The 288,358-nt window shown below is 31.6% G+C and overlaps 5 protein-coding genes across 7 annotated transcripts in view; 4 read left to right on the top strand and 1 right to left on the bottom strand.

The window, feature by feature from the left end:
- LOC145288099 (PCI domain-containing protein 2-like) overlaps nt 1-92,374 on the bottom strand; it is a 93,243-nt gene extending 869 nt beyond the window's left edge. The window contains exons 1-15 of one of the 2 annotated variants that reach the window (XM_080136156.1): nt 92,271-92,374; nt 81,593-81,634; nt 80,386-80,507; nt 76,031-76,096; nt 75,029-75,125; nt 71,098-71,201; nt 49,432-49,507; nt 47,996-48,090; nt 47,213-47,259; nt 44,201-44,301; nt 41,602-41,675; nt 40,695-40,820; nt 34,206-34,272; nt 33,494-33,550; nt 32,427-33,016 (exon numbers count right to left, since the gene is read on the bottom strand). In XM_080136156.1, coding sequence (XP_079992282.1) covers nt 32,927-33,016; nt 33,494-33,550; nt 34,206-34,272; nt 40,695-40,820; nt 41,602-41,675; nt 44,201-44,301; nt 47,213-47,259; nt 47,996-48,090; nt 49,432-49,507; nt 71,098-71,201; nt 75,029-75,125; nt 76,031-76,096; nt 80,386-80,507; nt 81,593-81,634; nt 92,271-92,306 — 1,200 coding nt within the window. In that variant the 5' untranslated portion in view covers nt 92,307-92,374 and the 3' untranslated portion in view covers nt 32,427-32,926. Of the gene's footprint in view, nt 1-567; nt 635-32,426; nt 33,017-33,493; nt 33,551-34,205; nt 34,273-40,694; nt 40,821-41,601; nt 41,676-44,200; nt 44,302-47,212; nt 47,260-47,995; nt 48,091-49,431; nt 49,508-71,097; nt 71,202-75,028; nt 75,126-76,030; nt 76,097-80,385; nt 80,508-81,592; nt 81,635-92,270 lie in introns of those variants that run through there. The other variant, XM_080136157.1, reaches the window with a different exon arrangement.
- Nucleotides 92,375-94,862: 2,488 nt separating this feature from the next.
- LOC145288217 (uncharacterized) lies at nt 94,863-95,411 on the top strand. Its single transcript, XM_080136260.1, has one exon. It carries the CDS (start codon nt 94,863-94,865, stop codon nt 95,409-95,411), a length of 549 nt encoding a protein of 182 aa, XP_079992386.1.
- Nucleotides 95,412-96,031: 620 nt separating this feature from the next.
- On the top strand, nt 96,032-96,661 carry LOC145288216 (uncharacterized). The gene has a single exon (XM_080136259.1). The coding sequence runs from the start codon at nt 96,032-96,034 to the stop codon at nt 96,659-96,661; it is 630 nt and encodes a 209-aa protein (XP_079992385.1).
- Nucleotides 96,662-97,652: 991 nt separating this feature from the next.
- LOC145288214 (uncharacterized) lies at nt 97,653-98,498 on the top strand. The gene has a single exon (XM_080136258.1). It carries the CDS (start codon nt 97,653-97,655, stop codon nt 98,496-98,498), a length of 846 nt encoding a protein of 281 aa, XP_079992384.1.
- Nucleotides 98,499-128,416: 29,918 nt separating this feature from the next.
- On the top strand, nt 128,417-253,476 carry LOC145288098 (trafficking protein particle complex subunit 14-like). 2 transcript variants are annotated; one of them, XM_080136155.1, is made up of 14 exons: nt 128,417-128,854; nt 145,359-145,584; nt 147,971-148,057; nt 152,039-152,156; nt 159,831-159,963; nt 162,273-162,355; nt 166,271-166,348; nt 166,846-166,949; nt 173,516-173,591; nt 176,444-176,513; nt 222,501-222,796; nt 227,351-227,492; nt 234,744-234,829; nt 243,564-243,732. In XM_080136155.1, exons 1-14 carry the CDS (start codon nt 128,453-128,455, stop codon nt 243,601-243,603), a joined length of 1,941 nt encoding a protein of 646 aa, XP_079992281.1. In that variant the 5' UTR covers nt 128,417-128,452; the 3' UTR covers nt 243,604-243,732. The 2 variants fall into 2 exon arrangements, with proteins under 2 accessions (XP_079992281.1, XP_079992280.1); XM_080136154.1 differs by lacking the exon at nt 234,744-234,829 and having other exon boundaries at nt 243,564-253,476.
- Nucleotides 253,477-288,358: the final 34,882 nt, after the last annotated feature.

The following is a 288,358-nucleotide window of genomic DNA, read 5'->3' as shown; positions in this document are numbered from 1 at the left end:
TGAAAAACCAGAAACAGAATTGATTTTAAAAATAAAACATAAAAGAAAAATTCCTTTTTTATTTTAACAGTTATTTGATAATTTGTTTCCGATAAAAATAAATGAAATGATGGTTTCAAATGTTCCCAGTGAATTGTTGAAATAATAACATAATAACATCATAATAACATCATATAATCATAATAACATCATAATATCATCATTATATCATATTAACATCACAATATCATCATAACATAATAACATCATATAATCATAATATCATCATAATAACATCATAATATCATCATTATATCATATTAACATCACAATATCATCATAACATAATAACATCATATAATCATAATATCATCATAATAACATCATATCATCATCATTATATCATATTAACATCACAATATCATCATAACATAATAACATCATATGTATCTACACTAGTTTGTTTCTTTATTCATGATAGTCTTCATCATCTTCAGATTATTTTATATATACCCGCACCGCTTGAAATAATAGCATGACTACAGCTCAATAATACCATCAAAAAAAGAAAATCTCAAAACTACTAACCTGCATCATTTTAAGGACTGTTGTGAAAGATTCTATGGGCAGTTGATGGCTTTTTGTGATCAAATATCTGAAAATTATGAATTAAAAAAAAAATGAAAAAGAAAATTACAAAATTATCACATTTTATTTTGTTTTTAACATTAAATTGAATATCGTAAGATTTTAGTTTATCTTGTTTTGCAAAACTTAGTTTATTGCACAATCTTTAATGAATACGAGAGAAAACAAAAAATTATTGCATGTTTGCATGTATATTAATCACTGCAATCAATAGTGCATAGGTGTGGGTGGGTAACGATTGTTGAATGTTTTTATAGAAATTGAAACCAAAAAAGAGGCAATTTTAAAATGAAAAATAATTTTTTTTCTTTTTAAGTTTTTTCTTTTTAAGTTAGGTTAGGTTAGGTTGGGTTTTACAGCATATCAACCCTTTTTTTTTTTGGTTATTTAATGCGAAGGTCCGTCATTTTTTTTTTTTTGTTAGATATTTTAACTTATTCAGTCATCCTTTTTTGGTCATTAGGTGGTGTTGTTTTTTTTTTGGGGGGGGGGGTGAAGTTGGATCAGGTAAAATTATATTCTTTGGTATAAATTGGCTTTTTTTAGGAATGTTAGTATTTTGTTAGGATTGACTTTTTTAAATAGTTCTTTCAAATTGTTAACATTGTAATAGTTCTGCCGGATATGCTCGAGGTCGCCACAATCCAAAAGAAAGTGTTTTCTTGGCATGCCACACATTCTGGAGGGTCTTCTTTTTTTAGTAGAAAGGAGTGGGTTATGTGTGCATGTCCTATGCGAATGCAGGACAAAACCTCTTCCTCTCTACGCGATTTTCTGAAATTTGGTAAACATTTCTCGATTGTGGTTTTGATTTTGAAAAGTTTGTTGTTTTGACAATTATTCCATTTTTCTTGCCATTTCTTCATAATGAATCTATGTATTAGCTGTTTGTAGTCTGAGTGTGTGGAATTTTTAAATCGTTTAAATCAAGATTTAGTGCATTTTTTGCAGCTCTGTCGGCTTTTTCATTGCCTTGGATTTCAAAATGACTGGGTATCCAGCAGAATTTGATATTTTTATTTTGTGAAAGAGTATGTACTTTTTGTAATAGATTAATGAGTAGCGAGTTATTTAAATTTTGGTTCTTTAGAGATTCAAGTACTGATAGGGAGTCTGAAAAAAAATTATAAATTTGTTGTAGGTCAGTAATGAGGTCTAGTGCCAGGTCTATAGCTGTGGCTTCATCACTAAAAATTGAAGCATAGTCTGATAGTCGCTTCTGCAAGGTAATGCTATTGGATATTATTCTGCATCCAATTCTGTTGCCGTTCTTAGAACCATCAGTATAGATATGCTGATGATTTGGGTATTTTTCCGGAATGTTAAATAGTTTTTCTTGATAGTTCAGTGGATGAGTTTGATTTTTTGGGAGCTTGTTTAGTTCAAAGATAATTTCAGATTGTTTTAGTAGCCAGGGTGGGAGGTTTAGTTGGTTGACCTCATGGATGTTCCTGATTCTGATATCTGCATCTTCCACTAATGGTTTCATACGAAGACCAAAAGGTTTTATAGCTTTTAACTTTTGGTCAAATAGGTTTTGGTAGTTGGGATTGAAGGCTGGATTTGATGGTTGTGATTTTTTCCTATCGTAGAGATTGTAATCTAGTGCGTTTGCAATACAATCGTAGGCAGGATTGTCTGGGCAAGAGAGAATTTTGGTTAGGTACTGTAAAGCTAATTTGTTGTGCCGAATTGATAATGGCGGTTCGTTGGCTTCTGTATAGAGACTATCGGTGGGAGAAGTTCGAAAGGCTCCCGGTACAAGCCTGAAACCCTGATTTTGACCAGTGTCTAGTATCTTTATATATGATTTTCTGGTGGCGCCATAAATGAAGCTGCCATAATCAAGTTTTGAGCGTACTAGTGATCTATATAGTTTCAGTAGGGTTTGTCTGTCCGCTCCTCAGTCTGTGCGGGCAATGACTAACATTAGCATTTAAGTGTTTGATATGAGAGATGAATGTGAGTCTTTTGTCTAATATTAACCCTAAGAATTTATGTTCGTCGACAACAGGAATCTGGGTATCATCTCATTTTAAGAGAGGATCTGGGTGCAGTTTTCTAAGCTGACAAAAGTGCATGCATTTAGTCTTATTAGTGGAAAACTTAAATCTGTTTTCAGTTGTCCATTTTTTAAATTTGTCAATGCATAGTTGGAGTTGACGCTCAATTATATGGATATGCCTTGAGCTATATGCAATTAAAAAATCATCTACATATAGTGAGAAATCCACACCTTGGTTTATGCATTTAACGATATTGTTAATCTTTAGATTAAACAATGTTACAGATAAAATACTTCCCTGTGGTACTCCTGTTTCCTGTTCCTTAATATCAGAGAGGCATGTTCCGACACGGACATTAAATAATCTATTGTTGATAAAGTTGTTAATGAAGATGGGTAGTCTTCCTTTCAGTCCGGCTTCTTTGAGATCTTTCATGATACCATACAGCCATGTGGTATCGTAAGCTTTTTCCAGATCAAAGAATATAGCAGTCATATGCTTTTTTTGTATAAATGCATTTCTGATAAAGGTTTCCAGTCGTATTAAGTGGTCTGTAGTGCTCCGTTGTTTAATATTTTGTTTCAAGAAGCCACATTAGTCGGGTGTTTATCATTCTCTCCATCGTCTTGCACACGCAGCTTGTTAGAGTTATGGGGCGATAATTAGAGGGGTCAGATGCATCCTTCCCTGGTTTTGGTATGGGAATGACTGTGGCTTGTTTCCATATAGCTGGAAGGTTGCCATTGATCCAGATGTCATTAAGAATGGAAAGTACTTTAATGGTTGATCTGGTAGTTGGTTCAGGAATTCATATGTTATCTCATCTGGTCCTTTTTTTTAATGAATCCTTTAGTTCTTGAATGGTAAAAAGTTTATTATAAACTTCTTCATTATTACTTTTAAAGTGTAGGTTGGTTTTTTTCTGATTCATGTTTAATAGTCTGGAATTTTTTATTGTAATTTTCGGATGTTGAATTATTTGCAATAGTGTCTGCAAGCATGTTGACTATGTCCTTTTTTCCAGTTATTTTTTTTATTGTTTATACAGAGGTGGTTGAGAGGGGAACTTGTGTTTTTTCCTGATATTTTCCGTATCATTTTCCATATGGTTTTGTCTTTGGTGTTATCGTTGATTTTGGACACAAAGTTTTTCCAGGATTTACATTTGGTTTCTTTTATTGTTCGACGTGCTTTAGCTCTGCATATTTTGAAGTTGTTTAAATTCTGAGTAGTTGGTCGGTTGTTGAATTTTCTTAATGCAGCACGTCGTAGCAAGATAGCCTTTTTGCAATCATCATTAAACTAGGGCCGATTATACTTGGTTGATACCTTTGTTTTCGGTATGCATTCCTCAGCTATTGAGATGATAGTATCTGTAAAGTGAGTGATTGGGTCTTTCACACGTTTTCCAGGTAAGAGTTTGTGTTCGCATAATGATTTGAATTTATTCCAGTTACCTTTTTTAAGGTTCCAACAAGGAATTTTTGACTTTGTATCAGGACCAAAGTGTTCTAATATCATCGGAAGTGGTCGCTTCCACAAGTGTCCTCATGCACTGTTGTAATCCATAAAGATACTAGGATCACTTATAGAGAGGTCAATTGCTGAGTATGAGTTTGTAGCAGAGATAAAGGTTGGTTTTTTGTTATTATATATGCATAGGTTGTTGTTGTTGTTGATAATATTTTCTATAATGATTTTTTTTTTTTTTTTTTTTTTTACACAAAGGCATCACCACATTATCAAGGCCCAGAGGCCACTCAAGGATCCTTTTATGTCTGTGTCTGAACATCCCCAACTAACATTATGACTGTTAAAGTCACCTAATAATATGAAGGGGCAAGGAAGTTGGTTGATAAGTTTTCTATCTCTGTTTCATCTATAGGGTCATTTGGGGGTAGATAGATGGAGCAGATTGTGACTGTTCTATGTAGGGTGGTTGTGGTGGCAATTGCCTGTAAATTAGTTTGTAGATTTATTTGGCTTTGTGCTGTGTTTTTGTTGATGAGAATGGATGTTCCTCCAGAAGCTCTATTTGGATTATTTGTTGTGTAGTTGTATTCAGTGAAGTTACGGAGATTGATAGTTTCAGATGGTTTTAAAAAAGTCTCTTGTAGGCATATTATAGTAGAACAGAGATTGGATATTAATAGAAGTAATTCATTCATGTTGGCTTTTATACCTCTGCAATTCCATTGGATTATTTTGTTAGCCATAGTTTAGTTTTATGTTTTTGATTTCCTTTTATTTTATTAAGAATAACTGGTTGTTTTCTACTATTTGATTATGGGGGTTCGGAGGCTCTGTCGTCTGTTTCCATTATTTCCAAGGATTTAAATTTGTTCTGATCTGTAGTTCTGGTTTTTGACGTGGAGCGAGATCTGTCTTCTGTCGTGGGCGAGATGCATAGATATATTTCAATGATGCATAGATATATTTCAATGATGCATAAATATATTTCAATGATGCACAAATATATTTCAATAATGCATAAATATACTTCAATGATGCATAAATATATTTCAATGATGCATAAATATATTTCAATGATGCATAAATATATTTCAATGATGCATAAATATACTTCAATGATGCACAAATATATTTCAATAATGCATAAATATACTTCAATGATGCATAAATATATTTCAATGATGCATAAATATATTTCAATGATGCATAAATATATTTCAATGATGCATAGATATATTTCAATGATGCACAAATATATTTCAATGATGCATAAATATATTTCAATGATGCATAAATATATTTCAATGATGCACAAATATATTTCAATGATGCATAAATATATTTCAATAATGCATAGATATATTTCAATGATGCATAGATATACTTCAATGATGCATAAATATATTTCAATGATGCATAAATATATTTCAATGATGCATAAATATATTTCAATGATGCATAGATATATTTCAATGATGCATAGATATATTTCAATGATGCATAAATATACTTCAATGATGCACAAATATATTTCAATAATGCATAAATATACTTCAATGATGCATAAATATATTTCAATGATGCATAAATATATTTCAATGATGCATAAATATATTTCAATGATGCACAAATATATTTCAATGATGCATAAATATATTTCAATGATGCATGAATATATTTCAATGATGCACAAATATATTTCAATGATGCATAAATATAATTCAATGGTGCATAAATATATTTCAATGATGCATAGATATATTTCAATGATGCATAAATATATTTCAATAATGCATAAATATACTTCAATGATGCATAAATATATTTCAATAATGCATAAATATACTTCAGTGATGCATAAATATATTTCAATGATGCATAAATATATTTCAATGATGCATAAATATATTTCAATGATGCATAAATATATTTCAATGATGCACAAATATATTTCAATGATGCATAAATATATTTAAATAATGCATAAATATATTTTGATAATGCATAAATATATTTTGATAATGCATAAATATATTTCAATGATGCATAAATATATTTCAATGATGCATAAATATATTTCAATAATGAATAAATATATTTCAATGATGCATAAATATATTTCAATGATGCATAAATATATTTCAATTATGCATAGATATACTTCAATGATGCATAAATATATTTCAATGATGCATAAATATATTTCAATAATGCATAAATATATTTCAATGATGCACAAATATATTTCAATGATGCATAAATATATTTCAATGATGCATAAATATATTTCAATAATGCATAAATATATTTCAATGATGTATAAATATATTTCAATGATGCATAGATATATTTCAATAATGCATAAATATATTTCAGTGATGCATAGATATATTTCAATGATGCATAAATATATTTCAATGATGCATAGATATATTTCAATGATGCATAGATATATTTCAATGATGCATAAATATATTTCAATGATGCATAAATATATTTCAATGATGCATAGATATATTCGTTTTCCTGTTGCTTTTTTTGGAAACAGCCATATTTCACTTGAGTGCCAATAAAAGTCAGAATTTTTTTTAATTATAGGATTGCTGCATTTTTATATATTTTCTTTTTTTTTTATTTTTTTTATTCTTTTTATCTTTCTCGTTTTCTGTCTTTTATTTTTATTTTTACCTCTTTCTTTTCTTTGCTTTTTATCTTCTGTATTTTACAATCTTCCTTCAAACAAAATTATTGTTTTACTTTAGTTTTAGTTCCCCTTAAAACTAAATTTCAAATAAAACTTGCAAGTTTTATTTGAAATTACAAAGAATTAAAGAAATGCTAAAAAAGAGTAAATTAACCATTTTTATTTTTAAATTATTTTCTTTCTTCAGGTTTTCATTCCAACCTCAACAATATTTTAATATAAATTAGTTTTCTTTAATTTTTATTGATTTCTAGTTCGATTTTTAGGTGTAAGCATATATTTACTCAAACAGATGACTCTCTGCTTTGAACATGGACCAGGCCACACTAAATGGTGTAGCCTAATCTGAAGATCCCAAATGTAGGTCAACATGGAAAAATATCTGAAAATTGATTATTTTTATTGAAATATTTACAGAAACTTTTTTGTTAAAAATATAATATTTTTTAAATGAATTAAATATGTTTTTTACAAAAATAATTAATACTGAAAGTTATTTTTCTAATTTTATATTTTTAAATATAATAAATTTTTTAAAATTGAATGAAAAAGAAAATAAATCATCACTGGAGCGTATTTCAGAAGTCAAAAAAATCAATTTTCATTTTTTTTTTTTTAAATGGTATCTACTTCATTTTTATGTCAATTTCAACTAAAAGCAATGATATCTACTTAATTGCCACGTCTTAGTTATGACTGAATGAATAAAACAAGCATTTTCAAGCTTTATCGAAAAAAAGCTTTGCCATATTTGTTTCGGAATATGTGATATAAAAAACAAAATAACTCAACACTGAAAAATATCTGAGAATTTATTATACACAAACTTTTTAAAAGATATAATATTTTTAAGATAAATTACAAAAATAATTAATACATAAAGTAATTTTTAATATTTCTTTTTTTAAATATAATAAATTAAAAAATTAAATAAATGAAAAAAAATAAATGTTTGCCTAACATTGTCCAAAAATATGAAATTTTCATATTTTTCACATCTAATAACTAAAAGAAATATAATAGCAAAGAAAATGCGCATTTTTCCACAAATAAAACTTTATAATAAACAGATTCCGTAGAAGATATTGTCGTAAAAATAATTTTTCATTCGGCAATGTGTTCAGATTAGACCACACTGTTTATTGGGGTTCACTTTCAAAGCAGGAAGTTGTTTATTTGCATAAATATGTGCTTACACCAACATTTTTATTATTTTTTATTAGGTTTATTGTATTGGTTTATTATTTGTTTTACTTATTATACTTTGTTTTTTGTTTGTTTGTCAAATGTTGGCCTTGTCATATCAAGAGATCATTTAAACCAAGAAAAAAAAAACTGAATTGGCACTGAAATATCTCGAATGATTTGCCATTTCTTCATTGGTACTTTTTGATGCTAAAAACGAACCAATGAAATTAGAATGATGCTATATTTTATGTAATATTAAAAGAGGAAAAAACGGTCTTCTAAGTTATATTGATGAATTTTATGCTTTTGAAAAAAAATAACTTCTGGCTTCTGAGTACAGAACCTCCCCCCCCCATCCTCCACGAAATAAAAGTATCGACAAAATTGCTAAATGGAATATATTCTCAAATTAAAATTACATTGAATAAATTTGAATAATTGAAAAAAAAATTTAATTTAAAATATTTTTTGTCCCTATTTATTTGCGATGATAAACGAGGAAAAAAATGCTTGTATTTTTAAATTTAAGCAAACCTGAATGGAATAAAAAATAGTGTCCAAAATATTTTTCTCTGATCCACCAACAAAATTACCCATCCCCCGCCCCTTATAAAAAAGGTCAGAGGGCAATAAGATAAAACTCACAGAGTTGTCTCATTAAGAAATATTTTTGAGCTGCCAATTTGGAATTCAGGAATTTAGCTAAGGGAAGGGTGGGGCAATGAAAGAGGTTGAGTGAGTGTGTGTCCATGTTGGGTAAATGTGTCTGTGTTTGTACAGACTTATATATAATTTAAATGAAAAAGCTGAACATAAAATTCATCTTTTGTTATCATCGTTTTTTATAATTCATTTTATTATTCAAAGTCATCTATAAATTTTGATAAAGCCGTTTCTCCTTCTGTTTCTAAAAGGATTTCAATACGGAGTCTTTTGCATCAGAAAGGAAAGAGAAATTAGAAATCATGGGGTTTTGTTATTGATGTATTTTTTTTTCTTACACCAGATTCCATGATCTGAAATTGCAACCTCCAAGAAAATATATTTCTACATTTGCTTTTGATATAATGACAGAAATCAAATAATACTCAAAAGAAATTCTTCCATTTAAAAATGGCATTTCATAAAAAACAGTACATGATATCTTTCATTTTCTATAGATGAAAAAGAAGAATCATAGAATAAAATTGGAATTTTTTTAGCCATTTAGAAAAATTTGGTAGCAAAAAATTTATTTTTCAAATCAATTCCCAAATGTTGTTAGCATTTGATTTAAAGATAAAAGTTTTGATTTGGTCGAGAATGTTTTCTTAATTTCTATTAAATATTAAAAACTGCCTTAGTTATCTCCCCTCTATCATAGCTCTTTAATACCCCCTCTCTCTCATTTTATCTCTCTATATATATCTCTGCTTACAGTGTATATGCTTTGAAGGCGATAATATATCTCCATTGAGTTTATCATTCATAATATTTGCCTCTCTTATAAGGAATGTGTACCTTAAAAGTATACATTTTTACATTCACTTAAAATATATATAAGGCAAATAAAATTACAACAATGATTATTATCTCTATCTTAGAACATATTGAGACAATAAAAAGCTGAATATACTAAATGGAGCAATTAATAAACAAGAAAATTGATTATGAAAATCAAAATTGAATATATTATAATATTTATTAATCTATCAAATATTCAAAGAAGGAATCAAAATAAATAATAATCAATTTATGCACAAAAACACACACACAAAGTATATATATATGTGTGTGTGTGTGTGTGTGTGTGTGTGTGTGTGTGTGTGTGTGTGTGTGTGTGTGTGTGTGTATTATATATATAGGTTTAAGAATGTGATTCTTTGAAAGAAGGATAAAAACTTTTACTGTCACCTAAAGAAATCCATTGGTTATTGTTATAACGAATTGGTTTTATTTGTGTAGTGACACTAAAGTAATATTTATTTGAATATAAATAAGTAATAATATTAAAGTAATAATTTTATTCGTGTAGTGACACTAATATTTATTTGAATAAAAATAAGGATACACCATGTTTATTATTATTGAGGACTATTATGAAAACCTCATTAAATTCATTGATTTTAATCTTTGAATATTCTTAACATATATATATATATATAATTTTTTAATTTTTTATTGAGCCCATAATAAATTTACATTACTGTTTCCATTGGATTTTCACCCCAGGAGATGAGGTAGAGTACCAATTTCATCGGAATTTATAGGTGGACTATATATATATATATATATATATATATATATATATATATATATATATATATATATATATATATATTTGTTTATTATTATATAAACATATTTACATCCCGCTGCTACAAACAGCCATTTGTTTCAATCAAACAACAGATATCATCAGGCAGCGACTTGACTATTCAAATGTTCAATGAATAATCTTATAAGCTTATTTATTGAACATTTGAATAGTCAAGTCGCTGCCTGATGATATCTGTTGTTTGATTGAAACAAATGGCTGTTTGTAGCAGCGGGATGTAAACATATTTATATAACAATAAACAAGTATTATCAGCTCTTTTTATTGAGCACTATCTAACAACTTCGTTGAATTCACTAGTCTATTACTTTTAAATAAAAAAAACGAGTATATATATATATATATATATATATATATATATATATATATATATATATATAATAAAATTTCAGATCACCATGGTACTTTAGGTCTCAAGCTCAGAGAGCTGACCCAGACAAAAAATAATCTTTTCTTGAGTTTTACTTATACTTCTAAACCACTAGCTAGCTCCCTTCAGCCATAATTGATCTATAAAATATGGCTGAAGAGTGTCAAAGCATAAATACAATTCCAGAACATACTATTCCTTTTAGTCTTAATCTGCTCTCCCAGATCCATGTTGATCTGTAATATGATGAAAGTCAAAGCAGTTCTCTAAATTATACTTTAATCACCAAGCAGCTTGTAGGACCACCTAGAAATAATCTTAAAAGAAAACTTTCACGATTTTGGACCATTCACTCCTAATAATGTGATTGATAAAGCTTTCTCGAATATAAACAAGCCAGATTTTCTCCTAAATTCAGAATTACCGTATAGATGAAACCTGGGTATCCCCCAGCAGATACATTAATGTATAGTATTATTTAAATATAAATAACATATTTCCACATAAATATATATGCAATATATTTCCACATAAATATATATGTGGGTGCTTACAATAGCGTAACTGTGCCAATAGCTGAATAGAGTCTCTATAGCTGCAACCTTTTCAACTGTGTTTTTCATAACAAATAAATTTTTCTATCTTAATCAGTTTGTCATCGAGTTTTTATCATTGAAAGTAGAAACTTCTTTGTTTTAAAATTTTCTCTTTTCAATTTTTTCTTCATTATTATTGTTTTCATATTCTCTTTGTGTTGAATTAAAAACTATAAAGAATGATTTTAATTTCTTTCTATCAGTGAATCCCAATTTGTTAGTTTTTGTCTGCAAAAAAGTCGAAAATGAGAATCATTTTAGACTGAAATCTGTCGCTTATCTTTGAGGGCAGTTTTGAGATGATTCTGTCAATTTTATAACCATTTGTGCTGAATGTCTTTAATGAAGTGTCCAGTGGACGGATCATAAATTGACCATCTGTCAATATATTGTTAATAAAAATTATAAAATGCTGAACAAATAAAATGAACTCTACAAAGTTTAAAGAAATAACTGAACTTTGAAAAAAATGTTTAAGTCAAATTTGAAATAAAAAGGTAAAAATTATAGTAGGGATAAGTCTGGATATAAATTGTTGGGAGGATAATGTTTGCTTAATAAGGGGTAAACAACAACCAATAACAACAACAAAATCAGATGATGGCTAATATTGGCACAAAAACGTGATAGTTTTTTTAAATCAACGGAGGTAACCGAATCCAAATAGATCTTGTCATTTTACATTTAAACTGAATTTTATTTTTAAATTCACTTCAAATAAGGCATAAAGGCTTGCCTTTTTTCTGGTGTTCTTGGCCTTCGGGCCGAGATCAAAGTGTAGTATCTGTTCTGCAGATACTGCACTTAAGATGATTTGTACCAGTCAATGGAGGGGAAACCCTCTATACTGGGACAATTATTATTTTTGGTAACCAGAGTGCCCCCTTTTTGCCTACTTTTGGGGGAGCTGGTTTTTGTCCCACATTAAAAACGGCCTTGTGCCTAATTTGCTTTGGTGGGGAAGCAAATAAATACAATAAGGCATATTGCCACTGATTCTGATGTGACCCAGATTTATAGGGTGGCGACATGATTTTTTCATAAGTTAACTAGCTTGTTTAATTTTCCATTATTTTATTTTTTATTTTATTTTTGCATTTCAATAAATATTTGATTAATAAATGAAACAAAAGAATTCACTGTGTACTTATCAGAGTGAGAAACATAGAGCGGACACAAGGTCTTTGTGAACTAATTTGTCCTGAAAAACAACAATCTTTTTATTTTTCAAAATAAAAATGAATTAACTATTAAATGAGTGTGTAATGAGAAATTTCTATGGATTGAAAAAAATATTCAAATGATTTCATTTTTTTGTAGATAAAACTTTATTTCCCATCATTTTAAAACTAAACAACAATTATTTATTTAAAAAAAATGGAAAAAAAGGTGCAAATTGTTTAAATTCTGAAAAAGGATTTTCAAAGATAAATTTTGAATGATGCATTTTGCTGTCCTTTTATCTAAAAGCAAAGTGAAGTATCTGTTCTGATACTATATTTCAATTTATCTCTGTCAGTAGAAAAGAAATCTTTATAAGACTGAGACAATTTAAATTTTTGTTCCAATCCAGAGTGCCCTTTTTAGGGAGCTGGAATTTCCCCTACAATAAAAACGGATCTTGTGTCTAACTCTGCCCTCATGGAGAGGCAAGTAAATAGGGGTGATCTGTTTTGCTTTCTCATTCGAAAAAAAAGAATTTGGAAGTCAACTTCTAAAAATCAGGTATTTTTGTGAGAAAGAGACACTGAGTATAAACTGACAATGTTTCTCTACATGTTCATACAACATAAGCCTCCAAAAATGTTGGCAGCTCCTAAAAACTATAATTATCCCTGGTTTTCATTGTCACATCTGCACTTCCTACAACCGTCCGCAAATCCTGTTCTGAAGACTTTGCCATGTTTTAGACTTTCCACCCAGTCTTGACCACTTAAAAATGGTATTTTTGCATTTTAGGTTTCCAGGAAATTTTTTTGGGAGGGGGGGGGCATTTTTGTAAAATTTCACTCAGAACAAAGGCAGAGACAATCACAAAATTTATTTAATTTTCTTTTTTGTATGAAAACTAACACTTAACTTTGATTACAATTTTTCAGAAAATTAAAACAATCAGTTTTGAATATTTTGGGGTACATGAAAATAGTCAACACTTGTAAAAGAAAAAATTTATTTGATAAATATTTTCTGTTGTTTTACTGTGTTACTTTAATGCATTTGTTTCGATTTGCTAAAAGAGTTTTGCAAAGTTTTGATAAATTTGGTGATTGTCTCCCTTGTCCTGAATGGAACTCTTCAAATATGAAGACTAAAAAATTGTACTGAAAACCAAAAATGCAGAAATGCTCCCAAAATTGTTTGTTTGCCGACTTTTCGATAAGCCTCTCATCTTGACAAAAACAAAATATATAATTTTGCTTTTTTTCTGAGACTCGAATAAGAGAACTTGAACTTTAGATGAATGAGGTTTGAAAAGTTGACAAATTTTTTATCACCTTTTTTTTATTTATTTATTTATTTATTTTTCATTTCTTGCCTTAAAGGAGACTAGCATTGGGGGAGGAGGTAGAGTGATAAAATTGCAAACAAAAGAAACAGCAATTCAAGCCCAAATCTAATTGAATGATCTTACTTAGTTCAGTTATGTTTTTAATAACTTTGATAAAAGTATGAACCTTCTTCCCTTACTGCCGCTATGGTTGAATTAATGATTTACCTCACGAATAACTTACTAAAGATATCATGTTTAGGCATCAAGTGATCCGCAAAAAGTATTGATCCACTGTAATAGACAAACTGAACTCAATTCCCTTGAATTTTATTGACGATCCATTCAGCTAATTATTTGGTATAAAAGATGAAGGCCAAAGTGTTCTGGCAAAAGTAGCCGTCTGTCAGGGTAAAAAGTCGCGTGTGCCTATTGCCAAACAAAACGGATATTTTCATTGTGCAAAACCTGATAACTATTTGTGCTTAACACAAAATGTTAAATCTAGAGATAAAGAAAGTTTGTCTCCCAAAAAAATAATCCAAAGAGATCCTCTTTAGTGTTCAGCTTCAAAAAAATTAACTCAATAAAAGAAAAATATTCAAATGTGAATGCGTTTTTAAACCTGATAAGGTACTTATTTAGAATACGGACTGTACTGAAATAATAATGTTATTATTTAGAAACACAGGCATTCATTCCGGCATATTTCTTGAGGCATTGCATTGTTGCCTTATTTCCGCTTTTTCTAGATCGTGACAGATGATTTGACGTCCTTAGTAAAACATCTTCCAACAGATTTTTTAACTGAAGGAATTTATCACATTCTTAGACAAATTATTATTATTATTATTATTATTATTATTATTATTATTAACCCCATTTGCATTGAATGAATTTATGGTTAGTATTAAAAATTCTTTGGCAATATAATGTATTTGATTAGCAATTATGTATTATAATATACGTGTAATATAATATTTTTTATTTATTAACTTTTTATATGAAACTAAGTGGAACAATTTAAACAATCCTTATTTTGATTTAATAAATGTGTAATGTTTATTTCTTGTAATTGCTAACTTTTTTTTTTGTGAAACATTCTTAAAAATAAATGAACGTTTATTTTACAGAAAAGTATCATCCAAACTACTTATACTACTACTACTACTTATTATTATTATTATTAGTAGTAGTAGTAGTAGTAGTAGTCTAAGAATTTGATACATTCCTTCAGTTAAAATATATTGGAAGATGTTTCATCTACCACTGTCTAGAAAATAGGGGAAGTTATGCAACAATGAAATGTCTCAAGAAATATGCTGGAATATCGACACATATTCTCAATCTAGGAAGGGAGATTTTCTTTTCTTTTTTTTTTTTGTTTAACTATTTTGTACTTTTTTCCTAACAATTTAATAAACTAAAGATACCATAAACATTGAATTTAGCTTAAAATCCCATATAAAAATAGCACGGTCTGTATTTTACATAAGTACCCCTGACATAATTAGGGTTCCTATTTATGTTTTTTTATTGTTTTTTGTTTGTTTGTTTGTTTTTTTTATTATTATTATTATTATTATTATTATTATTATTATTATTATTATTAGCTTGCTCTTCGCTGGCCTGATTGTTTCATTGTTGTTTCAAAGACTTCTTCACTTCATAGCATTAATTCCAGTCACCTATCTCCTACCCCCACACCTCATCAGTCCTTGTCCCCTTATCCTCACTGTTACGATGCCCCCTCTCTCACAAAACAAATATTTGATTTATTGAAAAGTAATTATAATAATTAAAAATAAAAAAGACTCAAAGTAATTTGGCATTTTATTTTTCTAGAATTTTTTTTAATTGATAAATTAAATATTGAAGATGTAACAATTTCAAGGGAAACTGTTTTTCCCTAGAATTTCTGGTGAGTTATTTTCAGATTCAAATTCTTCATAATTTAAACAAATTGGAAATATCTTCGAATATGAAAAAGGTTTTGAAATCAATATGTATCATCATCAGTCTCATCTAACAAAATAAGTGAAATAAATTCTTGAAATGTCTAAAAACGCAGCATCATCCTATTCTTGCCATAAAATTCATGGCTTTTTTTCTGAGTTTTTTTTTTTGTTTAAATTTGAAAGACCCCCCTCCCCACCGTCATTTTATGTGGTGCAGACTGAAATCAAAAACTTTTATAGTTCCCTCAATTTTTTTTATGATATTAGAATAATACAAACTGACTTTAAAAGAAATGGAAAAAAATGCAATTTCGTTTTATTATTTTTACTTGATATTTTTTTTATTTTATTTTTTATTTGAATATTTTTTTGTTTTTTGTATCATTCATTATTTTATCATCAGTTCTTATCTATTTACAATAAAATAAAAATGGGCCAAAACATTACTCCTGTCACTTCTTCCCCTCTTTTCTATTCAAATAAACTCTACATCAAATTTTGATATGAAATTTCACACGTCAGTTTGTTGGTGTCGTCTGCTAGAGGAGCAGTTCGTAAAATTTTAATTGCAGAGATTTAGCTGATTGGCTTATTTGATTCAACAACTTTTTAAGAGAGGAAAATTTGACCCACTATTTTTCCAACCCTCAGAGTTTGGGCCAGATATTTTTGTATGGGAGTTTCAGATATTAACGGGATTTCTGAAGAAACTTATTGACAATTTTGTGATATATTTTCTTATGAAAAATAAATTTTAATTGAATTTTTAAATAGATATCGATTTTTGTCTTTCGTTACACACAAATTAACTTTAGGAAAATATTACACACCACAAATGCTAGAGGGAATGCCTCAATTCTATAATTTCAGTAAAATAAAGATAATTTAGTTTTCAAATTAATTTTCTTCATTTCTTTGCAAATGAATTTAAATACTATTTTGGGAATTTAGTTTGAAATTTGAAAATCGTTTTTAATATTTCAATTTAAAATTGTATTTGAAAAGCAAGGGTTTCTAGTAAACTTTGGTTAAATAAAAATTAAAGGAGAGAAAATGGCGATGTATAGTTCGTTTTTTTTGTTGTTTTTTTTTCGTACTGTTTTACGAACTTAACTATATTTTATTTATTAGTATTTAGCACAAAGAGCTCCAAACAAATAGATTTTTCATTTTTATTTTTGTTGTTGTTGTTGTTGTTTTTTTTTGGGGGGGGGTAGAGGTTGAAAAAATATTAAGTGAAATTTTCCTTCTCTGAAACAATAGTTGTTTAAAACACTTCAGGTCAGAAAAATTGGGCCAAAATCTCCAGAGTCAATCTCTTCTGGATCAAACGTCTGCTACCATTAAATTTAAAGGAAGAAAAAAATCTATAAATTTATGATTTATAGTTTACATTTATTTTTTTCAAATTTTCAAAGAAAGCCACAAAATTACTTGAATTATTTTGAATTTCTCCTCATCAATCACATGGACGTTATAATTTTCATATTATCACAAATAAATTATCACAAATAATAAAGTCGGCAGCAAATTTATGCATGAGAATATGCAATATATGAAAAAACTATTTTAATGAATTCCTCATCAGTGAATTCTTAAAAATTGTTTGAAATAATTTTAAGTTTATTTGAATCAAATAAAAAAACATGAAGATTTTTTGGTGTTGGAATAAAAAGAATCAAAAGTAAAAATGAGGATGTTTGTTGCTAATCAATTTTTTTTTTTTTTGTAAAGAAAACTTTTTTTTTGTTTTTGCCTTTGTCTAGAATTCCATCTCTTGATGAAGAAAAAAAATGAAAAATCTATATGATGTACGTACGTACGATGAAAAGAAAATATCATGCGCCAAAAATCATGTAAGTTGATCAAGTAGTTTTATTTATAAGGAAAATCATTTTAAGCGAATTGGAGTTTTTCCAATGCCTCTCCCCATGTTAAGAATGGCTTTCTAAATGCACACAAGATTCGTTTTTTCAATTTGATTTTTTTTATTCAAAAATAAAATTATTTAATCAATTTACATGATTTTTGGTGTACAGTGTTTTCTTTCTCTCACATAGATCATACAATTTTTTCTTTATTTTTGTTTTGTTTAATATAGGGAGAATTCTGGACAAGCACTTTTTTATTATCTGGAGATGTGCAATGCACAGATATTTTTTGGTTAACATTCCGATTTTAATCAACAAAACTTAGAAAAAAATATTTGGGACTTTTATTTCCATTTCTAAAAATTCATTTGTATAAACTTAGGTAATTTGTACCACTTGAATTATTTTAACTACTCATCTTGCTGGTTATATTCACACAGTTTCGGCTGAAGTAACCTCCGGCCTTTTTCGAGTACATCTTTTCCAACTTAGAAACCTATTAGTCAAACTTTGGAATCTGTATGTTGAACTCGGAAACTTTCATTGAATTCTAAACTCCTTCTTTAATCTATGGGGGTATATTGTTCTCATTCTATCAGCCATGACCGGGTAGAAGTATTAATTTATTAAAATTCCATACAGGTTCCTGAGTTTGACATGCATCTGAAGAAGGTCAGATGTTAACTCAGCCAAAACTTATTGAATCATGATGTGAATAATGGTTAAAATAATACAAATTATCGATACTCAACTCAAAATTTTTGAAATAAACTTTTAGTGAATTAAGTCAATTTCTGTCTCAGCAGGTCAATGAAAATCAACTTCATAAAAAGGTCATTATTTTAGAAATAACTTAAATTACTCGTCGGTTAAAAGTTTTTTTTTGTTTTTTTTTATGCTGTGGCGTTTTGACAATATTTTTTTTTCTCAGTGGTAGACCACAATTCCCAAAGCAATAAGATAAATAAGTTTCAATTTAATGATTAATTTTAAATTGTGCAACACTAAAACCCGCACTCCCTCCCCTCCTACCCCTTCTCCCCCTCTTCAAATTTTTTTTTTTTAATTGTCATAGCTTTCTCATGATAATCCAAAAATTATTGGAACGAAATTATTTCCCTTAGGATCTTCCATCTGACAACAAAAGAAAAAAAAGAAGGTGACACCAAAACAAATTAGTCACCTTAAGATCAAAATGGCCTTTACTAAAATTAATCATGAATTTTTTTTTTTTTTTGGTTTATTTTCTTAATCCTCATTAAATTCTGAGGAGAGAAGTTTTTCATCGATAGTTTTATAAAAAAAAAAAATTTGATATAATCCAACTTTTCAGATTGAGGCTAGGCATTGTTTTACGTTCGTTTTCTAATGAATCTAAAACCAAACCATGTACTCATTCATTTTACAATCAAATCTCTGGCAACCTCATGTCATCATCTTCTGGCAGGTTACATAATCAGTTGGAAGATGTCGAAGCGATTATCCAATCAGCTGTCAGAAAATTTTAAATTCATCAATAAACAGTTTTTAAAACTGAAAATGACCTTCAACACACTATGTCAACATGAAAGCCCTTCTTTTTCCTCATATTAAGAATGACTTTCTACTTAGAAAGCCATTCTTAACATGGGGAAAGAGGGAAATGTTGCGTTTAAACTTAATCATCTGGTAGGTTCTGCTTTAGCATCTTCCAGCTGCTTGCATAATCTGCCGAAAGATGCCGATGCGAAGTTGCAGGATATTGGGTCATAAACTGGACAAGTACCATTCAGCGTTCTTTAAAGCGCAACCATTTTCATTCATTTCTTTTTATCATCGAAAATCTCATTCTGGAAAAATATAAAACATGGCTAAAATGTTTGTCATGTTTAACTTAAATAAGAATGCTAAAACTCTGGAAAAATCCAGTCAAGTTATAAGAAATATTTTTTCTATTCTGAAAGAACGGTTCACCTTGTAAAAGTTCAACAATCAGACTTCTATTCTGTGCAATAAAGCGCTGATGGAGGCTTTAGAATGGTTTCATGTTTAATTAACGATGTCATCACTTCTACGAAATTTTCTACGAAAAAATAATCTTTCAGATTTAGACTTTTGCTGATTTTAGTGCTTCCTCTTGTTGTTGATAAAGAAAACGAATTTTTTTAAAAAGCCTTTATTTTTAGCATCGCATCTTTTCCTTGTTCTGTGGATGAAGAGGGCATTCCTTTCTTGGAACATTGTCCATAAATATCGAAAATATTTACAAAACAAATCCTCAAACTCTATAGGACATTCCGTTTGTTTTTTTTTATGCAACTATTTTTCAAAATATAAAAAAGACAACATATTTTCAAGATTGTTGCCCAAAAGTCTATCACAAAGAAAAAAAAGAAAGTGTTTTTTTTTTACATTTTTTTTTTTTAGATGTAGATATTTTTCTTTCAAATATTTTATCACAATTTTATACAATTATTAGCAAAATTTCTTGAAATGATTTTCTTCATAAAAAAATCAAGAAAAAAGTTTCTGCCATTTTCTGGGCTGAGTTTATTAATAAGCAAGTCGAGAAAAAAAGTCATTCATAAAAAAAAACTCTTGAAAAGAAAAAAAAATTACTATTTCTTTTCTCTTTAACCCAACACACACGCTACATTTTATTTAGGAAAAAAAAAAAAAATTTTAAAAAAGAATCATTCTTATTCAAGGCTAAGATTCAGATTCGGGTGGTCGGCAGTCACCAGACTTTCTTCAGATGTTAGCCATCTGGGGACCCTCCGGTCGCTCTTCCGTATCAAAGGACAAACGTTTGTTGTTTTTGTTTTTCTGTACAAGGATTTTGAAAAAAAAAAAAAAAATCCCGCAAGTGAGTTGTCGTTTAAATGAACTTACCAAAATGCACACAGTCTGTAAACATTGACTTCCCTGGATCGAGTCTCACTTGTCTCACCTTCCATTTGGCACCGTTCTTTTACCATTTTGACATATTCTACACTTCATTTGCAGATGTCTATATAGAACTTTACACGTGAACACATAATAAATGAGGGTGCGCTTTTATATATAAATGTGTGTGTGCGTGTGTGTGTGAGAGAGAGAGAAACCAGAGTATGTGTGTATGTATAAATTTTTTAATTCATACAAACATTATTAGCTAGACATGTGTATATATGCTTCAGTTATGATTTCTTTTGAAATCCAACATTCTCAGACCACAGTCTCATCTGGTTATGGACTGAGAATGTTGGATTTCAAAAGAAATCGCAACTGAAACATATATGCATATATGTAGCTAATAATGTTAGTATAAATTTTTGTATTTATACAATCTGCTCCACTTGTTTTGAACACTTTTTTTATTAACACTGGAGTTTCATTGGATTAACATGTAAGAAACCCCAGATCATATATATATATATATATATATATATATATATATATATATATATAGTGTGTGTGTGTGTGTGTGAGAGAGAAAGAGAACGGTTAATATATGGAATTAGTGGATAAGTATGTAAACAAGTTATTAAAAATAATAACACAAACTCATCTCTACAGCCTACTAATATTTCGGTCTTGGAATCAACCTTAACCTGCAGTAAAGAAAGATTACCAAAGATTAATGTTAATTCCATCACAGAAATATTAGTAGGTTTGAGCCATTACTTTTACCAGCCTGTTTACATACTTATCGACTAATTCCATAATGGTTAAAGCAAAAAAACAACTTGTCCTCTGCTCATGTTATTTGTTAAAAGTTAAAAACATACTGTCACACTTTTGGCACATTTACCTCTGCTTTTTTTATTATTTGGGGTTGAGTGCATTTAAAAAATAAAAAAAACTTGTTTCATATTTTTGGCTAATTTTTTCACTAAATTGTTGTCTTTTATTGCCTCTGAATTTTTATGTATTTTACTAAGAAAAGAAAAGCCCAAAACAAAAACAAAAAAAAAAACATTAAAAAATAAAAAGACTTCAAATTATGATTTATTCACTTGAAACTGATTATTGGAAACTGAAAAAAAAACCAATCCAGAATTTATATTTATTTGTATAAAAAGAATTTGTTTTTTTCTTTCAAGAGCTTCTTCTCTTCCTTTTTGAATTTGGGTTTTGTCAAGCGTTGTCAATAGTTTTGTAAATTTGGTGGCATTTTACCTTTTCCCACTTTTGTTTATTTTTATTTTTTGTTAAAAATAAAACTATTGGTTTTACAAGTTCTGAATTGTGTGATTTGAACTTTATCTCTAGTCTGGGCCGTTTCTTGTGATATTTGAATGCACTATTTCCTATTGCAGGAATCTGACAGCCCCCTCAAAACCCCCTTTCATCTTGCCCTGAGCATTCGGCCTGTTGTGAGAGATGCCCTGACTGTGCACCATGATAAATGCTAAATTGAGAGAAACTGCAACCCTTGCATACAAAAGTCTGGTGATGTAATTTGTTGATTGTATGCCTCAAAACTCGATTATAAGTCCTAGTACTGAGAAATATTAATGGGAATAGTTTAAATAGGATTGGAAGCTTTCTCTCTTTCATTTTGAATGTGTGGGTTCATTGTTATATTCACCACCACCCTTCTCTGTACGGCAATGTCGATGTGTCCATTGCTTTAAGACACACACACAAAAAAAAAAGAAAAAAAAGACTAATTCGTTAAAATAGAAAAGGAATTCCATTCGACAAAAATGGAATTTTCAAAGTCAATGAGATTTACAAAAAGAAAAGACAATTTCCAATTATCCTTTTTATGAAGTTGAAAGTTTTTTTTTTTAATCCTTTGAGATGAGTCTTCATAATTTGTGTATTCATTCTTTTTGTGGACGGTTATCCTCATCTTCATAGTTATTCTTGTTTCATCACGTTTTGGCCAACTCATCCTCTGGCCTTCTTCAGGCAATTAATTGCGATGGAATAGGAATGCTGAGTCTTGTAACTTGTCCCCAGCAATTACTGCCTTCCATAGTTGTCGTCTCAACACGTTTTGGCCAGCTAGTTCCCTGGCCTGCTTTGGGTAGGATTGAAACCACTATAGACAATGCTCATCTGGAACGGTAGAGACTCAACACATTTACCCACTGTGAAGGATCCGTGATGCAGTGGATAGATACATTTTACCAAAACGTGAACGATTTTTAAAACCAAGTCTCCACAGGCAACCCCTCGTGGCATAAAATTTGTTGGTCATGAACCCTAACACACTTTTTCCAATGAAATAGTTGGATTTATCAGAACAGAATTATGTTTTGCAGATGTTTCCATTTCAATGATTCTCCTTACACTTGATATCTATTTTTCAACGTTTCTGCCTTCACTTTGGCCTTCTTCAGCTCAATTGTTTATTCATAATGATACTTTTCTAGTATTCTTTATTAATTATTGAATTATAATTGGGGGGAGCAGGGAGGCTGGCCTTACCAGGCCATAAAATACACTTAAATATATTTTAATTCATGCAGATTTCGTATTGAATATCGTACCTAATAAATAGTGATTTCAAAAGTTAAAAAAAAAAAAAAATGACTTCAATGCCATCAGCTAGAATCGCAACCGAAACATTTAGCACTCCAGCCATATCTCCTACCGATGTAGCTATCAAAAGATAGGTAAGAATAGTTTAATATTAAACGAATTTATGAAATGAATTGAATTTGGGCATGCGCAGAAAGAAGTAAAAGTATGTCAGCAAGTTGAAATGAACATTTTGCATTTCAACTTGCCGCTATATGTTTGTACACGTTATTCATCCAAACAAAGATTTTAATCATTATAAATCATGCTGGTGTATGATTACTATTTCCCGTTAAGTAGTTTAAGAGTTTTCGATTTGATATTTACATACAGACATACATCTGTTTTTTTTTTATTATTCAATTTTCACCCCAAACAAGGCACAGTGCCACTTTGAAGCAGGGGGCTACTACTATTAGCAGGGTCATTATGAAGGGAGATGAGTAGAAAGATGTTTGTTAACATTACACTTGAACTTCTGCATATCAGTGCAGTTGGGAAAGCAGAATCCTGGAAGGGAGTTCCAAAGACCCGTAGTTCTGGAGAAGAAACTATTGGAGTAAAAGGCTTGCACCTAGGGATCTCTACTGTAAAGGGATGAGACTTAGTAGCTTGTCAGGTTTGTCTGTTTTTTTCATATAGATTATGAGAAAAATCTCCAAGAAATGGTAAATTGTATTAAGCTTTTTCTTAACTCAAACAACACAAAGCACATCTTCCTGAACCAACATGGGAACATCTCTTCCATTGCCTCAAAAAATGTTGATAGATTTACCTATCTTAACAGTAAAGTTGCAAAGAAAAAAATCACAAAGATTGAACTAAACTTGTAAACCAACAAAGTTTGGACTGGATAAGGTGAAAGAAATTTGCAAGTAAAATATTCGTACTAGGATGACTTTATATATATACTAGCAGGCCACCTGGCGTTGCCCTGTCATAAAATACTCAAATATTACAGTTTAATTCATGCAGAAACTGAGACATGTGCACGCGAGTATTATGTTTTTTCTAAACAGTTCACTTTTTGTCAATAAAAAACAAATACTCGAACTGAGATCAAAACCAAAACCTGCAGACAGTGAGTCAAGTACAATAACCATTAGGCCAGCTTGAAATGACCTTTAAAAAATGTTTTCAAATCAACTTATTCTTAACATAAGTAATCTATCATGTGAATGATTCACGGATGTACATCTGTTAAATAGTTAACAGATTAAAATTCGATGACTCCCACGAATTAATTAATTAAAATTCGATGACTCCCACGTAATAATTTTTAAATTTTGATCCCTTATCAACCCTTTTTTCAGATGAAAACCAATTAAAAAGTTTTCCACATATCTGAATACTCTATATACCAAATTTAAAGTTTGTAGATATAAAATTTCATCCAGTCTATAGGTTGAAAAATGTTCTCACACACACACACACATTCTCACTTATATACATGTACCATTTTTGGTAACTTTAATGATCATTAAATTTTGTGTAAGTTGTTGCCTTCTAGGAGATTGGGGAGTTAGTCCCCCTTAGATCTAAACTATCGGCCATATTTTTTGGAAATAGACAAATAAACATATATACATTATTTATTTTACTTATAACACATGTTTCGCCTTATCTGCTGCTAATCAGCATAGGTGACTGTACTCAATCATAGTCTCTGTGGTTGGAGGTTCAAGCCCTGATACAGTTAGTTATGTTGATGAACCATAGATATGGCGAAACATGTGTCTGTAGATAACTGTTTTATAAGTAAAATAAATAGTATAGAGCAACTAACAGAGGATTTACAATGCACCTATGAAGACCTATCTGGTGTTGTGGAGTTTAGAGCAAGATGGTATGACGCTACCAGGACTTGATGATGATGAAGAAAATATCATTATATGAAGAATAAATCTGAAGAAAGCCAGAGGGTATTTGGACCGAATGCACGTCAAAACATAAATACTAATAGAGAGTTCAATAGTTTTACGGAAAATGATCCTTATTTTACAAATCCAATCATTATTCTTGTTGATAACAGCCTTTCAGATCTTTTTTTAACAATTTTTTTCTTTGTGAAAATTCCAGATTTAAAACTAGAGAAAAATTTAAATGGATTTTTTTTACTAACTCTGTCTCCAACACTTTGAAATGAATCAAGAATCTGAAAAGAGTAGACAGGCCAAATGCCAGCCATTGATTGCAATTCGAATGTTTCTCTCCCCAAAAAGGCTAACCCCTCTCTCCAAAGTCATATCCAAAACTCAAAACAAAACAATTTTGTGTTTAAATTGCACCAGGTGCAGTCATAACATTTGTGATAAACATTCACTGCTTTTTTGGTGCTTTCCTTTTTTGTAGCCAATTTTTGTTATTTTTATTGTAAATAGAAAATGGCGTTGTCTGTTTCCACACTGCATTGGTAGACGTTAGTCGACAACTGCATAATAAACATGCAGCTTTCCACAAAGTTTTCATCTGCACAGAGCTCGATGTTTACCTGTTTTCAAAAACTATCACTAGATTCTTATTGTTGTTAATAATTTCTTTTTCTTTCTGTCCAAACAGGAGTTGCCTCAAAAACTTACATGAATTCACACCCCCCCTGCCACCATTACTTCACTCTCCGCACTCCCTAAAAAACAAAATGGCAGAGACTGTCTCACTTTACAGCTATGAATTGACATGTGATTCTGTTCTGCAAATTGTTGTTTATGAATCAACCGCCATTCTGGTAGCATGATATTTATTTTTTTAAATTCTTTGCCAACTTACAAATTAAAATGTTAAATATTCAAATTCAATATTTATTTGCGGACTTTTATCTTCAGCTTCATTGTTTTACTACGGTTCAGCCAACTATTTCTCTGGCTTTCTTCAAGTGGTTAACCGTGACGAAATAGGAATGCTGAGTCTTAACTGTATCATAAGTAATTACTGCCTTCCATAGTTGTTGTGTCATCACGTTTTGATCAAGTAATCCTCTGGCCTGCTTTGGGTAGGATTGAAACCGCTATCTTAGTTGGTCAAAACATGGTAAGACAACAACTGATGAAACAATGACGATGATGATGACTTACACAAGAGATGTCTTTTTTAAATCATCATCATCATTCAGGTTTTTGTATTTAACGTGTTTTGAGTCGGCAGAGGAGGCAATCTCTCACCTCTGCTTTTCATGTGATCCGACATAAAGAAGTGATATCAGTTAAATCACTCCTTTTGCGTGCAATTCAGGTCTTTCTTGAACTACCATGCACCCGAGTGCATTCATATTCGGTAATTTCCATCATGTTGATGCATTTATTGTCAGTGTTGCAGATGCAGAATTATCGCAGGAGAATCTGCTAATAGGGGATTGCCAGCCAAAAGTTGGGGCTTGTTTTTCATGGAGAAACAAGGAGAATTAAGATAAAGTGAATGGCAGGATCCGGAAAAAGTAAACAGATATTTTTCATTTGATAAAAATAAAATGTAATTCAACCTTGACCTTTCACAAGTTCGAAATCAACTCAACTTACAACAACAAAAACTAAGAATTTCTTAGGCTTGCAGTTACAGTCTGCTTAGAAGATTGGAAGAAGAAGAAAGAAAAATAAAGAATCTCTCTCCCTCATTTATTAAGAAAAAAAAAGATCTAATGATGTTACAACTCTCTCTCTCTCCTTTCTCTAAGTACTTTGCACCCAAGAAATGAACAAAAAAAAATTAGATTCAAGTTAAATGTTTGCCTCTCTTGAAAGTTACCAATGTCAGATATGCACAAACTATTTTCTTTTTTTTTTCTTTTTTTTTTTTTTTAAATAAAAATACACAAAAAATGTCACCAATTCAACTTTGTAAAGTTATTCAACACAGTTTTTGTGGAAATAAAAAAAAACTCAGGATGATGAAAAAAAAATTTCTTTGTTTTTTTTTTTTACATCAGGGTCACCACTTATCAAGGCCCAAGAGCCACTCGGGGATAAGGGTTATTGTGTGTACACTAATCAGTGGGATACTATCGTAGTAATAGTTAGTTTTGGGGATTTGATAAGGTGTCATTACTTAAGGGGGCGGTTCATCAGGAATTTGTTTGTGTTGGACTTGAAGACATCCAAGTTGAATTCGGGATGGAAATAGGTGGTTATTATTTTGATTTGTTTTTCAGTGAAACGGGTAACCATTTTTATAAAGCAACCAGCATTGGATGCTGTTCGTACTTAGATGGTTTACACAACTAAACCAACATTTAAATACATATAGCCATCTGCCTTAAGAATAAGAAATAGTTGACTTTTTTTTTTTATAAATGTTCTATGTACTAGTTTATCTCCATCTATCAAGGCCCAAAGGCCACTCAAGGATTAGGGATAATGAGTTTGTAAGATGAACAGTGAAACAATACAGCAAGGATTGGAAATGATGGTTGAAACTGCAGCTCTGTGATATTGTTTTCTATAGATGATTAGTTCTTGGAAAGAAACTTTGCTCATGAAAATTCCATTTAGTTTGAGGTAGACAGAGAAAGAAAGCAAAATTATTTACAGTGGTGGTAGCTGGACAAGTTTTTGTGAATGTTTTATAGGAGGAGACCATGGATTGGAGCTCAGTCGAACACCTAGCATGGAAATAATAACAGAGTAGAGAAAGACTAGTAACATCTTTTTTGGAAAGGAGAGAAGAAAACATCATTTGTACTCAAGTCAAGTCAGCAATTTTATAAAACAAAAAAAATAAATAGAAGTCATTTTACCGTGGAAGTGACAAACTTTTTCTAACTGATACATCATTTTGTTTCGATTTTAATTGATGATGCACTGCACGTTAAACACGTTTCACATAATGGTAAGAGTGTTCGCTAAAAGGCTGGAAAAGCAGGGTCAAATCTCCAGTCACATTATAGTAAAAACTTAAAAGATGGTACCCAATGCTTCCTTGCTAAACACTCGGCATTGTAAGGTGAGGACCAAGGGTAAATGCAGTAATCCTGTGGATGGAGTGGCACCCTCCCCTACATCTCTTATAGCATGATTCCACTTGGCAGTTATACATATACTGATTTGATATATATATATATATATATATATATATATATATATATACTAGCAGGCTGCACAGCGTTGCCCAGTAGTACAATACACTTAAATGATTTTTTAATTCATGCAGATTACATATTTATCATTATAGAGACAATTCTCTATCGATTATTATATTGAACCTAATATATAGTAGAGAGATCCAAATTAAAAAAACTATATATATATATATATATATATATATATATATGAGAGAGAGAGTATTGGCTGAAGAGAGCTTGATATGAATATCTAAAACGGTCCTAATTATTGGGCTTGAAACCGACGGTACCAATAATTTATCTCATCTAACAAATTTCTGTACACAATATATATATATATATATGACTTGGGTGCCATCAGCTAGAATCAAAACCAAAATATACAACTCTCCATCCTCATCCATTAGCCTCTGAGCCACGCCTGATATGTGTGTATGTATATATAATTATTTATTATAATAATTATTAAATACCTACAGACACTAGTGTTTCATCTTTTCAGGAATCATCAGTGTAGGGTGTCATGAACTGTTTCGCTGTTTCACAGCTCATCAGTGCAGCTAGACACGCAACTACCTCAAGCCAGGATCGAAAATCAACCGCCCAAATGACACTGAGCTTCTAGCCATTGCGCTATTCGGTTGGTGCTATGCAGGCAGTGAATTAACAATGTTTTAACATCGTCCAAATACTTAAGCTCAATTTGTTTACAAAAAGAGCATCACTTTATACGCTAATGGTAATTTGTATATCACTTCCCAATATGCTCAACCCAAGAAAGGGAGCATATAGTCATCCACATACAGTACTGTTTCGTTGTTTCACAGCTCATCAGTGCAGCTAGACAAGCATCTACCTTAAGCCAGGATCGAAACACGACCGCACAAATGACAATCGGAGCTTATATATATATATATATATATATATATATATATAAAAAAATTCACCTGTCATCCCTTTTAAAAATATAGAATCGCTCAATCGGCAAAGACAAAATTCAAGCAAAGGCGGATGGTCCACAGAGTTTTATAATTATATACATATATACATATTTACAAGGGAGTCACCATCAAGGATAATATATACATATTTACAAGGGAGTCATCACTCAAGGATAAGGGTTAATACGTGTACGGTGATCATTAGTTGTGGAAATTGGGTAGAATTTGGACTTGAATACAACCATGTAGCAGTTCGAGGGAGGAAACTATTAGAGTAAAAAGTTTTCTGGCATCTACAGTGAAGGGGTGTGATTTTGCTGCTTATTGGGTCGGTCAGAGATACTTATGCCACAAGTTCATAAGAACACATTCCACTGAAATGCTGGTAAAAAAAAACATAGTGATGCAAACATGTGGTGATGAGACAGAGGCTGAAACTTGGTTGACAGTTTTCTAGCATGGTAAAGGGAGCCCACCTTCTTTGGAGCCGACATGGTCGTATCTTATATGTATTTATTCCAGTTTATGTTGTCTTTGAATGTTAGGCAGTGGAATTTAAATATCAGATTTTTGGAAAGGGTGCATTCAGTCAAGGCAATAAGTGATTGGAAAGGTTTCTTATGTCAAAGAAAATGAACTTAGTCTTGGTAGCATTAAATGTGATTCCATCAATTCCTGATCCCATTCTACAAAATCCTCTAAGGATTCACTTATTGCCTTGAATATGTATTTTCATCTCATATAGGTTTTCTTGGAATTTCCACGGGTCACGCTACTTGTATTTGCTTTGACATTCACCCTCGAGTGGTTGGACCAGCTCCATCCAAAGAATTTACCATGTTCCAAATGAATGCTGACCAAGCGTGACAGTCCATCGCAGTAGCAGGTACAAGGTGTCTTCAATCAGTTTCCAGACATTTTTCGTATGGATATTTTTATTAATCGTACACAATTGAAACTTTAGTCCCCTTCAAAGTAATCTCCTTCGGCTGCAATACACTTGTTGCATCATTTCAACACCTTCTGGAAGGTCCTATGGAAACCCTTTTGTGTGAGCATATCAATGACCCTCATCACAGCTTATTTCATCTCAATTGTCTTATAATGACGGGGAATAACCAAAAGTCACAGGGAACAAGGTCAGGATTATAGGGAGGATGAGGAACTGTCCATCTTGCTGTCATGACAACATCTTTTTTTTTTATCTTCTCTGAGCCCCCTTGGGACAAACTTTGCGCAAATCTTCTGCACCTACAGTTCTTCACGAATAACTGTGTGTACAGTTCCCACACTGACATAAAACTCTGCGCTTTTTTTTTTTTTTTTACATAGGCATCACCACATTATCAAGGCAAAGAGGCCACTCAAGGATAAGGGTTAAAGAGTGTACATTAGAAATTGGACAATATAGTAATCATTAATAATGGAAATTTGATAAATTTGATAACTTATATGGAACGGCTCATCAAGAACTTATTTACGTTAGACTTGAAGACAACCATATTGTAGTCAGCCGGAAAGCAGGAAAACGGAAGACAATTCCACAGGCGTGCAGTTCTAAGAAAGAAGCTTTGTTCATGGAATCTACGTTTAGGTTTAGGCACAGATAAAGAGTGGGGGGAATTATTGATAGTGTTTACTTATTGTCTCTATAGACACACAGCAAAATTCTTTATTTGGCTAATCAACTCTGGTGTTCTGACTTACTCCTTTCACACTTATCTCTCACCGACTCGCTGCTTTCCTTGAATCTCTTATGCCACTCAAAAACTGATGCTCAATTCATGCAAGATGGTCCAAAAGCAGTCTGAAGCATTCCATACACTTCTGTGGCATTTTTTCCAAGTTTAAAACAGAATTTTATTGCATATCGTTCTTCAAAAATGTCACGTCCAGATTGCATTTTTGAAATTCACCAGCTGTGACAATCAGGCTTTAGTAGAGTGTATTTCAATTCCTGATGTACTGTTCGTTTGAACCTGAAATCATAAAAATTTGTCAGTCATCTCATAAGATGTATAGCGATAACATACTGAATTTTAAAGAGTCTACGACAATTTTAATGTCTGTACAAAAAATGTTTGGAAACTTATTGAAGACACCACATACAAGTGTTAGCCAATGACGGTTCCAATAGTGAACTGCACAGAGAAGAACACCTAAGACCAGCTCAGTATCCTGTTTCACTGTTCTGAGTCAGGTTTTCAGCTGACATCTGCATCTTTTATCCAACTCTGAAGAGGGGCTGGTTGAATGGCTTTCAGATAAAATCATTTGAGTGATGACGAAGAACGTGATTGAACTGCTGAAGATGTCCTGAAAGGAGAGCTTGCTGTAGAAAGGGTATATTACAGTGAGAATGAACAATGGCATTTGAGATGAACTGTTGCCAGCAAACATGAAGGATGCAACATATACAATAGTGATTGAACACCTCAAGCTTTTGCCGGTCACTTGCTCACATTCGCCAGGTTTCATAGCCAAACAATAGAATGGTGCAGTTAAGAGCTTGATACAACAGTAAAGCATCCTATTTTTTTTAACTCAAAAAGTTGAAGAGTTATGAAGACAGGAGTGGTACCATTAAAACAAAAAAACCTTTTGTACTCCAGAATTTATTTTTCTACATAGTCATCACCATTCTCAACGCATTTTTGCGAGGAATTACAATGACACATTTCTGCTTCTGATACATACTTATGACCGAGATTACTTTCTTAGAGTCTCACACCATCAATATCTGTATCAGAGAGATGAAATTTTCAGGTCATGAATGCATAAGTTCAGTCATCATAACAATGCAATTTGCAATCCCCTTTAATCCATTTAAGTAGAATAAAAAAAAAGTAGGCATTACTTTTGAAATGCCCCTCTTAGATATGGATTTTAGTACCAAGCTTGATTTCAGGTCTGGACCAAAGCTAAGATTAAAGACGGCAAAAAGTGAGACAAGCATGGCTGATGTGATTGTTGATATTCTGTTTCCCTCCTTAACCTGTTGCAGTGATGATAGATCCAAGGTATTTAGAACAATCAACCTCTTCAAGGCTTCCTCGTCAAGGGCAATTAGTTGTTTTTCATTTGTGAGGAAACCAGCAATCAGAGTTTCATCTTTTGAGCAGTGAACTTCAAGCTGATCTTAAAAAGGCATAAAACTGTATCTCGTCTATAATTTAAAAAAAACTGCAGCTCATCTATAATTAAAAAAAAAAACTGCATCTCATCTGTAATTAAAAAACTTCATCTTGTCTGTAATTAAAAAAAACTTCTTGTCTGTAATTTAAAAAAAACTTCTTGCCTATAATTAAACTTAAAAAAAAAAAAAAAGAAGAAAATGAATTCAGTTTTGATTTGTATATTTCTTTTAATTGAAGTGTTGCTCTCAAAGCAAAAAATGAGTTTGAATGAAACATGGGAAAGATTCTTTTGATCTGACACGATTAATGAGAAAAGAAAATAATTTGTGTTGTATCATTTGAGAGGAAAAACTATGAAATGTGTGGAATTAAATACAAACATGTTAAATGTTGGAAAATATCTTCTGGCCAGAGTTCAGCAGATATAGAAAACACAAAGACAGTCATTTCTGGAAATTTAACAGATTTTTTTCTATTAAAAGACCAGTCTTTTTGATGGAATTAAGCTTTTCATTTGCTTAAATTTCAACATTAAGAAAAATTCATTTTGTTATTTCTATTTAAATGTACTTCATTAATGGCCTAATTTCAACAGAAAATTTGGGAAGTTCTGGAAAGTTCAATACCCCATTTGCGATTTCTGTTCTTCAACAAGTTTGTGTTTTATTTTGAATTGGAATTGTTTTGTTGTCAACTTGCAGAAGTGTTCAAAGCACTGATGAGAGAACCGGGAACGGATTCTGCTTGCTAACAACCAACTTTTGGTGTTGATGTGAAATGTAACCCTTGACTTTGTTCTGAAAAAAAAAAAAAAAAAAAAAAAAAAAAAACACACTTTAACGTTAAGTTAACAGTAACAAAATTTAAGGAAGTCAGCATAGAAGGTTAATAAGTATGAGTGACGTGTCGGATTGGTTGACGTGTCGAATTACATCACTTTTAGTCATGTAACTAGACAGTAAATTCAAAATTTACTAAACATTTTCTCAGACATTAGTTCTTCGTTTGTGGGAGACAGTGGAATAAATTCTGTCCCCATTTTATAAAGATGCACCTGAAGAAGGCCGGAGATTACATCAACCGAAGCATTGCGAATAATAATCAAATCAATTCAAATAAATTATGAATCATCATTGTAAAAATTCTGAAAACATGAAACCAAATTAAAGATTCATTCCACCCCACCTCCTCATTTTTTTCAATAAAAAATTGATAGTCAAAAAAAAAAAAAATCAATTCAAAAGATTTTCCCAATTTCAAATTCTTTGACTTACTTCAAAAATCAGATTTGCCAAAATACATTCTGTCTCATCGTTGTCTATGTCTTCCACCTGAAACGAAAAAGTTTTGTAAAAAAAAAAAAAAATCAAGGATTTAAATCTTCATCTCTTGGTAAATAAATATTATTTGAAATAATACCAAAGCCTATGAAACAAATAAAATTTATCTTTTCTTGAAAAACCAGAAACAGAATTGATTTTAAAAATAAAACATAAAAGAAAAATTCCTTTTTTATTTTAACAGTTATTTGATAATTTGTTTCCGATAAAAATAAATGAAATGATGGTTTCAAATGTTCCCAGTGAATTGTTGAAATGCTTTCACAGCCATATTAACATCATAATATCATAATAACATCATCATAATATTATCATCATAACATCATAATAATATCATCATATTAACATCATAATATCATCATAATAACATCATAATATCATCATTATATCATATTAACAATAACATAATAACATCATAATAATATCATCATAATAACATCATATCATCATCATTATATCATATTAACATCACACTATCATCATAATAACATAATAACATCATATGTATCTACACTAGTTTGTTTCTTTATTCATGATAGTCTTCATTATCTTCAGATTATTTTATATATACCCGCACCGTTTGAAATAATAGCATGACTACAGCTCAATAATACCATCAAAAAAAGAAAATCTCAAAACTACTAACCTGCATCATTTTAAGGACTGTTGTGAAAGATTCTATGGGCAGTTGATGACTTTTTGTGATCAAATATCTGAAAATTATGAATTAAAAAAAAAAAAAATGAAAAAGAAAATTACAAAATTATCACATTTTATTTTGTTTTTAACATTAAATTGAATATCGTAAGATTTTAGTTTATCTTGTTTTGCAAAACTTAGTTTATTGCACAATCTTGAATGAATACGAGAGAAAACAAAAAATTATTGCATGTTTGCATGTATATTAATCACTGCAATCAATAGTGCATAGGTGTGGGTGGGTAACGATTGTTGAATGTTTTTATAGAAATTGAAACCAAAAAAGAGGCAATTTTAAAATGAAAAATTTTTTTTTTTTCTTTTTAAGTTTTTTCTTTTTAAGTTTTTTCTTTTTAAGTTAGGTTAGGTTGGGTTTTACAGCATATCAACCCTTTTTTTTTTGGTTATTTAATGCGAAGGTCCGTCATTTTTTTTTTTTGTTAGATATTTTAACTTATTCAGTCATCCTTTTTTGGTCATTAGGTGTTTTTTTTTGGGGGGGGGGTGAAGTTGGATCAGGTAAAATTATATTCTTTGGTATAAATTGGCTTTTTTTAGGAATGTTAGTATTTTGTTAGGATTGACTTTTTTAAATAGTTCTTTCAAATTGTTAACGTTGTAATAGTTCTGCCGGATATGTTCGAGGTCGCCACAATCCAAAAGAAAGTGTTTTACAGTAAAGGGTTCTTGGCATGCCACACATTCTGGAGGGTCTTCTTTTTTTAGTAGAAAGGAGTGGGTTATGTGTGCATGTCCTATGCGAATGCAGGACAAAACCTCTTCCTCTCTACGCGATTTTCTGAAATTTGGTAAACATTTCTCGATTGTGGTTTTGATTTTGAAAAGTTTGTTGTTTTGACAATTATTCCATTTTTCTTGCCATTTCTTCATAATGAATCTATGTATTAGCTGTTTGTAGTCTGAGTGTGTGGAATTTTTAAATCGTTTAAATCAAGATTTAGTGCATTTTTTGCAGCTCTGTCGGCTTTTTCATTGCCTTGGATTTCAAAATGACTGGGTATCTAGCAGAATTTGATATTTTTATTTTGTGAAAGAGTATGTACTTTTTGTAATAGATTAATGAGTAGCGAGTTATTTAAATTTTGGTTCTTTAGAGATTCAAGTACTAATAGGGAGTCTGAAAAAAATTATAAATTTGTTGTAGGTGAGGTCAGTAATGAGGTCTACTGCCAGGTTTATAGCTGTGGCTTCATCACTAAAAATTGAAGCATAGTCTGATAGTCGCTTCTGCAAGGTAGTGCTATTGGATATTATTCAGCATCCAATTCTGTTGCTGTTCTTAGAACCATCAGTATAGATATGCTGATGATTTGGGTATTTTTCCGGAATGTTAAATAGTTTTTCTTGATAGTTCAGTGGATGAGTTTGATTTTTTGGGAGCTTGTTTAGTTCAAAGATAATTTCAGATTGTTTTAGTAGCCAGGGTGGGAGGTTTAGTTGGTTGACCTCATGGATGTTCCTGATTCTGATACCTGCATCTTCCACTAATGGTTTCATACGAAGACCAAAAGGTTTTATAGCTTTTACCTTTTGGTCAAATAGGTTTTGGTAGTTGGGATTGAAGGCTGGATTTGATGGTTGTGATTTTTTCCTATCGTAGAGATTGTAATCTAGTGCGTTTGCAATACAATCGTAGGCAGGATTGTCTGGGCAAGAGAGAATTTTGGTTAAGTACTGTAAAGCTAATTTGTTGTGCCGAATTGATAATGGCGGTTCGTTGGCTTCTGTATAGAGACTATCGGTGGGAGAAGTTCGAAAGGCTCCCAGTACAAGCCTGAAACCCTGATTTTGACCAGTGTCTAGTATCTTTATATATGATTTTCTGGTGTCTAGTATCTTTATATATGATTTTCTGGTGGCGCCATAAATGAAGCTGCCATAATCAAGTTTTGAGCGTACTAGTGATCTATATAGTTTCAGTAGGGTTTGTCTGTCCGCTCCTCAGTCTGTGCGGGCAATGACTCACATTAGCATTTAAGTGTTTGATATGAGAGATGAATGTGAGTCTTTTGTCTAATATTAACCCTAAGAATTTATGTTCGTCGACAACAGGAATCTGGGTATCATCTCATTTTAAGAGAGGATCTGGGTGCAGTTTTCTAAGCTGACAGAAGTGCATGCATTTAGTCTTATTAGTGGAAAACTTAAATCTGTTTTCAGTTGTCCTTTTTTTAATGAATCCTTTAGTTCTTGAATGGTAAAAAGTTTATTATAAACTTCTTCATTATTACTTTTAAAGTGTAGGTTGGTTTTTTTCTGATTCATGTTTAATAGTCTGGAATTTTTTATTGTAATTTTTGGATGATGAATTATTTGCAATAGTGTCTGCAAGCATGTTGACTATGTCCTTTTCTTCGGTTATTTTTTTATTGTTTATACAGAGGTGGTTGAGAGGGGAACTTGTGTTTTTTTCCGTATCATTTTCCATATGGTTTTGTCTTTGGTGTTATCGTTGATTTTGGACACAAAGTTTTTCCAGGATTTACATTTGGTTTCTTTTATTGTTCGACGTGCTTTAGCTCTGCATATTTTGAAGTTGTTTAAATTCTGAGTAGTTGGTCGGTTGTTGAATTTTCTTAATGCAGCACGTCGTAGCAAGATAGCCTTTTTGCAATCATCATTAAACTAGGGCCGATAATACTTGGTTGATACCTTTGTTTTCGGTATGCATTCCTCAGCTATTGAGATGATGGTATCTGTAAAGTGAGTGATTGGGTCTTTCACATGTTTTCCAGGTAAAAGTTTGTGTTCGCATAATGATTTGAATTTATTCCAGTTACCTTTTTTAAGGTTCCAACAAGGAATTTTTGACTTTGTATCAGGACCAAAGTGTTCTAATATTATTGGAAGTGGTCGCTCCCACAAGTGTCTTCATGCACTGTCCAGTTGTAATCCATAAAGATACTAGGATCACTTATAGAGAGGTCAATTGCTGAGTATGAGTTTGTAGCAGAGTAAATAAAGGTTGTTTTTTTTGTTATTATATATGCATAGGTTGTTGTTGTTGTTGATAATATTTTCTATGGTTCCTTTTCTGTCTGTGTCTGAACATCCCCAAACATTATGACTGTTAAAGTCACCTAATAATATGACGGGGCAAGGAAGTTGTTTGATAAGTTTTCTATCTCTGTTTCATCTATAGGGTCATTTGGGGGTAGATAGATGGAGCAGATTGTGACTGTTCTATGTAGGGTGGTTGTGGTGGCAATTGCCTGTAAATTAGTTTGTAGATTTGGCTTTGTGCTGTGTTTTTGTTGATGAGAATGGATGTTCCTCCAGAAGCTCTATTTGGATTATTTGTTGTGTAGTTGTATTCAGTGAAGTTACAGAGATTGATAGTTTCAGATGGTTTTAAAAAAGTCTCTTGTAGGCATATTATAGTAGAGCAGAGATTGGGTATTAGAAGTAATTCATTCATGTTGGCTTTTATACCTCTGCAATTCCATTGGATTATTTTGTTAGCCATAGTTTAGTTTTATGTTTTTGATTTCCTTTTATTTTATTAAGAATAACAGTGGTTGTTTTCTACTATTTGATTATGGGGGTTCGGAGGCTCTGTCGTCTGTTTCCATTATTTCCAAGGATTTAAATTTGTTCTGATCTGTAGTTCTGGTTTTTGACGTGGAGCGAGATCTGTCTTTTTTGGGGTTTTCATTTATTTTCTGTTTGGTTGGTGTGAGATTTGATTTTTTTTCTTTTTTTTTTCTTTGCGGAGGGTACTAGCGATTGTTCTTTTGGTTTTGGGATGTTTTCAGTTTGTGTGGGTTTTTTGTTAAAGGATTGTGTTTGATTTTGGGGATCTGGTGGGATTTTATTTTCAACTGTTTGGTAGTTATTTTTCCAAGTACAACTTGAGTTGATGGCAGTTGCTGTAAGGTGGCCCTCAATGCCTCAACTAGTTCTTGAAGTGATTTTATGAGGGTAGAGATTTCCTTTAGTTCAATGTTTTCTATTGTTTTTAATTGATTTTTGGTTGCACCTGCATATGATCTAGTTGGTTCTGTTGTAGCTTTTTCAATAATTTTTCTAGCTTCAGTAAAACTTATGTTTTTGGTATATTTTAGTTTGTTTATTTTTTTTTCTTTGATCCAGTTTTGGCAGAGCAATGAGTATGCTGGATGGTTCTTACCACAGTTTGGGCATTTTATATTTCCTTGGTGTTCATTACTGCTACATTTTGGGCATACTTTTTTCCTGGTGCAGTATTCTTTGAAGTGGCCGAAGTTTTGGCAGTTTAGGCAGCGAAGTGGTCTGGGGATATATGTTTCTACTTTAATGTTAATATATCCAATCTTGAGTTCAGTTGGTGGAGTGGGAGTATTGAAAGTTAATATGTGTTGGTGTTTATTGTTTGTTCGTTTCTTTTTATTGTAATTCTTTTTGTATCTATAACTTTTTGATTTTTTAGGTTTGTTTTTATTTCATCTAGAGAGCAGATGTTTAATTCTGGACATCTGATGACTCCCTTTGAGGTGTTGAGGGTTTTGTGAGGGTAGGCTTTGATGTTTATATCATGGAACTTTGTCCATGTTAAAATTTCTTCGGCACTACTTTTAGTAGATACTTGTATGAGTAAAGTTCCATTTTTTAATTTGTTTTGTGTTCAGATTTTTGTTGATAATTCTTTCGATTTTGAATGGAGACATTTTAGTTATTTGTGTGTTATCTTGCGATTCCAAGATTATATACTCCGGAAAATTTGTGTTTTCATCTTCATCACTTTCTGGATGGGGTCTTTTAACTTTTTTGGAAGCCATAAAAAATTTTTTTTTTTTTTTTATCATCGTTGCTCCCCACCCTCCTTGGAGCCCTAAATTGGGAGATGGTTGCAGGGAAACCCATTAACCCAAGCATCTCAGAGATACAATGATGATATACTCAAACAGTGAGTATAGCTGCTTATGACAATTTTTTTAATTTCCTCAGACCTAGCAAGATATAGTAAGGGTTAGTTGTCAATAGCATCAGTTTTCACCATCTGATTGGCCCTTGCCATCGCGTTCTAATGATAGTATGTGTGTGTGTTTTTTTTTATAAGTGTAATGTGTTTGTATTTTTCTTTTTGTGGAGGTTTACTATTATTAGGGACTGTCATGATTAGCCGGTTGATCGGGTCGAGCCTGCCCGACCGCCCATCTAGCCGAAAGGCCAAAGTGGAATGTTGCTAACTCACGGCCACTTGGTTCCGAGGTCATGAGGTGCTCAGCCACCAGGATCCTGTTCTAAGGCATTACGGGTTGCCACCTACGGCCAACAGGTGGCCCCATTAAGGGATTTTTACTCTCTGCAGGGAGGCAGTCGGTGTATTCTGATACTCCATCGACAGGGTCTGGGAGTCGGGAGGGAAAAAAATAAAATAAAAAGGGGAGGGAGAGGGAGAGGGTCTGTTGTTTTTGTTTTTGCACAACAAAATTAAGTTTTACAAAAAAGATCAGAAAACTAAAAACGTCAATGTAGGTGCATTTTGTCTCAGGAAGCCAAAGGAGAGCCTGATTTTTCTTTTTAAAAAGGAGTCACCACTTATCAAGGCCCGAAGGCTACTCAAGGATAAAGGTTACTGAATGTACAGTAGTCAATGGGACAATATTGAAGTAATCGTTAGTAGATGAAATTTGGTAAATTAAATTACTTAAGGGAACAGCTCATCAAGAACTTGCTTACACTGGATTTGAAGACAACTATATTGTAGTCAGCTGGAAAGCAGGCAAAAACAGTTCCACAGGTGTGCAGTTCTAAGAAAGAAGCTTAGTTCATGGAATCTACATTTAGGTTTAGGCACAGATAAAGAGTGGGGAAAATTATTGATAGTGTTTTCAGCTAGACAACTATTTTTATACTAAATATACTAAAACTGTTGATATATAAAACTATGTTCTCCAGAGAAAGACTTTTTTCCCCCTATTTTGTTGGTACTAATTTGGTATGAATCTTGGAATAGGGTTGAGAAAGAAAATGTTCAGTAAGTTATAAACCTGGGCAATGTGTCGTGTTTCACAAGTTGATTAAAGCATCAAACATTGCCCACACTTGGCATATTTTGCTGAACATTTTATATCTCAATGCGATGTTCTTCATAACCCAGAATTAATACCAACAAAATGAGGAAAAAAAAAAAACAAAGTTTTTATATAACAGTTTTACATATTAAAAAAATGATCTTTTCATTTAAAAATGATCTTCAGTTTTGCTTTTCAATTTCTATTTTTTTAAAATTCAGACATATTTATGCTGCTTCATAAAATTTGGACATTTCTTGCGTTTGTCAACAAGTATGCTTTTTAGTGTTTGCACGTATATGGCTGTTCACAGCAAATACAAAATGCTGATTCACTGTTTCCACACCAAACTATTAAAGAAAAAAAAAAACAAATTATATGATAAAGAAAAACGTTAAAAAAAAAAAAAAAAAACTTACACTTTTTTGAATAAATTCCGATACGTAATGATTTTCAGTTTCTCAAGTATCAGATAAATTCCACATTTGATGAAAAACGATTCGTTCCGTTGTAAAGCTTCATTCAACAACAATAAATTACCAGAACTGAAAAAAAATTTTTTTTAAATAATCACAATTATTGACTGAAATTAAATTTTAGGATGAGAAGGTTTTCAAATCTGAAAAACATTTTGATAAAACCAAAAGACAAGACCAAACCTGCTTTTCAACTGATATGACCGACTGAATAGAAAAAATAGGATTGGCACTTGTCCAGAACTCCTCATCCATAAAATCAAAATAAAGAAAAATTTGTATGATGTACGTGACTGTGACGGAAGGAAAATATTGTACGCGAAAAATCATATTAATTGATTAAATTTTATTTTCATAAAGAAAATTATTTTTAAGCGAATTTGAGTTTTTCCAATGACACCCTCATCTCCGCATGTTAAGAATGGCTTTCTAAAATCTTACAAAAGTGTTAATTATTTGGAGCTATTTACCTTGTGCCTTCAGATTGTTTTCAAGATGGCGTCACAAGATTGTTGGTCGTCTTTGAGTCATAAAATTTGATTTTCTCCATAAAAATAAAACATCTTGATCGATTTAGATAATTTTTGGGATATCATATTTTCTTTCCAGCATGGGTACATACCTCATACAGATCTTTTTTTTTTTCATGAAGGGGAGAGATCAGAACAACTACTGTAGGATTTGTTGTGCAATGACACAATTTGATCTCAATTTTCAGAAATTTAACACAACAAAAGTGAAACATAGCCTGGTTCCAGATCAAAATTATTGAGCACTAAGGAAGCTTATGTCTTTTGAAATTCTTCGTCTTGTATAACTTGAGAAAAGAAAGAGAAAAAAGGGGTCTCACCTGACACCTTTTGCAACATCAGAAAATTGCATTAAATCATAACGTTTCAAGACTTCCACTTTGGGCATGTAACCCTGAAAAACAATTTTTTTAATCCTTAAAAATGTCATCTCGTGGTAAAAAAAAAATCATAACAGAAACAATAATAATTAGATCAAACTAAAGTAAAATTTCAATTACACTTGAAAAAAATGTGTACAAAAAAAAAAACATGGAAGCACAATTTTGTTCATATCACATTCATTTCAACAGCTAACACACTGAATCTTTGTAATTCATAGCTAATTAAAGATCAAGCTAAATTTTTGCTTTAATAGTAGATCAAAAAAAATTAGATTTGGACCATGTAAAAACAGACAGAAGCACAATTTGATAATAGAGCAAAAATTTCATTCAAAGCTTTCAACTTCAATTTTTTTTTTATAAAAGAAATAACTTAAAATCCTGTATAAAGCATACCATATCGACAAGTGGCACTTTTTCTTTAAAATATTGTTTTTATATGCATTGAGACAAACAATATGATAAACACCAAATTGAAAAATTCCAACATTAAAAAATAAATTGCAAAATAGTAAAAAATTATTAATGACACAAGAAAAATATTGTACATTTAAAGAGAAAAAAAAAATCAAATTTTGTTTACATCCAAATTTTATCAAAATAAATGAGTTTTCACAAGTTGAAAGAAATTTCATTACTTTTACCCATTTCGCACATTAAACTCTAGGCTAGTTTGTGATACCTACTATAAAACTGTGTTTCTTTTTCTTACTTGTAAATATTATTTTATTAGTTAACATTTTTCAAATAGCAATCCCAGAAAACGTACCATTCAGCGGGTTAGGGTTAGGCACGCACTTCTACTTAATCTAACGCACACTTTTAAATCAATAAATAGTAAATTTCCTCTACATCGATTAAAATTCATTCTTGTCCGTTCGTCCGTCTACACTTTTCTTAATAACTATGCCTTAGAATTTTAAAAATTTTTTGCACAAACATTAAACATGATATGAGTAAAAAAGTAACAGAACAGATTTTCCAGGAAAACTCTGATTGCCCGCCTATATAACCCTTCGGGTTAAAATGGCTAAAATTGACACATTTGTGTTTATTAAAAAAATTGATGCCTTGGATTTTTATAAAACTTTCTGAAAAGTTGTAACTAACTGATTTTTATATAATTTTGTGTGTCTATACTTTGCGATAACTCTTGGGTGTGCCCCAGGGGCTCTTTTAGGGCTAATAAAAACACTCTATTTTTGGGACTATTTTACAATATGTGTCCAAAGTTTTCTGTGTATGTCTGTTTAGCAGTTTTGCATGGTGCTGAACTCAAATTTAAATATGTTAAAGCCTTGTGGACTTTTTTCTTTTTTTTTTTGCATGGAGTAGAACTCAAATTTACCTATGTTAAGGCCTAAAACTGCACCGTTTGTTCATTTTCACCAGGATTTGACATCCCCTAGGAACTTTTGGAGCTAAATGGAGGGGGGGGGGTGATGATAATGACGCTGAACTTAATTTTTTTCATGCCCCGTTCACTGTGCACTCACGGCGGACTATGCATACTTCACTTGTTTTTTTTTATTATTAACTGTGAAAATATACTAAACTCCTTTTTAAAAATCTATTTATATTATTTATATTTATATTATTGAAAATATTTTTTAACACATTTTACATATGCATCAAAGAAATGTTGACGAGTGCCAATAATAAATTTCTCAATTTTTTAGATGAGGATTGGTTATTTGTTTTATTTAGATTCATTAGACTACTCTTCTCATCCTGAGTGTCATTTTCACAATGTTTCGGTCAATGTAACTTCTGACCTTCTTCAGGTGTATCTTGTCGAACTCAGGAATGTTTCTATTGAATTCAGGATTTTAGACAGAATTTCTATGGAACTCTTTATTCCATGAGTGTAGCATGCTCTTGTTTCATCAGCCATGATAGAAGTCCTAAGTAATTTGCAATTGTATTTTTTGATTGGCCACACAGAGAAATGAACCTTTAACTTTCAGAAGAATATCACTTTTACAATTGATTTTCAGGGGACTTGGTCCATATATATATATATATATATATATATACATACAAAGGAGTTACCATTTATAAAGGCTCAGAGGCCATTCTGAATGCTGAGCATACATCAATATGCCGACCTTAACCTTTGACCTTGAAAAATGGTGTGGACCATCATCGCGCCAGGTTTGGTCATGATTGGTCAACTGGTGTGAGCTGTAAGAGAATTGTACACACAGACACACGAACGTTACCAGTTTATGTATATAGATTGCTGCTTTGCTCCAAAGAAAACTGATGAACACTCATGTCTACAAATATACTCACGTATGATTTGCCATCTTAATAACATTTTCTGTGATTCGTATCGGAAATAATATTTGGTTGGTCTATCACGCTTAAGTTTTGAATCTCAATATATACCGAGTGAATGAAAAAATCTCGTTTTGTGAATTAAAAACTTTGCATAAAAACAAATGATTTTTTTACATTTTCTAATAAAAAATTCTCGTCATTCGCATAAGATTTTTTTCAATGGATAAAACAAACTAAAAAAGCAAAAACTCACCAACAACATTTTTACTGGCAGCAAGTAAATAAGGATCAGCCTTTTGTTCCCTCGACTTTCTTTATGACAACGTTCAAATGCAAATGTTAAATATTCTTCCGCTGAAAAAAAAAAAAAAAATTTTTTATTTCAAATAATTCCTGCACAAAATATTAAAATATAAATCTTTTCAAAAGATTTTCTATCAATAATAAAAAAACAAAATAATTTTTATTCACAAAAATAATTTATAATCCATTTTTGTGGCAAAATAATTGCGCCTTGACTCGCCAGTGATTCAGAATTGCATCCGAAGGAAATTTGAAATCGTCAAGCCTGCTTGTCTACAAATTGATGGGAACAGACTCACTCTATCTCTAATAATAGAAGTGACACAGACATTTTGTTGATCTTAAATAATTGTTAAAAAGTGAACTTAGAAATTTTTCTGAATCTGTATATATGGAAGGCCCCAATCATACGCACAGGCTGGAGGAAGCTCAAAGGCAGTCAACTGAATACATAGGATCAAACAAAGACAATAGATATGGAACTGGTAGCTAGCTTCCACATTTTTACTATTCTTCACTGGAATCAAGAATGGTTAAAGTTACTGATGAGTCAGCTGCTGGCGACACAGAATGCACTGAACTCATTTGGGATTGGTTCATCTCAGCCTGGATGAATGCTGTTACAAGTTCTATAAGAGGCTCTTTCCATTAATACATGCATCTCATCATTGGTCAGCCTGTCTTACCAATAGTCTTGCTTTAGAGACTGATGTTTAACCAGGAATCAGACATATATACTGACAATTTCATTACCCATAACTACGGAAAGTGTACATAACGGTAAGTTCATAGATTACAATACAGAAGTGTAACGGAGCAACACAAACTAAAATAAATCAAGATGTATAACAGCAAAATATGCAGATTCACCTTTTATTAATACAATCGTATACATATACCTTCTTTTTTAGTACTTTTTTTTTTTTTACAACGGAATCACCACTTATCAAGGCCCGGAGGCCATTCGAAGATAAGGGTTAATGGGTATACATTAGTCAATGTGATTATAGCGTTTTTAACATAGGTATTGGGATTTTTGTAACTTGGATTATATGGGGGTACGGTTCATCAAGAACTTGTTTACATTGGACTTGTAAAGATAGAAGCTTGGTTTTGGATGCATTAAAAGTGATCAGCCACCTCTTCCCCCACTGTACCACGTGCTCAAGATCAGAGGAGAGAGAATTAGAGAGAACTTTGTCATTTACGGCCTTTGATGTGTTGCCATAGATGGCCGTGTCATCAGCATAGATGTCAATGAATTATTTAAGTATGTGTTTTGGGAGATCATTGATGTAGATCAGGAAGAGAGTTGGGCCCAGGATGGACCCCTGAGGGACTCCAGCATTAATACTGTGGGCTTCTGATTTATGACCATCAACCACTACTCTTATGAACCTATCAGAGAGAAATGATTTAATGATTGGGAAAACATTTCCAGTGATATCATAGCTGGAAATCTTGTGAAGTAAGCCCTTATGCCATACCTTATCGAAGGCCTTCGATATGTCAAGAGCAATTGCCCTGGAAAGGAAACCTTTGTCAAGAGATTCACTAATCCTATGAGATATAACCGTTAGCATTGCATATCACTAAGAAGGTTGTTTCTGTTGAGGTGGTTGACTACTTCTTTATTTAATATGGATTCCAACAACTTACTCATAACACACAGGAGACTTATTGGTCTGTACTGAGAGGAAGATGACTTTTCACCTGAATTCTTAAATACAGGGCATACTGATGAACTTTTCCAGGGTGTTGGAAAGCACTTCTCCTTAAGGCAACACTTAAACAGTTTTGTAAGTATGTGGGCAAGTTCTGGTTGGAGCTTTTTCAGCACTATAACTGGAATGACGTCAGGGCCAGTTGATTCACTGGAATCAAGGTTCTTGATTAGCTTGGCGACCTCATGCACAGATATTTGTATACATGTTCCATTTAAGATCGGGAGTAAAGGTCAGTCCAGAAGCTTATCAAAACATGAAACCTCCCCAAGACGAGAGCCATTCATTTCAATTGATGCCAGATGGGCATCAGAGTGTTGATGATGTAAAGATAGAAGCTTGGTTTTAGATGCATTAAAAGTGACCAGCCACTCTTTTCCCCATTTTACCACACGCTCAAGATCAGAGGAGAGAGAATCAGAGACGTCAGTCGTTTACAGTCTTTGATGTGCTCCCATAGATGGTGGTGTCATCAGCATAAATGTTTATGAATGATGTAAGGATGTGATTTGGAAGATCATTGATGTAGATTAGGAAGAGAGTTGGGCCCAGGATGAACCCCTGAGGGATCCCAGCGTTAATACTGAGAGCTTCTGATTTTTGCCCGTCAACAACTACTCTTATCAGAGAGAAACGATTTAATGATTAAGAAGACATTTCCAGCTATACCATAGCTGGAGATCTTGTGAAGTAGACCCTTGTGCCATACCTTATCAAAGGCATTTTATATATCAAGAGCAATTGCCCTGAAGAGGAAGCCTCCATCGAGAGATTCACTAATCCTGTGAGATAACATCGTATTTTTACTTACGTCAATGTGATCTGTATATGATATTTCGGGAATATATTCCTTCCTCGAATATGTGTTCCACAACTTTGAAAACAAACAAAAAAACTCTTCTAATGATGTGTGAAGTGCACCCACAACCAATAACTCCCCAACATCATAAAAATCCTGAGTCTTTTTTAATTCCTCTAAGAATGATAATAAAATCAGATATTCATCCGAATCAAAATCACAATACCCTACCCCCCAAAAAACGATAATTCCACTTTTGTTGTTAGTCAGCATTAAATAACCCACTAGTGTTAATATATGATAAAATAAACCATTATTTTCGCATATCAAAGAGTTTTCATGTTAATTTATTTGGAACTGTAATTTTCACTTGTGCCCCGATTCGTAAAAGCACCGGATTTTTTTGTATGTGTTTTTGCATCAAGTCGACAATACTTACCAGATTTGAAGTCACTATCAAACATGGCTTTTCTGCCGACAAAGAACCTAAAAAAAAAAAATGAAAAACATGCAATTCATTAGAAATCATTTAAAATTTTTACAGAAAAATCAATAGAATATAAAAAATTATGGTTCTTATCAAGAATTCAACCTAATAAAAAAAATACAGTAAAATCTTTATAAAAATCATGGAATGAAAATGTCATACTCCGAAAATCACATAAATTGACCAAGTAGATTTATTTTTTAACATTTTTTAGTTATTAATAATATATTGTAGCCATTACAAGACTGATTTTAAAAATTTGATAGTTCAAATTGAGTTGTCTCCCTTTAATAAATATGGCAGCTAAAAACACGTCCCACTTCTTCATAAAATTTTGATTTTCTTAGTTAAAAAAATACTTGATTAATTTACATGATTTTAGGAATATAAGACTTTTATTTCATAACAGGTACATACAGCAAAGATGTTTATGTATTTTTTTATGTTAAATTCTGGATTTGCACCAAAATTATATTCAAATATGCATACCATACAATTCTCACGTTTTTTTTTACTGTCTACTCTCTCAATTTTTTTTTAATTCTTGCAAATTTGAACTGCATACCCATCCTTCTTTCTCCAATCTTTCATATTTTGCGATTTTAGTGTTTTTATGCCACTTTTCGCTATTTTATCAGATTTTTTTTGTTTGGAGTTTTTAATATTTGGATAAATTTTGAAAAAAAAAAAAAAGTTTTATTTTTTGAATAGACAAAATCTTCTCTTTTTGCTTACCTAAAAGTGACAAGCTGCGATAAACTGAATCGATCTTTTAATGGTGAACTGTCAATGGCTCGAATCAAAGGTTTGCACAAATGAAGTTTATTAATCTGAAAAAAAAAAGAAATTCAGGTGCTTGTTAAGATGCAGTCGACAAATCGATTTTTTAAAAATATGTTATTTAAAGCAAAAACAATTTTAAGCAAAAATATTTTAACAAAAGACAAAAGCAAAAACATTTTAAGCAAAAACAAATCGATTTTTTTAAAAACATGTTATTTTAACAAAAACAATATTACGCACTTAATTGTCATGCCGAAAATTGTAATATATCCAAAAATTACCAAAAATTATTGAGTAGAAAGTTATTTATTATTAAAAGTGATTTTTATTGAAAATCGGGTAAAATTGTATTTTTCTTAGTCGTTATAAAATAGACGTAGGAGTCTATACGCAGAGGACATCACTCCAAAAACGAATATTTTAGATTACTTTTTTTTTTCTTTTTTTTTTTTTTTACATGGGAGTCACCATTTACCAAGACCCGGAGGCCACTCAGAGATAAGGGTTATTGCGTGTACAGTAATCAATGAGATAGTATTGTAGTAATCATTAGTATTGGAGGTTTGATAGAGTTTCTTACTTAAGGGGGCGGTTTGTCAGGAATTTGTTTATGTTGGATTTGAAGACATCCAACTTGTAGTCAGGTGGGAAACAGACGAACGGAAGAGAGTTCCACAATCGTGCAAGTTTTTATGCATGCGTTTGCCACAAACGCTTGGTGAAAAAGAAAAAGGGAAAGAGAAATTAAAGTCAAGTGTCATAGCGGAAGCTCGTGGCGTGATGCTTAACTGTTAATCACTGAGACTAAAGGGCAGACAATTTCTTGTTCTTCTTTTTTCAAATTGTGTTTGTGTGTTCGCCTCACTTGGCAATGTTTGTCGAAAGATACATTCCTACAAATCCCATTATTGCCAGAACTTCTACTTCATACTTCTGATGAGATTGAAGTTTGAGATGGGGAGGGGGTCATGAAAACAGGCAGAGGAAGATTAAATCTGGACAGTATGGAGAAATATGCACAGAAAAGTAGACTTTGATGGTATGGCCACATTTAGAGAATGGATGAGAGCTCTTGAATAGATGTAGAGCAGTTGAGGTAGCAGGTTCAGATCACAGAGGAAAGCCAAGGAAAACATGGGATGAAGTGATGAAATTGGACTTGAGAGAAAGAGAGATAAATAAAGACCTGACCAGAGTAGGTTAGTTTAGAAGTCAATTTCTAAAATATGTTGAACACATGCCGACATGTAAAACAGATGTTAAACCAAATAATTAAAGATGAAGTGGAGATTTCAAATTTTTATGATTGTCGTTTTGTTTTGTGTGCGTTTCAGAGTCTATCTAAACTTACATAGAAGAAAGGATTTAATGAACGAGGAATTATTTACCTTGAAGTAAATTTTAAATAATTGATTTACTAAATTTAACATTCCCCATTTCTTGGAATCTTCGACAGCAGCTCGACTGAAAAATGACAAAAAAAAAGATAAGAATTCAAAGAAAAGCAAACAAAATCGACAAATTCATCAAATAAACAAAAATCTAAACAAAATTCAAGACAATGACATGATTTAGAAACGTGAATGTGCGTATATATACGTGTTAAAATGCAAAATAATATATTCAAATATTTTACAGCATTTCAATAGTACTCAATACTTTAGCAGAGCTTTATTAAACTGTGTGTGTGTATATATATATATATATATATATTGTGGTCAGGTCATGTCATATGCTACATGTAACCCAGTACTACCTGCCTCATGGTCGGGTCACCGGCGACTAAACTGGTTCCCCCACCAGATTTGTTTGGTGAGGAGGGCGGCTAGTCTCCCTGAAGGATTAAAAACAAGACCTTCCAAAGGGCGAATGAACTCTTTTTCTGAGTCAACGGCCAACTAGTACCGTGTATATATGTGTATTGGGGTAGAGAGGGCTCCCGTAAGCCGTGGTTAAGGCAACCTTTCTAGGAGAAGCAAATCTCTAATTTAAAAAACCATAAAGCGGAAGACCAGTACCCGCATTAAGCTGGTCTGTAGTTTAATTTGTTGCTGGCTATCTTGCTCTTGCTTGTTGCTGGATCTCAACATTTTGAACCGAGAGAGAGACTTAGCTGTCGTACAAAGCTAAGACTCTGTAACATCATCTTTGTATAGATACTCCCTCAGGCATTTGGGCTCATGGACTTTAAGTGTCTGAGGGAGTGGCACTCGTGTGACAAGACGTTGCAATCATCATATATATATATATATATAAACTTACCAAGATAAATATTATTTTTACATTAGAACCTACCAAGGCTTTTTCTCATCAGAAGATAACCATTAATAAAACATGATTAACATGTATTTGAGAACATATAAAAAATCTTTTCTGAACTAAAACGCATTTCAATAGAATAAAAGAATTAAAGCAAAAAATTCAAATAATCAATTAATGACGTGGAACTCAGTAAGGCTCGAAAAAGAAGAATCTACAATAATAATAATGATAATTATCATTATAATTATCATAATAATGATAATTATAATCATAATAATCACGAGGTTCTTTGCTCAGCAACCGAGAAGGCTAACATGCTTGCCAGTCGATTTGCCTCAAACTCCACACTGGACCCTCTAAACCACCCCCTACCTCAATTTCCTATGCGGACAGACGCCACGCTAGACGATCTGAAAATCACCCCTGCTCAGGTCCATGCTATCATAAAAAACCTTGACACTTCCAAAGCATGTGGACCCGACCTCATCCCAGCTGTGCTATTAAAAAAGTGCTCAGCCGAGTAGCTCCAGTTCTCTCCAAACTCTACAACAAATGCCTTAATGAATCTTGTTTTCCGAGCTGTTGGAAAACTGCTTCTGTAGTACCAGTATTCAAGAATTCTGGCGAAAGAACTGACCCATTAAATTATCGCCCTATTAGCCTCCTCCCACTTTTTGCCAAAATATTTGAGACCTTAATTAACCATGCTCTAGTCCAGCACCTTACAGATGCTAAACTTCTGACCGACCATCAATATGGATTTAGACAAGCCCGTTCAACGACAGACATCCTCACTGTAATCTCTGAACGCATATACCATTCACTGGACAAAGCGGGAGAGGGCAGAGCGGTAGCTCTAGATATATCTAAGGCTTTTGACAGGGTATGGCATGAGGGTCTCCTCAGGAAGATTAGATCTTACGGTATCACTGGTAGAATACTTAACATAATTAAATCCTTCCTAGATAAGAGAAACATCCAGGTTGTCCTCGACGGTCGTACATCTAAACAATATGATATAAATGCCGGAGTGCCCCAGGGATCTATCCTTGGACCTCTGCTGTTCCTGATATTCATAAATGACCTCCCCGACAAAATTGCCTCTGAGATGGGTATATATGCTGATGACACCACACTCTATAACAGGCACGACAGGAAAACAAATGAACATATATCTAAAGTAATGGCAGAAACACTAGAGGATGACCTCCAATCAGTAGTGGAATGGGGACAAAAATGGATGGTAACGTTCAATGCCACCAAGACAAAACTGGTCTCATTCAATAATTACAAGAAACCTTCTCTACCACCTATAGCAATGGCCAACGACTCTTTATCTGAGAGTATGTCTCTCAAGCTCCTTGGCCTAACGTTCACAGGAAACATGAGTTGGAACAATTACATCGAGGGCATTGCCAGGGCCGCTGCAAGGAAGGTGGGCTCTCTCTACCGTGCTAGAAAACTTCTAACACCCGAAAGTATCCTGTACCTCTATAAGGCCACTATTCGCCCATGTATGGAGTATTGCTGTCATATTTGCGCCGGTGCATCGGCTACTAGTCTATCGCTCCTTGACAGGGTTCAAAAGAGTGTCGCAAATCTGATAGGCCGTAAACTGGCATCTAAACTTCAGCCTCTGTCCCATCGTCGAAACGTTGCATCCCTCTGCCTGTTCTACAAGTATTATAATGGTGAATGCTCTGAAGAACTGCAAGCACTTGTGCCCCCATGACGTGAACACCCTCGACAGACCCGACAAGCTGCAAAATCCCACCCCCACACTGTAGAGATCCCTAGATCTCCAGTAGTTTCTTCCCCAGAACAGCTAGACTTTGGAATTCCATTCCAGGTCACTGCTTCCCCAACTGTACTGACATGCATAAGTTCAAGTGCAACGTGAACCAACATCTCGCTGCCCTAATCCCTACATAGTACCCCAGTAGATGTTTCCCCTGATAGTAGCCCCCTACACCAAAGTGGCAATGTGCCTTGTTTGGGGCGAAAATGTAATAAAAAAAATAAAAAAAAAAATTATAATGATGATAATAAAGGAATAACATTAAAATTCAATAAAAACGAGTGTATTTCTTCATGCAGTCGTTTCCACTATATTACATAATACATTTTTCTTGTTTTAATGAAATCAAGATATGTTTCATCTGTGATTCTAATCTAAAAAAAAACATTATGGTAAAAAAAAAAAAAAAAAATCAATGAATATTTTCAAAAAGTTTCTCTAAAGTATATTTTTTAACTTTTCTTAAACATTTTTCTTTATCCTAAAACAAAATCAAACAATTTTCACAAACTACTGAAAAGGTCAGCCTTAGATTTAGATATTATATCGTCTTCCTTACAGATGGGGAAGCAAGATACAAAGTAAGAATTTCAAAGCCTAGAAGTTTTAGGAAAGAAAATATCAGTAGAAGATGTGGGATTTTACTCCTTGTCAGATTAGTCAGGGATATTTATGTTGAGGGGGGGGGGGGTAGCAGTGCTATGAGTTTGTCGGAACATATTTCATTAAAGTACTTGCAAAACAAACACAGGGATGCAACATTGCAGTGATGGGACAGGGATTGGAGCATGGTCGACAGTATGGAACTTATTAAACTGGAGATTCTTTTTTGAACCATGTCCGAGAGAGAGAGAGCGTACTTGTTGGTGCACCATCTCATATGTGGCAACAAACCCCATGCAGGGGTGAATAACGATTTCATAGAAATATCAGATACTGTCAAGTGCGAATACTTTTCTAGCATGACAGAGAATTCACCTTCTTTGCAGCAGCCTTGGCAATGTCTTCTATGTATTTGTTGCAATTCATATTATCTGCAAAGAAGTTTGAAAGAAACTCAACTAATGTTATTATTAATAATAACTGGTTGTTAAAAAGATTCTTTGAAAGATTCATTGAAGGAAACAAGCTTTGTCTTAGTAGCATCAAATGTTACCACCTATTTATATTCCCATTACAGATTCGAGGTCACTTTCTATGGTTTAAGGCATTGCCTTGGATATGTGTGAATCCATTTTCCCTATATGTGTGGTATAGAGCAGCAAATATACCCATCTCAGACACAATTTCATCAGGGTATTTTTTTCTGAATATCAAGAACAATAATGGTTCAAAGATTGACCCCTGTGACACACCTGCATTTATATCACATTGATTTGATATACGACCATCGAGGACAATCTGGATTTTTCATCTTGTCTAAGTATACGTGTTCAGAGATGATTGTTAGGATATCAATATTAGAATGAGCTTGTGTAAATCCATACTGTCATAAAAAGTTTAACGTTTACAATATGGCAGACAAAGCACTTGATTAATGACTCAAATATTTTGGCAAAAAGATGGAGGACAATGTTGTGATTACTAAACGGGTCAGTTCTTTTACCAAATGACACAAACTCAAAATGCCAACTAGACGGGATGTTAGTAAAAACAACATTGTTACAGCCGACAAAAATGGTGTAAAACCTTAATCTCAATTCTAAATAATTGCAATTAATTTTTATAGCAATTCCCAAACAAAAAATATACCTTTAATTGATTGAACATTCTTTTCAGATGTAACTATTTACTATGCCTCCCCACGGGACAGAGTTAGACACCAGGGTCGTTTTTTAACGTGGAGAAAAGGTACAAAAATAAAAATTGTCTCAGTCGTGAAGGATTTCTCCTCCACCGAAAGAGAACAAGAAATAGAAGTGCAGCATCTGAAGAACAGATACTACACTTTGATCTTGTCACAAAAAGGGAGAGAACTTTTACTTTTTTTTATAGATCAAAGGGAAGTAACTCTTATTTTACACTTATCAATTCCATGTGTCATTCTATCTGAAACTTCATACTGATATTAAGAATAGCAGATATTTAGTTTCCATTTCTGTCATCCTCAGATTGATTGAGTCATTACTATTGTCACACATAAGTCAGATTGATTGAGTCATTACTATTGTCACACATAAGTCAGATTGATTGAGTCATTACTATTGTCACACATCAGTCAGATTGATTGAGTCATTACTATTGTCACACATAAGTCAGATTGATGGAGTCATTACTATTGTCATACATAAGTCAGATTGATTGAGTCATTACTATTGTCATACATAAGTCAGATTGATGGAGTCATTACAATTGTCACACATAAGTCAGATTGATTGAGTCATTACTATTGTCACACATCAGTCAGTTTGATTGAGTCATTACTATTGTCACACATAAGTCAGATTGATTGAGTCATTACTATTGTCACACATAAGTCAGATTGATGGAGTCATTACTATTGTCATACATAAGTCAGATTGATTGAGTCATTACTATTGTCATACATAAGTCAGATTGATTGAGTCATTACTATTGTCACACATAAGTCAGATTGATGGAGTCATTACTATTGTCATACATAAGTCAGATTGATTGAGTCATTACTATTGTCATACATAAGTCAGATTGATTGAGTCATTACTATTGTCACACATAAGTCAGATTGATGGAGTCATTACTATTGTCATACATAAGTCAGATTGATGGAGTCATTACTATTGTCACACATAAGTCAGATTGATTGAGTCATTACTATTGTCATACATAAGTCAGATTGATTGAGTCATTACTATTGTCATACATAAGTCAGATTGATTGAGTCATTACTATTGTCATACATAAGTCAGATTGATTGAGTCATTACTATTGTAACACATAAGTCAGATTGATGGAGTCATTACTATTGTCATACATAAGTCAGATTGATGGAGTCATTACTATTGTCATACATAAGTCAGATTGATTGAGTCATTACTATTGTCACACATAAGTCAGATTGATGGAGTCATTACTATTGTCATACATAAGTCAGATTGATTGAGTCATTACTATTGTCACACATAAGTCAGATTGATTGAGTCATTACTATTGTCGTACATAAGTCAGATTGATGGAGTCATTACTATTGTCATACATAAGTCAGATTGATTGAGTCATTACTATTGTCACACATAAGTCAGATTGATTGAGTCATTACTATTGTCACACATAAGTCAGATTGATTGAGTCATTACTATTGTCACACATAAGTCAGATTGATGGAGTCATTACTATTGTCACACATAAGTCAGATTGATTGAGTCATTACTATTGTCACACATAAGTCAGATTGATTGAGTCATTACTATTGTCATACATAAGTCAGATTGATTGAGTCATTACTATTGTCACACATAAGTCAGATTGATGGAGTCATTACTATTGTCATACATAAGTCAGATTGATTGAGTCATTACTATTGTCACACATAAGTCAGATTGATTGAGTCATTACTATTGTCACACATAAGTCAGATTGATGGAGTCATTACTATTGTCACACATAAGTCAGATTGATTGAGTCATTACTATTGTCACACATAAGTCAGATTGATTGAGTCATTACTATTGTCACACATAAGTCAGATTGATTGAGTCATTACTATTGTCATACATAAGTCAGATTGATTGAGTCATTACTATTGTCACACATAAGTCAGATTGATTGAGTCATTACTATTGTCATACATAAGTCAGATTGATTGAGTCATTACTATTGTCACACATAAGTCAGATTGATGGAGTCATTACTATTGTCATACATAAGTCAGATTGATTGAGTCATTACTATTGTCACACATAAGTCAGATTGATTGAGTCATTACTATTGTCACACATAAGTCAGATTGATTGAGTCATTACTATTGTCACACATAAGTCAGATTGATGGAGTCATTACTATTGTCACACATAAGTCAGATTGATTGAGTCATTACTATTGTCATACATAAGTCAGATTGATTGAGTCATTACTATTGTCACACATAAGTCAGATTGATTGAGTCATTACTATTGTCACACATAAGTCAGATTGATTGAGTCATTACTATTGTCGTACATAAGTCAGATTGATGGAGTCATTACTATTGTCATACATAAGTCAGATTGATTGAGTCATTACTATTGTCACACATAAGTCAGATTGATTGAGTCATTACTATTGTCACACATAAGTCAGATTGATGGAGTCATTACTATTGTCATACATAAGTCAGATTGATGGAGTCATTACTATTGTCATACATAAGTCAGATTGATGGAGTCATTACTATTGTCATACATAAGTCAGATTGATTGAGTCATTACTATTGTCATACATAAGTCAGATTGATTGAGTCATTACTATTGTCATACATAAGTCAGATTGATTGAGTCATTACTATTGTCATACATAAGTCAGATTGATGGAGTCATTACTATTGTCATACATAAGTCAGATTGATTGAGTCAATACTATTGTCACACATAAGTCAGATTGATTGAGTCATTACTATTGTCATACATAAGTCAGATTGATTGAGTCATTACTATTGTCACACATAAGTCAGATTGATTGAGTCAATACTATTGTCACACATAAGTCAGATTGATTGAGTCATTACTATTGTCATACATAAGTCAGATTGATGGAGTCATTACTATTTTCATACATAAGTCAGATTGATGGAGTCATTACTATTGTCATACATAAGTCAGATTGATTGAGTCATTACTATTGTCATACATAAGTCAGATTGATTGAGTCATTACTATTGTCATACATAAGTCAGATTGATTGAGTCATTACTATTGTCATACATAAGTCAGATTGATTGAGTCATTACTATTGTCATACATAAGTCAGATTGATTGAGTCATTACTATTGTCATACATAAGTCAGATTGATTGAGTCATTACTATTGTCGTACATAAGTCAGATTGATGGAGTCATTACTATTGTCATACATAAGTCAGATTGATTGAGTCATTACTATTGTCGTACATAAGTCAGATTGATGGAGTCATTACTATTTTCATACATAAGTCAGATTGATTGAGTCATTACTATTGTCGTACATAAGTCAGATTGATGGAGTCATTACTATTGTCATACATAAGTCAGATTGATGGAGTCATTACTATTTTCATACATAAGTCAGATTGATGGAGTCATTACTATTGTCATACATAAGTCAGATTGATTGAGTCATTACTATTGTCATACATAAGTCAGATTGATTGAGTCATTACTATTGTCATACATAAGTCAGATTGATTGAGTCATTACTATTGTCATACATAAGTCAGATTGATTGAGTCATTACTATTGTCATACATAAGTCAGATTGATTGAGTCATTACTATTGTCATACATAAGTCAGATTGATTGAGTCATTACTATTGTCGTACATAAGTCAGATTGATGGAGTCATTACTATTGTCATACATAAGTCAGATTGATTGAGTCATTACTATTGTCGTACATAAGTCAGATTGATTGAGTCATTACTATTGTCGTACATAAGTCAGATTGATGGAGTCATTACTATTGTCATACATAAGTCAGATTGATTGAGTCATTACTATTGTCATACATAAGTCAGATTGATTGAGTCATTACTATTGTCACACATAAGTCAGATTGATTGAGTCATTACTATTGTCATACATAAGTCAGATTGATTGAGTCATTACTATTGTCACACATAAGTCAGATTGATTGAGTCATTACTATTGTCATACATAAGTCAGATTGATTGAGTCATTACTATTGTCATACATAAGTCAGATTGATTGAGTCATTACTATTGTCGTACATAAGTCAGATTGATTGAGTCATTACTATTGTCATACATAAGTCAGATTGATTGAGTCATTACTATTGTCGTACATAAGTCAGATTGATGGAGTCATTACTATTGTCATACATAAGTCAGATTGATTGAGTCATTACTATTGTCATACATAAGTCAGATTGATTGAGTCATTACTATTGTCGTACATAAGTCAGATTGATGGAGTCATTACTATTGTCATACATAAGTCAGATTGATTGAGTCATTACTATTGTCATACATAAGTCAGATTGATTGAGTCATTACTATTGTCACACATAAGTCAGATTGATTGAGTCATTACTATTGTCATACATAAGTCAGATTGATTGAGTCATTACTATTGTCACACATAAGTCAGATTGAGTCATTACTATTGTCATACATAAGTCAGATTGATTGAGTCATTACTATTGTCATACATAAGTCAGATTGATTGAGTCATTACTATTGTCGTACATAAGTCAGATTGATGGAGTCATTACTATTGTCATACATAAGTCAGATTGATTGAGTCATTACTATTGTCACACATAAGTAAGATTGATTGAGTCATTACTATTGTCATACATAAGTCAGATTGATGGAGTCATTACTATTGTCATACATAAGTCAGATTGATGGAGTCATTACTATTGTCATACATAAGTCAGATTGATTGAGTCATTACTATTGTCATACATAAGATATAACCTTTTTTGAACTGTATACAGGGTTTGTACAGATTTTCAATGTCCATTTCCAAGGACTTAGGTTTTTCAAAGCCTTCTCCAGACAAAATTCAAGTATTCAAAACAAAATTTGGAGTTTGTTTTACAATCCACAGCAATTCAAAACAATGGAAAAAAATCAAGTATACAACAAATAAATGTTATCATAGCCAATAAAACTAATGAACACATATCTAAAGAAATGGCAGAGGCACTAGAGGATGACCTCCGATCTGTAGTGGAATGAGAACATAAATGGATGGTCACATTCAATGCTGCCCAGACTAAACTCGTTTCCTTCAATCACTACAAGAAACCTTCTCTACCATCAATAGCAATGGCCAATGACTCTTTATCTAAAAGTACATCCTTTAAACTCCTCGGCCTAACGCTCTCAGGAAACATGAGTGGGAACAATTACATCAATTGTATTGCCAGGTCTTCTGTGAAGAAGGTAGGTTCTCTCTACTGTGCTAGAAAGATACTAACGTCATATTTGGGCTGGTGCATCTACCACTAGTCTCTCTCTCCTAGACAAGGTTCAAAAGAGAGTTGCCAATCTGATAGGTCCTGAACTGTCATCTAAACTTCAGCCCCTGTCCCATCGACGAAATGTTGCATTCCTCTGCCTTTTCTACAAGTTCTTTAATGGTGAATACTCTGACAGACTGCAAGCACTTGTGCCCCCTCGACGTAAATACCCCCGACAAACCCGACAAGCAGCTAAATCCCACCACTTCACAGTAGAGATCCCTGGATGTAAGAGGGCCTTCTACTCCAGTAGTTTCTTCCCTAGGACAGCTAGATTTTGGAATTCCCTGCTTCCCCAACTGTACTGACATGCAGAAGTTCAAGTGCAACATGAACCAACATCTTGCTGCCCAACTCCCTACACAGTATCTCTGATGCCCAGGTCACTGATTGTAGCCCCCTACAACAAAGTGGCAATATGCCTTGTTTGGGGTGAAAATGTAATAAAAAAAAATAAAAGTTACTTAACAACCTACCTGCATCATTTTTTGGTGTTTTTAAGTAGTTTTAAATGCTTTTTTTTTTATTTCATCTAAATATTAACTCTCTTTATGACTTTTCAATTTCCAACCAAGATAGTTACCGTCTTACCCATTTTTTTTTTTCAGCCCAGCTAGTCTCATTTTAGGTTATAATTTTTTTGAGGAGGAGAGAGATGAATTCACCTTTAAGGAGTCCCATCCACATAAGGAAAATTCTATTTTAGAGGATAGAGGGTCCTTTTTATTTATGGCGAACATCATTATTCCTCTCAAAAGGGAAAAAAAAAAAAAAAGTGAGAAAAAAAAAATTTTTGATATGAGCCAAGAAAGAATATACTGAAACCATCAGAAAATACATTAAAATGCAGAAATTAGGAACTCGTGACTTCTGGAAAATCTATAACAGTGTTGTAAATAATGGGCAATCAATAATTCCCCCACTATCCAACAATCTTGAAATTGTTTGCACGGCAACCAAGAAGGCTAATCTGCTTGCCAGTCGGTTTGCCTCCAACTCTATTTTCGACCCAGTAAACCATTCCCTCTGTGAACAGAAACCACACTAGATGATCTGAAAAATCACCCTTTCTCAAGCATATAATATAATAAAAAACTTAGACACCTCACACCTCAAAAGCATGGCTCTACTATTAAAAAAATGCTCTCCTGAGGTTGCTCCAGTTCTCTCCAAACTTTTCAACAAATGCCTTAATGAATCTTGCTTTCCTGGTTGAAAAACTGCTTCTGTGGTACGAGTTTACAAGAATTCTAGCGAAAGAACTGACCCATTAAATTATCGCCTTCTCCCTCTTTTCGCCAAAATATTTCAGTCCATAATTAACCAAGCTCTAGTTCACCAACTTAAAGCTGTTAAATTTCTGTCTGACTACCAGAAATAGGTTTTAGCAGGCCTGTTCTACTGCAGATATCCCAAATGTAATCTCTGAACGTATATACCATACACTGGATACAGCAGAGGAGACGAGGGCAGTAGCCCTAGATATATCTAAGGTCTTTGACAGGGTATGATATGATGGTCTTCTCATGAAAATCAGATCCTATGGTATTACTGGACGAATACTTAACATAATTAAATCCTTCTTAAATAAGAGAAGAATCCAGGTTGTCCTCGATGGTTAAACATCAAAACAATGATATAAATGCGGGTTTTCCTCAGGGGTCAATCCTTGGACCTTTATTATTCCTGATATTCATAAATGACCTCCCTGATAAAATTGTCTCTAAGATGGCTATATTTGCTGACGACACCACGCACTATAACAGATACGAAGAGAAAACAAATGAACATGTATCCAAGGCAATCACGGACACACCAGAGGAAGTCTTCCAGTCTGTAGTGGAATGGGGATAAAAATGGATGGTAACATTCAATGCTGCCAAGACTAAGCTTGTTTCCATTTAATAATTACAGGAAACCTTGTCAATCACCAATAGCTATGGCTAAAGATACATTACTTGAAAGTGCTTTGTTCAAACTCCTCGGCTTAACGTTCATGGTGAACATGAGTTGGAACAATATAGTAAGGGCATTGCTGCGGCTACTGCAAAGTAGGTGGGCTCTCTCTACCGTGCTAGAAAGTTACTTACGTCTTAGAGTATCCTGTGCGTCTACAAGGCCATCATTTGCCCATATATGGAGTATTGTTGCCATATTTGGACTGTTGCATCTGTTACTCGTCTCTTCCTCTTAGACAGGGTTCAACAGAGAGTCACCAACCTAATAGGTATCGCACTATCAGCTAGGCTTCAACCACTGTCCCCTCAATGAAATGTTGTATAACTCTGCCTGTTTTACAAGTACTTTAATGGTAAGTGCTTAGATAAACTACAAGCCCTTGTACCCCTTGACCTAAATACCTCTCCCCCAACAAACAGAAAAATCCCACCCCTACACAATAGAAATCCCTAGATGTAGGAAAACTTTTTACTCTACTTTCTTTCCCAAAACTGCTAGACTTTGGAATTCACTACCAGGTTCCTGCTTCCCTGACTGTACTGACATGCAGAAATTCAAATGTAATGTGAACAGACATCTTTCTGCTGAACTCTCTACATCACCCCTTCTCCTTCAAACTATTTCCCAAGTAGTAGCCCTCTATATCCAAGTGACATTGTGCCTTGTTTGGGATGAAAATGCAATAAAACAAAATTAATAATTGAAAACTAGGCCGTCAGGACCCAAAAAAATAAAGTTATGTCCTTTTATGCTGAGGTAGTTTTGCTTTGCATACCTCTTGTATTCACAATATTACTATGCAATTTCAAAATAATGTATTTTGATTTTATATTCAATATTTAAAAAAATATTTTAATGGTATTTTTATTAATACTTAAATAATAATTTAATAGTATTTATTTTGATTTTATTTTTAATATTTCGACAAATTTTTAATGGACATAAAAGAATACAATTTTCAAGAATTTTTTAAAGTAATAATAGAAATAAGTCCTTTCCAAGGCGAAAGTTGAAATTCAAGGACTTTTCAAATACGTGCAAACCTTAGTATAAATAGACCGAGAGGTACAGACATTCGGTTAGGGTTAGGGTGGTGGTACATGCTATGACTGTTGTTCTTTGTCTATTGTTTTGTTTCAACATAATTTACCTTTCTCATGTCCGTGTTTTTCTTAATGACTCTTCCAAGCGACAACAACTTGGCGATAGAATTCACTAGAATTTACAAAGGCATACTCACAATAACCTGGTGACAAATAACTTAAATTTAAAAACCACCTATCAAAATATTCGGTTTGAGGAAAAGCAGAAAAGGATAAAATTATACCAGTAACTATAAACCGAAACAATCCTTTTTTTTTTTTTTACATAGGCGTCACAATTTATCAAGGCCGATAGGCCACTCAATGATAAGGGTTAAAGAGTGTACAGTAGTCAAAAGGACAATATGGTAATCGATAGTAATGGAAGTTCGGTAAATTTGGTAACTTAAGTGTAACGGCTGGAAAGCAGGAAAACGGAAGACAATTTCACAGGCGTGCAGTTCTAAAAAAGAAGCTTTGTTCATGGAATCTACGTTTAGGTTTAGGCACAGATAAAGAGTGGGGGGGAATTATTGATAGTGTTTTCAGCTAGACGAGTGTTTCTTGTGAAAGTTTGACAAGGGGGGACCATAGATTGAAGCTCAGTCAAACACTTTCCATGAAAATAACGATAAAGCAGAGACAAACTCGCAACATCTCTTCTGTGAGATAGAGGTTGCAGCGAAGAGAAAAGGACATCTCCCACCAGGCCACAAAGTCTATTTTGAACTCTATCAAGGCAGGACAAGTCTTTTCTAGCAGCTCCTGCCCAGATGTGGCAACAGTATTCAATCCTTGGATGTATCTGGCTCTTATCTAGATAGAGAATTGCATCAGCAGTGAGATATCTACTGGACCGATAGAAGGATCCGACCATTTTTCCAGCGGCCTTGGCAACAGATTTGATGTACGTATTCCAATTAGGATCAGGAGTAAAGGTCAAGCCCAGAAACCTGTCAAAACTTGAGGCCTCCCCAAGACGAGAGCCATTCATTTTAGTTGATGCCAGATGGGGATCAGAACGTTGATGTAAAGATAGAAGCTTGGTTTTAGATGCATTAAAAGTAACCAGCCACTCCTTTCCCCATTGTACAACATGATCAAGATCAGAGGAGAGAGAATCAGAGAGAACTTGGTCGTTTACTGTCTTAGATGTGCTACCATAAATGGTAGTGTCATCAGCAAAAATGTCTACGAATGATGTAAAGATGTGATTTGGAAGATCATTAATGTAGATCAGGAAAAGAGTTGGGCCCAGGATGGACCCCTGAGGGACTCCAGCATTAATACTGTGAGCTTCTGATTTTTGCCCATCAACTAGTACTCTTATGAACCTATCGAAACGGTTTAATAATTGAGAAGACATTTCCAGCTATACCATAGCTGGAGATCTTGTGAAGTAAACCTTTATGCCATACCCTATCAAAGGCCTTTGATATGTCAAGAGCAATTGCTCTAGAAAGGTTGCCACTGTCGAGAGATTCGCTAATCCTATGAGATATAACTGTAAGCACATCTGCTGTAGATCTAGCAGAACGGAAAACATATTGTGTGTCACTAAGAAGGTTATTTTTGCTGAGATGGTTGATTATTTCTCTATTTAACACAGATTCCAGCAACTTACTCATGACGCACAGGAGACTTATTGGCCTGTACTGAGAGGGAGATGAGCGATCACCTGAATTCTTAAATACAGGGCATACTGATGAGATTTTCCAGGGTGATGGGAAGCTATTCTCCTTAAGACAAAGTTTAAACAGTTTTGTAAGTATGGGCGCTAGTTCTGATTTAAGTTTTTTGCATACTATAATTGGAATACCGTCAGGGCCAGTTGCTTTACTGGAATCAAGGTTTTTGATTAGCTTGGCAACATCACGTACAGATATTTGTATATCACATGGCGTGTTTTCTGATACAGGAGGAAATATTGGGGGTTGGCGGCCGTGGTCACAAAGGGTAGAATTAGCTGCAAAGTTCTTGGCAAAGAGTTTGGCTTTGTCTGATGCTGACGAGATTACCCCAGGTCCATTGATGATAGTTGGGATAAAGCACATGCTTCTGTTCAGGATTCTGTTTGCTATTTGCTAAAACTGATGCGAACCAAGCCGCTGCTCAGCTACTTTGGACTTGACGGACTGAGCATATAACTCTCTTGCATTCTTTATTACTTTCTTACAATGGTTGCTGGCAGTCCTGAAAGCGCCTTTAGTTTCCATACATCTATTACGTTAGAAGCAGTGGAAAAAGTGATTTCTATGCGCAATAGCAGCAGCAGATTCTGAAGAAAACCATGGCTCGCTGTTAGGTTTTTGCTGGAACTTTTTCAAGGGTATGAAATGATCTATACCTACAATTAACCATTCCGTCAGGTCTGATACTATAGACGACACATCCTTTTTAAACATGGAATGCAGAGGAAGATCTGATATAAATGTACGGAAACTATCCCAGTCAGCCATAGTGTATCAATATACTGTACGATGGAGAGGTACATCGGAGGACGTATTACATTATATTTTTATCTTAATTGATACAACTGAGTGGTCAGAAGATCCAAGAGGAGACAGAACGGAAACTGAACATAGTTCAGGGTAAGTTGTGAGAAAAAGGTCTAGGAAACTCGCATACTGGCCGTCATTGTCGGGCACATGGGTGGGTTCGTGAACAATCTGAGTGAGGTCATAAGCAATGGAGAAATCATGACAGAACCTCCCCTCATAATCTGCAACAGAGTAATATTTTCAATGAACAAAATACTCTTTTAACTGAGAACACATGAAAGTTTTTCAACTAATGGCAGAAAAAAAAAAAAAGGAAAAACCGTTTTGTCAAAAAAATATTCTCAAAAGAGAAAACGGGAAGCACGTTTTTCTTCAATCGTATCACTGGAAGAATACATAATGTAATTAAATCCTTCTTAAGTAAGAGAAAAATCCAAGTTGTATTCGACGGTTATACATCTAAACAATATGACATAAATGCAGGAGTACTTCAAGGGTTTATCCTTGGACCTTTATTATTCCTGATATTCATAAATGATCTCCCTGATAAAATTGTTTCGGAGATAGGTATATTTGCCGATGACACCACTCTATAACAGATATGAGGGGAAAACAAATGAATACATATCTAAGGAAATGGCAGAAACACTAGAGGACTACCTCTGATCTGTAGTGAAATGGGGACAAAAATGGATGGTCACATTCAATACTGCCAAAACTAAGCTTGTTTCCTTCAATAACTACAAGAAACCTTCTCTATCACCAATAGCAGTGGCCAAGAACACATTGCCTGAAAGTACTTCTTTTAAACTCCTCAGCCTAACGTTTACAGGGAATATGAACTGGAATAGATACATTGAGAGCATTGCCAAGGCTGCTGCAAAGAAGGTGGGCTTTCTCTACCCTGCTAGGAAATTACTTACGCCTGAAAGTATCATAAGGCCATCATTCGCCCCTGTATGGAGTACTGTTGTCACATTTGGGCTGGTGCATCTGCTGCTTGTCTCTCACTCTTTGACAGGGTTCAAAAGAAAGTTGCAAACCTGATAGGTCCTGAACTGTCATCTAGGCTTCAGCCTCTGTCCCATCGATGAGATGTTGCATCCCTCTGCCTGTTCTACTACTTTAATGGTGAATGCTCTGACGAACTGCAAACACTTGTACCCTCTTGACATGACAAACCCAACAAGCAACTAAGTCCCACCCCTTTACAGAAGAGATCCCTAGGTGCAAGAAAGCCTTTTACTCCAATAGTTTCTTCCCCAGAACAGCAAGTCTTTGGAACTCCCTTCCGGGATTCTGCTTTCCCAACTGTACTGATATGCAGAAGTTCAAGTGTAATGTGAACAAACATCTTTCTACTCATCTCCCTTCATAATTGCCCCCGCAAATTATGTTCCTGATAGTAGCCCCTACTTCAAAGTGACACTGTGCCTTGTTTGGGGTGAAAATTGAATAAAAAAAAAAAATTTTTAAATTAAATAGTTTTTATTTCCCCAGAAAAAAAAACAAAAAAACAAATGATAAACTGCAACCAATAATATTAGTTTGTTTTGTTTTTTTTCAAGTAAATTTCGCTCTAAAAATAAAAAATGTATAAAAAACAGACAACTTTAAAGAGGTTATTCTAAAAATGTTCCAACAGCAACAGGAACTCCTAAAACAACAGATGCTTCAACAACAGAAAGTTGAAGAAAAGTTGATTCAGCAACAAAAAATACAAAAGAATCAGGAATTACTTCTCAAAAGCTTAACCGACGAACACAAACAGTAACAAGGCGATATGAACGTTAGGAACTGCTGAACACAGTAGGTTCATAGACTACATTCTACCTAAAAAGACTATGGATCTGGAGTTTGTAGAAACGTTTAAGTTACTATTATGACTTTTTAGTCCCAATACATCTGTTTCATATAAGGCGGCGATATTTTACTTTGGTTATGCGAGACGACAAGTGAATTTAATCTCACTCTACAGAAACAGGGTTGTGAGAAGTGATTCTAAAAACAGAGGAATCAGGCATAGCATATGTCAGGAAAGTAAAGTACAGATCTAAAAATGACGTCTCTAAAAAAGATAAATATAAATATGTGCAACCACATTCTCAGTATAAATGAAACAAAAAATAACTTTCTTAAAAAGGAAAAAAAAAATGGTTACCCACATTTTCAGAACGAGCAGATTATTCAGAAACAAAAGAAATTAACTCAAGACCATGTAACTGATGCAGAGAATTACACTAGAAAAATATCCGCCTATTCTGAAATAAAGTTTGTCAAAATTGTAGCATTGCTCACAAGATGTTGCATTGTAAAATCAGATGCAAAACAAAAAAATAGAATCAGACAAAATCCAATGAAAAGTCAAACTAAAATTTACACAAATACATAATAGTCATGACATTTAATAAAACCATGAAATTACAGTTGGTCACTGGGTCAGACCTTTTAATTATAAATTCAAATACATAACTGACTTTACAGAAAACACTAAATTCAGTTTGCACAATGACTGACAATAATATAATTTTATTTGAAAATTATATTTACCAGTAATCTGAACAGGACTATTAAAAATTGAAGGCATATGTTCTAAAAAAAATCTGAAAACCTATTCAGGTTGAACTGGCTCAACAGTTTTAAAATTTGGAATTTTTAATCAGAAAATATGTAAGCTAAAGAAAGTCGATGAAACGAAAATGTAGAATGCAAAATCCACTCGAAATCAAACTGTTTATGAAAAAACAACAAAAGACTTTTCAAATGAATTGCATTACAGCAAACCAAGACATGAAAAAAAATGATGCATAGAATTCAAAACAACATCATGAAATAACATATTAAAAAATAAGCAGAAAAGTGTCACAGCGGTACATCATATAGTTTTGTTTGCAAACAAAAAGAGAGTGAGGCATTCAGGAAAAAGCAAAACTCAATCTACACTTGAGCTGCAAATAGAATTGACAAATACGAAGACTGTTTGACGATACCAGCTGCTAACATTTCAGTTTCTTTGTATAAACATAGAATAATCACAATAACTCAGCTAGAGCAACGGAATTGAAACGTCATTCAGAAACGAATGATATCACTAAAGAAACACAGACCTTAAATCAAATTGTAATAGATTGCTGATATCAAGTATATCATACAAGATACAAAACATGTTCATAAACGCCACCAAGATGACACTAGATATACATGTTCATAAACGCCACCAAGATGACACTAGATATACATGTTCATAAACGCCACCAAGATGACACTAGATATACATGTTCATAAACGCCACCAAGATGACACTAGATATACATTACATGTTCATAAACGCCACCAAGATGACACTAGATATACATTACATGTTCATAAACGCCACCAAGATGACACTAGATATACATTACATGTACAGGAAGAGCTAACCAATATGAATTCTTCTAAACCGTATAAAAAGACTGAAAGGTACCGACTCTCGGTATGGCCTGTGCAGTATGCCATCTTGGTGGTACATGCTATGATTGTTGTTGCTCCTTGTATATTCTGTTTTGTTTAAATATAATTTACCTTTCTAATCTATATCTGTGTGTTCCTTAGTAAGCCTTCCAGGCCACAACAATTACATAATAGTGATTATTGTAAAAAGTAAACGATAGCAACTTAAAAAACAATGATGACAGGTATCAAACTTTGAAAAGAAATGCTTGATTCAATTAAAAATAGAAATCAACAAATAAATAAAAAATTGAAAGTTTTATTTCCTTCCAAAAAAGTCAAACAAACAAACAACAAACATGTTATTGTTATTTTATGTATTTTTTTTTTTTAAATTATAAAGAAAATTTCTAATGATGTAGAGTTGAGGAAGAAAAGCTTGTTGGAGATCATCATTTTGTTGTAGGGTTACTACATTTATATCAATCTTACTGACCTTTTTAGAAATGAAGAAAAGGGGTCACCAGGTTTTCAGTTTTTTTTTGTCTTTTTTACATGGAGGTCACCACTTATCAAGGCCCGGAGGCCACTCAGGGATAAGGGTTATTGCATGTACAGTAATCAATGAGATAGTATTGTAGTAATCATTAGTATTGGAGATTTGATAGAGTGTCTTACTTAAGGGGGCGGTTTGTCAGGAGTTTGTTTATGTTGGATTTGAAGACATCCAAACTGCATTCAGGTGGGAAACAGGCAAACGGAAGAGAGTTCCACAATCATGCACTTCTGAGAAAGAAGCTCTGCTCATGGAATCTACGTTTGGATTTAGGCATAGATAAAGAGTGGGGAAAATTATTGACAGTAGTTTCAGCCAGATGGGCGTTTCTCATGAAAGATTGGCGAGGTGGGGACGAGAGATTGGAGCTCAGACGAGCACTTGCCATGGAAATAACGATAAAACAAAGACAGGCTCACACTCACAACGTCTCTTCTGTGGGAGAGAGGCTGCAGGGAAGAGAAAAGGGCATCCCCCATCAAACTACGAAGTCTATTTTGTACTCTGTCAGTTAAAAGCACAATCTTCTTTACAATTCAAATCAACTTTATTCAATAGTTTCAGCAATATAGAGCACTATTATAAGGTTTGTAAGAATTATGAAAACAGGAATATAAGACAGGTTGATTCAATCAATGTGTATAGACTACAGAAATGAAATTGAGTTCATAAATTCCTTTGCAAAGTCATTGCAAGAAGTGTGATGAGAGATGTATTAATTTTCTCAGAGCTGTTTTCAATTGTTCAACCAAGCTCCAACCTCTGTCCCATCACCACAATACTGTATCACCACTGCCTGTTTTACAAGTACTTTAATGGAATATGCTCTAGTGAACTCACAACACTTGTTCCCCCTCAATGTACATATTCCCGACTAACTCAACAAAAGCCCACCCCTTCACTGTTGAGGTCCCTAAATGCCGGAGAGTCTTCTATTGTAATAATTTCTTCCCTCAAACGGCTAGACTTTGAATTCCCTATCTGTTTCCCTGACTGTACTAACATGCAAAAGTTTAAATGTAATGTGAACAGGCACCTCTACTCAACAACTTGTTTATGGTGAAAAGAAATGTGTTTTTAAATAGTGCCTAACAATATTTGAATTTCAAATAAAGAAACATAACATCTTTTTTTGTTTATTTTAAGAATGTCATGTGAAAGAAGATTTTGGATGTTTGTGGATTTTTTATAGTTTCCCGTCTAATCACTAACAAGTAATTAAAACAAAGTAACACAGAAAAGTAGTCGTCATTAGATTTCTACTTTATAGTGTAACTAGCAGGGGTACCTGGCGTTGCCCGGGTGTTTCGAGGTGTGTATGATCTTAAATCAAAAAGAACCACCGGGGGGGGGGGGGGGGATAAAAATGTTTTGGTAATTAGGTAGAATCGAACCCGAAGCCCTGAGGCGAAGTTGGAAAATAAAATGTGAAAAAAACACAACATGTCAACCGATCGGCCAGTAGAATGAGTTACTGAAAGAAGTTTGAAATTATTTAATTAAGAAGAGAATTGACAGGTGCCCACACTAAATGACGTCAAGTGGAAGTCGTAGAGTTAACATTTTGTGCGAGCGTTACGACGACGACGTAAGCAATAGCTATTCAGCAGTTAACATTTTCTGCAGGACAGTTTTTAATGAGGTCAATAACTCGGTTTATTTGTTTTTACCCAACTTTGGGGAAAACCAGCTCCCCGTTTATTAGGGGAGTGTCCAGACGAAGCAAGTGCCGATTCGAATCTAGTTTCGCTTTTTTTTATACTGAAAAGCGAAAGATACACACAACGATCTAAAATTCTGGAAAAAATAGCACGTAAAAGTCGGGCAAATTGAATACACACGCAACCCTCGTTCGTAACTCTTCATTTCGACGTGATATAAAAAGTTTTAAGAAGGAATGAGCTGACTAAGAAGTCAAACGAAAAAAGCCTTTTACAGACATACACAAAAAGCGAACACACACATTTTCGCTTTTATATTTATAGATGGGTTGAAGGATGAGAACTTAGCATATGAGTGTGAGTATTAATCACTCCTACTTTCATACTGAAATTATTAAGTGAAGAGAAAATAGCTGATCAGATTGAATCGTAAACAATTTATTTTAACAGTTTGTACCAATAACTGGCATAAATATGTTTGAAGCAGATTTATATACATAGATTTTGGTTTGAAAGCTAATTACATAATACTTAATACAAAAGATATATATATATATATATATATATATATATATATATATTCTCAGAGGTTGTCATTTTGCTTAGATATTTCAAATGTATGGTTGCATGCATCACATCCAAATGAATTCGAAATGTTTATCAGATCTTACCTGTCGCTTGCGCACACCCGGAAACAACCCATCAAAAGTTCAGCAGCTTTTTCTAATTTCTCTCCACTTTTACCTTTGCCTTTTTTCACCGTTTGACAATCAGCCTAAAAAAATAAAATGAAACAAACCCAAATTTCAACAAGAGAAAATTCCCACCTCTTACAAGAAAAATATGTATCTTTATAATGATCAAAAATAAAAAAAACTGTTTTTATACATTTAAGCAAAATTTATTCTAAGAAATTAATTGTACTTGTAACGGCTATCACCCTGGTCAGATTCAGCCAGCTTGCTTCTCAGCATAAACTGCCCATCAACACATTTGTGCCAGCCATACAGAGAGGGTGGAGATAGGACCCTACGAATGAACTTTCCCTCTATTCACCGAGCCACATGTTCAAACCAGCAGAGACATTAAAGGAGGACAGACAGTAGGGGATGTAGGTTTAGTCTTCATCGGAGAGCAGAAACTGGAACAGAATGCTATAAAGACAGTCGTCATCAAATACTTCCTGTTTATGCAGATCCGCAGCTCTATTAGGCCAGATCTCACATCCATAGAGAAAAATGGTTCTCACCATCGCCTGATAGATATGTCCCTTCATATCCAAAAAAATTCCCTTTATTCAAAACTCCTTAGAAAAAAAATACACCAAATTGTGGCCTTGCATGTTATGATGGTACTTAACATGGCTTGTGTCAGTATCATGTTTGTGTCCTGTACAAAATTAATATATTTACAATTTTGGTATAGGGCGCATGTAATCGTTGCTAGAGAAGCTGAAATTAAAAGGCTTTCTCTCTGAAATCAATGCATAACTTTGTATTTTGAATAAACGATTTTATTCAGCGAGTGACAATTCGTTCTATTGATGGATAGAACAACTATTAACATTGATGCAATTGATTTTTTGAATGAAACGCTTTTACCTGGTAATTGCTGTTTTCTGAAAAAGCTTATCCTATGGCACAGAAAATCCTAGTGATGTAGAGAAATAGAACTGTGCATTCAAGTACAAAAGTAACAAAATAAAGGACGCGCTTATAATTCATCTCCCCATAAGGTGATTAGTTCAAGTGAAGATTGTTTTTTTTTTCGTTAGCAGAGGTTCGTGGCAGTTAAAAGTTAAGTTCTACAGACTCAAGTTCTCTATCTTTTGGAATGGAGGGGAAGTGTATTTCAGAATGTTAGCCTAACTCTAATTAAAGCGCTGTCGATAGATGACATGTTTGTTGGGAGGTATATATGTCGAGATAGCACAAGTACAAGGAGCACATTCCATTAAAATATTTGTAAAACAGACACAGGAATGCAACACTGCAGCGATGGGACAAGGCTCTTTCTTGGGCTCTGTGCAAGAGAAAGAAACTAGTGATAAATACATCAGCCTAGATGTGACTAATTTTCTAGCACAGTGTCTTAAGAATGGATTTCGAAATAACATTATTTCAGCATATTAACATAAGTGCATAAGTACTGAAAGTTTATTTGTAAAAAATAAATGAAAACCACATTTAAATGGGATAGGAATGGATAATACAACAAATAATCTAAAAATGTTAATTTTATACGTATTCATATTATATTCTGTTACTGTTAATTAATATTGAACAGTTCATTAAAATTGGTTGATTTCCTGAATTTTGGTAAATTTGCGACTCGAAAACAGAGTTCTCCAAACTTCTGAAATGCTTTATTTAGAAACCCATTATCAGAATGGAGATAAGGTTTAATAAATATTCTGAACTTTCATCTAACAATGCAATAAAAAAGGATATTGAAAAACTTGAATTTGAAAATAATATTTAAAAAATGTCATTTTGCTTTATTTTTTCATTCGAAATAGTTTTTGTTTAATTTTCACTCGACACAATTTTTTTACTCAAGTAAAAAACGTTTTTAAATGAATTAAAACACACAAACTACTTATCCAGTGAAATAAAAGAATAACTTGCCTATGATAACATTTATTAGCTTTGTTTTACAATCCACAGAGGTATGAAAAAGTGTTCAAAAAACAAATATATAACAAATAAATGTTACCAAAGGCAAGTTACTTTTCTATCTACCTCAATAAATTTTTGGTGTTGTAAATGTTTATTCTGTTCGAAAAACTAGTAGTGTCAAGCGTTACATGAGAACAACAAAAAAAATGGCCATAATATCTCTTGAACTCTTTGAAGTCTTGAAAATGAATTAAAAATAAAAAATATCATCTATATATATATATATATATATATATATATATATATATATAAAAGCGAAAATGTGTGTATGTATGTATGTGTGTTTGTATGTATCGCAAAAACTTTCGACACGGGTCCAGGATTTTTTTCACGAGATTGGTATCATTTTAAAGTTCCAACCTTCACCCGACAAATATCGAAAAATTGGCCAAAAACACTAATTTCTTCACCTTAAAATCATCAGTTTTCTAAAGGGAGGGGTCAGCAAAAACCGTCCTCTCATAACAAGTTCCCTTCTACGTATACGCAAATGACGTCGGAACATGATTTAGTTTAAATATAAAAAAAAAAAAACAATCCAATTTCGTCGACGTCATCTTAGCTCAGTTGCTCAGAACGCGGCCTAATTATCTAAAGGTTTTGGGTTCGAATCGTGGTGTGAGATGTCTTTTTTTTTCGATTTTTTAAATTTTAATATTGAAACAGGGTTATTTAAGCCAGTGTTTTTTGGAGGTTTTTACTTTTCAGGTTTTTTAAAGAAGTTTTAACATTCGTTTTTCTGTTTTATTTTTCCATCACATTCATGTTTTCTTTTTTTGTTTTTCCCATTTTTACATTTAACATCGTTTGTTTGCCTTACGTTAGTTTTTTTTCAATTTTTTAAAGTTTTAACATTTTTTTTTTTTAATTTTATTTCGCTTATTTTTATGTTTTGTTTTTTTGTTTGTATAACAAATGATAATATCCATCAAAATAAAACTTCATATGATGATAAAGCTTTCCCACTCGTACACAGTAGAGATCCCTAGATGTAAGAGAGCATTCTACTCTAATAGCTTCTTCCACAGAACTGCTAGACTTTGGAATTCCTTTCCAGGTTCCTGCTTCCCCAACTGTACTGACATGCAGAAGTTCAAGTGTAAGGTGAACAGACATCTTGCTGCTCAACTCACTACACAGTATCCCTGAAACTTATGTTCCTGATATAGCCCTCCACATCAAAGTGCCAATCTACCTTGTTTGGGGTGAAAATGTAATAAAAAAAAAAAAATAAAAAAAAAAACATAAATTTTTTTTAAAATTTACTATTTTACTTAACTGTTTTTATGATGTTGCTACTTTAAGCTGTTAAAATGAAGCTGAAATATGCTAATTAGTCCATAAGTTACCAAGTGAGATGGTCGTAAATACAGCCATCTGAACCTTCATGGTATTATGATATGTTCGAAATTTCATCTGAATTTACAGCTTTTTAAAGATGGGTTGGTTTGTAAATTGTGCAAATTTCCTACCATTTTCAGTCACAAACTTATATGCATTTGAATAAAACTGACTTAAGACAAATGTCCAGTGAAACAAGGCATTTTTTGATATTTTGAATGGTCAAAACTCCAGTTTTAATGAACCGATTTAAAAAAATTAAAGATAATATTTCTTAGTTTTTATGCTATTTTCAATAATGTTTTATTTGAGTTTATTTGATGTAAAGAAAAAATGGTGTGGTGCTAATATAAACAATCAACCTAATCTAAAAAATTCAGCTGTAAATCTGATAAACATTAACTCAAAACAATGTTAAAAATATGAAGAAAATAAATAAAGCTAGAAAATGTTATGCAAAACCTTAATTAAATCCTTTTAATCATTTTTATGCTAATCTTAAAGCAAAACAATAAAAAAAGATGAAACTTCTTATTCAAGTTAAAGGCACAAATTCAAAAATAAAATAATGAAAACTGCTTACTCGTATTGCAAAACGTCGGAGATCACAACAAACTTCAAACATGACAGGCAAAAACCAGTTTTCATCTTTCTGGCTTTGTAGGATTTTCGTGCAGTTCATGTTTTTATTAAGGACAAACTATAAAAGCAAAGACAAACATGTACAGAACAATCAAGACCAAGTAAAGAAAGATTGAGTTATTTAGTAGATGTAAAACTCTCTTTTTATAAGAACACTTGTCAATGAAATGTTATTATTTCAAAACAAAAATAAATTTTCTTTCAATAAACATAGATTGAACACTAAAATAATTAGATATTTCTAATTAGTGTTTGAAAATAGGAAAGTAAAAATAATAATTTAATTGTTGACTGATCTGTACATACAGAGTTTTCTTTAATTTTTTTTTTTTTAATATAAGTGGAATTCTGGACAAGAAGCAAAAAATAACATCATATGACGGGATCGGCACAGGCGATTCTTCCTCAAACATTCTCTTCTCAACTTTCTTAGCCGCTAATGTTTTTTTACAGAGACTTGTTTGCCAGATTTTCAACATTCATATTAAAACCCGAGATTATGCACGATCAACATGGTCAATAAGAAGATTAAGCATTATAGAAAAAGATGCTATATCACTCATGGTTTCATTGAACACAAGCTGACAACACGCTTTGTGAAATTATTTATCTTCCTTCCATGATGGGATGATGTGACACAAGGATTGGAAAGTGAGATTTGAAAAGATAGTGCCCTAGAGGGAGCCCTGCAAAAAATATCTGGATAGCCCGTTGGTATTCCTCAGGAAATTACCAATAGATATCTCTTTTCAGAGGGAGAAGGTAAAGCCTGGAAGGGTGGACCTCCTAAAACTGCACAGGACCAGAGATCTACCTTACTCAAAAAGCAACAAGCTATCTCAACAATGGTTTGGTGTTGAAAAAAAAAAAAAACAGCTGATGCCTTGTGAAAGAAATGGACTATAAATTAAACCAAAAATCAACCGACGCAATAAAAGGATATTGGACAATCAACCCTTGACAGCCATAAGCAATAAGGAAATCATTATTGGCCACAGCCCAGCAACATCTGAAAAAGAGAAATAAAATGGTATGTTTTTAATAGATAAAAAAGACATTTTTAAGCTTTATTTAAATTTTCAAAGTAAATCTTATACAAAAGTGGCAAAGAAATAAATATGCTCGATTAAAATTGAAAAGTTATGCATTGAACGATCGAGGATGTCATGAGAACATCGGCAAGAAGTGGAAGGTTTCTTGCCATTGAATCCAAACAGTGCCGATTCAGGAGAGGTGTAATTCGGGGTTGTGCAACCCTTACCTCAAAATTAAACAAGCAGTTACTCTTACAGGGGTGTCCATTGTCTCTTGAAACTAAATGGAGCCATCGGCTTCATACAATAAGGAGAAGGCCTAAATAAGACTTTGGCCTGTCCTTATATTATCAGGCAGAGACATGCAATCTCATGACTAACTATTTACTCTTGTTATTACAATGAATTCAAATGTAAGTTGACATAAACCAGAAATAAAAGGTCATTGCTTGTGTCAAAGGTCAATGTATATGTCACTCTCTTTCACATGAAATGAGCAACCATCAACAAGACGACATTAACCTAGCTAGTTGGCTTCTTTTTTTTTTTTTTTTTACTAATTTTTTGTTTGATTTTTTAATTAAAAAATTGGTTCATTGGCAGAATTCCTCCTATATTAAAAAAAATAAAAATCTGATGTACATGTCATGATTCCAAAAATCATGTAAACTGATCAAATAGTTTCATTTTTATAGAGAAAATCATTAAGAGATTAATAAAAATTTGTAGGATTACAAGATAAATCTTGCAATTTTTTAATTAGTGCTGAGTTATCTCCCTTGCTTCTCAAGATTATTTACAAAAAATGGTGAGTGAGACGGTTAATCCTTCGATAAAATTTGATTTTATTTCACAAGTCGAGTATATGAGGTCCCACTCCATGAGTGAAAAATTTACTTTCACGATGACTAATATTTGTGCAAATTTAAAAATAAATAAATAAAACAATAAAAATATCGAAGCTGTGGTTATTAAGAAAAGTACAAACAAACGAACGGGAGTAAATTACTAGGTCCAATCCCTCCTTTGTCAGGGGACCAAAAATTAAACTACTTGATCAATTTATGTGATTTTTAGAATATATTTTTTTGCTTTGTCACCAGTACATACACCATACAGATTTTTTTTTTTTGGGGGGGGGGATATAGGGAGAATTCGGTACAAAAGGGAAAACATTTTTAGAGTATATTTCTGAATTGAATGTTTTGTTTTCAAAACAATTATGACTCAAATACATTTTTATATGTTTTAAAATGATTCTGTGAAAAGAAATATTATTTTAGATGCTTTAAAGTTTATTTAAGTATTTTTACAACTTCTATTATTATTAGTTATATCTGGTTTATATGGAAAAAAAAAAATAACAAAACATGACACTGAACAAAAGTTGTTCAATATTACAAAATATTTGACATGATTTTAATAAGTATAGTCACTATATTAATAAAATTACATGAAAAGATTGTGTACATGCGTGTCACAAATCAATATAATTTGGATTTTTTATTTACTATTAATTTAATATGCAAGACCTGATAAGAGCTGTGGGTCTCAAAAGGTTAGTAGTGTTTGACCAATATATGACTTCAACCAAATTCTGCAGATCTACTGACACCATTGCGTCTTTAATACACAAACCTGGACGCGATGCAGGATCTTTCTCTTAACTAAGTGTTTTTAAAGAGGAGACTTTGTTGGTTCAGTCACACTGCACGTCACAACATAGAGTTCATTCACAAAGCAGTAGCTCCAGAACCACTTCAAGATTAGTGAAGACACGCGGGAAACCAACTGAAGCGGTTGCATACCATCAAAGCTGACGTTGAACCTACCTTCAGTCCACAAGTCTACAATGTTTGCCACTGGTCCTAGGTCTGGCTGACTATAACTATCTTGGCCGTTGCGGACCGTCGTGTGTAGTGTGCATTCATCCAGGACGTTGTAGGTTCTATGAGAGGAGCTGGCTCAACTCATCCTGAATGAATGCCACCTCAAATCAAGAATATTTACTGAAATCAGTAGCGCAAAATAAAATTGAATTTTTTAAATCCTATTTAAAAAAATTTAGTTACAAAATTAAATCTACCAGAATGCATTTCAGCTTCTTCATGTTTCTTCCACCTCAACTCACACACGAAACTGACAAGTTTTCCCCTTCCCTAAATTTGCCATATAACTCTTCACTTACTATTTCTGAAACTGCCTGCTGATATTGTAGACACTTTTTATTTTGCCTGATTGATCTTTCTAAATAAGAAAACTTTTTTCTCAATTTTAGTTATAGTTTTAAAATAATTTGGTTCATTTAATAATTTTATTAAGAAACAGACCATAATTAAATTTTAAAAATCCTGTTTAAAAATAATTTGGTAATCCACTCCCTAGTAAAAAAAAAAGTTTACGAGATTTAAAAATGTTCAATCGATTGCAAATTGTTTTTTTAATATTGTCCCAAAAGTCCTTGTCCAAAATTCCCCTATCTTAAAAAAAAAAATAAATAAAAATCCGTATTATATATACGTGCATAAAGAAAAAAAAATCACATGAATTGATCAGGTAGTTTTATTTTTATAAAGAAAATCATTTTTAAGCAAATTTGAGTTTTTCCAATAACTCCTCATTGCCCATGTTAAAAATGGCTTTTTTAAAATCTTGCAAGTTTGAATTATTTAGAGTTATCTTCCTTCAGCCTGTTTTCAAGATGGCATTACAAGATCATCCCTCGTAGTTTAGCCATAGAATTTGATTTTTTTATTTAAAAATAAAACTACTCAATCAATTTACATGATCTTTGGTGTACAATATTTTTTTCATCACAAGTATGTACATGTAAATTTTTATTTATTTTTACTTTTAATATGGGGGAATTCTGGATAAGCATCTTGTAAATATTTTCTCCTAAGAAGTTAATTATTCAAAAACACAAGTTTCAAAAGGGGGAGGGGTTGCTGCAACAAGCAAACCAAAAACAATCATAAAAAGACTAAAAAAAGGACAAAGTCGTGTTCGGACAGTAGTATATATAGAATACTCAGATAACTAATTACAATAAAAACAAGATTTTATTTTTTTTTGCTGGTACATTTTCAAAACCTTTGCCAATATTTTAGAGGTTTAAAAAAATATATATTAGTTCTTGTTCAAAATTCCCCTTATATTATAAAAATGAAAAAAAAATCTGTATGATGTATGTACCCAATTACAAAATGAAAATATATTCCAAAAGTCATGTAAATTGACCAAGTCATTTTATTTTTATATAAAAAAAATCATTTTTAAGTGAATTATGGATATTCATAGGCATTACAAAAATCTCTCAAGTTTAAATTATTGGCGAATTATCTCCCTTTGTATTTTGAGATTATTTTCAAAATATCGGACAAGGCAATTGTTTCTTGATTTTTTTTTTTTACATGGGGTGTCACCACTTATCAAGGCCCAAAGGCCACTCAGGGATAAGGGTTATTGCGTGTACAGTAATCAATGAGATAGTATTGTAGTAATCATTAATATTGGGGGTTTTGATAGAGTGTCTTACTTAAGGGGGCGGTTTGTCAGGAGTTTGTTTATGTTGGACTTGAAGACGTTCAAGTTGTAGTCAGGTGGGAAACAGGCAAGCAGCAGAGAGTTCCACTGGCGTGCAGTTCTAAGAAAGAAGCTTTGCTCACGGAATGTACGCTTGGATTTAGGCACAGATAAAGAGTGGGGAAAATTACTGACAGTAGTTTCAGCCAGACGGGTGTTTCTCGTTAAAGATTGGCGAGGGGGGACGAGGGATTGGAGCTCAGACGAGCACCTGCCATGGAAATAACGATAAAACAAAGACAGGCTCGCAACGACTCTTCTGTGGGAGAGAGGTTGCAGGGAAGAGAAAAGGGCATCCCCCACTAAACCACGAAGTCTATTTTGTACTCTGTCAAGGCAGGATAGGCTGTTTTTAGCAGCTCCTGCCAAGATGTGGCAGCAGTACTCCATCCTTGGACGTACTTGGCTTTTATACAGATAGAGAATTGCATCAGTAATGAGATATCTTCAGGAGCGGTAGAAGGATCCCACCATTTTCCCAGCATCCCTGGTAACAGATTTGATGTACGTGTTATGGTTATTCATAAATAATCAATTTACGTGACTTTTGGAATATATTTTTATTTCATCATAGGTAGATAAATCAAAGATTTTTTCTTTATTTTTGCTTTTTAATATTGAGGGAATTCTTGACAAGAACCAAAATGGTATTTAGAACTGAATTGGCAAAAAAACTTACTTAAGATGTGCGGCAACCAATTCGTCAAATGGCGGATCAAAGTAATTCTGACAGTCATCTTCTGGTTTTTCCAGTTGGAGGCGTCGATTTGCAACATGTGCATGTTTAAAAGAAAACAATGTCTACAAAAGAGAAGAAATTTTTTTTATATATTATTTAGATTACGATTTTTATTTTTCATGTTTTATCCAATGTAACCTTGAACTTTCTTCAAATGTATTTTTTTCTTTGAACTTGGAAATCTTGACAATCTTAGGATGAAAAACTGTACAGTATTTCAAACTAAAATATCAGAAGTAGATTGGAGACTGATGTATTTGAGCAGTCGCAAATTTCTGGCTTCAGAAAATTTAGGTTACATGATATTTTTGTATCAGTATAATCTCAAAAAAACAACTTAAATTCATCTCAAATTACCAGTAGTTATTTTATTAACAGATTTAAACAGGACAAAACGATTAAATTGGCCGAAAAAAAAAATAATTAAAAAAATGAAAGAATTAGTAAATTGAATTAACGAGTCAAAAATAAGAAATGTATATTTTGAAAAAAAAAAACAAAACAAATTCAAATTTTTCAGAAATAAATTACACAAGAAAAAGAATCTTTAACGGACAATTTAAAAAACGTATCTTAAAATGTAATTCAATTTTAATATGATCTGTTGATAAAATAATACCTAGTAATTTCAAACAAGGTTTTTGAGATTACACTGGCTACAAAAAAAAAATTTAAAAAATCAAAAAAAAATCACATAACCTAAATTTTCGAAGATAAGAAATTTGGAGAAAAAACTCAAATTCGCTTAAAAATGATTTTTGTTTTTATAAATATAAAACTACTTGATCACTTTACATTATTTTGAGAAAAAGATATGCAGGACATATGTTTCGTATCGCTGCATTATTTGTTACTCTAATCTTATTTCTTTGTTGTGGGTGCAACAGCATTTTCAGATCATTCTTTATCGTTTCAAAATATTTTCATACAAATGAAAGTTTTATTGTATTTCAACGTTTTTCACATTATCACATCATCTAAAATTTTCTTTAATGATTTTTGATGTTTTAGATGAGGATTGATAATTTCAATTATTCAGACTTTAACTCATTAACTTAAAAATAATTTTTTTTAAACCAAAACATAACATTTGGAATATTTCCCGTTAAATGCAACTAAAATTGAAATGTTTAAAACGTCTACTCACAGCTGCAGCTAAACCATCAGCTTTCCTAAAGGCATGTTCCAGCTGAAATGAATCAAACACAAATATCAATCGGATAACATTACATCATCAGATTCGGTTTAATGTTGCTTTTACATTTTGACGTGTGTTGGATGGCTTTCAGAAAAATAACTTATTTCTTACCAATTGTTTATCTCATTTTCTATCAAATCCAACATTATCGTTTCCTCCCATGGTTTCATTAGATTTCCTCTAATAATTAACTACCCTGTTAACTAAACTGGCATCAAAACTTCAGCCTCTGTCCCATCGTCGAAACGTTGCATCCCTCTGCCTGTTCTACAAGTATTATAATGGTGAATGCTCTGAAGAACTGCAAGCACTTGTGCCCCCACGACGTGAACACCCTCGACAGACCCGACAAGCTGCAAAATCCCACCCCCACACTGTAGAGATCCCTAGATGTAAAAGATCGTTCTACTCCAGTAGTTTCTTCCCCAGAACTGCTAGACTTTGGAATTCCATTCCAGGTCACTGCTTCCCCAACTGTACTGACATGCATAAGTTCAAGTGCAACGTGAACCAACATCTCGTTGCCCTAATCCCTACATAGTGCCCCAGTAGATGTTTCCCCTGATAGTAGCCCCCTACACCAAAGTGGCAATGTGCCTTGTTTGGGGTGAAAATGTAATAAAAAAAATAAATAAATAAAAAAAAAAAAAAAAAAAAAACTAAAACCGTTCTACTTCTATTAATCCATTGACTCTCACCCATTCCTTCAATGTGACCAAACCATCAAAGTCTCATGTTCTGCAAATATTTCCCTATACTGTCCAGATTTAAATCTTCTTCCGAGATCGTTACATATCGTATCATTCTCTCCATCTTTTTTTTTCACTTATATTCACTACAAACAAAGCAAATTGCCACAGAGACGTAAGGAGCTACTGTGTATTAGGAATCATGCCTCCAAGGACATTCTAAATAGGGAGTTGAGCAGCGAGTTCACATTGCACTTAAATTTCTGCATGTTAGTACAATTGGAGAAGCAGGATACAGGGAGAAAATTCCAAAGTCTAGCAGTTCAAGGGAAGAAACTTTCACTAAAAAGCTCTCTGACATCAGGAGTGGGGGGGGGGTCTCTATAGTGAAGGCGTGGGATTTTTCTGCTTATCAGGTTAGTTGAGACGATTTACGTTGAGGGGGAATTAGTGCTATGAGTTTGTTGGAGCACATTCCATTAAAATACTTGCTAAACAAGCTCACACGGATGCAATATTGCAGTGATGAAATTGGGCTTGGAGCTTCATCAACAGTGTGTGATCTATTAGGTTGAAAACTGTTTTTTTTTGGCTGATGTTCAAGAGAAACTAGTGGTCGATGCACAGGTCCATACATGGCAGCAATATTCCAGGGGTAAATCATGACTTTGTAGAGATATAGGATATTGTTAGGTGTGTGTAGTTTTCAAGCGTAGTAGAAGCAGCTAACCTTTTTTGCCCCAGCATTGGTAATGTGTCATCAACCTCACCAGGTTTCACTTTTATACATCATCACACTGTGTAGACATGTCCGATAAACACTTTTATACATCATCACACTGTGTAGACATGTCCGATAAACGCCTTCTTTGGTCGACTGCAGTAACATAAGTGGTTAGTAATGTCAAAAGTTCCCTGAATTTTGGGGGATGAAAACAGAGTTAAGAAGTTGAAATGTTGCGCATTTTCAAATACGATGTGGCTTTTAATATTTTAAATTATTTTTCTCTATGCCAGCCTCTATAAATTAACAAGACACACGAACGATAAACACTTTGGATAATCACAGATTTCAAGAGGGTTCTGCTAAAATAGTCATATTTTAAAAACCAAAGCACTTTAAATCCTCAAAATACCATTGTTTTGTTGAAAAATGAATTAATAAATAATAATGTACATTATATATTTTAAGAGTTTTAAGCAAATAAAGTGATAAAAATCTTAACATCATAAAACAGCGTTTTCAGTAATGTTTTGTGATTTGTAGATGTTTCTACCATGTTTATATAAAGTTTTTCATGAAATTTAAAATTTGATAAGAATAGATGTCACTTTTAATAGTTTGAGGTGTCCAAAAATACTTTTGACCACTCGTTTTTTGTTGTGTTAGAAAAAAAGAAAGATTTAACATGACAAGTATTGAAAAATTTGAAAAAATATTTCTTCAGACACCCACTGTTAAGTAAATCAATCGAGTTACTGTATTTATCCATTGAAAGTATAATAGTATGTTGTTTTCTCTTGTGGGTAGTTAGCAATTTAAAATGATGATACCCAGAAAAAAATCGTTTCTATTTGAGTTTGGATGGAAATCTTGTCTGTAGTAGTAGTAGTAGTAGTAGTAGCAGTAATATCATGGCTGTAAACGGACGTTTTTTTTTACTTTTTATTCCAGAATGATTTTTTTTTAAATTAAAAATATGAATATAAGAAATATCTTCTTACAGGTTTAGTTAGAGTGATTTTGTTGTCAGAATATAACCACAGTTATTCTCTAGAAAGAGGAAATAATATTTCAAGAATAAAAAGTTTATTTTTGTTGTTTAGTTTGTGTTTCTTGTCTCGTGAGGCTAAGTAATGCCTAGTTACTTGCCGCTACACATGAGTAAAGTTACACACAAGGTTAGTTTTTTTATTTAAGGAATATTCAGTGTTAACTGAAATGACATGAACAGTCAATAGCTGTCGATTGAGTTATCGACTCTTTGAAGATTAGTTGTTTCGTGTTTAAAGCTGTGCTGTATGACTCTGACTGACAGTTAATTTGTATAGGTGATAGTGCTTTTAAAAACTATGTTTTTTTAAGAAGGAAAGATTGACAATTTTGGTCACAGAGCATAGTTGACTTTTAAAACATTTCTTGACATCATCATGGCTTCAAATAACGTCTACTCCACCTACACAGGATCCAGAAAAATATGATTTTTAGATAAAAGAAATAAGTATATATATTATTTAATTTATTAAATTCATTATTGAGATGAGTATTATTATTAATTTATTTATTGCAGACTATTATTCTCATCGTTTTTTTAAAGATGGTGATAATAGTCTGCAATTAATTAATTAATTAAAAGAAATAAGGTTCTGGGAGATAGTGACTAGTGTTGAAAAGGCAAAAAGAACCTCCACAATAATTTTGTTTTTAACTGAAAAGGCACAGGTAACAATTGTGGAGACTGATCCAGAAACATTTAAAGATTTAAGATGGGATAATAGCTCTATATGAAAATTTATCAACTCTCTTCAAAGTTGATACTAATTTAGTTTAGATTTAATTAAGTTTTAGTTTAGTGGCATATGAGTCCTGAAAAATATATGAGATCAAAAGATACCTCAACCATGATTATTATCTGGTTGGTAAGTTGAGGGAATCCAAGCCTTAAAAAATGCCAGCCTCTCTGATGGCAAACTAGCTGAAGGAAGACTGACTGACATCGAGTTCCTCTAAAAAATGACCACTTTGGATTTGTACAAAAATGTAACTGTTGCTATTAAAAAATGAACTGGATTGAACAAAGATTCTGTCAAACAAAAGATACAAAAGCAACAAAAAAAAATTGAAATGGCTTAAAATATTTCAATAATGGCATACAGAGAAACAATTTGATTAGCTAAAATAGAATCTTTTTACATTTTTTAAAATCCGATTAAAATTGAGGAAGTTATTACTATTTTTGTACCTCACACATTTGGATATTTCTACCTCCTTAAGATAATATGTATTTCTGATTGTTATGAATAAAAAAAAAATATGTGGTTAATGAATATAATACACACACACCATACATATATATATATAAACTGACCATCAGTCAGGCTCAATATAAGGGGGAAGGCATGCTTGTGATTTTAAACGATTTTAATCGACTTTTTCAATAAATTCACTAAATGCAATTTTTTAATTCATCACTTGCCTGAAGACGACTCATGGAAGTTGAAAACCTTTGCAACTATGGCAAATTTCTTTTCACACGCAAACAGAACATTCAAACATTAGCCCGCTAAATGGAGAAACAAACAGGAATTATTCCTGCTGTTCAATGAAACATGTTTATGCATATTATATATATATATATATATATATATATATATTATTGATAAGTTTTTTTTGTTTTTTTTATTACATTTTCACCCCAAACAAGGCACATTTCCACTTTGTTGTAGGGGGGTTACTATCAGGGACATAAGCATCAAGGGTACTGTGTAGGGAGTTGGGCAGCAAGATGTCAGTTCACATTGCACTTGAACTTCTGCATGTCATTCCAGTTGGGGAAACAGGGATCCAGAAGGGAATTCCAAAGTCTAGCTGTTCTGGGGAAGAAACTACTGGAGTAGAAGGTTCTCTTGCATCTAGGGATCTCTACTGTGAAAGGGTGGGATTTAGCTGCTTGTCAGGTCTGTCGGAGGTATTTACGTCGAGGGGGCACAAGTGCTTGCAGTCTGTCAGAGCATTCACCGTTAAAGTACTTGCAGAACAAGCAGCGGGATGCAACATTTCGTCGATGTGACAGAGGCTGAAGTTTAGCTGACAGTTCAGGACCTATCAGATTGGTGACTCTCTTTTGAATCTTGTCTAGGAGCGAGAGACGAGTGGCAGATGCACCAGCCAAATATGACAACAATACTCCATACATGGGCGAATGGTGGCCTTATAGAGGTATAGGATACTTTCAAGCGTTAATAGCTTTCTAGCACGATAGAGAGAACCCACCTTCTTCGCAGCGGTGCTGGCAATGTTCTAAATGCAATTGTTCCAACTCATGTCTCCTGTGAACGTTAGGCCGAGGAGTTTAAAAGATGTACTTTCAGATAAAGAGTCTTTGGCCATTGCTATTGGCGGTAGGGAAGGTTTCTTGTAGTTATTGAAGGAAACAAGTTTAGTCTTGGCAGCATTGAATGTGACCATCCATTTTTGTCCTCATTCCACTACGGATCGGAGGTCTTCCTCTAGTGTTTCTGCCATTTCTTTAGATATGTATTCATTTGTTTTCCTGTCGAGGTGTCATCAGCATACATACCCATCTCACAGACAATTTTGTCAGGGAGGTCATTTATGAATATTAGGAATAACGGAGGTCCAAGGATAGACCCCTGAGGCACTCCCGCATTTATATCATATTGTTTAGATGTACGACTGTCAAGGACAACCTGGATTTTTCTCTTATCCAAGAAGAATCTAATTATGCTATATATTCTTCCAGTGATGCCATATGATCTGATTTTCTTGAGAAGACCATCATGCCATACCCGGACAAAAGCCTTAGATATATCTAGAGCTAATGCTCTACCCTCCCCCGCTTATGTTCTCAGATTAGAGTTAGGATGTCTGCTGTGGAACGGGCTTGCCTAAATCCATATTGTTGGTCAGTCAGAAGTTTCTGTAAGGTGATGGACTAGAGCTTGGTTAATTATGGTCTCAAATATTTTGGCGAAAAATGGGAGGAGGCTAATGGGGCGATAATTTACTGGGTCAGTTCTTTCGCCAGAATTCTTGAAAACTGGCACTACAAAAGCAGTTTTCCAGCAGGCAGGAAAGCAAGATTCATTAAGGCATTTGTTGTAAAGTTTGGAGAGAACTGGAGCTACTTCGGCGGCACACTTTTTTAATAGCACAGCCGGGATGAGATCACATCCACATGCTTTTGCAGTGTCAAGCTTTCTTATGATAGCATGCACCTGAGCAGGGGTGATTTTCAGATCGTCTAGTGTGGCGTCTGTCTGCAAAGTCAGGGATGGGGTGGTTAGCAGAGTCCAGGGTGGAGTTGGAGGCAAACCGTCTGGCAAGCATGTTAGCCTTCTCAGTTGCCGAGCAAACAACCTCATGATTGTTGGATAGTGGGGGAATTGTTGATTTTTTTTTTTTTTTTTTTTTTTTTTACATAGGCATCACCACATTATCAAGGCAAAGAGGCCACTCAAGGATAAGGGTTAAAGAGTGTACATTAGAAATTGGACAATATAGTAATCATTAGTAATGAAAATTTGGTAAATTTGATAAATTATATGGAACGGCTCATCAAGAACTTATTTACGTTAGACTTAAAGACAACCATATTGTAGTCAGCCGGAAAGCAGGAAAACGGAAGACAATTCCACAGGCGTGCAGTTCTAAGAAAGAAGCTCTGTTCATGGAATCTACGTTTAGGTTTAGGCACAGATAAAGAGTGGGGGGAATTATTGATAGTGTTTACAGCTAGACGAGTGTTTCTTGTGAAAGTTTGGTGAGGGGGGACCATAGATTGAAGCTCAGTCGAACACTTTCCATGAAAATAACGATACATCAGAGACAAACTCGCAACATCTCTTCTGTGAGATAGAGGTTGCAAGGAAGAGAAAAGGACATCTCCTACGAGGCTATGAAGTCTATTTTGAACTCTATCAAGGCAGGCCAAGTCCTTTCTAGCAGCTCCTGACAGATGTGGCAATAGTATTCCATCCTTGGACGTACCTGGCTCTTATATAGATAGAGAATAGCATCAGCAGTGAGATATCTACAGGATAGATAGAAAGATCCCACCATTTTTCCAGCGGCCTTGGCAACAGATTTGATGTACGTGTTCCATTTAAGATCAGGAGTAATGGTCAAGCCAAGAAGCTTGTCAAAACATGAGGCCTCCCCAAGACGAGAGCTATTCATTTCAATTGATGCCAGATGTGGATCAGAGCGTTGATGATGTAAAGATAAAAAGTTTGGTTTTAGATGCATTAAAAGTAACCAACCACTCCTTTCCCCATTGTACCACATGCTCAAGATCGGAGGAGAGAGAATCAGAGAGAACTTGGTCGTTTACTGTCTTAGATGTGCTACGATAGATGATAGTGTCATCAGCATAAATGTCTACGAATGATGTAAGGATGTGATTTGGAAGATCATTAATATAGATCAGAAAGAGAGTTGAGCCCAGGATGGACCCCTGAGGGACTCCAGTATTAATACTTCTGATATTTGCCCATCAACCACTACTCTTATGAGCCTATCAGAGAGAAATGATTTAATAATTGAGAAGACATTTCCAGCTATACCATAGCTGGAGATCTTGTGAAGTAAACCTTTATGCCATACCCTATCAAAGGCCTTAGATATGTCAAGAGCAATTGCCCTAGAAAGGTTTCCTCTGTCGAGAGATTTGCTAATCCTATGAGATATAACTGTAAGCACATCAGCTGTAGATCTAGCAGAACAGAAACCATATTGTGTGTCACTAAGAAGGTTATTTTTGCCGAGATGGTTGATTACTTCTCTATTTAACACAGATTCCAGCAACTTACTCATGACGCACAGGAGACTTATTGGCCTGTACTGAGAAGGAAATGAGCGATCATCTGAATTCTTAAATACAGGGCATACTGATGAGATTTTCCAGGGAGATGGGAAACTATTCTCCTTGAGACAACGTTTAAACAGTTTTGTAAGTATTGATTGCCCATTATTTACTACACTGTTGTAAATTTTCCAGAAGTCTCGGGTTCCTAATTTCTGTGCTTCGATGCATTTTTTTGTGGTTTCAGTAAATTCTCTCTTAGCTGTCGCTATTCCTTTCTTACAGTTATTTCTGGCTTCTATGTAATTCTGTCTGTTTGAACTGGACTTATGTCGGTTAAATTTGCAGTATGCATGCTGCCTTTGCACTATGGAAGCTGCACAAGTTGAAGTGAACCATTGGGGAGAGCGGTGGTTTGCTATAGAATTTGCGTGTGGGAACATGTGCTTCAATTGCCACTTTGAACCATTCAGTGGTCTCATTTGCACAATGTTCAGCAAGAAGTGAAAAGATATTTTGCCATGGAGCGTCCCTGATGAGGGCCCTGATGGCTTCCCAGTCAGCTTTTTTATAATATCTCGTTGTTTTAAGCAGTGGCTCTTCAGTTTTGGCTCTAGAGTTTAGGGCGATTTCAACCATTACCACTGCATGATCAGCGTTCCCAAGAGGGCTGTGGGCATTCATAACACAGTCATCAGGAACTGTGGTCAGAAACAGATCTAGAAGCAATGCATGTTGTTCTTGCTGGTCTGGGAAACGGGTTGGAAACGTAACCATCTGTGATAGGGAATGCGATATAGAGATGTTACATGTTGTGGTACCAGTTGCGTCTGTGTAAGTAGAAAATCCAAGCCAGTTGCTGTGGTGGACACTGAAGTCACCAAATACATGCACTTGTGCGCTAGTGTCGAGGGAAAGTGCTGTATCTATGCTGTCAGAGACTTTGTTTATTAAGGTAAAGTCCTGGGTCGAGGGAGAGCGGTAGAGAAAATAAAAGTAGCTAATGTTGTGTTGCATGTTAAGTCTAAAAGCACATAAAATAGTAATACACATGGACGAAAAAAACGCTTTGGATAATTTTTCTGATTTCATGGTAGTTCTACTAAAATAGCCATATTTTTCAAACCAAAGCACTTCAAGACTTCAAAATACTGTTTTGTTCGGAAATGAATTAATAAATATGAATGGACATTATATATTTTAAGAGTTTTACTTTTAAGCAAATAAAGTCATAAAAATGTGAACGTCATAAAATAGCGTTTTCGGTAAGGTTTTGTAATGACCCTCCCTGTTTTCTAAAGGCCCGTACCATGATTGTATGAAGAATTTCGTCATGAAATTTGGGAACCAATCAGAAGAGGTGTTAATCTTAATACTGTCAAGTGTCCAAAATATTTTTGAACATTTCTTTTTTTGTCGTGTTAAAAATAAGACTTTAATATGACGAGTATCGAACATTTTGAAAAAAATTTCATCAGACACCCACTAGTAAGTAAATCAGTCTTTTTACTATCTTTATCAATTAAAAGTATTATTTTATGTTGTGATAATAATTTAAAAGGACCTACCCGAAAAAAAAAAGTTTCTATTTCTCGAGTTTGGTCAAATTAATTTAGTATTAGTAGCAGCAGGAGCAGCAGTTGTAGTGTTAGTCATAGCACAGTATAAACAACACACGTTCTTTAATTTTTATTTACAAACGAATTAAGAAAAACATGAAAATATGAATATAAATGTTCTGATATGTTTAATTAGAGCTATTTTGTTATCAGAATAACATTAGTTTAGAACTATTCAGTTTTCAGAATGTATAATAACAACAGTCCCAACCAATTCGGCATTATGAATCCATTATAATTTCTCACATTTCTGGTCAAATTTAAAAACATGGTTAAAAAAACAAAATAAACTTTTGTAGATATATAGCTTGCATGCACTTTTATTTATTACATTAGTTTTGAACAGCGAATTAAAACAATGTTTTACTGCGAACAGCTACAAATGTTTTCAAAATCAAAAGGTGTATGAAAATCTTGTTTGTATTACTATATACATAGATTTGAAAAAATTGTCAAAAAACAAATATATAACAAATAAATGTTATCAAAGGCAAGATAAGTTACTTTTCTACCTAACTGGATATGTTTTTAGTGTTTATATTTAATGTAACATGTTTATTTAGCTCGAAAAACAGTGTTTACCGTACCGATGTATTTGAAAATTTAAAATGGCAGCCGACTCTCTCTTTGAGGCGATAAGGCTGGGAAAATGAGTTAAAAATAAAAAATATATATACAAAATACTGTTAGAAACTCGCTCAAAAAACACGTTTTTTATGAGAGCGCGTTGAAGGCAGCCATCTTGGATTTAATAAAAAAATTTGTTTGAACTTTAGAAATGCCAAAGGGAGATAACTCCAGTTAAAGAGCTGACACTCCTTCCCATCTTTAATACTAGCTTTTCTCCCTAAAAATCGAACATTTTACTCGGTATCATAAATTGTTTTTTCGCTGTAAAAAAAAAACAAAAAAAAAAAAAGCTAGGGTACGCCGGGGTAATTTGGGTCAAATTTCTAGTAATTTAAACTTCGAAGGACATTATTTTCAAATTTCTATGCATTTATGGGAAAGAAAGGGTTTGAACTATGCAAGTAGGGTTCTAGTGTTCTAATGTTAAAATACCAGTAATATTTTGTTATACTCTATATTGATTTTTAGCACTTGCAATATGCTCCATTGCTCCATTGATGAAATTAAGTGAAAAAAAATTGTCAGGGAACTTTGTTCCATAACGGATACATACAATTTAAACTTTTTTCGATATTTTCATTTTTTAATGTCTTGACTAAACTGTACAAGTACCAAAAAGCCATTCTTAACATGGGGAAGAGAGGGTGTTTTGTGCCTATTATATACTTCAACCTTACAATTGAATAAAAAAAAACATATAAAACTTTAATTAAACTTGGAAATACGATTTAAAAAATAGCGTGGACCAGACCAAGCAAGACCACTCTCTGCAATTGTATTTACATTAATTTCGTTTTCTATTATTCATAAAAACAGACCCCACTCAAAAATTCACCCCTAATTAATTATTAATTTTAGAGATTCGTAAATTAGCCTCACAACACGAAATCATAAATCTTAAATTGAATAAAATATTCATTATTTCGAGATTAACTTAACTTAATAACTTTTATTAACAAGAAAATATATTTTATGACGAATTCGTTTCCGTCGAAGAAAAACCACGTGTATTCGTTTTTCATCACGGAAAATACATTTTAAACATACACAGAAAATGAGGCGTTAAGTGCAACAGAAAACATGTTTTTAATTGGTGAATGCCAAATTTTATCAAATAAATAAATGAAAAGTTGAACAAACTTACTTTGGTGAGATATTGATTAAGCGAAAGATGCGCCATTTTTGTTTATGAGTTCAATTGCCTGCAGTAGCGAAAAATGAGGACCAGAAAATGGACAAGTTACAAAATAGACCTCAAACGAACAAACTACTTTTACTATTTTTTCATTCGAATATATTTCAAGAGATCTACATTTTTATGAAATAGCATTTTGATTTTTTTTTTTTTTGTATTTATTGTATATATTTTATCTTTCTGATTAAGAAAAATTTACACTTATTGTTCATTTTATTTGATTTCTAACCTATTTTGAAGAAATGTTTTGTTTTGTACTATTGAGAAAACTTGAAGCACTTACCTGCGACTCTCAGGAAGAGTGGCAGCAGAAACCTTTTGTGTGGGTGATGACTCTTTTTATATTGGTAGTTGTTACGTTTAATTTATTTGATTGGCTAACTGGATTATAAGAAGGATGGAGTGAACTGAATTTTGGTTGTGATTTCAGTTTAGGATTGGAGTTGAAGGAAATTGAATCGTTACCCTTATTACCAGACCGACAAGGTTCTGCAATTTTTACTTAGTCACAGGTCGCAACAAACCATTGTTGCAAAATCCTTGTTAACCTCTACCTTTCAGTTGAGAAAGTTCCCACACGTTGCAACATTGATCTGCAGACCTTGTGCATTTTTTTATTTTTATTTTCTTCTTCTATTATTTTTTATTATGGCCGCGGAACAAATGTCTTCCCTTGAGGATTCCTTAGGAATGCAAGAAAAAACGGATCACCTTCTTGAGGCCCTTTTGGATACAGAGGAAAGATATAAACACATTATCGGATACACATTAGGAAAATTAAAGAAAAGAGTCGCAGTGGATGCGTGTGCCTTGAAGAACACCACAGACAACATAAACGAGTGGCTTTCTAAAGTGGACCAAGTTCAGGAAAACTTGGTTAAATTCCTTCCTAGAGATAGGGTGGCACCGCATGCTTATGACCTTATCGAATTCAAAGAAGAAGTGGAAAGAGATTTACAAACCTTAACCGCAGAGGTTCACAAGGATGATTCTCCTCCTCCCTTCATGCTTCCAAATGCAATGCAGCCATCTCAAGTTGACACCTCTATGTTTAGGCCTAAGGTCAAATGCCCTAGTTTTGATGGCCTGGACTTAGAGAAGAAATTTGCATTGAGAGATTTTCTCACTAGGTTTGACTATTGCACTTTGGGATTAAAATCAAGGAGAGAAAAATTAACCTACCTCAAGACTTGCGTTACGGGACATCCGTTTCGACTAATCCATCATCTTGAGGAGACATCCAATAATTATGATGCCCGATAAAAATTCTTAAGGATAATTATTGGGATGAAGAGGGCATTAGAGAGGATATATTCTCTAGCCTATTCAAACTGTCCACCGAGGCAGGTATGATATTGAATACCTTAAGAACTCTTTGTCTCAGGTTAAATACGAGTTGTTGGAGTTGGACTCTATGTTGGGATATGGATTTATGGAAAGAAATTCAGGCAGAGGGGCATTAGCGGCCCATATACTGTTCCAAAGACCGCCCAACCGTATTAAGGAAGAATTAGTGAGGTCTGTAGGGGCACCACATCCATCTTTAACTTCTATTTTAGATACGGGCATCAGGATCTTAAAATCCTGGAAGGCTACACTCCCTGAAGCAAACCAGAGAGATTTGGATTATGATAGCTCTCGTAGATACATTCATCCAGACAGAAAACCGGAGACAACAACACCAACATTGGAGAACTTCCATATCCAGGAGAGGCATACCACCTGCAACCTTTGTTTGAGGGATGGTCATTCCACTCAAGTTTGTGAGGAATACCATACATTTCCTCAAAGATGGCGTCGTTGTCGAGAACTCGGACTATGTTATAGGTGCACAAGTAACAATCATTTCAGTGATTCGTGTCCCTGTAAAAGAAGCCTTAAGGGCAATTGTGAGCGATGTTCAGCCCAGGACCATACCACAATCATGTACCCTATGCCGTATACATCAACAAATGAATGTATCAATACCGGTTTGGGTGAGCAGCAGTGTATTTTGCCGATTACTACCATCGTACTACAAAGAGGGGACAAAGCTGTGAAGCTGCGACGTTTGATAGACACAGGCAGTCAAAATTCGTACTTTAGTGGAAGAATTTTGCAGGATCTGGCTTGTGACCCAAGATCCGTCTCAGAGGTAAACCTTGAGATCGTGACATTCCTAGGAAGGAAAACCTGCAATTTTCAGCGGCTTACCACAACAGTGGAGTTGACGCCAGGGGTAAAGTGGCAGCTACCTATCCTTATTGACAAGGAATTAGATATCATTCATACAGTGGAGCATTTGCCGATTGTGGTCGAGAACCTTACGAAATTGGATTACACCCTGGATACAGATTTAGGAAGAAATGCCAATATAACTTTGGAAGGGTTAATAGGGGTAGACCTGTTACAATTTATGGAACCCCTACAAATGATAAATGTATGAATGGGAAAGCTTGGCTTTCCCAATGAAGAGTGATACCTTTTGGGGATCCCAGGAATTTCATGTTTCCTCATCAAATTAAAACAATCCAACACAAGGTTCCAGCTTATGGAGAAGTCATGAGAACTGTTAAGTGTTCGACCTCCATTGTTAATAGTGTTCTTGACGTGTGTTCTTCTTACTCAGACCCCTATGAAGAAACTTTTGAGGACAGTACTGTAGAAAGAGGTCTGGAGTGGATTTACAGTGTGGAGTCTTTGCGGCTATCAGAAAATGACACCTTGTCCGACTATGATGCCCAGAAAGTAGAGGAGTTTATGAGAAATATAGAGTTTAAGGAGGGACGGTACTGGGTGCAGCTACCGTGGCACACTGATAAATTAGCTCAGGTGCGCTCTAATCACCAAGTAGCCCTCAAGGTGTTGGATAGGGTGGTACACACTCTGGAAATGAAGGGCCTCTATGAGGAATATTTAGAGGTTTTTGCCGAACAAGAGGCAGAGGGCATAATAAAACCCTTTCATTGTTCACCCAAACAGTTCCATAAACATGTTTGGATCCCTCATCGACCAGTCTTTAAAACCGAGAGCATAGCAACTACTAAAATGCGACCAGTCTTCAAGGGAGGAGTATCCTTAAACGAGGCTGCATACCCAGGGGTAAATTAAACCGGAAACATGTTAAATCTAACTCTACTCTTTCGGACAAATAGATATACATTATTGGGCGACATCAGGAAGGCATTTCTGATGATTAGATTATCAAAGGAGTCTGATAGAAATAAGTTTTGCTTCTTTCTAAAACGGGATGATCATCTGGTATGTTACCGTTATACGACCATCATCTTCGGCTTTAACGCAAGCCCTTTTATATTGAACTCCATATTGAAGTATCATGCGTCTAGATTTCCAGTTGATGAATGCACCAAACTGTTGAATTCAAATTTTTATGTTGACACTCTTGTCAGTACGAATAATTCGGAAGGTGTGTTGAGAAAACTATATTATGAAATAAAGGAAAGATTGAAGAAAGGAGGATTTGATCTTCGATCATGTAACACCAATTGCCCAAAGCTACAGGAATTGATGAGGAAGGATGAGTTGTCCTTGGGAAAAGGTTCTGGGTTACAGATATGACCCAGAGTCGGACTCCATCAGCCTAGTCCAGCGAACTTATGACCCCTAACTTAGCAACAAAACATCAAATACTATCAGTCACATCCAGTGTATTTGACCCATTGTCTTTATGTCTCCCAGTCACCATTCAAAGTCGCATATTGGTAGGAGAAATGTGGAAGGCTAATATTGATTGGGATGATCCCATTCCAAAGGAAATGCAGGAAAGGTGGAGATTACTAGCTAGTGATTTGTCGGCGCTTCATTCGTTATCGTTTAGAAGACAGGTACTTGATAGCAATACTGTTGCGGATTTGTACATATTCACAGATGCCTTAAAAAAGGCATATGGGTTTTCTGTATATGCAGTTCAGGGAGGTATATCTTCTCTGATTTATGCTAAGGCAAAGGTGGCACCATTAAAAGCTAAAACCTTGCCAACGCTGGAACTATTAGCAGTTTTTTTGGCAATTAAATGTCTTAGTAATATCTTGAGAGCCTACCAAGGAACGAAATTTGGAAGTTTGTATTTGGCTGTAGATGCCCAAATTGTACTCACTTGGTTGATGTCCAAGCAGACGAGCCATAAAAACATTTTCATGAAGAATCGCCTCAAGGATGTGACACAGATGGAAGAAGTGATACTTGCAACTTACAACCTTGCTATCAGGTATAAATACGTGCCTTCTAATCAGAACCCTGCGGACCTAATGACGAGGGGACTGACAACAGCTAAATTTAAGGAAAATTTCTCCTTTTGGAGTGCTGAACCAAACTGGTTGTCTGAGGAAACTGTCTGTTGACCTGATAGTAGTTTGGATTGTCTTAGTGCAGACAATCAGCAAATAGTTTGTACAAACCTGTTGTACACCTGTAATGAGAACTGATCTCAGCCTATCATCTCCTTTGACAGATTTTTGTGTTTTAACAAACTTCTACATGTGGTCTCTAGAATCTTCGAATGTATATCCAACGCAAGAGGCAAGGAACTGGACTATAAGCAGGCTGCTGCTGACTACTTGTTCAAGACAATGCAACAACAGGCATTTCCCCTTGAATTGAAGTTCTTACATGCACCTCATGATAAACCCATTCCGAACTTTGTGAGTCAGTTAAACCTATTTCTGGACAAGTCTGGTGTCGTCCGCTCCAGAGGCAGGATCAAAAAAAATTTTACTCTACAATATGAGGTTTTAAACCCTGTATTGCTTGGGAAGAATCATCCCTTGACTAATCTAATTGTGAAGGATCAGCATGAGAGGGCTAAACACTTAGGTGTGCTGGCTACACTTAATAGGATCAGGATTTTGGATACATCAAGGCAGACAGGCTGTGAAGGGAATATTGAAGGACTGCTTTATTTGTCAGAAAATCAACTCAATACATTTTCCATATCCTAAGATGACAGACCTGCCTAAACATAGAGTAAATCTGGTAAGGCCATTCTTACATACAGGGATAGATTATACGGGACACCTGTGGGTTCAAAACCAAAATCTTCAATCTAAGGTTTACATTCTCATATTTACATGCTTGGAAATCAGAACGGTGCATTTAGAACTGGTTGAGGACATGACAGTGCACACATTTATACTGGCCTTCATCAGGTTTTCAAATATGTGGGGCTTGCCTTCTCACATATAAAGTGACAATGCAAAGTCATTTCTTGCTGGAGTTAGTTTACTAAATCAGGCCCTAACTTCTTTCAAATTTGATGAGAAATTTGGGCAGTATAATATAAAGCATGTTAAGATCCCTCTTCATTCGGCTTGGTATGGAGGAGTTTGGGAACGCATGATTAAAACATTAAAGGAATGCCTCTATAAAACTGTTGGAAGGTCCATTTACAGTCGATCTGAGCTGTGGACAGCCATTTCAGATGTCCAACAGGCAGTGAACAATAGACCGCTAACCTATGTGAGTTTGAACAACTCAGGACTGGAGGTAATTACGCCCAATCACTTCCTTCACCCAGATCAAAACCCTGGACTTCTTCTTAGGTTGGAGATTCAACCAATTAATGAAGGGGAACTGCCGTCCAGACAGATATTGTTGGAATCTTTGAGGAACCGGGATGAGCTGCTCAAGGAGTTTAAACAGATATGGCACGAGGATTACTTACTCTCTCTTCGAGAATGTAAACAAGATCGTTATCTAACTATGTCTAATAAGGTACAGCATCGAGACATTGTGACGATAAAACTTCCAAACAAGTCTCGACCCTTTTGGGCATTGGGGAGAGTAGAAGAATTGTTTCCGGGAGACGATGGTATGGTACGATCGGCACAGATACGTCTGGGTGACGGGAGTGTGAAAGCGTATTCTCTTAAACATCTATATCCGCTAGAACTACATGCGGAATATGAACGACAAGAGGATGGTCCGGAACCTTGTTATGATAACTGGGAGTCCATAGAAGGAATTTCTTGGTCAGAAACCAGTTTTGAAGAACCTACTTTAGTACAGGAGAGTAAGCAGGTTTGGATTTGTCCCGGATGTAATAAACCTGATGACGGATCGGCCATGATCTGTTGTGATCAATGTGATAACTGGTTCCATTTTAGATGCGTTGGGATCAGTGCAGCTCCACCAGATGAAAAGGATTGGGTTTGTCATCACTGCTCTGGGGATCAAGAATGAGGAATATGTATATTAAGAAGGTTTTACAAAATCAATAACAATTGGTTTTGTTTTCTGTTGAGTAGGAGTGTATTGAGAAAACTTGAAGCACTTACCTGCGACTCTCAGGAAGAGTGGCAGCAGAAACCTTTTGTGTGGGTGATGACTCTTTTTATATTGGTAGTTGTTACGTTTAACTTATTTGATTGGCGAACTGGATTATAAGAAGGATGGAGTGAACTGAATTTTGGTTGTGATTTCAGTTTGGGATTGGAGTTGAAGGAAATTGAATCGTTACCCTTATTACCAGACCGACAAGGTTCTACAATTTTACCTAGTCACAGGTCGCAACACACCATTGTTGCAAAATCCTTGTAAACCTCTACCTTTCAGTGGAGAAAGTTCCCACATTACAAAGGGGTCACTACTAGGTGTATCAGAACTTTTGTAGGAATTTTTGACACCTCTAACACGAAACTGCAAATAAAATATAAAAACTCGTAATTTCTCTTTTAAAAATGGGTTGTTTATTTTCTTTATGGATTATACTTCCAAAATAAACTATTAAAGTTGTATAAAAAGTAATAGAAATATTTTTTTAAAAATAGTAATGAAATTAATTGAATGTTACGAGTTCAGTATTTTTCAATTTTTAAACTTTAAAAATCTATCAAAATTTTTCTATTGATTCTATGTTTACGATATTTTCCGAGTCAATGTGAAATTTTATGCTCTTTCCAATAAACTGAATATAATATTTTAGACAAACGATTTTTTTTAAATTTACGCCCCCCCCCATTTTCAAATGTCTATTAAAAAGTAAATAATTAATTTATGTACCAAAGTTTTATATATCACAAATTGGAGATAAAGGATCAATAAATAATATATTCAAATTTAAAACAAAAAAAAAAGTAGTGTTTTTTAGAAATTTACCTGTAAAGTCCGAAGTTTAAAACCATTTTTAAAAAAAAACACGTTTTTTTTTTTTTTTTAAATGAAACCTTTAACTGAAAAGAAAAATTAGGGCTTGAATTACATTTTTCGAGGAGTTATAAGCTTCGAAACATAGTGGGTGGAATTATTCAATAGTTTTCACGAAATTTCTGACACTGCGAGGTCACTACTTTTCAAGGTCTGGAGGCCACTCGAGGATAAGGATTAATGTGTAGTGGTGAGCATAGTAATCGTTAGTTGTGAAAATTTAGTAGAATTAAATTATTGGACGGTTGAACACTTTTTCTTAATGTATGCAGAAAATATGCCATTATGCCCGACGACAGTTACCCCGTGGTACTAAAAAAATGCAAAATAGAAATAAGAAAGAAGCAAGAAACAACCGTCTAGAGGATAAAATAATTTATTGAGAAAAAAGGTAAAAAAAAAATTATTAAAAAATAAGAAAATGTAAAATAAGCTTTTTACAATGGATGCCATATTATCTTTTTACATGTTGTCGGATATTTATCCTCTTTCAAATAAATTCGACGCAAAAAAAACGTCCTGGAAAAAAAATAAAAGCATGAAATAAAAAGGGGGGGGGTAAAAAATAAAGTATAAAGGTCTTGTTTCAAAATGAAGAACAGATTTTATTTACAATGAAGTTGGTTGCAAATTTTTCCCTTTGCAGGCATTAAATTCAAAAACAGAGAATGCCAAGGTAACAACACATAATGAAAAAAAAAAACGCTGGTTCTTATATTGAAAATGTCGCATCAATGAACGAATACAATATTATGCTTCAAATAGTAGTTCCTAATCACTCTCTCATATGCAATAAATTTTAGGAATGTACTCACAAATTGATGGCGGTCAGGCATGTACCTCTTTCTTTTCTCAATTTAAAGTCCTTTAAAATTTTACTACTTCTAAATACATGCAAACCGTAGCCATGTAAATAAAGTTTTCAGAAGTTTGCTTTCATCGCATCCGAGGTATTCTTTCCAGGTTTATTTCTTTGAAGGAAGGTTCTGGAAGTTCCGTATCAGCGCCGGACAATGAAACCACGTCCAATATCCACATCGATGGAATCCAAAAGAGGTCGATTTTCGCGATGGGGCTCATGACGTCATCAAGGAGCTAGCATTGCCCTTTTCTTTAAATTAAAGGGAGTTTCATACAAACCCAAACTATACGAAACTAAGAAACATAAAAGATACAAAATACAGAAAATCAAATATAAGAACCAGAATAAAAATATAATAAATGTATACAGGGGGGTACAAAAAAATTCCAACAATGTGAACGAAAATAAGTCACCATAAGTTACTTCCCCTTGATTGTCACAATATCTCTTTTTGACTTTGGGTAAATAAATCCATGTTAGTTCCTTGTAGATAATGAAAATAAAACCACAATTGTTCAAAGTTAATCTGATAATTCCCGTAATTTTGTCTCTTCTGTAGCTGAGTTTCCACCACCTTGCTCAGAAGAACTTCCTTTCTTATTGTGCAGATTGAAGTCAACTTTCCATTTGTAACCCGGCTAAACTTAGTCTTGCAGCATCTGTAAACATAACCTTTTCTTGATTAGCTTATTTCCAAACTTTCTTGATTTCCGACTGTTTTAAAGTCCAGTTAACACTATTTCTAATTTTTATGTGTTTTTGACGGAGACAAAGTTCACATGTCCCGCACTAGTGGACATCAAAACCTCAACTGGAAAAATAATGCAAATCTTCAAAAAACAAGCAAGAATTTCCCAAACCAGTCAACGAATACAATTCAGTTATGTGATACAACAATCATCATCATCACATCAGAAATAGATAAAAGAGTAAGAAAGAAGAAGAAGAGGAAAAATCTTCAACAGTGTAGTAAATAATTGGCAGTCAACGATTCTCCCACTATCAAACAATCATGAGGTTGCTTGCACGGCAATCGACAAGGCTAATCTGCTTGCCAGTCGGTTTGCCTCAAACTCCACACTGAACCCGGCACACCACTCCCTCCGCGACTTTCCTTTGCGGACAGACGTCACACTAGACGATTTGAAAATCACCCCCTCTCAGGTACATAGTATCATAAAAAATCTAGACACCTCAAAAGCATGTGGATCTGATCTCATCCTGACTGTGCTATTAAAAAAATGCTCTGCTGAGGTTGCTCGAGTTCTGTCCAAACTTTACAATAAATGCCTTAATGAATCTTGCTTTCCCGACTGCTGGAAAACCGCTTCTGTGGTACCAGTCTTCAAGAATACTGGTGAAAGAACTGACCCACTAAATTATAGGCCCATTAGCCTCCTCCCGTTTTTCACCAAAATATTTGAGTCCTTGGTAAATCAAGCCCTAGTCCAGCACCTTACAGCTGCTAAACTCCTGACTGACAAACAATATGGATTCAGGCAAGCTCGTTCAACAGCAGATATCTTAACTGTAGTCTCTGAACGTATATACCGTTCATTGGATAAAACAGGGGAAGGTAAAGCGGTATCCTTTGATATATCTAAGGCTTTTGACAGGGTATGGCACGATGGTCTTCTAAGGAAAATTAGATCATATGGTATCACTGGAAGAATACATAATGTAATTAAATCTTTCTTAAGTAAGAGAAAAATCCAAGTTGTCCTCGACAGTCGTACATCTAAACAATATGATATAAATGCGGGAGTGCCTCAGGGGTCTATCCTTGGACCTTTATTATTCTTGATATTCATAAATGACCTCCCTGATAAAATTGTTTCGGAGATGGATATATTTGCCGATGACACCACTCTCTATAACAGGCATAAGGGGAAAACAAATGAACACATATCTAAGGACATGGCAGAAACACGAGAGGATGACCTCCAATCTGTAGTGGAATGTGGACAAAAATGGATGGTCACATTCAATGCTACTAAGACTAAGCTTGTTTCCTTCAATAACTACAAGGAACCTTCCCTACCACCAATAGCAATGGCCAAGAACCCATTACCTGAAAGTACTTCTTTTAAACTCCTCGGCCTAACGTTTACAGGGAACATGAACTGGAATAGGTACATTGAGAGCATTGCAAAGGCTGCTACAAGGAAGGGGGGGGGGCTCTCTCTACTGTGCTAGAAAATTACTTATGCCATAAAGTATCCTGTATCTCTATAACGCCACCATTCGCCCATGTATGGAGTGCTGTTGCTACTTTGGACAGGGTTCAAAAGAGAGTCGCTAACCTGATAGGTCCTGGACTTTCATCTAGGCTTCAGCCTCTGTCCCCTCAATGAAATGTTGCATCCCTCTGCCTGTTCTACAAATATTTTAACGGTGACTGCTCTGACGAATTACAAGCCTGTACCTCCTCGATATGACTACCCACGACAAACCCGACTAGCAACTAAGTCCCATTCCTTTACAGTAGAGATCCCTAGGTGTAAGAAAGCCTTTTACTCCAATAGTTTCTTCCCCAGAACTGCAAGTCTTTGGAACTTCATCTGGGATTCTGCTTTCCTAACTGTACTGATATGCAGAAGTTCAAGTGTAATGTGAACAAGCATCTTGCTACTCATCTCCCTTCATAGTACCCCTGCAAATTATCTCCCCGATAGTAGCCCCCTACTTCCAAGTGGCACTGTGCCTTGTTTGGGGTGAAAATTGAATAAAAAAAAATTTTTTTTCAAAAGAGAGGAAGAAAGATTAAACAGGAATAAAACTGCATGTTGAGATTTTGTTTTTATTTTAGTAAGCAACTGGATTCTTTAAGACGTGCAGACATATGGGAATTTCTGAAATAAATAACTTTTGCACTCAGTATAGTTTTCCCTGGAGTTTCAATAGAAATATCATTTTGTGAGATAGTTATAAACAAATAAGAAAAACAATCAATATAAGTCAGCAAGTGGGAGTAACTTGCTGACTTGCCATCGTCCAACTAAATTGATGTGGATATGGTTAAATCCTGCATCAAGAAAAAAAAGACAGTTTTGTTAGGAGTTTCCAGAATGAAGGGGCAGTGTCAATTTAAAGACATCTCACATAAGATTTGTTCATCCACTATAGTAATGGGAATATTCCAAAATTTGCATGCAGCAAATTCTGGAGCTGGCATATTTAAAATACAAAAAGATGGCTGATTGAAAATCATTTGACAAAGGTTGATGTCTTCAGATGAAGAAATAGTACCAATGGGACAAGGGCACAATGCACCTGCAGAAGTATTCTGTGAATCAGAGATGTGCAGTGTGTCACTGGAGAACTGGGAAATGAAATCCAAATGCCTAGCTTCCGGAGGGGAATATTTGTCCAGATAAGCTTGTAGCGCTAACATAAGTGAATGATGATCTATGTAAATGGCAAATTCCCTTCAATATGTGACAAAAATATTAAATAGCTAAGTAAATAGTTGCTGTTGTAAAACTACACTGACTGCAAAACTAGATGCATACATGACAATAGCAAATTCTGCATCAGGTATGGTATGTGACAGTGGCGACCATTTTCCAACAACAGAGGGAGAGCTCAAAAACTTCATCTTCCATAAACTAAAAAATAAATGAAATATGAATATCAAATATGAATCAGCAAAATTTTTCTTCACCTCATGAAAAACTTTTATATCATCTTAAAATCATATGAATCTGAAGATTCTAGTGTTGGCATTGGTTTCCCCGATATTTTTGTAGTCAGAATTCTTCCTAGAAAGACATTGAGGATTATAGGAGGGACCACGAGAAGGAGTGAAAGGGATTTTTGTGGAACAAACTGGATTCGAACTTGAAACACCCAGGTCGCCAGTATGTGTCGTTAACCACTTGACCACCATCCCCTCCCAGCTTTTAGATGACAGTCATCGAGTGAAAAAGGTTAATCTGTTTTCTTTTGATTCTTTAATCAAAAGAAAAATTAAATAGATTGGTTAAAAGAGCAAGTGAACTGTCGGTAATAATGTTGATGAAGAAAAGTTGGAGATCGTAAATTGAGCAGAGTATTGCGGACGAGGATATAATAATACCCTAACTCGCTACATGAAAATAATGAAATGAATGGAATTGGAGGAAACAAAAACTCAATTGATGGATAAGATAAACGTGTCGTTTATTTACTGTTGAAAGAATGAATATATATAACATGTGTTCATGTCCGCGCGGATGTAACCATCGTTCGTTGCGGGACTGGTGTTGTAGAAAGAAAAGGAAATGTGTGTTCATCTCAAGTTCGAGTCACTATCGTTTGTTCGTGTGTGGGAAGAGAAATGAGTAATGTAATAGAACGAGAAATGGCAGTCTATCGTGTAGACAAAGAAAAGGATAGAGGGTTGACATCAGTTAGCAGTCAGCTACGTGAAGGTGTTCTCAAGGACCAGTTGTATATATAGAGAGAGAAAGAGTGTAAAGTTTACGTACGGTCTATTAGCTCACAGTAGCAAGTGGCGTGAGGTACGCGTGTGCGCGCACCTGCTGAAACGACGGCGGCGTGTGAGTGTGTGTGAGTACATGTGTGTATATATGCACGCGAAAGTGAATATATGTACGTGTGTGGACGTGGGTGCGTATGTTTGTGTGCGCGTATGTATGCGACAAGTAATATAGCTTGAAATGTGAACGTGTTTTTGTGTGAGACCAGGAAAAGGCTCACGCAATACTCCCCCTCCTAGGGGAAAAATATATGCAGTGTATATATATTTATATACATATATTCTTTTGTAAGTAATGTTTTCGGCAATTGACTTTTTGTGCTTTTTTTTTTTTTGCTGTTGGTGTGGTTGTTTAAATAAAACGTCAAAAAACGGAATGTCAAAAACGGAGTGTGTTCGTAAAAAAAGGTATTTACTTATGCGTGGAAAAGCGTTTACTCTTTTTTTTTTTTTTTTAGGCTGACATTTGTTTTGTTTGTTTGGTTTTTGTTGTGTGCTGACATGTGTAAAGAGATGCTTGGACAGAGAAGTGAATTGGAAGGAAAAATTTTTTGTTTCGTGGTGACGTCGTGTGTCCAGTTGCCATTGTCTTCGCATGTGAGTCTGCGGTAGTGTGTGTACATTGTCTGTACGGGCGTTTGTTGTGCATTCGTTCATGGTTGAACGATAGTGTCCAGTTGCCGGCTGTCAACGAAACTTCCAAGTTGTGAGTTTATCAGCGTGCGTGGTGCATCTCAACTCGTATTGTTGATTCAATTTCTTCCTATGTGTTGATAGGGATGTCCTGTTTCTTTGTTGTTGCGTCTGCTGTGCAGGAGAAAATGTGTATAGGCCTATATTATTTTGCTCCTGGCGTTTGTTGCAGGGTAATGTCAGGAAACCGTGAAAAATGTTTGTCGAGCTCAAATTTTTTTTTAAAATTCGCTATGAAGTCGACAGCTCCATGTTCGTTTTCTGCTGAGTCTGACGAAGGGTTCTATCATTGTAGTTCGTTGAGGTCCTTGTCGGTAGCAGTTCACTTGTTTTTCTTGTTGAAAAGTTCGTTTTTTTCTTTATCAAATAAAACGCGCGTCTCGCTCAAAACAATTAATTTAAAAACGGTAGGGTCGCCATACTTGTTCGTTTTGCGTCAGTCGGGCGCCAGTTTGCTGTGGACTTGTGGCATAGGAGGCAATGCTTGTTCATCTCGTGTGAGGTTGTCACCATTTTGTGGTGGTGGTGCAAAATAGGGAAAATGAATTGTCTTGAAGAAGAAACGAACGACGTGTTAAATTGAATTAAACGAACAGGAAATTGTTTCATCAAGAAACAAATGAAAGAAAAGGCTACTACACGTGTTTAGTTTGGCGTGCATCTCTCGCTGTTAACTGGTGAAGAGGAAGGGCTATAGTTTGCCGTGCGTCTCTCGTTGTTAGCTGGTAAGAGGAAAGTTTATTGTTGTAGAGAGAGAGAGTGAGTGTGTATGAGTGTTTCGTTCAAAATCATCCATTTTATTTTTAAATAACGGGGTCACCATTTCATGTAGAGGGAATGGATGTTTTAAGTATATAACACGTGTTCATGTCCGCGCGGGTGTAACCATCGTTCGTTGCGGGACTGGTGTTGTAGAAAGAAAAGGAAATGTGTGTCCATCTCAAGTTCGAGTCACTATCGTTTGTTCGCGTGTGGGAAGAGAAATGAGTAATGTAATAGAACGAGAAATGGCAGTCTATCGTGTAGACAAAGAAAAGGATAGAGGGTTGACATCAGTTAGCAGTCAGCTACGTGAAGGTGTTCTCAAGGACCAGTTGTATATATAGAGAGAGAAAGAGTGTAAAGTTTACGTACGGTCTATTAGCTCACAGTAGCAAGTGGCGTGAGGTACGCGTGTGCGCGCACCTGCTGAAACGACGGCGGCGTGTGAGTGTGTGTGAGTACATGTGTGTACGTTAGCGCGTGTGTATATATGCACGCGAAAGTGAATATATGTACGTGTGTGGACGTGGGTACGTATGTTTGTGTGCGCGTATGTATGCGACAAGTAATATAGCTTGAAATGTGAACGTGTTTTTGTGTGAGACCAGGAAAAGGCTCACGCAATACTCCCCCTCCTAGGGGAAAAATATATGCAGTGTATATATATTTATATACATATATTCTTTTGTAAGTAATGTTTTCGGCAATTGACTTTTTGTGCTTTTTTTTTTTTTGCTGTTGGTGTGGTTGTTTAAATAAAACGTCAAAAAACGGAATGTCAAAAACGGAGTGTGTTCGTAAAAAAAGGTATTTACTTATGCGTGGAAAAGCGTTTACTCTTTTTTTTTTTTTTTTAGGCTGACATTTGTTTTGTTTGTTTGGTTTTTGTTGTGTGCTGACATGTGTAAAGAGATGCTTGGACAGAGAAGTGAATTGGAAGGAAAAATTTTTTGTTTCGTGGTGACGTCGTGTGTCCAGTTGCCATTGTCTTCGCATGTGAGTCTGCGGTAGTGTGTGTACATTGTCTGTACGGGCGTTTGTTGTGCATTCGTTCATGGTTGAACGATAGTGTCCAGTTGCCGGCTGTCAACGAAACTTCCAAGTTGTGAGTTTATCAGCGTGCGTGGTGCATCTCAACTCGTATTGTTGATTCAATTTCTTCCTATGTGTTGATAGGGATGTCCTGTTTCTTTGTTGTTGCGTCTGCTGTGCAGGAGAAAATGTGTATAGGCCTATATTATTTTGCTCCTGGCGTTTGTTGCAGGGTAATGTCAGGAAACCGTGAAAAATGTTTGTCGAGCTCAAATTTTTTTTTAAAATTCGCTATGTAGTCGACAGCTCCATGTTCGTTTTCTGCTGAGTCTGACGAAGGGTTCTATCATTGTAGTTCGTTGAGGTCCTTGTCGGTAGCAGTTCACTTGTTTTTCTTGTTGAAAAGTTCGTTTTTTTCTTTATCAAATAAAACGCGCGTCTCGCTCAAAACAATTAATTTAAAAACGGTAGGGTCGCCATACTTGTTCGTTTTGCGTCAGTCGGGCGCCAGTTTGCTGTGGACTTGTGGCATAGGAGGCAATGCTTGTTCATCTCGTGTGAGGTTGTCACCATTTTGTGGTGGTTGTGCAAAATAGGGAAAATGAATTGTCTTGAAGAAGAAACGAACGACGTGTTAAATTGAATTAAACGAACAGGAAATTGTTTCATCAAGAAACAAATGAAAGAAAAGGCTACTACACGTGTTTAGTTTGGCGTGCATCTCTCGCTGTTAACTGGTGAAGAGGAAGGGCTATAGTTTGCCGTGCGTCTCTCGTTGTTAGCTGGTAAGAGGAAAGTTTATTGTTGTAGAGAGAGAGAGTGAGTGTGTATGAGTGTTTCGTTCAAAATCATCCATTTTATTTTTAAATAACGGGGTTACCATTTCATGTAGAGGGAATAGATGTTCTAAGTATATAACACGTGTTCATGTCCGTGCGGGTGTAACCATCGTTCGTTGCGGGACTGGTGTTATAGAAAGAAAAGGAAATGTGTGTCCATCTCAAGTTCTGGTCACTATCATTTGTTTGCGCGTGAGAACAGAAGTGAGTAATGTAATAGAACGAGAAATGGCAGTCCATCGTGTAGACAAAGAAAAGGATAGAGGGTTGACATCAGTTAGCAGTTAGCTACATGAAGGTGTTCTCAGGGACCAGTTGTATATGTAGAGAGAGAAAGAGTATAAAGTTTACGTACGGTCTATTAGCTCTTTGTCCCACATAGTAGCAAGTGGCGTGAGGTACGCGCGTGCGCCTGCCAAAACGGCGGCGGCTGGTGCGCTGACCAACCACCTAGGAAAGGCAGGTCGGAAAAGGGAGAAGCCGCTTGTTGCTCTTTCTTTTATACTTGTTTCCGGTGGTCTTTTGCGTATGTGTGGATTTCCTTTGAAAGGAAGTGACATTGTCTATCTGTGTGCATACATGTGTGTGAGTACATGTGTGTACATTAGCGTGTGTGTATATACACGTGACTGTGAGTGTATGCACGCGAACGTGAATATATGTACGTGTGTGGACGTGGGCGCGTATGTTTGTGTGCGCGTATGTATGCGACAAGTAATATAGCTTGAAATGTGAACGTGTTTTTGTGTGAGACTTGAAAAGGCTCGCGCAAGAGCTATAAACTTTTCACAAAGCTTATGAGGCTAAAATGGACATATGGCAGTGAGATATATTTTTTAAGGGGTACAAAAAATAACGGTTTTGTTAAAAAGAGAAAAATGCCGACGCGGATTTTTATTATATTTGTTTGTTTGTTCATTAGCGACATCATAACAGCCACAGTACACATTATGTCACTTTCATCCATGATAGAAGCGTCCTACCGCTCTGTACACAACTTGCCAACTAGTAGATGGTCTGCAGCAAAAAACGAATACCAGTTTTCATCAAACGGAAATGGAATCATGTTGTCATTTCTAGGGCAACAATTTTATCGTTCCACCAGTTAGACTTTTTTTTAGAAAGACATCAAATACTTATGGGAAGAACCACATGCCAATTGGAAAGTGAAAATGTTCGTGTGGAATGAACCGGATTTGAACATTTGAACAGGTTGTCAGTCCATATTATTAACCACAATCACCTCCCTATTATTGCTGTTTCTATGCTGTTATAAAAGATAAGTGTGATCGTTAGTTACTTTATTAAAAACTTAGCATTTCCTAATTTGGTTCTTAGCATTCATTTGCTTATCTATCCATGACAACAACAAACCGGAAGTGATTTTTTCATTGAGAAAAAAGTAGATTCAACAAAGTGAGGTTATTTATTTTATTTTATTTTATTTTACATGTAGGTCACCACTTATCAAGGCCCGAAGGCCACTCAGGGATAAGGGTTATTGCATGTACAGTAATCAATGAGATAGTACTGTAGTAATCATTAGTATTGGGGGTTTTGATAGGGAGTCTTACTTAAGGGGGCGGTTTGTCAGGAGTTTGTTTATGTTGGACTTGAAGACGTTCAAGTTGTAGTCAGGTGGGAAGCAGGCAAGCGGCAGAGAGTTCCACTGGCGTGCAGTTCTAAGAAAGAAGCTTTGCTCATGGAATCTACGTTTGGATTTAGGCATAGATAAAGAGTAGGGAAAATTATTGACAGTAGTTTCAGCCAGACGGGTGTTTCTTGTGAAAGATTGGCGAGAGGGGGACGAGGGATTGGAGCTCAGACGAGCACCTGGGATGGAAATACCAATAAAACAAAGACAGGCTTGTAACGTCTCTTCTGTGGGAGAGAGGTTGCAGGGAAGAGAAAAGGCATCCTCCACTAAACCACAAAGTCTATTTTGTACTCTGTCAAGGAAGGATAGGCTGTTTTTAGCAGCTCCTGCCCAGATGTGGCAGCAGTACTCCATCCTTGGACGTACTTGGCTTTTATACAGATAGAGAATTGCATTAGTAGTGAGATATCTTCTGGAGCGGTAGAAGGATCCCACCATTTTCCCAGCGTTCTTGGCAACAGACTTGATGTACGTGTTCCATTTCAGATCAGGAGTAAAGGTCAGACCCAGAAGCTTGTCAAAACATGGAGCCTCCCCAAGACGAGAGCCATCCATTTCAATTGATGCCAGATGGGGATCAGAGCGTTGATGATGTAAAGATAGAAGCTTTAGTGATTTTTAATATTATTGCTTTTACAATATTACAATTGCATTGCTGCTACCCATTGTTGCACACCTAAAAGGCAACATATTTTTTGCGGAAATCACTTCAGACAAGGTGTGAAACTACTTGATGTAAGAAGCTAATAAAAATGAAAGACGATTATTGCAAAAACAGGGAATGCCTAATGTTTGTATCATCTCTATCAACTTTGTTTCTTTTTATTATTTCCTTTTCTCCCTCCTCCTCTGAATTTTGTCATTTTTGACATCGAGACTCTGAAAATGTCAGGTTAGTGTCTTATCTCTTGAGGAGAAGGTCATTTGTTGGAGACTGAAGCCTTTGTTGGAGAGTGACGGTGTCACGATGAAAACAGTGGTTTCTGGTCAGCCATGCAACCAGTTGAGGAGTATACTTTTTGGTCAGCCTAGTAAATCCTTTCCTCACTATTGGGCCATTGAAGGGCTTATATTTTTTGACTGTTTGAAGTCAACGGGATTGAATGCTTTCATGCTTTGTTTAGCGTGAAATGATTCTGCCTTTCTTTTTCTTATTTTTATTATGTTTTATGCATCTTTTTTTTTTTTTTTTAATTCAATTTTCTCCCCAAACAAGGCACAGTGCCACTTTGAAGCAGGGGGCTACTATTAGGGAATTAATTAGCGGGGTCATTATGAGGGGAGAAGAGTAGAAAGATGTTTGTTAACATTACACTTGAACTTCTGCATATCATTGCAGTTGGGAAAGCAGAATCCCGGAAGGGAGTTCCAAAGACCCGCAGTTCTGGGGAAGAAACTATTGGAGTAAAAGGCTTTCTTGCACCTAGGGATCTCTACTGTAAAGGGATGAGACTTAGTAGCTTGTCGGGTTTGTCGGGGGTAGTTACGTCAGAGCATTCACCATTAAAGTATTTGTAGAACAGGCACAGGGATGCAACATCTCGTCGATGGGACAGAGGTTGAAGCCTAGATGACAGTTCAGGACCTATCAGGTTGGCGACTCTTTTTTGAACCCTGTCCAGGAGCGAGAGACAAGCAGCAGATGAACCAGCCCAGATGTGACAACAGTACTCCATACATGGGCGAATGGTTGCCTTATAGAGGTATAGGATACTGGCAGGCGTAAGTAGTTTTCTAGCACGGTAGAGGGAGCCAACCTTCCTTGCAGCAGCCTTGGCAATGCTCTCAATGTATCTATTCCAGTTCATATTCCCTGTAAACGTTAGGCCGAGGAGTTTAAAAGAAGTACTTTCAGGCAATGTGTTCTTGGCCATTGCTATTGGTGGTAGAGAAGGTTTCTTGTAGTTATTGAAGGAAACAAGCTTAATCTTAGCAGCATTGAATGTGACCAACCATTTTTGTCCCCATTCCACTACGGATTGGAGGTCGTCCTCTAGTGATTCTGCCATTTCCTTGGATATGTGTTCATTTGTTTTCCCCTCATATCTGTTATAGAGAGTGGTGTCATCGGCAAATATATCCATCTCCAAAACAATTTTATCAGGGAGGTCGTTTATGAATATCAGGAATAATAGAGGTCCAAGGATAGACCCCTGAGGTACTCCCGCATTTATGTCATATTGTTTGGATGTATGACCGTCGAGGACAACTTTGATTTTTCTATTACTTAAGAAGGATTTAATTACATTATGAATTCTTCCAATGATTCCATATGATCTAATTTTCCTTAGAAGACCATCATGTCATACCCTGTCAAAAGCCTTAGATATATCAAGGGCCACCGCTCTACCCTCCCTTGTTTTATCCAATGAACGGTATATACGTTCAGAAACTACAGTTAAGATATCTGCTGTTGAACGGGCTTGCCTGAATCCATATTGTTTGTCAGTCAGGAGTTTAGCAGCTGTTAGGTGCTGGACTAGGGCTTGATTAACTAAGGACTCAAATATTTTGGCGAAAAGCGGGAGGAGGCTAATGGGGCTATAATTTAGTGGGTCAGTTCTTTCACCAGAATTCTTGAAGACTGGTACCACAGACGCGGTTTTCCAGCAGTCGGGAAAACAAAAGCATCTAAAGCACACATGCAACAGATTGGGTTCTTCTGATTAGCTGTCGAGTACATTATCTAGTTTAGCTATGCAGTTTGCATAGGTAAGCGAAAAAGAAAATAAATGAAAAATTTGAAAAAAAAATACTGAAAGATTAAAAAGAACTTAAATATTTTAAACAAATGGAAAATAAATAATTTCCGATAACAAAAATAGGTTAAAACAATACTTTAGTTGCAGATGCAGAAATATGATGCAATCAAGTTTCAGAACAAAGAAATATTTTGATTATAATTAATAGTTAATTACCGGGTTTAGAGAGGAGTTGAGTTTTACTTATTGAGAGATTCGCTGGGTGATAAATCATCACTTTCATCCTTGGAGCTTAGGAGACATTTACGGCCAAGATGTGAAAAAAAAAAAATAGTAAGGAGATTGTAATGTTGAATGTCATGGAATATGGAAGTGCAAGAAGTTGTTGTATGTTTAACGACAACCTTCGTAATATATGTCATTAAGGTCCGTGAGCTGAAAAGTTACGTCATCGCTGAGGTTCTAGCAAGCAAGATTTCCAATTAGTCAGAGTGTTGGTAATGAATCAAAAAAAAAATTTTATAAAGCGATTAGAAAACTAAAAAATTGCATTAAAAAAGAGAAAAATAAAAAGCATGATGATTTGTGTAAAAACTCATTCAATATTAAAAAAAAAGAATTTGAAATGGAAAAGTTTTGTGTTTATCTATCTATATATCTATATATCTATAAAAGTGAACATGTCTGTGTATGTGTGTGTGCGTGTGTGTGTGTGTGTGTGTGTGTGTGTGTATCTGTGTATCTCTGTGTGTGTGTGTACATTTCCTTACGCAATAACTCTCTCAATTTTAAGTCTACAGACTCGAAATTTGAGATACAGGGTACTGAGATTTGGGAAAATCTTTGTGATCAGTTTTCGCCCAAAAATTTGGGTATCAAGGGGTCAAAGTTCAATGATTTGACTTTTTAGAACTCTACCAAACTCCTCCGACAATTTTGGGTCTAAACACTTGAAAATTTACATATAGGTTCCTTGGACATGGATCTAACTTAATAACTTGATTTGAGCCCAAAACAGTAAATTTTAAGGGGTCTTAATAGGGGACAAAGTTAAAATAAATTTGACCTCTGCGGTCTCTACCAAATTACTCAGACAATTTCTGGTCTAAACATTTGAAATTTTACAGTTTTTGTTTTTGGGAAGCCTTGCTGTATTGTGTCTATTAATTTGTTATATTGTTGATTGCCACGACCTGCTAAACGAATTAGGTCTGGTGATATCATGGCTATATTACTGCTGTCTGCAAATGTTGCTATTAAGGCTGTTGACTCTGTTATGTTGCTTATGTTGTTCGACTCCAGTATATCCATTTGAGAGGGTTTTGTTGGAAATACATTGAGGAGGGCTTGCACCATCGCCACTGGGTGGCGGGAAACTGCATCAGGGCCTCTGTGCCACTTCCCGGGCAATGCTGTATAGTAAATCTATATCTCAGGGTCTTTTCCTTTAGTCTAAAGAGCCGGGGGTTTTGGATCTTGCTCAGATCACGATCGCCAAATATCCCCTTCAGAGGTTCATGGTCTGTGACCACTATGATGTTTGGAGAACCCATGACGAACATACGGCATTTCTCCAATGCCCATGCAATTGCTGCTGTCTCACCCTCTATTGGTGCGTATCTGCGCTCAGCATCCGTGCAAAATCTGCTGCCGGCATATATCAGATGCCAACCTTCGGAACAGCAGATTGGGGCTTTTTCCATGGTACATTGGCAATATTTTTGTAGGAGTAGGAAGCCCATTCCTTCTTTGCTCCAATCTGGAGCAAGGCAAGTTGCTCTGTCTTTGTCAAATGTTGCTACCCTCTTCTGGACTAGGTGAATTATAACTCGCTTGGAATCTTTGAATGCGTTTTCAAGGTTTTGATTCCAAGTAAATTTGGAGTTTTGTTTGACGAGGTCCCGAAAAGGCACCATAACTGGACCCAGTGAATATGCCCAGGCTACTTGGTTGACAAGCCCAAACCATGATCTGGCATCAGTAATTGTCCTTGGGACTGGAAAATCCTGTATCGCTTGTATCATGGACTCAGAAGGGGTCACTCCTGAAGAAGTTATCTGGAGGCCTCCAAATTGTACAACATCCTGACAGAATTGGAATTTGTCGGTGTTGAGCACAATTCCATTCTTAGCACATTGGAGCAGAAAATCGAAGGTATGATAAAAGGCTCCCTCAATGCTAGAGTCATATAGCAGGGTATCGTCTACTATCTTCACCTTGCGTGGGATATCTTTTATTATCTCATCGTATCTGCGAGTGTAAGCATCCCCAGATGCGGCATATCCTTGAGGCATCCTAAGATACATGTATCTTCCCCACTCAGTTATGAAGGTGGTTAATGGTTGAGATTCTTTGTCTAAGAGAATCGAGTGGTATCCATCAACAGCGTCTAGGACTGTTTTCTTTGTTCTAGGTGGCACTTGCAGTGCCAACTGGAATGGCGACCCAGTATGGTGGGTTTCTCGCTTGCATTGAGAGTTAAGGTGTTGGTAATCTATTGTTCTCCGTGGATTACCATTCTTTTTGGCAGTTATTACCATAGTACTGCACCAATCAGTAGGCATACCCACGGGTACTGGAGCTATGATACCTTTTTCTACATCCTTCCAAAGGGCTTGTCTTACTGGTTCCTTGAAGTGGAAGGGTACAGGAATTGGGTTATGCCTGGCTTTAGGGATTGCTCCCTCTTTGAGGTGAATGTGGGCAGCTGGGCCGGACATGGCTGGAAATATCCCATCTTTGTTGAATGTCGTTTTGGCAAACTTTTCTAGGAGCCAGCTCTTAAGTTTGCCTATGTTATCTTCTGTTGCGGGAAAAGGGAGGTTTTTGGGGCGATTTGGCAATTGATCTACACACTTTTTAGACTTGGTGTCTACCTCTTCATGTTCGTCTACTAAAGGGTTTGGAAAATGTTTGTGCAATATTCCCACATCGATGCAGGCTGCTCTGCTGAGATAAAGCCGTTGTATGCCCTTGCATATGTAGAGGGCTTGTTTAATTGTTTTCCCTCTGACCACAAGCTCAACTGGTAGCGAACCCTGACACATGAGTGTGAAACCTCCAACTGTCCGTATGATCTTTCTTGATTGGACAAGACTAATCTCTGTGAGGCCCATTTTGATTAAATGCTTTGGTCCCCCAAGACAAATGGCGGTACCACTGTCAGGAAAAACCTTTAGCGTTGTACTACAACTACTAGGGATATTGACAGCTTGTCTGGGATCTGGTTTTGGTGAGAATGGGATTACTGATGCATTTATTTCAGTTAACAGATCACCTTCTGTAGTCATAATGGTGCCCCTCATTTGATCGAATGTGATATGGGCCATGAGTGTATTCATGGGAGCTTCTTGGTCTTCAAAACTTTTTATCACTGCCGGGCAATATTTCTTTGTCCGGCACACTACTGAGAAATGGTTAAGTTTCCCACAAGTGTTACACATTTGATTCCATGCCGGACATGTTAAATCACGGGCACTTGTCCTTGGAGTACCGTGTTGGTGACTACCGCAACCTATGCAGGTTTGACGGGGTTCTTTATCAGCAATGTTATCGTTGTGAGTAGCAGTAGAGCTAGTGCGAATATTGCCTCTGCTAGTCCGTATAGCACTGTTTTTTTTTTTTTTGGCGATATATTGACATCCGGACTGTAGCTATGTCTGAGGTATCAGTCATTGCGGTTTGGTCCCGTAGTGCAGACTCAAATGCCTCAGCATGACAAATATTTTGGTTGAGAGTTTTTAGCAACCCGGCTTTTGCCAGTAGATCGGTCTGAAGCGTATCATTCAATATCCCTTTGATAAATTGGTCCTTGATGTAAATGTCAGACAGGTCGTGATCGCAGTTGGGGCATGAGAAATTACAGTCTATGGCCGTGGACCTAAGACGAACAAGGTATTGTTGGATGGGTTCATCTTCATGCTGTGATATAGATGCAAATGTCATCTGATGGACCATGGGATTTGATTTTTGAGTTACCAATGCTTCTGTCATCTCTAGCAGCTTGTCTGGGTTGGTGGTGAAGAACTTAGGGTACGTATTTATGATTGCGTTTTGAACGGATTCATCAGCGCAACTGTATAACTGGGTATTGGCCTGAGAAGTTGGCATGTCCGTTATTCTGGTGAATACTTCCCAGTCAATCCGAAATTTTCTGAATTGTTGAGGGGTCATTTCGAGATGAAGTTGGGGAGGCCTGGCAGCTGGTGCCTTAGCATAGGTGGTCTGGGTAGCGGGCTCCTTGGCTTGTCGAAGGATAGACAGAGCTTCTCCCATTGTTGTGATTCCCAATTCTCTTAGCATGGCTCGATCCATTACTTGAAGGTTTTCTTTCCTCAGTTTTTCCTTCACAAAAGTTGCAGCGTAGCTCTTGGCGGAATCGGCAGCAATGCCTGCTTTGAGGAAATAGTCTTCCCAATCTTCTGTCTCGAATCCTGTTCGTAGCGCCATGTTGGATTGTGTAGTGGACTTTCGGTCAGCGCCCAAGTTGTGGATAACTTGACAAAGACCAAAGTTACTTCTCATGAAAGAGGAGAACTATTTATGGCACAATGGGAGATTCCATTGTGCACACATGGGCCAGTCTATTCTTTGGATTGTGATTGGCTGAATCACCTGATTGGATATGCTTGTACATAAATACAAGCCCTCAGTCCAGCTCAATCTGGTATCTGTCTTGTGCATAAGCCGAGTCTTTATCGTCACGTTGGTTTGTTATTTTTTCCTGCGATTGTTTCACAGATTGTTATTGCCGTGTTAAATTTGTTTTATTTGTTAAAGTTGTTATTGCTGTTACTTTCCTGCTGTTATTTTTGAACGGGACTTTTACCCTATTTTTTTATTTATTTATTTTTTTCCCTCTCTAACCCGTCGGCCATGGCGTCCGCCAGCAATGTGCCGTCGGAAGAGGACAAAAGTGGCGAACAAAAGAATGGGTGGGCGAAACCACCCAAAGTTAAAATTGACGTTAACAACTTTTTAACGGAAGCAAGGAAATGTCTGCAATATGTTACAGACACAGGAGTTACTTTGGAAGCACCACGGCTACAGGAATTTGCCAAGAAAACGATTTCACTTTTTGTGATTGATCGCAAGACCAAAAAATTGATCAGGTCAACTAAGGAAACGGTAACCAAATTACTGGCAATGGCAGGAATGCGTGCGGATCGTGTAACGAAATGCAGAGGCTACAATACCTGGGCCGCCCTGTTTAAAACAGAGGAAGAATGCGTCGCACTAACCAAAAAGGAAATCATTACACAAGAATACATATTAAGAATGAAGTACCTAGGACGGAGGAGAACGACTGTTTCCATTTTCGAAGTTCCAGGGGCGGTCCTAGGTGAATATCTAGCTGCCTACCTCCTGAAATTCGGTGATATCACTGGTATAGAGGTGGACTAGTACAACGGAGTCTGGTCCTTCGATATCCTATTAAACAAAGAAGCTTTCCTCGAAATACCCTACTTCCTGGAAGCAGGAGCTGAAAAACTCCCCATTGTGGTCACAGGGAGGAGGCCGACCTGCTGGATTTGTAGTGAAGTAGGTCACTTAACTTACACCTGTCCGAAAAAGATAAAAACCAATGTGACAAACACAACAAACCCTAAAGAGGTGGTTGTTGGGCACCTCGAACCTGAGGCTAGAACGCCAAATACAAGCAAAATATTTGAAGTGATTAAAGAAATTACAACAGAAGAATTCGAGGAAAAATTCAACTCCGAGATGGAATCGCCCAAAAAGAGAGAATGGACACTGGTACCGTTTACTAAATCGCCTCGTAAAACGTACGCGGATAAACTGACCAAAGAGTAGATATTAGACATTAGGACCAGTAAAGACCAGGGGGGTAACAAGTTTAAGGCCCTGCTAAAACTAAAGGACTCGCTTGATGAAAAGCGCAAGCAAAGCGAGAAGAAAAAAGAAAAAGAAAAAAAGATATTAGATTTCCCCGAATCTCTCTTCCCCGAAAAGCCTGCCCCTCCTCCAAAAGAGAAAAGATCACCCCGTAAAGCGCCACCCCTCTCTCCTGCAAACGTATCAAAAAGAGACCCAAAGTTGACAACCCTTGGCTCCCCATCCAAAAAGACCCCTAAACCGTCTCCTAAACCGTCTCCATTCTGCTCCCCAAACAATACACCCAAAAACTCCCCCCCCCCGCTTCCCCTATGAAAATTGACATGCCCCCTCCTCCATCACCTCGCCTTTCTACTTCTGAAAAGAAAAGACAAAGAAGTCCCTCCCTGGAAAAAGACCAAAAAAAGAAAAGACCCCCTTTTTTTCAGGGCAAAGACGTGTGTAAGATCACGGCTGATATAGAGGCCATATCAAAAAATCATGGTAGAAAAGACTACCGAAACCTCTACGTGGTGAAGCAGATAAACAAACTGGACATTACAAACCCAGAAAATTTTCCCAATGCCAAAAGACTTTTAACTGTGGTTAGAAGTCGTGAAGAGGCCAAAGGAGTTTGGACTATGCTGGAGAAAGCAAACTCTGCTTTTAATATCATTCCTCCAGCAGCCTTTTTTAGCGACTCCGACATACTTAAAATGGAGAAACTATGTGTTGGACGGGTCCCCATAAAAATCCACCCTTCACTTTATAGAGCGATTAAGTTAACATTTCCTCTAGACATCGGTGGTCTGTCCCCTGATGGGGCCATCACTAATGAGATGACCTCTGGATCATTGGGCACAGCTGTCGGTGTCTTGGCACCGTCCATGTTTGTTAAGGATACCCAACCCTAGATAGATCACAATGGCTTTAAGGTTAGCTACTTTGAATGTCCGAGGGTTGAGGGACGCCTCTCGTAAACTTCGAGTTGCACGCGACCTTCAACGCCTCGGGGTGGATATATGCTGTGTACAGGAAACGCACTTCATTCCCAGTGACTATCAGGGTGTGCTGCTTAGGGACTTTCAGCTCTATTCAGCACATTTTAATTCCCACTCGAGGGGTGTTTCCTGGCTAGTTAGACGCGCTCTTGATGCTTCGTGTGACCCAGTCTATGCTGATCCAGAGGGAAGAGTGCACGTGCTGGATGTTACCGTAAAGGATGTGGCATTTCGATTTATTGAGGTTTATGCTCCCAATAGCCATAGCGAGAGGGTTTCCTTTTTCCGGGGGATTGAGCCCTTCATGAATTCATCTCGGAGGATAGTTTTAGCGGGAGACTGGAACGCGGTCCTGGATCCCGATTTAGATCGCGGGGGTAATACTTCAAGGGCTACTAACCAGAACCGGGATGCTAAGGCGTTTCGAGACTTTATCGACAAGTTTGATCTTGTCGATAAATTTCGAAACGAAAAGCCCAGGGATGTAGTTTGGACTTGGACAGCTAGACGCGGCTCCGATCCGTTGCAACTTTCGAGTTACATCGATCGGTTCTTAGTTAGGAGAGTCGACTTAGGGCTTTTAGACTGTCCAAGTTTTCATAACATAGTTTATTCGGACCATAGGTTAGTCCGGGTTCGGGTAAACTTAGATAGCGTTAAACCTAGGATGGCTAGTTACTGGAAGTTCAACACGTCGTTGTTTGACGTGAAGGGCTTCCGGGAACAGCTTTTACTAACAATACAGAGGCAATTGACGGGAGCCATTATCGGGAATAAGTGGTCGGGAAAACTTAAACAAGTAATTAGGTCCTTCGCTGCTGATTTTAGTCATTGACTCAATCTTAGTTCTAGAGCAGCGAAAGCGGCACTAGATGATAGATTAAAAAGGGCGGTGGAGGAGGGGGATAGTGATAGTTATACTTTAATTAAGGCTTAACTGGACTCCCTGGATAACAGGAAGGACCAGGGTCTAGTAGTTAGGGCTAGGTTAAAAAGAGTGCCGAACGAGGCTACAAACATGGCCGCGTCAATGCGTGCGGAGGAGCGTCGACGTGCGACTGATCGACACATCGCCAGTGTCACATTGCCGGACGGACGAACCATAACATCAAATGATGGAATCCTGGAGGGTTTTCGAGCTCATTTGCAGGAGCTTTTTACCATGGAGCCCGGTCTAGAGATTGAACAGTTTGACACGTATTTAGCTGACTTTTCTTGCCTTGAAGCGACCGAAGCAGCTATGTGTGAAGGTAGCACAAAAGAGGAAGAAGTCCTTGAGGCTCTGAAACAAGTCGGGCTAGACAGGACCCCTAGGATTGATGGTCTGCCTTACGAAGTGTACTTGAGACTGTCGCCCATTTTTATTCCTTTGCTGGCCACACTCTTCAACTCCTGGTTTAGGAACGGGTCTATACCTCAGTACTTTACCAGGGGGATCATTAAATTGCTTCGCAAAGATAAAAATGGAGGGGATGGGATTAGCAATTTCCGCCCCTTAACGATGTTAAACACAGAGTTAAAGATTTTGGCCAAGATCTTAGCAAATCGTCTGCAGGTTGTTTTACATCGTCTCATAAGTCCCGAACAGACGTGTTCTGTTAAGGGTCGGACGATTCAAGATAATTTGCACGCGATACGCTTGATCATAGAGAAAGTCGACACAGAAGCCGCGCTGATCAATTTAGATCAGTCCAAAGCATTCGATAGGGTGGACCATCGTTACCTAGGGGCTGTTCTTTGCTCGGCTGGGTTTGGACCCCAGTTTCACTCATGGATTCGCCTCTTGTATGCTAACCCCGGTGCTATAGTGGAGGTGAATGGGGTGAGATCGAAGCCCTTCAGGTTAACAAGATCTATCCGTCAAGGTTGTCCGTTATCACCCATGCTGTATGTCATCGCGCTTGAGCCCTTTTTGCGCCAGCTTAGGGTGAATCCGGTCCTTCGCGGGATTACTTTGCCAGGTGGTTCTACCCCAGTAAAGTATACCGCCTATGCCGACGACGTGACTGTGCTTGTAACGAGCAATGCCGAGATTAGAGTCGTCGACATGGAAACAAGACGGTATGCACAGGTAACAGGGGCCATAATCAACCACGTTAAGTCTATTGGCTTACGTGTTGGTGCCTGGAGGGGAACACCCCTTCAGGGGCCCTTTGGCTGGACTGATGGGCCCTGCAAGCTACTCGGTGTCTGGTTTGGCCCCGACCTCCAGCTGGAGAAAAATTGGTCGGAAGTGTTGAAAGCGGTCAAGACCACAGCTCATTTGTGGTCTTTGAGAAATCTAACTTTAAAGGGTCGAGCGGAGGTATGCAATACTCATATCTACCCCCTGATCCTATACCGTCTATCAGTGCTTCCACTCCCGGAGTCCTCACTACTTGAACTAGTGCGTGCTCTTTTCGGGTTCTTATGGCGCGGAAAGCAAGCCATGGTTGCTCGGGAGATCTGTTGCCTGCATCCGTCTGAAGGCGGTCTGGGTATGCCTAATATCAAAATACGTAGACACACTCTAAGGCTGATATACCTGGACCGAATGTGTACACCTGACTTAGGGAACGGTGTCTTCTGGATGGAAGACACTAAGAAAGCCTTTCCGGCTTTGGAGAGTGTGCATTCGGCTGAGGGGGAGGCACGCAGGAGGCCCCGAAACGAATGCCATTTCTATTACGAGTGTCGACAGGCGTTGAGGTTCCTTCAACGGGTGAATGAAAGCCTCTCTGACACCCGGCTGTTGTCTTGCAAAGCGCTATATAGGGTTTTAGTGAGGGGATCTGTCCGAGACGAAAAGATTGAGGAGTTCGGTTTCACGAATGAGGAGCGTCGCTCGATATGGCCTTGGGCGACCGGGATGAGCTGTTTCGATAACTACGAGGCATCGCTCTCCTGGCTGGTAATCCGAGATGCCCTCTGGGTTCACAAAAAACTTTTCATAGCGGGTTTTACAATGACACCTAGTTGTGTCCGATGTGGAGATTGGGAGGAAGACCTAAGCCATGCTTTCTTCCGCTGCGCTATCGTTCGACCGTTATGTGAGTTAGTTGAGAGCTTCACGGTTCGCATAATAAACAGGCGTTTTTTTGTACTGGATGCGGTTTCCCTGTGCTGCAATTGGGCGCCGAGTATGAAGAAAGAGGAACGTTATGTTTTTCTGTGTTTGCTAACTGTTATGAGAGGCGTGATTTGGTCGACACGACAGAAGGAGGTTTACGGAGATGAGACCTTCACTGCTCCCCAGCTTGTTCTCATGTTCAAGCATCGATTGAAAATGCGAATTAAGCTGGAGAAGGTGAAACTCACTCCTGTGAATTTCAACGAAAGGTGGGTGAAAGCTTCGCGACTGTGTAGAGTGACTGGAGCTGGCCTTGAATTCGTTTCTGATTTGATTTAGGTGAAAAAGAATTTTGGGTGTCCTGAACTAACAAGACATCAGTATCGGACCGATTAGTTTAGTATAGGTTAGTTAGGCTTTATTGTTTGATTTTTTAGCTTAGCTAGAGTATGTATGTGTTCATCGTCCCAGTCCCTCTTTTAGTTTGCCCTTGTCCCCCCCTCTTTTGTTTTTTTTTTTTTTCTTTCCCCCACCTTAGGTTCGATAATCCCCATTCCCGACCCCAATTAGGTGACGGATGGACTGCTTTGTCAGTGATGCAGGTCGTTTTTGTGGTGTTTATTCAATAAAGTCAGTTTTCGTGTGGACCTGCGTCTTTTCGACTGACAAGGCTTTCTATCTGCCACAATTAGTAGTGGGGGGCTCTTTTATTAACTACTATTTTTTCATTGTAAATATTTCATTCTTTTTTGTATATAAAATTTTTAGCCCCAACCCCCCCACATCATGTATATATCATTTTTCGGGTTATAATTAGGATTCCCATAGAGTGATTCTGGTATTCTGGTGAAAGAATCTAGTTAAGTTAACTTTATGTTAGATAGGTCCACATTAACCCCCCCCCCCTATTTTTGGCCTTGTGCCACATTTTGTATATATATTTATGCAAATAAATATTGTCTTGTGCATAAGCTGGACCCTTGGTAAGTGTTGCTGCTATTATTATTATTGTTGTTATGTGTTATTGACTAACACAGTTCTTTTGATTATTCTGGGCGGGAGCTGCTAAAAACAGCCTATCCTGCCTTGACAGAGTACAAAATAGACTTTGTGGTTTAGTGGAGGATGTCCTTTTCTCTTCCCTGCAACTTCTCTCCCACAGAAGAGACGTTGCGAACCTATCTTTGTTTTATTGGTATTTCCATGGCAGGTGCTCGTCTGAGCTGCAATCTCTGGTCCCCCCCCCATGCCAATATTTCACGATAAACACCCGTCTAGCTGAAACCACTGTCAAAAATTTTCCCCACTCTTTATCTGTGCCTAAATGAAAACGTAGATTCACTGAACAAAGCTTCTTTCTTAGAACTGCACGCCTGTGGAACTCTCTACCGTTTGCTTGTTTCTCTCCAGATTTCAACATGGATGTCTTCAAGTCCAACATAAACAAATTCCTGATGAACCCCCTCCCTAAGTAATGGCACTTTATCAAATCTCCCATACTAATGAATACTGCAACACTATCCCATTGATTACTGTACACAAAATAACCCTTATCCCCGAGTGGCTTCTGAGCCTTGATAAGTGGTGACCTTCATGTAAAAAAAATTAAAAAAAAACCTGTAAATTATAATTTACAAGAATTTGTTGTTTGAAAGGATACTTATCAGAGGAAAGATATTAGCAAATGAATAGCAAAGCTATGAATTTGCTGGTACTGGTATAAATTGAAACTGCATTATATGAAAACTATTCATATATGCAAAAAAGGTTTTAGAGCAAAGAGTTCATGAAATGGGAATGAAAAATAAAAAAGTCAATAAAAAATTAAAGATAAAAAATCTAAAGGAAATGATATGGAGTGGTGACGTATTTTAAAGACAAAATGATCATAAACATCGATATTCTCATAAGAAGAAGTCGAATTTACAATGTTAACAAATAAATCCAAATTAAAAATCAAAAATGTGTGTAATCTAAGTCTGTAGAAAGATCCCAGACGAGAAAAAAAGATTATTTTGAATTGTTAAAGTTTTTTCACTTAGGGATAGTGGAACTGGCGTAACAAATCTTCCATGACTGTTTAAAAAATTTTGTAATCCCCAAGTGAAAAAAACCCGAAGATTCTCAGGCCGCAATTTTAGAATAAACAGCAAGAAAGAAATATCTATTTCTTTCTAAATATAAAAGCCATTTTGTCTCTCTGTTTGTGTGCAACGGTCTCTAACAAACCACTCTGTCAATTTTTGGTCTACAGACTTGAAACTTGATTTATAGGGGATTTGGACCTATGAAATAAATTTGATTTGGTTTTTAGCCGGTAAAAATAGCTGCTTAGGGATCAAAAATGAAAACAAATGGAACTTGGTAGGTGTAAGTCGACTAAACATGTTACTTCTATGCATGTGCAAATATACATTTATGCTTAACAATGTTATTTTTTAAGTTTACCTCGGATGATTGCTAAATGTTTTGGTTTCGATTCTAGCTGATGACACCAATATTATTTTTTTTTAACTTTTGAAATCACTACTATATATTAGATACAGTGAAATGAAACCGCAACAACTGGCAGCACTGAACTCCGTAGTCTCTAACCGGAAGCGGCTTCGGTGAGGTTTGGAATCGCTCTCATGCATCCACAACTGCACCTTTTCTATCTGAATGAGGTTTCATAGCAACTCTTTGCCTTATCCTATCCAAGTTTGAGTGCCAGGGTGTGTCCACACATCAGTGGGCTGTAGCACTCAGCCTCTGGGGCTCCCTGATGCTCTGAGATCCAATCACATTTAGCCTGGAGCTGCAAGGCACCAGTATTCATGTGTGGCCACGAGAAGGCATGCCAAGAATCTAGATGTGTGAGAGTCTGTTAGAGTAGGGAAGACTTACGCACTTGGTTTCCTTTTCGTACTTTGGCTCGTCAGCAATGAGATCTGAAACAGAAGTTCATGCCAATCAAGGTCTTAACACTAACGCTAACACACTAGACGCATCAACACATCTTGTGTGTTAGCACCCCCCATATATATATATATATATGGCTCACATGTACACACACACACAAGTGTAGTGGCCAGAATGGAAAGCAATCTCATTGAAAAAATTCTATTTTGTGGAGAATTGAAAAATGGGTGCAGAAAGATTAGTAGGCAGAAACTATTAGGATGTGGTAATGCGTCACCTTAAAATTATAAGGATATGGTAATGCGTCACCTTAAAAATATAAGGATGTGGTAATGCGTCACCTTAAAAATATAAGGATGTTGCAATGCGTCACCTTAAAACTATAAGGATGTGGTAATGCGTCACCTTAGAACTATAAGGATTTGGTAATGTGTCACCTTAAAACTATAAGGATGTGGTAATGCGTCACCTTAAAACTATAAGGATGTGGTAATGCGTCACCTTAAAACTATAAGGATGTGGTAATGCGTCACCTTAAAACTATAAGGATGTGGTAATGCGTCACCTTAAAACTATAAGGATGTGGTAATGCGTCACCTTAAAACTATAAGGATGTGGTAATGCGTCACCTTAAAACTATAAGGATGTGGTAATGCGTCACCTTAAAACTATAAGGATGTGGTAATGCGTCACCTTAAAACTATAAGGATGTGGTAATGCGTCACCTTAAAACTATAAGGATGTGGTAATGCGTCACCTTAAAACTATAAGGATGTGGTAATGCGTCACCTTAAAACTATAAGGATGTGGTAATGCGTCACCTTAAAACTATAAGGATGTGGTAATGCGTCACCTTAGAACTATAAGGATGTGGTAATGCGTCACCTTAGAACTATAAGGATTTGGTAATGTGTCACCTTAAAACTATAAGGATGTGGTAATGCGTCACCTTAAAACTATAAGGATGTGGTAATGCGTCACCTTAAAACTATAAGGATGTGGTAATGCGTCACCTTAAAACTATAAGGATGTGGTAATGCGTCACCTTAAAACTATAAGGATGTGGTAATGCGTCACCTTAAAACTATAAGGATGTGGTAATGCGTCACCTTAAAACTATAAGGATGTGGTAATGCGTCACCTTAAAACTATAAGGATGTGGTAATGCGTCACCTTAAAACTATAAGGATGTGGTAATGCGTCACCTTAAAACTATAAGGATGTGGTAATGCGTCACCTTAAAACTATAAGGATGTGGTAATGCGTCACCTTAAAACTATAAGGATGTGGTAATGCGTCACCTTAAAACTATAAGGATGTGGTAATGCGTCACCTTAAAACTATAAGGATGTGGTAATGCGTCACCTTAAAACTATAAGGATGTGGTAATGCGTCACCTTAAAACTATAAGGATGTGGTAATGCGTCACCTTAAAACTATAAGGATGTGGTAATGCGTCACCTTAGAACTATAAGGATTTGGTAATGCGTCACCTTAAAACTATAAGGATGTGGTAATGCGTCACCTTAAAACTATAAGGATGTGGTAATGCGTCACCTTAAAACTATAAGGATGTGGTAATGCGTCACCTTAAAACTATAAGGATGTGGTAATGCGTCACCTTAAAACTATAAGGATGTGGTAATGCGTCACCTTAAAACTATAAGGATGTGGTAATGCGTCACCTTAAAACTATAAGGATGTGGTAATGCGTCACCTTAAAACTATAAGGATGTGGTAATGCGTCACCTTAAAACTATAAGGATGTGGTAATGCGTCACCTTAAAACTATAAGGATGTGGTAATGCGTCACCTTAAAACTATAAGGATGTGGTAATGCGTCACCTTAAAACTATAAGGATGTGGTAATGCGTCACCTTAAAACTATAAGGATGTGGTAATGCGTCACCTTAAAACTATAAGGATGTGGTAATGCGTCACCTTAAAACCAATGAATATGAACGTAAAAAATTGGGAAGAAATAGCAGCAGATTGAAATTGCTGGCGCTGTATCATTCACAAGGGAAAGACAGAAATCGAGGCAAAAATAAAGGCCAGGTCTGAAAAAAAACATTATCAAAGGCACAACTCTGGTAACAACCCAAACACAACTTGTGAGGAAACATTCTACACTGAGCGTGGAATGCTACAGTTACACCACCGAAGGATAAATTACTGAAACCCTAACTAGTCATCTTCAGTTAGGAATGAATGCGTGATAATGCTAATGGTAATACAATATAATAATCAACAAAAGATTGGCTCTATAATAATAAATATAAAATCTACATGAATTAAAATACCATATTTAAGTGTATTTTATGACAGGGCAACGCTAGTACACACACACTCGATCACATGTAGCAAGCTGCTACTACTACGAGACTAGGCTGTATTCTCACCTTAGTTCTCTCTTTCTCCCTACTCTTTTCTCTTTTTCTTCCTTTCTTCTTACACGTCATCAGAGGTTCCAGCCAATGAAAAGCGAGAACGGTTTACGTGGGACATTCAAGTGAAGAAAACGTCCTTACTTCCATGGCGACTAGAGACAGAACACACACCTCACTCCTCAGCTCCCGTTAGGTAGCCAAGAGGAGCATTGAACATTAATACAGACTTTACAAAATGCACTGTCTTTCTTTGTAACCCGAGTTTCGGGAAAACCCACATATATATTGGATATATAAAACCTCATGAATTCATAACAAAGTCGCCTTACACGTCCTCATTTTTATAAGAAGACAATGTCTTCTTTTACCAGTATTTCTTTCTATTTCAGCGCTCCAGTTCTCCCTGTTATCAGAGGCGCCCCGAAGTGGGAGCCTACCGAAATGGTGACCTCTAATTAGTACCCATGTTAATGTATGGTAATAATACCATACACACACACACACACACACACACACACACACAAAATGCATTAGAAAATGATGGAGAGTGGAGAATTAAAAAGAAAGAAACCAAATAAAAACAGGTCAATAAGATACTTTTATCCTAACCTTCAGGCTAGGAAAAATAATCTTAGGTTGTTAAAAGAAGCGTGTTCGTTTAGTAAAGTGTTTTACAAAATCAATTTGATTACCTGACTAGAGAGAGAGAGAGAGAGAGAGAGAGAGAGGAGAAAGTCAGAGTCGTAGGTCGACGAGAGTTATGCCCCTTGGTTTGGTCCTCAACAAACATGGACGACGGCAGCGTGGACGTTGCATCGTCGCTGGAGCTGGTCGTGTGTGACAAGAACCAATCGTACTGTCCTCACGACGACAAGGCCAGCCAACTGCAGTCGCTCTACATTGGTCAGTCCATCAATGTTTTCGTGTTGGTCAAATACTGCCGTGAACGGGATCCAAACTCTGATTTAGAGGCCTGGCGACTCCGCATAGGTCAGTTGGGAGTACACGGTTGCTTAACACCTGCCCCACGCCCCGAACAACAACAACAAGGTGATGAAGATGATGAAGATTCGTCCTTAAATTGCAAAGATGCGTCTTTCTCCGATGACAACTGGGATTTTGGACAGTGCAAAATATGCTTGAGTTTTACGGAAGGGTCCGATTCCAGAACGGTTTCCCTATTTCATTTGGTTTGTGCGATTATTATTATTATTTTTTTTTTTACCTTACTTAAAAAAAAAACCCAAACCTCTTCCTTATTCTGATTATTCGGACTAAATAATCTTATCCTGATGACGTTTCAGCCGATGTATTCTCCGACCTTCTTCAGATGCACATTTCCGGAATTTCGTGCAGGTTCTCAAGTTCATGTTCGGCGGACATTGTTCGCAGTACTTATGGATCGTACCGAATTAACGTCACTATTTAGAAACCTGTTCTTAACATGGGAAGGGTGCTTCTTTTTTTTTTTTTTTTTTTTTTTTTTAATTACTATTCTGTACTTTCACCTAACAGTTGAATAAATAAAAAGTACGGTAATAATTAAATTTAACTTGAAAATCCTATGGGTGAGGGAGAAAGAAAAAGAAAAACATGGTCCTTATTCTGTATAAACACCAGATGCGCAATTCGACAAGATATACCTAAAGAAGGCCGGAAGTTACATCGACCAAGACGCTGGGAGAATAACATGCCAAATTATTAATTCTCATTAGCAATGGCGAACTTTTTTGGTACTTCTGCAGTGCACTTGTACTTTTGCCACCGTGCTGAAATAATAACGTTATTATTTTGAAAGTCATTCTTAACATGGGGACGGGAGGGTGTTTTGTTACTATTCTGTGCTTCCACTTAACAATTTAATAAAAAAAAAATGATATCGTGAAGCTTGAATTTAACCGGGGGGGGGGGGGACTATTAAAAAATAGCATGTTGGCAAAAGTGCAGTGCAGAGGCACCAATTTTTTTAAAAGTTATTTTTCTTATTTCTCATCATGTCCTTGTCTTGTCCATTTTTTAAAAACTTTGTTTACAAAAAAAAAAAAAAAGTTGTCAAAAAGGGGAAGAAGCATGTCCCCTGTATTCGCAATCTTCAAGGTGTTTACATCTAAACAAAATGCAATTTCCCCTCAAATTACGGTGCTTGTGCAGTCATTGAACCGCGCTATTTCTAAATAGTATTTTCAAGTTTAATTAAAGTTTTACGATATCTTTTTTTTTTTTTTTTTTTTTTAGTAAATTGTAGGTGAAAGTACAGAATAGTTACAAAGCACCATCCTCTCTCCATGTTAAGAATGGCTCTCTAAATAATAAGGCTATTATTTCATCACGATCCAAATAAGTACATAATTACCAAAATTACTTTAAACTATAAATAATTTTCTATTCGATGAATTTTCGTAATTTTTGGATATATTACTATTTTCGACATGACAATTACATAAGTGCTGTTGTTTTTGCTTAAAACGACATATTAAAAAAAAAAATTGACTCTATCTATAAGCACCCCAAAAATACTAATTTGTGTTTAATTTTTTGCCAATGTCATCATTTCTTGTAACAATGTTTAATCCATTTTTTTTTTACATATCTGATGCAAATCGTGAATTCCTACAATATTGACCATGAAAAAAAAATAATAATAAAAAATAAATGAATAAAAAAATTAATTAAAAATAATTAATAAAAAAAAGTCCATTAGAAACGTTCGTTTAACCTTTATTTTGATTTTTGATTTTAAAGGTTATCTTTACCTGCCAAAATATTTACATTTTTTTAAATTGGAATTCAATATTATTGAAGCATGTGATTCGATTAAAATAGAAAATATAGAAATGATTGTTTTGTAAACTATAGAATGAAATTAAATGCGTAGTTTTTACCTGTTAAAATAACCTCAACACAAAATCACTAAATAAACAGGTGCGTTAAATGTTAAACTTATTGGCAATACGGCATATACACTAATTGTAATCATCCCTAAGTACCGGAAGTAGACGATTACAACCAATTTCGCGTCTCTTAATGAAAAAAGTTCCGAGATTGTTTCTTTTCCGTATCGACATAAATATAATTAATAAGATCGGTAGTGAACTGTTATATATATATTCTGTTTATTATACAAACATAATTGGTTACATATGTGCATACATGTTTCAGTGGAATCCCAATTCAAGGATAACACTTCATCAGGCCAAAAAAGAATTGGCCTGATGAAATGTTATCCTTGAATTGGGATTCCACTGAAACATGGTTGCACATATGTAACCAATTATGTTTGTATAATAAACAGACTGTATACCAGCTCTGTCCTGCATTGAGCACTTTTTAATAATCACACGGGTTTCATTGAATTTACATCTAGGAAATCAATCTATACAACCATTACATTTCAGAATGTGAGAGATGATATAATTATTTCTACAGTCAAACAACACCGTAGCTCACAAGAGCCATGACAGCCAACAAACCGGAAGTCGAAAACTCGAGTTTCGCCCTCATTTGAGCTCATCAGATGAACTTGGATTTGAAACCAGAATCTCTTGCATTTGAGATGAATACTCTGCCATTTAAACAACTGCTGCGGTTGCTCAAGTCAGGGTGAAACTTAGGTCTTGGACTTCCAGTTTGTTGACTATTATGGCTCTTGTGAACTGCGACGACGTTTAACTGCAGAAATCTATATATCTATAAAAGTGAAAATGTCCCTGTGTGTCTGTGTACATTTCCCTACCAAATAACTCTGTCAATTTTCGGTCTAGAGACTCGAGATTTGACATAAGAAGTATTGAGATTTGAGAAAAGTTTTTTAATTGGTTTTCGGCCAGAAATTTGGCTGTGAAGGAGTCAGAGTTCAATGATTTGACCTTTGAAAACTCTACCAAACTCCTCTGCCAAACAATTGAAATTTTACATGTAGGTTACTTGGACATGGATCAAACTTAATAATCTGATTTGAGCCCCAAAAAATAAATGTTAAGGGGTCAAAGTTTAAAAAACTTTATAAATGATAAAAAATAATGATATGCTTAGTGCATTCCATTGATCCATAGCCCTTGAGCCCCTGGGGGGGGGCATAGGCCATCTACAACTTTGTAGATGCTTTTGTAGCAAGGAGTTCTTTTTTCGGGGTGAGGGTTCTGGCCCCACGCCCAATCTTCCCAGAAGGTACATACAGCGCCTAGTGTTCCCATCTGGTATTGGCCAGGCTCAACGTTGCTTAACTTCGGTGATCTGGCGAGAATCGGTGTGCCAACGTGATTGTGCCGTACTGCTTATTGCATTGATGCCCTCTTATTGAAAAGTTATGAAATTAAAAAGCTTATTCAAAAGTTATGAAACTAAAAAGCTACTAATATTTTCAATTCTAACTTTTATAGTTACACATGTGTCTGGATATATCGCACATATGATCGCAATTTTCATGCGTTGTGTTATCATGCATAACATAAGAGAGTGTCAGAATAAAGAGGAAAGGATAAAAGTGTAGAAACTGTTGTATTGACATACTCATACATTTATTCACAGATCAAAAAGGGGAATACAAAACATGTCATGTGGTACACAATATAAAACACAAAAGAAAACAACAAATTATTTTATTTATTTTTTATTACATTTTCACCCCAAACAAGGCACATTGCCACTTTGGTGTAGGGTGCTACTATCAGGGGCAGCAACTACTGGGGCACTATGTTGGAATTTGGGCAGCAAGATGTTGGTTCACGTTACACTTGAACTTCTGCATGTCAGTACAGTTAGGGAAGCAGGGACCTGGAATGGAATTCCAGAGTCTAGCGGTTCTGGGGAATAAACTACTGGAGTAGAAAGATCTTCTACATCTAGGGATCTCTACTGTGTGGGGGTAGGATTTAGCTGCCTGTCGGGTTTGTCGAGGGTGTCTACGTCGTGGGGGCACAAGTGTCTGCAGTTCGTCAAAGCATTCACTATTAAAATACTTGTAGAACAGGCAGAGGAATGCAACGTTTCGTCGATGGGACAGAGGCTGAAGCTTAGATGCCAGTTCAGGGCCTATCAGATTGGCAACTCTCTTTTGAACCTTGTCTAGGAGCGAGAGACTAGCAGCAGATGCACCAGCTCAAATGTGACAACAATACTCCATACATGGGTGAATGGTGGCCTTATAGAGGTACAGGATACTTTCAGGTGTCAGTAGTTTTCTAGCACGGTAGAGAGAGCCTGCCTTTTTCGCAGCAGCCCTGGAAATGTTTTCAATATAATTGTTCCAACTCATGTTTCCTGTGAACGTTAGGCCAAGCAGTTTGAAAGATGTATTCTCAGACAGAGAGTCACTGGCCATTGCTATTGGTGGCAGAGAAGGTTTCTTGTAATTATTGAAGGAAACCAGTTTAGTCTTGGCAGCATTAAATGTGACCATCCATTTATGTCCCCATTCCACTACAGATTGGAGGTCATCCTCTAGTGTTTTTGCCATTTCTTTAGTTATGTGTTCATTTGTTTTCCTGTCATGCCTGTTATAAAGTGTGGTGTCATCAGCATATATACCCATCTCAGAGGCAGTTTTGTCGGGGAGGTCATTAATAAATATATATATACGTAAGTCGCTTAATATTCTACTTCATCAAGCAGTTATAATATTACTAACCTAAATAAGTACCTGTATGAAGGTATATTTGAACCAAACGAGTAATAGATTGTTTTGGGTGAACCTCGTAATAATGTATGCATATGGGTATTTTTGGGTGTATGCATGTATGGATATATGATCTTTATATACCTGGGTAGGAAAATTAATTTAAAAAAAAAAGAAAAAAAAAGAGGATAAATGAATAAATAGATGAAAGAAAGTAAGGAATGAAAGAAAAGGGGATAAGGAAATTAGGGTGAATAAATAAAGATGAAGGTAAGTACTACAATATTTAAGCTTGTATACTCAGTTTGTATAACCTAAATACTCTGATTTCTGTCATGTCTTATTATATATTATTATTGTATCGTTATACATCTTATGTATATCTGCCTAACCATCGAAAGAGTGCTTGCTTAATATGAAGATAGGCCTATGAACTTCATGCTGAATTCAATATAAATTTTTACGTAGCAAAAAAAACCTACAACTTAGGAAAATGTAACAAGCGGGTGGGGCCATGAAGTATAACTGCGTGTGGAGTTTGATAGAAAAAGGGAATTTATGTAGTAAATGTATTCATGTCTGTTTCTACTTTAGATGTATCATTTGGTGGCAGGGTACATGTATATGTATATATGTCTATATTTGTGTGAGTATGTATGTATAAGTGTATTTTATGTATGCATGTATGTTTGTATATGTATATATATGTGTATCTATATATCTGTGTGTATGTTTGTATATGGATGTATTTGTATGTGTGTATGTATATATATGTATGTATATGCATATATATTTCTGAACTATTAGAATAGGCTGTCTCGTATATGATTGTTGTAACAATATAGATTACAAGAATCTATGGATGTCCGAAGGTTGTTTATATGTATGTTATATATATATGTATGTGTATATATGTATGTTATATATATATGTATGTGTGTATGTGTATATATATATATATGTGTATATATATGTGTGTGTGTGTGTGTATATATATGTGTGTGTGTGTATATATATGTATGTGTGTGTGTATGTATATATATATATATACACCCGTCTGGTGTGGTCAGGTCATGTCATATGCTACTGGTACCATGTAACCCAGTACTACCTGCCTCATGGTCGGGTCACCGGCGACTAAACTGGTTCCCCCACCAGACTTGTTTGGTGAGGAGGGCGGCTAGTCTCCCTGAAGGATTAAAAACAAGACCTTCCAAAGGGCGAATGAACTCTTTTTCTGGGTCAACGGCTAACTAGCACCGTGTATATTTGTGTGTGTGTATACGTGTATTGGGGTAGAGAGGGCTCCCGTAAGCCGTGGTGAAGGCAACCTTTCTAGGAGAAGCAAATCTCTGATTTAAAAAACCATAAAGCAGAAGACCAGTACCCGCATTAAGCTGGTCTGCAGTTTAATTTGTTGCTGGCTATCTTGCTCTTGCTTGTTGCTGGATCTCAACATTTTGAACCGAGAGAGAGACTTAGCTGTCGTACAAAGCTAAGACTCTGTAACATCATCTTTGTATAGATACTCCCTCAGGCATTTGGGCTCATGGACTTTAAGTGTCTGAGGGAGTGGCACTCGTCTGACAAGACGTTGCAATCATCATCATCATCACACCCGTCTGGAGTGTAGTAGCATACTATTTCATATATGAAGGGGTTACCACGCTACTGAAGTAAAGAAAAATGCCATTATTTGTCTATGTATGTCTGTATGTGTGTATGTATATATGCGCGGGTGTAGCAAAGTGTAGGCGTTTATAGGTATATTGATATATTAATATGTATATGTACATGTGGGGTTTAGATAACTTTCGTGTTTTATGTTTATTCATATTTTGTTTGTTTATTTGGTTTTTATTTTTATTTGTATTTATTTTTATTTATTTTTTAACTTCAAAGGTCATCTTATAGGCCAAAATGATTTTTTAACTTTAAAGGTCATCTTATAGGCCAAAATGATTTTTTAACTTTAAAGGTCATCTTATAGGCCAAAATATACAGTCATTTACAGACAAGGCCTACTAGGATTATGGAAAGCATTTGCTGGAATAGTTGTCAGGCCTTGTAAAAACTATGCTCCAATAACGAGTGATGGATGGAACGTCTGAGCTCCAATCTATGGTTCCCCCTTGCCACACTTTCACAAAAACACTCGACTAGTACAACCATATATTATTTAATTGGAATTCAATATTGAGATGAGTATTATTTATCAATTTTTATTTATTTATTTATTTATTTTTTTTTTTATTTATTTTTTTTTTTACACAGTGATCACCACTTATCAAGGCCCGGAAGCCACTCAGGGATAAGAGTTATTGCAAATACATTAAGTTAGTGAGGAGATTTGCTGAAGTGTTTACTTAAGGGGGCGGTTCATTAGGAATTTGTTAACATTGGACTTGAAGACATCCAAATTGTAGTCCGGGGTGAAGCAGGCAGACGGAACAGAGTTCCACAGGCGTGCAGTTCTAAGAAAGAAGCTTTGTTCATGGAATCCGCGTTTTGATTTAGGCACAGATATAGAGTGGGGGAAACTTTTCACAGTGGATTCAGCTAGACGGGTGTTTCTCGTGAAAGATTGGCGAGGGGGGACCAGAGATTGGAGTTCAGACGAGCATCTGCCATGGAAATAATGATAAAACAAGGACAGGCTCGCAACGTCTCTTCTGTGGGAGAGAGGTTGCAGGGTAGAGAAAAGGGCATCCCCCACTAAGCCACGAAGTCTATTTTGTACTCTGTCAAGGCAGGATAGGCTGTTTTTAGCAGCTCCTGCCCAGATATGGCAACAGTATTCCATCCTTGGACGTACTTGGCTTTTATATAGATAGAGAATTGCATCAGTAGTGAGATATCTTCTGGAGCGGTAGAAGGATCCCACCATCTTTCCAGCGACCTTGGCAACAGACTTGATGTACGTGTTCCATTTCAGATCAGGAGTAAAGGTCAAACCCAGAAGCTTGTCAAAACACGGAGCCTCACCCAGACGAGAGCCATCCATCACAATTGATGCCAGATGGGGATCAGAACGTTGATGATGTAAGGATAGGAGTTTGGTTTTGGATGCATTAAAGGTAACCAGCCACATCTTCCCCCACTGAACCACGCGCTCGAGATCAGAGGAGAGAGAATCAGAGAGAACTTTGTCATTTTCAGCTTTTGATGTGTTGCCGTAGATGGTTGTGTCATCAGCATAGATGTCAACGAATGATTTAAGTATGTGTTTAGGGAGGTCATTGATGTAGATCAGGAAGAGAGTTGGGCCCAGGATTGACCCCTGGGGGACTCCAGCATTTATATTGCAGGCCTCCGATTTTTGTCCATCGACCACTACTCTTATGAGCCTATCGGAGAGAAATGATTTAATGATTGAGAAAACATTTCCCGTTATACCGTAGCTGGAAATCTTGTGCCATACCTTGTCAAAGGCCTTTGATATGTCAAGAACAATTGCCCTAGAGAGAAAGCCTTTGTCAAGGGATTCACTTATCCTGTGGGATATAACTGTCAGCACATCTGCGGTAGATCTTGCAGAGCGGAAACCATATTGTGTCACTAAGAAGGTTATTCCTGCTGAGGTGGTTGACTATTTCTCTATTTAATATGGATTCCTAAAACTTACTCATAACACACAGGAGACTTATAGGTCTGTATTGAGAGGGAGATGACTTATCACCTGAATTCTTAAATATAGGGCAAATTGAAGAGGTCTTCCAGGGAGTCGGAAAGCACTTCTCCTTAAGGCAGTGCTTAAATAGTTTTGTAAGTATGGGAGCAAGTTCTGTTTGAAGCTTTTTTAACACTATAATTGGGATGCCATCAGGGCCAGTTGCTTTACTGGAATCTAGGTTCTTTATTAGCTTGGCGACCTCATGCACGGATATTTGTATGCTACCCAGCTTGTTCTGTGTTATAGGAGGAAATATGGGGAGTTGATGGCCTTCGTCGCATAGGGTAGAATTAGCTGCAAAGTTCTTTGCAAATAGTTTGGCCTTGTCTGACGCTGACGAGATGACCTCTGGTCCATTGATAATGGTTGGTATAGAACGCACACTTCTGTTCAGGATCCTATTTGTTATTTGCCAAAACTGGTGGGATCCAAGCCGCTGATCAGCTACCTTGGATTTAACAGACTGGGCATATAGCTCTCTTGCATTTTTTATTACTCTTTTACAGTGGTTGCTGGCAGACCTGAAAGCAGCTTTAGTTTCAGTGCATCTATTACGTTGGTAGCTATGGAAAAAGTGATTTCTGTGCGCAATAGCAGCAGCACATTCTGGGGAGAACCATGGCTGGCTGCTAGGTTTTTGTTGGAATTTTTTTGATGGTATGAATTGGTCTATGCCTACAATTAACCATTCGGTCAGATCTGATACTATAGAGGACACATCCTTTTTAAACATGGAGTGCAGAGGTAAATCAGATATGAATGTACAGAAGCTATCCCAGTCAGCCATAGAGTATCGGTATACAGTACGGTGGAGGGGTACGTCTGGGGGCTTCTTACATTTCGTTTTTATCTTAACTGATACGACGGAGTGCTCGGAGGATCCTAGAGGAGAATGAACGGATCATGAACATAGCTCAGGGGAAGTTGATAGAAAAAGGTCTAAGAGGCTTGCATATTGACCGGGTGTATTGGGGACATGGGTGGGTTCGCGAACAATCTGAGTGAGGTCATAAGCAATGGCAAAATCATGACAAAACCTTCCCTCATCGTCTGTCTTATTTGAATGGGTCAGCCATTCCACGTTATGGACGTTGAAATCACCACATATGTGGATGTTAGCCGAGGGATGTGAAGACAGTATGTGGTCAATTTTCTCAGATATGCTCTTAAAGATAGTAACTCCGCTGTTGTGGGGCCTATAGAGGGCAAATATAAATGCAGTGGTGTTAGCAAGTGCAACCCTGAAGCACATATAGGGTAAATTAGGATCTTCTCTAGAGATATCCCTGCCACACGGGAAGCCATCCTTAATGTAGGCACATATTCCATGCCCATGGCGATCTTGGGGGTCAGATTTAGCTGTTAAATTTGAGTATCCGTTAATTATGAACTCGTCTAGGGTAGTGGTCGGTCCTATTCCAGTTTCACTTAGAAATAATATGTCCGGTTTCGTCTCCTGTAATTGGGTTTCAACCTCTGGAAGATTGGAACGTAGACCCCTGATGTTGGAGAAGGAGACCTGGTAGTAGGGGTCTACGTTGAAAGATGGGGTTCTAGGTTTAAACCTATTTATTTATTTATTGCGGACTTGTTTCATGACGTTTTGGCCAACTATTCCTCTGGCATTCGTCAGGTGGTAACCGCGACGGATAGGAACTCTAAATCTCCTAACTACCTCCTCAGCAATTACTGCCTTCCATAGTTGTTGTCGTCTCACCACGTTTTGGCCAAGTAAGCCTCTGGTCAGTTTTGAGTAGGATTAAAACTGCTATCTTCAGGCAATTCTCACCTGGAACCGTAGAGATTCAACGTCTCTATCAACTATGCCACTGAAGGGCGATCAGGGTTGAAAACATGGTGAGACAACAACAACTATGGAAGGCAGTAATTGCACTGGATGCAGTCAGGAGATTCAGAGTTCCTGTCCCGTCGCGGTTACCACTTGACAAATAGCAGAGGAATAGTTGGCCGAAATGTTGTGAAACAAGTCTGCAATATCTTCCCTCCCTCTCTATTTGTAGCAAAATCTAAAAACAGCCGATTACAATATGGTAGCCTTCAAGTCCAATATAAACAAGTTCTTGTTGAGCCGTCCCCTTAAATAATCTAAATTCTATTCACTCTACACCATTGATTACTAAACTACCTCCATACATTTGTTAACCCTTATCCTTGAGTGGCCTTTGGGATTTGATAAGTGGTGACTCCCTTGTAAAAAAACAAAAAACAAAAAAAAAACGTCCATACACTTTTAATTACACACTAGAAAAAGCACTCATTCTAAATTCCATCTGCGAGTGGAATAAGATTGCAACCTCTCACATTAGAAGATTGCAGTCGCTAACGTTAGCTGAGCATAAATCCAAGGGAAGTAACTCTAATAATTCTGGACTAATAAAACCAGAGAAAAACGATATTTGTACATGTCCCCATCATATAAAAGAACCCCAAAATGACTAACCATTTATAAGAGCTGCTTTATGTTTCAAAATGTAAATTACTTTGAATAAGTTAATTTCTATTACTAATAAACTAGAGTTAAGTAGTAAGTTATGAAAATATTAGGTTGGTGCAAAAAACAATATCGTTTTCTCACATATGTATTTTTTTTTTTTTTTTTACATGGAAGTCACCATTTATCAAGGCCCGGAAGCCACTCGGAGATAAGGGTTATTGCGTGTACAGTAATCAATGCGATAGTATCGTAGTAATCGTTAGTATTGGAGATTTGAAAAAGTGTCTTACTTAAGGGGGTGGTTCATCAGGAATTTGTTTATGTTGGACTTGACAACATACAAGTTGTAGTCAAGTGGGAAACAGGCAGACAGAAGAGAATTCCACAGGCGTGCAGTTCTAAGAAAGAAGCTTTGTTCATGGAATCTACGTTTTGGTTTTGGCACAGATAAAGAGTAGGGAAAATGTTACTTTTATATATGATTTCTGAATTAATTCATTGATATATATAGCCATGTTATATATCTTTTTGAAGCGCATTTTTCGTTCTATCGCATCATGTTATTCGTTATTGTTCTCAATCTCTTCATTTTTTTTGCAGGATTTTCGACAGTATAAACAAAATTCAAATCTGCACAATTTTCTTGTTCCAGTTCAAACTAGGCTGAAAATCTGCCGAGACAGCTCGTGATATCAGTGATGCGTTTGGCCCAAGAACCACTAATGAACATGTGGCACAATGGCAGTTCAAGAAATTTCAAGAGCCTCAAGATGAAGACAGTTGCAACCGGCCAACTGTGGTTGATAACAAACATTTGAAAGCCTTAAATGAAGCTGATCCTCATAAAACCACACAAGAAGTTGTTGTTGAACTCGAGGTCGACTACTCAACAGTCGTTTGCTAATTAAAGCAAATACGGAAATCAAAAAAGTTGGATAAATGGATGCCACATAAATTAAACAATAATAAAAAAAAATGTTGTTTTAAGGTGTCTTCTATGCTCATGCGCAACAATAACGACCCATTTCTTGAACGGATTATGATGTGTGATGAGAAGTGGATCCTCTATGACAACCAACAACGTTCGGCACAATGGTTGGATAGTGGAGAAATTCCAAACAATTACAACAAAGAAGTACTGCCAACAAATGGACGAAATGCATCAGAAGCTCCAATGTATGTGCCCGAGATTGGTCAATATGAAGGGACCAATTCTCCTCCATGACAACGCTCGCCCGCATGTTGACCCTGCAGAAGCTGAATGAATTGATATATATGGAAACAATTTTGTGTTCACTGTAAACTTTTTATGCAAATATTATGCAAGTATAATTCAAGTAGAATACCTTCATGAATATAATTACACGTAATAGTTAACTAGGGATGATCATCCCATAAGAAAACCGAGGCAACTAATAGGGAATTAATTAAAATGAATGTTTAAAAGAATATGCAAATTAGCTAGATCTTTTGCTAGTGAATGCAATTCCACAGCCTGTATATAAGAAAATTGTATTTTCTTTTTAAACAAATAGAAAAGAGGGTTTTAATATGAATATCAATACACACAAAAGAAAAATGAATTTATAGGAGGATATATAGATATATAGCTATGTATATTTTATTTTTTGTGGGCTACAAAATTTAAATATTACAATCATGAAGGGAAGATTTATTACTCATGATTAAAAGTAAAGCATGTCTCCTCCTTTAAAAACGTTTTACGTATTTTACTTGTAATCATGAATAATATGTGTGTGTGTGTGTATGTATGTATGTATATATATATATACAAATATAAAAACTGTGTTTATCACTTTATTGCAGATTAGTAAAGTATCAATATTTCACTAAATATACGTCACAACAAAATGAAAATTATATCATCAAACGATTGCTTTAAGGTTAGTTATTTCCCAAAATTTTATTCAAATTCATGTGATATTAACAAAGTTATAACATTTTATTCTTTATCGTGGAATTTCTACTGTCCATCACTTTTATTGCAGGTCTCTTAAAATGTTGTTTTAGAGCAAAAATACAATGTCTTATCACGTGAACTTTATTTTTTATTATATTTTTCTGTCAAACAATAATGAGAAAGCACATCCTAGGTGTAAGCCTCATATAAATTAATTATTTATCGACATATCCACCATTTTTAAATAACTTAAAACAACCAGGGAAGTCAATTGTTTGATCTCAAAAAGGAGTTATGGCTCTAGCAATATCAACTATGTTCTCCACAAGGCATCCTTTGAACTAAATTGCTCCCCTCCCTCATAAACTTCTCTTTTTAATATTGACCAGAAATATTCAATGGGGTTAAGGTCTAAAGATCATGAGAGTTTTTCAAAAGAAGATTAAGGGAAGGCTGCAGTCGCGCTAGCAGAATGGGATGGTATATTGTCATGCATAAAACTCATCTGAAAGCAACGTGACAATGGTAGGTCATCTAGCCATGGTGACAAATGTTTATCCAAAAAGGCTGAGTACGCATTGTTGGTAAGTTTTACACTCTCGGAATGGTTCAACCGACTTATCCTTAATGATACCCGCCCAAAACATGATGCCTTCACTTCTTTTTTGGCGATGAACTCTGTAAGAGGTTGGAGTTCTGTTTGAGTTCCAAACTTTGGCCCATCCATCTGAACCATTAAGAGTAGCACGAATCTCACCATTTTCATGTAATTCTGTGCCCAAGCCTTTCGTTTCTCCCTATGTTGTTTGTCCATTGAGACTTTGAAGTAGTTTTAATGTTCCTTGCCATCTCATTCAACACATTATATCGGGCTTGTTTGGATCTTGGAGCGATTCCAGCTCTTGCAAAAATAGAAGCACTGGTGCTGTTTGGGTTTCGGTTGACTTCCCTATGAATTTTCTGAATATCATGATGTGAAAGGTTTTTCCTGAATGAACAATCCTTCTGCGAGTCCAGCAACAATCCTTTTCTTTTTGATAATCGTTAATCACCCCTTTTTTGACATTTTAAAAGACCTGCAATAAAGCGATGGACAGCATAAATTACTTGATAACAAATAAAATGTCATATGAATATTGCATGGATTTGAATAAAATTCTGGGAAATAACTAACCTTGAAACAGTCATTTGATGATGTATATTTACTGAAATATTGATATTTTACTAATCTGCAATAAAGCGATCGACACAGTTTATATATATAATGTCATTCAGCATATATATATGTATATGTCATTCAGCATATATATATAATGTCATTCAGCATATATATATATATATATATATGTCATTCAGCATTTGGAGGTTAGAATTTTTCAACATGTCCTCCTCTTCGATACGTAGGCACAAAAAATGGCCAACATCTGGGCTTGTACAGGCTCATAAGTTGGCCATCGATGAACATTTATTGCAGTGCCAGATCTGCAGTGGAGGATACATGGATGAAACTTTCTCCATTTTACACAGAGTATGCTCAAAAGTTCACTTAAAAATTCTCAAGGCAGTATCTGTTAATTTGCACCAACCATCTCTGTGTGAACAAAAGGAGCATACTCATAATTTGGAACTCATGGGTGTTCAATAAGAGTGTTTCCTCCCCCCACTACTAATTTTTTTTCTACCATTGCTAGTAATTTATGGTCTTTTGACCACGTTTTTAAACAATGTTTCCACTCTGTTGCTAACATTCATTTTGAAAAGTGTCGGCCAAAAGATGTGTTGATAGGGTTTTTTTTCTACCCCTTACCTTATTTACCTTTTTTTTGTCTCATTTATTTTTAAACATTGAATTAGAGCTAAGAAGAAAAGAAAAAATATTTTAGAAGTGTATTTTAGTTGTCGAATTTTTCTTCTGTAATAAGTATATTTGCTGATGATATCGCGCTCTATAACAGGCACGAAAGGAAAACATGAACACATATCTCAGGAAATGGCAGAAACATTAGAGGAAGACCTCCAATCTGTAGTGGAATGGGGACATAAATAGGTGGTCACATTCAATGCTGCAAGATTAAGCTTCTTTCCTTCAGTAATTATAAGAAATCTTTTCAACCAAAAATAGCAATGGCTTAAGATACATTACCTGAAAGTACTTCTTTTAAACTCTTTGGCTCAATGTTCATGGGAAACATGAGTTGGAACAGATACATTGAGAACATTGTCAAGGTCGCTGCGGAGAAGGTTCTCTCTACTAGAAAAGCTACTTATGCCTGAAAGTATCCTGTACCTCTATAAGGCCACCATTCGCCCATGTATGGAGTACTGTTGTCACATTTGGACTGGTGCATCTGCTACTAGTCTCTCACTCCTGGATAGGGTTCAAGAGAGAGTTGCCAACCTAATAGGTCCTGAACTGTCACCTAAGCTTTAACCTCTGTCCCATCGACGAAATGTTACATCCCTCTGCCTGTTCTACAAGTATGTTAATGGTGAATGCTCTGACGAACTACAAGCACTTGTACCCCTTCGATGTAAATATTCCCGACAAATCCCGCCCTTGCACAGTAGAGATCCCTAGATGTAAGAAAGCCTTCTACTTCAATAGTTTCTTCCCCAGCACTGCTAGACTTTGGAACTCCCTTCCGGGAGTCTGCTTTTCCAACTATACTGACATGCAGAAATTCAAGTGTAATGTGAACAGACATCTTGCTGCTCAACTCCCTACATAGTATCCCTGCAACTTATGTTCCTGATAGTAACCCCTGCATCAAAGTGGCACTGTGACTTGTTTGGGATGATAATGGAATAAAAAAACTGCTTGAACTATTAAAAACCCCTCAACAATTAATAATGGCACTGCGTCCAGTGTTATTCAGATGTTTTATAAAATCTTTTTAAATATATATATATATATATATATATATATATATATATATATATATATATATATATATATAACTACAGACACTAGTGTTTGATGCTTGCACAATCATCAGTGTAGGAAGTGATAATTACTGCCAGTTGGGAAATTTGAATTCTGTCACAAAGTCACCCTTGACTTCGTAGACTGGTATTTCACCTTCCAGCTACCAAAAATTACACAGGAATTGAGAGAAATTAAGTACCTGTAAATGCCAAATCAACAGGCATAAACAGTCAGAGAGTATTCAATGACAATAAGTCAGAATATTGCATTTTGTGCTTAGGTTGACTGCCTTTTCTTAATTCTGTAAAAAACAATGAAAATAATAAAAATAATTTCTATCTTATAAACATCTTGTTTCAAATTAAAAAAAACTCATTAGTCTAGATTTTAAAACTGGTCTACCTATTGATAGGTTTGAACTTACAACCTTGTGTCTTGTAACCCAACGTTGTTAACCTCTTGGCCATTTCTATAGGATATATATTCATCTAATTTATAAAACTCATGTTGTCTGTCTCCATATTTTCAAATTCTATCTCTTCCGAACCTAAAAGTCGGAGAGCGGCACTAGGGACCTCAAATGATTGGATTTTTTATGGACAGTTCTTTTATGGGTCTTTAGCCAGTTAAAATAGTTTTTAAGAGGTCAGAAAGCGGTCAAAATTGAAAAAAAATCGTTATACATTTTGTAAATTCATCTTAGTTAATTTTTAATCAGTTCATATGCGTGTCACGTTGGTACAGTGGTAACGTCACCAGCTTTGAATGTTACAGTTTTGCTTTCAGTTTCGATTCTAGCTGATGGCACCCAAATATTTTGGTTTTATTTTTGAAATCACAATTCTATAATGATATACACACAGTCTAGACAGATTAAAATATCGCATTTTTAATCGTATTTTATCCCTGAGCAAAGCCCCCCCCCCCCCCCCCGTATTTTAGAAATATAATTTTTGTTTTTGGATTGTTGTGTTAGCATTAGAAAATATGGAATTAAAATACTTAAAGATATAATCTTTTATACTTTTCAACAAAATTGAATGGACAAACAGACAAACCGATATCATGTTCGTTTTTAATATTTTTCTGCCGTTTTTTATTTCAGAAGCAAAAACCATACTTTGCTGAGGAGACTGTGTATATAATTCCTTTGAATCTCAGTCTAACGTCCGTGCCTGGAGACTGTAGCCATGTCCAGCTGTCAGTGGCTGTCTGGCTTTCGCAAACGCCAACACCAACAGAATGGATGACCCTCGAGAAAGACTTCTGCCTCAGCCCCACTTCCTCCGGGGGTTTACCCCCACCGCCGAAAACCGTTACGAAACAGTCGTGTAAGTACAACTCTTAAGAATCTTTCTTCTCATTGGTTGTGTAGAATTGTATCTAATCTTATTTGTTTTTGAAATGCGTTTTCGTTTTCATATTGCTTATGTAAGACAACCATTTTGCTATTACTGATATTGCTATTAATAAAAATACAAACTAAGCGTTTCTCAAACTGAGATGGAAAGAAAATATTTTATACCAAAAATCAGGTAAATTGATCAAATATGTTTATTTTCATAAAGAAAACCATTGAATTTGATTGTTTCCAATGCTCACCTCCACACTTCCTCATATTAAGAACGGCTTTCTAAAATCTAGCAAGGTTGAATTATTTGGAATTATCTCCCTTCTTCCTTCAGACTTTTTCAAAATAGCGTTGCAAGACAGTTGTTCTTTGTTTAGCCATAAAATTTGATTTTCTTATCTAAAAATAAAATTACTTGATCAATTTACGTAACTTTTGGAATATGATATCTTATTTCGGTCATGCATATGACTATGTGATATACAAATATCTGTATGTGATGTTGCCAAGTTAATCAAAAACCTTGATTCCAGTAAAGCAACCAGCCCTAAGGTATTCCAATAATAGTACTCAAAAAACTTCAACCAGACCTAGTGCTCATACTTACAAAATTGTTTAAACGTTGTCTTAAGGAAAATTGCTTCCCATCACCCTGGAAAATCTCATCAGTATGCCCTGTATTTAAGAATTCAGATGATCGCTCATTTCCTTCTCAGTACAGGCCAATAAGTCTCCTGTGCGTCATGAGTAAGTTGCTGGAATCTGTGTTAAATAGAGAAGTAATCAACCATCTCGGCAAAAATAACCTTCTTAGTGACACACAATATGGTTTCTGTTCTGCTAGATCTACAGCTGATGTGCTTACAGTTATATCTCATAGGATTAGCAAATCTCTCGACAGAGGAAACCTTTCTAGGGCAATTGCTCTTGACATATCTAAGGCCTTTGATAGGGTATGGCATAAAGGTTTACTTCACAAGATCTCCAGCTATGGTATAGCTGGAAATGTCTTCTCAATTATTAAATCATTTCTCTCTGATAGGCTCATAAGAGTAGTGGTTGATGGGCAAATATCAGAAGTATTAATACTGGAGTCCCTCAGGGGTCCATCCTGGGCTCAACTCTCTTTCTGATCTATATTAATGATCTTCCAAATCACATCCTTACATCATTCGTAGACATTTATGCTGATGACACTACCATCTATGGTAGCACATCTAAGACAGTAAACGACCAAGTTCTCTCTGATTCTCTCTCCTCTGATCTTGAGCATGTGGTACAATGGGGAAAGGAGTGGCTGGTTACTTTTAATGCATCTAAAACCAAACTTTTTATCTTTACATCATCAACGCTCTGATCCACATCTGGCATCAATTGAAATGAATAGCTCTCGTCTTGGGGAGGCCTCATGTTTTGACAAGCTTCTGGGCTTCTTTACTCCTGATCTTAAATGGAACACGTACATCAAATCTGTTGCCAAGGCCGCTGGAAAAATAGTGGGATTTTTCTGCTGCTCCAGTAGATATCTTACTGCTGATGCAATTCTCTATCTATATAAGAGCCAGGTACATCCAAGGATGGAGTACTATTGCCACATCTGGACAGGAGCTGCTAGAAAGGACTTGTCCTGCTTTAATAGAGTTCAAAATAGACTTCGTAGCCTCTTAGGAGATGTCCTTTTCTCTTCCCTGCAACCTCTATATTACAGAAGAGATGTTGTGAGTTTGTCTCTGCTTTATTGTTATTTTCATGGCAAGTGCTCGACTGAGCTTCAATCTATGGTCCCCCCTTGCCAAACTTTCACAAGAAACACCTGTCTAGCTGAAAACACTATCAATAATTCCCTCCACTCTTTATCTGTGCCTAAACCTAAATGTAGATTCCATGAACAAGGCTTCTTTCTTAGAAGTGTACGCCTGTTGAACTGTCTTCCATTTTCCTGCTTTCCAGCTGACTACATTATGGTTGTCTTCAAGCCCAACATAAACAAGTTCTTGATGAGCCGTTCATATAAGTTTACAAATTTACCAAATTTCCATTATTAACAATTACTATATTGTCCAATTGACTACTGTGCACTCTTAATCCTTATCCTCGAGTGATCTCTGGGCCTTGATAAGTAGTGATGCCTATGTAAAAAAATTTTTTTTAAATATGTACATCATGTAGATTTTTCTTTAATTTTGTGTTTTCATGGAAAAGAAATTATGACAAACACCAATAAAAATTCCTGAAAAATGTTTTTTTCATGGAAAAGAAATTATGACAAACACCAATAAAAATTCCTGAAAAATGTTTTTTCAGTTTTCGTTACAAATGTTGAATATTTTTCAGATTTTATCCATTGTTTCTTTTTTTTCTTTCAGTGGGTCGTATCTTATCAATCACTCAACCTCCGCAAGTAAAGTTCCATCTTACCGAAACTGTTGGCAGACAATTGGTATTAATTAAAGGTTAAGAATTTTTCTTTTATATTTTTTCTTTATTGCACGGCAATTCAACCATTTCATTTTTGTTTCATTGTTTTTTTTTTAAGTCGATTAAAATCCTCATTTTGCAAGCAATAATAAAAGAATATAAAAACAGTTTTTTTTTTTATTTATTCTCTTTCTTTACTATCTAAGATCATAGTGTTGAATCTGTTCACACTGTTGGAGTTGAGTGGATGAAAAAAGTGAAATTAGTGGCTAAGTTACAAAAAAGTGCAAGACCTTGCGGGTTTCATTCCATTTTTTTTCTGCACAAAGATGCGATTGCGCCTTATGAGATGAAGAAGCGATAGAAATAATGGCGTCCACCAAATGGCCTTTTTTTTTTTAACAAGGGAGTCATCACTTATCAAGGCTCAAAAGCTACTTGAGGATAAGGGTTGTTAATGAATGTAAAATGGTAGTTTAATAATTGTTAATGGTGTAGGTTGGGTAGAATTTGGATTATTTAAGGGAGCAAGTCAACAAGAACTTGTTTACATTGGACTTGAAGGCTACCATATTGTAATCAGCTGGAAAGCAGTCCAATGGAACAGTGTTCCACATGCAGGCAGTTCTAGGAAAGAAACTTTGTTCATGGAATCTGCATTAAGATTTAGGCACAGATAGAGGGTGGGGAAAATTGTTGATAGTGGTTGTAGCTAGTGGAGTGTTTTTTTGTGAAAGTTTGGCAAGGAAACAACCATAGATTGGAACTCAGAAGCATATGAGAAGTTAAAACAATTCAAGTGGACATAAGAGAATTCACTTTCAATTGTTTATAATTTTTTAATCAGTTTATGCCAATACCATCAAAAGATTGGCTCGCCAAGCAGGATACCTAGCGAGAGGGCTCAATCATATAGCCCAACTTTCTTTTATTATGGGATTTCGCAGATGACATATCTGTAGCATAAAAAAGTTACATTTTTGACAAGAAAGAATGTTGTAGTTGAGATTTGTCTGTTTTCATTGCGATGTTGTTGAAGAATCTTGTTAATTTCTTGACACGATTACAATTTCTTTACACGATTACAATTGTTTAGGATGAAAATTGTTAATTCTGTCCTCTAACACAAATTAACACACATGCATTGCATTGATTGTAACGTCTAATCTGGAGCTAAACAGGAAAATCATTATATTTGATTTAACATCCATTTTACATGTTAGAACCTGGTACCTCAACTGTTCTACATCTACTACTCCAAGAACTCTTATTTTTTAATGTGGCCATACCATTGGAGTCTCCTGTTCTGCACACCTCCCTATACTGTCCATAATTAATCTTCCTCTAAGGTCAGCAAAGCTAAATCTTTCATTTGAAACTCACATTACACACCCATCATATCATTCTCATAACAGTTTTCTGCATGCAACACATGTCCTCAAGCCTTCATTTCCTCATATCATCACATTGCATACACATTCACTGATAGATTCCTTCCTTGGTAATGCAGTGGTAATTCTCTGCTGGTTAGTAATGGCAGAAATTCCTTGATCTTATTTCTAATGTCTGTAATTTTCTGCTCAAACAATTTGCATATGCAACGGCACAGAAATGCATAACATTTCATCACAATAAAAATAAAGTTGGCTGTGAAGGAAGGGAAATTCTTTACCTTTTAGCAGAAAACTAAGACAGTTGTATCATTTTGGACAGACACAAATATTATTGCATAAAACATTCGTAGATTGACGCATTCAAATGCTTTTCTCAGTCTTGAACTTCTCCAATCAAAACAAATCCAAATATATTACAAGTAAAACATTAAAAACTAAACCAAGTCTAATGTAAACAAATTCTTCTCAAGCCGTCATCTTTAATAATCAAATCCTATCCAAGTTCCACCATTACTGATCATCACAATGTTGTCTCACCAGCTACTTAACGCTCATTAATCCTTATCCTTGAGTGACCTCTGGGCCTTGATAGTAAAAATAATGCAGGATTCTCTGAATTTCAAATTTTTTCCAAAAACCTATAGGCTTAAGATCCAAATTTTACACATTGCTTTATAAATAAAATCATGTAATGGATTTTGATTAAAATTAGAATAAGGATTCTAGGTATAAGTTTTAATTTGATGTGAAAGTGGTCAAGAATGTTCTGCTCAGTAAATTTCATTGTTAACTAATGGAATACTTATCTTGGGACGGGTATGCTGCTAATTTCAGCATAAAAATGAACAACAATCCACTGACATATACTAAGACGTATTTTTATTAAGAACCTTTGTTATCTTTTTTTAAAACAGTGATTGCCTGGAAAATATTTAGTGATACGCAACTAAGATAGCCATATTTAAAAAAGAAATTCTTTTTTATTGCATTTTCACCCTAAAAAAGGCACAGTGCGATTTTGATGTAGGGGAGATACTATGTAGGGAGTTGAGCAGCAAGATGTCTGCCCACATACAGTCAGGAAAGCAGGAACCTGAAAGGGAATTCCAAAATTTAACAGTCCTAGGGAAGAAACTATTAGAGTAGAAGGCTTTCTGGCATCTGGGGATCTCTCCTGTGTAGGGGTGGGATTTTGCTGCTTGTCGGGATATTTACGTCGAGGGGGGTACAAGGGCTTGTAGTTCATTGGAGCATCCGCCATTAAAATACTTATAGAATAGGCAAAGGGATGCAACATTCCATCAAGAGGATAGCGGTTGAAGCCTAGCTGACAGTGCGGGACCTATGAGGTTGGCAACTCTCTTTTGAACCCTGTCTAAGAGTGAAAGACTAGTAGCAGATGCACCAGCCCAAATACATGAACGAATGGTGGCCTTGTAGAGGTACAAGACACTCTCAAGCATTCTAGCATAATAGAGAGAGCTCACCTTCATTGCAGCAGCCTTGGCAATGCCCTCAATTTATCTGATTCAACTCCTGTCCCAGTGAACATTAAACCAAGGAGTTTGAACAAAGTACTTTCAGGTAATGTATCATTAGCCATGGCTATTAGAATGCTCTAATGAACTGCAAGCACTTGTGCCCCTACGACGTGAACACCCTCGACAGACCCGACAGGCTGCAAAATCCCACTCCCACACTGTAGAGATCCCTAGATGTAAAAGATCTTTCTACTCCAGTAGTTTCTTCCCCAGAACCGCTAGACTCTGGAATTCAATTCCAGGTCCCTGCTTCCCCAACTGTACTGACGTGCAGAAGTTCAAGTGCAATGTGAACAGACATCTTGCTGCCCAAATCCCTACATAGTGCCCCAGTAGTTGTTGCCCCTGATAGTAGCCCCCTACACCAAAGTGGCAATGTGCCTTATTTGGGGTGAAAATGTAATAAAAAATTTTTTTAAAAAGTGTTCATTCGTTTTCCTCTTGTAGCTGTCACAGAGCATGTTGTCATCAGCAAATATACCCATCTCAGAGACAATTTTATCAGGGAGGTCATTTATGAATATCAGGAATGATAAAGGTCCAAGGATCGACTCCTGAGGTACACTCGCATTTATATCATGTTTTGACGTACAACCATTGAAGACAACCTGGATTCTTCTCTTATTTAAAAATGATTTAATTATGTTAATTATTCGTCTAGTAATACCATGATGCTTTGTTTTTCTGAGATTGAATTTATTGAAACTCTGACATCTAGCAACTGACTTAATAAACATTTAAAAATGATTAATCCTTGCACCAACAACAACAATCCTGAGCACCTTTTTATCTCCTTGCGTCTTACACATGTTGACATGACTACAATGTTAGGAAATAGCACAGCTTTCAGAAACATTTTTTAGGATATGCTGCCTACAAACTGCATCCTCTGAAACCCTCATGCTTCCCAAAATTTACCAAAACTATGCCAGGTGTTCCCCTACACATATACGCATGTATAGTATGACTTCCGTCATTATCTAATGCATTATACATTAGCATGTAAATGCAATTTTAAAATGTCCTAATTTAACTTAAAATTATTTAACAAAACAAATCCTTTTTATTTTTTTATTTTTAGTCCATAATTCTACCGAAGAAGATCTCACCATTTCTAACTGCTGGGTTTTGCCAAGTTCTTGCCATTGGGCCACAAGAAGTCCCACAGAACCATCATGTGATCACTTAGGCAGAGATTGGTACATTTTTCTTTTTCTTTTTTTTTCGATTCTATCTAAAAAAAAAATGTGATTGACAATTTAAACATGACAATCATTAAATATTCAAATAAATTTCAGTCTAAGATTTGATTTCGTCCTTGCATATTTATGGATGGGTTGCCACGAATGCAGAGCTAGATACAAAAGCAGTTTTAATGTGGGAAGAATCCACTTCCCAAAAAGAGCACTCTTGATTCAGACAAAAATTGCCTCGGTATGTAAAGATTTCTCCTTCATTAACCAAAGACAGTAAAAGATGAAGGGCAGTATCAAAGGGGTGGGTGGGAGGTCTGTCACTTGAGTTAAAAATAAATTTTTATTATTAAACTTAACATTTTCAAAACTATACAGCTTTATGGAAATTTTGTGTGTTGATTTTGCAGTGATCCCTGAATGGGCATAAAATTTGGATTGGATTGACTTAAGAATATTGAAATTATTTAAAAAAAAAAAAATGCGATTTTCTGTCAAACTTTGAAATAGCATTGAACTCATCCTAAGAATTCATGACTTTTTTTTTACTTTTTCATTTATTGATCGCTTCCTCCCCTTTGAAGCAGTTGGTGAGTTCAGCAGACCATAATGTCTTTTTAGTTAGTCTGGGGAGTGAAATCTATAAACTCAGTCAATCACTGTTATGACATCCAGATATTTGTTCCATATCTAATATGTGATAGCTTGCATCTGGAGAAAGCTTAAAGACTGGCTACTAGAATGGTGCAGAGTGTATGGGATCTGGCCTAGAAAAGCTGATTTGAGAAACTTAATCTTTTCTTTTTTGAATATCGGTGATTACACAGTGATATCATTTTGGCCTACAATTTCCTCAATGGTCATTATGATATACGTCGGGACCTATTATTCACTGCTGCACTAGAAAAAGCTCTTTGTGAACACAAGAAATTATTTCATCACCAATTTCAATTGGATCAGAGGAGGGCCACTTTCTCAATCATGATGTGTGGACCTTGGAATACATTTACAAAAGAACTAATAAATACATCAACTATTCAAGGTGAATTTGGTGCTGGATTACTGTGTAATTTCTACCACCATTTCCATACATGACAATTGAAACATATTTTATTTTGGAATTGAATTTCGAGACACCGTCAATCAATGTGCTTCAAAATTGCTTTAATGTGTGAATTTTGTTTCTTCTCCATTTTTCATTTTTTCTGTTTATTTATTGTTTATTATATTTGTTTATTAATAATAATCAGAAAATTGAGATCACTTGAAATTCACAAAACGTATAAATAGAATTGTAGAATTTATTTTTTAATATATGAATTTAAAACAAATCCTCTGTCAATGTTAAAACTAAAATTTGATTCCTGTTTTAAGCTCAATACGTCGTCAAACGTTTTGCCCCAAGTATTTATACTCACAGACATCAAAATCCTTCAAGTCATTTGGAACATCAGTTTGGTAGGTTGGAAAAAAATGCCTTTTAGCAATTCTGCTGTTGACTGAGACCCGTTTCTGCACTTTTCATTTAGTGATTCCCACCAATGACTGCATGGTTATCCCCCCCTTTTTTATTATTTGTGTGAAGTTGGATTTGAAAGTAAAGGGATCAGTGATTTTTGCATATTTACCAATCGACTTTCTGTTTTGAAATTGTAAACAGTGTTACTTAATCTGAAACCCCAAACAAAATATAGGTCAACACATAAGACTATACAGAAACTGATTATTTTCATTGAAAAATGGTTATTTTCAGAATGTTTTTTTTTTAATAAATATGTTTATTTACAGAAAATATTACAGAAATTTGTAATACTGAAAGTAAAATATATAGCGGAAAGGGTTGCAATACATTAAATAAAGGAACAAAATATAGCAAAGTCTTCAAATTAAGGAACACCGTTTACTTCCGACCAATAAAACCAAAAGTTGCTTGGATTGGTAAATATGCTAGATTGCCAAAAGGTCTTTCACAAAATAGTTTTATTTTTAAATTCTCCTCAATCTGTTCAAGAGACAGAAAATGGAATTCTTTACTTTAGTGCAAATTTCAGACTAACTTCATCATTTCACATTAAATTTAAGTGAATTCCAAAATAATTTGGTTCAACATTATTTCAAAACAACTTATTGCATAAAACCCTTTTTTTTTTTTACTGCCAAAAACGTGTTTTCTTAACAATCTTGTGTGCCCAATTTAATAACTTTTCTCTATGGAAATCACTTCAGACAAAGCATGAATAAACTTGATATAAAGGAACTAAAAAAAAATATCACTTCAGAATCCAAAACCAGCCAAGATTAAGTGTGGAATGAATAGATTCTAAACCAGAAAACAGCAATTTTCTCTCTTTGTCAAAAATATTGCTGATAGAATGTGAGGACTAAAAACAAAATAAAGGAAGCGAAAGTAACAAAACAAAGTTGTTAAAAGTAAAGACTAGATCCACTTTTTACTCTAACTTAACTTTTTGTTAAACAACATTAAGTTATTGTAATTTAAATTGGGCATGTGAAATGGTTAGAAAACATTGTGTTACGGTGAATTTTTTAAATATAGCTAATCTAAACCAATGATATAAAACAAAAGGAATCAAGAGTTATTTCCCTTGTGATACATTATGAACAGACTTAGTTCCTTTCTGCCTTACAACATTTTTATTTTTTATTTTTTGATTTTTTATTACATTTTCGCCCCAAACAAGGCACATTGCCACTTTGGTGTAGGGGGCTACTATCAGGGAAAACATCTACTGGGGTACTATCTAGGGATTTGGGCAGCGAGATTTGGTACGTCTGCAAAAATCGAAATATTTAACTTCAAGTAAAGCCAATGGTATCTACTTAATTATGTTGCAGTAATGAACATATCCAAAAATTATGAACATCAATAAGTTAGAAAATTAAATATCAATAAAAACAGTTTTTGAAGACAATTAGCAAAAATTGAGTTTTGCTAAATTGACCTAAAATTTCAGAAAATAATTACCTCCCCTGTGGGGGGGTTCATATCAAGCATGGTCACAACTTAGTAATAAGGAAAACCACTATACCAGTATATATATAAAACTACATTATTTATTTAAAACAAAGCAAAGCAAAGTTCATACATTGGTGCAATAATTTGGTAGTCACGTAAGGACGTGTGATAGTGGCTTGTACGTGTTGATCTCTGTGGAAACGTGCACAAATAAAGGTTATAGTTCATATTTTACACGAGCAATACATAGCTTAATTATAACAGTCTTGGATTGTTCATATTGTATTAGCTCTATGTGTAAGCATCTTTAGGGTAACAATGTTTATACCAAAATTATGCAAACCTTACCTCACATGATGCTGCATGTTTATAGTGTGTGCACATTTTTACGTGTGCACTGCTTGGTGCCAAGCGAAAAAGAGTAAAAGAGAAGGGAAATGGAAGGCTATGTCAGAGGTCACAGGAAATGCATGCGTATCAAAGTTATGTGATGTTTGCACGTGCTCCACTCCATGCGTGTGTGTGCTACTGCACACAACTTGTTCTGTGTCTGTGTGTTTGATCTAGACAAAGCGAATTGGTAGGTATAAACGGCTCACTATACCCCTGTTATGAGTTGAACTCTCCAGTTTTTTTGTTTTTAAATTTTTTTTTGCAAAACTCAATTTTCACTGTCTTCGAAAACTATTTTCATTAATTAATTTTCTACCTTATCATAATTTTTTAATATGTTCATTACTGTGACATGGCAATTAAGTAAATACCATTGGTTTCACTTGAAATTCAATATTTCGATTTTTGAACACCCAACATTTATTTACATGGGCTAGTTGTTTTTTGTGTTTATCATATCATGTGTCTGTTTCAAATTAACATAGTGTTATTAATTAAATATAATGGTTTTATGTAGTTCTTTTCAAATAATTTCATCATTTTGGATTCCCTTAAATTTAATACAAACCATGTTTTTTATCATTCTTTTTAATAATGCAATCTGATAATTTCATAATTGTATTATAGTTGTTTGTATTTAACAACTTTCATGACCATTAATGTCACCATCATGATTGCTTTCCGGCACAATGTGTATGGAGCTAAACCATCGTATGCAACGATTATTAATCAATAATTGAATAATTGTCCCTGGTAGATTACCTCAATCCGTTATTGATTTTCCTCACTTTATCCAAAAACACATTTAATAAATATTTCTTTTATTTTTTTTTTTTAAGATAGAGGTAGCTTGCATTGCTGATAAACAAGTATGTGAATATTTATGAAGGCTAGTAGTAATGCAAAAAAAAAACCCCAAAAACGAAATGGTGAGAGGAAGAATGAACAAATAATCAAAGACAGTATTTTGGTTATGAATCTTCACAAAATTTATTCATTTTTTCAAATGATCTTTTTTATATTAAAGCAGTAAATAATGAGACTTACTGATAAATATTATTGATAAATGTTATTGTAAATGTTATTGAATAAATATTATTGATAAATATGATTGAAGAATATTATTGATAAATATTATTGATAAATATGATTGAAGAATATTATTGATAAATATCCAATGTTGAATGTTTTCACTTCTATGGAATAAGTTCAACGAAAATGTGTTTTAAAAACTGTTAAATAGCAATAATTAGCCAGCATGAATTTGAAGAAGATAAAGCGTATTAGAATTATAGAATTTATTTTCACCCTTTCGCTGCTTGTTGTCTGTCTGATAGTCTAATGTCTTCAGAGGAACAACCATTTTAAGTTCTTCACTCTGCTTAACGGTTTCACTTTTGTATTCTCTTTAAGAAGCGAGAAGAAATTCTCTCCTGAAATCATTAAAGACGTTATCCTATCCTCAATATTTTCGTTAATATTTATTAGTAAGTTTTATATTTACTTCATATGTGAAAGATCTCTTGAAAAATAAATTTTGTGAACATTTGTAACACAAATACTTGATTTTTTTTTATTCATACTTTTTTCACCATTTTGAGTTTTCTGCATTGCTACCAGCCTTCATAAATACCCACATATTTATATGTTTTATTAAAAAAATTAATCTCATTTCTATAAATCAAATTAAAGAATTATTTCAGATTTTAGAAATAATATTTTCAAAAAATTAACTTTTTTTTTTTGTTTATAAAATTTAATGTTGTTTTTATTAGATGTTTCCTTTTGTAAAATCATTTTTAAGTTGGAAAAATTACTTTTGAAATCTTAAAATCACTTTTTCTAAACGAATTTATAATTGTATAGAAGTAAAACAAGAAATGAATGTTATTTCACATTCAAACCTAAACTTCCGGTTTTGAAAATCATCAGAAGTAAACAGTGTTACTTAATTTGAAAACCCACTGAAATTTAAAAAAAATTATTACTTTTTTATCCCAAACAAGACACGGTGCCACTTGGATGTAAAAGGCTACTATTTGAGACAAAATCTGCAGGGATACTATGTAGGGAGTTGAGCAGCAAGATGTCTGTTCATATTACACTTGAACTTCTGCATATCAGTACAGTCAAGGAAGCAAGGATCCGGGAAGCAATTCCAAAGTCTAGCAGTTTGAGGGAAGAAACTATTTGAGTAGAAAGTTGTCTGGCATCTAAGGATCTCTACTGTGTAGGGGTAGAATTTAGCTGCATGTTAATTTAGTCGGGGGATTTACATTAAAGAATGTACAAGTGCTTGGAGTTCATTGGAGCACGTTCCATTAAAATATTTGTAAAATATGCATATGGATGCATCATTTCGTTAATGGGACAGAGATTGGAGTTTGGTTGATAGTGCGGGTTAAATGTAAGTTAAATTTCTGTTCAATGATTTTTACAGAAAAATTACTGAAAGTAAAATATTTTTAAAATATATCAGGTTGACAAGAAAGTGCTTGCAGTTTAACTGATATATTTCGGCTCAGACAAAAATTTATTGATTGAAATAAGCAGCATCAGAATGAACACCCTTTTGCCAAAGCAAAACAAGTGTAGTTATACCAGTAATATAAAAATCTTGTGTTCTTGTGGCGATGAATTCACTGAAGGCATTTTTGATATCGCTTAGGTTTTTTAAGCATTTCTCATGCAGAAAGTTGTTGAGATGCTTGAAAAAGTGGTAGTTGGTAGGTGAGAGGTCTGGAGAGTATGGCGGATGAGGCAGTTTCATGGCCCAATTCGTTCAACTTCTGCAGGGTCAGTTTAGTAACATGCAATCGAGCATTGTCATGGAGGAGAATTGGGCCTTTTTTGTTGACTAATGCTGGGTGTTGTTGTCAAAGTTTCTGATGTATTTCATCCATTTGTTGATAGTACTTTACCACTGTAATGGTATCGCCTGCATTAAAAAACTAATGGATGAGAAAGCTTGCAGACGATCAAACAGTCAGCATGACCTTTTTTTGGTGCAACTCTGACTTCAAGAAGTGCCGTGGAGCTTCATCTGCATCTAACCACTTAGCTGAGCGTCGCGGGTTGTTGCAAAGAACCTATTTTCATCATCACAAGAACCTACTTTTCATCACAAGTCACAACCCGATCGAAAAATGGGTTATTCTTGTTGCGTAAAAGAAGGGAAAATGATACTTCATAACAAGGTTTCTTTTGGTTGTCGTTCAATTCGTGAGGCATCCATTTATCAAGTTTTTTGTCTTTTCAATCTCTCTCAAGTGGTTGGAAATATATCGTATACATTATGTCTTATTTACAAGCAAGTTCTCTAACAGTTGTGCATAAATTGGCTTGGACGAAGGCTCTTAATTAATCGTTGTCAACATCCGATGGCCAACCACTATGCTTATTATCTTCAAGACTCATCACCACCATGAAATTTTTTAAACCACCATTGTGCTGTGTGTGCAGTAGTGGTTCCTGGACCAAATGCTTCAGCAGCTTTTAGGCCTACCTTGAATTGAAATAAAAAAAATGTGTGAATTTGTTTTTTTTTTTTTTTTTCAATCTTGTATTCAACCTCCTGAAAAGATGGCATAATTGTTTTAAAACGATTAGATAGAGCAAAAAACGCTCTTAGAGCAAAAAACGCTCTTAAAAATGATATATAAAGTAAAGGTATTATAACAAAAACTTATTTGAAAATACATCATTTAAAATCAAAATTAAAAATACCGCAAGGACTTCTAGTCAACCTAATAATAAGTAAGAATATCAGTAAATTGATTTCTTTAAATTAATATGTTTATTCAGATATTAAAAAAAAAACTATGATTATTTACAAAAACGTTTTTTAATGAAATAATTAATATTGAAAGTAATATGATTTTAAAAATATAAAAAAGTAAAATTAAATAAATGGAAAAGAAAATGAATGTGAACATAGTTTTAAAAAAATAAACTTTTCATGTAATAAATAAAATTGAATAAAAACATTAAAAAATATATGAACTTTTTATGTAATAAATAAAATTAAATAAACATATTTTAAAAAAATTAAAAACTTGCAATAAAAGGAATATAATTTGCTGGGGTCTTCAAATTAAATAACGCTGTTTACTTCTGAGGATTTTCAAAACCTGAATTATTAAAAAAATTGTTTCATGTTGTCTATTATTTCTGTCTTGATTGACTGAATAGCATCTCAACAATATTATCTTGCAACTGTCAATCTAGAAAACAATTGTTTGACTTTGAAGAAATCTCAGCAGAATCATTTCTAAATGAAACATAAACCATTTCTTTTCTCAAAATTCCAGTGCCGATAATCATGGTCAAAAGGTATCCCTACTGAAAACGACAAATTCTACATTCCCACTTCAATTAAGTCCAAGAGAAGTTCTCTCCCTTATCTTTACAATCCAAGATAAAGAATTTGAGGGTCCAAATACGGTAAGTGTTTTTTCCTGCTTTCAGCTTTTTCTTTCATATCTCCTTTAATTTTCCTTAGCAACCCAAAATACAAGTTATGAATGATATCAAGGAAAATATGGACATTAAACTAGTGCTCGATCATCCAAGAATTCTAGATAGACTGGCATCCAAAATACTCAAAATATTGTACGTTATATTTTCTCCTTTCTCTCTCTGTCTTAACTATTGCATTTGTTCTTAAAGCAAAAGAAAAAAAAAAACAACCGTGCTGTCTTAATACACTCTTCATAAAAGACTTATTATTGTTCAGATTAACATATCTTTCAAGCCTATATATTTATTTTGGAATGGAAACGGCACTAACCCTATGCAGGTTTAACCGGCTTCCTCCAAAGGTCGAAGTTTCATGGGAGTTTGAAATTCACAAGCAGTCCCCAATCGCATGTAAATCTCTGTTAAGGGAGATGACAACGTTAGGTTTTTGCAACTCTTGCAGGAGGTGTCGATATTCTCCTACATACAGCACCTGGAATTCCCAAATTGGTCACCTATTTTAGTAATGACCAGACTCAATGTTGCTTAACTTTGGTGATTTAATAATGCCTTACTAAATACTCATTAACTTTAATATATATATATAGATATATATTATATATATACTTATTAACCATAATAGTTATAGACAGTTTTCTATGGCTTGTATACCTTTTGATGGCTGCTTGGATGTCTGTTCACAAACTTAAAACAGCCATAGTTTGTTTGAAGCAAAACTTTTATGGCAGATGTCATTCATAACATGAACCCTCCTCTAAAGGAAAGAGTATTTTATCAAGACACCATCTCACCATAGTCCTCTGAGATAAATATATATATATATATATAAATTTATAGACATGATAAAATATAGGTATGTGTTAGTTTATTAGTTAATTCAATAAGTAAAAAACATCAATGGAAAGGGCTATAAATACTTTTTTATACCACCATTTCAAAGCCTAATGCTTCTCATCAGAAGAGAAGAAGGGAGCTAGGTTACAGGGAAATATAGGAAAAAGCATAGTGTACATTAGGGAGGAAATGTTAAAATGAAATGAGAAATTAGAAGGAAAATAGAGAGCTGGAAATTGTTGTTATATAAGAAGGGGGATATGTTGAGGTCAAAGAGGAGCTGAGTACATTATATATATACTAGCAAAAGTACCTGTCATTGACTGGGTTCAAAAACAGCCTACAGAAAATGGACTCTGATTTATGAAAGTATGATAGGTTATGAAAAGGAAGGGTTGTAAAAAGATTGCTTCGAATTTGGGTGTATCAAAACCAAAGCAAAATATGATGAAAGTAAAAATAAAATAGATAAACTCCATAATTTATTATACCATACCTGTTCACACTGAAACACTTATCACAATATTCTGTGGATCTATATTAAAAAACCTTGTTAAACTTTGTGACATATTTCCATTCTATGGAGGTCAGGCGCGAACGAACACCCCATAATTTTATTTCTTCAAACTGAAACATAATTATCAAAGTATACTTACGCAGATAGATATGAAAAGTCTTTATTAAAGTGTGTGCCTATTTCCATTCTATGGAGGCCAGGTGTGAACTTTATTATACCATCCCTATTTAAGTTAAAACATACTTATCAAAGTATTCTTATGTACATCTATATCAAAAACACTTGTAAACATATTTTTTTTTTTTAATTTTTTATTTCCATACTTTGTGGACCAGATGCGAACGCAGACCCCACAATTTTAATGAACAACCTCTCTGCCAGATCAAACATACCCATTCCTGTGTCTCAATACATCTTCTATCATTATATGTAATCAGTTTTTTAAAATTGTCAACCATATAGGAGCCTATTCATGACCACACACACAGACATTCAGCTTTATATTATAGATATATATATATATTTGGATGGTGAAATTATTAAGATTGTAAAAAAGATTTTTGTTTTTTTACATTATTGATACCATTGCAGCAAAGGGTGGAGTAGATGTTAGTATGATTGCAAGAATTAGAAGTGGATACATTAAGTTTATGGAATTTATGCTATTAGTAACTAGGAAACTTCTGCAATTGCTAACCAGCAGACAAAAAAGGCAAGTTGATCCACGATGCAGCCAAATCCATGACAATGTACAAATAGAAAATAGGTATGAAACGCATGAACAGTTTGCACTAACAACAGCACTGCAGTTAATATTAAGCCTTTTCTCATTCCTGATATGGTTGGATTTAAATGAATGTGATTTGAAAGAAATTTTATATATTTACATGAAACTATTTTTTTAATAATTTCTATCTTTCAGACATTTTCTTTAGCCGTCCACATCAGTTGGTGCACAGAAAACTCCAAACAAATGGATGAACCAAAGACCATCACGACATACAGGTAAATGAGCTAAGTTGGATGGAGAATACATTTGTTAAAAGCACAAATTTTATAAAAAAAATTGTTTTTTGGTCCCCCAACAATAAGGAGGATGGACCTGTAAATTCACCCTTGTCCATCCGCACTTTTCTCAATAACTAGCCTTGGAATTTTTTGAAATTTTGCATAAACATTAAACATGATATGAGTAAAAAAGTAACAGAATGGATTTTCCAGGAAAACTCTGATTGCTGTCCTAGGGGTGCCTTTCGGGTTAAAATAGTTAAAATTGACATTTTTGTGCTTATTAAAAAACATTGATACCTTGGATTTTAATAAAACTTTCTGAAAAGTTGTAACTAACTGATTTCTATATAATTTTGTTTGTCTATACTTTGCAATAACTCTTGGGTGTACCCCAGGGTCTCTTTTACGGCTAATAAAAACACTCTATTTGTGGGACTATTTTACCATGTTTGTCCAAAATTTTCTGTGTATGTCTATTTAGCAGTTTTGTATAGTGCTAAACTCAAATTTAAATATGTTAAGGTCTTGGGGACTTTGGGGGCTAAATGAGGGGGGAACAAATGATGGACTTAGTCATTTCTTTTTTTTTTTTCATGGTGCAGAACTCAAATTTACATATGTTAAGGCCTAAAACTGCACCGTTTGTTCATTTTCACTAGGATTTGACGTCCTTGGAGGACTTTTGGGGCTAAATGGGGGGGGGGGCAAATGATGAGCTTAGTCATTTTTTTATACCACGTTCACTGTGCACTCACGGGGGACCATGCACACTTCACTTGTTTTTTCTTATCATATAAATGTGGTTATAAATATGGAGTTTATAGAGAAAGTGCATGCATCAGAAGTGCTTGAAAACAGTATTTCATAAAATGAGCAACTCATGCATTCAATGGCCCCTCAATATGTCATCTACAAAATTCTTACAACAGCCAATTATTGGTTGCTGAAGCTCTATAAAAAGCAGCCACAAAGGTGACCCCATCTATGCTTGTTTGTTGTGCTATTTGGTTTACGAGAGGTATTCCAAAAGTAATGTCTCCTATTTTTTATTCTGCTTCTACGGATTAGAGGGGATTGCAAATTGCATTGTTATGATGGCTGAACTTATGCATTCATAACCTGATAGTTTCATCTCTATTACAGATATTGACAGTGTGTGACTCTAAGAAAGCAATCCCTGTTATGGGTGTGTGTCAGAAGTAGAGATGCATCATTGAATTTCAGGCAAAAGTGCATTGAGAATGTTGGTGACTTTGTAGAAAAATAATTCTGGAGTACAATAGGTTGCTCGTTTTAATGGTACCATTCTCATCTTTGTAGTGCTTCAACTTTTTGAGTTAAAAAATAGGAGGCTTTACTTTTGAAATGACTCCCGTATATTCAATTTCTCGTTATTGTGTTGTGCAGTTCAGTTGATATTTATTATTTCTCATCTATTATATAAAGGGAACTCATAATTCTAATTCAGCTAAAAGTTATAAACTACACAAGATATACATTAACCCTACATCATCAGAGGTGCTAAATTAATTCTAGGGGATGGGAGTCGTTACTAAAAATTACTTTTTTTCATTCTTACTCATAGTTGTTTCTAAAACAACACTGGAATTAGGTTAAACATTCAGCCAGTCATTTCTTTACCAGTCTTTCTTTTGTATTGAACTTGTTGCTGAAGAGAGAGAGAGAGATATGGTATACATACTTTTTAACTCTATTATTTCATTATACAAACACCTGGGAAATACCAGATAGCCCTGCTAGAAATACGAAAAAATTAAGGAAATATAGACCAATAATTATTTCTGATTGTGAGATCTATAAAAAAAGATTGGTTTTTATTTTACATTTTATCAAAGAAAATTGTTTTTCTAAAAATCATTTCAAATTTAATCAAAGTTAATCTTAAAAAAAATCTGAAATTCTATTTTTTCTTGATTTAGTTTTTTGTTATTTTACTTCATCAACTATTTAAACCTTTTTTTTTTCCACCTTCTTTCTGTCAGATGATCATTCGACAATAACAAATGACACTTTTGAACAATCAGTGCTTGTTTAGAATTGCACTTATTTAGGAAAACAAAAATAAAAAAAACATTTATGGTGTACCTACTTGTCACAGCATGAAAATGTTACATTCCAAAAATCATAAAAATTGATAAAGTAGATTTTTTTTTATTTATTTAAGAAAAATAAATTTTTTTAATTTTAGCACTTAAGTATTTTTAGCAGACATTGAGCCTTGACTTCTGGAGAGATTGTTAAGTGGGAGGTAATCAAGGATGAATTTCGAATTCAATCAAATATAGTGACTGGTTTTTATCACACCTAGCAAGTCATAAAATTTGATTTTCTTAAATAAAAAAACTACTTGATCAAATGATGTGATTTTTGGAATATGCCATCTTTGTTCCATGACGTGTACGTACATCATAAAGACTTTTCTGCATTTTCTTTATTTAAAATTTTTGTTATAAGTGCAAGTTTAAATAAGCAGTGAAAGTTTCTTAAGCAGAACAATTTCGTTTTAGTTAATTTGCTTTTTGCATAAACTATTATTATGATGTTATTTTTTTACGTTAAAAAAATAAAACCAAATTGTTTTGTGGAACATTAACACACTCAGCTGACTCAAACTTTCTCTTCAGAAAAAAAAAATAAAATGAGATTCTACTTTGTTATATTATTGGTCTCCCAAAAACGCCAGGTACCTAATCATGGGCTATTTTGAATGTTTGTGAATAGATAAAAATATTTGGATGGCAAAAAGAATGTTATGGAAACAAATTAGGTATTTAAGAGAGATAAAATATTTATGTTAAAAATTTATCTAATAAATTTGGAAATTTTAATATAAACAAAAAGTTAGGATGATAAATCAAAACAAGAACAAAGATGATTTAGTTGTGACGTCAGATAATAAACAAAGAAGGGAAAATTGTAATATAGTTAGAAAGGTTAAGTTAGACAAATGAGAAAAAGACCTAGACCGGGTTAGATAACAGACAGTAATAATGGTCTTTGTACACAGTGGAAGCTATCGAATGCAAAAAATAGCAAGAATATAGGAATAAGGAACTGTGTGTAACTCCAAAGTCAGAGAACATCATCAGGAAATAAAAGTTGCATGAAAATATAACCTGAGTGTTGCTTTGGGATGAATCTTCATTGCAGCTTTTACAGATACATCAATCATGACCAACCAATGGAAGAAAGTAGGTAAAATGAAATAAGCTTCCATTTCCACTGCAGCTTTTTAGGGCAGTTAACTAAATTTTTTTTATTACTAACTCTAAGTTTGAAGACTGCCAGTTAATGTTAACTTAGGATTAGAGTAGAAGAATGTTTTGAAAAATAATTTATTGAAGAACAATTGTTTTGGACATTTCACCATCATAAAATCAAACTTTGTGAAAAGTACCTCTTTCTTGCAGCTTTGTCTTTCACATGGTCATTCAATGCAAACTCAATCAAATAGGAATAAAAAAAAATAATATCAGTTATGAAAGAGTTTGAAATAACTGGTAATAATGAATGCTTTGAGAGTATGAAAAAAATATTGGCTTCACAATTGACATCAGTAAGAGGAGATCATCTAAAATGAAAATAAATGAAACAAAATTGATCCGTCACAAAAGTTCAAACAAGTTTACTTTGAAAATAATGATTCGTTTTCTTTTTTTTTTCCCCTAACAAATTTGTTTTGGAAATAATGATTCTTTTTTTTTTGAAAATTCTTTTTTTTTTTTTTTTTTTTTTTTTGAAATAAATTTGCTATGGAAATATGGAAATTTGTTTTGAAAATTATTTTTTTTTCTCTTTTTTTTTATTGGAAAGAAAATCTGAAAGAAATAAGATTTAAAAAAAAAATGGATGAATGAAATAAAATTATTTTTTCATTTTCTTTTTCAGTCTTCCTTCTTTGAAAGTCCATCATCCTCCATTTCTGGTGTCCGTCGCTTGTCATGATGAAGTTACTGTAGGCAAAAGGTATGCATCCTCTTGAATCATCATTTCGAAGAAAGAAAATTAATGCTATAATATATTGTTCACAACAACAATCATCATCATCATCATCATAATAATATTCAGTTTGACACCTGTTTTACATGTTAGAAACTGTTGACAGGTTTTAAATATTGACTATTTATTTGCAATCACATCAACATCAAACTCGTTATCATCTCTCAACCTGCAATTCAACTACATTTCTTATGTACTTGATGTTTATAAGGACCACAAAAATAAATGAGTAGCTCTCAACTCCCTTCACTGCAACTACTGCTCATCACTTTGGTCTTGGTAACATTTACTCACATAAATTTATGAAGTGAATTTTATAAAGCAGATCAAGCAATGAAATTTCAACTTTGACTTTTTTTGTAAAGATTTTCTTAGTGAAGTTTTCTAAGTCATTATATTCTATTTTTTGTTGTTGTTTTTATCTGATTATTTATTTCAACTGATTTTTTTTTTTTTTTTTTTAGTTTTAATGTCACGTACACCATTTCCAATAAACTGCAAGATTTTCTCGCTCTTCGTCTATATTGGAGTCCGTCTGCAACTCCTGCCATAATGGAGATGAAAGAAGGTTAGTAAATACTTTATTTTTTTGTATATATGACGGTATCTACCTTACGGATATCAATGAACTCTTCTTCTTACTATGAATACCGGTTTTAGACCAAACAGTCTGATCCTTGGCAGATGTTTCAAACACTTTCTTTATCATCATATATATACTTTCTTTCAATATACTTTGCTTTATTAATTCTTTTGTTTCCAAGTTTGTGTCTTTCTGATTCACAACATTATATAAAAAAGATAAAATTGATATATAAAAGTGCCATATGAAACGCTTTGTCTATAAACATAGATTGAGTGGAAAGCCAAAACAGAGATGACAAAAGAAATAACTCTATCATATAGAAAGGAAAATTATCCAATTGCATATATTAAATGTAGTTGTCCCAAGCAAAATTTTGCAGTATCAATCCATTCAGAAAAGCTTTGAATTGTAAAGAATTTCAAAAAGGGGTTGGTATTAACTCAATTAAGATCAGCAGTGGTCATGCTTTTGTGTTAAGATGAAAAAGTATGACTAAAAATTTCAAAGAGATTCTGCATATTTTATAAAGCGATTCCGATACATGATTGGTTCATTCTTAACACGCTTGATTATAAATGTAATCGGCCGAATTTTTGTGATCATATCCCCCAAAATCATGCCAATAATATTGCAACATCGAATTAATAGCCAGGGATTTTCTATTGTAACATATTCTATTTTATATAACACCACTTTTATCAAACTAAAACTTTCAAATCCATCCTTATCACTTCTCATGTTTTTCCTTACCTGCCAACTAACCTTGATACCTCAACTGTTCTACATTAACTAATTCAAGCATTCCCATTCTTTCATTATGATCAAACCAGCAAAGTCCCCAGTTTTGCACACATCTTCCCATAACTGTGCATATTTAATCTTCATCTGAGGTCATTCGATCTAAGCCTGTCTTTAAGATTCACAGTACACATCCATCATTTCATGTTTTGGGCAATTTACATGGTTCATGTAACTGACATGCTCTACCGCTCCTTTTCGTTTGAAGATTATGGTTAGTTACATGAATTATTTCAGTTGTCCAGAATGTTGTTTTTGCAAGTTTTTTAATGTAAACATCTGATGAGTATGTGACTAAATGTGCAGCAATAACATAATTTTGCAGATTTGTTAGTCGCAATATGAAACAATATTGTAATGGATACTGTTTAAAAGTACACCACAATCACGTTGACACACTGGTTCTCACCAGATCACCAAAGTTAAGCAACATTGAGCCTGGCCAGTACTAGATGAGTGACCATTTGAGAAGGCTAGGCACTGTATGTATCTCCTGGGAAGGTTGGGCGTGGGACCAGCACCCTCACTCTGTAAAAAGTACTCCTTGCTACAAAAGCATCTGCAATGTTGTAGATGACCTATGCCTCTCTAGGGACTCAAAGCTATGGAGGGGATACATTTTGAAAAGTAATAAATGGCTAAGAAACTTTGTTTGGAAATTGGAGAATTATTACATTACACTATATATTACATTACACTATATATTACATTACACTATATATTACATTACAATATATATTATATTACAATATATATTATATTACAATATATATTATATTACAATATATATTACATTACAATATATATTATATTACACTATATATAATATTACAATATATATTACATTACAATATATATTACATTACACTATATATTATATTACACTATATATTACATTACAATATATATTACATTACAATATATATTACATTACACTATATATTACATTACAATATATATTATATTACAATATATATTATATTACAATATATATTATATTACAATATATATTATATTACAATATATATTACATTACAATATATATTATATTACAATATATATTACATTACACTATATATTACATTACACTATATATTACATTACACTATATATTACATTACACTATATATTACATTACACTATATATTATATTACAATATATATTACATTACAATATATATTACATTACAATATATATTATATTACAATATATATTACATTACAATATATATTATATTACAATATATATTATATTACACTATATATTATATTACAATATATATTACATTACAATATATATTATATTACAATATATATTACATTACACTATATATTACATTACACTATATATTACATTACAATATATATTACATTACACTATATATTACATTACACTATATATTATATTACAATATATATTACATTACACTATATATTACATTACAATATATATTACATTACAATATATATTATATTACACTATATATTATATTACAATATATATTATATTACACTATATATTACATTACAATATATATTATATTACAATATATATTACATTACACTATATATTATATTACACTATATATTATATTACAATATATATTACATTACAATATATATTACATTACAATATATATTACATTACACTATATATTACATTACACTATATATTACATTACAATATATATTATATTACAATATATATTACATTACAATATATATTACAATATATATTATATTACAATATATATTACATTACAATATATATTATATTACACTATATATTATATTACAATATATATTACATTACAATATATATTACATTACACTATATATTACATTACACTATATATTACATTACACTATATATTACATTACAATATATATTATATTACAATATATATTACATTACAATATATATTATATTACACTATATATTATATTACAATATATATTACATTACAATATATATTACATTACAATATATATTATATTACAATATATATTACATTACACTATATATTACATTACACTATATATTACATTACACTATATATTACATTACACTATATATTACATTACACTATATATTACATTACAATATATATTATATTACAATATATATTACATTACAATATATATTATATTACACTATATATTATATTACAATATATATTACATTACACTATATATTACATTACAATATATATTATATTACAATATATATTACATTACAATATATATTATATTACACTATATATTATATTACAATATATATTACATTACAATATATATTACAATATATATTACATAACAATATATATTATATTACAATATATATTACGTTACAATATATATTATATTACAATATATATTACGTTACAATATATATTATATTACAATATATATTACATTACAATATATATTACATTACAATATATATTACATTACACTATATATTACATTACACTATATATTACATTACAATATATATTATATTACAATATATATTACATTACAATATATATTACAATATATATTATATTACAATATATATTACATTACAATATATATTATATTACACTATATATTATATTACAATATATATTACATTACAATATATATTACATTACACTATATATTACATTACACTATATATTACATTACACTATATATTACATTACAATATATATTATATTACAATATATATTACATTACAATATATATTATATTACACTATATATTATATTACAATATATATTACATTACAATATATATTACATTACAATATATATTATATTACAATATATATTACATTACACTATATATTACATTACACTATATATTACATTACACTATATATTACATTACACTATATATTACATTACACTATATATTACATTACAATATATATTATATTACAATATATATTACATTACAATATATATTATATTACACTATATATTATATTACAATATATATTACATTACACTATATATTACATTACAATATATATTATATTACAATATATATTACATTACAATATATATTATATTACACTATATATTATATTACAATATATATTACATTACAATATATATTACAATATATATTACATAACAATATATATTATATTACAATATATATTACGTTACAATATATATTATATTACAATATATATTACGTTACAATATATATTATATTACAATATATATTACATTACAATATATATTACATTACAATATATATCACATTACAATATATATTATATTACAATATATATTATATTACAATATATATTATATTACAATATATATTACATTACAATATATATTATATTACAATATATATTACATTACAATATATATTACAATATATATTATATTACAATATATATTATATTACAATATATATTACATTACAATATATATTATATTACAATATATATTACATGACAATATATATTATATTACAATATATATTACATTACAATATATATTATATTACAATATATATTACATTACAATATATATTATATTACACTATATATTATATTACAATATATATTACATGACAATATATATTACATTACAATATATATTACATTACAATATATATTATATTACAATATATATTACATTACAATATATATTACATTACAATATATATTACATTACAATATATATTATATTACAATATATATTATATTACAATATATATTACATTACAATATATATTATATTACACTATATATTACAATATATATTACAATATATATTACATTACACTATATATGCTCTGGAACCTAATAAAAAGGCATTCATTAAGCTTGGTTTTTTTTCAAAATTTATAAAATTTATATAAAAAAATTTTTTTTCATTATAAAAAACTTCATTTATGAGAAAGATTTTTTAATCTATTACAATTAATATATACAAATCGAGTACGTTTCAAGTAAATTATTAACTTATATATGCTAGTGGCATACATGCATTGCCAGGTCAGAACACAGAGAAGGATTTAGTTACATATTATTTAAGAGATACTGAATATTTTATATGATTTTCCTCAAAGTGGGGCAGATGTTGTATTTATGGAAGCATAAAACACACAGCCAACTTTATGAATATGAAACGAGAAATAACCCTCATTGTTTAAATAAAGCTTACTTCTGTTTTCAAATGCAATCCGTCAGTAATAATGTAATGTTATGACCCTTTAGGCTGTGATCATAGCGTAGTATCTGTTAACTGTGGCAAGTGGGGTCAAAACATTATTATTATTGTTATTGTATTCTTGTTAATTGATTTGAGCGACGGATGGTCGCTGGATCAGTTATTATGATTAGAAGAATAAACAATTAAATTGTGGAAGAAATGATTGACGTGTGAATCACAAAAGGAATATGAAAATAGAAAATATATGTAAACATTATTTTGGGGTTTTGAATAAACAAATAACTAGACAGGGGTGGACATATAGATAGGGAGCGAGCTGTAAGAATAGAAAATGTAGACAAACTGCAGATCATGTGAAAACCATTTGAGACAACTGTAATAAATTTATATTATAAAAATATAAAGAGTTGTTTTAATGGTTTCACAAATAAGAACAGATGTCTCAATTGGTTGATGCTGATCGCTTCATGGTTCGTCACGGAGCAGCAGGAAGTTAAAAGAACTCTTCAAGAAAAAGGTATGAAGCATATATTATTCTTCTTACATATGAACTGTAAAATTATCCCGTGTGATAAGTCTAATACAACATGACTCAGTTTACACGTCAATATCATGTCCCCTGGCTAACAACATACATACGATTTATACGTTTATTATCCGTCTGTTAAAAGAACAATATCTTACATCCACTAGATAACACATGACATGTTTTAATATATCATCTCCTCCAATATAAACCAATATACAACAATAATAATTAATAATAAATTAATTAAACTAACATAAATAATATTCTTAAACAGAACAATCAAAACCATTCTTATTGGAATTCTTTGAGATGAGTAATTTTTTTTTTATTTAAAAATAAAAGAGGATGAGTTGGCCAAAATGTGGTGAGACAACAACAACTATGGAAGGCAGTAATTACTGAGGACACGGTGAAGAGATTCGGCATTCCTATCCCATCGCTGTTAACCACCTGACGAAGGCTAGAGGAATAATTGGTTTAAATGTCGTGAAACAACAACTATAAAGATGAAGATAACAGTTCGCAAATAAATAAATATAAAACAATTCTATTACTAAAAAATGGAGCTAATTATTAAAACAGGTTTTCTTTAATGTAATATGCAAATGAAGTTACTTCTTGAATGTAGATTTCCATTGAATAAATAGTACATATAAAAATCATGCCGCAATGCAAGTTTATTTTCAGAAAATTGTGAAACTGTGTACCTTTTTGTACACATTAATCAAATTGTGAACAAATAGAAATATGTCTTTATTATAATACATAAATGTATAAATATTTATTTAAAATACATTTTGTTTCTATAATATAATGTCTTCCTCAGGTATAGAAATATATTTTCTTTTTCCTTCCTTGTAACATGATGTCACTAGAAAAGGAAGGTCCATATGGTCTTTCAACAGTAATTTTAAAAATTCCAAGTCCGAAGAAAATGTTATACCATCGAAACTAGATTGATTTTTAAAAAAATAAATATTTATTAAAAAAAAATTGTTTTGGTTTCTAAACCTAATTTAAAAATATATTTTTCCTTTCAGGTTGCATAAGGATAAAAAAGCCAAAAGAAGTAAACAGCAATGCTATTATTTGTCAAGACCCCGACGTTCTTTTGGGGTGAGTTTTGTGTTTTTTTTCTATTGCCTTTATTTCAATTATGTCCTTATTTACAAAAGAAAAAAAATGAAACCAGTTGTAAAATCTAATTTAACAACATAGTAATTAACTTTCAAAGAGGAAAGTCATAAATGAAGTCTCATGTGAAAGGAGTCAAATTCAGAGAACCAACCGATATATCTAGACTTTGTGTTACAATATTTTTTATATAATAGTGGGTTGATCACAGAAAGTTGGAAGGTTGCAGCCATGTTTTGCTAGCAACCAATCAGAAACCAGAATTGCTCCATAAAAATATTGAATCTTTTATGTGATTCGTCCAACAACATGAGAAGGATTTGCTCTCCCTCTGCAGACGTTTACGATCCAACACTTGTACAGATTGACTACTCATCAGAAAACCCTTTTCTTCATCTTCGTCTTTTCCAATTCAACGGAATGGTTTTTCTAATTCAAAGTTTCTCCGATTGACGACTCTCATTTTGTTTGGAACAAGAATTTTTTTTTCTTCTGAAACCAAAAATGGCTTTCAATTCAAAACCTTGTTTGGCAGAGTTCATCTTGTTCATTGATCAATACAAATAGGGGCATTACAGTTGTGTGCGTGTGTCAATATTGTAAAATCAAAAGAAATAAAATATATTAATCAAATTATGAAACAACTTTGCCCCCCCCCCTCTAACATTTATTTGACTTTTACTTTTATTCTCAATATTCAAGACATTGCTAGTGAAACACAAGGGCTTACTATGAATTAGGATCAATGCATACAGGGGCATCCTAAAGGGGGAGTTGTGCAGCAAGATGTTTGTTTAAGTTTTTGCATTTGGTACAGTATAGGAAACAGTAAGCAGACAGGGAATTGCAAAGTCTAGCAGTTTGTGGAAAGAAACTATTAGAGTAGAAAAGCTTTCCAACATCTGTGAACTTCCTCAGTGAAGGAGTGGAATTTTGCTAATTGTCGGGTTGGTCGGGAGTTTTTATATCTTTAATGAATGGTATGTTCATTAATTATCAATAAGTTTTTAAAAGTACAATACATTTATCTTCTATATATATAAAAGGCAAATGTGCGCGTGCAGTTTTTGTATGTCTCGAAAACACTTTTTTCGCTGATGGTCCCGGGGGGGGGGGGTTACTATCGCTTAGAACTGTTTATATAGCCCCTAGATAATAATATCTACGATTTGAGAATGCGCGTTGCGTCTAGATTTATTTACAGCGACTTTTACAAAATTATTGCTATTTTGGCTTCTCACGTGTTGATTTGGCTTTTTCGTATAAAAAGCGAAACCAATTCAAACACAACATTGTTTTCGTCTTTCATGCCGAAACGTCCAGAAATTAATCTGCTTTTGATCAATGTGGAGTTTCTCCTTATATCAGACAATTGCTATTCGATTTGGACAATGGGGAGCTGTCCCCCCCCCACCATCATCTGGGGGAAGCGAAAACTAAAAGTAATGATCCCGCGATGACCTCGTTTAGCATCTTCCTGTCAATCAAACCTCTTTCACTCGCTTTATAAGCCTTAACTTAACACGCTAATCAATTACTCTCGCTCGTGGTTGAGACAGTTAAGTAGTTGGCTTTTGTTTCCACCTCCGCGTCAAGGCTCCCGACTAAAGCTATTTTTTTCTTCTTTTACACCTTTAAACACTTGGGCAACGTTTTTTTATTACTTCGCTTATTCTTTAGTTTACCCCCCCCCCCCATATACACACAGGTTCGATCCGACAGGTTTATTTATGCCATTTTTTTTCAATTTTGGTTTTTCCGATTTTTTTAACATCGTCTTTTTTATAATATTTAAGCAGGGTTATTACTACCCCCCCCATACAAACACTCGGGCAACGCCGGGTACCCCCTGCTAGTCTATTATATAAATCTCACCTCTCTGATAGTGTGTATGTATGTTTGGATGTGTGCCAAAAACTTTTGACAGTTTCGGACGGCAAATATCAAAATATTGGCCAAAAACATTAATTCCTTAACCCTCAACTGGCCAGTTTTCTACAAGGAGGGGTCGGTTTTTGCATTTCTATTTTCTCAAGTCATTGTATTGGTTGGATTGACTATGCTTAATTTCAACGTTCAGAACTTTTGGTTGGGCGATGGAGACTTTGGCTAAGACATCACGTTATTTTTACCTGTTTTTCTCTTTTGTGTTACGGCTTCAAGACTGCCTACCTATTACCACTTTTTTTTTAACACTTCTGCCTACTGTTGTTTGATTCCCCTCCCCCACCATTACCACTTATCACTGTCGATCATTTGTTATTAATACATACTGCTATACATGTGTACACATACACACATATATATATTAGTGGCCTGATGAGGCCACAGGGGAGACAACTGAAGTAACAAAACTGAAGCTACCTGCCAGGACACTATATATGCAAATGTAGGCAAATTTGGGCTTATTTTATTGGTTTGAAAATGTAGGTTTTTTTTTACCAATTGTCATAACATTTTAACCACAAAATAGTATTATAATCTTCAAAAAAGCTTGCAAAATTTCATGTAGTTTCTTCCCATAGAACCAAAGATATGAACATTTCAATATTCAATTTGGCTACAAGTATATATATATAGGTATAAGCCTGACAAATATATATATAGCCTGACAAATATATATATAGGTATAAGCCTGACAAATCCTAGTGTGGATGAAATGCGGAATATTCTGTGTAGCTTAATTGCCATATATATTTTTATAACTTACTACTATATATATATATATATATATATATATATATATATATATATATATATATATATATATATATGCACAATCTGATTCAAAGGAATATTGTATTTATTGAAAGTATTTTTTTTTCTTCTTTTAGGAGTTGTCCCAAAGGAACAACACTGACAGCTGCTGTACGATTCCAGGTTCTTCAACCAGGATTATTTGAAGTAATTCTGATTTTCTTCTTGTTCAAATGATCATTTAAAAATTGTTCTTTTTTTTTTAACAGGGTTAATTTAGAGAAGAAGTTTAAGGAAAATATGAGAGCAAGTGATAATAATGGAGTCGAGAAAAAAAGGGATAAATAAAGACTTGGTCAAAAATAGGTTAGTTTGAAAGTCAATTTCTAAAAGCTGTCCAACACATGCCAACAAGTGGATGTTAAACCAATGATGATGATGATGATGATGATGACATAAGTATATAGGCATTCTTATCATTAATCATGAAGACATTTCAATATTCAATTTGACTACAAGTATATATATATATATATATATATATATATATATATATATATATAGAGAGAGAGAGAGTTGATGCAGTGATTGCAGGTGATTAAATGACTTACTGACTAGATGGTTTTCTAACGAATGATAAAAAATATTTTTTTTGTATAGTTTTAAAGATTAAAAACTTCAAAGACTATATATATATATATATATATCTTGATGGGCCAAGATTATTTTTTTTTTATGTTTTGGCTGATGAATTGGACAATCACTTGGTTAACAATGCAAAGTGGAATGCCAAGTTTTGCAGCAATCTGGCCATGATTAAGTCCACTCTCAAATGAAAACTTTTACAGCTGTTTTACAGCACAACTGGCCATAGGTAAAGGAAGCAGAAACTTTAAACCTGTACAAATTATTTTTTTGTCGGATGTCTATTTATTGTGTACATTGCCGGGGCTGCTGCGAGAAAGCTGGGCTCTCTCTACCGTGCTAGAAAGTTACTTACGCCTGAAAGTATTCTGTACCTCTACGAGGCCACCATTCGCCCATGTATGGAGTTTTGTTGTCACATTTAGGCTGGTGCATCTGCTTCTAGTCCCTAACTCCTGGACAGGGTTCAAAAGAGTCGCTAACCTGATAGGTCCTGAACTCCTGAACTGTCCCATTGATGAAATTTTGCATTCCTCTGCCTGTTCTACAAGTATTTTAATGGTGAATGCTCTGACAAACTACAAACCTTTGTACCCCCTCAACGTAAATACTCCCGACAAACAGCAAAGTCCCACCCCTAAACAGTAGAGATCTCCAGAACTGCTAGAGTTTGGAACTCCTTTTCGGGTTCCTGCTTTCCCAACTGTACTGGCAGAAGTTCAAATGTAATGTGAACAGACATCTTGCTGCTCAACTCCCTATATAATATCCCTGCAACTTATGTCCCCAATAGTAGTCCCCTACATCAAAGTAGCACTGTGCCTTGCTTGGAGTGAAAATGGAATTAGAAAAAAAAATTTTTTTGAATCTGAATTGAAGATTAAAAAAAAATGTTTATTTCCATGAAAGAAACTAAAATTGAATTGAAGAATATTTGTCAGATGTCAAAGCACACATGTCTATTTATTTTGTGGCATTTTTTGTTCTTCATTTTGTGGCATTTTTTGTTCTCTGTTTTGTGGCATCTTTTGTTCTGTTTGTATATCTCATTTGTTACCATTCTCCATTAGTTGTAACAAATATATGCGATACACAATAAAAACAATAATCTTGCGTTTCAAACTTTCGTTTGACAATTTTTTACTGATAAGAAATAATAAGAAAATAATAAGAAAATAAGAAAATAATAGGAAAATAATAAGAAAATAATAAGAAATAATAAGAAAATAATAAGAAATAACAAGAAAATAATAAGAAAATAATAAGAAATAATAAGAAATAATAAGAAAATAATAAGAAAATAATAAGAAAATGAGAAAATAATAAGAAAATAATAAGAAATAATAAGAAAATAATAACAAAATAATAAGAAAATAATAAGAAAATAATAAGAAATAATAAGAAAATAATAGGAAAATAATAAGAAAATAATAAGAAATAATAAGAAAATAATAAGAAATAACAAGAAATAATAAGAAAATAATAAGAAATAATAAGAAATAATAAGAAATAATAAGAAAATAATAAGAAAATAATAAGAAATAATAAGAAAATAATAAGAAATAATAAGAAAATAATAGGAAAATAATGAGAAAATAATAAGAAAATAAGAAAATAATAAGAAAATGAGAAAATAATAAGAAATAATAAGAAAATAATAAGAAAATAAGAAAATAATAAGAAAATGAGAAAATAATAAGAAAATAATAAGAAATAATAAGAAAATAATAAGAAAATAAGAAAATAATAAGAAAATAATAAGAAATAATAAGAAAATAATAAGAAAATGAGAAAATAATAAGAAATAATAAGAAAATAATAAGAAAATAATAGGACAATAATAAGAAATAATAAGAAAATAATAAGAAATAATAAGAAAATAATAAGAAATAATAAGAAAATAATAAGAAATAATAAGAAAATAATAAGAAAATAATAAGAAAATGAGAATATAATGAGAAAATAATAAGAAATAATAAGAAAATAATAGGAAAATAATAAGAAAATAATAAGAAATAATAAGAAAATAATAAGAAATAATAAGAAAATAATAAGAAATAATGAGAAAATAATAAGAAAATGAGAAAATAATAACAAAATAATAAGAAATAATAAGAAAATAATAAGAAAATAATAAGAAAATAATAAGAAAATGAGAAAATAATAAGAAAATAATAAGAAAATAATAGGAAAATAAGACAATAATAAGAAAATAATAAGAAATAATAAGAAAATGAGAAAATAATAAGAAAATAATACGAAAATAATAAGAAAATAATAAGAAAATGAGAAAATAATAAGAAAATAATAAGAAAATAAGAAGAAAATTATAAGAAAATAATAAGAAATAATAAGAAAATAATAAGAAAATGAGAAAATAATAAGAAATAATAAGAAAATAATAAGAAAATAATAAGAAATAATAAGAAAATAATAGGAAAATAATAAGAAATAATAAGAAAATAATAAGAAAATAATAAGAAATAATAAGAAAATAATAAGAAAATAATAAGAAAATGAGAAAATAATAAGAAAATAATAATAAATTATAAGAAAATAATAGGAAAATACTAAGAAAATAATAAGAACATAATAAGAAATAATAAGAAAATAATAGGAAATAATGAGAAATAATAAGAAACTAATAAGAAAATAATAAGAAATAAGAAAATACTAAATATTACGACATTATAAGAAAATAATAAGAAATAATAAGAAAATAATAAGAAATAATAAGACATAATAAGAAAATAATAAGAAATAATAAGAAATAATTAGAAATAATAAGAAAATAATCAGAAAATAATAAGAAAATAATAAGAAATAATAAGAAAATAATAAGAAAATGAGAAAATAATAAGAAAATTATAAGAAAATAAGAAAATAATAAGAAATAATAAGAAATAATAATTTTCTTATTATTTTCTTATTATTTCTTATTATTTTCTTATTATTTTCTTATTATTTTCTCATTTTCTTATTATTTTCTTATTATTTTCTTATTATTTCTTATTATTTTCTTTTCATTTCTTATTATTTCTTATTATTTTCTAATTATTTCTCATTATTTTCTTATTATTTTCTTATTATTTTCTCATTTTCTTATTATTTCTTATTATTTCTTATTATTTTCTTATTATTTCTTATTATTTCTTATTATTTTCTTATTATTTTCTCATTTTCTTATTATTTCTTATTATTTCTTATTATTTTCTTATTATTTTCTTATTATTTCTTATTATTTTCTTATTATTTCTTATTATTTTCTTATTATTTCCTATTATTTTCTTATTATTTTCTCATTTTCCTATTATTTTCTTATTATTTTCTTATTATTTCTTATTATTTTCTTATTATTTTCTTATTATTTTCTCATTTTCTTATTATTTTCTTATTATTTCTTATTATTTTCTTATTATTTTCTTATTTTCTCATTTTCTTATTATTTTCTAATTATTTTCTTATTATTTCTTATTATTTTCTTTTCATTTCTTATTATTTCTTATTATTTTCTAATTATTTCTCATTATTTTCTTATTATTTTCTTATTATTTTCTCATTTTCTTATTATTTCTTATTATTTCTTATTATTTTCTTATTATTTCTTATTATTTTCTTATTATTTTCTCATTTTCTTATTATTTCTTATTATTTCTTATTATTTTCTTATTATTTACTTATTATTTTCTTGTTATTTCTTATTATTTTCTTATTATGTCTTATTATTTTCCTATTATTTTCTGATTATTTCTCATTATTTTCTTATTATTTTCTCATTTTCTTATTATTTTCTGATTATTTTCTTATTATTTTCTTATTATTTCTTATAATTTTCTTATTATTTCTTATTATTTTCTTATTATTTCTTATCATTTTCTTATTATCTTCTTATTATTTCTTATTATTTTCTTATTATTTTCTTATTATTTTCTTATTATTTTCTCATTTTCTTATTATTTTCTTATTATTTTCTTATTATTTTCTCATTTTCTTATTATTCTCTTATTATTTTCTTATTATTTTCTTATTATTTCTTATTATTTTCTCATTATTTCTAATTATTTTCTGATTATTTCTTATTATTTTCTGATTATTTTCTTATTATTTTCTTATTATTTTCTCATTTTCTCATTATTTTCTTATTATTTCTTATTATTTTCTTATTATTTTCTTATTATTTCTTTTGATTTTCTCATTTTCTTATTATTTTCTTATTATTTCTTATTATTTCTTATTATTTCTTATTATTTTCTTATTTATTTCTTATTATTTTCTTATTTATTTCTTATTATTTTCTTATTTATTTCTTATTATTTTCTTATTATTATCTTAGTTCTTATTATTATCTTAGTTCTTATATATTTTTCTTATTTTTTCTTATTATGTTCTGATTATTTTCTTATTTTTTCTTATTTTTTCTTATTATTTTCTTATTATTTCTTATTATTTTCTTATTATTTTCTTATTATTTCTTATTATTTTCTCATTTTCTTATTATTTCTTATTATTTTCTTATTATTTCCTTATTATTTCTTATTATTTTCTTATTTATTTCTTATTATTTTCTTATTTATTTCTTATTATTTTCTTATTTATTTCTTATTATTTTCTTATTATCTCAGTTCTTATTATTTTCGTATTTTTTTCTTATTATTTTCTTATTTATTTCTTATTGTTTTCTTATTATTTTCTTATTATTTCTTATTATTTTCTTATTATTTTCTTATTTATTTCTTATTATTTTCTTATTTTCTTATTATTTCTTATTATTTTCTTATTATTTTCTTATTATTATTTCTTATTATTTCTTATTATTTTCTACTTATTTCTTATTATTTTCTCATTTTCTTATTATTTTCTTATTTTGTATTATTTCTTATTATTTTCTCATTTTCTTATTATTTTCTTATTATTTTCTTATTATTTCTTATTATTTCTTATTATTTTCTTATTATTTTCTTATTATCTTCCTATTATTTTCTTATTATTTCTTATTATTTTCTTATTATTTCTTATTATTTCTTATTATTTTCCTATTATGTTCCTATTATTTTCTTATTATTTTCTTATTATTTCTTATTATTTTCTCATTTTCTTATTATTTTCTTATTATTTCTTATTATTTTCTTATTATTTTCTCATTTTCTTATTATTTTCTTATTATTTCTTATTATTTTCTTATTATTTTCTTATTATTTTCTTATTTATTTCTCTATTATTTTCTTATTATTTTCCTATTATTTTCTTATTATTTTCTTATTATTTCTAATTATTTTCTTATTATTTTCTTATTATTTCTTATTATTTTCTAATTATTTTCTCATTATTTCTTATTATTTTCTAATTATTTTCTCATTTTCTTATTATTTTCTGATTATTTCTTATTATTTTCTTATTATTCCTCATTATTTCTCATTATTTTCTAATTATTTATTATTTTCTCATTTTCTTATTATTTTCTTATTATTTCTTATTATTTCTTATTATTTTCTCATTTTCTTATTTTCTTATTATTTCTTATTATTTTCTTATTATTTCCTATTATTTTCTTATAATTTCTTATTATTTCTTATTATTTTCTTATTATTTCTTATTATTTTCTTATTATTTTCTTATTTTCTCATTATTTTCTTATTATTTCTTATTATTTCTTGTTATTTTCTTATTTTTTTCTTATTATTTCTTTTTATTATCTTATTATTTTCTAATTTTCTTATTATTTTCTTATTATTTTCTTATTATTTTCTCATTTTCTTATTATTTTCTTATTATTTTCTTATTATTTTCTCATTTTCTTATTATTTTCTTATTATTTTCTTATTATTTCTTATTATTTTCTAATTATTTTCTTATTATTTCTTATTATTTCTTATTATTTTCTTTTCATTTCTTATTATTTCTTATTATTTTCTAATTATTTCTCATTATTTTCTTATTATTTTCTTATTATTTTCTCATTTTCTTATTATTTCTTATTATTTCTTATTATTTTCTTATTATTTCTTATTATTTCTTATTATTTTCTCATTTTCTTATTATTTCTTATTATTTCTTATTATTTTCTTATTATTTACTTATTATTTTCTTGTTATTTCTTATTATTTTCTTATTATGTCTTATTATTTTCTGATTATTTCTCATTATTTTCTTATTATTTTCTCATTTTCTTATTATTTTCTGATTATTTTCTTATTATTTTCTTATTATTTCTTATTATTTTCTTATTATTTCTTATTATTTTCTTATTATTTCTTATCATTTTCTTATTATTTTCTTATTATTTCTTATTATTTTCTTATTATTTTCTCATTTTCTTATTATTTCTTATTATTTTCTTATTATTTCTTATTATTTTCTTATTATTTTCTCATTTTCTTATTATTTCTTATTATTTCTTATTATATTGTTATTATTTTCTTATTATTTCTGATTATTTTCTTATTATTTTCTTATTATTTCCTTATTATTTACTTATTATTTTCTTGTTATTTCTTATTATTTTCTTATTATGTCTTATTATTTTCCTATTATTTTCGGATTATTTCTCATTATTTTCTTATTATTTTCTCATTTTCTTATTATTTTCTGATTATTTTCTTATTATTTCTTATTATTTTCTTATTATTTCTTATTATTTTCTTATTATTTCTTATTATTTTCTTATTATTTCTTATCATTTTCTTATTATTTTCTTATTATTTTCTCATTTTCTTATTATTTCTTATTATTTTCTTATTATTTCTTATTATTTTCTTATTATTTTCTCATTTTCTTATTATTTCTTATTATTTCTTATTATTTTCTTATTATTTTCTTATTATTTTCTTATTATTTCTTATTATTTTCTTATTATTTCTTATTATTTTCTTATTATATTCTCATTATATTCTTATTATTTCTTATTATTTTCTTATTATTTTCTCATTATTTTCTTATTTATTTCTAATTATTATCTCATTTTCTTATTATTTCTTATTATTTCTTATTATTTTCTTATTATTTTCTTATTTCTTATTATTTTCTGATTATTTCACATTATTTTCTTATTATTTCTTATTATTTTCTTATTATTTTCTTATTATTTCTTATTAATTTCTTATTATTTCTTATTAATTGCTCATTTTCTTATTATGTTCTTATTATTGTCATATTATTTCTTATTATTTTCTTATTTTCTTATTATTTCTTATTATTTTCCTATTATTTTCTTATTATTTCTTATTATTTTCTTATTATTTTCTTATTATTTCTTATTATTTTCTCATTTTCTTATTATTTTCTTATTATTTCTTATTATTTTCTTATAATTTTCTTCTTATTTTCTTATTATTTTCTTATTATTTTCTCATTTTCTTATTATTTTCTTATTATTTTCTCATTTTCTTATTATTTTCGTATTATTTCTTATTATTTTCTTATTATTTTCTTATTATTTTCTTATTATTTTCTTATTATTTCTTATTATTTTCTTATTATTTCGTATTATTTTCTCATTATTTCTTATTATTTTCTTATCATTTCTTATTATTTTCTTATTATTTCTTATTATTTTCTTATTATTTCTTATTATTTTCTTAATTTTTTCTTATTATTTCTTATTATTTTCGTATTATTTTCTTATTATTTCTTATTATTTTCTTATTATTTCTGATTATTTTCTTATTATTTCTTGTTATTTTCTTATTATCTTATTATTTTCTCATTTTCTTATTATTTTCTTATTATTTTCTTATTTTCTTATTATTTTCTGATTATTTCTTATTATTTTCTTATTATTTCTTATTATTTCTTATTATTTTCTTATTATTTCTTATTATTTCTTATTATTTTCTTATTATTTCTTATTATTTTCTTAATTTTTTCTTATTATTTTCTTATTTTCTTATTATTTTCTTATTATTTCTTATTATTTTCTTATTATTTCTTATTATTTTTTTATTATTTTCTTATTATTTTCTTGTTATTTCTTATTATTTTCTTATTTTCTTATTTTTTTCTCATTTTCTTATTATTTTCTTATTATTTTCTTATTTTCTTATTATTTTCTGATTATTTCTTATTATTTTCTCATTTTCTTATTATTTTCTTATTATTTTCTTATTATTTTCTTATTATTTTCCTATTATTTTCTTATTATTTCTTATTATTTTCTGATTATTTTCTCATTTTCTTATTATTTTCTTATTATTTTCTTATTATTTTCTCATTTTCTTATTATTTTCTTATTATTTTCTTATTATTTCTTATTATTTTCTTATTATTTCTTATTATTTCTTATTATTTTCTTATTATTTTCTTATTATTTCTTATTATTTTCTTATTATTTTCTTATTATGTTCTTATTTTCTTATTATTTTCTTATGTTCTTATTATTTTCTTATTTTCTTATTATTTTCTTATTATTTCTTATTATTTTCTTATTATTTCTTATTATTTTCTTATTATTTTCTCATTTTCTTATTATTTTCTTATTATTTTCTTATTATTTCTTTTTATTTCTTATTATTTCTTATTATTTTCTCATTTTCTTATTATTTCTTATTATTTTCTTATTATTTTCTTATTATTTTCTCATTTTCTTATTATGTTCTTATTATTTTCTTATTTTCTTAATTTTTTCTTATTATTTCTTATTATTTTCTTATTATTTTCTCATTTTCTTATTATTTTCTTATTATTTCTTATTATTTTCTTATTATTTCTTATTATTTTCTTATTATTTCTTATTATTTTCTTATTATTTTCTTATTATTTCTTATTATTTTCTTGTTATTTCTTATTATTTCTTATTATTTCTTATTATTTTTTTATTATTTTCTCATTTTCTGATTATTTCTTATTATTTCTTATTATTTTCTCATTTTCTTATTATTTCTTATTATTTCTTATTTTCTTATTATTTTCTTATTATTTCTTATTATTTCTTATTATTTTCTTATTATTTCTTATTATTTTCTTATTATTTCTTATTATTTTCTCATTTTCTTATTAGTTTCTTATTATTTCTTATTATTTTCTTATTATTTCTTATTATTTTCTCATTATTTTCTTATTTCTGATTATTTTCTTATTTCTTATTATTTTCTTATTATTTTCTTATTATTTCTTATTATTTTCTTATTATTTCTTATTATTTTCTTATTATTTTCTTATTTTGCTCATTTTCTTATTATTTCTTATTATTTCTTATTATTTTCTTATTATTTCTTATTATTTTCTTATTATTTTCTCATTTTCTTATTATTTCTTATTTTCTTATTATTTCTTATTTTCTTATTATTTCTTATTATTTCTTATTATTTTCTTATTATTTCTTATTATTTACTTATTATTTTCTCATTTTCTTATTATTTCTTATTATTTCTTATTATTTTCTTATTATCTTATTATTTCTTATTTTTTTCTTATTATTTTCTCATTTTCTTATTACTTATTATTTCTTATTATTTCTTATTATTTTCTTATTATTTTCTTATTATTTCTTATTTCTTATTATTTTCTCATTTTCTTATTATTTTCTTATTATTTCTTTTTATTTTCTTGTTATTTCTTATTATTTTCTCATTGTTTCTTATTATTTTCTTATTATTTCTTATTATTTTCTCATTTTCTTATTATTTTTCTATTATTTTCTTATTATTTCTTATTATTTTCTTATTAGTTCTTATTATTTTCTTATTATTTTCTCAGTTTCTTATTATTTCTTATTATTTCTTATTATTTTCTTATTATTTCTTATTATTTTCTTATTATTTTCTTATTTTGCTCATTTTCTTATTATTTCTTATTATTTCTTATTATTTTCTTATTATTTTCTTATTATTTCTTATTATTTTCTTATTATTTTCTCATTTTCTTATTATTTCTTATTATTTTCTTATTATTTTCTTATTATTTCTTATAATTTTCTTATTATTTTCTTATTATTTCTTATTATTTTCTTATTATTTTCTCATTTTCTTACTTATTATTTCTTATTATTTTCTTATTTCTTATTATTTTCTCATTTTCTTATTATTTTCTTATTATTTCTTATTATTTTCTTGTTATTTCTTATTATTTTCTCATTGTTTCTTATTATTTTCTTATTATTTCTTATTATTTTCTCATTTTCTTATTATTTTTCTATTATTTTCTTATTATTTCTTATTATTTTCTTATTATTTCTTATTATTTCTTATTATTTTCTAATTATTTCTTATTATTTTCTCATTTTCTTATTATTTTCTTATTATTTTCTTATTATTTCTTATTATTTTCTCATTTTCTTATTATTTTCTTATTATTTCTTATTATTTTCTTATTATTTCTTATTATTTTCTTATTATTTCTTATTATTTCTTATTATTTTCTTATTATTTTCTTATTATTTCTTATTATTTTCTCATTTTCTTATTATTTCTTATTATTTCTTATTATTTTCTTATTATTCCTTATTATTTCTTATTATTTTCTTATTATTCCTTATTATTTCTTATTATTTTCTGATTATTTCTTATTATTTTCTCATTTTCTTATTATTTTCTTATTATTTTCTTATTATTTCTTATTTTTCTTATTATTTTCTCATTTTCTTATTATTTTCTAATTATTTCTTATTTTTTTCATATTATTTCTTATTATTTTCTTATTATTTTCTTATTATTTCTTAATATTTTCTTATTTCTTATTATTTTCTTGTTATTTCTTATTATTTCTTATTATTTCTTATTATTTTTTTATTATTTTCTCATTTTCTTATTATTTCTTATTATTTCTTATTATTTTCTCATTTTCTTATTATTTCTTATTATTTCTTATTTTCTTATTATTTTCTTATTATTTCTTATTATTTCTTATTATTTTCTTATTATTTCTTATTATTTTCTTATTATTTCTTATTATTTTCTCATTTTCTTATTAGTTTCTTATTATTTCTTATTATTTTCTTATTATTTCTTATTATTTTCTTATTATTTTCTCATTTTCTTATTATTTCTTATTATTTCTTAATATTTTCTTATTATTTCTTATTATTTTCTTATTATTTCTTATTATGTTCTCATTTTCTTATTATTTCTTATTATTTCTTATTTTCTTATTATTGTCTTTTTATTTTCGTATTATTTTCTTATTATTTCTTATTATTTTCTTATTTTCTTATTATTTTCTTATTATTTTCTTATTATTTCTTCTTATTTTCTCATTATTTTCTTATTATTTCTTATTATTTTCTTATTATTTTCTCATTTTCTTATTATTTTCTTATTATTTTCTTATTATTTTCTTATTATTTCTTATTATTTTCTTATTATTTTCTCATTTTCTTATTATTTCTTATTATTTTCTCATTTTCTTATTATTTTCTTATTATTTCTTATTATTTCTTATTATTTTCTTATTATTTCTTATTATTTTCTTATTATTTCCTATTATTTTCTTATTATTTTCTCATTTTCCTATTATTTTCTTATTATTTTCTTATTATTTCTTATTATTTTCTTATTAAAAAAAAAGAAAAATATTAAGAAATAATAAGAAAATAATAAGAAAATAATAAGAAATAATCTGAAAATAATAAGAAATAATTAGAAAATAAGAAAATGAGAAAATAATAAGAAAAATAAGAAATAATAAGAAAATAATAAGAAAATAATAAGAAAATTAGAAAATAATAAGAAATAATCAGAAAATAATAAGAAATAATAAGGAATAATAAGAAAATAATAAGAAATAATAAGAAAATGAGAAAATAATAAGAAATAATAAGAAAATAATAAGAAATAATAAGAAAATAATAAGAAATAATAAGAAATAATAAGAAAATAATAAGAAATAATAAGAAAATAATAAGAAATAATAAGAAAATAATAAGAAAATGAGAAAATAATAAGAAATAATAAGAAAATAATAAGAAAATAATAAGAAAATGAGAAAATAATAAGAAATAATTAGAAAATAATAAGAAATAATAAGAAATAATAAGAAAATAATAAGAAATAATAAGAAAATAATAGAAAAATAATAAGAAAATGAGAAAATAATAAGAAATAATAAGAAAATAATAAGTAACAATGAGAAAATAATAAGAAATAACAAGAAAATAATAAGAAATAATAAGAAAATAATAAGAAAATGAGAAAATAATAAGAAATAAGAAAATAATAAGAAAATAATAAGAAATAATAAGAAGATAATAAGAAAATAATAAGAAAAAAATAAGAAATAATAAGAAGATAATAAGAAAATAATAAGAAATAATAAGAAAATAATAAGAAATAATAAGAAAATAATAAGAAAATGAGAAAATAATAAGAAAATAATAAGAAAATTATAAGAAATAATAAGAAAATAATAAGAAAATAATAAGAAATAATAAGAAAATGAGAAAATAATAAGAAAATAATAAGAAATAATAAGAAAATAATAAGAAAATAATAAGAAATAATAAGAAATAATAAGAAAATGAGCAAAATAAGAAAATAATAAGAAAATAATAAGAAATAATAAGAAAATAATAAGAAATAATAAGAAAATAATAGAAAAATAATAAGAAAATGAGAAAATAATAAGAAATAATAAGAAAATAATAAGAAACAATGAGAAAATAATAAGAAATAACAAGAAAATAATAAGAAATAATAAGAAAATAATAAGAAAATTAGAAAATAATAAGAAATAAGAAATAATAAGAAAATAATAAGAAAATAATAAGAAAATAATAAGAAATAATAAGTAATAAGAAAATGAGAAAATAATAAGAAAAAAATAAGAAATAATAAGAAGATAATAAGAAAATAATAAGAAATAATAAGAAATAATAAGAAAATGAGAAAATAATAAGTAAATAATAAGAAAATAATAAGAAATAATAAGAAATAATAAGAAAATAAGAAATAATAAGAAAATGAGAAAATAATAAGAAAATAATAAGAAATAATAAGAAAATAATAAGAAATAATAAGAAATAATAAGAAAATGAGCAAAATAAGAAAATAATAAGAAAATAATAAGAAATAATAAGAAAATAATAAGAAATAATAAGAAAATAATAAGAAAATAATAAGAAATAAGAAAATAATCAGAAATAAGAAAATAATAAGAAAATAATAAGAAAATAATAAGAAAATGAGAAAATAATAAGAAAATAATAAGAAAATGAGAAAATAACAAGAAATAATAAGAAAAAATAAGAAAATAATAAGAAATAATAAGAAAATAGTAAGAAAATGAGAAAATAATAAGAAAATAATAAGAAAATAACAAGAAATAATAAGAAATAATAAGAAATAATAAGAAAATGAGAAACTGATAAGAAATAATAAGAAAATAATAAGAAATAACAAGAAAATAATAAGAAATAATAAGAAAATAATAAGAACATGAGAACATAATAAGAAAATAATAAGAAATAATAAGAAAATAATAAGAAATAATAAGAAAATAATAAGAAATAATTAGAAAATAATAAGAAATAACAAGAAAATAATAAGAAATAATAAGAAAATAATAAGAAATAATAAGAAAATAATAAGAAATAATAAGAAAATAATAAGAAATAATAAGAAAATAATAAGAAATAACAAGAAAATAATAAGAAATAATAAGAAAATAATAAGAAAATGAGAAAATAATAAGAAAATAATAGGAAATAATAAGAAAATAATAAGAAATAATAAGAAAATAATAAGAAATAATAAGAAATAATAAGAAAATAATAAGAAAATGAGAAAATAATAAGAAATAATAAGAAAATTAGAAAATAATAAGAAAATAATAAGAAATAATAATAAATAATAAGAAAATAATAAGAAAATAATAAGTAATAATGAGAAAATAATGAGAAATAAGAAAATAATAATAAGATGAGAAAATGATGAGAAAATAATAAGAAATAATAAGAAATAATAAGAAAATAATAAGAAAATGATAAGAAAATGAGAAAATAATAAGAAAATAATAAGAAAATGAGCAAAATAAGAAAATAATAAGAAAATAATAAGAAATAATAATAAAATAATAAGAAAATAATAAGAAATAATAAGAAAATAAGAAATAATGAGAAATAATAAGAAATAATAAGAAATTATAGGAAAATGAGAAAATAATAAGAAAATGAGAAAATAATAAGAAAATAATAAGAAAATCATAAGTAAATTAGAAAATAATAAGAAAATAATAAGAAATAATAAGAAATAATAAGAAAATATAAGAAAATAATAAGAAAATAATAAGAAAATGAGAAAATAATAAGAAAATAATAAGAAAAGAATGAGAAAATAATAAGAAATAATAATAAAATAATAAGAAATAATAAGAAAATAATAAGAAATAATAAGAAAATGAGAAAATAATAAGAAAATAATAAGAAAATGAGAAAATAATAAGAAAATAATAAAAAAATAAGAAATAATAAGAAAATAATAAGAAAATAATAAGAAAATGAGAAAATAATAAGAAAATAATAAGAAAATAATGAGAAAATATAAAATAATAAGAAAATAGTACGAAAATAATAAGAAAATAATAAGAAAATAATAAGAAATAATAGGAAATAATAAGAAAATAATAAGAAAATGAGAAAATAATAAGAAAATAATAAGAAATAATAAGAAAATAATAAGAAAATGAGAAAATAATAAGAAAATAATAAGAAAATAATAAGAAATAATAAGAAAATAATAAGAAATAATAAGAAAATAATAAGAAAATGAGAAAATAATAAGAGAATAATAAGAAAATAATAAGAAATAATAAGAAAATAATAAGAAATAATAAGAAAATAATAAGAAAATGAGAAAATAATAAGAAAATAATAAGAAATAATAAGAAAATAATAAGAAAATGAGAAAATAATAAGAAATAATAAGAACATAATAAGAAATAATTAGAAATAAATAGAAAATAATAAGAAAATCATAAGAAAATAATAAGAAATAATAAGAAATAATAAGAAAATAATAATAATAAGAAATAATAAGAAAATATTAAGAAATAATAAGAAAATAATAAGAAAATAATAAGATATAATAAGAAAATGAGAAAATAATTAGAAATAATGAGAAAATAATTAGAAATAATAAGAAAATAATAAGAAATAATAAGATAATAATAAGAAAATAATAAGAAATAATAAGAAAATGAGAAAATAATAAGAAAATAATAAGAAATAATAAGAAAATAATAAGAAAATAATAAGAAAATAATAAGAAAATAATAAGAAATAATAAGAAAATAATAAGAAAATAATAAGAAATAATAAGAAAATAATAAGAAAATAATAAGAAAATAAGAAAATAATAAGAAATAATAAGAAAATAATAAGAAAATAATAAGAAAATAAGAAATAATAAGAAATAATAAGAAAATGAGAACATAATAAGAAATAATAAGAAAATAATAAGAAATAATAAGAAAATAATAAGAAATAATAAGAAATAATAAGAAAATGAGAAAATAATAAGAAAATAATAAGAAATAATAAGAAAATAATAAGAAATAATAAGAAACTAATAAGAAAATGAGAAAATAATAAGAAATAATAAGAAAATAATAAGAAATAATAAGAAAATAATAAGAAATAATAAGAAATAATAAGAAAATAATAAGAAATAATAAGAAAATAATAAGAAATAATAAGAAATAATAAGAAAATAATAAGAAATAATAAGAAAATAATAAGAAAATAAGAAATAATAAGAAATAATAAGAAATAATTAGAAAATGAGAAAATAATAAGAAATAATAAGAAATAATAAGAAAATAATAAGAAATAAGAAAATATTAAGAAATAATAAGAAAATAATAAGAAAATAATAAGAAATAATATGAAAATAATAAGAAATAATTAGAAAATAATAAGAAAATGAGAAAATAATAAGAAAAATAAGAAATAATAAGAAAATAATAAGAAAATGAGAAAATAATAAGAAATAATCAGAAAATAATAAGAAATAATAAGAAATAATAAGGAATAATAAGAAAATAATAAGAAATAATAAGAAAATGAGAAAATAATAAGAAATAATAAGAAAATAATAAGAAATAATGAGAAAATAATAAGAAATAATAAGAAAATAATAAGAAAATAATAAGAAAATAATAAGAAATAATAAGAAATAATAAGAAAATAATAAGAAATAATAAGAAAATAATAAGAAATAATAAGAAAATAATAAGAAAATGAGAAAATAATAAGAAATAATAAGAAAATAATAAGAAAATAATAAGAAAATGAGAAAATAATAAGAAATAATAGGAAATAATAAGAAATAATAAGAAATAATAAGAAAATAATAAGAAATAATAAGAAAATAATAGAAAAATAATAAGAAAATGAGAAAATAATAAGAAATAATAAGAAAATAATAAGAAACAATGAGAAAATAATAAGAAATAATAAGAAAATAATAAGAAACAATGAGAAAATAATAAGAAATAACAAGAAAATAATAAGAAATAATAAGAAAATAATAAGAAAATGAGAAAATAATAAGAAATAAGAAATAATAAGAAAATAATAAGAAAATAATAAGAAATAATAAGAAATAATAAGTAATAATAAGAAAATGAGAAAATAATAAGAAAAAAATAAGAAATAATAAGAAGATAATAAGAAAATAATAAGAAATAATAAGAAAATGAGAAAATAATAAGAAAATAATAAGAAATAATAAGAAAATAATAAGAAAATTATAAGAAATAATAAGAAAATAATAAGAAAATAATAAGAAATAATAAGAAAATGAGAAAATAATAAGAAAATAATAAGAAATAATAAGAAAATAATAAGAAATAATAAGAAATAATAAGAAAATGAGCAAAATAAGAAAATAATAAGAAAATAATAAGAAATAATAAGAAAATAATAAGAAATAATAAGAAAATAATAAGAAAATAATAAGAAAATGAGAATATAATGAGAAAATAATAAGAAATAATAAGAAAATAATAGGAAAATAATAAGAAAATAATAAGAAATAATAAGAAAATAATAAGAAATAATAAGAAAATAATAAGAAATAATGAGAAAATAATAAGAAAATGAGAAAATAATAACAAAATAATAAGAAATAATAAGAAAATAATAAGAAAATAATAAGAAAATAATAAGAAAATGAGAAAATAATAAGAAAATAATAAGAAAATAATAGGATAATAAGACAATAATAAGAAAATAATAAGAAATAATAAGAAAATGAGAAAATAATAAGAAAATAATACGAAAATAATAAGAAAATAATAAGAAAATAATAAGAAAATGAGAAAATAATAAGAAAATAATAAGAAAATAAGAAGAAAATTATAAGAAAATAATAAGAAATAATAAGAAAATAATAAGAAAATGAGAAAATAATAAGAAATAATAAGAAAATAATAAGAAAATAATAAGAAATAATAAGAAAATAATAGGAAAATAATAAGAAATAATAAGAAAATAATAAGAAATAATAAGAAAATAATAAGAAATAATAAGAAAATAATAAGAAAATAATAAGAAAATGAGAAAATAATAAGAAAATAATAATAAATAATAAGAAAATAATAGGAAAATACTAAGAAAATAATAAGAACATAATAAGAAATAATAAGAAAATAATAGGAAATAATGAGAAATAATAAGAAACTAATAAGAAAATAATAAGAAATAAGAAAATACTAAATATTACGACATTATAAGAAAATAATAAGACATAATAAGAAAATAATAAGAAATAATAAGACATAATAAGAAAATAATAAGAAATAATAAGAAATAATTAGAAATAATAAGAAAATAATCAGAAAATAATAAGAAAATAATAAGAAATAATAAGAAAATAATAAGAAAATGAGAAAATAATAAGAAAATTATAAGAAAATAAGAAAATAATAAGAAATAATAAGAAATAATAATTTTCTTATTATTTTCTTATTATTTCTTATTATTTTCTTATTATTTTCTTATTATTTTCTCATTTTCTTATTATTTTCTTATTATTTTCTTATTATTTCTTATTATTTTCTTTTCATTTCTTATTATTTCTTATTATTTTCTAATTATTTCTCATTATTTTCTTATTATTTTCTTATTATTTTCTCATTTTCTTATTATTTCTTATTATTTCTTATTATTTTCTTATTATTTCTTATTATTTCTTATTATTTTCTTATTATTTTCTCATTTTCTTATTATTTCTTATTATTTCTTATTATTTTCTTATTATTTTCTTATTATTTCTTATTATTTTCTTATTATTTCTTATTATTTTCTTATTATTTCCTATTATTTTCTTATTATTTTCTCATTTTCCTATTATTTTCTTATTATTTTCTTATTATTTCTTATTATTTTCTTATTATTTTCTTATTATTTTCTCATTTTCTTATTATTTTCTTATTATTTCTTATTATTTTCTTATTATTTTCTTATTTTCTCATTTTCTTATTATTTTCTAATTATTTTCTTATTATTTCTTATTATTTTCTTTTCATTTCTTATTATTTCTTATTATTTTCTAATTATTTCTCATTATTTTCTTATTATTTTCTTATTATTTTCTCATTTTCTTATTATTTCTTATTATTTCTTATTATTTTCTTATTATTTCTTATTATTTTCTTATTATTTTCTCATTTTCTTATTATTTCTTATTATTTCTTATTATTTTCTTATTATTTACTTATTATTTTCTTGTTATTTCTTATTATTTTCTTATTATGTCTTATTATTTTCCTATTATTTTCTGATTATTTCTCATTATTTTCTTATTATTTTCTCATTTTCTTATTATTTTCTGATTATTTTCTTATTATTTTCTTATTATTTCTTATTATTTTCTTATTATTTCTTATTATTTTCTTATTATTTCTTATCATTTTCTTATTATTTTCTTATTATTTCTTATTATTTTCTTATTATTTTCTTATTATTTTCTTATTATTTTCTCATTTTCTTATTATTTTCTTATTATTTTCTTATTATTTTCTCATTTTCTTATTATTCTCTTATTATTTTCTTATTATTTTCTTATTATTTCTTATTATTTTCTCATTATTTCTAATTATTTTCTGATTATTTCTTATTATTTTCTGATTATTTTCTTATTATTTTCTTATTATTTTCTCATTTTCTCATTATTTTCTTATTATTTCTTATTATTTTCTTATTATTTTCTTATTATTTCTTTTGATTTTCTCATTTTCTTATTATTTTCTTATTATTTCTTATTATTTCTTATTATTTCTTATTATTTTCTTATTTATTTCTTATTATTTTCTTATTTATTTCTTATTATTTTCTTATTTATTTCTTATTATTTTCTTATTATTATCTTAGTTCTTATTATTATCTTAGTTCTTATATATTTTTCTTATTTTTTCTTATTATGTTCTGATTATTTTCTTATTTTTTCTTATTTTTTCTTATTATTTTCTTATTATTTCTTATTATTTTCTTATTATTTTCTTATTATTTCTTATTATTTTCTCATTTTCTTATTATTTCTTATTATTTTCTTATTATTTCCTTATTATTTCTTATTATTTTCTTATTTATTTCTTATTATTTTCTTATTTATTTCTTATTATTTTCTTATTTATTTCTTATTATTTTCTTATTATTATCTCAGTTCTTATTATTTTCGTATTTTTTTCTTATTATTTTCTTATTTATTTCTTATTGTTTTCTTATTATTTTCTTATTATTTCTTATTATTTTCTTATTATTTTCTTATTTATTTCTTATTATTTTCTTATTTTCTTATTATTTCTTATTATTTTCTTATTATTATTTCTTATTATTTCTTATTATTTTCTACTTATTTCTTATTATTTTCTCATTTTCTTATTATTTTCTTATTTTGTATTATTTCTTATTATTTTCTCATTTTCTTATTATTTTATTATTATTTTCTTATTATTTTCTTATTATTTCTTATTATTTCTTATTATTTTCTTATTATTTTCTTATTATCTTCCTATTATTTTCTTATTATTTCTTATTATTTTCTTATTATTTCTTATTATTTCTTATTATTTTCCTATTATGTTCCTATTATTTTCTTATTATTTTCTTATTATTTCTTATTATTTTCTCATTTTCTTATTATTTTCTTATTATTTCTTATTATTTTCTTATTATTTTCTCATTTTCTTATTATTTTCTTATTATTTCTTATTATTTTCTTATTATTTTCTTATTATTTTCTTATTATTTTCCTATTATTTTCTTATTATTTTCCTATTATTTTCTTATTATTTTCTTATTATTTCTAATTATTTTCTTATTATTTTCTTATTATTTCTTATTATTTTCTAATTATTTTCTCATTATTTCTTATTATTTTCTAATTATTTTCTCATTTTCTTATTATTTTCTGATTATTTCTTATTATTTTCTTATTATTCCTCATTATTTCTCATTATTTTCTAATTATTTATTATTTTCTCATTTTCTTATTATTTTCTTATTATTTCTTATTATTTCTTATTATTTTCTCATTTTCTTATTTTCTTATTATTTCTTATTATTTTCTTATTATTTCCTATTATTTTCTTATAATTTCTTATTATTTCTTATTATTTCTTATTATTTTCTTATTATTTCTTATTATTTTCTTATTATTTTCTTATTTTCTCATTATTTTCTTATTATTTCTTATTATTTCTTGTTATTTTCTTATTTTTTTCTTATTATTTCTTTTTATTATCTTATTATTTTCTAATTTTCTTATTATTTTCTTATTATTTTCTTATTATTTTCTCATTTTCTTATTATTTTCTTATTATTTTCTTATTATTTTCTCATTTTCTTATTATTTTCTTATTATTTTCTTATTATTTCTTATTATTTTCTAATTATTTTCTTATTATTTCTTATTATTTCTTATTATTTTCTTTTCATTTCTTATTATTTCTTATTATTTTCTAATTATTTCTCATTATTTTCTTATTATTTTCTTATTATTTTCTCATTTTCTTATTATTTCTTATTATTTCTTATTATTTTCTTATTATTTCTTATTATTTCTTATTATTTTCTCATTTTCTTATTATTTCTTATTATTTCTTATTATTTTCTTATTATTTACTTATTATTTTCTTGTTATTTCTTATTATTTTCTTATTATGTCTTATTATTTTCTGATTATTTCTCATTATTTTCTTATTATTTTCTCATTTTCTTATTATTTTCTGATTATTTTCTTATTATTTTCTTATTATTTCTTATTATTTTCTTATTATTTCTTATTATTTTCTTATTATTTCTTATCATTTTCTTATTATTTTCTTATTATTTCTTATTATTTTCTTATTATTTTCTCATTTTCTTATTATTTCTTATTATTTTCTTATTATTTCTTATTATTTTCTTATTATTTTCTCATTTTCTTATTATTTCTTATTATTTCTTATTATATTGTTATTATTTTCTTATTATTTCTGATTATTTTCTTATTATTTTCTTATTATTTCCTTATTATTTACTTATTATTTTCTTGTTATTTCTTATTATTTTCTTATTATGTCTTATTATTTTCCTATTATTTTCGGATTATTTCTCATTATTTTCTTATTATTTTCTCATTTTCTTATTATTTTCTGATTATTTTCTTATTATTTCTTATTATTTTCTTATTATTTCTTATTATTTTCTTATTATTTCTTATTATTTTCTTATTATTTCTTATCATTTTCTTATTATTTTCTTATTATTTCTTATTATTTTCTTATTATTTTCTTATTATTTTCTCATTTTCTTATTATTTCTTATTATTTTCTTATTATTTCTTATTATTTTCTTATTATTTTCTCATTTTCTTATTATTTCTTATTATTTCTTATTATTTTCTTATTATTTTCTTATTATTTTCTTATTATTTCTTATTATTTTCTTATTATTTCTTATTATTTTCTTATTATATTCTCATTATATTCTTATTATTTCTTATTATTGTCTTATTATTTTCTCATTATTTTCTTATTTATTTCTAATTATTATCTCATTTTCTTATTATTTCTTATTATTTCTTATTATTTTCTTATTATTTTCTTATTTCTTATTATTTTCTGATTATTTCACATTATTTTCTTATTATTTCTTATTATTTTCTTATTATTTTCTTATTATTTCTTATTAATTTCTTATTATTTCTTATTAATTGCTCATTTTCTTATTATGTTCTTATTATTGTCTTATTATTTCTTATTATTTTCTTATTTTCTTATTATTTCTTATTATTTTCCTATTATTTTCTTATTATTTCTTATTATTTTCTTATTATTTTCTTATTATTTCTTATTATTTTCTCATTTTCTTATTATTTTCTTATTATTTCTTATTATTTTCTTATAATTTTCTTCTTATTTTCTTATTATTTTCTTATTATTTTCTCATTTTCTTATTATTTTCTTATTATTTTCTCATTTTCTTATTATTTTCTCATTTTCTTATTATTTTCGTATTATTTCTTATTATTTTCTTATTATTTTCTTATTATTTTCTTATTATTTTCTTATTATTTCTTATTATTTTCTTATTATTTCGTATTATTTTCTCATTATTTCTTATTATTTTCTTATCATTTCTTATTATTTTCTTATTATTTCTTATTATTTTCTTATTATTTCTTATTATTTTCTTAATTTTTTCTTATTATTTCTTATTATTTTCGTATTATTTTCTTATTATTTCTTATTATTTTCTTATTATTTCTGATTATTTTCTTATTATTTCTTGTTATTTTCTTATTATCTTATTATTTTCTCATTTTCTTATTATTTTCTTATTATTTTCTTATTTTCTTATTATTTTCTGATTATTTCTTATTATTTTCTTATTATTTCTTATTATTTCTTAATATTTTCTTATTATTTCTTATTATTTCTTATTATTTTCTCATTATTTCTTATTATTTTCTTAATTTTTTCTTATTATTTTCTTATTTTCTTATTATTTTCTTATTATTTCTTATTATTTTCTTATTATTTCTTATTATTTTTTTATTATTTTCTTATTATTTTCTTGTTATTTCTTATTATTTTCTTATTTTCTTATTTTTTTCTCATTTTCTTATTATTTTCTTATTATTTTCTTATTTTCTTATTATTTTCTGATTATTTCTTATTATTTTCTCATTTTCTTATTATTTTCTTATTATTTTCTTATTATTTTCTTATTATTTTCCTATTATTTTCTTATTATTTCTTATTATTTTCTGATTATTTTCTCATTTTCTTATTATTTTCTTATTATTTTCTTATTATTTTCTCATTTTCTTATTATTTTCTTATTATTTTCTTATTATTTCTTATTATTTTCTTATTATTTCTTATTATTTCTTATTATTTTCTTATTATTTTCTTATTATTTCTTATTATTTTCTTATTATTTTCTTATTATGTTCTTATTTTCTTATTATTTTCTTATGTTCTTATTATTTTCTTATTTTCTTATTATTTTCTTATTATTTCTTATTATTTTCTTATTATTTCTTATTATTTTCTTATTATTTTCTCATTTTCTTATTATTTTCTTATTATTTTCTTATTATTTCTTTTTATTTCTTATTATTTCTTATTATTTTCTCATTTTCTTATTATTTCTTATTATTTTCTTATTATTTTCTTATTATTTTCTCATTTTCTTATTATGTTCTTATTATTTTCTTATTTTCTTAATTTTTTCTTATTATTTCTTATTATTTTCTTATTATTTTCTCATTTTCTTATTATTTTCTTATTATTTCTTATTATTTTCTTATTATTTCTTATTATTTTCTTATTATTTCTTATTATTTTCTTATTATTTTCTTATTATTTCTTATTATTTTCTTGTTATTTCTTATTATTTCTTATTATTTCTTATTATTTTTTTATTATTTTCTCATTTTCTGATTATTTCTTATTATTTCTTATTATTTTCTCATTTTCTTATTATTTCTTATTATTTCTTATTTTCTTATTATTTTCTTATTATTTCTTATTATTTCTTATTATTTTCTTATTATTTCTTATTATTTTCTTATTATTTCTTATTATTTTCTCATTTTCTTATTAGTTTCTTATTATTTCTTATTATTTTCTTATTATTTCTTATTATTTTCTCATTATTTTCTTATTTCTGATTATTTTCTTATTTCTTATTATTTTCTTATTATTTTCTTATTATTTCTTATTATTTTCTTATTATTTCTTATTATTTTCTTATTATTTTCTTATTTTGCTCATTTTCTTATTATTTCTTATTATTTCTTATTATTTTCTTATTATTTCTTATTATTTTCTTATTATTTTCTCATTTTCTTATTATTTCTTATTTTCTTATTATTTCTTATTTTCTTATTATTTCTTATTATTTCTTATTATTTTCTTATTATTTCTTATTATTTACTTATTATTTTCTCATTTTCTTATTATTTCTTATTATTTCTTATTATTTTCTTATTATCTTCTTATTATTTCTTATTTTTTTCTTATTATTTTCTCATTTTCTTATTACTTATTATTTCTTATTATTTCTTATTATTTTCTTATTATTTCTTATTTCTTATTATTTTCTCATTTTCTTATTATTTTCTTATTATTTCTTTTTATTTTCTTGTTATTTCTTATTATTTTCTCATTGTTTCTTATTATTTTCTTATTATTTCTTATTATTTTCTCATTTTCTTATTATTTTTCTATTATTTTCTTATTATTTCTTATTATTTTCTTATTAGTTCTTATTATTTTCTTATTATTTTCTCAGTTTCTTATTATTTCTTATTATTTCTTATTATTTTCTTATTATTTCTTATTATTTTCTTATTATTTTCTTATTTTGCTCATTTTCTTATTATTTCTTATTATTTCTTATTATTTTCTTATTATTTTCTTATTATTTCTTATTATTTTCTTATTATTTTCTCATTTTCTTATTATTTCTTATTATTTTCTTATTATTTTCTTATTATTTCTTATAATTTTCTTATTATTTTCTTATTATTTCTTATTTTCTTATTATTTTCTCATTTTCTTACTTATTATTTCTTATTATTTTCTTATTTCTTATTATTTTCTCATTTTCTTATTATTTTCTTATTATTTCTTATTATTTTCTTGTTATTTCTTATTATTTTCTCATTGTTTCTTATTATTTTCTTATTATTTCTTATTATTTTCTCATTTTCTTATTATTTTTCTATTATTTTCTTATTATTTCTTATTATTTTCTTATTATTTCTTATTATTTCTTATTATTTTCTAATTATTTCTTATTATTTTCTCATTTTCTTATTATTTTCTTATTATTTTCTTATTATTTCTTATTATTTTCTCATTTTCTTATTATTTTCTTATTATTTCTTATTATTTTCCTTTTATTTCTTATTATTTTCTTATTATTTCTTATTATTTCTTATTATTTTCTTATTATTTTCTTATTATTTCTTATTATTTTCTCATTTTCTTATTATTTCTTATTATTTCTTATTATTTTCTTATTATTCCTTATTATTTCTTATTATTTTCTGATTATTTCTTATTATTTTCTCATTTTCTTATTATTTTCTTATTATTTTCTTATTATTTCTTATTTTTCTTATTATTTTCTCATTTTCTTATTATTTTCTAATTATTTCTTATTTTTTTCATATTATTTCTTATTATTTTCTTATTATTTTCTTATTATTTCTTAATATTTTCTTATTTCTTATTATTTTCTTGTTATTTCTTATTATTTCTTATTATTTCTTATTATTTTTTTATTATTTTCTCATTTTCTTATTATTTCTTATTATTTCTTATTATTTTCTCATTTTCTTATTATTTCTTATTATTTCTTATTTTCTTATTATTTTCTTATTATTTCTTATTATTTCTTATTATTTTCTTATTATTTCTTATTATTTTCTTATTATTTCTTATTATTTTCTCATTTTCTTATTAGTTTCTTATTATTTCTTATTATTTTCTTATTATTTCTTATTATTTTCTTATTATTTTCTCATTTTCTTATTATTTCTTATTATTTCTTAATATTTTCTTATTATTTCTTATTATTTTCTTATTATTTCTTATTATGTTCTCATTTTCTTATTATTTCTTATTATTTCTTATTTTCTTATTATTTTCTTATTATTTTCGTATTATTTTCTTATTATTTCTTATTATTTTCTTATTTTCTTATTATTTTCTTATTATTTTCTTATTATTTCTTCTTATTTTCTCATTATTTTCTTATTATTTCTTATTATTTTCTTATTATTTTCTCATTTTCTTATTATTTTCTTATTATTTTCTTATTATTTTCTTATTATTTCTTATTATTTTCTTATTATTTTCTCATTTTCTTATTATTTCTTATTATTTTCTCATTTTCTTATTATTTTCTTATTATTTCTTATTATTTCTTATTATTTTCTTATTATTTCTTATTATTTTCTTATTATTTCCTATTATTTTCTTATTATTTTCTCATTTTCCTATTATTTTCTTATTATTTTCTTATTATTTCTTATTATTTTCTTATTAAAAAAAAAGAAAAATATTAAGAAATAATAAGAAAATAATAAGAAAATAATAAGAAATAATCTGAAAATAATAAGAAATAATTAGAAAATAATAAGAAAATGAGAAAATAATAAGAAAAATAAGAAATAATAAGAAAATAATAAGAAAATAATAAGAAAATGAGAAAATAATAAGAAATAATCAGAAAATAATAAGAAATAATAAGGAATAATAAGAAAATAATAAGAAATAATAAGAAAATGAGAAAATAATAAGAAATAATAAGAAAATAATAAGAAATAATAAGAAAATAATAAGAAATAATAAGAAATAATAAGAAAATAATAAGAAATAATAAGAAAATAATAAGAAAATGAGAAAATAATAAGAAATAATAAGAAAATAATAAGAAAATAATAAGAAAATGAGAAAATAATAAGAAATAATTAGAAAATAATAAGAAATAATAAGAAAATAATAAGAAATAATTACAAAATAATAGAAAAATAATAAGAAAATGAGAAAATAATAAGAAATAATAAGAAAATAATAAGTAACAATGAGAAAATAATAAGAAATAACAAGAAAATAATAAGAAATAATAAGAAAATAATAAGAAAATGAGAAAATAATAAGAAATAAGAAAATAATAAGAAAATAATAAGAAATAATAAGAAGATAATAAGAAAATAATAAGAAAAAAATAAGAAATAATAAGAAGATAATAAGAAAATAATAAGAAATAATAAGAAAATAATAAGAAATAATAAGAAAATAATAAGAAAATGAGAAAATAATAAGAAAATAATAAGAAATAATAAGAAAATAATAAGAAAATTATAAGAAATAATAAGAAAATAATAAGAAAATAATAAGAAATAATAAGAAAATGAGAAAATAATAAGAAAATAATAAGAAATAATAAGAAAATAATAAGAAAATAATAAGAAATAATAAGAAATAATAAGAAAATGAGCAAAATAAGAAAATAATAAGAAAATAATAAGAAATAATAAGAAAATAATAAGAAATAATAAGAAATAATAAGAAACTGAGAAAATAATAAGAAAATAATGAGAAAATAATAAGAAAATAATAAGAACTAATAAGAAAATAATAAGAAATAATAAGAAAATAATAGAAAAATAATAAGAAAATGAGAAAATAATAAGAAATAATAAGAAAATAATAAGAAACAATGAGAAAATAATAAGAAATAACAAGAAAATAATAAGAAATAATAAGAAAATAATAAGAAAATTAGAAAATAATAAGAAATAAGAAATAATAAGAAAATAATAAGAAAATAATAAGAAATAATAAGAAATAATAAGTAATAAGAAAATGAGAAAATAATAAGAAAAAAATAAGAAATAATAAGAAGATAATAAGAAAATAATAAGAAATAATAAGAAATAATAAGAAAATGAGAAAATAATAAGTAAATAATAAGAAATAATAAGAAAATAATAAGAAATAATAAGAAATAATAAGAAAATAAGAAATAATAAGAAAATGAGAAAATAATAAGAAAATAATAAGAAATAATAAGAAAATAATAAGAAATAATAAGAAATAATAAGAAAATGAGCAAAATAAGAAAATAATAAGAAAATAATAAGAAATAATAAGAAAATAATAAGAAATAATAAGAAAATAATAAGAAAATAATAAGAAATAAGAAAATAATCAGAAATAAGAAAATAATAAGAAAATAATAAGAAAATAATAAGAAAATGAGAAAATAATAAGAAAATAATAAGAAAATGAGAAAATAACAAGAAATAATAAGAAAAAATAAGAAAATAATAAGAAATAATAAGAAAATAGTAAGAAAATGAGAAAATAATAAGAAAATAATAAGAAAATAACAAGAAATAATAAGAAATAATAAGAAATAATAAGAAAATGAGAAACTGATAAGAAATAATAAGAAAATAATAAGAAATAACAAGAAAATAATAAGAAATAATAAGAAAATAATAAGAACATGAGAACATAATAAGAAAATAATAAGAAATAATAAGAAAATAATAAGAAATAATAAGAAAATAATAAGAAATAATTAGAAAATAATAAGAAATAACAAGAAAATAATAAGAAATAATAAGAAAATAATAAGAAATAATAAGAAAATAATAAGAAATAATAAGAAAATAATAAGAAATAATAAGAAAATAATAAGAAATAACAAGAAAATAATAAGAAATAATAAGAAAATAATAAGAAAATGAGAAAATAATAAGAAAATAATAGGAAATAATAAGAAAATAATAAGAAATAATAAGAAAATAATAAGAAATAATAAGAAATAATAAGAAAATAATAAGAAAATGAGAAAATAATAAGAAATAATAAGAAAATTAGAAAATAATAAGAAAATAATAAGAAATAATAATAAATAATAAGAAAATAATAAGAAAATAATAAGTAATAATGAGAAAATAATGAGAAATAAGAAAATAATAATAAGATGAGAAAATGATGAGAAAATAATAAGAAATAATAAGAAATAATAAGAAAATAATAAGAAAATGAGAAAATAATAAGAAAATAATAAGAAAATGAGCAAAATAAGAAAATAATAAGAAAATAATAAGAAATAATAATAAAATAATAAGAAAATAATAAGAAATAATAAGAAAATAAGAAATAATGAGAAATAATAAGAAATAATAAGAAATTATAGGAAAATGAGAAAATAATAAGAAAATGAGAAAATAATAAGAAAATAATAAGAAAATCATAAGTAAATTAGAAAATAATAAGAAAATAATAAGAAATAATAAGAAAATATAAGAAAATAATAAGAAAATAATAAGAAAATGAGAAAATAATAAGAAAATAATAAGAAAAGAATAAGAAAATAATAAGAAATAATAATAAAATAATAAGAAATAATAAGAAAATAATAAGAAATAATAAGAAAATGAGAAAATAATAAGAAAATAATAAGAAAATGAGAAAATAATAAGAAAATAATAAAAAAATAAGAAATAATAAGAAAATAATAAGAAAATAATAAGAAAATGAGAAAATAATAAGAAAATAATAAGAAAATAATGAGAAAATATAAAATAATAAGAAAATAGTACGAAAATAATAAGAAAATAATAAGAAAATAATAAGAAATAATAGGAAATAATAAGAAAATAATAAGAAAATGAGAAAATAATAAGAAAATAATAAGAAATAATAAGAAAATAATAAGAAAATGAGAAAATAATAAGAAAATAATAAGAAAATAATAAGAAATAATAAGAAAATAATAAGAAATAATAAGAAAATAATAAGAAAATGAGAAAATAATAAGAGAATAATAAGAAAATAATAAGAAATAATAAGAAAATAATAAGAAATAATAAGAAAATAATAAGAAAATGAGAAAATAATAAGAAAATAATAAGAAATAATAAGAAAATAATAAGAAAATGAGAAAATAATAAGAAATAATAAGAACATAATAAGAAATAATTAGAAATAAATAGAAAATAATAAGAAAATCATAAGAAAATAATAAGAAATAATAAGAAATAATAAGAAAATAATAATAATAAGAAATAATAAGAAAATATTAAGAAATAATAAGAAAATAATAAGAAAATAATAAGATATAATAAGAAAATGAGAAAATAATTAGAAATAATGAGAAAATAATTAGAAATAATAAGAAAATAATAAGAAATAATAAGAAAATGAGAAAATAATAAGAAATAATAAGAAAATAATAAGAAAATAATAAGAAATAATAAGAAAATAATAAGAAAATAATAAGAAATAATAAGAAAATAATAAGAAAATAATAAGAAATAATAAGAAATAATAAGAAAATAATAAGAAAATAATAAGAAATAATAAGAAAATAATAAGAAAATAATAAGAAATAATAAGAAAATAATAAGAAAATAATAAGAAAATAAGAAAATAATAAGAAATAATAAGAAAATAATAAGAAAATAATAAGAAAATAAGAAATAATAAGAAATAATAAGAAAATGAGAACATAATAAGAAATAATAAGAAAATAATAAGAAATAATAAGAAAATAATAAGAAATAATAAGAAATAATAAGAAAATGAGAAAATAATAAGAAAATAATAAGAAATAATAAGAAAATAATAAGAAATAATAAGAAACTAATAAGAAAATGAGAAAATAATAAGAAATAATAAGAAAATAATAAGAAATAATAAGAAAATAATAAGAAATAATAAGAAATAATAAGAAAATAATAAGAAATAATAAGAAAATAATAAGAAATAATAAGAAATAATAAGAAAATAATAAGAAATAATAAGAAAATAATAAGAAAATAAGAAATAATAAGAAATAATAAGAAATAATAAGAAAATGAGAAAATAATAAGAAATAATAAGAAATAATAAGAAAATAATAAGAAATAAGAAAATATTAAGAAATAATAAGAAAATAATAAGAAAATAATAAGAAATAATATGAAAATAATAAGAAATAATAAGAAAATAATAAGAAAATGAGAAAATAATAAGAAAAATAAGAAATAATAAGAAAATAATAAGAAAATGAGAAAATAATAAGAAATAATCAGAAAATAATAAGAAATAATAAGAAATAATAAGAAATAATAAGAAAATAATAAGAAATAATAAGAAATAATAAGAAAATGAGAAAATAATAAGAAATAATAAGAAAATAATAAGAAATAATGAGAAAATAATAAGAAATAATAAGAAAATAATAAGAAAATAATAAGAAAATAATAAGAAATAATAAGAAATAATAAGAAAATAATAAGAAATAATAAGAAAATAATAAGAAATAATAAGAAAATAATAAGAAAATGAGAAAATAATAAGAAATAATAAGAAAATAATAAGAAAATAATAAGAAAATGAGAAAATAATAAGAAATAATTAGAAAATAATAAGAAATAATAAGAAATAATAAGAAAATAATAAGAAATAATAAGAAAATAATAGAAAAATAATAAGAAAATGAGAAAATAATAAGAAATAATAAGAAAATAATAAGAAACAATGAGAAAATAATAAGAAATAATAAGAAAATAATAAGAAACAATGAGAAAATAATAAGAAATAACAAGAAAATAATAAGAAATAATAAGAAAATAATAAGAAAATGAGAAAATAATAAGAAATAAGAAATAATAAGAAAATAATAAGAAAATAATAAGAAATAATAAGAAATAATAAGTAATAATAAGAAAATGAGAAAATAATAAGAAAAAAATAAGAAATAATAAGAAGATAATAAGAAAATAATAAGAAATAATAAGAAAATGAGAAAATAATAAGAAAATAATAAGAAATAATAAGAAAATAATAAGAAAATTATAAGAAATAATAAGAAAATAATAAGAAAATAATAAGAAATAATAAGAAAATGAGAAAATAATAAGAAAATAATAAGAAATAATAAGAAAATAATAAGAAATAATAAGAAAATGAGCAAAATAAGAAAATAATAAGAAAATAATAAGAAATAATAAGAAAATAATAAGAAATAATAAGAAAATAATAAGAAAATAATAAGAAATAAGAAAATAATAAGAAATAAGAAAATAATAAGAAAATGAGAAAAGAATAAGAAAATAATAAGAAAATAATAAGAAAATGAGAAAATAATAAGAAAATAATAAGAAAATGAGAAAATAATAAGAAAATAATAAGAAATAATAAGAAAATAATAAGAAAATAACAAGAAATAATAAGAAAAAATAAGAAAATAATAAGAAATAATAAGAAAATAATAAGAAAATGAGAAAATAATAAGAAAATAATAAGAAAATAATAAGAAATAATAAGAAATAATAAGAAAATGAGAAACTGATAAGAAATAATAAGAAAATAATAAGGAAATAATAAGAAATAATAAGAAAATAATAAGAAAATAATAAGAAATAATAAGAAAATAATAAGAAATAATAAGAAAATAATAAGAAATAATAAGAAATAATAAGAACATAAGAAAATAATAAGAAAATAATAAGAAATAATAAGAAATAATAAGGAAATAATAAGAAAATAATAAGAAAATAATAAGAAATAATAAGAAAATAATAAGAAAATGAGAAAATAATAAGAAATAATAAGAAAATAATAAGAAAATAATAAGAAATAATAAGAAAATAAAAGGAAAATAATAAGAAATAATAAGAAAATAATAGGAAAATAATAAGAAATAATATGAAATAATAAGAAAATAATAAGAAAATGAGAAAATAATAAGAAAATGAGAAAATAATAAGAAATAATAAGAAATTATAAGAAAATAATAAGAAATAATAAGAAATTATAAGAAAATAATAAGAAATAATAAGAAATAATAAGAAAATTAGAAAATAATAAGAAAAGTAGAAAATAATAAGAAAATAATAAGAAAATAATAAGAAATAATAAGAAAATAAGAAATAATGAGAAAATAATAAGAAAATAATAAGAAATAATAAGAAAATAATAAGAAATAATAAGAAAATAAAAGGAAAATAATAAGAAATAACAAGAAAATAATAGGAAAATAATAAGAAATAATAAGAAATAATAAGAAAATGAGAAAATAATAAGAAAATGAGAAAATAATAAGAAAATAATAAGAAATAATAAGAAATTAATAAGAAATAATAAGAAATTATAAGAAAATAATAAGAAATAAGAAAATGAGAAAATAATAAGAAAATGAGAAAATAATAAGAAAATAATAAGAAATAATAAGAAAATAATAAGAAATAATAAGAAATAATAAGAAAATAATAAGAAATAATAAGAAAATAATAAGAAATAATAAGAAAATAATAAGAAATAATAAGAAATAATAAGAAAATAATAAGAAATAATTAGAAAATAATAAGAAAATTAGAAAATAATAAGAAATAATAGGAAAATAATAAGAAAATAATAGGAAAATAATAAGAAAATAATAAGAAATAATAAGAAAATAATAGGAAAATAATAAGAAAATAATAAGAAATAATAAGAAATAATAAGAAATAATTAGAAAATAATAAGAAATAATTAGAAAATAATAAGAAATAATAAGAAAATAATAAGAAAATAATAAGAAAATGAGAAAATAATAAGAAATAATAAGAAAATAATAAGGAAATAATAAGAAATAATAAGAAAATAATAAGAAAATAATAAGAAATAATAAGAAAATAATAAGAAATAATAAGAAAATAATAAGAAATAATAAGAAAATAATAAGAAAATAATAAGAAAATAATAAGAAATAATAAGAAAATAAACAGAAAATAATAAGAAAATAATAAGGAAATAATAAGAAATAATAAGAAAATAATAAGAAAATAATAAGAGAATAATAAGAAAATAATAAGAAAGAAATTGAAAATGCATTACTATTTCATATATCTCTCTCTCGGGCAGTCCATCGATTTTGACGATGACACAGAGTTTGGTTAGTGTCCGTGTTGAAGGTGCGATATGAGTCCGATCTGAGCTCTGAAACCCCGGTCGCAGATGTGACACCTGATGGCAGGAAATCCGGGTAGTGGCACCCGTAGTCGCGCTCTTTTTGCTTCCCAAGCAGGAATGCTTTGATCTCTAACGGCATCGGCTGCGCCTGATACCACACTTCTCCAAACTATCCGATCTTCAGCTTTTCTCCTCCAGTCGTTGATTTAGTTTGTGTTTTTCAAATGTCTCTTGAACACGTCTTTATAGCACAGTTTCAATGTGCCTAGGTGTCGTGTACCTTCTTTGAGCTCACCAAAGAAAACTGCTTTTGGTAGTCTGTTGTCTGACATGCGTGTGTGTTGTGAAGGAACATAACTGGCTATACACCGGTTACAAACTGTATATATATATTGGACTGTTTGGCAGACAGCGGCAGACAGCGGCAGACAAGCAGTCGCAGTAAGACGGATAGTCTTACGTGTTGATTATCAGACTTTCTTCCCCATACTTGTTACTATGTACTTCTATTTACCTTAGGCGAGCAGCCTTACGTTTCTGTATTATAAATAAACCCCATTACACATACCACTCGGTGTAACTCACGTTTGTCTTTATTTCCTAAGTATTTAGGAATATAACAATGGCGACGAAAGGATGTTCTTTCTCTTAACAGAGATAAATTACCGTACCAAGGACTGTGTACAATGCAAGGATTTTTTGTTTTACGAAAAAAACAAACTACACAAGGATTTTTGACCACGTGCGTCAATGAATTTAAAAATTTTTCCTACCTAAAGTAGCGAAAAGTACGGATTTTTCTTCGTAAAGAACTCACAAGAAATTATAGAAACATGTTCAAGGTAAAGTGGAATTTATATTTATTTTGACAAGTAAAAAAAAAAAAAAAAAAAAAATGGTCGCAAGTTGAATTCGAAACTACACTAAAGGATTACGAGTTTCGAAAGAAAAAATATAAATACAACGACTATTGTACCATTTTATGCCACGTGGGAACGGCAGCCATATATTTTTTTTTTTTTTGGAAAATTAATTGTTTGTTATTGCCTTTATATAAATAATTGGAACTATTTGTCGTGGGAAGTAAGAAATATTTTGTGTATGAACTTACGTTGTTGAAAAAAAAAAAAAAAAAAAAAAAAAAAAAAGAATTATTTTACAAAGCCTGTTGAATTACTATGGATGAACTTTGTTGAAACGTGTTGTGTCTGCATATTGCTACTAATTTACGATATACGTAAATTTACGATTTTTCTTTGGAATTATTGTGTAGAATTCGAAAAGACATTTTTGTACTAGAAGCTAACATGGAACAATTAGCAGAGTTAACTAAGGCTCTAGCCCTTAGCATCCAGGAACAGACAAAAATGACTCAACAATTTTTAGCGCAACAACAACAACAACAACAACAAATTCAACAACAACAGCTACAGCAACAGCTGCAACAACAACAAGAAAGAACACAAAAAACTTTAGAGGCACAACAAGAACAAACAAACATACTACAACGACAAATGTCGACACAGCAAAAGAATTTAGAAAAGCTAATTCTAACGTCGACCGGGAAGAAGACTAATTTTTCTGCCGAGGGTATTTCAAATTCACTAACGGAATTTCGTTACTCCCCGGATACTGGTGTTACTTTCCCTGCATACTACAGAAGATACGAAACAATTTTTACGAAAAGATGTTTAGACTGGACCGATGAGGAAAAAGTTACCCTGCTACTACAAAAACTGGGTACTGATGAAAACACCAAGTATGCAAATCTAATTCTACCAAAAAAACCGGAGGAGGTTTCGTTCGAGGAAACAATTAGTACCTTGTCGAAAATATTTGATAAAAGGGATAGCCTATTTCACTCTAGATACAAATGTTTGAACATTCAGAAGGCAGAAGCTGAAGACTATCTAGAATATGCTTGCACTGTGAACTGTTTATGCGAATCATTTAAATTGAATGAAATTTCCGCAGACCAATTTAAATGTTTAATCTTTGTACAAGGTCTCACAGCACCAAGGGACAAAGATATACGTTCACGGATCCTAACAATTATGGAGGCGGATCCTAACATAACATTGCAAAAAGTCACTGAAGAGTGTCAACGTCTGATTAACATAAAGAAAGACAACACTCGCATTGAAGAGAAAAATATTTTTAAGGTGCAGCAAGTAAAAAGGCAAGGGACCACAAGAAAGTCCAGGTTCCAAGAACACAGGATCCTTAAAGGATACAAAGACCCAAAGCTAAAGTGTAAATGTTGTGGTAGTTTAAGACACAACAATAAGACCTGCTGGTTTAGGAACAAAATATGTTATGAATGTGGTCTCAGAGGTCACAAGGGAACATACTGTGCCCAGAAGAAAAGACAAGGGACCGATAATGTAAATACGCTTCGCATGAATAAAGAAAAAAGCTGCGAAAGACGGAAATATGTTGATGTTCGGATAAATGGACATCTGGTTACATTGCTTCTGGATAGCGGTGCAGATATTAGTATTATAAATGAAGATATATGGAAAAGGATAGGTCGACCTGAATTAACGAAAACCAGAAAGACGGCGAGAAGTGTGTGCGGCAAAAGATTAGAGTTCAAGGGAGAATTAAAATGCAAAGTGACATTCGCTAACCAGACTCATAAATCCAAAGTGTACGTCGTACCAGGAAAGAATACATGCCTGTTTGGGGTAGATTGGATTGTCCTGTTTAATTTATGGGAGAAACCCATAAATTCGTTTTGTAACGTTTTAACTGCAGAAAAAGCAAACCAAAGGGAAGACTTCCTGAAGGATTTGAAAACTGAATTTCCCAATGTTTTTGCCGAAGGACTAGGACTCTGTATTAAGACAGAGGCAAAATTTGAATTAAAGAAAAATGCCACTCCAGTATTCAAACCTAAAAGGAATGTGCCTTTTTCAGCGATGGTCGCAATCGAAAAAGAGTTGGATAGACTTCAACAACTGGAAGTCATTGAAAAAGTTAACCACACAGATTGGGCAAGTCCAACCGTGTATGTAAAGAAAAAAAATAACAGAATAAGGGTCTGTGGAGATTTTTCAACGGGTTTAAATGACTGTCTATTGGACCATAATTATCCCCTTCCGTCCGCAGAAGATCTGTTCTCTAAGCTTAACGGAGGAAAAATTTTTTCTAAGATAGACCTCTCAGATGCTTACTTGCAAATTAAGATCAGCGATGAATGCTCCAAATACTTAGGCATAAATACTCATAAGGGCATTTTTAAGCTAAAGAGGCTTCCTTTTGGATTAAAGGTTGCTCCTGCTATTTTCCAGCAAATTATGGACACGATGCTGGCAGGGTTGGAATTTTCAATGGCCTACCTTGACGATATCCTAATTAAAAGTGAAAATTTGCAAGATCATAAGAAGCATGTAAAAGAAGTATTCAAAAGAATACAGGAATTTGGTTTTAAATTGAGCCCAGAAAAATGCGATTTTTTTATGAAAAAAATTAAATATCTAGGTCAAATAATCGACAAAGAGGGTCGAAGACCGGATCCACAAAGGACTGAAGCAATTGAAAAGATGCCTGCTCCAGATTCAGTGACAAAATTAAAATCGTTTTTGGGATTAGTTCAATACTATGCAATTTACATCCCTAACATACATAATTTAAGAGCTCCTCTTAACGAGTTACTGAAAAAGGGTGTTAAATGGAACTGGAATAAGGAATGTGAATCTGCTTTCCAAAATATCAAAAGATGTCTACTGTCAGACTTAGCATTGGCACATTTCAATCCAGAAAAGGAACTAATACTAGCAACGGACGCCAGTGATTACGGTGTTGGCGCTGTATTACTTCACAAGTATGAGGATGGTAGGACAAAAGCTATCGCCCATGCTTCAAGAACGTTGGTTGCAGCGGAGAAAAATTACAGCCAAATTGAAAAAGAGGCGCTGTCGATAATATTTGGAATTACAAAGTACAATCGATTTCTCCATGGACGATCTTTTATTTTGCAAACCGACCATAAACCCCTACTTACCATATTTGGATCAAAGAAAGGCATTCCCACACATACTGCGAATCGATTACAGCGATGGGCTGTAACCCTCTTAAACTATCAGTTTAAGATGGAACATGTATCCTCAAAAAAGTTAGGACACGCAGATGCATTATCACGGTTGATCCCTAAAAGAAGCGAAAGTTTCGAAGAAACGGTAATTGCTGCGCTTAAAGACGAAAGTGAATGTACAAGTTCAATGTGTAATATGATACGTGAACTTCCGGTAACTTTCGAAAAAATAAAAAAAGAGGCAGTAAATGACATTTTCATTAAGAAAATGAAAAATCAATTGGGATGGATAAAAAAAAATAAAAAGGTAGATCAAACAACGCCTTTTTCCATCTGTGAAGATGTGCTCATGTATGGTGAGAGGATCGTAATTCCACTAACGTTACAGAGGAAAATTCTGAAGGAATTTCATACAGGTCATCCGGGCATTTCGAGAATGAAATCCCTTATGAGAGGATATATGTGTACTGGCCTGGTATGGACAAGGAAGTTGAAAAATGTGTCAAGACATGCAGAGGATGTCAATTAGCAGCTCGAGATCCTCCAGTAAAAACGACGCCATGGCCAAAGACGGACCTACCCTGGTCACGTCTGCATATTGATTATGCGGGACCTATAAATGGTTATTTTTACTTGATTATTGTAGATTCTTTTTCAAAATGGCCAGAAATATTTAAGTTTAGACATCCAACAGCAAAAAACACTGTGAGTGCGCTTAATGAAATTTTTAGCCGTTTTGGAGTGCCAAAAACCTTAGTGAGCGATAATGGAACAGCATTTACTGCTCATGAATTCAAAGAATTCTGTGACTCACTAAATATTCTACATATGACAACACCTGTGTACCATCCACGATCGAATGGGTTGGCCGAAAAATTTGTAGATACGTTTAAAAGGGCACTTAAGAAAAATCTTACTACGGACACAGACGAACAATGTATTCAAACATTTTTAGCAATTTACAGGGTGACACCAAATCCTAATAATAATGTCAATTCTTCCCCGGCTGAGCTAATGTTTGCAAGAAAGATAAGATCTGTCTTCGATAGGCTGCTACCAGAGAAAAAGAAAGTTTTCAAAAAAGAAAACCTTAATACCAAGTGCTTCTCCCCAGGTGAAAATGTATATTTCAAAAATTTTCAAAATGGACGAAATCAGTGGGTTGAAGGTATTATCAAAAAAAGGATTGGGAGCATGGTCTATACCATCCAAGGATTAAGTTTTATCTGCAAAAGACACAGAAATCAAATACGTCCCAGACTGTCTCCAAATGTGGAAGAGACACCAATGGAAACATTGTGCGATATTTTTGATATACCAAAACCAGCGTGTGTACCGCAAACAATGAATATTTCGCCTGAACCGACCATACGGGCTGGACAGAAACCTTTACCCCGGGTAACGCTGACCAGAAGGAAAAGCGCAAGAAAGAGAAAAGTTACCAGGAGATTAAGCCCTGACCCTAAAAGGAAGAGGTATTTAAGCTAAAATCAGGAAGATTTCAGCTTCAGGGGGAGGTGTTGTGAAGGAACATAACTGGCTATACACCGGTTACAAACTGTATATATATATTGGACTGTTTGGCAGACAGCGGCAGACAAGCAGTCGCAGTAAGACGGATAGTCTTACGTGTTGATTATCAGACTTTCTTCCCCATACTTGTTACTATGTACTTCTATTTACCTTAGGCGAGCAGCCTTACGTTTCTGTATTATAAATAAACCCCATTACACATACCACTCGGTGTAACTCACGTTTGTCTTTATTTCCTAAGTATTTAGGAATATAACAGTGTGATATGTCCTGTCCATCTCAGTTGGTTTGTTACGATTATTTCTTTTGCACTGAGCATTTTAGCCTTTTCTAGTACTTCAAAATTCGATACACGGTCTTTCCAAGAGATACCCATTAGATGACGGAGGTGCCTTTGTTGTATCAGGTTTAATCTCTTTAAGTGGCATCTGTAGAGAGTCCAGGTTTCTGAGCTGTACAGGAGTGATGATAGGAAAATAGCTCTGTACACTTTCGTCTTCGTCTTTAATCTGATTCCTCTCTGATTCCACAGACGATCTCTCAATTTTCCGAAGGCTGATTCAGCCGCTTGGATCCGTTTTAACAGTTCATATATATATATATATATATATATATATGATAGGCTTCTGTTGGTCAGGATCAACCATAGGTAGTGTATCCTTTGGATGCTAGCCTGGCCAATGTGATATGGAGGATAGGATGTTACCTATTTAGCATGTTCCTCCTCTCCACATCACTAATGGATCCAAAGAAACAACAACGCTGTTACAGTTTAGTACTAATGCCGTCACCGGAATTGGCAGAATAAAGTTGTAAATAACAACAAACTGCTTCAGGGGTTCGGCTCCAGATTTTTACTTAAAATTTATCCAGACTCCATGAGTGGGTATTGTAAAAAATGTGAAATATTATAAAGTAGTGTAACGTATTACATATATATTTTTTCAGTATTTACTTCAACAGTGCTCAATACATGAGTAGAGCTTAGTAGTATGAAGCTATATTTATGACAAGTAAGCTGTATGGAAGCATTTGTTTCATTTCCAGGGAAAATCGTCAGCCTAATTGCCTGATTAGTCTGATTTCTCCTGGGAATGAAACATAAACGTTTCTGTATAGCTAACTTGCCATAAATATAGTTTCATACAACTATGCATGTATGTTTTCTAGGTTGTTATTGCAGGAATGGTTTTTTGAGGTGGGCACCTCATTAGCTATTTAAATATCCCAAATGATAAGCATATCAAAGAGCCTTAGATAATTTAAGTCTAGCTCTGGTTCTTTTTTTTTTTTTTTTTTTTTTTTACATTTTCACCCCAAACAAGGCACATTGCCACTTTGGTGTAGGGGGCTACTATCAGGGTCAGCAACTACTGGGGCACTATGTAGGGATATGGGCAGCAAGATGTCGGTTCACGTTGCACTTGAACTTCTGCATGCCAGTACAGTTAGGGAAGCAGGATCCTGGAATGGAATTCCAGTCTAGCGATTCTGGGGAAGAAACTACTGGAGTAGAATGATCTTTTACATCAAGGGATCTCTACTGTGTGGGGGTGGGATTTAGCTGCCTGTCGGGTTTGTCGAGGGTGTCTGCGTCGTGGGGGCACAAGTGTCTGCAGTTCGTTAGAGCATTCACTATTAAAATACTTGTAGAACAAGCAGAGGGACGCAACGTTTCGTCGATGAGACAGAGGCTGAAGCTTAGATGCCAGTTCAGGGCCTATCAGATTGGCGACTCTTTTTTGAACCTTGTCTAGGAGCGAGAGACTAGTAGTAGACGCACCAGCCCAGATGTGACAACAATACTCCATACATGGGCGAATGGTGGCCTTATAGAGATACAGGATACTTTCAGGTGTCAGTAGTTTTCTAGCATGGTAGAGAGAGCCTACCTTTTTTGCAGCGGCCCTTGCAATGTTTTCAATATAATTGTTCCAGCTCATGTTTCCTGTGAACGTTAGGCCAAGCAGTTTGAAAGATGTACTCTCAGACAGGAAGTCACTGGCCATTGCTATTGGTGGCAGAGAAGGTTTCTTGTAGTTATTGAAGGAAACCAGTTTAGTCTTGGCAGCATTGAATGTGATCATCCATTTATGTCCCCATTCCACTACAGATTGGAGGTCATCCTCTAGTGTTTTTGCCATTTTTTTAGATATGTGTTCATTTGTTTTCCTGTCATGCCTGTTATAGAGTGTAGTGTCATCAGCATATATACCCATCTCAGAGGCAGTTTTGTCGGGGAGATCATTAATAAATATTAGGAATAATAGAGGTCCAAGAATAGACCCCTGAGGCACTCCCGCATTTATATCACACTGTTTAGATGTTCGACCGTCGAGGACAACCTGGATTTTTCTCTTATCTAAGAAGGATTTAATTATGCTAAGTATTCTACCAGTGATACCGTATGATTTAATTTTCCTGAGGAGACCCTTGTGCCATACCCTGTCAAAAGCCTTAGATATATCTAGAGCTACTGCTCTGCCCTCCCCTGCTTTGTCCAGTGAATGGTATATACGTTCAGAGATTACAGTGAGGATGTCAGCTGTGGAATGGGCTTGTCTAAATCCATATTGTTTGTCAGTCAGAAGTTTAGCATCTGTAAGGTGCCGGACTAGAGCATGGTTAATTATAGTCTCAAATATTTTGGCGAAAAGTGGGAGGAGGCAAATGGGGTGATAATTTGATGGGTCAGTTCTTTCGCCAGAATTCTTGAATATTGGTACCACAGAAGCGGTTTTCCAACAGCCCGGAAAGCAGGATTCATTAAGGTATTTGTTGTAGAGTTTGGAGAGAACTGGAGCTACTTCGGCTGAGCACTTTTTTAATAGCACAGCTGGGATGAGATCAGGTCCACATGCTTTTGAAGTGTCAAGATTTTTTATGATAGCATGTACCTGAGCAGGGGTGATTTTTAGATTGTCTAGCGTGGCGTCTGTCTGCAAAGGAAAGTCAGGCAGGGGGTGGTTGGAAGGGTCCAGTGTGGAGTTCAAGGCAAACCGGCTGGCAAGCATATTAGCTTTGTCGGTTGCTGAGCAAACAACCTCGTGATTGTTGGTTAGTGGGGGAATTGTTGATTGCCCATTATTTACTACACTGTTGTAGATTTTCCAGAAGTCACGATTTCCCAATTTTTGTGCTTCGATGCGTTTTTTAGTGGTTTCAGTAAATTCTCTCTTGGCTGTCGCTATTTCTTTCTTAACGTTATTTCTAGCTTCTATGTACTTCTGTTTGTTTGAACTGGACTTATGTCGGTTAAATCTGCGGAATGCATACTGCCTTTGAGCAATGGCAGTTGCGCAAGTCGAAGTAAACCATTGGGGAGAGTGGGGCTTGCTATAAAATTTCCGCATGGGAACGTGTGCTTTCATTGCGGTTTTGAACCATTCGGTGGTTTCATTTGCGCACTGTTTAGCAGGAAGAGAAAAAATATTTCCCCATGGGGCATTTCTGATAAGATCTCTGATTGCTTCCCAGTCAGCCTTTTTATAATATCTCGTTGTTTTAAGCACTGGCTCTTCAGTTTTGGGTCTAGAATTTAGGGCGATTTCTACCATTATCACTGCATGGTCAGCGTTCCCGAGTGGGCTGTCAGCATTTGTTGTACAATCCTCGGGAACTGTAGTCTTTTTATGGCAGAAAAGTTTGAATCAGACAGGATTACTCACACCTTTGATAAGCAGTGATTTATTAGTATAAAAATACAAAAAAATCTATTATGGTTTTGAATTTTTGAGATGAGGATCATTTGAATTATTCTGACTACTGTTCTCATCTTCAATGTTATTCACACAACGTTTCAGTTGAATATTCAATCCTTATTACTAATAATACATTCTTTACTGCTTTTTTAAAACCAAATAAAGCACAGTTCTACTTGGATGTGGGGGGGGGGGTCTACTATTCGCAATCATATCTATAGAGACAATACGTAGGGAATAAAGCAGCGAGATGTCTGTTCACATTACATGTGAACTTCTGCATGTCAGTACAGCCAGGGAATTGAAAAGTTTAGCAGTTTGAAAGAAGAAACTATTTGAGTAGAAGGTTTTCCAGCATCTAGGGATCTCTACAATGTAGGGGTGGAATTTTGCTGCTTGTCAGGTTAGTCGAGGGTATCTATGTCAAAGGAATACAAGTACCTGGAGGTTGTCAGAGCATTTTCTATAAAAGTACTTGTAAAACAGGCACAGCGATGGAACATTTCATTGATGGGTCAGAGGTTAGAGTTTGGTTGACAGTGCATGACCTGTTGGGTTGGCAAGTCTTTTTTGAACCTTGTCTAGGAGTGAGACTAGTGGCAGATGCACAAGCCCAGATGTGGCAGCAATATGGATAGGCAAATGGTGGCTTTGTAGAGGTACAGCAGACTCTCAGATGTGAGTAACTTTCTAGCATGGTAGAGAGAGCCCATCATTTTTTGCGGCAGCCTTGGGAATGCCCTCAATATATCTGTTCCGACTCGCATTTCCTGTGAACGTTAAGCCAAAAAGTTTAAATGAAGAGCTTTTAGGTAGTGTGTCATTAACCATGGCTATCAGTAGTTAAGAAGGCTTCTTTATTTAAGACTTCTACTCATTCATGGCTGACAGAATGACAGCATGCTACCCCCATGGATTAAATAAAGGGTTCCGTTCAGAATTCCATGCAGATTTCTGAGTTCGGCAAAAGATACCTGAATAAGGTTGGATGTTATATCAACTGAAATGTGATATTAACACTTAAGATGAGAACATTTGTTTAAAAAATGCAAATGATACAAAAAAAAATAGTTTGCTTTGGGCTGACATGGCTCATTAATCTTGAATGATTATCTAAGTGTAATGTGAACAGACATCTTGCTGCTCAACTCCCTACATAGTACCCCTGCAAATTATGTCCCAGATAGTAGCCCCCTACATCAAAGTGGCACTGTGCCTTGTTTGAGGTGAAAATGCAATTAAAAGAACAAAAAAAAAACTTACAAATTTAAAAAAAAATTTTTTTTCCTTATCAAAAAGTTGACACGATGTATTTGTGTTTTCAGGTTCAAATTTGTAAGAAGTCATGTTTTTCTGTTTTTGAAAGTCTAATCAGTCTGGCTTGTTAGCCCAACTACAAGAACTATCAATAATGTTCATGTGCAAATATTCAAACTGAAAATTTGTGAAACTCTCTTTCTGCTGATTGTTTTCCTCCTATCTATATTCTTTTTTTTTTTTTTTTTTTCAAGACTTTCATAATTTTTAATACATGAAGATTTGCTAAAAATTTTAAAACTAATTTAAATGATGTTCTGGTTGATAGTTTAAATGTTTCTGAATTCTTTTGAAATTTAGACAATGTTTGACCTGATAAGGAAAAACTGATATGCATTCTGGTTGATTTTATTTTGTAATAAACTTATTCTTAATACTAGCTTTCTTTTGTACTTTACATCATTTTATATTTCACTAAATTATAAGAAACTATAAAATTTGATGAGTGACGGAGATGCAAGAATCACAGATAGACATGAGTTGTTGTATAATATGATTGATATGAAGATTAGATTCAGCACAAAATAATTATAAACATTATCTTCAGCACTTACGGATGTAATCTCCATGGTGATTGAAAAGTAACTTGAAATTTGTTACTGAATTATTTTTCAAAAAATAAATACAAAGGTTGGGAAGAGCAAGAGTTGAGAGACTGCCTTTTTATTTTTTGGGGTTGGTTGTTGTTTTGGTGATATGATTCTAAATCCTCTCATAGTGTTCATCATCATTTATCTGTCAAGAGTTGTGAGACTGCCTTTTTATTTTTTTGGGTTGGTTGTTGTTTTGGTGATATGATTCTAAATCCTCTCATAGTGTTCATCATCATTTATCTGTCAAGAGTTGTGAGACTGCGACTTGATTTTTTTCATTTATTCCTCACATTCCATGAGCGATATTTTGGAAGATGGAAAATATTGCTGTTTTCTGGGGCTGTTCTTCTCCTGTCTTTGTGATAATTACCTTTCATTCTTATTAGCTCCTTACAACAAGTGGCTTCATACCTTGTCTGGAGCGAGTTGCATTAAAAAATAATTGACAAAGCATTTGTTTTGCTATTCTTTTCATTTTCCTATCTAGGTTGGCCAACATATGAAATTAAACCTTCGATATGCTGTGCCCTCCTCAGGCGACTCGCTACTCCATGATGTGAACACGCCGACTGATTCGATTTCAACCCTGTCTCCTGATGAACAGTTGATAGCTTCTGAAGAACTGTGGCGGGAACGGCGTAGTGGCAGCACTTCATCCGTCCGTAGCACTGGCTTCCTCTCATGCGATGAGCGACGAAGATCCTTTGCCACAAAATCCTACTCCTTCGGAGACCTGGGACCAGCATCCTCTTCCACTGACTCGGATACGGGACGACAGAAAAAGTATAAACTTATACTTCACTTTAATCTTTGTTTCAGTGTTGTTTTTTAAATAACAAAGCTTTTATATTTAATTATTTTTGATGTTTGGTGCGTCCACAGTATGAGTCACAAGTGAAAATCATATTCAAATAAAAATATTCGGATGATCTTGCGTATCATGCAGAAATTTAAAAAAAAAATGTATTTTGTTGAAGATTAATTACAAGTAAAATTGCAATAAATACACTTGACTAACCTGACAATCAGCAAAATCCCACCTCTTCACTGTAGAGATCCCTACATGCTGGAAAGCTTTCTTTCCCCAAACTGCTAGACTTTGGAATTCTCTTCCGATTCCCTGCTTGTCTGACTGTACTGCCTTACAAAAGTTCAAATGTAATATGAACAGAAACCTCGCTACTCAACTCCCTATATAGTGTCCCTGTTGAATTGGTCCCAAATAAAAGCCACTTACATCCGAGTGGCACTGCGCCTTGTTTGGGGTGAAATAACAGTAAAAACAAAATTGTTCATTTTTACTTGCTTAAATAAAAGAATGACTTATCTCCCCCCTTTTTACAGGAACCTCTACTGTGTTTTTTACACAGGCATCACCACATTATCAAGGCCAAGAGGCCACTCGAGGATAAGGGTTAAAGAGTGTACAGTAGAAATTGGATAATATAGTAATCAATTCGGTAAATTTGTTAACTTATATGGAACGGCTCATCAAGAACTTGTTTATGCTAGACTTGAAGACAACCATATTGTAGTCAGCCAGAAAGCAGGAAAACAGAAGACAATTCCACAGACGTGCAGTTCTAAAAAAGAAGCTTTGTTCATGGAATCTACATTTAGGTTTAGACACAGATAAAGAGTGGGGGGAATTATTGATAGTGTTTTCAGCTAGACAAGTGTTTCTTGTGAAAGTTTGGCGAGGGGGGAACCATAGACTGAAGCTCAGTCGAACACTTTCCATGAAAATAACGATACATCAGAGACAAACTCGCAACATTTCTTCTGTGAGATAGAGGTTGCAGGGAAGAGAAAAGGACATCTCCTACGAGGCTACGAAGTCTATTTTGAACTCTATCAAGGCAGGAAAGTCCTTTCTAGCAGCTCCTGCCCAGATGTGACAACAGTATTCCATCCTTGGACGTACCTGGCTCTTATATAGATAGAGAATTGCATCAGCAGTGAGATATCTACTGGATCGATAGAAAGATCCCACCATTTTTCCAGCGGCCTTGGCAACAGATTTGATGTACGTGTTCTATTTAAGATCAAGAGTAACGGTCAAGCCCAGAAACTTGTCAAAACATGAGACCTCCTGAAGACGAGAGCCATTCATTTCAATTGATGCCAGATGTGGATCAGAGTGTTGATGATGTAAAGATAGAAGCTTGGTTTTAGATGCATTAAAAGTAACCAACCACTCCTTTCCCCATTGTACCACGTGCTCAAGATCAGAGGAGAGAGAATCAGAGAGAACTTGGTCGTTTACTGTCTTAGATGTGCTACCATAAATTGTAGTGTCATCAACATAAATGATGTAAGGATATGATTTGGAAGATCATTAATGTAGATCAGGAATAGAGTTGGGCCCAGGATGGACCCCTGAGGGACACCAGCATTAATACTGTGAGCTTCTAATTTTTGCCCCTCAACTACTACTCTTATGAACCTATCAGAAAGAAATGATTTAATAATTGAGAAGACATTTCCAGCTATACCATAGCTAGAGATCTTATGAAGTAAACCTTTATGCCATACCCTATCAAAGGCCTTTGATATGCCAAGAGCAATTGCTCTAGAAAGGTTGCCTTTGTCGAGAGATTTGCTAATCCTATGAGATATAACTGTAAGCACATCTGCTGTAGATCTAACAGAACGGAAACCATATTGAGTGTCACTAAGAAGGTTATTTTTGTTGAGATGGTTGATTACTTCTGCATTTAACACAGATTCCACTTTCTGCTGTTATTAATGGTAGATCAAGGTAATAGAATGTTGAATCAAAAATTGTAGACGATCTTTTACTTGACCGTTTTTGATTTTGGGTGAGGATATTTCAACAAGACATGAGCATGTATTTACTTGAAATGTTATTTTCAACTTTAACTAAAACTATAGAAAGACCAATTATTTAAACAAGGAGTTTAAAATATTCTGTTAAAAATTTCCTTGTGAATTTCTAACAGTTTCATGTGAACCTGTCATGTGAACTGTAGAATCATATTAAAATTCATTCCTCTTAACTCAGAGGGATAGAACAGGCATGTGGAATATTTACAAGGTCATTTTATTCATCTTCTTGAAAATTTCCCAGTCCAAATTATTAGACATGGTATATACTGTGATTTTTTTTAAATGGAAACCGCTCCAGATAAAGCATGAAGCTACTTGCTGTAAGAAGTTAAAAAAATACAATTTCAAGATCAAATGCCATTGGTAAATGTTAGATGGATAGATTCTGACCCAGAAGATAGCAATTCTTTCTTCTTTGTCAGAAACATCATTCATAAATTATAAAGAACGGAATAAGGGAAGCGAATGTTACAAAGCTGTCAAAAGTAAGATCAAGGTCCACTTTCTACACTTGATTTCAAGAGTGTGTGGGTTATGATGGTTGATGGCATTTGTGGTCGTTAATTATTTGTAACTAACAGGAAGACCCAATGTCGCTCAGGATTGAACGATAAACACTTTTTCACTCGTAACACGTGCATATCACTTTATTCTTCTAATTTCCCCTCTCTTCTCCTGTTTCATTCGCTGAGAAATTTTGGAAAACTTTGAATTAGTGTCGCTTATACATAAAGTTTAAATTTCAATAAAATCAGATATATTAAAAGTTTTAAGACATTTCTGCTCCCATGGTTTTCCTAGGAGAACACTTTGAGATTTAACACACTAAGAGATTTGGGGTTACTTCCACTGTCTTCTCTGATTTCATTTCTGATTTAAATTTCATCAAAATATTATACATTTAGAGGTGCTCTACCCTTATAGTATCCTTAGGGAAGTACTTAGGAATTTGGGATTTCCATTGTCTTCTTGAAAAAGTTTTACATATAAATAGACTTTTAGTTTTTATATAAATTCTCTAACTTTTATTTAGGGAACACACACATACGAAATATTGAAATTTATATATATATATATATAGATTATGTGACAGCAAGTATAATATATTTGTGTGTATGTGTGTATTATATGCATGCGTGTGTGTTAGATGTTGACCGAGCAATGCCTAAGTGGTGCTGGTTGATGATTATTATTATTATTATTATTATTCAAGCCAAAAAGTTTTGTCATCTAAAATATATTTTAGAATAATCAAAGTATTCAGAATAATTATTTACATTTAATAGTTATTAGGAATGTTCTAAAATAGGTGACAACTTAGAAATAATGACATGCAAAAACATCAGGTGACTATTTTAGTAAAGTATACTAATGACATTGTTTAGAGGAGGAGATGGTCTTTTTGAGATACATGAAACTTAAAGTTGAGTTGGAAGAGTGACAGAAATGGTTGAGAGATCATGATGGCTCTAAGTAGAGGGGGTCAAAAATGGCGATAGTCAGAATCAGTGTTGTAATTTTCCAAAAGGGAAAAAACACTCTGGAATAAAAAATTGCCGAAAATAAAGCCCAAGGTATTGTCATTTCTTGGAGAGAATTTCCATTGCAGCTTCCCATTAAACAAGACAAAAGATGGACCAGATATGTTCCCGATTGGCCAAATGTTGAAACCCCAACTAAGTGTTATTCGTCCTTTGTTTTGTAAAAGTATTTATATTCTTGCCCCGTCATGAACTGTATTAAAATGTACACACACACATACGCACACAACAAATTCTAAGTAGACAATCACAACTCTAGATGAACACACGTATATACACAGGTCATATAGATGACTGTGACACATATATACACACTCTCACACAATCTAACAACTAGACAACACACTGTATATATCACAACATTAAAGAGACATTTGTTAGATGCTGTTTATATATATGTAAATTGTCTATAAACATCCCTTTGACCATTTACTTTTAAGGTTTTCTATCAGAATGCCCCCGATAAGTATCAACAATCGATAATCGAAAAAATCTGATGAAAGAAGAAACAATCTGATTTTGACCAACGTTAACACCATTATACAGCCCAATATCACAAGTGCATTTGAGAAGTTTTATTGCACAAGCATAAAGGCCTGGTATATATAAAATAAACAGTAGGTTCTTTGATCAGACGGGCGAGTTCGAAATGAATGTTTCTGTTTAGAGCACAATTGAACCATGATACTTGACTTTTGTATTTTAAACTTTTATTCAAGCCTATATGTAAAACGATTTTAGAAAATCAACAGTAGGTTCTCTACAGTGCAATGTAAACTACAATGTATTGTGGGCTCCCAATTAGAGCAGACAATCCATCAGATTTCGATGACAATATAAGTATTGAAAGTGTGAAACAGGTTGATCCTCATTCAATTCTAGGTCACTCTGCTAATATATAATTTAAAGAAAAATTAAGTAAGCCTTGTTTCTGCATTCATTTCAGGTTCAAGAACATTGAACGGTCACCCAAAGTTCCTCCACCACGGCCACCTCCGCCAAAAAAGTTACCAAACGCCGAGCAGCAAGCACTGAATAACCCGCGGAATTTTTTGAAAAAAAGCCATCAGATCTACATTCCACAATTGGTATGAAACAAAAACAAACAAAAAAAATCATTTATTTTAATTTTTTATTTTATTTATTTATTTATTTATTTATTTTTTGCAACAAAATTCTGTCCACATCGTTCTGTATTTTTTATTTCTTTGTTACTTTTTTTGCTCCTCATCCACATCCTGGTAAAAAAAACTTCTGAACAGGAAAAATTATAATTTCTCTGATTTTATTTTGACATCAAATGAAAAAAAAAATCAACTAACTCCCACCTCCACGCACATTCTGTCATTTCTATGACGACAGATTCCAAACTTGAAAAAACATCAAATCTCAGATAACTTCAAATTTTTTTTCTCTCTTGTAACTTCTATGCAAATAAGAACAAAGAAATTGTGCCCCTCTGTTCCGTCACGTCATAGAATAACACCTTTTTCTTTTTTCGATGATCATAAACAAAATACCTGAATCTTTGGAAATCTAATTGGATTTTTTATGAACATTTTATAATAATATTCTATTTATTATTTTTGAATTCATTCTTTAAGGAATATTAAATTTTAGCTCTTTTAAAAAAGTTCTTGTTTCCATTTTGCATGATCTGTATACTCGTACATGTTTTAAAATTATATATTCCTAGTGGCTAAAAAACATATGCACAGATATCACTTGGAAGTTTTTTGATCTTTTAAAATTATATTAAAAAAGAATTTTAATCCCAAGTCTCTTGCTGGAAAACTATTTTGCTTGTAAATCAATTAATCTCTTGCAATCACTGGATTCTTTTGCTTCCAAGAACTTACACCAGTCCTAGGGATCATCAGTTGTTTACCATGATTAACTGTTTTGAGGATTTAAAAACAAGGCAGTATATTAAATCGTGGCTTCCCAGTGGTGTTGATCAAATACAACCTCTGATCGTATTTTTAAATTTTATGAATAAAAAATAAAATGACAGAAAAGGCTAGCTAACTCGTTTTGAACCTTACTCAGCAGTGCTAAATCGAGGTTAGTATTACAATAAGATAAAAAAAAAAAATGATGAAATGGAAATTATAGCGAGGTGGGGAGAGGTAAGAAAAATAAAATTGGAATCAAATAGAAACCACATTAAGTCTAAGGAGATTTTCTTTTTGTTTACAAAGAGAAGATCTGAAAGACCTTTTATGTGTGTACAGTCATTCTTAAAATCAAAAAATGTGCTTCCAAACAAAAAAGAATGTCTGCATAAATCCAGTGAGAGAAGTTTTCACAGAATGATCATCCAGGAATTCTAAAAGATGTTTTCTCAAATTCAATAATCGAGTTAATTATGCTAAATAATTTTTTGTTTATTTGTTAGTTTTAACCTTTTTGGACCTTGACTAAATTAAGCAATTACTTAGCCAAAAAGATGATTTGCAAAATTATTATGTATTATTAGAAGGCCAATCATCTTTTTAACTATGTTGCTAGCGCTGATATATCAGCTGTGCAGGGTTGGAAGGGTTAATATTCAGAGCTATTAAATCCTAACGGTGGGAGGTACACTTTTTTTGCTCCCTGGATTGAAAACTACTTTTCTCTTCAATATCATACATTCAATGTAGACATTTTTTTCAGGTTTACAGAGATGATGGCCTTTTAAATTAGTTTAATAATTTGTAAGTGCTCTTTTGTAAAACATAAGCAAAATGTCTAAAATACTTTAATTGGTATGACTTGCAATTCTCTCAATGTAACAATTGTTTAAATTATTTTTGTCAAATTGATTCTAATATAAACATTTCATATTCTAAATTTTACTTTCAAGCGTAAAACTATTTTGCTTTTAAAAAATCTGATTTTTATTGATATAATTTTATTATTAGATTGATTAATAGAATTCGTCTGCTAGACAGAAAAAACATAAAACAAATTTATTTTAGTTTTGCAAAAAGTTTTTTCATGTTCTTTCTTCATTAATTTTAATATAAATTTATTTTTTTGAAAAGAAACAATTCTATACAAAATTAATTTTTTCATGTAGATACCAGGATTTGGTTTGGTGCCCTTCCGCAGTTCAACAATTTTGATTTTTGTATTTTTTTTTTGTTCCTTCTTTCGTTTAACTACTTAAAAATGCAAAACTGCATTTAATTTTTTTGTTTGTTATCTTAAAAATTATTTTTCCATTCATGGGACAAAAATGCATTATTTTTTATGGACATATTCCTTTCAAGAAAGCTCTTTTCGAGACAAAATTGTTTATGCAATGAAGAGAAAAAACTGTTAAAAAATGTCTTCAGCATTTTTACAGATAAAAAAAAAAGTGATTTTATAAAATTCTGTCAGAAAAGAGAAAACATTTTTCTTTTTTTTTTTAAATGCATAAAATGAATCATTTCGTTGTATCCATTTATTGTTTCCAAACATTTTTACAAAAAATGGTAAATTATTGTTTATAAACCATGAAAACTGCTAATTCTGTTTTTTTTTTATTTTAATCAATTTATAGATGTTTATAGCATTGTCCACTTTTATCCTGGCTCATTTTTTCTTATTGCATGCATGGATTAATGATAATCCTTTTGTGTCTTTTGTTTTAATAATTTTAACTGAATATCCAAACAACTTTTGCTCATTAGGTCCCACTGTCCTATAAATAGGACACTAAATAATTTTTTTTTTCAATCTGTAAGATAATATATAATAGTATTGCTTACTGCATAATTACTTTGAAGAAAGGGTGAAATTCATCTTCTCTCTGAGGATTGTTTGAATCCTCTTTTAAAATTTTTGTGAAATTTGCTAAAATTCTGTGTATGAGCTCGCAATATCTAACTTTTTGCCAAAAGTGCAATGTAACTTTTTGTGTGAACTGCTTTGCTCTTTACTATAACGTGTAAATTTTATCTTGAATATATAACTTCATTTGTCACAGTGTCCTATTTATAGGAGAGTCAATATTTCGTTTTTTAAATAAAATAATTATTTTTCTTTTTCAATTCGTATAATCTAACCCATTTTTAGTTATTACACAAAGTTTCAACTTAATAGTAAAAAATTTAGATATCCTGGAAATTAATGAATGAATTTAAATTTAACCAATAATTGAAGTCCACTCTTTTTCAGTTATTGTATGTGTGGTACACCTTTTTTTTTTTCAATTCTTTTTATAACTTTGCCAAATATATTTACTTATCTGAAGCTCAACATTCTATTTGAGGTGACCGAGAAATGTTCCTCTGTTTTCATTCCTTTCATCAAGGGATGATTCATTTGTTAAATAAAGTCAAAAGATCTCAACAATAAAATATTTTATATTTCTATATATATATCTATATTTAAAGCATTGCTGTATATTTTTGCAAATCAAACGAATATTTATTTAAAAAAATGAAGCAATATTATACTAAGGGTATATATTTGATTTCTTTCTTTTAATCAATTGTCAACTCCTAAAAGAATTTGCTTTCTTTTAAGAATCTAAATCTAAAAAAATAAATGGACATTTTGTTAGAATTTGTTTTATTTCATGAGATTGAAATATTTTGTTTTATTTCATGGGATTGCAATATTTTGTTTTATTTTCATGAGATTGAAATATTTTGTTTTATTTCATGAGATTGAAATATTTTGTTTTATTTCATGGGATTGAAATATTTTGTTTTATTTCATGGGATTGAAATATTTTGTTTTATTTCATGGGATTGAAATATTTTGTTTTATTTCATGGGATTGAAATATTTTGTTTTATTTCATGGGATTGAAATATTTTGTTTTATTTCATGGGATTGAAATATTTTGTTTTATTTCATGGGATTGAAATATTTTGTTTTATTTCATGAGATTGAAATATTTTGTTTTATTTCATGGGATTGAAATATTTTGTTTTATTTCATGGGATTGAAATATTTTGTTTTATTTCATGGGATTGAAATATTTTGTTTTATTTCATGGGATTGAAATATTTTGTTTTATTTCATGAGATTGAAATATTTTGTTTTATTTCATGGGATTGAAATATTTTGTTTTATTTCATGGGATTGAAATATTTTGTTTTATTTCATGGGATTGAAATATTTTGTTTTATTTCATGGGATTGAAATATTTTGTTTTATTTCATGGGATTGAAATATTTTGTTTTATTTCATGGGATTGCAATATTTTGTTTTATTTTCATGAGATTGAAATATTTTGTTTTATTTCATGGGATTGAAATATTTTGTTTTATTTCATGGGATTGAAATATTTTGTTTTATTTCATGGGATTGAAATATTTTGTTTTATTTCATGGGATTGAAATATTTTGTTTTATTTCATGGGATTGCAATATTTTGTTTTATTTCATGGGATTGAAATATTTTGTTTTATTTTCATGAGATTGAAATATTTTGTTTTATTTCATGGGATTGAAATATTTTGTTTTATTTCATGGGATTGAAATATTTTGTTTTATTTCATGGGATTGCAATATTTTGTTTTATTTCATGGGATTGAAATATTTTGTTTTATTTCATGGGATTGAAATATTTTGTTTTATTTTCATGAGATTGAAATATTTTGTTTTATTTCATGGGATTGAAATATTTTGTTTTATTTCATGGGATTGAAATATTTTGTTTTATTTCATGGGATTGAAATATTTTGTTTTATTTCATGGGATTGAAATATTTTGTTTTATTTTCATGAGATTGAAATATTTTGTTTTATTTCATGAGATTGAAATATTTTGTCTGAAAATAACTCAATTCTTTTTCTTCTTGAAAAAAGATTAATAAAATACTTTAACATTAAAATCTATTCTTTCACAAGGCAAAAAGTGCTAATTTGAATAATTAGAGTACAGCACTCATTATAAAGGGGACAAAATCATATTTGTCTCCCTATTTATTTGTCTCCCCAAAAGGCAAAGTTAGATACATAGTCAGTTTTTAATAGAGAAAAAATTTAGCTTCCTAAAAAAATCACACTAACTTGGGACAAAAAATTAAGCAATAGCCTTGTCTGTAGAGGATTTCTCATCTTATCAACAGTGATAGAACAGGTATTACACATTGATCATGGGCACAAGTTTCTTACTAATATCCGATCAATGAGTGCTTAACCTATGCTTGTAAAATTTAGCTAATCAAATCATAAAAAATTAATTAAAAAAAACAACTTTTTGTTTTCTTTAGTTGTAAAACAAATACTTTCAGTGGGATATGACAGAGTGAAAGCAAACACATGAAAAGAATGTTTTAGCTGCGTCCATATTTAAAAAAATGTTCTTTAATAAGATTGATTTGTTTCTTAGAATAAAAATTAAAGAACTTAACTCCATCTACACATCCGCATAATAAATCTCTTTCTCCTTCTCATTATCTTCCTGCTCCTCCTACTTCTAACTGGCCATTTTTCACTAATTATTGTTGTACCATGTTATTTGTATTAAAATATATTTAAGTATAATTTATTAAAAATAAAGTTACTTGGTTTTGCTCCCACAACTGTAACAATCGTTTACATTATTCATAAATCGTAAAATTCAATCAAATATATATATATATATATATATATATATATATATCGGAATGCCTTTGATAAGTATAAAAAATTGTTAATATATGATAAAAAAGTCCAATTACAGAAAGAACTGATTTGTAATAAAGTTAATACCTTATAAAGCCTAACATCACAAATGCATTTGAGAAGTTTTATTTCGCAAAAGGTCCGACATATAAAATCAACAGTAGGTTCTTTGATAAAACAGGTGCACATTTGAATTGAATGTTTCTGTTTAGAACACAATTGAACCGTGATACTTCACATTTGCATTTTAAACTTTAATTCAAGCCATTATATATTATATAAAAAAAAAAAATGAGTACGGCACAATCATGTTGACACACCAGTTCTCACCAGATCACCGAAGTTAAGCAATGTGTAGCCTGGCCAGTGCCAGATGGGTGACCATTTGGGAAGGCTAGGCGCTGTATGTACCTTCTGGGAAGGTTGGGCGTGGGTCCAGTACCCTCACCTTGTAAAAAGAACTCAGTCGCTACAAAAGCATCTACAAAGTTGTAGATGGCCTATGCCCCTCCAGGGGATGAAGGGTTATGGATGGATGGATTATATAAAAATAATTTTATAAAACCAACAGTCTTTCTTATTGGAATAAAAGCTAAAGGACCAAACTCCATCTACACGTCTACACAATAAATATACAGTAAATATAATTTATAGCTAAATAATAAATATACAATAAATATAATTGATAGCTAAATAATAAATATACAGTAAATATAATTGATAGTTAAATAATAAAATGATGCAATGTAAAGCCAGACGAGATCCAGAACATTAGTCTACTCGAGAAATTGTCCATCCCAAAACTTGATGTCCTAATAAAGGCAAACTGTCTTCGCTGGTTTGGGCATGTCAATAGAAGGAAGAGAGATATCAGCATTTGCAAAGACCTAACGCTAGACTGCAAAATAAAAGCTGAGTACCTTAAGAAGACATGGAAAAAATAAACAGTGGCAAATGGTGACTCCCTACAATAATGATCATCAGAGATCTGGCATAAGAACAGCCAGACAGCGTTGAACCTTTTGTCGAAAGGAACATAGACGATAAATTGGAATAGTTTGATAAATTAAATTTAACAGAACGTCTTTGTACAAAATATTAATTTAGGTGGAGTTATTTCCCTTAGATTCTTTACAATCAAGCATAATGGAAAGTGTTTTACGTACGTTTTAATTTTAATTATTATTTTTTTAAGATAATCCCTTCTTTTTAAGATAAACTCTTTTGTTTTCGCTATCTAAATATTTTAAGGTTAATCCCTATGCCACCCAAATTATTTAATGTAAAATGGCATTACTTCCAAATTGCTTATTTTTATTATACCATGTTAAAAAAAACATTAAAAAAACACATTTTGATCATGCACATGAAACAGCTAAATAAAAACTTATCCGGAAAAATATGGTCATCATTTTTAGAAACAAGCCAAGACAAAGGTTAGCTAAGGAAGAATGATAACACAAGTTCATAAGTTTCAAGTTAAAGAACAGGTTTGATAGTTTTCATTTCAATGTTTCACACATATAATGAAACATAACTTCAGGTTTTAAATGCTAAACCATGTTTTAGTAAAAGTAAGTTGTTTGGGAGTGTTGCCAAGACCCATTTCATTTTCATTTGTGTGGCTGAAATAGGAATTGACTTGTATTTAATAATCACTTTGTCATTTTTTTGACAAACTATCGACAATGTATCGCATGCCTTTTTAACATTGCTTAACAAACCAGACTGTGATTTGCTGCTTGTAGGATTTTCCCTTGGGTGCAAACAACAATAATCACCACCTTCTCCATCGCCAGACTCATTCGACCAATTCATCTCTTCATCATGTCAGGTAATATATCATCACAGACAATGCATCTTCTTCTCTAGGAATTAGTTCTTTTATGTTTTCCCCTCATCCTTCCTTCTTGCTTGTGTGTGTGTGTTTTTATTATTGTGTCACTAATTATCAAGGCTGAAAGTTACTTGAGGATAAAGGTTAATGTGATAGTAATGATTGCCAATCGAAAGATGAGGAGCATTATGAGAGTTCTAGTATTGGTGAATAATATGAACTGATTATTACTTACAGGGTAGTTTTTGACAAGAATTTGTTGACATTGGTTCGAAGTTTACCAAGTTGTAATCAGCAAGGAACCAGTCCCATGGTAATGTGTTTCACACAGACGGAAAACCCTTGCAAAGAAGGTCTAGAAATTCCATCTGAAGTTGGGAATATAGAAGGAGAAAGGAAAGTCTTTTTCCATTGTGGTAAACAAATGAGTTCTTGCTGTGAATCGCTTACATGGATGAACACAACATTGGAACTCAAAGAGTCGAGCTTTTCCATAGAAAACATCATGAAGTAAAGAGAGAGAAAGAGACCATGTGCGTGTGTCATTTTGTCAACCAAATACATTTATGTAGACTTCACACATTCTCAGCCTTCTTGATAAGACTAATTTCTTTTATTAAAAATTTAATTTGCATCTCATAGAACATGGCAAACAACATTTGTCATTCATTAAGATTTTAATCAATAGAACTTATGGAATTGTGTTTCTAAAATGGATTTCTTTGAGTAAATTGGTTATTTTAGTGCTTGTGCTTTATAAGTGGACATTTTTAAAAACTGAAAATAATGCATTTTAACTAAAAAAACACTTATGTACTTACATGTGATATAAATATTCTAAAAATCATGAAAAATGATCCAGTAAGAAAATAATTACAAGTAAAACAATAAAATTTATCGAATAATGCAGTTTTGATGCAGTATTTGTTAATTTTGAAGAGTTCTTCGAATCCAGGGAAAATACCTGCAGTTTATTAACTTGACAAAATAATTGTAATTTTTTAACAGATGGTATGTATATATATTTTATTACATTTTTTTTATTTCATTTTCATTATTTAAATAAATTGCTATTTTGATATATGTTTTTTTTTTAATTTCTTATAATGCAAAAAACAGTTTCTTTATATTGTGTATGACAAACTGATTTATCTCCCTTGCTTTCAGTTAAATTCTTATATTTCAAATTAGAAAATGACGGATCAAGAATAGGTACTTCTTTGTTTGTAAAAAATAATTCTAGCAGATCTTTTACTCTGTCATTTTTCATAATTTAAAAAAGTTCTACCGATTTCGACATGACAAGTAAGTACGTACTAGTGTTTTTATCTAATTTATATTATTTTGATTTTTTTTTTGATATCCACTTATAATGCACAATTGTAACATAGCGCAGATGTTTGTATGTAATTGCCTACAAATGACGTCACTGGTAGGAAAAAATAAAGACTTTAAAAAGGAAATCATGTTAGAGACAAAAATAACATTTGAGATCACGTTAGAGGTGTGGATACGTTCGAGAAGATGATTACATGAGGAACGTCACATCGGTAATGAGAAAATAAGGAAATGTTGTTGTACAACAATAAAAGTGAAGTTCTTTTCTATTCTTTGTCAAGTTTGTGACTGAGGCTACAATGTGTTGGTTTCCAGCCAACATTAAACAATGACGTTTACATATTGCAAAAAAATATGTTTACATGTGTGTGTTTGTGTGTGTATATATACATATATATATATATATATATATATATATATATATATATAATTGTTTATGGATTTAAACTACATTTACATCAAGTTTAAAAAAGTGAGGATTCATATTAGCAGTTTTTATGCACGTTTCGAAACATCATTTATACAAGGTTGGCACAAGGCAAAAACTAATCAATCCTAAGCAAATCTTATTAAACAAATTTGAATTATTTAATCTTTTGTATAACTTTTATATATTATAAGAGTGTTCGATATCCTAAATTGAGCAAGTATGTTTAAAGGCTGTGTTGCCTGGAAAAACCAACATTCCTCTGTTATACTATCCAAGAAAATCTATTCAGCTTTGGAATGTAAAGTGATATTTAATCACCAAAAAGTGCTCAATATCCTAAGAGTAGCATTTCTTCTATTTATTTTATATGAGCTGAGCAACGTCATGTACATTTGTTATTGATAAATGACTGTATAAGAATGAGCAAATCACAGAGAGGCAAAAAACATGCAAGAAACATACATGCTATTTATCAGTTACTGATGAACTGAGTTAAGATATTTTTTATTTTTTGGAGCATAGTTTCATTAGCTTTATTCTTCATAAACACTAATAGATATTATATGCAACTGGAAGGAGCATACATTTACTACACTGGGAGAATTCTATAATCATAAAAGGACTATATACGATATATAGTTCAAACAAAATAAATTCTTTTGGACTATTAACCCTTTACTGACAATTTTTTTATGCAATAAATTTTTTGATCATAAATTTATGTTCTTTTTGATTTGGCTTAAAGGGGATAAAGAAAAAATAAAAATCACCAAAATGTTGAACACTGCATAGTCCTGTACTTTAAAGACGAGTTGGGCTGACAAGCCATAAGAGTAAGAAATATTTCCTATACAGATGTTTTTTTGAAAGGCGACTTGAAAGTACAATTTGGGAGTGAAAGGTTAAAATAATTTCCAGTGCTATTGATTAACTTATTCATTTTTTTTTAATTATTATTAATTATTATTCATTTTTTTTTTTTTAATTATTATTCATTTTTTTTAATTATTATTAATTACTATTCATTTTTTTTTTAATTATTATTAATTATTATTCATTTTTTTTTAAATTATTATTCATTTTTTTAATTATTATTAATTATTATTCATTTTTTTTTGTTTTTAATTAATATTCATTTTTTTTTAAATTATTAATTATTATTCATTTTTTTTTATTTTTAATTATTATTAATTTTTTTTGTTTGATTTTTGTTAATTAATATTATCATTGCTTATGTTTGAATTCATGTTCAGAAATATGACATAAATCATAAATCTATAACATCATGCCAAAACTTTAATCATTTTAAGGATTTTGTAGTTTGCTTGAAACATTGTGCCTAGTGTGATAGGAATAGTGTTTAAAGGCTATGGCAATGCAGTTTGTGGGGCGAACACCATGGAAACAAGTCAATGTAGTAAAAGACTAATAACAATATTGAAGTAATTTCAATAATTTTCAATATTTACAAAGGAAGACTCTTTCGATATTGTTGAATTTTTCCCTAGTGTTACTAGTCATAAAGCAGTTCCATTTTTTTGTTTTAGAGATGTTAGTTTGTCACCTGGTGGGATAAGGTAATTCAACAACATTCACTAGCCAAGAATGGTGAGTTCAAGCCTTGGGAGGATTTTTTTTTTTTTACATGGAAGTCACCACTTATTAAGGCCCAGAAGCCACTCGGGGATAAGGGTTATATATAAGTATGAATGTTAACAATATCCATAATTGTTTTCTGAAAGGTAGATAAAGTATTGTTAACATTTGTGATTGTCATCTGCACCTGCGTTGGTTTCTTTTCAAACTCCTTTTAAACAAAAGAGTTGAGTCATGAAAACGTGAAGAATTAATAAAAATGTGAGTGATTAGTTTTTTTGAAAGCTTTAACGTTTCACATTTGGTAAAAGAAAAAATTGTCGGCAGACAATGAGAAATTGATGCAAAGTCTAATCTAGAAAATTAATGTTTTTTTAAAGTTGAACTTTCCTTCTTCTCCTTCTTTTTTACTACAAGGGATCGCTGTTTATCAAGGCCCAAAGGCCACTTGAGGATAAGGATTAATGAGAGTCAGCCGGTTGATGAGACAACACTGTGATGCTTGGTAATAGTGAAAATTTAGTAAGAACTTGTTTATGTTAGACTTAAAAACGGCCATAGTTATAGTCAGTCGGGAAGTAGCACCACGCTATTGTGTTCTACAGACGGACAGTTCTAGGAAAGAAACTTTGCTCATGGAATTTTAGTTTAGTGTTAGACACAGAGAATAAGGGAAATTATTGACAGTTGTTGTGGCTAGACAAGTGCAATGCTGCAAATGTTTTACAGGAGGAGGAGGAGGGGGAACCATAGATAGAAGCTTTGTTGAACACCTGACATAAAAATACCACTAAAGCAGGGATAGACTTGCATATTTCTTCTGTGAGAAAAAGGAGAAGGCCATTGTCCACTAGATTTCGAAGCTGGTTTCATACCGTGTAAATGATTTTCTCAAGTTGAACTATTAAGTATTTTCTCATGCAATGTGCCACTTGCTTTCTTTTGTTTGTCTTTGATTAAACTATTTAACATCAGGTTTTTTAAATTAAAGCAAAAATTTGTAATTCCTCTAAATTGCAATTTAGATTTTAGCCACACTAACACAAATTCACAATTCTTGATTGTTTTTTTTTTTTTTTTTTTTTTTTACTCTTCTTTCACATAAAATAATATTACTAACTGTTTCTACTGTGCAATGTCCTCATATGCAATCTGCCATTTTTTAAGTCATAACTTTTAGCAACATTTAAACAAATTGACTCCTTTCCCGCTTGATATTACACGCTTCTTTCTATTCAGTTTTCGTGTTGATCACAAATAATTTTCGTGTTTAAATTCAGAAAATCATGAAATCTTCAATTTTGATTATTGATAACCTCTCTTACAAAATGGCAAAATTTTTTGATCAACCAATTTTAAGCTCAACATGTTTGAAAATTGTGTTGATTTAACAACAAAACTGCTGTCGTTATATATATTATTTACCATAATAATTATTGTTTGTTTTTAAATCCCTGAAACAGTGTTTCATGGTAAACAACTGATGATCCCTGAAAACTTATGACTATTGTGAGTTTGAGAAAGAAAGTTGATTCAGTGATTGTAGTAGATTAAATGACTTACTTACAAAATAATTTTCCAATAAAGGACTAAAATAATAAACATTTTTTATGTAGTTTTAAAGATTAAACAAACTTCTAAGACTATATATATATATATATATATATATATATATATATATATAATGTTTTTTCTTAATTAAAAATATTTTAGTTTGGCAATAACATCCCCTCTCTCCAAATGAAACTGATAAAAAAAACCTTTTTGATTTTCTATCATAACAAAGCAGTATTTTATTTTAACCAATTAGGTCTCACTTAGCTATAAAAAAGACATCAAATAATTTATTTTTTAAATCTATAAGATAATATATAACAGTACTACTTACTGTATAATTACTCTGAAAAAAAGGATAAAATTCGTTTCATCAACTTCTCTGAGAGTTGTTTGAACTTTTTAAAAAATTCTTGTGAAATTTGTTCAACTTCTTTTTTTTTTTTTTTTTTTGATGTAAAAACTTAAATGAATGTTGCAATAGTAAGACACTAACTTATTGCCAAAAATGCAATGTGAACGGCTTTGATCCTTACCATAATGTATAAATTTTATCTTGAAGGTATAGCCTCTTGATTTCTAAAATATATTGCATGTGTCCAGTGTCCTATTTATCGAAGAGTCAATATTTCGCTTTCTAAGGAAAATAAAAAATCATTTTTATTTTCTAACTCATTTTTAGTCATTACATAAAGTTGCAACTCAATTGTAAAAAAGAAAAAAAAATAGAAACCCTGCAACTTAATGGGTTAAAGAATAAATTTAATTTTTCAGCTAAATGTACATTTATACTTTTAAATTTCTCTGTCAAATAAAATTGAAAATGTTAATTTAAAATTTAAGACATTTTCAACTTTAAAAATGTTATTTTTCTAGATAATTAAAACAAACCATTTTATTTTAATGTATTTCTTTCAAATTTTTATTTTATAATGGCTGTACCTTATTTTTATTTTCTTTTTGTTTATTTTATCAAATCATTGCAAATCAACCTTTTTTATTTCCCCAAAATCACACATTATCTTTTACTAAATAAAATCTCATGTAAATGATGAAACCTTCAAATTTATTCTTGAAATTCATGTTAAATAGCTTAATAGTCAGATACAAAATCACCAAATTTGAGTTAACAATTAAACGTTCAAGCCTCTATTACAAAGTTCCCTTTCTTAATCACTGTTTCTATAGTGTCATATCTGAACCAAAAAAAACAAAAGATAAAAAAATTGATTTGATGGGTTCTTCTTTTGCTAAATTGGCAATAGATTTTCAGTTTTCAGAAAATAATTACTTTTATTACAATTAGAACTCTCCGATTTCTTTCTTCTTTTTTTTTGTAAAACTCAATTTTCACTAATTATCTTTGAAAACTATTTTTTATTAGTAATTAATTTTTACCTATCGTTTTTTGTAATTTTTGGATATGTTCATTACTGTGAGATGACAATTCAGTAGTTACAATTGGTTTCACTTAAAATATTTCAATTTTCGAATTTTGCTACAATAACAAAGAAGAACCAATCAGTGCTTTTGATTTTTTTTGTTGTTTTTCCTTTAATTTCATCATTTTTTTCAAAGTTTTATTTTAAAATAAGTTTTAAAAAGCTGCAGCAATGCAAAGGAATGAACTGAAGACAAACTGAATGTGATAATGAAAAGACAATGTTTTAATTTTCGTTTTTTTTCTTACTAGCAGTTCAGCCCGGCTTTGCTTGAGCCCTATGTACTGTTCATAACTTTATGTTACATATGTATATACATATTGAAAAGTTTGACTCATGTCAAGTAACCTACATCCAAAATTTCAAATGTTTAGGCCCAAAATTGGTGGAGGAGTTTGGTAGAGTCTGCAAAAGTCAACTGTTTCAACTTTGATCTCTTGGCAGCCAAAACTGATTAAAAAGCTTACTGCATGTCTGAATACCCTTTATGTAAAATGTTTAGACATAAAATTGGCTGAATAGTTTGCTAGTGACCGCAAAGGTCAAATCTTTTTAACTTTGACCCCTTAGCAGCCAAATTTTTGGCCAAAAACCGATTAAAAAGCTTGTCTTGTGTCTGAATGCACTTTATGTAAAATTTTAAATGTTTAGACCAAAAATTGGCTGAGTAATCGGATAGAGACTACAGAAGTAAAATCTTTTAAAACTTTGACCCCAATTTTAACCCATTAATATGTATTGTTTTGAACTCAAATCAAATTAAAACGTTTGATTCATGTCCAAGTAACCTACATCTAAAATTTCAAGTGTTTAAACCCAAAATAGGTGGCGGAGTTTGATAGAGTTTTCAAACTCCTTGGCCTAACGTTCACAGGAAACATGAGTTGGAACAATTACATTGAAGGCATTGCCAGGGCCGCTGCAAGAAAGGTAGGCTCTCTCTACCGTGCTAGAAAACTACTAACACCCGAAAGTATCCTGTACCTCTATAAGGCCACCATTCGCCCATGTATGGAGTATTGCTGCCACATCTGGGCTGGTGCATCTGCTACTAGTCTCTCGCTCCTTGACAAGGTTCAAAAGAGAGTCGCAAATCTGATAGGCCCTGAACTGGCATCTAAGCTTCAGCCTCTGTCCCATCGACAAAATGTTGCATCCCTCTGCCTGTTCTACAAGTATTTTAGTGGTGAATGCTCTGATGAACTGCAATCACTTGTGCCCCCACGACGCGAGCACCCTCGACAAACCCGACAGGCTACTAGATCCCACCCCCACACTGTAGAGGTCCCTAGATGTAAAAGATCTTTTTACTCCAATAGTTTCTTCCCCAGAACCGCAAGACTCTGGAATTCCATTCCAGGTCCCTGCTTCCCCAACAGTACTGACGTGCAGAAGTTCAAGTGTAACGTGAACCGACACCTTGCTGCCCAAATCCCTACATAGTACCCCAGTAGTTGTTGCCCCTGATAGTAGCCCCCTACACCAAAGTGCCTTGTTTGGGGTGAAAATGTAATAAAAAAAAAAAAAAAAAAAAAAAAAAAAAGGTCAAATCATTGAACTTTTGACCTCTTGACAGCCAAATTTCTGGCTGAAAACCAATTAAAAAGATTTTTCCCAAATCTCAATACCCCTTATGTCAAATCTTGGGTCTGTAGACTAAAAATTGACAGAGTAGTGTGGTAGGTAAACACACACACACACACACACACACACACACACACACACACAGGCAATTTCACTTTTATAGATATATAGATTTTTTCATCTTCAATCAGTAGCATGTCACATGGTGTCAAAAATTTACCGATATTTCAAGGATATAATCTCCTTTTCAAAGGATTTCCATTTCAGACTAGTATCCCTGGCACTACTAGATCAGGTTGTCTGAAGATATTGGCTTTCTGACCTAAAATGCACCAAACATTGATTTTATTGTTTTTTTTTTTGTATTTGTTTTTTTTTAAATCATTTTTTACAAATTAAAAAAAAAAAAAACACAAAATATGATGAATAGATGTATGCAGCTATAAGGACCTTGAAGCATAAAACCTTTTTCCAAAATGATTGGATTTGGCAAAAAGGGTTGATATGTCATAAGACAAAGCAACCAAACATCAGAGCAGCATATGCTTTTCAATATCCTTTTATCACCTTATTTCCAACCCACTTATTCAGTTCAGTTCATGCCATGTTCATATATTTATATTGCTACAGACTTCTAAAACCAGTCTATACACTAGGCACAATGCTTAAAACAAACTACAGCACTCTTTTTATTTTACATTTTAAAAACTAACATATTTCATTCTCTTCATTAGAAGAAAAAATCTTTGGAAGTTTTTGTTTTATCATGTTTTGATTTTATTCACAGTTTGGCTATTCCTCAGCCTCGTCATATGAAATCGTCATGAAGGGAAAAATTTGCTTCAATTTCTTCATCTTATCCCATAGCCTCCAATTGGGGGTCATTGGTGTGCTGCAAAACAGCATATCTTGGACAGTCGTACCTCTCCAGATATATTAGTAACCCAAGGTTAGTAGCATTATTTAACTTGTACCTAGGGAGGATTTAAAAAAAAAATTTATTTTACAAAGGAGTCACTACTTATCAAGGCGCGGCGGCCACTTGAGGATAAGGGTTGATGAGTGTACAATAGTCAGTGGGAAAATGTAATAATCGTTAGTAGTTGAAAATTTAGTAAATTGGATTACTTAAGGGGATGGCTCATCAAGAAATTCTTCACGTTGGACTTAAAGACGACCATATTGTTGTCAGCTTGAAAGCAGGAAAACAAAATAGAGTGCCACAGTTGTGCAGTTCTAAGAAAGAAGCTTTGTTCATGGAGTCTAGGTTTAGGCAGAGATAAAATGTGGGGGAATTATTGATAGTGGTTTCAGCTAGACGAGTGCTTTTTGTGACAGGGAGGACCATAGATTGGAGCTCAGATGAGCACGTGCCATGAAAATAATGATAAAGCAGAGACAGGCTCTTTTATGGGAAAGGGGTTGCAGGGAAGAGAAAAAGGCATCCTTCACTCGGATACAAAGTCTATTTTGAACTTTATCAAGGTAGGATAAGCTGCTTCCAGCAGCTTCTATCCAGATGTGGCGACAGTACCCAAATGTTTCATACCTTTTCTAAAGGTATTGACCCAAAAAGTGAACATAATGGTTTGGCTTTGAACTTGGCTTCAATTTCACACAAAGGATAAACAAAATTTGGTTTATTCGGTTTAGAGACTTTTAAAAAGTTTATTTGTAAAAGATACTTTAATGACTTCATTTAATCATTTTTCCCCCTGTAGAATGTTATAAATTTTTGTTCTTTGAAAGATTTATTTATTGAGGATAAATATTTTGAATGACATTTTCAGTTAAAGTAAAAATTGTTTTCTGCATCAAATTTATCTTCTCTATATTAATAAAATGGAAACGATTATTCCCATCTAGAAAAAGATAGTATCATTTCGTAAACACAAATGCAACATACAAATAAAATATGCTCACACTAGCTGCCTATATCTGGTGCATGTTCTCTGGATATTTGCTTTTATCCACTACTGAATCTTGCTATATTAGTTTTGGCAATATTCACTCTCCCAAACAATTCACATATAGAGGTGGTAGCAATATTCACTCTCCCAAACAATTCACATATAGAGGTGGTAGCAATATTCACTCTCCCAAACAATTCACATATAGAGGTGGTAGCAATATTCACTCTCCCAAACAATTCACATATAGAGGTGGTAGCAATATTCACTCTCCCAAACAATTCACATATAGAGGTGGTAGCATGATACTTACTCCCTAATTACTTTCTCTTGACACATTCCTATCATGCACCAGGGCAAATTTCTAAAAGTAATACATTTATACCAATTTACTTAATAGTAATACAATGATTGGTATTATTTACTTTTCTTCGTTCACGTTTTTCTCTTTTCACCACACCTCATTCTCAATGAAAATAATGATGGGCTTCTTTCCAATCATCTTCTGACTTTTCCAGCGATTTCGTTGATTTCTTTCATTCCATTAATCCATTATTCTTTCGATCTTTCACGATATCCAAACGGTTACATAGCATATCAACTTTATTTTTGATAAAAGTTAAAAAAAAAATTATTCTGTAACATAGTGGAGTGTTCTTCAAATGCCAGGAGGAGAGTAAAAAGTAGACCATGGGTTAACTTTCAGTAGCCTCGTACTTGTGCTTCTCTTATTTTGTCCTTTAGTCCTCACGTTCCGTGAGAGATGCTTCTGACAAAGAAGGAAGAATTGTTGTTTTCAGGGTCAGAATCTGTTCATCTAAAACTTATATTTAATGAGCTTTTGGCCTTGCAGTAGTTTATTTTTGGTTTTGGGTTTTAGCTCCTTACATCAAGTGACTTCATGCTTTGTCTAAAGTGTTTTCCATTTAAAACAAATAACATCTCTGGTCGGTGTTCTGTTTGGAGTCCATTTCATCTCTCAGCTTCTTTTCCTTCTTTCTAGTAGCAATAAAACTGTAAGGAATTTAAAAACAACAAATATGCCATTATTTGCTTCTTGAGTTTAGTTTCTACTAACAGTGTATATGTATATCTATATTTTGTGCCCTACCCTTGTAGGGACAATGGATCTTCTCATGACGTAATATCCTCTGATGCAATCACAACTCTGTAAATTCCTAATGGAATTTTCTGCTCCTTTAACATGATTCTTACTCTAACCTCACGCAAAAACAACTGTTCTCAACATGATTTTTTTTACACACCCATCGTCTCCAATCTTTCTACAATTCTACAGAATATTTTTTATTTCCAAATTTTTCATAAAGGATTTCTGTATTTTCGTCCGTGTAAAAATGCTGTTTACTCTTTTCACTGTCAGATTTGAATGGAATTTGTCCAAATTAGGAGCCACTGGAATCCAATAATTGATTGAAGAAACAAGAAAAATAAAAACAGAATTTTTAAACTTTTTTCGAAATGATTTGGTTGTTTTCTTTAATCCAATTTAATTAAAACAAATATGTTTGTAAATATTTTCCTATAAGTCAGTGGTGCTCAGCCTTTTTCCACTTAAGCTCATAAATAGAACAATGTAAAATCTATAATCTGATAATCTTGCTTGTTTTCATCTTGATTGTATTAGATGGTGAAAGAATGTGATGAGAATAGGTTGGAAGAGAAAGGAGTATTTTAACCTCGTTTTGATATTAAAAGAATGTATAAATTTTTGAATTGTCTTTATTATTATTGATGATAATATTGAAGATGGAGGTGTTAATATTATTAGTAGTAATAATATAATGAAGAAACATAGTTTTGTTTCTTTCCTTCTTCCCTCTTTTTCATAGATACCTTCCATCCTCTTTATAGTAACTATTCTTCCTTCCACTCTCTTTTTATAGGAGCTTTTCCTCCTCCCACTCTCTCTTCATAGGAGTCTTTCCTGTTCCCATACCCTATAGGAAGTGTTTCTCCTCCCTCTTTTCTTTTTTTATAGATCCCACAAATATAAAATAATATGATTAAACAAAATATCAAAACATGTCCGAATTTCAAAATACAAAAATATTTATTAGCTCACCTTTGTAATTGACTGAGTTGCTGAATTTTTATTCATCGTCCACATATTAATATCTTAGTCTGTAATTAACGTGGCTGTATTTTACAGAAAAAAAATTAAAGATATTTTCCTCTCATATCGTTTTCAATTGTCCATAATATAAAATGTATTTTAGATTATACAATAAGCATAAAACATATTTTTGAAAACAATGATAGAAATATTCGTAAAAACGTGTACAAATATAAATTCTTATAAATTCTTAGAAATATTAGGTTTTAAAACAAAATTAAAAAAGGAAAGACTTTAATAATGTCAAATAATAAATAAACTTTTTCTTTGCATCTAAGTAAATCCATGATTCAAAAAGAGCTAATAAAAATCGTACTAATGTAACAAGACTATTATTATCATTTTTTTGTATTTGTTTTTATTTCTGTATTTTTGTTTACTTTTATCTTATTTCTTAAAATTTGGAGCCTTTTCTTTCTTCAAATAAAATATTTTAATATTTGCATTTTTGGGGTGTGATGAAATTGGGTAAAAATTATAAAACATTCCATTTTTCTTGTTAAATTTGTTGATTCTCCTAAGGATAAAAACATTATTTTTCTAAATTCTTGAAATTAAAAAAAAAAACAACAAAAAAAAACAAATATGGAGGAAATTGTTTTGTTCTCAACCAAAATAATTTTCCACCAAACACAAAAATCAGGCATGAATGTCCGCAATATAAATTAAAATTCTTTTAATTTTATGCAATTTCTTTCCTAATTCTAAACCGATTTTTTGCAAATATAAATTTTAACTGACAAATACATAAAATGAGTTTTTCAAAATTGATGTGAAATATAAAATTCCACTTCTAAATTTTGTCACATAAAAATTTATATTAATTTAAGCATCCAATAAATCGAATGTGTTTTTTCTTATCATAAATGATATGTATGCGTAATGATTGTATTGCTTTGGTTTCCTTGATGTTAATTCAATGAAACTATAGTGTTTAAAAATAGTGCTCAAATGCTCTTAATATCCAATAAATCAAACATTTTTTTTTTACTATGTATTATAGTTTACACTCCAAACAATAAAAATATATATGTTTATATTTTTTCTTTCATAATATTTTTTTTTGTCTTACACGTTTCATTGAATGGTGTACAAACATCAAGCAACTCATCAGAAAGAGTTAACATTTTTCTCAGAAAAGCCAAACGGTTCCAAATTTTTATTTTCACTCAAAATAAAGAGAATGAAAGCTAGATATAATTGGGATGTTGTAGAAGGGAAGAGCGGAGTATTTTTTTAGTCCCACGAGGATACTTTATTGTTTAAGGTAACTTGTTTAATATGTAGTTTTACTGTATAATTTTCTTGATTCATACAAACTTTATTGACTACATAGATTGAAGTCTGGAAATAAAAAACATAATTTGAACTCTTGAAATTAAAAAACATAGTCTGAAGTCTTGAAATTAAAAAAAATATATATAGAAATGAAAAAGAAATGTAGTTTGGACTCTTGAAATTAAAAAAAATAGTTTGAACTCTTTAAATAATACAAAACATAGTATCAACTCTTGAAATTAAAAAGGTACAGTTTGAACTCTTGAAATAAAAAAAAAAAACTCTTGAAAGCCTGATGATGCTGGATTTCAAACAAAATTACAGCTGAAATCTGTATTCATATATGAAGCCAATAATATTTGTATAAATAAATTAAGAAAATTATACCATAATACAGCTTTACTCATTATTGAACACTATTTTATAAATGCTGGAGTTTCATTGGGTTAACATCTAGGAAACCAAAGCAATATAATTATACGTGTGTGTGTGTGTGTGGTTCATATAGTTTGTGTTTTTGTTAACAAAACCTTCCTCACGATTTCAATATTTTGACTCATTCGAATTGATTCACCTTGCCCTGATGAAAATCATTGTTTGAAACGAAGTATATGACCCATAAAAGTAAATGTAACAATGAAAATACATTTTTTTATATTGTTTATAAACGGTTGAATATTCAAATCAGTATTACATAATGAGAAATGCTTGGGTTGTGGGTCTGATGATTTAAATATGAAAACGGCAATTATATCAGTTCATCACTAATGAGTGCCCTCGCAGCATTTACAAGATGTATTATATATATATATATATATATATATATATGTATATAAAATCTGTCAGTCTTCATCTTTTTTTTCCCACACTAACAGAAATTTGCATTTAATTCCATTTGCGTTTAAGATTGATGCTGACATTTTCAGAAATAATGGCTGACCAATTTTTTTATGTGTGTGTGGGAATCAAAAACTTCTATTCAGATTTTGTAATTGCAGTTCTCGTTTTTTTTTTTTATTTTTGTATTTTTACTAAATATTGTGCATTTAATATTTTAGTCAGCCATTATTATTAGTATTATTATCATTATTTATTTATTTACTTATTTATTTTATCGTTGATTCAAATTATTTTATTACAATTATCATGTTTATATTTTATTTTTGGTAAAAAAGTCTTGTTATATTTTCATGAAACCGTGTCAGCAATGATTATCACTATTATTTATTTATTTTTCTTTTATCCTCTTTTTGTCTCATTGTTGCTGTTTATGCAATAAACTTCTCAGTTCAAATAAATTGTAACAATAAACAAATGAAAAAGAAAGAAAAGCAAATTTTCAGAATTTTTGTTTCCTGAGAAATGTTCAATTTAATAAAATTATTACAAAGTTTGTCATCCATATTGAAATATTTTGTATATTTTATGTAAGAAGTTTCATTTTACTTTGAATGTTTATTTCATAAAAATAATTTTTTTTATGTTGACAAGTTTTTTTCTTTCACCAAAATCTTAAAAAAGCAAGAAAGATGATTTTAAAAAAAAAAAGCATCATTTTTTATTATTAAATAAAATGAATTTAAAAAATGTGTGAATTAAGAAAAACTTTAGTAAAAACTATTTATCTAATACAACAAAATTTCCAAACAGAAATAGAATTTTTACTTTTCTATTACATCGCAAATAAAAAATTAACAAAAAAGTTAAAAAAGAAATAAAAACTAAACTTTTGTTCAACATTCCTTGAGTTTTAATTCTCCTATAATTCTATAATCCTATAATCCTGCTTCCGAACAAAAACGAAACATGGAGATTATGCAGAGCTAATAAAAGTTCAAAAATTCTATTTAGTGTTAAAATATTATGTTTGAAAATTGCAAAAATGCTATTAACACATTTTTTTATTGAAATTTTAATTTACCTTGTTTCCAAATTTTCATTTGGAAAAATAGATTTAATTTTTGCCAATTAAGCAGTTTTCGGAATCAACATCAGTTTGTTTGGATTTTGTGTGTGTGTGTTTGTGTGTGTGTTCTGGGGGGTACTTTTTTATTCATCTATTTTACCATAAAAAATAAAAACTAACAAGAAATTTATAAAATTTGGTTACGATTATAATTTTATTGTTTTTGTAGGAAAAATTGTTTTCTTTTATTTAAACCCAAAATATTATGAAAAAAATTGGAAAAATGTCTAAAAGTTTGAACTAGTTTTTATTTAAAAAATATTTGAATGAAAGGAATTTCGTTTAACACTTTTTTATGAAAGCTGATGAAATCAATCAAGTCCAACAAACCTCCTTCCCTAATTTTCCTTTGTGGATTGACACCACACTAGATGATCTAAAAATCACCCCTTCTCAGGTGCATGATCTAAAAAACCTAGACACCTCATAAGCGTGGGAACCCGATCTCATTCCAGCTATACTATTAAAAAAAAATGCCCAACTGCAGACCTCTCCAAACTTTACAACAAATGCCTTAACGAATCTTGCTTTCCTAACTACTGGAAAGCTGCTTCTGTGGTACCAGTTTACAAAAATTCTGGCGAAAGAACTGACCCATTAAATTATCACCCCATTAGCCTCCCCTCTTTTCACCAAAATATTTGAATCTATAATTAATCAAGCTCTAGTCCACCACCTTACAGTTGCTAAACTTCTAACCAACCAACAATATGGATTTAGGCAAGCCTGTTCTAGAGCAGAGATCCTAATTGTAATCTCTGAATGTATATACCATACACTGGACAAAGTAGGGGAGGGTAGAGGGGTAGCCCTAGATATATCTAAGGCTTTTGACAAGGTGTGGCACAATGGTCTTTTCAGGAAAATCAGATCATATGATATCACTGAACAAATACTTAACATTATTAAATCCTTCCTAAATAATAGAAAAATCCAGGTTGTCCTCGATGATCGTACATCTAAACAATATGATATAAATGCTCTGACAAACTACAAGCCCTTGTACCCACCTCGACGCAAATACCTCCGACAAACCCGACAAGCAGCAAAGTCCCACCCCTACACAGTAAAGATCCCTAAATGTAAGAAAGCCTTTTACTCTAATAGAACTACTAGACTTTGGAATTCCCTTTCAGGTTTCTGCTTCCCCAACTTTCATGCAGAAGTTCAAATGTAATATGAACAGATCTCTTGCTGCCCAACTCCCCACATAGTATCCCTGCAACTCATGTCACTGATAGTAGCCCTCTACATCAAAGTGGCACTGTGCCTTGTTTGGGGTGAAAATATAATAAAAAAAAAATCTAATGGACAAAACTGAGATAATAATTCTGGTAGAATATAAATTTTATTGATTAAAATAATTGTATACAATGGATACTATAAAATATATTACTAAACATTATTGTTTCTTTAAATGCATTTAAGAATATATATTGATAATAATAATTTTAATAATAAACAAGTAAGAAATATCAGTAAACATTTATAAAAATTAATTTCTGTGAGACTGTTAATAGGATGCATCCCATAATTTCTTCTTAGATGATAACGCTCTCTGGATTGAGTAGATTTTTTTTTGAAAAAAAGGTATAGCTCGAAAATAAAAAATAAAAATCACACCATCTTGATTTGATATACTTTGTTGGTAAATAAATAAATGAAAAATTACTGAATTCTTCAATATTTATTTATCTATTTACTGTTATCTTATATCGAACAGTGTTTTTGATGAAATTGTATTGGCATGGTTTCTATAAAATTCGCTTTTTCATGTTGTTTTTTCTATAAAAGCATAAAAATCAGATTTTGTGTATAAATTAAAAAGCTGTCTTTGTAATTCCATGGAGAAAACGTTTTACTAATGAAGTTTTTTTTTGTATGTTTGGTAAAACGTTCATTTCTGTGAACAAAATTCTTGCATGAGGGAGAACATTTAATTTCTTTCTAAAAACACTTTTAAAAGATAATTTTTTTTTCCTCTCTTTATTTTTAAATGAAGTTCACTTATTTCTCAAATAAATTGAGTGAAAAAAACAAGATAACTTCTTGGCGTCCAATGAAAAAAGTAAATTAACTTCATATTCAAGAAAGCTGCCATCTTTAACCCAAATAATATAACCGTCTGTTAAATGTTAAGCCTGACTTATATATAAAGCCAAATCATCAAATCTAAATCGGTCTGTCTGTCACATATTAGGTATACATAACTGTTTAAATATTTCTGCACATAGAATTTACTTATAAACTAATTAACTAAGCATTGTGCATTTTGAAACAACTGTTAGGATGGGCTAGTTAGTTTAGTTTTATGCAAAGAGGAGGGTGGAAACACTTTTTGAAAATTCAGATATTTATACGAAATTTTAATATCAATTGATAATAATTACTTAGATTTCAGTTTCTTTGAAGTAATTTTCAATAACTTTTAATAAATGATATAGACATAATTGTAACCATTTAAAAATTCAAATATTTCAAATCTGCATTACATTTGATTCATAATAATAATAATTTTTATTTCTTAAAACTCCTCAAATTTAAACATTAAATTAAAAAATTTTTCTAGGATCCAAATCATTTCATAAGAATTGTATTTATTTTATTTATATTTTTAGTATCATTATATGTTGATTTTAATCTTCATGAGGTGTCATAAGAGTGGCACAAAACTGTTTGGGGAATTAATTTTAGCTGGTCTGTGTTTTATATATATATATATATTTTTTTTTTTTTTCTAGTATATAATAAGTAATAATAGATTTTACTTAGCTGAAAATATTACTGATCAGTAGGAGTGTACCTGACCTTTCTGGCATAAAAACAAAAGACATATTTGTTATTATCAGCTGTTTTCTTTTAGGGGTAGAATTATTTATTTGATCAGTAATACAATGAAACTGCATTAAAGTGTTAAGCTAAGTAGTCGAAAGGATAATGATCTCTTATTAATACAGGTCTCATTTTTATTCTTAAATTTTTCTTTTTTGATGATAATAACTAATATTACTAATATGTATATATTAATTCATAATAATTATAATACATTAATTAACAATAATAAATTATAATACATTAATTAACAATAAATTATAATAAAATGCACGTATTATAAAGGGCATAAAAATCTAAGCTGTATTTCTTTATGAATTCGGATTTAGAAAAATTCCATCCATTTTTTTTTTTTTTTTTATCCAATGCAAAGGAAATGTTCTGGAAATCCATCCACTTGTTGCATGGAATTCTTTTATTTTTATTTTTTAATTTCTAAAATATTTTGTTATTTCATTGCTTTTGTGGAATTTTTGTTTTGTTTTCCTTTTTATTCCATATTTGGTAATTTCTTTTATTCAAATAACTCAATTTGGTTGTGCAATTTTGTGATTTGTATTAAAAACAATTTTGGAGTCAAGTATTTGTTTTGGTTATAAAAGGATTTTTTCCGTAAAAAAATTGTTTTTCTTTTTATTTCTTTGTTTTTATTAAATTGCAGTTTATTTGAATTATCAACCAATACAAAACAATTTCGTATTATTTGGATTCATCAGACTACTGTTCTCATCTTGAGTGTTATTTTCGCAACGTTTCTGTTGATGTAACCTTCAAATTTTTCATCTGATGTATCTTGTTGAACTTGTCCACAAGGACCTGTGGTGCAGTGGTTAGAGTACTTGAAAAAATCAGTTGTAAAAGTGATATTCGCCTGAAGGTTGAAGGACGATTAAAAGTGTGGACGATTAAAAAATACAATTGTGAATTACTTAGGATCTCTATCCAGTCATGGCTGATAGAACAAGAACATGCTACCCCTGTGAAATACAAGGTTCCCTTCAAAATTTTGTCCAAATTCCCAAGTTCGACAAGATACAGTTGAAGAAGGTCAGAGGTTACATCGACTAAAACGTGAAAATCACACTGAAGATGAGAACAGTAGTCCGATGAATCCAAATCATACAAATAATCAATCCTTATCTCAAAAATTCAGAAACGTCAAAACAATTCTTTTTTCTAATTGATTTATTGTCAAAAGGCAAAGTGTATCTTTAGTTGACTACAGATCGTTTGGAGAGGCCATCGTTAACTTGTAGCATTTTCATAATGTCTATCAAGGGATACCTGAACATTTTGATCCTGGCAATCAGCTCATCCTTGGTATTGCAGGTGGTTTGGTGTCTTTCTCAATTGCACCTCACAACCATGAGGTTGCAATCAGATAAGTTAAGGTGGACGCAGATGTTGGGACTGGTGGAAGTTCTCAGACGGCCACTTATGTTTTTTGTTTTTTTTTCAGAGTTGTGAAACGGAGCAGAGTTCTGCTGTTATACGTATGACCTCCCCAAAGCCACCCTCTCCATCCAGCACAGTGCCACTTTGATGTAGGAGGCTACTATTTGGGGCAAAATTTACAGAGATACTATGTAGGGAGTTATGCAGCAAGATATTTGTTCACATTACACTTGAACTTCTGCATGTCAGGGAAGCGGGAAACCGGGAGGGAATTCCAAAGTCTAACAGTTTGAAGGAATAATTTTTTTGAGTAGAAGGCTTTACAGCTTTTAGGAATCTCTACAGTGTAAGGGTGGAATTTTGCAGCATGTTGGGTTAGGCAGGAGTATTTATGTTGTGAGAATACAAGGGCTTGGAGGTCGTCAGAGCACTTTCCATTAAAATACTTGTAAAAGGATACAACATTTCTCTGATGAGATAGAGGTTGGAGTATGGTTGGCAGTGTGGAACCTTATGTGGTATGATGTGGCATTTGCTGGAAACAAGAACTTGGTCTTCATGATGAGATTTCATGCAAACTAGCCACCGGTTGTTCTGTGCGTTGAAGGTTGCGATCGAGCGATGTTAATATTAGTGAAATTGTGGAAGGTCTCAGACAGCCATTTTTGGTTTTCCAAAGCTGAGTATTGTTGCTATATGTTTGACCTTCTTGCAATCATCCTCTCTACCTACTGCGGCAATGAACAGCAACTCAATAGAACCATCTGAATTAAATTTAACTTTTTTTTCAACCATGTAAAATGGCATGATGTAAATTTCATTGGAAACGCACACAAAGACTATGACAGTGTGAGTGAACTTGGTCTTCTTGATGGATGGGACTTTGTTTAAACTGTAGCCACCTGTTGAGAAGAACCAGTGTCCCTGATTTGACTTGGCATTTGATGTTTCATATAGACTGCTAGTGAGTATTTTGCTTGTATGAGAAATAATGAAGATGTTTGTTCAGCACTTTCTTCGTAACTTCATAACTCTGACATTCATAGCTCTCATTAACATCTGCATTGCCTGGATATGTTTTGTTTTTTTATTTATTACAAAGGAGTCACCACTTATAAAAGCCCGGAGGCCATTTGAGGATAAAGGTTAATGAGTGTACCATAGTAAATTGGATTACTTAAGGGGATGGCTCATCAAGCACTTGTTCATGTTGGGCTTGACGATGACCATATTATATCAGTTGGAAAGCAGGAAAACAGAACAGAGTTCCACAGTCGTGCAGTTCTAAGAAAGAAGTTTTGTTCATGGAATCTATGTTTAGGTTTAAGCACAGATAAAGAGTGGGGAAAATTATTGATAGTGGTTTTAGCTAGTCGAGTGTTTTTCATAAAAGTCAGGCCAAGGAGGACAATAGATTGGAGTTCAGATGAACACTTCCCATGAAAATATTGATAAAGCAGAGACAGGTTCGCAACGTCTCTTCTATGGGAAAGGTATTCAGGGAAGATAAAAGGGCATTTCCCACTAGGCTACAAAGTATAATTTTGAACTCTTTCAAGGCAGGGTAAGCTACTTCTAGCAGCTCTTGCCCAAATGTGGCAACAGTACTCCATCCTTGGATGTACTTGGCTCTTATATAGGTAGAGAATTGCATCAGTAGTAAAATATCTACTGGAGCAGTAGAAAGATTCCACTATTTTTCCAGCAGCCTTGGAAACAGATTTGATGTATGTGTTCCATCACAGATCAGGAGTAAAGGTCAGATGTAGAAGCTTGTCAAAACATGGAGCCTCCCCAAGATGAGTCATTCATTTCAATTGATGCCAGATGGAGATCAGAGTGTTGATGATGGAAAGAGAGAAGTTTGGTTTTAGATGCATTAAAATTAACCAGTCACCTCTTTCCCCATTGTACCACGTGATCAAAATCACAGGAGAGAGAGAATCAGAGAGAACTTGGTCGTTTATGGCCGTTGATGTGTTGCCATAGATGATAATGTTATCAGCATAAATGTCTACAAATGATCTTAGGATGTGATTTGGGAGATCATTTATGTAGATCAGGAAGAGAGTTGGGCCTAGGATAGACTCCTGAGGGACTCCAGCATTAATACTGTGAGCCTCAGATACTTATGAACCTATCAGAGAGAAATGATTTAATAATTAAAAAGACATTTCCAGCTTTACCGTAGCTGGAGATTTTGTGGAGTAGACATTTATGCCATACTTTATCAAAGGCCTTTGATATGTCAAAAGTAATTGCCCTAAAAAGGAAGCCTCTGTCGAGAGATTTGCTAATCCTATGAAAAACAACTGTTAGTACATCTGCTGTAGATCTAGCAGAACAGAAACTATATTGCATCTCGCTGAGGAGGTTATTTTTACTGAGGTGGTTGACTGCTTCTCTATTTAACACAGATTTCAGCAACTTACTCATAAAGCACACAAGACTGATTGGTCTGTATTGAGAAGGAGATGACTAATCATCTGAATTTTTAAATACAGGACATACTGATGAGGTTTTTCAGGGTGTTGGGAAGCAATTCTATTTAAAACAATGCATAAAAAGCTTTGTAAGTATGGGAGCTAGTTCTGGTTGAAGCTTTTAAGGCACTATACTAGGAATGCCATCAGGGCCAGTTGCTTTACTGGAATCAATGTTTTTGATTAGCTTGACAACATCATGCACAGATATTTATATGTCACATTGCGTGTTTTTGCCGCACTGTTTTTTTTTCTTGATGAATTTCCAGCTGCAATCCTGTTCTTGCTGACCACTGCTTCCACACCTCCATCACAATTCTCCCGCTCACAGCTTTCAAGATATTCCAAGAGCATTGAGCTGCAAGAAGGATTTAAAAAATTTTGAATCTTGTATGAATCATCTTCCAATATCCCAGGGCTTTCCTGTTGTCAATCGTTTCCAGCTCTGAAACCCATAAATAGTATGCAGACAAACACTATCTGTTACACTTTACTGCTATTGTTACGTATCGGTTTTATTTTATTTTTATTTTTAGAAGGTACCAAATATGAGAGTATGTTCTTATTTAGATGACGGCTTATATATTTGTTGTTGTTCATATTTGTAATGGGTCTTAGGGTGATAGAGACAGTCTTAGGAGTGTTCATGTTAAATGTTGTGAGATGTTAGATATTGTATATATTCATTGTGAGGTTCATATTGTCTTATGATGTTCATGTTTGTGGAAAGAACATATTGGAGCTATAAACAGGGTATAAAGAGAGAGACAGTTCTGTATATATATATATAATAGACAGAATTCCAAATCTAGCTTTGCAAGTTCGAATCCTTGACTATCATATTTCATATTTACATTTAACTAATTCCCTATTTTTTTACTTACATGAAAAGGGGACAGTCCTTTTCATGTAGCACTATTATGCACTTCGAATGTTTCTGAAATGATCAAAATTCTCATGAACTTTTTTTTGCTAAACAAATCTGTTTTTGCTTTAAAATGAAAATGCCTGTAAAGCATCTGGCAGTTAAAAGTTCGTTTGTTTCAAAATTCAGACATTTTTATGAAACTTATTCTCGTCTCAGCAGGTGAGAAAATAGTGGTAGTTGTCTCAAAGTAAAAACTGAATGGAACATAAAATGGGTTTAGGGGTGGGGATTAGGGTGACTCATAAAATAGAATACTCTTTTTCTGCCTTGGCAAAATCAACTTTGGAATCTAACAAGGAAAATACTCGTCTTTTTCTTTGTCATTTTTCTCACAGAAGCTATTTTGCTTGTTTTTCTCAACTCTATTGTTATTTTCATGGTATGTGCTTGACTGAGCTTCAATCTCTCGTCCCTCGTTAAGCTGAGTTGAACCTGTTAAGTTGTCTCCTCTTGTCTCTAGATAAAAGGAATTTGTTTAGAGTGATTCTCTTGATTTTTTTTTGTTGTTGTTTTATTTTACTAGAAAACCAAGATGGAGATTTAGTTCAGACTGGGCATCCATGATAGGAGTAAATTAACTTTCATTGTATTATAAGAAACTGTTGTTCAGTCAATACTGAAACATATTTAACCCTTTGGATCCTGACCCAATTAAGCAATAATTAACCAAAAAGACAATACGGGGATTAGCAAAATTATTTGATAACTTAGGTGTACCTTTCTTGACAGGCTATTGTGAGAAATTTAGACATCAGTCACATAGAAAAAAATATTTGTGAACAGGAAAATTGAAGAAACAGAACAACAAAATTTTTTTGTCTAACATTTTTTAGAAACGGAAAGTTGGTACCTACTTGGCCTTTTGGGCAAGATCAAAGTGTAGTATCTGTTCTTCAGATGCTGCACTTCTATTTCTTGTTCTCTTTCAGTGGAGGAGAAATCCTTCACGACTGAGACAATTTTTATTTTTGTACCTTTTCTCCACGTTAAAAAACGACCCTGGTGTCTAACTCTGTCCCGTGGGGAGGCATAGTAAATAGGTACAATCAAGCTCTTCTCGTACTCAAAACCACGGATTACAAGCTGTGATGGATTGACTGTCTCTGTCATTTTCACTTAATCAATCCTATTCCCTCTCACTAATTATTAATTTCACTTTCACTGCACTTTCCTCCATTCTTTCACACACACACAAAAAAAAAAAAAAATAATCACACCAAAAACCTTGAAAACAAAATGGAATTAAAACAGATGCTATTGCAACAGAAAGCTGGATGTTGACAGAAATATAAGAAAATATGTGATTGGCTGGGATTATCCAATTAGAGACCTTCTGTTTGAAGGCTATGACCCAAATATCGGTCGTCATCTTTTTAGTTATGTTGCTAAGGCCGTGCAGGGTTGAAAGAATTGAAGGAAGAATTGCTTCTTCACAAAATACTGTTTTGGTAAATGAAGAATCATATGCTAAGTGGAAGCAAAATGCAGACATATGGTCTATATTTACAGACTTACCTCAGGAGAAACCGCTGTGTTTTTTGTGATGATCACAAAATATAAGAGAATGTGTTTGATGAATTGGACGAAATTTACTTGCTAGACGAAAATATGACGGCATACATGTTAGAGTTAATATAAATTAATTTTTGGTTTAATATGAATTTATGTAAAAAAAATTTTTTGAAATTTGGAATTACTCAGAAGTCCAGGTCTTTTTTATTCTGACTGCAGCAAATGTATCTGAGAAAAAAATGTAAAATTAGCAAGAACCACATGTTCAAGCTTGACATATGCAACAATTCTAAAAGCAATATAAAGGAAGTATATTTTGAGTATTGTAGAAGATGGATCATGTTAGCCATCCTCGTAGCAGGCAATTGGTGTCCGCTATTGTTAAGGAGGGGAATAAAGAAAATTCACATGTCCCTTATGCCATGAAATAAAGACACAAAATATGCCGATATTATAAACACGACCAAATAAATGTTTTTTACCGCAGATACAAATAAATGATAGTAAGAGTTCAGTGAGAGATTATAAGTAACGTTACTTGCATTTATAGTCTTTGATGAGAGGTTGACGGCGAGGTCAGGGGTGAACTGGCGTTCACCAGACTGAAGAGCATTTATCGTCACATCTGCACTCTTTGATGTCCAGCAAAGAAAGAGAATGAATGATACAAACCGGAAGTGAAGGTGGCTGTATCGCCCCCTGATGGCATGGCATGGTGTTACCAGAGTTGGAGGGCGATAATTGTGGTTACCTTAAGGTCATCAATTTATGTATGTGAGTTCGCTTGTGTGGAGAACTCAATTTCCACAATACTCCCCTCCCTAGTTAACTGGAAGCTAGAGGAAAGAAAAGAAAAGTGGAGAAAACATGCATCTATACATGGCTGATGTGTACAGAATGGAGAAGAATTTTTTTATTAAGTTTCAAAGTGAAAAAAGATGTTGCGACGTGAAAGGATATCAAACAAAGAGTTTGGTGGGGAAGTGTATTGGTACATGCCCTTTTAAATCTAACATGCATTATTCAAACCGTACACACATACATACATACACCTTTAAATAACGCACTGGTTATCTGCCCCTGTAATCCTTGTTTGCTCAACAGATGGCGTTCTCTATTTCCTGTTCTGTTTCTCTCTCTCTTTCTCTTCTCATTCGACGTTGACATGACAACACGTTTCCTTTTCTCGTCTAGCTTACAATGTGATATAAGCAATTTTTCTACACGTGTCTCGACAGCCGTGCATTCTGTCAAGGTAGGAATGAACATTCAACCCATCCATACACACATATACTTTAATTAACTCTTGCATAAGAATGAATACTCATTAAATTGTAACAAACTCTTACATACGCAAAGTATATTCTAAATCCATACATGTGTACTATAAATTCGCATATGTATAACGGACAATCCAATTCATACATGAAATATACGTACACCAATACATCTTGTATTTTTCAGTGTATACATAAATTTGCCTGTATATATGTAAATGTATAACCCTGTTTCAGCGTGCTTCATTCCATGTTCTTAAATGTACTCCTGACACATGTTTATTTGTCGATTATTTTTATTACGCTGTCCTAGCAACAAACAACGACCTTCGAATAGTAATCAACATGCAACCTTCTCAATAACAGGTTCTTCAATGCAGCCTACAAAGTGGGGACCCCAGCCTATAACCGGTTAACTAAACAACTCCAGGTCCCCCACAGTATAAAAGTAAGAATTAAAAAAAAAGCAATAGAAAGGAAGCATATTTTGAGTATAGATAACAGTATAAAGCCAAGTAGAAACGAAGTTGTAGAATATATAGGAAGAGGGAGTGATGAGTGGAAGGAAGGAATGGGTATGAGCACACAAGCGAAGTCAATGGGAAAATATAACTATTGGCTCAATATAAAACCAGAAACGGAGAATGAAGATCATCTTTGTGTCAATTACAATCATGTAGATCAATGGAGAAAACATTTTCAAATAACAAAGGGATTAAATTTTGCTTCTGAACAAGTGATTGCAAAGAAAGGTATGAAAGCAAAAAGAGTTGGAGAATATGAAGGCGTGACTGACTTGTGGCAAAAATGTATATCAGTAAGATGGATGATGAAAAAAATTATGAAAGACAAAAAGATAAAGAAGGTTCATCTTGTTGCATGTAGCTATGAAAAAGATTCTGATGACTTAAAAACAGATTCTTCATTCAGTCGTGAGACCATGAGTCTTGTATTGTTTAATGGCCTCGGCTTTTGATGTGGCATGTGGAGTTAACTGATTTTATCTCAGCATTTCTGCAAGATTTCTCCAAATGAAAGAAGTTCTGTTCAAAGTGATCTCCCTTGCTTTTTGTTGTTGTAGTTTCATTTGACTGGAAAACCAAGATGGCGGTTTAGTGACGACTGGTGTCTGTGATAGGAGTAAATTTACACCCCTATGTAAAACATTCACAGCAAGAACTTTTCCGGTTACAATCTGTGTAAATAATTTTCCTTTCTTCCTTTGTACCTGGAGCTAAACAGAACTTCCATGAGCAGAGTCTGTTTCCAAAAACAACCCGTCCATGGAAAATAATTTCCAGCAAACTACAAATATCTAAATAAATACTGCCCCAATTGATTATCATTTGGTCACACAGCTTCGTTTCTTGAAGATTCTCTGTGAATAGCTGATATGATTTGCAACAAAGATATGTTGTATATATCATATCCCTGGAGCCTGTCTAAGAGATCAACCTAGGAAGAAGTAGAATGATAATGCCAAACATTATTTGACACATCATTGGTTAACAGATGCGATGGATCGAATCAAGTGAAGAGAAGCCATTCGACCAAGTCGACAACCTAAACGTCCAACCCTCAAATTCAAATTTATTTATTTGTGGATTGTTATCCACATCTTCATAGTTGTTGTTGTCTGGAAGACCAGATAAGAAAGAAAACTTGGATTTATGAGACCAAAAAATCCAACCTTGATCGTCCTTTGGAGCCTGTGGCGCAGTGGATAGAGGCATTGAACTTCTATGGTTTCAGGTGAGCATTGTCTGAAGATCGCGGTTTCAATCCTATCCAAAGCAGGCCAGAAGATTAGTTGGCCAAAACGTGTTGAGATAACAACAACTATAAAAGGCAGTAATTACTGGGGATACATTTACAAGACTCAGCATTCCTATCCTGTTACGGTTAACCACCTGAAGAAGGCCAGAGGAATAGTTGGCCGAAACAATAACAACTATGAAGATGAGGATAACAGTTCGCAAATAAATAAATAAATATACAGATTACTCATCTGAAAGGATTTCAATAAAAAAAAAATAATACATACTCAAACTCAGGAACAAGTAACAATAAATGTGCAGTGGTAGTAGTAGTAGTAGTAGTAGCGTTACCTGGAAAGGGCTGCCCCCTTCCCATGTAAATAAGAAGAATACTAAAGAATATTAGATAAGTGAAAATGAGATTAGGATAAGCCTAGAATCGAACCCTGTAGGCAAGTGTTAAAGATAATGGAGAATGAAATGTTAAAAATTAAGTCCATTGTTAATTCTATTAGAAATAGTTAAATATTGTTAATTCTATTAGAAATAGTTAAATATTGTTAATTCTATTAGAAATAGTTAAATATTGTTAATTCTATTAGAAATAGTTAAATATTGTTAATTCTATTAGAAATAGTCAAATATTGTTAATTCTATTAGAAATAGTTAAATATTGTTAATTCTATTAGAAATAGTTAAATATTGTTAATTCTATTAGAAATAGTTAAATATTGTTAATTCTATTAGAAATAGTTAAATATTGTTAATTCTATTAGAAATAGTTAAATATTGTTAATTCTATTAGAAATAGTTAAATATTGTTTATATTGGAAAAATAATCAATTGTTCATTCTTTAGAAATCTATATATTAAATAAGGTCAGTTAAATGAATGCACAATACAAGTTAAATTATATTGTTTAAAAATGGATTAGAATTGAGGATTCTTTTGTTTGCCAAAAGTGTGTTTGGACAAACATATGTAAAGCCACATGAAAATTTAGTCACGTTTGAAAACACACTTTTGACGTCATAAACAAGGAGATTTCTCAATATAGGATTCTGTGGGTTCTGAGTCAGTAAGAGTCAGTTGATCAGCCAAGAGTTGACATAGTCAGTTGGAGAGGAGAGTCCCTTAGAGGCGAAGAGTAGAAGATTTAGCCCATGTAAATACAAGATGAATTCTTGACGTCATCGACCGGCCGATCAGATGAATAAAGAAGTCATCATTATGTTGTGACTGTTATCTTGTGTCACATCCTTCATCACGAATGAAAGGTAATTGTGTTTATCATCATTTTGTAACTTTTGTGTAAACCCTTCCAAAGTTATGTGTCCCACTATCATTATAAGGGAAGGAATTCCTCCTCTCCTCTAATATGTGCTAAAATAACTAATATATATAAATGTCTTCCCATAAGAATTGCCATCACCTATCATCATCCTCGTTATATATGTCCCGTTAATATGTCCCCAATGTGAACTCGCGTCATCTCAAATATGCACACCTACACAACATTAGTAGTAGTGATTTTATTAGGTAGTAGTTGTATTAATTAAAAAAAAAAACAAAAAACAATTGGCTCCTTCTCTCAGCTCATATTTCTTCTTTTTCATGGAAATCGCTCCAGACAAGGTATGCAACCATTTAATGTAAGGACATAACAAGAACAACTCTCTACCTGAATTAGAATTTTGGAATCCAAAATAGTTTGCTTCTTTTGTTCTGAATACCCATTTACTGCTTAAAGAAACATTAAAATTCTGTAAAATAAAAACCTGATTTCTTCTGACAGAGCAAGACCCAATTACAAAGAATTTTCTATTTTCATTGCAAGATAAAGAGTTTATGCTGATCAGTTTCAGATGATATTGGTTTGTGTAATAGAAATAGATGTAGCATTTCTCGGCAAAGATTATTGCAGTTGTATCCTCTCAATGTAGATACCCCGATTAACCTGACCAGCAGCAAAATCTTACCTCTTCACTATTGAGTTCCCTAGATGCCGGAAAGCTTTCTTATCTAATAGTTTCTTCACTTGTACTGATAGATTTTGGAATTCTCACCCTGTTTCCTACTTCCCTGACTATACTAAGTAGTGTAGAACGTGGACCTTGAGTTTACTTTCAACATAACATTTTCTTCCTTTATTTTGTACTTTAGACCTCACATTCTATGAACGATGTTTCTGACAAAGAGGGAAGAATTGCTGTTTTCTTGGTCAGCATATATCTATCTGATACTTATTGTTAGTTAATTTTTTACCTTTTTTTTTAGTTACTGACATCAAGTAGCTTCATGCCTTGTCTTGAACGATTTCCATAAAAAACATACTAACATGCATAGATTTAAATGTAATGTGAACAGACAGCTCATCTCTTTACATAGTCCCTGATAGACACGTCCCAGGTAATAACGTCCAAGTGGCAGTATCTCCAGTAGGTATTTCACTGCCAATGCATTCTTCTATCTGTATAAGAGCGCGGTACGCCCTAAAATGGAGTAGTGATCCACATCTGGGCAGGAGCTGCTTGGCGCGCCCTATCCAGCCTTCATAGAGTTCAAAACTGGCTTTGAAATAGGTGATGCCCTTTTCTCTTTCCTGCAACTTCTTTCCTACAGAAGAGACGTTGCAAGCCTGTCTCTGTTCTATCATTATTTTCATGGCAAATGCTTGACTGAACTCCAATCTATGGTTTCCTCATACAAAACTTTCACGAAAAGCACTCGCTTACCTACAACCACTATATACAATTTCTCCCACTCTCTATCTGTGCCTAAATCTAAATGCAGATTCCATGAACAAAGCTTCTTTCCTAGCACTGCCCGCCTGTGGAACACTGTTCTGCTGGCCTGCTTCCCAGTTGAATACAACATAGTAGCCTTCAAATCCAATGTAAACAAGTTCTTGTTGAGCCGTTCTCAAATGCTACTAAATTGACACCATTAATGATTACTATACTACCACCTTTCATTAACCCTTATCCTTGAGTGGCTTTCGGACTTGGTGACTCCATTTTAAAAAAGTGGCAATATGCTTTGTTTGGGGTGAACTAGAATTTAAAATAAACGGATAGATCAAAATTGTGTCGTGGCCAATTTGTTGCAGATATTTCTTTTTTTTCTTTTTACTTCACCATCACCCCAAACAAGGCATATCGCCACTTGGACGTAAAGGGCTACTAATTTGGACCATGCCTAAAACAAATTAACAACATGTTGCTTTATGTTACATATGAACCTCTGCATATCAGTATAGTCAGGGTAGCAGGTAGCAGGAAGGGAATTCCAAAGTCTAGCTTTTTTAGGGAAGAAACTATTAGAATAGAAAGCTTTCTGGCAATTAAGGACCTCAACAGTGAAGAGATGTGATTTTGTTGTTAAGCAGGTTTGTCGGGGATATGAACGTCGAGGGGGCACAAGTGCAACAAGTTCATCAGACCACATTCCATTAAAATAGTTGTAAAACAGGCACAGAGATGCAATATTGTGGCGATGGGACAGGGTTTGGAGCTTAGTTGACAAAATAGGACCTATTAGATTGAAGACCCTTTTTTGGACCCGATCAAAGAGGGAGAGACTAGTGATAAATGCACCAGTCCAGATGTGGCCATAATACACATGGCCTTGTGGAGGTACAGAATACTCTTAGGTGTGAGTGGTCTTCTAGCACGATAGAGGGAGCCCACTTTCCTTGCAGCAGCCTTCGCAATGGCCTTATCAAACCATTCGTCTCTGTCATTGATTGGAAAGATGACAACTTGATTTCCCACGCGTCCAGACAAAGAAAGAAAAGAAGAGATTCCAGAGTTTGAAAGCATCAACACATGACGCGGTTTGTAAGGAGTGCCACTTTTGACTTGCGACCAACGCACAGGTGTGTTTGCTACACTAGCAAGAAAAATAAACCCCAAACCCTTTTTGACTTCTTAACAACTTGTTTTTTGTTTTCACTGTTTCTTTGGTGGTTGCTTGTCTGATATGTTGACCTGTTGCTTTGGTTAATCGGTCAGCCTCTTCGAAGTTTTTTGCCACCCCTCCTCCCTCCATCACTGCATCACACTCACAACTTCGTCGAACTTGGTTGATGGACATATTTCTCATCCATCAAATGAATACATCTGAACATCATTCAACAACAAAAACGTTAAAGAATCTCTTTATAGACGCTGCCTAAATCAATGACATACATGTCTGAACCTGTATATATATATGTATATACCTGCATATATATATATATATGTTTATATATATATATATATATGTATATATATGCATGTATATATACATATATGTGTTCATATATATATATAGATTTACATATGTATATATATATGCATATGTATATACATATATATATAAAAGTATATATATGTATATGTATATATATATATACAGTTATATATACATGTGTATATATATGCATGTATATATATATGTGTATATATATGTATATATATATATGTGCGTGTGTGTGTGTGCATGTATTTATAAAAATGGAGAAAATTACAAAAAAGACGATTAAGCAGAAACACTCCCTGCTGTTCAACAATGTATGTCTAAATGAAAACATGCTGCCTAAATACACAATATATATATATATATATATATATATATATATATATATATATATATATATATATATATATATATATAGAGAGAGAGAGAGAGAGAGAGAGAGAGAGAGAGAAATAAAAAGGAACAAACCGTATTATGTGTTCATCAGCGTTTCGTCTTTATTTCGAGACTTCCTCTGTATATATATTGTACACACACACACACACACACACACACACACACACACACACACACACACAATATATATATAACATAAAAATTGTACAACGTGAAAATAATTTTAAAAAGTTTAAAATTCTTGAAGCATCCTAGATTAGAACCCAGCACCACTACTATAAATAATATTGCAGTCGAGAAGAGTAAAAACGTGCTAAAATGTCTGGCGCTACACGTAAACGACGAGCTTTGCCAATATTGGCCCACAATTTTTTTTTTTTTACACCACTTATCAAGGCCGAGAGGCCACTCAAGGATAAGGGTTAAAAAGTGTACAGTAGTCAAAAAGACAATATAGTAATCGATAGTAATGGAAGTTCGGTAAATTTGTTAGCTTAAGTGTAACGGCTCATCAGAAACTTGTTCACGTCGGACTTGAAGACAACCATATTATAGACAGCTGGAAAGCAGGAAAACGGAAGACAATTCCACAGGCGTGCAGTTCTAAGAAAGAAGCTTTGATCATAAAATCTATGTTTAGGTTTAGGCACAGATAACAAGTGGAGGGAATTATTGATAGTTTTTTCAGCTAGACGAGTATTTCTAGTGAAAGTTTGGCGAGGGGGTACCATAGATTGAAGCTCAGTCGAACACTTGTCATGAAAATAACGATAAAGCAGAGACAAACTTCCAACATCTTTTCTGTAAGAAAGAGGTTGCAGGGAAGAGAAAAGGACATCCTCCACGAAGCTACGAAGTCTATTTTGAACCCTATCAAAGCAGGCCGATTCCTTTCTAGCAGCTCCTGCCCAGATGTGGTAACAGTATTCCATCCTTGGACGTACCTGGCTCTTATATAGATAGAGAATTGCATCAGCAGTGAGATATCTACTGGATCGATAGAAAGATCCGACCATTTTCCTAGCGGTCTTGGCAACAGATTTGATGTACGTATTCCATTTAAGATCAGGAGTAAAGGTCAAGCCCAGAAGCTTGTCAAAACTTGAGGCCTCCCCAAGACGAGAGCCATTCATTTTAATTGATGCCAGATGGGGATCAGAACGTTTATGATGTAAAGATAGAAGCTTGGTTTTAGATGCATTAAAAGTAACCAGCCAAGGTTGCCTCTGTCGAGAGATTCGCTAATCCTATGAGATATAACTGTAAGCACATCTGCTGTAGATCTAGCAGAACGGAAACCATTTTGTGTGTCACTAAGAAGGTTGTTTTTGCTGAGATGGTTGATTACTTCTCTATTTAACAGAAATTCCAGCAACTTACTCATGACGCACAGGAGACTTATCAGCCTCTACTGAGAGGGGGATGAATGATCACCTGAATTCTTAAATACAGGACAGACTGATGAGATTTTCCAGGGTGATGGGAAGCAATTCTCCTTAAAACAACGTTTAAACAGTTTTGTAAGTATGGGCGCTAGTTCAGTTGAAGTTTTTTGAGTACTATAATTGGAATGCCGTCAGGGCCTGTTGTTTTACTGGAATCAAAGTTTTTGATTAGCTTGGCAACATCACGTACAGATATTTGTATATCACATAGCGTGTTTTCTGATACAGGAGGAAATATTGGGGGTTGGCGGCCTTGGTCGCAAAGGGTAGAGTTTGCTGCAAAATTCTTGGCAAAGAGTTTGGTTTTGTCTGATACTGACGATTCAATACTCTAATTTTTAATCGACCTAAATTTTAATCGGCTTTCCATGGACATTTATATACATTTTTAACTTCCCATCATTTATATACATTTTTAACTTCCCATCACTCGATAAATCTAACGTATATTTTACTTTCCACTTTTTTATTTCCATCTTTCTCTCCTACTTACTTTCATTTCCTCAACACCTGAAGATGATTCGCGGTAGAATCGAAAGTACTCTTTCATCAATGTTTTCGATTTAAATGTAAAAAAGATTATACGGAAAATCGAAAAAAAAAAAAAAAAAAGAATCAGAAAGCAAGGTATCTTCGTTGCATTTAATAATGTTTGCTTTAATATATATATATATATATATATATATATATATATATATATATATATATATATATATATATATATATATATATGCAATATTTATTACAACACTACTATACATACATATGTCAAGGTCGTACCATTGGTTTCATTACGTCGAATCAACCATAAGAGGTTTGAAATAGTCAGCGCAAATTCATCAGCGACATTGAAAACTGAAACAATGCAGAGCGTTTAAGACTCAGAGTTTCAAATTTTAAAAATATAACTTAATAATCGACGCCAATAGATTATGATTATAGAAGGAAGAAAGCGCGTAGGTGTGTAAGTGTATGACTCATACACTGTATGAGTGTGTGTGCGTGTGTGTGTGTGAAAGAGAGAGAGAGATAGAGAGAGAGAGAGAGAGAGAGAGAGAGAGAGAGAGAGAAAGGGAGTGTGTGCGTGTGTGTGTGCGCGCCCACGCGTGTGTATATATGTATCTTTAGCGGGAAGGGGGTGTTATGGAAAAACCTCTCTGAAAAATAAATGATCTGTTTAAACAAACACATAACCCCATATAAATAAAAGTACAACAATTAACGGCAATAAGTATATAATGAAATAAAGCATGAATATATTAATTTAAATTTAATTTAGAATAAAAATAAAATGAAAATAAAAATAAAATAAAAAGTTAATGATAAAATTTAAATAAATATAAAATAAATAAAACTTTAAAAGAATTATTAAATTTAAAAAAAATTATTAAATTTTTGAAAAATGATTAAATTTAAAAAAAATTAAATTTAAAAAAATTATTAAATTTTTGAAAATAATAGAATAAATGTGAAGAGAGAAATTTAAGATAATTAAAAATAATTAATGTAATTTTTAATAATTTATCTAATAGTACTATCAGCACACACACACACACAGACACATACACACACACACACACACACACACACACACACACATATATATATATATATATATATATATATATATATATATATATATATGTATAATAAAAAGTAATACGTATATATCTATGGGGAGACAGTCCTACTACTTTCACAAAATTTACCAATACTGCCATTCCTACCATTAATATTATTACCAATCCATTCACTACTACTACTACTACTACTACTACTACTACTACTACTACTTATTCTAGTACTACTACTACTACTACTAATAATAATAATGATAAAAATAACAATAATATTAATGATATTGATAATAAAATAATAAAGTAAAAAATAAAGAAATAAAAATATTAAGGTAAAAAAAGGTAAAAAAGTAAAAATAAAAATCAAAGTAAAAATAATAATAATATCATTATTATGATTAATATTAATATAATATGAATAGTTATAACAACATTATTAACAACAAATGTATGTATAAAGAAAGTAAGGGTGGATGGGAGAAGAAATGGATCGATTTCAAGGTAAAATAATACTGAAAATAAGGTTAAGAAAAAGGGGCAAAATTACGTAGTCTGGTAAGAGAAATGGAACGGTTGCGAGGGCCGGGGGGGGGGAGTAACAGCTTCATAAAGGGTTATCCTTTCCTTATTGTCGGGGGAGGGGGGGGCTAATATGGTTTAGGAAAGGAGGTTAGGTGGCGAGGAAGGCTGAGATATGATCTAGAAGAGGGTTGGTTTGGCGTTTAGAATGAGAGGTGAATGCGGTGTTTAGGCGCCTTTGTGTAAATTTGAAACTCTGAGTCTTAAACGCTCGTTTAACGATTTTTTTTTCTCTGTTCACTTTGCATTGTTTCACTTTTTCAATGTCGCTGATGAATTTACGCTGACGCTTTCCAACCTCTTATGGTTGATTCGGCATAACGAAACCAATGATACGACCTTGAAATATGTATATATAGTGTAATAAATATTATCTTCAGCTCTCACATCCACGATCGAGCACTTTATTGGAATTTTTTTTTCATCACCTCCTGACACGCTATATATATATATATATATATATATATATATATATATATATATATATATATATATATATATATAATACATGGCCTACGGGTTTTTTTCTTAAATTTGCCCTTAACTTTATACATACATATATATACATGCATATATATATATATATATATATATATATATATATATATATATATTTTTTTTTTTTTTTTTTTTTTTTTTATAAAGGCATCACCACATTATCAAGGCCCAGAGGCCACTCAAGGATAAGGGTTAAAGAGTGTACAGTAGAAATTGGTCAATATAGTAATCATTAGTAATGAAAATTTGGTAAATTTAATAACTTATATGGAACGGCTCATCAAGAACTTATTTACTTTAGACTTGAACACAACCATATTGTAGTCAGCCGGAAAGCAGGAAAACGGAAGACAATTCCACAGGCGTGCAGTTCTAAGAAAGAAGCTTTGTTCATGGAATCTACGTTTAGGTTTAGCCACAGATAAAGAGTGGGGGAAATTATTGATAGTGTTTACAGCTAGACGAGTGTTTCTTGTGAAAGTTTGGCGAGGGGGGACCATAGATTGAAGCTCAGTTGAACACTTTCCATGAAAATAACGATACATCAGAGACAAACTCGCAACATCTCTTCTGTGAGATAGAGGTTGCAAGGAGGAGAAAAGGACATCTCCTACGAGGCTACGAAGTCTATTTTGAACTCTATCAAGGCAGGACAAGTCCTTTCTAGCAGCTCCTGCCCAGATGTGGCAACAGTATTCCATCCTTGGACGTACCTGGCTCTTATATAGGTAGAGAATAGCATCAGCAGTGAGATATCTACTGGATCGATAGAAAGATCCCACCATTTTTCCAGCGGCCTTGGCAACAGATTTGATATACGTGTTCCATTTAAGATCAGGAGTAATGGTCAAGCCCAGAAGCTTGTCAAAACTTGAGGCCTCCTGAAGACGAGAGCCATTCATTTCAATTGATGACAAATGTGGATTAGAATGTTGATGATGTAATGTAAATGTATATATATATATATATATATATATATATATATATATGCATATATATATATGTATATATATATATATATATATATATATATATATATATATATATATATATATATATATATAGAGAGAGAGAGAGAGAGAGAGAGAGAGAGAGTATCAAAAATGTAATTGTCTAGTTTAGATGCTTGAAAATACCATAAGGTTGAAATAAATTATTGCATCGACAATTATGTAATTTCCATGTTATATTTTTATGTTATTGCTCTGTTTACCACATTGAGCTCTCATACCCGGATTTCCTCTGGAATTATTCCATTATAACACTATATATATACATATATATATATATATATATATATATATATATATATATATATATATGCATGTGTTTATATTTATATATAGATATGCTTGTATATGTATGTATATGTACATATTTGTGTATATATGTGTGCATGTATGTTTGTATGTATGTATGTATATGTATATATATATATATATATATATATATATATATATATAACGCAATCATGAAGGGAATACTTAAATTCATGATTAAAAACGGTTAAAATAAAGTTAACGGTTAAAATAAAGTTAACGGTTAAAATAAAGTCAACAGTTAAAATAAAGTTAAGACTTAAAATAAAGTCAACGGTTAAAATAAAGTTAACGGGGTTAAGAGAGGAGAAGTAAAAAATTGGCGGGGGGGGTCAGCTGACCGGTTTCGCCCTCACTTTATCAAAGCTGTATCGCGGGATTTGTTTTGGAGAAGAAAAAAAACGAATGGTAATCGAAAATATGTACAAATAAAATCACTTGGCGTTACGTTATGTATGGGGGAAAAAATTGGGAGAAAGCGATTGAAATACAGCAACGTTATATTACTTGAAGATCCTAGAGACTAATCACGCTCACACCCAAGAGGCATTCTTTCTGTTTACAGAGGAAAGGCCTTTTCAACCGAACGTGAACCATTTCCAAGATCTTTAAATGAAATAATGAGTGAGCACGACTCAGGATTGAAAAAGAGTTCGTGCTAAAGTCCGTTGCACAAGACGGGTATTTTTTATAAGATAGTCAGTAACTGAAGACCCGTATAGGTATTGTCAATTACGTTTGTTGTTTGCTATTGTCATTTCTGATTTTGGTAGGTACGTGTTGTTGGACTCTTCCACCCAATCTTAATATTGTTCGACCCACATAATTGACACTGCAACTACATTCAAAATTGTAAATTTCATTATTATTATGATAGAGGGTGAATAGAACATACTTTCGAGAGGATGCTATTAACGTTCTCGTAGCACGCACATTCGAAGCAAAGTCCAACGTAAACAAATTCCCGATGAACCGCCCCCTTAAGTAGACACTTTATAAATCTTCACACTAACGTACTGTACTTACAATAACCCTTATCCCTGAGTGGCTTTCTGGCCTTGATAAGTGGTGACCACCTTGTAAAAAAAAAAACAATTTTGCACTGTTGAGCTGATTTGCTTTGCGAATTTCTCACTGTCCCCAGCCACGGTAAACGCAGATATACTGGACATTTATTACCCGTTTGAATTTTAGTTCCAGAGGACTCTGCTATTTTCCTTTGCATAACTGACCTAATCACATTCAGAGGGTACCCATTTTTGGATAGGGTATCAGTAATTATTTTAAATTCCTCATCCAATTTTGATTTTGAGCAAATCATAAGAGCACGATGTGTTAGGGTCCAAATTAAATTTATCTTACGTTTTCGGGACAAAATGAATCCTAGCGTGTATACAGTCCCGTGAATGTAGGTTAACGGTATATTGATGTAAGGTAACTGGATAGTGTTTTCGCTACCAATACATCGAGGAAAGCTATGGACAAATTAGACTATCCTTCATAAGTATACTGTAACGCGGGATGCATCCTATTAAGTAAGGAGAAACAATTATTTGACCCTATTTAATTATTAAAGAGGCAAAACGTGTCGTCCATGTAGCGAAAATAGACCAAAGGTTTCATCGGTCTAGAGAGCAATTGCTCTTCATGGAAATCCACGAAAATATTCGCCATTATCGGGCCCAAAACTGGGCCCATCGATATACCTTCTATTTGCCGATACATCACATCGTTGAAACCGAATTCAACAGATGTAGTGGCAAATTTCATCAGCTCAACGAATATACTTTCAGAAATGAGAGAAGGTGATATCTGACTGTGATAAAAAAAAATCTATAGTCTCTAAAATCGGGATGCAAGTAAACAGGTTTCTAATATCATAAGAACACATAAATTTATTAACAAACTTTGAATAAATTCTGCTAAATGAAATGACTCTTTCAAACAGTATTTACTGTAATATTTTTATACCGGTTGTAAAATATTTAAGATCCATTTTGAAACTTTATGCTAAGATATATATATATATATATATATATATATATATATATATATATATATATATATATATGTGTGTGTGTGTGTGTGTGTGTGTGTGTTTGTATATTGTGTATTTAGGTAGTATGTTTTTGTTTGGACGTACATTATTTAACAGCATGGAGTGCTTTTGTTTAATCGTTTGTGTTTTTTTTTGTAATGTCTTTATTTTTCATATATTTCGTTCTAATATCTCAGTCGAATCTGTGTAAGAAAGTTCCATAGTAGTTTTCGTCTATCTGTTTTTTGCAAGTACTTTCAAATGATTTTCTTCAGTCATCTTCAGGCAGTTGTTAATTACTGTTTCGTTTAAAGTCTGGATGCTTTTATATGCTTCAGTTCAGATTACATTTAAATTCCTTAAAATAGTGAAGCGTCTCGTACGTAAAAAAAGTTTTTAACATATTAAGAACTCGATCAAAATAAATGTACGATTGTTTAAAAGTGTGGTGTACAGAATGATATGGATGTTACAGGTTTTTAAACATTAATTTATACTTTTACATTACAACATATATATAGACTAGCAAAAGTACCCGTCGTTGACTGGGTTCAAAAGCAGCCTACAGGAAATGGACTCTGATTTATGAAAGTATGATAAGTTATGAAAAGGGAGGGTTGTAAAGAGATAACTTCGAATTTGGGGGTATCACAACCAAAGCAAAATATGATGAAAGTAAAAATAAAATAGATAAACCCCATAATTTATTATACCATACCTGTTCACACTGAAACACTTATCATAATATTCTGTACATCTATATTAAAAAACCTTGTTAAACTTTGTGACATATTTCCATTCTATGGAGGTCAGTCGCGAATTTTATTATACAATATTTCTTCAAACTGAAACATAATTATCAAAGTATACTTACGCAGATACACATGAAAAGTCTTTATTAAAGTGTGTGCCTATTTCCATTCTATGGAGGCCAGGCGCGAACACAGACTCCACAATTTTATTATACCATCCCTATTTAAGTTAAAACATACTTATCAAAGTATTATTATGTACATCTATATCAAAAACGCTTGTAAACGTTTTTTTTTTAATTTAAAATTTTTTGATTTCCCTACTTTGTGGACCAGGCGCGTTAGCAGACCCCACAATTATAATGAATCATCATTATGCCAGATCAAACATACCCGTTCCTGTGTCTCGATACATCTTCTATCATTATATGCGATCAGTTTTCTATAATAGTCAACCATATAGGAGCCTATTCGTGACCAGACATACACACACACATTCAGCTTTATATTATAGATATACATATGCAACTATATGCGCGCACACACACACACACACACACACACACACACACACACACACACACATACATATATATATATAGACACACACATATATAAATTTATATATATATATATAAATTGGGAATATGGACAGCCATATTGTTTTAGGTGTTGGCAAATCAAGCTTGTGTATCTAAAAGGTGCAGGGTTAATCGTCTGGTCAATGTGTTGGTAGTGTGTCCAATGTAGCTATTGGTGTTTCTATTGTTGGAGATGCATTCTCCCAAGGGGCATTTGAATTGGTATGCCACATTGATTTCTTCGAGTGATTTTGTTGTCCGGGAAGTGTTGTTTTTAATTTCTTGTTGTAAATTATAAATCAGATCTTATTATTATTGACTGGGATATTATCGATGTATTATATTCATTAGTACCTTTTCACCTGATTTAAAGTTGTGGTGTAACTGGTTGCGATAGAAAAAAAAATAAAAAGAAAAAAATAACAAAAGAAAAAAACAGATGGACGAAAATGACTATGGAATTTCTTACACAAATTCGACCGAGATATTAGACGACCATACGGAAGCTAGAGAAATTAAAAAAATAGACGATTAAGCAAAAGCATTCCGTGCTGTTCAATGTACGTATGTATGTATATATTGTATTTATTTGCTTCCCTACCAAAGCAAATTAGGCACAAGGCCGTTTTTAATGTGGGGTAAAAACCAGCTACCCTAAAAGTAGGCAAAAAGGGGCCACTCTAGTTACCAAAAATAATAATTGTCTCAGTATAGAAGGTTGCCCCTCCATTGAATGGTACAAATTATCTTAAGTGCAGCATCTGCAGAAAAGATACTACACTTTGAACCCGACCCGAAGGCCAGGAACATGTATATATGTGCATATATAGACGTACATATCTGTATATATATATATATATATATATATATATATATATATATATATATATATATATATATCAGGTTGACAAGAACATTCTTGTGGTTTTTAACTTTTAAATTCAGATAAACATGTCTCTGCTCAAACAAAATTTCTTGATCGAAATAAGCACAATCCGAATCAACACATTTTTGCAACGGAAAACAAGTGTATTTTATGCCAGTAACGTAAACTTCTTGCGTTTTTGATATCGTTTAAGTTTTTGAAGCACTTCTCACGCAGAAAGTTGTCGAGCCGCTTGAAAAAGTGGTAGTCAGTTGGTGAGAAGTCTGCAGAGTAAGGCGGATTAGGCAGAGTTTTGTAGCTTAATTCGTTCAATTTTTGTAGGGTCGGTTTAGCAACGTGCAGTCGGGCATTGTCGTTGAGGATAATTGGGCCTTTTCTGTTAACTAATGATGGATGTTGTTGTCGAAATTTCTAATGCATTTCATCCATTTGTTGACAGTATTTCTCTGCTGTAAGGGTTTCGCCTGCATTAAAAAAATGTAATGGATGAGACCGGTCGTAGACCACCGAACAGTCAGCATGCCCTTCTTTTTGTTCAACTCTGGTTTTGGGAAGTGTGGAGCTTTGTCGGCGTCTAACCATTGAGCTGAGCATCGTCAGTTGTTGTAAAGCACGCGCTATCCATTGCAAGCAACAACCTGATCGAGAACCGGGTCGTTCTTGTTGCATAAAAGAAGGAAAGATGATCTTCATAACGGTGTTTTTTTTTTATTGTCGTTCAACTCGTGAGGCACCTATTTAGCAAATTTTTTTTTGTCTTTCCAATCTCTCCATGGTTTAAATCAAAATAAGTTGCTTGTGATTAATGCCTAAACATATTTTTAATAGAAAGTATTGAGAATAAAAGCAAAAGTCTTTGTAATATTATTTTAAAAAATGATGTCACTTTTTCGCGTTGCTAAGAAAGAAATTAGAGTGCTTGTTTAGATAGAGTCGACAGATCGATTTTTTTAATATGTTGAAAAAATAATGTTACGTATTTACTTGTCACGTCGAAAATCGTAATATATCCAAAAATTACGAAAATTCATCAAATAGAAAATTATTTATAGCTAAAGGTAATTTTCATGGAAAATTGAGCAAAATTGTATTTTTCTTAGATATTATAAAATAGACGACGAAGAGTTCAAATACAGGGGACATAACTCGGAACGCAAATTTTCGAATATATTTTAATTGCCACCAATCTTTTAGCCTTACAGCGATAGACCTTTTTCTTTTTACTAAAACACAATAGCAGCTAGTATTATTTGTTTTGATTGGACTCTTGTTCTCATTTTGAGTGTTATTTGTGCAACGTTTCGGTCGGTGTAGCCTTCCATCTTCGTCAGGCATGTTAATTGATATCTTGGAAAAGAAAAAAGAAAAGTTACTGGCTCTTTACATGGTTTCGTATTCTTTGAGTTGTTTTTTGGATTTTTTCGCTGTGGTTTCGTATGTGTGAAAAAATGGTTGTTAAAGAGGAGATAACTATAATCAAGTTGGCAGGGGATTATCTTCCTTTTACTGTTGAGATTTTAAGGAGAGGTTGTGCGATTTTTTGTTTTTCTTTATAATTAGAGGTTCCCATATACTGCTGATATCTATGCTCGGCCTGTTCAGTAATTTTCTTTCTTTTTTTAAGCATATGTACCGCATCCTTGTCAATTATTTTGATCTCGTTTGATAAAGGGAAGTGTCCTAAAAGTACTTTTAACGGAATCTGAACTTATGAACGTCAGTTGCTAAACCTTATTTACTATACAAGACCTTAAATGCCGAAAGATTTCCCACGCTGATAACTTCTTACCTTTACCTGCATGCTTTGGAATGTTCCGGTAGTTAATATTTTGCGTTGTGCTAGTTCGTTAATTTAATGTAAAAAATCCCGCTGAAAATCATTAATGTTCTGGATTGTCTCCCGTTTTCCCCTGTAGAACTCTTCCGAAACTATAGACAAAAAAATTATCAATACCAATTTAAGGTGCATTAATTGTCGGTGTTCAATTATGTGCCTGCTTAATTGTGCGTGGTTATTCTGTGGTGTGCACGCGTATTGTCATTTTTTTTTAAACGTAATAGAACCTTCTTGCGTTATTTAAACGGAATGTTAAAATAATAAGACAAAATAGCGAACGATTCGATGTTTTAAGGCGAGTCAGGATAATGATTTCCGTGTGTGAAGTTCAGTCGAGGCAAATACAGTTCATGGCAGGTGTTGTTAGACGATGCGGATGAAAAGGTAAAAAAAAAGGTCAGTAATGTTTTTATTACTAATTAACTCTCGCTGTCCGCTACCCCCACTCATCGGCCATCACTTTCTTTCTCGTTTCTTTGTCCCCAGAAAAAAATCTTTCTTTTTTCAGGATCGGGTGGCGGTTGGAGATTTTTTACAAAACTTTGATAGCCACTTTTGATCAGGAAGTCGTTGTCGATTTAATTACATTAGGATTTCTTGTCAAGTGAGATCGCCATGATTCATACGATAAACGCGTTCGTAGACTGCTGCTACTGCATATTGTAACACACACACACACACACACACACACACACACACACACACACACACACACACACACACACACACACAAGAAAAAAAAACGCGTTTGTTCTTTTAACAATGTCCCAAAAGATTCTTAATAAAAACGATTTATATAATCGTATATTATAAAATAAATGATTCGGGAATCTTTAGTAGGACGAACCCTGGAGTGAATATGGCATTAGGGTGATTGAGGATTCTAGCTAGAAAAATGTTAGACAGATATTAGGTGCAGTGACAAGGATGACCGTAGACTCCCTCCTCACACCTTTGAATAACCTTGGGCCTAATTTGTTTTGATAAATGTAATATTTTTTAAATAAATTTACAAAGAACATTTGTTTCTGCGTTTCTCTATTTCTTAAAGTAAGATATTTTTTACAGTCGATGGCAAAGTTAATCACAAGATTGTTTTCATGTGAGTTTCATTTACTGTATCCCTTCCGGCTTCCTACTTTCCCAACTGTACTGACATGCAGAAGTTCAAGTGAAATGTGAACAGACATCTTGCTACTCAACTCCCTACATAGCAACTCTGCAACTTATGGCGCCAATAGTAGCCCCCTACATCAAAGTGGCACTGTGTCTTGTTTGGGGTGAAAATGGAATTTTAAAAAATATTCAGACTACTATTCTCATCAAAGTTTCGGCTGGTGTAAACTCTGGTCTTCTTCAGATGTATTTTGCCAAACTCGGGAATCTTTCTGTTGAATTCAGGAATCTGCACGGAACCTTCTATTTAATCCACAAGGGTAGCATGCTGTCTTTCCATCAGCCGTTACTATTGTCCACCCTTGGTTTATAGTGATAAACATGTCTATCCTACTTGTAGCTAGAATCATCTCATTCACCACAATACCACATTTACACTACAGGCCACCCTGCTTAGAAATCAAAGAAAGTTATGGAACTTGTACGAAAGTCCTAAGTTGCAATTGTATTCTGAGTATCTTCTGCACAAAGGATTGTATTTTCAACCATCACAAGATTGTCACTTACAACTAAATTTTATCCAGTACTTTATCCGTTATGCCACTGGTCCTTGCGGATAAATTTAGCTCTTCAAAAAAAAAAAAATCATCCTCAACTTAGAAGAACCTCCTTCCCAAAACGACCGTAGAACAGCCACTATATCTAATCCTAGTCGATGTTGTTTAGTTTCTTCTTATGCTGCCCCTATCCGGCCGTTTGTAATCGGATCACAAAGCGAACTTAGAGACCTACATAATGAAGACGCCCATCAAAAGCTGAAACATACTAACGTTGCAGATCAAAGGGAAAAAGCTGGAGATCGTTTACAAAGAGACGATGTACCCTCGACCGGCAAAGTTAACAGAGATTAGACCACTCCTGGAATACCCGTTTCCTGTTGATTGCGGTGTAATGCTGGTCTTCTGCAGTTCTAGGCGGTTTCCATTCTCAAGTTTTGCCGTTTTCCTTTGAGAAGATGTTAGTTTATTACTTATTGCCTGAGGCGCCCCTACCGGGAAATGCCGACGGATTTTCCCAAGCATCTTTTGCAGGGTCAGAGTGCTCTTCCCCCCTGAAGCGCTGACTTTTCAGTCCCACTTGCTGACCCTGGTGTCACATTTCTCGCAGTGAGAGACAAATAAATATCAACACGACCGTGTGACACAAGATTGAAGGACATGAGACTATGGCGTCGTCCCTAGCCTTGGTAGGACCATTTTGGACGACGGTAGCATCTTTGGGTATTGCCAATATCCACACTGGCAATTAATATAAATTGAATATAAATGTTACGTTATAACGAAGGAATAAAATAAAGCACAGTAACGTTTATGGCGTGCATGCATATTGCAATGGAAATAAATGAAACATTGAAGAATATTAAGGTCACCAGCTAGCACGTGCTAACTTAACACACATGAACAGTGTTTAAATAACAAAACATATAACTGTATATAAAAGTCGTTTGTAGTGAAGAAATGTTGATTTAGAGAAGTTTATACAAACTTGTGTTTTAGTATAAAAATGTTCAGTGAATATAAGACGTGTGCTATCATCTTAAAACAGGCTCACATCCGACCCAAAATGAAGAACGAGACAAATGCCAAAAGGTTTCATCATGATACATTGTTTTGTCCTGATTACCACACTAGTTATTTTTTCTTTTTTTTTTTTCTTATTTTTTAGATGGGGGTGTGAGGACAGTTGTTGATTTCACTTTCCAGGATACTTATGCAAATTTTGGACCGTACCAAAAATTAACATTTTGTTAACTATTACGGATTTTGTGCTGTTTCCTATTTTATCTTTCCAAGTCACACGCACACAAATTAAAATTTATTCACACACGGGTGTTTCTAAAAGTCATGTGCGCGGGTATTACCGCATTCACCCACATCAAACCTCTCGGGGTCAAAAAGCGGGGCTCTTGAAAAAGGGTCGACGTAATAGAAAACAATCTCCTCGCCAAAAACATATGAATTTTTGATCAGTCAGGGCTCAGTAAAGAAAAGCTTATTTCTGACAGTTTCTGGAGCCTCTTAAAACTATAAAAAGGCCAAAAAGAACTTTTTTCGGTAGAGAGAGAGAGAGAGAGAGAGAGAGAGAGAGAGAGAGAGAGAGAGAGAGAGAGAGAGAGAGAAATGTGCGCGGATGGCACACACGCAGAGCGAATACGGTAGCACACAGTTGGAAATTGTACACGGGGAGGGTGAGCCTTGTTGGTTGAGGCGCTGAATGCCATATTTTCTTTTCAGTCCTTTGATTGGATCTCTAGGAAACGTCCTGCGCGCAGTTTTAAAACTGACAGACATTTTCTCTCTTTGGAAAAAAAACCCCTGCTAGGAGCAAGATGCTAACTTAAGTATTTCCTTAAAAGGGACTGCCTAGAGGGCAACCATGCTTGGAGCACCATCTCCTTTTTTTCCTTTTAACCAAGAATTTATTCCTATTGTGATAGGAATTCTTTTAGACGAATATCGTCTACCAAAGAACTAAAATAGTTCGGCTCCATTAATAAATATCCTAACTCGCTACAAAAGAAAATGATGAACCGAATGGAAAGAAGGAAACAAAACTCAATTGCTGGATAAAATAAACATGTCGTTTATTTTCTGTCGAAAATAGAGGGTTTAGGTGGAATACGTGTTCATTCAGTCGTTGACGACTACGCGCGTGGAAAAGAAAGGAATGAAGTAGAGGACGAGAAATGGCAGTCCCGCATTTAGAAAGAGAAAAAGAGAGAGTGTGTTGGCCTCAGCAAAGTCGCGCGTTCATGATATCAGTCGTCCATGTGGAAAAGTCTTCAAGCCAAGAGCTGTGGACGCGAACTTGCCTGGTTGACGAACCAGGGCAAAAAGGGAAGAAAAAGGAAGTCGAATGTTTGTTGTTGACTTTTATATCGGGGTGAGTGTTCTGACTGCGCATGTCCAGAATTCCTTTCAGGGGAAGTGACGTTTCCCATATGTGCGTACATGTGCGCGTATGTGTGCGTACATGTGTGTACGTTAGCGTGTGTGTGTGTGTATGCACATGAATGTGGGTGTATATACGTGAACGTGAATATATGTACGTGTCTGTGCGTATGTGCGTGTGTACATGTGGGTGTGTGTATGTGAGGAAAAACATGTTCGAACAAATATTCCAGCTTTCAACTCGACTCACATCAAATCCTGGTTTGTTCAAATCCAGGCATTATTCGATTCAAAGAACGCGGAAAACTGCCAGTAGACGTCGTCGTCGAGGAAGTAACGTATTTACTTGGAAAATGTTTCGGATGACAACCCGTACGAAAGGCTCAAGGAAACGATTTTAAAACGGATCAAGGTCTCTAATGAAACAATGCTATGCCACCTTTTCACTCAGGTTGAATTAGGAGACCGTACCCTATCGCAACTACTACGGTACGCGCAAACCTTGCTGGGTGACAAAAAATATTCGAGAAGATTATGTAGAGCTTATTGCCGAACAAATTTCCCACTACAACTACATAAATCCTCGCTCACATGAAGAAGAAGAAGAAGAAGAAGAAGAAGAAGAAGAAGAAGAAGAAGAAGAAGAAGAAGAAGAAGATCGAAAAGCTAGCTGATATAGCACATCGGATTCATAAAAGTCTTCGAAACCGCAGTTTTCACTATTCAACCGCAATCAACACAAAAAACGAGTCGAGGAACTGAACAAACTCAAGTCTAATGTAAGAAAATTGTCAAAACATCTACAAGACTTACTGCAAGCAGATCATCGGCACTCCCGCAATAAACGATCAGAAGTTTTAGCAGAGGCCGAAGTGACAATCGCGATAAAATACACAACTATTGTTTTTACCACAGAACGTTCGGTACTGAGGCGAGACGCTGTATACACCCTTGTTCTTAACAACACGAATCTGGGAAACAGAAATTCCAGCCAGTAGAGACGACGACTGTTACTGGATTTTCGACAAAAAGGGTGTCTATTTTATATCCGCGACAAAATTCATGGAAATAATTTTTTAATAAACACTGAGGCTGAAATGAGCGTGATACCACCAACAAAAAATCAGGAGACTACGCCATCGTCTTATCACCGACAAGCAGCTAACGGTACTAAAATACCAACTTACGGAGAGAAATCTCTGAATAGTAATTTCGGCATGCGACGGAATTTTTTGTGGCATTTTTCCATAGCCAGCGTAACAACACCAATAATAGGGGCAGATTTTTTTTAGCCAGATTCAACCTGCCTGCAGACATGACGCATCACACGTTAACAGAATCAAACCATGATTTCGGTAAGAGGAATCACCTCGAGATACCAATCTACTGGAATTAGCTCTGCCTTACCCGAGGACATGTACATTCGCCAGCTATTACAAAAATATCCACAACTCTGTCAGCCATTTAAAAACACAGACACCATAAAGAACAATACCAACAACTACATCAAAACAATTAGAAAACCTATCTACGCCACCCCAGACATTTGAAACCAAATTGATATAAGATTGCTAGAGTCTGCTAAACGATTGTGAAAAATGGACCGCATGTTTCCGTGACGTCAGATTTGTGTTAACTATACGAACTATGGAAAAGCAGAAGCGACTTAATGATTTTTCAAACCTTTGTTTATCTTCTTCAAACTGCAATTAATAATTAATCTAATTTTGTGAGGTCTTAAGATTTACGCAGTTTAACGATTAATAATATTATAAACATTTATATATTAAATATGAAATACGGTTTTACTGAATGTTCATTTGGTTACCTACGGGGTTCCATATTTTGTTCGGTAAAAAGAGATAAACAAAATATGAGAGGGGGCCCTACAAAATGCTTAATATTTGTGCAATAATATTTTCAAATTGGTTTTAATCTGGCGATAAAATAGCTGACAAGAGTCATGTTTACATTAAAACTTCATATTAAAAAAAAAATTAAACACAATTAAATAAATTCTATGTTGTAACGGAACATTTTGAAATAATGGAATTTTAATCGTTTTAATCTTTTAAAAATTAATTAATGTTTACGAAGTTTCTTTTTCTTGGCAATTCAACTGATTATAGTATATATTAATTCGAAAAAACGCTATTAAAAACATAATAATATTAAGTTTATATCAATTTTGTAATCGCAACTTTAAGGTAAATTTTTGTTCAATACGTGTATTTAAATTTTTAAAAATTAAATGTTTTACTTTATTTGAACTTAAAAAAATTTTTTTATTACATTTTCACCCCAAACAAGGCAAATTGCCACTTTGGTGTAGGAGGCTACTGTCAGGGGCAACAACTACTGGGGTACTATGTAGGGATTTGGACAGCAAGATGTCGGTTCACGTTACACTTGAACTTCTGCACGTCAGTACTGTTGGGGAAGCAGGGACCTGGAATGGAATTTCAGAGTCTAGCGGTTGTGGAGAAGAAACTATTGGAGTAGAAAGATCTTTTACATCTAGGGATCTCTACAGTGTGTGGGTGGGATTTAGCAGCCTGTCGGGTTTGTCGAGGGTGCTCACGCCGTAGGGGCACAAGTGATTGCAGTTCGTCAGAGCATTCACCACTAAAATACTTGTAGAAAAGGCAGAGGGATGCAACATTTCGTCGATGGGACAGAGGCTGAAGCTTAGATGCCAGTTCAGGGCCTATCAGGTTTGCGACTCTCTTTTGAACCTTGTCAAGGAGCGAGAGACTAGTAGCAGATGCACCAGCCCAGATGTGACAGCAATACTCCATACATGGGCGAATGGTGGCCTTATAGAGGTACAGGATACTTTCGGGTGTTAGTAGTTGTCTAGCTCGGTAGAGAGAGCCCACCATTCTTGCAACGGCCCTGGCAATGCCTTCAATGTAATTGTTCCAACTCATGTTTCCTGTGAACGTTAGGCCAAGGAGTTTGAGAGAGATGTACTCTCAGATAAAGAGTCGTTGGCCATTGCTATAGGTGGTAGAGAGGGTTTCTTGTAATTATTGAATGAAACTAGTTTAGTCTTGGCGGCATTGAACGCGACCAACCACTTTTGTCCACATTCCACAACAGATTGGAGGTCTTCCTCTAGTGTTTCTGCCATTTCTTTAGGAATGTGTTCATCCGTCTTCCTGTCGTGCCTGCCATAGAGTGTAGTGTCATCAGCATATATACCCATCTCAGAGGCAACTTTTGTCGGGGAGGTCATTTATGAATATCAGGAACAATAGAGGTCCAAGGATAGAACCCTGGGGCACCCCCGCATTTATATCATATTGTTTAGATGTACGACCGCCGAGGACAACCTGGATTTTTCTCTAATCTAAGAAGGATTTAATTATGTTAAGTATTCTACCAGTGATACCGTATGATCTAATTTTCCTGAGGAGACCCTCATGCCATACCCTGTCAAAAGCCTTAGATATATCTAGAGCTACCGCTCTGCCCTCCCCCGCTTTGTCCAGTGAATGGTATATACGTTCAGATTACAGTTAGGATTCTGCTGTGTAACGGGCTTGTCTAAATCCATATTGTTTGTCAGTCAGAAGTTTAGCATCTGTAAGGTAATGGACCAGACCATGGTTAATTAAGGTCTCAAATATTTTGGCAAAAAGTGGGAGGAGGCTAATGGGGCGATAATTTGATGGGTCTGTCCTTTCGCCAGAATTCTTGAATACTGGTACAACAGAAGCAGTTTTCCAACAGCCCGGAAAGCAAGCTTCATTAAGGCCTTTGTTGTAGAGTTTGGAGAGAACTGGAACTACTTCGGCTGAGCACCTTTTTAATAGCATAGCTAGGATGAGATCAGGTCCACATGCTTTTGAAGTGTCAAGGTTTTTTATGATAGCATGCACCTGAGCAGGGGTGATTTTCAGATCGTCTCTTATGTTTCATAATAAATAGAAATTTCGATAGATTTAAATATATTTTGTTCGAATTTCGAAAAAATAAATATGCGGGGGGCGGACCACGCACTAAAAAATATTTCCTCTCATATATTTTACGAAAACTGCATTTTACATGTAATTTCATTCTAAAATGGATAAGTATCGAAAATTTCACGAAAATCTGACCATTAGTTGATTTTTGCTAGATTTATTAAATACGGGTATGTTTTCACGTTCGGAATGTCTACTACATGGGAACGCCAATAATGTAAACACGATTTTCGTCTCGCAATTTTATTATTTTCGTTCGATGAAAATTTTTTTTTAAATTATTACTGGTTTATTTTCCTCTTCTTCTTTTAAATGGTACAAAAGTTATACTGATAATATTAATTTATAATAAAGTTACATCGTGTTACATATAGGGTGGGGTAATTCTGTGGTGATTATTATACACCTCTTCATCTCACCTGAGTGACTGCATTGTGATGGACTTCAACCGCCATCACGCCATTCCGTCAACCTATTTAGGGAACCTTAACTCCAAAAATTGACCCTTTCTAATTCGTCGTAGCCACTCGTCTGCCTTATCTGCTGTGTGGAGCAATTTCTACTCCAAACCGTATACGCAATCAGCCTTTCGTGGCGCACAACATGCAGCACTCGATTCCTATGCGAGGAGCGTCGATACTACACGTCATCGATGGGATCTTGAAATATTAAAAAAAAAAAAATCCGCAACTTCGAAAACATAAAAATTTTTTGCCGCCGTTACAGAACCCAACCATCCAACTCTTAATCTATTGCTGACCCCGGCATCTTATAATCCCATAATCCGTTCTTTTTTTGTTTCATCCATTTCCTGCGTCAGTACACCATTTAAATTTTCTTCTTATTTCTTTTTCTATTTTATTTCTTAATCAACATCATCCCATTATTTCCAGAATTATTACTTATATTTTTTAGAATTAACATGATCTTAATATTTTAAAAATTATGAATTATTTAACTAACCTCACAAGGCAAATAACACTCGACGTCTCCATCTGCTATACAATAGAATTCATAATGACAAAAACAAAAAATTACTAAAATTGTGCAACAAATACATAGTCGGTTACATACAAAAATGATTCACTTATAACATCTAGACTCAGTCTTTCACAAAAGTCTCCTTTAACCAAGTATAAAAGTTCAAACACAAATATATGGATCTCACAACGTCCACGTTAGCACAATGTTGGGGTTGTTTATTATTATTATTATTATTATTATTATTATTATTATTATTATTATTATTATTCCTTTAAACTTCACAGTGTTGTGGTGTTTTTATACCGTTTTCCCCCTTAAGAGTGGGGTCTTACTCCAAATCTAGTGAGGATAGTCAAAGAGTCAATTAGATGGAAAGCACCTGGCGTAGGATTTTGCTGGGCCAAGCAGAACTGACTTCTGGGGTACGGGTACGGTGATGCTGTATCTAATTCTCAAGGAGTTCAGCTGTTTCATAAAAGCATCAGGAATTGAGCCAAGCTCACCTCTGATTATTGGCACGTTGGAAGTTTTCTTATTTCACAATCTAGCAATCTTCACCCTCACTTTCTGATAGCTCCATAGTTTCTTCTATATCACTGGAATCTTTTTTTTAGTGATACTGCCCTTTGGCAATCTTCTGTTAATTTCTGCAATATCAGGCCTTGTTCTGTCTCTAATTTTGAGAGAACGCGTCTTTGGATCTCTGAATTTTTATGGATACTAGATCCTGTGCAAAGATTAAGCATTTAAAATCGTCCACCGTGAGTTACGATAATTTGAAGTTGTCGCAGTTTTTGTTTACTACTGACGCGTATGTCAGGTAGTCCTGCTCATCAGTTTTCTTAAGATTCATACATGACCATCTTTTGTGGAAAAGAGACGTGTTCGGTCCGAATAACTCCTTAAGAATCTTTACGGTCTCAGCGAAATCGAACTGATTAGTT

Source organism: Euprymna scolopes, chromosome 11 (assembly GCF_053919585.1).
Source record: "Euprymna scolopes isolate OS-2025 chromosome 11, ASM5391958v1, whole genome shotgun sequence".
Taxonomy (NCBI): domain Eukaryota; kingdom Metazoa; phylum Mollusca; class Cephalopoda; order Sepiida; family Sepiolidae; genus Euprymna; species Euprymna scolopes.
The sequence above is the reverse complement of the archived record's forward strand: the minus strand, read 5'-3'. Positions and strand labels throughout refer to the sequence as shown.

Bases quoted from the DNA above. Each gene is read 5' to 3' on its own strand.
- LOC145288214 (XM_080136258.1), top strand. From the start codon at position 97,653: ATGATTAAAACATTAAAGGAATGCCTCTATAAAACTGTTGGAAGGTCC.
- LOC145288216 (XM_080136259.1), top strand. From the start codon at position 96,032: ATGTGGAAGGCTAATATTGATTGGGATGATCCCATTCCAAAGGAAATG.
- LOC145288098 (XM_080136154.1), top strand. From the start codon at position 128,453: ATGGACGACGGCAGCGTGGACGTTGCATCGTCGCTGGAGCTGGTCGTG. The intron at 162,356-166,270 runs GTAAATGAGCTA...TTTCTTTTTCAG, and splicing joins AAGACCATCACGACATACAG to TCTTCCTTCTTTGAAAGTCC. The intron at 166,950-173,515 runs GTTAGTAAATAC...TTTTCCTTTCAG, and splicing joins CATAATGGAGATGAAAGAAG to GTTGCATAAGGATAAAAAAG.
- LOC145288217 (XM_080136260.1), top strand. From the start codon at position 94,863: ATGAGAACTGTTAAGTGTTCGACCTCCATTGTTAATAGTGTTCTTGAC.